The following is a 239,515-nucleotide window of genomic DNA, read 5'->3' on the forward strand; positions in this document are numbered from 1 at the left end:
ATTTTTTCTGAACTCAAAAGAGAAATTCGAATAATTTCTACTGTATCTTTTTACTCAATAAAGTAATTTGTTACCAATTCATTGCACTATTTATTTATCAGCCCTAGTGCTCCTTTCCTAAAAATTCCAAAGTTCCTAAATATAACTTCTAATAATGATATCCTATTTTGTAAAAATAAAACCTAAAAATATTAACCCAACTCGAAATTCCTTCCAAGTTTAATCTTTCATTCTCCCATGAATACATGCTGTTCCAACTGCTGCTCGTCCAGAAGAATTTTTTCTGAACTCAAACGAAGCTTCCTGAAACGAACAATAAAAATTTCCCAAACGTAGGAGCTTTGTTAACGGGTTTCTTGAAGTATTTCCAGGATTATAATCACACCCCATTTCTTTACCTTCGTCGACAACTCTTTTAGAATATTTATAGATCGCAATATTGTACAAAGTTTCTCAATTTCTGCTGTACTACTCAATAAAGTAATTTATTACCAATTCATTGCACTATTTATTTATCAGCCCTAATGCTCCTTTCCTAAAAATTCCAAAGTTCCTAAACATGACTTCCAACTACAACAATTTTATTTTCTAAAGACAAAACACAGAAACGTTAATTCATTGCGTTATTTATTTACCAATTCCTAATTCACGTTTCTAAAAATTCAAAAATTCCTAAATATAACTTCCAATAATAATATTCTATTTTGTAGAGATAAAACCTAGAAATATAAACCCAACTCGAAATTCCATCCAAGTCTGATCTTTCATTCTCCCATGAATACATGCTGCTCTAACTGCTGATCGTCTAGAAGAATTTTTTCTCAACTCAAGAGGTGCACAAATATTAAATAAAAGGAATTTGTAAACTGTTGAGCCTCGTTCTGTGGGAGGTATCGTCTCTTTCTTTATCGAAGTATCTAAAATCAATTTTATCTTTCAACCGATTAAAAATTCTGCAATCCTCGAAGAAGAATTCTCGTGGAGCAGCGGTAATGTAACAAAGCAACTTGACGCCATCGAGTAGGTACTTGGCGTACTTCTTTCCAAGGATTTCTTCGTTCCTCGGTACGAAACGGTCTTCCAGATTTCATCGAGTGCGACAAGAACTTTCAATCACCTGTACTCGAAGTGCCATTAACGTCCCTTCGAATCGTCGATTTCTCGAGCATTTTTTTCACCTACCTTTTCTCGACGACACGTCGCGCCAGCACTAAATCGCGATCGATGGTCGTCCATGGATCGTTCTGGAACGCCTAGTGTCGTCAATTGCCGCTCATTAACGACGTTAATGGTACTTTGCAGGAAATAATGCGATTTTAGGACAGCGAAAGCTTGCACGGTGGTTCACAACGAACACTCTTATTACCGTCGCGCGGATAATAAACCGTTTTGATCGTTCTTCCATGGTGTGGTTGAATTTTATAACTCGTGGGTATTGACTCTGGGCCGACGAAGACGTTTTTAACAACAACGAGAGATTCATTGTACTTGTTGAAAAGAACGAATTTGCGTAGATTGGTGCAAGAGATTTTTCAAAATTGATATTCATTTTCTTGCGATACTTTATTAAATAGAAGAGATTATTTTTTAATAACCTAAGATAGATATTGCCAACTCTGAGAATATTCGTTTAGAATTTATTGGAATAAAAAAATTATATTATTGAAATTTTTAATACGAGTGAAAGATATTTCTCCGAGTGTTTAACAGGATATCGATACTCTTGTTAGAACTGAGTTGTAATGGTATAGAGAAACGAAGAAAATAAGAATGGTTGTAGTAAAAGAGGGAGGAAAAAAATATAAGAATTATGAAGAGAACGAAAGTTGGAAGTATGGTAAATTTACGAGGTGATGTATGGAAAGAAAGTTGGGTTAAGATAAGGGAGTATAATTCAGGCTGGAGGTGATTCCAACGTGTTTGAAGAAAAGAATAGCGGGAGTGAACGGATATGAGCAGGTAAGAGAGATTAAAATAGTCACGTGGAACGAAGATTAACGAGGTAATGATGATTAATTCCAATGACGTCGTAACGCGTGCAGATTGCATTTTTTTTAGTCTTGATTCCTAGCGGAGAGATTCTATCGTTTTAACAATATTTTTCGTGATTTTAAATTAGAAATTTTCGAAGAATCTAAGAACCGAGGAGAAACTTTGTTAATTTCACGATCGATCGAGTTTAATTCTTACACTGAATCGTAATATCGCTACTGGTTGAATTTTGTAAATTTAGAAAAAGAAAAATTTTCGCCAAGAAGACGAGAATTTTTCAAAAGATTCTTCAAATCCAGAAAATTAATTGTTCTTTAAAGAAATAAACGTCGTAATATCGCTACCGGTCGAGTTTTGTAAATTTAGAAAAAGAAAAAGTTTCGCCAAGAAGACGAGAATTTTTCAAAAGATTCTTCAAATCCTGAAAATTAATTATTTTTTAAAGGAATAAACGTAATATCGCTACCGATCGAATTTTGTAAATTTAGAAAAAGAAAAATTTTCACTAAGAAGACGAGAATTTTTCAAAAGATTCTTCAAATTCAGAAAATTAATTTTTCTTTAAAAAAATAAACGTCGTAATATCGCTACCGGTCGAGTTTTGTAAATTTAGAAAAAGAAAAAGTTTCGCCAAGAAGACGAGAATTTTTCAAGTCCTGAAAATTAATTATTTTTTAAAGAAATAAACGTAATATCGCTACCGATCGAATTTTGTAAATTTAGAAAAAGAAAAAGTTTCGCCAAGAAGACGAGAATTTTTCAAAAGATACTTCAAATCCAGAAAATTAATTGTTCTCTATAGAAATAAAGATTACGTGCGTTTTTATCGTACACCGACCACCGAAATAATTACGAACGATGAATTGTAACAATTTTTACGATTTATAATTTTTCTTCTCCAAAGAAAAGAGGTTTCCGTTGTCGATGGAATACCAGGAATAAATAATATCAGCCAGTAACGACGTAACAGGCGCGATGGAGAGTCGGTAATGTCGCGATTTTACGAATAAATCGAAGGGGGGGCTTGGCTCCGGCCCGCAAGAACGAGATAAAGCAAGTTAATCAAGCGTGATGCAAGCAACAAAGAAAATGAGGTCGCGGCGATTCCCAAGCAGCGATAAGCTTGCACCGAAAATCCTTCCCCGGGACAGGGCAATTTTTCATGGCCGCTCGAGGAAAGACGGCTGCCCGGTTTTATGCATCAATAAAACAAACGCGAGCAGAGATACAGGTTGCACCCGATTAGATAAGGGGGCCAGAAAAATCGTGATCTGGCGCGCGAGCCGTTTAACCTCGTTAAAATATTTCGACCGAGTTTTTTTCCGCGACCATTATCGAGGAGTAGTTTTTCGAACGCATCTCGCCCGAGAATAAACAGAAACTATCTGGTGAAATATGAAATCGTGAAAATAAATATGAAATCGTGAAAAAAATGAAATCGAGTTCGCTTTCGAGTCAAGTTGCTCGGTGATAAAATTGTAGCGTCAATTTGGCCATTTTTCGAAGCGAGAGAAACTTTGAAGTACGAAGAGAAACGTTTGTATAAAAATTAGAAACGAAATGGAAAAATTCCTGGGTCGAGTGTGAAATTTTTTAAATTATTCTGAACTTTGGTTTCACGCGCGTCGATCTCGGTAAGTATTTTGCAATTACTCGAATTCTCGAAGAAAGCGACAAATTATTTATCTACCGGTCGATCGTTAATTATTAATTTTGCAAAAATATTTCACTTACCTACCGTGAATTTTTTCGAAAGAAAGAGAAACATTCGTCGTTCGTATTTCCAAGAGAAAAATATGTTCGACGATACAAAGGAAATATTTAAATTTGTAAATATTTAAATACAATATTGTATCAAAATATTGCGAATATTTAAAGGAACTATCATTTTGGGAACCGATCAAATTCGAGCTCGTAACTCGTGACGTTACATTCCAATTTGAAAAACGATCGACGAAATGACCTAATCTAACGTCATATTCGACAACGCCCGAGGGTCGAAGAGGGGGAGTTAACCACGGTGATTTAAAATCAATTTGGCAGCCACGTGTTTACGGTAATGGCTGCGTTTGTAACGACCAAGTTCAATGCGGATTTAACCGGCGCACCGTTACCAATCGCTTCAATCTCGCGCGAAAAGCCACTTCTCCATCGGGACAATTCCATTGACGTTTATAACCATCACCCCTTGCCCTCGATAATGGTCACTGGATCAAAGGTACAGATCTGCTGCGGTAGGTATTAACGAGGCATCCGTGTTAATTAACGAGGATGCATCGTAAATCGAGACTCGTGGCAGTGGAAGTTCGAGCCTCGACTTAAATCCGAATTGGTTGCTACAGTCGAAAGTTGGAAAGAATGCATTTCGATGGAATTATAAATTATTGGGGAGAATTCTTTTAAAAAGTTTGTTCGTTGCAACGAGTGGGTTTTATTTAGACCATTTGGAGTAATTGAGAAACGAAAAATATTAATTTAAAAATAGAAATATAAATCATCGAGGTCTCCAACTTTCTTGAACTATTGCTTGGTTTTACGAAATATCGAAAAGAATGTATTGTAAAAGTTCAAAAGTGTAAAAAATTTGATTTCAATATCACTTCAAGGGACAAAATCTTCCCAAATTAGGAATCATTGACACAATCATCTAATACTTTTTTAATCATTATTGTCAACTTTATGAAAATTTCACTCACCTTGCGAACGTTCCTCGAATGCATTATTTACTTAGCTTCCCATAGTATTATTCGAACGGTGCTAGACCCAAAGGGTTGAATTACGATATTCCATCGCTCTCGCTGAGGAAGCAGTTCTAATAGCAATTTATTCCGAGACGATGATAAGCCTGTCGTGGTGTAAAGTCGACACAAGAGGGGCGTCGTCCAATCGCGTTCAAGTGGACAAATCAAAATAATAGCCTGGTAATCTCGAGTCGAGGTGAATTCCAATCGACAGATATACTGTCAGTGGATAATTACTGGACGAACGGATGACAGGTTCCGAAATGGACTTTGCGGAATTTACGGAAAGGGGCCATTCCGTTTGGTACATTCCGGGGTGAACCTACCTTGTACATGAGTTCTTCCCCAGGAATCGCGAGCCATACTAAGATTTTAGCGATCCAGATGCCCCTCGAATTGATTATCCATTGTCCAATCGACTGTCTTTGATTACTACGAAACCCGACAAACAGAGAATCAAGAATTGTTAATACAAAGGGTGAATACTACCCTGAAAATTGTGAACGATGTACCAATTTAGTTAAACATTTAACAAAGATAAAAAATAAATGCGAAAGGAAAAGAAAAATATGATCAAGTCACAGGTGACGTCACTGTGGTCAGTCGAGTCACATCGGTGACGATTTGTGCCAGTCTGACGGCAGTCTGACCGCGTCTGACCGCGCCTGACTGCGCCTGACCGCGCCTGACCGCGCCTGGCCGCGCCTGACTGAGCCTGACTGCAGCCTAACTGCGCCTGACTATGTTCTGACGATGACCTGACGGTTGTTACCACTTTGTCTTGGTTTTAGCCGATTTTAATTTCTTATAGCGAGTTAAATTATTAATTAAAATGTTGAATCATCCTTGGTCGGTCGAGACTTTTTAGTAAACACGTAATTGGTACACGAAAGCGACTAGCTACGGTGACGCCACCTACAACCGAGACTTTTTATTTAAACGTTGCAAATTATTTTCGTATTCGATACTTTTTAACCGGAGAGACGTGTCGTTCGTGAATTTCTCAGGGCACCGACTTCCTCGACAGAATTATTTCGAGTGGCGCGAAAAGGCACGCAATTTCAAAGCGCCATTAGCATATTTATTGCACGTCACTTCTGATCCTCTGGCAGAATCGTCGCTGACCCGTGACGAAAGCTCTCGCTAAAAGGAGACAATGATGCGATTATCACTACCACGACGTCGAATCTGCCATGAAACGATCGAAGGGAAGGGAGGGGAGTGTACGCTTTTCCGTTCTAATTTCGAAGCGACGCTAATGAAATTATTCTTGGCACCTCGGGTGTTCAGGCCAAAGTAAGACTCGAAAAGGCCGATAGGAGGGCGGACGGAATTGTTCGACGATGCGAAAATTCGATTGTTGTCCTGACAGTTTTGGTGAGCAACGTAAACGAGAGATCGACATTCACGAGATTCGCTGGAATTGTTTATTGTTTCGAGGCTGTTTCGTATTATTGTTTCGAGCTGTTTCGTAAACCACGGAGCGCTTAATAGAGAAGACTGATAGAGAGTTTACGATCCACGAGAGTCGAAATTTTAATTAAACTTTGCCAGAGACAATATAAAAATTCCGAACGTAAAACTGTTGGAGTGTTTATACTTCTCGAGTGGTATAAGAGTACTCACGGTTAATCTAGAACGGCTGGAGGTAGACATTGCATTCAGAGAGAAAGTATGAACCGTCGAAGGTCGTTTCTCCCACTGTGAAGTGCGTTAAATCACCACGCCGACTTGCACGCCACGCCCAGTTTGCCTCTCGCCTCAAGGTCAATGGGCGGAGCGTACAGAGAACACACAAAAGGGCGGGGCAGTTGGACTAACCGTAAAAGAAGGCAGATCTTTCGACGGAGGAAAAACGTCTTGTTTTTAAACTGGGTTAACTTGCATCGGTGGAAAAAAATATTGAAAAATAAAAGCTTCACGCTTGCCGGAACGATCGAATATACGAGTATTCTCGCGCAAGCCCCTAATTATTCACAATTTAAGGAACGATCAGAGAATCAAGGTTCGAATACGAGAACGGACGAGGATGGAAGGAAGTTCATTGTTAAGTGATTAAAATTCCACAAGGATCCGCGGAACTGGGAAGAGGACTCCCAGAGGAGTCATCTCTTCCAACAGGCTTCAGCCTCGATCCGCTCGGAAACCTCTCCAAGGATGAGAGGAGCTGTAATCCTCGTTGTTCCGGCGGAAATTCTTTGCGGCGAAAGCAAGCGTGTCTGATCGTTTTGCCAATTAATCTTCGTTAAGTCGTTGCTGAGAAGACGGTCTCGACTAATGGGAATGTATGCGCGAAGTCACGGGAATTTTGGCTGCCTGGCAAGTACTCCCTCGAGTCGAGTACACGGGGTTGTATGTATCCCAAAATCGAAATAATTACATAAATAAACAACATGCTTGCGAGATATTTCTCAACGACTAAATATAAGAGGAAGGAAGTGAATCGAGGTAAAAACTTTCCAAAGCTGCTTTGTATTTCCATATCCGTTTATTTCAATTTTTTTTTATCGTGGCGATTCGTCGATACTCATCGTAGAGGTTCGTATCCTGTGGTTGTTAATTGTTGACGCCACTTATTAAAGAATCGGTACGCTCTGTGAGATCGTTTGGGACAACAGAGCGTACAAATTCTAAAATAAATAACGTAACACTGCTGGTTCCCACGGAGAGTGCTTGGTTCTGTTTCGGATACATTGATTCCGGAATAATGCAATCATATGTGGAATTATTATTAAAATGATGACACGCGTACGAATCAGTGGCGACACGAATTCTTTTTAATATAAATTATACCAGCGTCTCAAAGACGACGAATGCACCGGTTCGCACTTTCTCGAGTGCAATGGGTGGAGCGAAGAGGTGTGGTGGGGGAAGACGTGGGCGTGGTCGTAGCTAGACGGTGCAATAGGGGACAGCCGCTCGATGGCCTCGATCGACCTACAATTTATTTTTGTGACTGCAGCGTACGGTGTAACAAACAAAGTTAAAAGTGTCCGATAAAGAAAAAATTGAAAGTACAGCACTGCATTCAGAACATCCGTCGATCCACACGGATTGTCAAAAAAACAACAAAGAAGCATAGCGTGAACTGTAGTTACAATTCGTTTCGTGTAGACACGATCAATCAGCGTCGCGATACTGCGCCCGTCGCTCGAAAAAAGTACAATTTAACGTCGATCGTAAATAATCGTCGGAACACGTGACGAAAATCTATCGGCCACGAGCTAATGGCGAATCACTAATTGATGTATTTGCTAATTTGACCGCCACGATCGTTCCTCGGATACAGCGAATGTCTGCATAATTAGACGAGATTTGATGATCATTTATGCGCCACGATTCGGACACGGTTCGCGAACAATGGACAGATAATTGAAATTTAGCCAGTGAGTGGAAAATAGGAGACCACTGACAATGGTTCACGATCTCCATTTTTGAATATTGAGGTTAGGTTGCGGTTCTATTTCGTCCCTTACCTATTGCATCTCCCGCTTTTCTATTTCTTTATTTACTTATCAACACCATATTGAACAGAGTTCGTTGCAATAAAAATACACAATAGTACGAAAAAGGAGGACACGAGTAATGCATACGAGATTATAAACCTAAGCTCAATATTTATTATTAAGGGAAAAGGCGAAACACGGATGAGAGTTGTATCTTCGATGTTAGATATTCTTGTACCCGATACCCGTATAATAAAAAAGTTAAATAACGGTGAACGGGAGAAAAAATATTCTTTTCAACGTTTACAATTCTTTTCAGACCTTCGGTGCTCTATTTGTTCCCGGACGGCCGTGTGTGCACTAGTTTTCGCAATTTTTCGGTCGACGATCAGCAAAGATGTGAAAAAAATATGCAAACGTCCCGAATCGTACCGCTTTTTTCCATTTTTTTTCTTTCTTTTTTTTTCCTTTTCCTCTCTCTCGTAACGGGAGCCCTGGAAACGCGTCGCACGATGGCGATGGAAAAGCTGAAATTCGTAAATTCACACGATCTCCACGGAGCACGTAAAGGAACAACGAAAAGGGCCACGCCCACTAATGGGCCTGGTCCGACTAAAACCGACGGGAAAAATAAAAAATGAAAGATAAAATACACACGTCGTCGACACGTTTCGAAACCTCGTCAAAATTTCAAACACGACCATCGTCCCTCGTTCGAGCACCCTGTAAAACGTTCAGCTTCCTTCGTCGGTGTGAAACGAGATTAATTAAATAAAGAGAAAAAGAAACGGGAGACACGTTACGTACGACGAGAAATCCCACTGATTCGGCCGCGTAGTTTAATTTTCAGTAGCTAACGCTTCCTTTCGAATTTTCCAGCTGGTTCACGCACACCACACGTGTTCGTATTTTACGGTCTTTATTATTGCGTCTGTGTGTGTCTAATATAAATGTACAACTCGTCATACATATATGATTCTGCTTACGTGACTAAATAATATAATATAGTATAATATAATATATTATAATATAATATAATTTAATATAATATAGTATAATATATATGTATATATAATATACACACATGTATATATATATATATAATTGTAGCGTGTATATATACATGTATATACGTATATATATATATTTTTTTTTTGTTCGCTCGGTCCTCTCGGCTTAAATAATCGTCGATTAATCGTTAATCCTAAAATTATTTAATGCGTGTCTTAACTGTTTTTTTTTTTTCCCTCGTTTTCTTGTTTTCGGTGCGATCCTGTCGTAATACGATACAATTTATGTATAACGTCATTTATATATATCTTCTTTTTGTTTCAACTGCGCTCTTTCTCGCTCTCTTGTTTTTACACGTGTTCACTCTCTCTCTTTTTCTCTCTTTCACTCTGTCTCTCATTCTCTCTTCGCTTTCTCAGATCCACGAAACGATTTCGTCACCGTCGATTACGCGACGAGCCTCTTTCCGTTTTAAGTCCTTCGAAAAGTCACGTTTCTCGCGAACCTAATCGTCTCGCGTAGCACACCGTCGAAAAAGTACAATTGAAGAATCGCTGGGAGAGCATAGCCGTCGCAGATACATCGTTTTCGCTACGCTGTGGCGAGTAAGTGCGGTTAGGATCCGCTTTCAAGAAACAAAGTTCGTCGATTCGCTGTAAAGCGAGGGCAGGTGGCGATTGTTGCCCCTAGCTGCGATCCATAAGTCGATGGATCGTTCCTGTTGAACGAACACGAGAAACAGCGTAGGGATAAAATTCTATCCGTGGTGAAAATTGTGTCTTGAAAGCGGGGACTGTTGCACCACGATCCGAGCACTCGATTCGTCGAGAAGGAAGACTCGACGACGCCTCGACGGTGTCGAAATTCCCAACATCGGTTTGCACGCGTCGTATCTACAGGGTGTTTCAGAATTCTAGGCACGAACACATCGACAGAAACAGAAACATTCGTTGAACGTTCGATAGAGAAACGTTTGCTACAAACCTAAATACAATAATATATATATAACTATAAATAATAATATATTTGATATTTAATAATATATAACCTAAAATATAATATATTTGAGAAGCGATATTGTACAATTATTGTATTTTATACAATCTACTTTCATTCGAGGCAAACATTGTTCAATCGATAATACTACTTTTCGCGATAAAAAATGGCGAAGAGGATTTGATAAATCGTTCGTTAGAATTTAGTTGTACAAACCTGTACACTTTTTTCCCATCCAATACTATTGAAACACCCTGTACTCCCTTTCGCGTTTCGTTCTATCTCGCTTCTTATCGTTTCGACGCGCGTTCGTTCGAAATTTTCCCCGATTTTTCCTTCCGTTTTTTTTCTCCCCACTCTCTTCGTCAGCATTGCTCAGCATCATTCACTCGAGCCTTTCATTCGTTTTCATTCAACCGAAGTGCAGTCGCCCACTCGCTCGCGCGTCAGCATTCACTCTTCTCTCTCTCTCTCTCTCTCTCTCTCTCTCTCTCTCTCTCTCTCTTGCGTTCTAGCGAGTGTTAAGGGTAACGAGTTTACGAAGAATCGGAGAGCCGAGTCCAGTAAAATATGTCTCGACGATTCCACTCGTCGATCGAGATCGAGGACAGCCCGTGGACCTTCGCGTCGATCGAGGTGATAATTCCTTAAAATTGTCAAAAGTTGAAAACCTCGTAGCGTGAAAACTTCGGAAATCGATTAACAGCGAAAGTATCGTAATAAATCGACGAGACCGATTCGACGTTCGATTATCTATGTTTCCCAAACTGTGTCCCGCGAATAATTGAGAAGAACGAAACAAAATAATACCAACTACAAATTTTTCTCGTAATTTTATCATTTTCCTCGGTCGTTGACAAGTTGATCAATAAATTATTGATTTATATCGTCCAGTTTTGCACAGCTCGATCGATTTCGTAAATTATGTACAATACGCGAGCGAGAAGATCGCGTACGAAATTGGGACCGGTTGCATTCGTTCAGGGGCCGTCTCTATGCACACGTGCACCACTTACAGCACCCGATTGGATCGCCCTTGAACGAATGAACCTTGGTATGCAATCTTCTCGCTCGCGTACTGTACGTGTAATTTGATTTTTGTTCTCTCTTCGAGTACGAAGATTCGTTTCGGTATTGATTGCACGTCTCTCGTATCGAAACCTCGATGGAAACCGTACGGTGGCTAGAAAAGTTTGGGAAACGCTGATCGATGAGCTCGAAAGCGAAGCCGCAGGCACATGCAGGAAGATACCGCGTAACGGAAGCGCGCTACTCGCGAAAATTCGTATTCTCTGTCTCACGTTCACGCTCTCCGTCGCTCATTGTTTCGCTTCGTCTCGCGCGGAGTACACTTGTCTCGCGATCCAGTGCGGGAAGAAAGAAAAGGCATTATCGTTTTTAGACTTTGAACCTTTAATACCTATCGAAATAGTGCTCGAAGCGAATGTAAAACGTTACGCTGATTTAAAACGCCGGCTAGTCTCTCCCCCTATTCGCCCCGCGAGAGTTTCTCGGTGTTGGCCGTCGTCGTCGTCGTCGTCGTCGACGACGAACGTGATTCGTTCAGCTCGCTGGCGGAAGCTTAATTAGGAGGTTGGAACGATGTCGGATTCATTATCGAGCGTCTCTCGTTAATATAATAAAATCTTACGCGCTAAGGAAATCGCCTAGAAATAATCTCGTGGAGTGTCCGTAACTCGTTTAAGGTTAATCGTCCAAAAGAAGTGTGTTTCGGTGTCGATGTTAATGATCCTCTGATTGTTGCTTCGTGTTTTCTTTCGTCTCGTGCGTGTCCGTGTTCCTGTATACGCGCGTGTGTGTGTGTGTGTGTGTGTATATATATTTTTTTTTTAATTTCAACCCGGAACGATTCGAGGTAGAATTTCACCAACGGTTTGAAAACCGAAAAAAAAAACAAATTCGTAGTCTTTCGTGGATCTTTCTTTGTTTTCGTATTCGTTTGATTCCAGGCAAGGGTTCCAGCCACGGTTGTCGAAGATCGATGTGGATTTGGACTGCTGCGCGACTCGATTTCGAATCGGCGCGTCCCTGTTCCTCACTTTGCGTTATAAAAATACATGGATAAAGTGTAAGCGAAGCTTCACGTGCTGATCCGCGATAATCGTGGCTCGAACCGTACCGGATCGAATGGATGTGAATATTCAACGATAACATCGATCATTTAGGTGGGTCTCCAGTCGCTGGACGCGTCCATCGGACTGCTGACGTCGTTTCGAGTGCATACAACGACTTATTGCTATTCGATTCAGCGGATGAGATAGCAACGATGACTCGATATCGTTGTTTCGCGTCCTGTTTCGTACGTTTTGGCAATCCTAACGCTATCGCGAAACTTTGCGTCGGTTGGGTCCGAGAAATTTGGGAAAATGCATCGTTGGTACCCGTAGCGTGACAAAGCGCTCGACAGTGGCGCCGCCGTGCGACAGAATTCGCAGCTAGGTTCGGTCACGTGACGGTGGTTTCATCAGACGAATCGTCACGTGATGAAACTTGCACTACCAGTAGCGTTACGTGGTGGAATTCACGGTATGGATGTTATTGTACGATGGAATTCACGGTATAGATGTTAATATACGATGGAATTCATGATATGGATGCTACCATACGATGGAATTCACGGGATAGACGTTATATAAAATAGAATTCCACCCTAGATGTTCTATATGGTGGAATTCACGATACGGATGTTATAATACGATGGAATTCACGGTATGGATGTTATTATACGATGGCATTCACGGTATGGATGCTACCATACGATGGAATTCACGGGATAGATATTATATAGAATAGAATACCACTCTAGATGTTCCATATGGTGAGGTTTATGGTATGGATGTTATTATACGATAGCATTCACGGTATGGATGTTATCATACGATGGAATTCACGGTATGGATGCTATTACAGGATGGAATTTACGAGATAGATTTTATATAGAATAGAATTCCACTCTAGATGTTTCATATGGTGACATTCACGGTATGAATGTTGTCGTAGGATGGAATTCCACTCCAGGAACCCCGTATGATGAAATTTTTGTTCTCGGCATACGTCGTGTGACGAAATTTGTATTCAGAATACTGTCGTGCGACGAAACTTCCACTCTAAGTACAGTCGTACAATGGAATTTACGATACAGATATTATTGCACGATAGAATTCCATCTCGGACGTTCCGTATGATGAAATGTCTGTTCTCACAAGTGTCGCGCGAAAGAATTCTCACCGTAGACCGGGTCAGGTAACGACACCACCACTGTGGATACCGCTGTGTGACGGAATTCATAATCCGGATACCATCGTACGAGTGAATTTCGCTCTGAACGACGAACGAACGTCCACTCTACGTCGCATGACGTTTCGAAATTTTCATTCCACACCGGGTCACGCGAAACCTCCACCGCGATTAGCGTCGTGTAATAGAATTCGCACTACGTAATTACCCTAAACGATCGGTTCCGTTCCGAGTATCGTCACGCGACAGGAATTCAACGAGCAGACTGTTCCCGCGCGACCATAATCCCCATCGTAATCGTATCGTCGCACGACGGAATCTTTTCCGCGAAAGTCTTCGTCGTCTCGTCGTCGAACGGCTCCAAGGGGAATCAAGGAAACGCCCCTCGTCGCTGTCATTCGTTGTTTCCTCGATTCCTTCCCCCACCACCGCTCACACGTTCCCGCCCATGTGCAACGGGTCTCGCGACGCGACGATATCGCGAACCTAGTCGCGAGAGGCGCGCAGAGCGACTCAGACCCAACCGTAAATCCGATCGATCGATCTATATTTCGCGAATCGGAGCAAATCGTTCGTCTGCCTCGAAGCGTTCCCCCTCATCCCCTCTGTCCCCACTCATCACGCCACCTTCAATGTCCCACCAACAATAACAACGACGTTTAATTAGTTTTGACGTCCGAGACGGGAAACAGATTACGTTTAGTATTACCGCTAGACTCGCGCTAACTTTAGATAAATCATCTTCGCCTAATTCTCAAGAACAGGTATATAATCGCTAGAACTTTGTTTCGCTACCATCGTCTTCCAGTGAATAGGTAGATCGTTAATCCCCTACTTGTGATCGCTTTGGCTTACCGGCTAGAATGAATTGTTTTTTGCTTTTTTTTTTTCATTTTCTCGCTACACTTTAGGAATCACCGCGGCCGATCGATCGATCGTTTCGGGATCGCTCGATCGGTTCGGATGGCTGGTTAGCTTGAGAAGAGAACGAGTTGCGCTCGTTTCGCCACGTGGTTTCGTCGATCGATCGACGAAGGTTACTGTGAGGGAAAAAAAGCTCGCGAGAAACACCGTTCCACCGATGACGACGAAAAAAGAGAGAAAAAGAAAAGAAAAAAAGAGAGAAAGGAACGTAACAGGAGACTCAAACGACAAACTACGATCAAACAACGACCGACTCGCGCGAAACCTCCGTGGATGATGATCGACTCGCACAAATTACCCCCCAGGTGCGATAATTGACTCGTGCAGAGCTGCTCCGTGTGCGCGAAAAAATTATGCAATTTATTCGAAACGATATACACGGGCAAAATTCTTGTCCGAACGTATCGAAGGCGACGAAGAAAACCATAGAATGCAATACGTGTCCTTTTACTCTCTTACGATTTTTAAATAACGTTTAGCTACGGTTCGAGAAGTAATCTGTATCAAAAATGAGAATTTGAACCGTACAATAAAATATTTCGTAATCGATGAATAAAATTTCAAGCCTCGACAAACGGAACGAACGTCACAGATCGTTTCACAACTTCTCCATGATTTTCTACGTCCCTGTTCCTTTCTCTAATTTCAAAATAATCGTGGGAAACAATTCGAACGATCGTGGAAACAATTTGTAAAAGTTCGCGTACCCTTCGCGAGGAAATCGAGATAAAAATTTTGCCCGTCTATCGAAAGTAACTCCACTGAACGCGGTGTCGGAGAAACGTTAATAGCTGGGAGACAATTGCAGGATCTTTGTTTTCTCTGGTTTCGTCGAGTGCGAGCTAATGTTTCGGAAACGGGGCAGTGCGCAGTCCCCTCACGCCAACCAATAGAGGCTCGCGTCTCTCTTTCTGTGTTTATCTCAGTTTACGAGTATAAGGCTACTTCAAGCGGTTACAATATTATGTAATAATCGACAACTCTCCAACTCGATCGCCGCCTATCGTCGTTACACCGCTACTTGTATATGTATATCGTGGTGATGTTTGTTTTTTTTTTTCTTTTTTTTCCCAGTAGTTACAATAGTAATGGTAATAGTAATAGTAATAGTAGTAGTAATAATAATAGTAGTAATAGTAGTAATAGTAGCAATATAGTAATAATAATAACGTTATTATTATTATTATCCTCGCTGTTCCTCTTTTTAAACTGTTATCTGTATGTGGGTTACATATCTTTGTTCATTCTCGTTTCTGGTTATTTCTTGGCTTGTATTTTCTTCTTTTATCTCTTTCTCTTTCTCGCTTTCTCACTCTCTCTCTCTCGCTCTCTTTCTCACTCTCTCGCTCTCTCGCTCTCACTCTCATCATCGCTCTCTCAGGTTTTCTTCTCTTCTGTCACATACCGTTGAACGAATTCTTAGAAATCTAGAAAGACGTCGATGCACGACCACGAACGACCGAGGCATCGGGAACCTGTTATCATTACACGCCTGTGTTATCGCGGCTTCGTTTGGAAACGATTTGTGGTCCGATTGTTTCCACGTCGGCGTTCTTGCTCTCCAGGACCCTGGATCGACAGTTGTCGCGTGATCTGCTCTCCCAATTTGTCGACTTCTCGCTCGACTCGAACCGAACGACGAGCTTTTCTTTTTCTTTTCTTTTTTTCCTTTTTGCTCTTGCACACGCGAAAGGAATTCCAGATTTGGTCGAGACTCGAGAGCGAAAATTCTGGGAAGAATGTAAATTTGGAACGAATGGAGCAACGGAATTATAATTGGTGCCAGAAGGGACAATTTTTTTTTTTCCAAGGAGAAACGCGGACGAGGGAAAAAATTTAATTCGAGACGGAGATAAGGAATAATGGAAATTAAAATTTGGAAAATTAAGGGTGGAACAGGAAACTGGGGAAGAGATTGAAATTAAGCGGGGAAAAGAATAATTGCAACGTTTGCTACGGAAAACTTAGGTAGTTGATTCTAATTTTTGATGGAATTATTTTTAATTAATGGTGTACGGATGTCGATAGGAAAAATGAGAAACAGAGTCTAATCGCTAAGAAATTAATTGCAAACAAATATCACTTGGAGTAAATAGAAAATCTAAACAGAGAAGAAATACTTACTTAAAGTTACATGTATTGTCAATTGTCAACTTTGTACCGATTGGACAATATTTCTTAATCTTTTCACAATTGCAACATAATTTTGAATGTTTACTTAATTCACGAAAATACCGAATACCCAAAAATTTACACCGAAGTATAGCTCGACGATTTAGAAAAAGTCCTCGTAGCGGGGCGAGACCGTCGCACGGAGGCCACGCCCCCCGAGGATTTTCTTTCGAGAAACTCGACGCAAAGCAATACTCTGATACCCAATCCCACCGACTGGGTGGACTGGAAGAAATGGAAGAAATATTTAAAGTTACATCTATTTGCAATTGTCAACTTTGTACCGATTGGACAATATTTCTTAATCTTTCCACAATTGGAAAATAATTTTGAATATGTACTTAATTCGTGAAAATATCGAATACCAAAAAATTTACACCGAAGTACAACTCGACGATTTAGAAAAGGTCCTCGTAGTGGGGCGAGACCGTCGCACGGAGGCCACGCCCCCCGAGGATTTTCTTTCGAGAAACTCGACGCAAAGTAATACTCTGATACCCAATCCCACCGACTGGGTGGACTGGAAGAAATGGAAGAAATATTTAAAGTTACATTTATTTGCAATTGTCAACTTTGTACCGATTGGACAATATTTCTTAATCTTTCCACAATTGGAAAATAATTTTGAATATGTACTTAATTCGTGAAAATATCGAATACCAAAAAATTTACACCGAAGTACAACTCGACGATTTAGAAAATGTCCTCGTAGTGGGGCGAGTTCATCACACGGAGGCCACGTCCCCCGAGGATTTTCTTTCGAGAAACTCGACACAAAGCAACACTCAGTTACCCAGTCCCACCTATATTTCTCAACGAACGAAAAGAATTTTTCGCCGTGAAGAACGAGTGGAAATTCTTTTCAACCGGAGCAGAAGGGCACAAATATTTTCAAAGAAGAAACGCAATAAAGGGGATACACATGGGCACGTGGACGTAGATTCGCGAGGAAGGAATGAACTTGTTCGTTGAGAGTCTCCGGGAAACTTATAAAGGCGAGGGAGGAGCTCGTTGAAAACGCGACGTAACTCATAAACGCTGATGAATTTTATTCGCCTCGTCTGGCACGTGACTCGAGAACGTATCGTCGACGTATCTTCCCATCGAACGTTCCTTTCTTCTCCCTTGTTCGTTGTTGTGCTCGAGCTCTCGCGAAGAGAGACTAGCAGGAAACGACAAAGGGGGGAGTATCGTGTAAGTTCTCAAATAAATTGAATTCGAGGACCGGCGGGGAACCGACCGTCACGGAAAGCTGACCGGCAGAAATTCGAAGAGACCTGGGCGAATATGGCCGACGAAGCTGACAGAAAGGGTCCCGTGAGGAATTATTCGCTCGATAACCGAGGCCGGATATTAAAAAGCGCGACGATGGAAAGAACACGCCGCATCTTCGTAGCTCGGTGTAGCAAAAAGTTGGATCCCTCGCCGCGACGATTGTCGACGAATAATTGATTCTGGGGTAAGACGACCCTCTGGCTGCGCCAGCACGAATCAAATTTCTTTCGGGGTAAGTACACTCGTTCCAACCAGCGTTTCCCAAACTTGTGAACAGCGATCGAAATGAAGTAAATTAATAAACGCAGAGAGAGTGTGTACCTGTAATTTATAATTAACTCTGAATACTCCTTTTTACATGTTACTTGGGTTTTTATTTTCTTCTTTGGACACCATGTGTCACTTGCTAAGAATTATCAAAGGTTTCAGTTTTTTTTTTTAGTAATTGTTTAACTTTAGAATTTTCCTTCGTTTGGAATAAGTTCGATATTGCGATAGCTCGAGAGGCTATTAACAGGATAGATTTTTTATGTATATTAATTTTTCTTTTGCATCGTTAGAATTTTTAAAATTACTATTTACTGATTATCAATAAAGGGACGTGGATTAATTTATTTAAAGGCTTTGCATAGAATTTGTACATGCTACGAAAAGGTAATCGAAGGATGACATTTACTAGGAATTAACAATTAATTGTTTGTGTAATTAACTGTTTCCTTTTAAAAATCACGCTTTGCGTTTTGCTATGTAATAGTGATATAAAAAAGTTTGGGAAACACTGGTATGGATAAAAATAGACGCAGGTTAATTAATTCACAAATATTGTTGAAATGGGGATAATGATTTTTCTTAATTGTGCTTCCATCTAGCCGAAGGGTCGAAAAGTTTGCACGAGTTTCTCGAGTCGAATAAAATTCTCTGTAAACATGAAAACAAATTAAAATGATAAAAAGCAGTTTGGCAGGAACAGATAGAAACGAAAAAAATTGTCCAAAGAAAATTTCTCGACAAGGAAGAACAAATTTCAAAACAGTCTAAAGCTTCGTCTTCGACAGAACATTTTCGACCATGTATTTTTACTCCTCAGTGACGCAACGATAAATAATTGAAAACCTCTAAACGATTAACAGGACGTTAATGTACTTTTCTAAAACTCTCGGTTAAAAAGAAACACGTATTACACTCGCAAAGTAACAGTAGCGCATTCTAAACAGAAAAGAAATTTTCTCTCGATAAATGTGACCAAAAATTCGCTAAAAGTACACCGTGGTCTCTTTAATCGCGTACAGGTTCTCAACGATGATTCATCGTTGGGTTAAGAGAATCGAAGACAGGTCGAAAATATAGGAACAAGAAGAAAGCTTTCTATGGTGTAAAGCTTCTTTTTGCCCAAAAATTGGGCACTCGATTTGGATCAAGTTTTGGTCCAGGTTACACGGAGATGTCGGGAGTACACGAAAACGAAGAAATACAATAAACAAGCTGGTAGAAAATCCTCGCGATGGACGTTGACGAAGAATCGAAAGTTCTTTGGTGGCGAGCTTCGTTCGAGTCCATCGCGGACTCTTGTTGGAATCGATGGTAAAAGTCGAGCAGAGGGACGAACACGCGACGAGAGGCAATTTCGAGCGGATCCCGCGGATGTTCAGCGATCGACGAGCGACAGCTATCGACACGTCAGCGTCCAGTCAGCAAGACGACTATGGCGATCAGGCTCGAACGTCGTTAGCGTGCGGTGCAACGTTCCCCGACCTTGTCCTCGCGTTAGATGGATCCCGGTGCTTCCGTTCGCGGATTCTTCGTCGCTTCTAGCGACGTATTAGCCACGAAGGGTCCGTCCAACGAGGAGGGCCGCCATCGAAACAACAAGGATCGCCACGACGTTGCTGGCCGACAACGAAGGGCCTGAGTTGCAACCTTCTTGCTGGCAGCAATACGTCCTCGTGCTCCAGGCCTCTGAAACAACGATCGATGACCGTGTTATTATTGTAATTTTGCGACGACTGTAGGTCTCTGCTGCGGGAAAATCGAATGGGAAACAATCGATGAAATATTATACGAAAGAGAAAAGAAATTTGGGAATTATTGGGATGCTTGAAAAAAGTGATGAACATTTATCGTAGTCTTTGTGAACTTCTGTGAATAAGGGTGTAATATGTTGAATGATGAGTTGAGTAGAAATGAGTGTATGGGAAATATTTGATCAATATTATGCGAAGGAGAAAAGAAATTTGGGAACCATTCAGATGCTTGTGAAAAATGAACGTTTATCGTAGTCTTTTTGAGCTTCTGCAAATAAGAATGTAATGTGTTGAATAATGAGTTGAGTGTATAAATTGGTGTATGGGAAATATTTGACCAATATTATGCGAAAGAGAAAGGAAATTTTGGAATCATTGAGATGCTTGTGAAAAATGATGAACATTTATCGTGGTCTTTGTAAACCTCTGTGGATAAGAGTGTAATATGATGAAAGATGAATTGAGCGTAGAAATGAGTGTATGGGAAATATTTGATCAAATATTATACGAAGAAGAAAAGAAATTTGGGAATCATTGGCATGCTTGTGAAAAATGATGAACATTTATCGTGGTCTTTGTGAATCTCTGAAAATGAGGGTGTAATATGTTGAATGATGAGTTGAGTGTAGAAATAAGTGTATGGGAAATATTTGATCAATATAATGCGAAAGAGAAAGGAAATGTGGGAACCATTGAGATGCTTGTGAAAAATGAACATTTATCGTAGTCTTTCTGAGCTTCTGCAAATAAGAGTGTAATATGTTGAACGATGAGTTGAGTGTAGAAATGAGTGTACAGGAAATATTTGATCAAATATTATACGAAGGAGAAAATAAATTTGGGAATCATTGGCATGCTTGTGAAAAGTGATGAACATTTATCGTAGTCTTTATGACCTTCTGTGAATAAGGGTGTAATATATTAAAAGATGAGTTGAGTATAGGAAGTACAAGTGTGAATTAATTTCTCATTTTCCATCCGAAGAAAGGTATCGCTACGTCGAGTTTTCTTTTATAGTACGTTACAACGATCACGAATTGAAAATTTTCTAATAAATATTCAGTCTCCCAAAGGTGATATTTATATTTTTGCATCGTAATATTATTCGCGCTTTTTTCCCCCAGCAAAATTGAGTTTGCTGAAATTACTTGGTACACGAATTTTTATCATTTTTCGCACGCAATCGTTCGAATTATTATTTCAATTTAACAATCACGATATTCGTGCTACTCCCAATTACACGACCCATTTCCCTCCAGTTATTTTATAAACCGTGACACGGGGTCAAAGAGAATTATAAGTAGTTTGGTGATTTTTTTACGTTCGAAAACCAGAAAGAAATACGTGCGTGAAATGTCGAAGTAAATTTTACGAGATTTCACGTCGCTTCTCGAGAAGGTTGCTCTTGAAATCGATCCGTGAACATATTTTCATTTTTCGGGTCTTACATAGACACTTTCGTAGATCGGAAGTTGCTCGATCCGAATAGTTTTCTGGGGTATAGAGGAATCGTGGCGATGTTTGGCCCCCTTTCTCCACGTATGGCATAACCGAAGTTGTTTCATTTATACGAGGGATAAAAGGCTCCGTTGCGATAAAAGGCTCACACGCGCGCGTGGCTTTATCGAATATAGAATACGAAGAGCGCCTTTGGGCTCCTTTCGAGAGTGAATAACACGCCTTTTAAATGAAACTAAAAAGCGCGAAAAAGAGGTCCCTTGCGAGTGAAAAGCACCACGCGTGCTAAGGAAACAAGCCAATTCTGTTACGAATACATATTATATATATATATATATATATATATATATATATATATATATATATATATATATATATATATCTTCTCACCACCCAGCCACCCATTCTTCCATGAAACCGGAAATTAAGAAAGGAGATACGAAACTTCTTAATATCGACCAGAAGTTGAAATAGGGGACCTAAAGGACCTCGTTAAAGGAGACAGAGAAAGCGTTCGTAACAAAAGATTTTGTTTAATCGCGCAGAATGAAAATGCAAGACCGACTTGGACCGCTCCGAGTTCTATGAATGTTGGAAGTCGTAAAATTCTTGTTCCTTTTCAACCCCCTTTAAAATCGTTTCTCGAACTCCCTTGGGTCACGGTAAAGAAACTCGCGTAAAAAAAAGTGTACTCGTAAAATTCAAATGAAAGATAACCGCTCCTCTAAGGTTATATTAACTCGATATGTTATGGAAGAGGTCCCGAAAGGATGATTTAATAAAAAAAAAAAAAAATATCGTACTTGAAATTATTTTTAAAAAACTATCTCATTGATAAGAAAAGTTTTATACAACTTAAATAATTATCTAATTCTCCTTAGATAATTATTATCTACCATTAAATAAATAAGGGTAGTATGTAAATCATTCATATATATATATATATATATATATATATATATATATATATAAATAATATATGTCTACCATTAAATAACTTCGTAGGATTTTATTTATTAAATACTAGAAACGAAAATGTGTAATAATATTTATAATGACGGGCAATTAACGTCGAACGATCAACGGTGCGTTTCTATTCGTGGACAATACGAAGGAAAAATGTAATGTGAGATGTTTTTGACAATTTTTAAAAAATGGATTCGAACTGTCTCCCTCGACGAATCACGTGATCCGTGGGACTCTCGATCATCGATTCCCAAATCGACTCTTTCTCTCGAAAAACGATGTCCTGCCCGCGACAGGACACATGGTGATGCGATCGTCTCGTTCGAAAGATCGATTTTCACCTCGTTAAGGAAGAAAAATTCCTCCTCGTTTATAGCACCCTCGAAACGATCGTAAGAGAACGAGGGAAACGAGGACCGACGAAGTGGGAACAACGAAATGAAAAACGAACTCGTGGAAAACAAGGAAGCAGGAAATCGACTTCATATTTCGGATAACTGGCCAGAGACTTCCTGTTTACTCGGAGAAAGTAACGTGCTTCCTTGGATTCGCTGGGAAACAACGAAACGTCCATGGAGACGAACGAAGAAAACATAGTGATCGATAGAATAGAATGTAACATCGATGCGCTATTGTATTGGGTTGTTCGGAAAGTGATTTCGTATTTCAAATTGGAGAATATACAATTTAATGAAATGTTTATACGCTCTAAAAAAATCGTTCATTTTCACCGAAGAAAAACGAAATGACTTTCCGAACAACCTTATATATAACTGTATGCATACGATTCTTACAAAGTTAATAACAAAGTAATAGTAAATTAATTAACGTTACGTTATTTCCTTCCCTTCTTCCGAGTAATATTCTCCCCTTACGTTTCCATCGTAACTTTTCAATAATATTATTCTAAACGCTCAATTCAATCGAGATCGGAAATATAAATCGTGAAATATACTCAGCACAGAAATTTTGCACTTCTGTACTTTCATTTTCACAATTTCGACTAAATTATTAAAAGTGTACCGAACATATGTACATTTGCTCGACGTTTCTCCACTGGTATCGAGCGAGTGGAAAAATCTACAATCGTTACTCTCCACGTAATTAACGATCTCGGAAAATCTAATCTCGGAGTTTCTAAACAAAAAAAAAAAAAAATACCGATAAGAGCGACCGCGAAAACTGAGAAAAATAAGAAACACGTTTGGATAACTCGTCGTCGAGCTCGAGGAAATTTTCCACCTCGATCCGTCTATTATGTATAAAAAAAATCAACCACCGGAGCGCGATCTCTGATATTCCAAAGTCTCGGACTCGAAACGAAATAAATCGTAAGCGGAGGAGGAGGGAAATTCAGCGAGACGAAAATTGGAAAGAGTCTCCAATATCTTCGCGTAAGTAAAAGTCACGGAAACGTGAAAATCTGGGTGAACAAGTACGCGGGAGAATGGAAAAAGATTACGAGCGTGGAAACTTGGAGGGAAAGTAAAAGTTACGGAAAACGAAGCGTTGTAAATCGGTGAAACGGGATTCAGGGAGAAGTTGAACACATTGACTGGCAACACGTGCGCTCCATTACACGCCGAGAGGATTACAAAAGTTTCCACGGATTTTCAGTTCGAAAACAGGACGAGGGACTCACGGATCCCCCGCTTAATCAGATTACGCACGTCTGGCGTCGTGACGCCGAGAGTTTGCTCGTCAGTCGATTCATTTTTTTTTCTTATCGTTTTTCTCTAATTTTCATTTTCTTCTTCACCGAGGACATTTCGAGTCACCGTGTTCGAAGGAAAGTCCCCGAGTCAACCAGCCCTTTAATTTCTCGTCTCTCGATTATCGTCGGTTATCCAGGCTGGTGGACGGGCGCAGCTTTAACGACACTCGACTTTAATGGGGGAAATTGCGGGTCGGAGGACATTCGCTAATGAATTTTCCGGCCGTTCGACCAGCCAGGAAGGAACAGTTTCTTTAATTGCCACTATTTCGAGTAAGAAAACGATCCTTGATAAGGCTTCGCGAGATCCGAGTCGAAAGTATATAGATACCGGGTAACTGTTTACTTTTTACCCCCACCCTAATGATCTCAGCCCTCCGTAGGATCAAAGTATGAAAACTTCGCGCAAGTTTCTTCGCACGGTGGATGAAACCGATCGTTTTTGAAACGTTAAATTGTATCAGCTTGGGATTAGATCAAATGAAATGTTAATCGGAATCTTTGAAATTTTTGCTCGGTGTGATAAATTCCAAGAGAACATTTCTATACTTTCGAAGTATCGCGATTAAGAAATCATGGCTTGGGAATATGTGGGAATGTCAGAAGTCATTGAGCTGCTGGAATAATACACGAGACTGTAAATACCTCAACGAGGATCCAGAATACGCGATGTACTTCAGTAGAATACTAGATAAGTGTAATACACAATACTACATGTTCTACTTATTCAAATTTCAGAAATTATAGCAGAATAGCAGAAATATTCTAAAATCAGAATTTTTCGATCAGAGGCTTGAATGTTCAGTCTCGATTATTTAGTGTGAAATATTCGTAAAACTTTGAGAAATCGTGTCACATTTGCACGTATTAGAATAGATACTACTCAGAATGGGTATGTTCTATTTATTCAAATTTCAGAAATTATAGCAGAATAGCAGAAATATTCTAAAATCAGAATTCTTCGATCAGAAGCTTGAATGTTCAGTCTCGATTATTTAGTGTGAAATATTCGTAAAACTTTGAGAAATCGTGTCACATTTGCACGTATTAGAATAGATACTACTCAGAATGGGTATGTTCTATTTATTCAAATTTCAGAAATTATAACAGAATAGCAGAAATATTCTAATATCAGAATTGTTCGATCAGAGGCTTGAATGTTCAGTCTCGATTTAGTGTGAAATATTCGTAAAACTTTGAGAAATCGTGCCACATTTACACGTATTAGAATAGATACTGCTCAGAATGAGTATTCGCTAAGTGCTCGATGTCGTTCTCAGCGAAACTTTGTAGCTTCGTGAAATAATAACAACTAGGGGGACGAGTAGTTCTTTTCAGCTACGGTGACTCAAGTTTCAGACACGAAACTACAAAGTTTCAACTTTGTAGCACCATCTGAAAAACTATTACTGGTACAACGATGTTCTTTAGACGAGCACTTAGCGATTCTTCGCGAAGAATAACAAACTGCGGTACACCGTTGAAGAATTGATCTTGAAACACTTTTCTCGAGGTTTTCAGTATTTTTATACAGCCGATAACCAGCAAGGATTCTATTCCTATCGAATCGATTAAATGGAGAGTTAATTATGAGCGCGATAAGGAATCAACAATACTTTATTTGAAAAGTCATCGTTGATTAAAAAAAATTTCTCTTCTTACCACGAACAGCCCTGATTCTACTGGTCTGACCACACAAGTGATACTTTCTACTTGTTCGTTCATTAAAGATTATTCACTCCACTTGTCCGATTACAAACACATACTTCACTGATCTAGACACGAACAACTCGTACTTTACTTATTAAAAGTAAATATTGGAGTATACACTCCACTTGTTCGAATACAAACACATACTTCACTGCCCTAGACACGAACAACTGGTACTTTACTTATTAAAAATTAATCTAATTCTACCGATCGAACAATGGAAAATATTCTACTCGTCTGACCACGAACATTACCGATTCTACTCGGTGATAAGGAATCAACAATACTTTACCTAAAAAGTCACCGTTAATTAAAAAAGATTTCTCTTCTTACCACGAACAGTTCTGATTCTACTGGTCTGACCACACACGTGATACTTTCTACTTGTTCGTTCATTAAAGAGTATACACTCCACTTGTCCGACTACAAACACATACTTCACTGATCTGGACACGAACAGCTGGTACTTTCATTATTAAAAATTAATCCAATTCTACCGATCGAACAATGAAAAATATTCTACTCGTCTGACCACGAACATTACCGATTATACTCGGTCGAACAATTCTCATGTCACTCGGTCGAACTATTTCCACTTGTCGGCCCATAGCGAGCCTTGTTCCACTTGCCTGACACAGCCGGCCTCGTTCTACTCGTCCGACCGCGAACAGTCAATTCCACTTATCTAATCTCGTTCTACACGCGCGCGCATCTATTCTACCGGTCTGACTAGAACCCTCGTGTTCTACTCGAACCCAGTGAACTTCCAACTATTAACTCTGTGAGTGCTGAATACTTCGCGTGGATGGAATATTTGTTTGCTACTGTGAAGTTTATCGATCGTCCGTACAAAGTGCAATTAAATCATAATTATAATTCTTTCGACCCCGAATTAAATAATCCGAGAATGTTATTTTCGAACACACAAATTAAATAACACTAGAAAGTTATTTTCGAACACACGAATTATATAATATGAGAAAGTTATTTTCGAACACACGAATTATATAATATGAGAATATTATTTTTGAACACATGAATTAAATAATACGAGAATGTTATTTTCGAACACACAAATTAAATAACACTAGAAAGTTATTTTCGAACACACGAATTATATAATATGAGAAAGTTATTTTCGAACACACGAATTATATAATATGAGAATATTATTTTTGAACACATGAATTAAATAATACGAGAATGTTATTTTCGAACACACGAATCAAATAATATGAGAAAGTTATTTTTGAACACACGAATTAAATAATACGAGAATGTTATTTTCGAACACACGAATCAAATAATACGAGAAAGTTATTTTTGAACACACGAATTATATAATACGAGAAAGTTATTTTCGAATACACGAATTATATATGAGAAAGTTATTTTAGAACACACGAATTAAATAACCCAAGATAGTTATTTTTAAACACACGAATTACATAATACGAGAATGTTATTTTCGAACACACAAATGATATAATATGAGAAAGTTATTTTGGAAAACATAAATTAAATAATACGAGAAAGTTATTTTCGAAAACACAATATTTTCACCAAACGCGTATATGCGTGTATAGTCTATACTGATAGCTTTCTTGAACCGCGTGCATGCGTCCATAGCACTCGAAGGGGTTAAATTCGTGCCAAAGTACATCGATTACTTGCTTGTATTATACATCACAGGCCAGTGTGTACGTCGAGTGAAAAAATTTATGCGACGTAACGATCTCTTGTAGCGTCATTTGATATTATTAAATATATTTTTATACATTTCAACTTTTCGAAACTTTAAGAAAATATTTCGATATTTCGATCCTCTAGCGTAATTTTCCTCCTTAATTTTGTTTCTAATTATTTTTTTAATAAAACATTATTTAATCCGTATCGCACGAAAAAAGCCGTATTGGCTCAGGCCATCGCGAGAAGCAAAAGGAAAACAAATAATAATAATTACGAATGTTTGCAACTAAACTTTCCAATAATACACTGACAAAATGGGTTTATTAAATTTCTTAACAGTTCAATGCAAGATCAGTAAACGTCATCTGTGAGGAAATCAGTTTCAATTTACGTTTATTTCGAAGACAATAATTGATTTTTTGGCACGATCTGATGGGTCCTTTTCGACCCAACGTGTCCTCGGAATATATTCGACAAAGAAACGAAGAAAAATTGAATCGATCCGCGCGAAACGAAGAGAGAGAGAGAGAGAGAGAGAGAGAGAGAGAGAGAGAGAGAGAGAGAGAGAGAGAGAGAGAGAGAGAACGCGTCGTAAAATCGCGTCAACGACGGCGTTGATTCGTCGGGAGAGTTTCGTTTCGCGTATCAAAGAAGACATCCTGAGCAATTGGCAGTGAAGGGATCTCGAAGTGAATCTCGGGAAGTTCATCGGGATGATACGGTTACGGCGGTCGGGTCAAAGGTCCGAGGTGAAAAATCACGAGTCGTTTCATTCTCAACGAGGGGAGAGGGTGCTCCAATTTCTACACGATGTAGGTACCATTCGTAGAGGAGCAATTTCAGCGCGGTTCGTGCGGTAAACCGCGCGCACTGGATTCCCCCCCTACCTGACGTGCTCGCGCGTGCAGCTCGGATTTCAAAGCGGGCGTGAGCGGATCGACGTTCTTTGACCGAGTAGGTCTTCGATTCGACTGGAATCCATCCCCGTGTTGCCTTTCACGGAATCGCGTCGAGCTTACTTGTTTTCGAAAGAAACTCGACAAGGATTCAGTCTACGTACGACTTTCCACGCTATTGATCCACGCTCGATCCTCGTGAGAATGGCCGGAGTTTCGAGCTGCTTCTCGCTAAGGATCTATCTATCATAGTTTTTCTAATTTAACCTGAATGCACGTGTTCCTCCATCGTTCTACAGGGAAGAGGAATCCTACGAAGAAACACGCGAGTACCAATATCACTACTGATTTTGCGTTCAATGAGGGTTTTAGCCTAAGTGGTCTGGTTAATTTATTTTAAACCAAATTTTCCTCAGACTTTTTCTTTATTTTTTTTAACAATGTTTATCTTGTAATTTTGGGGTAGTATTTTATAGAATTTTTTTAAGCGCTAAGAATCAAAGAGAAACGATCAAAGGTATTATTAAAGAGTTTGTTGATACTCTTAATAAAATTTCTTCGTAATTTTTACCAATGTTTTAGTATTTTATATAATTTTTTTAATCGCTGAAAGGTAAAGAGTTAAACGATCGAAGATATTACTAAAGAGTTTGTCGACATTCTTAGTAAAATTTCTTCGTAATTTTTACCAATGTTTTAGTATTTTATATAATTTTTTTAAACGCTGAAAGTTAAAGAGTTAAACGATCGAAGATATTATTAAAGAATTTTGTCGATATTCTTAATAAAATTTCTTCGTAATTTTTACCAATGTTTTAGTATTTTATATAATTTTTTCAAGCGCTGAGAGTTGAAGAGAAACGATCGAAGGTATTATTAAAGAGTTTGTTGATACTCTTATTAAAATTTCTTCGTAATTTTTACCAATGTTTTAGTATTTTATAAAATATTTTTAAGCGCTAAGAGTCAAGGAGAAACGATCGAAGGTATTATTAAAGAGTTTGTTGATACTCTTAGTAAAATTTCTTCGTAATTTTTACCAATGTTTTAGTATTTTATATAATTTTTTCAAGCGCTGAGAGTTAAAGAGAAAAGATCGAAGATATTATTAAAGAGTTTGTTGATACTCTTATTAAAATTTCTTCGTAATTATGAAGATCTACGAGCGATCGTAAATCTGCCGAATCTTATCAGCAACGAACTCGAACGAAGATTGCAACAGGTACTCGACAATTTGCTATGGAGTCTCATAAATCTTCGTACTTTATGTTTCGGAAAGGAATTCGAGAAACATTTAACGATTTCGTTTCCCATCGATTTCGATATGAAACCTTCTCGTGTTTGTTAATTGCGTGGATAGATGAATTATTCAAAGCGTAAAATTGTTGGTTCTCGAAACAGGCTATTATATAGAAAGTAGATTCCCGTACTAAATGCTATGATACCAATGGAGCATGTTATTATGCAGATAGACGATTCCACTGCGATAATTGCACGGAATAATAATACGAAACGAAATTGTTCCTGCCCCTCCTCGAATTATTTCCGCTTGCGGCGAGCTTTTTCAAAGTACAAGTTTCAACACGGGTATATTTGCGTTAGAGGAGACCGTAGAATTTGTTTGTTCAATTATATTAACGAGCGTTATAAGTTCACACGGGAGTTTATAGCGGTACTTTCTAAACGAGTGCACGAATATTCGTTTGTTAAACCGTGGCAAAATTAATTACTTGGACGAGTCCTATTGTTCGATCAAATTTGTTCGATAAAAGCTCCTTTTACCGAAACAACGTTTACACGTTTCTAAATTTGAGAAACAAATTCTTGCCTTCGAGGCACGATTTTACGAACAATTGTGAAATAATAAAAAATGGGAATGACACTCACCCTTTTCCACACACGTCGGCACACAATCTCGCACTGTCGATCCCTCGCTGACGTATTTCTGAAACAAAAAAGAACATCGTATTAGAGAAAAATATTCAAACGTTTATATTCTATTTAATACAATATTTTTATATTATACATATTGTAATATAGTATTACAAAATATATATAAAGAATATTATACAATACATAAAATGAAATGTTTGAACGTTTACATTATATTTAATGTATGTATAATATAGAAATATTATATTAAATATAATGTATAATAGTATTACAAAATATATATAATACAATACTGTACAATATATAAAATGAAATGTTCGAACGTTTATATTATATTTAATACAATATTTTTATACTATACACATAATGTATAGTAGTATTACAAAATATATATAATACAATACTGTACAATACATAAAATGAAATAAAATACCGATATCGTACACTCAAGGGATTATTATCCCAGGTCGGTAAATAATCGGCCATGTATCCCTTCGTGTACTTTTCTGTTTATTTACTTATCCACTTATCTTTCTATCCAGCGCGGCACGTGAAAATGGTCGATAGCAGCGTGTCGAAAAATTGTTAACGCGCGAGCGAACACGACGCGGGAAAGGAAAAAAGCCACGATGAAATTCAAAGTGACGCGATCTCGTTCGCTATTTTTTTTTTTTGTTGCGAAACAAAAAAAAACAAACAGACACGCGTATCCAGATACGGGTGCATACGCACCGTCACCGCTTCGATGCATTACCACGGAGCCGTTATTTAAACTAGCGTCGAACAATTAACCCGCATTCCCGACCGGTGTTAAACTCGTGAATTTTTGCAGTCGCGATTAACTACACCAACTGTTCTACTTGCGCTGACCGATAAAATCGCCGTATTTTAATTCACGTGCGTGTAGCTCCCTTTTCTTTTTATTTTTTTTTTTTTTTAATTTATACTTTGCATTACTCACGAGACAAAATAATAATAACAATATTTCATTTCTTATCGTTTGTATGCTTTTCCTACAGACGTCCCACAGCAATCGATGACTATAGTTATGCGAGACTTTCATCTGATTTCAATTTATTACCGCTTGAGAAACGTCGTATTCCTACTTGGATACTTTGTATATAATGTACAATAATTAATGGCTTTGTGCCATTGGGGTCGTATTTAATCTATGACGTAAAATATTTTTCCCCTCCGGGTAATTAAGATCGAAAATTTGCGTATGTGTGTATTATAAAAAATGTAATATATTTTGTTAATTGTTACGAATCATAAAAGCAGTTCGTGTCTTCGGAATTGGAATTAGAAATGATCGAATAATGTGAGAAAAAGAAGGGAAGAATCACGGTACGATTAAAAATAATTATGAGAGAGAGACTGCGAAATTGAGGAAAATTTAACAACGAAACAAGAATTTCAGGAGTACTATACATCGACTACTGTTGAGACAACGCGAATGAAGCACTTAACGGTGTCGTATTTGTTTAACATTATTGCGCGTCGCGTCGTTGGCAATCATATAAGCACGTGTTTGCGTGAACTGGATTGATTTCCTCGGGCACTCTGCCGTGATATTAAACAACGTTCGATGGCAAATATTGTTTTTCAAAGGATTTGGACAACGTTCGAGGACAAACCTTGGAAATGGAATTAGTAAAAATTGATAAACCTCGAGACTGGTGAAAGTTGATGTCCTTCGAACGAAATTGGATTGTCTGTAGATATTTAAAGCGTTCGAAGAATCTGTTTTAAGTACTGGTATCCAAGAATACTGTGTTATCGAAAGTATTTCAGAGGGTTAGGGTTACATAAGAATATCCCCAGACTGTTCGTTAATAATTTAGAAAGTTCAATGTTATCCAGGAATAAAAGAACGTTCTAAAATATTAATTGCATTTCACGACATGAACCATCCAAGAATAATACAGAATATCGTGGAGTATTCAAGTACTTCAAGCTGATGATATTTAAGAACAATTTCAGAATATTTAAAGGTACCCAAGAATATTCAAGAGTGTATTCAAAACTATCCGAGAACATCCAAGTGTATTCAAGAATGTTCTAAGATACCCAAATACGTGTATCACTCGATGTAGACTATCCTAAGAATACCAGACCATCCAAGAATACTACAGAATATCGTAGAGTACTCAAGTATACCTCAAGCTGATATAGAATATTTAAGAATAATTTCAGTAAATTCAAAACCATCCAAGAACATCCAAGTGTATTCAAGAATGTTCTAAAATACCCAAATACATGTATCACTATCATAGAATGTTTAAACTATTCTAAGAATATCAGAGCGTCTTAGAATACTTCAGGAGATCACCTAATATTCCATACTACTCAAAGCTATTCAAAAGTACCCTACACGTTCAAATCTCAGGGTATAGATTATTCCAGAACGATGTGGAATATCGATAAAGTTTAATTACAAAAAAGAAAAACAAATGCAACATCCAGTTCTCAGATTGTAAAATTCCGACTCCATAAAATCAGACAAATCGGAGCAAGTTCATCGAGAACCGATCTCTCCATCAGAGGACACAATCCAACTTCGGTTCGATCAAAAGACTGCTCCCATTTTTACATTTTCTCGGAAATCTCGATATCTCTGTCGATAATCTCGAATCGACCTTGCCGTAGCAACGTTAGAAACCTACCTACCTAACCCAGAGCCAGCCCAGTTAGCCTAAGTGAAATGGTAATTAGAAAGGACGGGGTCATCATTCGAGTCGTCCTGTATTCTCTGATTGGACGAATTCAAAGTACCACGAAGCAGACTGCGTCATAGGAGGCCGGTGATCGATACCCGACGATTATAACGCCCCGAGGACGTCGTACATATTAAACCCTCTGCAACTCCTCCGCTGTTCCCGTACATATTAAACTCTTCCACCCCCAGCCCCCACCCCACGCCTCTTCCGCGAATTCGTCAACGATTCCAAGAATATTCGAGCTGTGCACATTCCGCGTCCGAATCGCTGCATCAGTGCAGGGATTTGCAGGATTGTCCCCGGATATACTGCTCGAGCCGTGAGAAATCGGTGGATGTAAATAACGACGAGTTTGCCATTTGCAAACGTATAATGCCCTGTGCACTACTTCATTAGAATCGATCAACGAATGTACAAGTAGTACGAAACTACTTCGTTCGATGTATCATATTTGACGAAGAGTAAATTTGCTATTGAAATCCACGAAAGAGTTTTATTAATTCACACCAAACCCCTTTTTTTTTATATTTAAAATTTTGTTTTCTGTAGAAGTAATCGTACGTAAAATGTATTCGAATAGTTTCGTATTCAAATAGTTTGGTATTCGAAATTCATTCCTAGAATTCGAATACCCATTTGAATAGCCATATTCGAGTACTCAGACATTCGAACTTTGTTCGTAACATTCGCTACATGAACTTACTTTGAATAATTCCTGTTATTCAACTTACTTGGAATAATTCTTCTTATTTAACTTGCTTTGAATAATTCTTCTTATTCAACTTACTTTGAATAATTCCTATTATTCAACTTACTTTGAATAATTCCTGTTATTCAACTTACTATAAATAATTCTTCTTATTTAACTTTCTTTGAATAATTCTTCTTATTCAACTTACTTTGAATAATTCCTGTTATTCAACTTACTTTGAATAATTCCTGTTATTCAACTTACTTGGAATAATTCTTCTTATTTAACTTGCTTCGAATAATTCTTCTTATTCAACTTACTTTGAATAATTCCTGTTATTCAACTTACTTTAAATAATTCTTCTTATTTAACTTTCTTTGAATAATTCTTCTTATTCAACTTACTTTGAATAATTCCTGTTATCAACTGAACAAGAATTCTAAAGATTGTTGTTCCAAGTAATATAAGAAATCCTCTGGAAATTGATCAGGAAATATTCAGTGAATCGAATATCTAGCTAATGTAATTCGAACACTATTCAAATACATGGAATAATCGAATATCATTCGAGTACTCGAAAAGTAGAACAATGGTTGTCAAAGTTCATTCGTATCGTTCGAATAATGATATTTCAATTCTGTTCACAGGATTCGAGTTGGAAATTATTCAAATAGTCCTAATTCGAACCACATCGCGTGAACCCTGTGTATCGGGGTTGACTCAGATTCATGAGTACATATTGAGCTTGGTCCCATCCCTAATTATACCTCGTTACACCTATCGACGGAACCCCGGCGCATTATTCATTCCAAGTTAGCTGGTTTCGTTGAAACTAGGCGAGGAACCAACGAAAACCACGATTGATTCACGGGAGTTCGTCGCGTGCGCGAAAAGTGGCCGAGGCCATCCATGGTCGTCATAATGAGAGAATAATGAAGACAAATGAACGCCACGGGATCGAGGCTCGAGGAGGCTTCGCGGATGGAATTAAGCGGCGCACCTTCGGAGTCGATTTCCATGTAAATTCGACTCGCGTTGCTCCATTGTTTCCTCGTTGACGTCCATTAAGAAGTCCGTCTTCGCGATTGATAATCGTCGAAGCGACGTTCGACGAATCGAATAACTTTCCAAAATTAATTACCTTCGATCGATAACTACCTCTTGGAAAGTATTCGATGAGTCGGTACACTCTCTCGCATTCAAAAAATTAATAATAAACCAAAAAGAGAGTTAAGCTAGAATTAATAATCGTATTCAAAAATTTATCAACGATCAAAAATATTGGATTGTTCGGAGTCATTTCGGTTTCCAAAATGGAGAGTATATAATTTAATAAAATGTATATGTAATCTAAAAACGATCGTGTTTTATTTTTATCAAAAAAAATCAAATAACTTTTCGAACAATCTAATGTATCCTACTTAAAAAATTCTCTCGAGTACGCGAGTCACTGGTGAATATTCCAGGCGTTGTTTATTTAATTTCTCCGTGCATTACGTCACGAGGTTAAATACGTTTTTTTTAAATCAAGAATATATTTATTCTGTAATTAATAATCGCGTTTCAAATGTTCTATCGACCAAAATTTATTCCCAAAAAAACTTCAGTTAATTCGCTCTCTATCTATTATTTCTCTCAGCTTTCCCTACGATGCATTAACTGCATCTCGCTCTATTTGCACGATCGTGCAAATTTAATTGTTTATACAATTTAAAAAACGCGTGCAATAAATACGTGGAAACGAACGAAATGAAAATAAACGATCTTCTTTATTTTTCTTGCACAGCGATGACAATGCACCATACCGGTGCACACACTGGTGCATACATCGGTGCATGTAGTAATTTTCCAACTAAAGATTTCGCGTCGACGCGAGCGTCGTGTTCTCACAGCCACTGTTATCATTCCAGGATGCCTTAATATCTCGCGCGTTTCAGCTAGTATATTTTTTTGTTTGTTTTAACAAACGTCGCCGTCATGAATATACATTTAATGTATACGTAAACACCGGGGAGAGAATATCGTGGAATTAAGTACCACGAGGCGAGAATCACCAGCCGCCCGAGAGTCCAATATAAATTCAAATTTCAACCGTACCCATTGTTCTCCTTTTCGCTAAGGCGGCTGATTACGGAGCACGCGGATTTCCCAGCGTGTCTCGTTTCAATTCGACAGCTCGGACTGAGAATTGATTTTTTCCTTCGTGGTCTACCTTACCTTCGTTCGACAATGACTTTCTCCAATGGCACCGCGATGCACGAATGAAAGGATAATGCAATTTCGCACATCTCGAAAAGAAAAAAAGAATATCAAGAATGAAAATAATATCAGTCGAGGCTACAAATTTGAGAATACTTTCCAAGAACGTGAAACGAAACGAAGGAAAATTATCTCGTTATTTTCATTTTTAATCACCGTCTTGGATCAAATTATTGTACACCCATAAGTCACTTCTATGGTCTTCCTTTGCACTTTCGTTTCGTAGAATTTTCGTATTCTCGAGATTGATCGGAGAGAAGAATAATTTTCTCGATGCTCGCACGATAATTTTCAAGAACGAAGTGTCTACAATTACCAATGAAAATTGATGATATCCGATTTGTAAGTTTGATCGTTCTCCTTGCCCGATTGAATCGAAGCGATGGAGTAGAACTTACGACACGAAGGTTCTCGATATTTGTTTTTTTTCTCTATTCTTTCTTTCTTTTTTTTTTTTCAAAGTCTAAGTAACCGAGAGTTTCTCGCCATCGTTTTCAAGAGGCCCCTTTGCCCCTCCGAAAGGAATAAAATCTTCTTTCGTTTCGATCCGAGCCCACGATGGCCAGGTTCCCGAGATCTGAATATTCAATCTCGTCGAATACGCAAATAGTAATTCAATTTCGGTGCTCGGTGCGGGGGCTCGGTGGCGATCAATTTGCATCGATTTTAAGGCGTTGGGGTGAATTTCACGAGTCAAGTATCCGTAAAAGTTAACGTCGACCCGGTTAATCAAACGTTGCGTCGAGGTAAATCGAAGTTTCCTCGAGAATCGATTTTTCTTCACACACTTCGAGTGGGTAGTTTCGTAGAACGTCAGAACCGACGATTATATTTCACGAGCCAAACAGCAATTCAAGCAAGTTTCCCGTGAAATCTGCCGTATCCGTCCTCTCTTCGAGCTTAATCTACTTAACGCTTGGAGTTTCGCGGAACCAGGACGAGCGAAATCGAGGCAACGGTAAGAATAAGAGAAACAAGAAGAAAGTGAGAGTTAAACGAGACACGGACGAGTGATTTAATAAACAGCGTGAAATACTCGACCGAACGAGCAAATGACGACAACTGGAAACGAAATTTCGGAGTACCAAACTTTCGACTACTTGGAAACTAAGTTATCCGCGAGAGATACGGTTGTACATTCGCACAGGACAGAACGAAACTTTGATCTGGGAAAAAGGAACGATAAAAGAAATGAAAAAGAGACCACGGAGACGGGTTTTTGGTTATTTGAAATTGAAAAACTGCGTGTAATAATATCAAGATGCGTTTCGTTCTTTGAAAAAGAAATGTAAAGTATCGGTGAGAGTACCAGTGAGTGAGAAATAAAATTGTACAGTCCATCTGTAAGAATATTGCATCTGGATTAGATCGTACAATTTTATTTTTAAGAATATTAAAGGAAACGAATATTTTATTTTTAATAATATTAAAAGAAACGAATATTTTACTTTTAATGATATTAAAAGAAACGAATGTTTTATTTTTAATAATATTAAAAATAAAATTGTACAGTCTACCTATGACAATATTGCATCTGGAGGAAACATTGGATCGTACAATTTTATTTTTAATAATAATAGAAGAAACGAATATTTTGTTTTTAATAATATTAGAAGAAACGAATATTTTATTTTTAATAATATTAAAAGAAACGAATATTTTATTTTTAATAATATTGAAAATAAAATTGTACAGTCCCCCTACGAGAATATTGCATCTGGAGGACACTTTGGATCGTACAATTTTATTTATATTATCTTTTCAAAGAACGTACAGGTTTATTCGTGCAACGATGCTCAGTCTTTGGAAAATTGTTACACTGGGAATTTCTCCATGAAAATTTCTCTCGAAGCTGAAGTCCTCTTCGATCTAAATTTGTTTCGAAGCCGTGAGTTCTAATAAATTTAAATGCAATCTTCTCGTACGTGTACTGTACGCCGCTTATCGTTTCCGTCATTTTACGAAGCAAGCAAGTTTACATACATTACTAACGTTAAATTTTCATGGGAAACTCAAGCAGTCGAGCTCGAATTTGTCGACGAAATTCAGAGATGTTTCTCTTTGCCTCGCTGTTTCTAATTCGGACGACATGGCTCCGTATTTCACGAAACGTGGAAAATACAAACTCGAAGGAGCGGCGGAACGGAGAAAGGTGGAGAAGAGTGGTCGAGAATCGACCCTCGGTGTCGAGGCCTGCTCGGAGTTCGAGATGCGAGCGGTGATATCTAAGAGCGAAGCTGGCATCTATCGCGACTCCTTATCGTTGCCGCTGGCGCTGTTCGTAGTGTCTTAAGTGCTTTTCAGACGCTCAAAAGACGAACCCCGTCTGCACAGAACCGGAAATTGGGGTCTGCCTATCATCGAGAGGACGCGACTTTAAAGAACGGGTCTCCAGAAACAACTGGCTTCGAATATTCGCGCGTCTTCGGGAGCTATTTCTTTTCGGATCGAGGACAACTGTTACGTTGTCGATCGTTGTCACGATTGTTCAAAAAACCATCGTTCGAGAAGTGAAAATTATTCACTCGAAAATATTTTGTCCAAAATGTTCGAATCACGATACTCGAATACTCGCATAGTATTCTATTGTATTCGAATAGTCATAGTACTCTATGGTATTCGAATAGTCACATAGTACTCTATGGTATTCGAATAGTCACGTAGTACTCTATGGTATTCGAATAGTCACATAGTACTCTATGATATTCTCACATAATGCTCTGTAGTATTTGAATGCTCATATAGAACTCTATGACATTCGAATACTCACGTAGAACTCTATGGTATTCGGATACTCACACAGCACTCTATAGTATTCGAATACTCACATAGTACTCTATGGTATTCGGATACTCACACGGCACTCTATAGTATTCGAATACTCACATAGTAGTCTATGTTATTCGAATACTCACATAGTAGTCTATGTTATTCGAATACTCACACAGTACTCTATGGTATTCGAATGCTCACACAATACTCTATGGTATTTGAATGCTCACAAATAGTATTCGAATAATACCTATTAAAATAATGAAATTCGAAGACTCGAATACTACTCGAATACTACTCGAAAAATGGTATTGGAATGCTTAACTAATCTTCGATAAATGATGCACGAATACTCTCGTTGTTCCACAAACTAAGAGACTCTAAAAGTTTCTATGTCCCCTACTAGTGAAATTTTGTCTACGAGTTTCTCTTTCTTCTGCAAACTAACAAGACTTTTTCAAGAAGTTTCCCTTTCTCCTATAAACCGATCGGGTTTCTTTCAGAAAGTTGTTCCTCCTTCTGTTAACTATGATTCTTATTACGTACACTATCGTTGAAAAATATTTGATCGTGCCTTCGATATAAAGTAAATTTATTTTACCAAGGAGTACAGTTCCCCCGTACTTTCGCGGAAGCAGTAAAATTACCATTTCGAAAATAAATATTCGCGTAAATTGTTGCTGAAATTCTTGCTGCGAATTCTGCGAATACAGAGGCAAGTTTTTTCCTTCTATTTCGGTCGGTACCTCTTTTCGGTGCAACGTGAGGTTAGATCCTCCAAGAATTACCTAAATCGGTAGTTTATGCTACAGGTGTGCGGGAGCTTAATAGGTCTCTTGTATCGCGAAACAGCGTCTAACTCGCGAGAACAGCGGCCATTTCGCGAAGCACATCGCGTCTCTATCTCGAGTGGCCTCCTCCATTGACGAAGATATCGACGAAACCGGTTTATCGTTGTCGTTATCGCCACCGTCGATGCGATTACGATGCCATAAACGGGCAAATTCATCGTGTAATAGGAGAGCGAGATAGTCGTGCACCGGTAAACCCAATTTCGACTATCAGGTCGCCAACGGAACGGAAGAAAGTGGATTTTTTATCTTTAGCAACGAAGGCATTAAGGAGAACGCGCGACGAAGAGCTCTGTCGACGGTGTTATCGTGGCGGTCGTAACCCGGCTGTGTAACATCTAATGGAAAATTCGTGTTTAGCGAACGCGCAGTCATTGGGAAGCTTTAATGCGGGACGTTTCTCAACGCTGATAAATATGGCGGTCGCGCGTGTGATTTCAACGACGAGTGAATTCGAATTTAATAACGCGGAGCGTAACTCGTTTCGCTCGGGCATGAAACGTAAATGCTTTAGTATCGTACATCGTTCCAAATCTCGAGTATTCGAATAACATTCGAGTACTTTTCAATATTTAAATACCGTTCGAATCTTTCAATCTATATGAATACCATTTGAACCTTTGAATCTATATGAATACCATTTGAACCTTTGAATATATATGAATACCATTCGAGCGTTTGAATCTGTATGAATACATTCGAACCTTTGAATCTATATGAATACCATTCGAACCTTTGAATCTATATAAATACCATTCGAACCTTTGAATCTATATGAATACCATTCGAACCTTTGAATCTATATGAATACCATTCGAACCTTTGAATGTATATGAATTGCATTCGAATAGCTTCGAATATTTGAATACCATTCGAATTTTCATTCAGAACAACACACTAATGTACGACATACGTAATTGAATTGCAACGTGTCTAGAGGTTTACGTACAATTGTGTTTGTACGTGTTTCTATCAAATGGTACTTGAATATTCAAACAGTACTCGAATAATGACATCCGAATCCCCAAATATACGGATAACGATATTCGAACATTCGAAATATTCATCAGAAGACTCAAATAACACAACACTAGAATGGTATTCGTTCAATTATATTCGAATACTTAAATAATAATTCGAACGACGATACGCGAACGTCAAATACGAGAATAGCGATATTCGAATAATCTTTCGCCCCGATATCGATCTTGCCATCGCGTGCATTACAATTCTTACAAACAGCGGAACATTTCACGTTAAATGTAAAAATAAATACCTGTACCTGTTTCAGTGGTAGCCATAGAATGTCGCGTGGTTAGTCGACGGTAAACCGCTAGCAGCCTGCTGTCTGGAATGGTTTAACTGACTCTTCGTTATTTTCCAGCGAACGTCTGGACCGCGTTTAAATATGTCACTCGCGAACCGGAAAGGGGGACGCGCTGTGCAACCAACTGCGATTTAACAATTAGAGAAATGGTAACACGTGCAGAGGAATTTATTTTCTAACGAAAGGCAATCGTACTGCTCTTCGAGCATTCTGCTGTGAACGCCACCGGTTAAAACCGTACGTAACAGGTCGGTGGATCGTTCTAGACTGTCGTTGCGACATTTCCTTCGGTCGAGCACGATAAATATTTCTGAGTTTTCGCTGGATGGGAGAGAGTGGGGTCGAACCATTGAGTCTACATAAATACCATTTGAACCTTTGAATCTATATGAATACCACTCGAACGTTTGAATCTATATGAATACCATTCTAACCTTTGAATGTATATGAATACCATTCGAACCTCTGAAACTATATGAATACCATTCGAACCTTTGAATCTATATGAATATCATTCGAACCTTTGAATCTATATGAATATCATTCGAACCTTTGAATCTATATGAATACCATTCAAACCTTTGAATCTATATGAATACCATTCAAACCTTTGAATCTATATGAATACCATTCGAACCTTTAAAACTATATGAATACCATTCGAACCTTTGAATCTATATGAATACCATTCGAGTACTTTTGAATATTTAAATGTCATTCGAACCAGTAAATCTATATGAATATCATTCGAACCTTTGAATCTATATGAATACCATTCAAACCTTTGAATCTATATGAATACCATTCAAACCTTTGAATCTATATGAATACCATTCGAACCTTTGAAACTATATGAATACCATTCGAACCTTTGAAACTATATGAATACCATTCGAACCTTTGAATCTATATGAATACCATTCGAACCATTGAATCTGTATGAATACCATTCGAACCTTTGAAACTATATGAATACCATTCGAACCTTTGAAACTATATGAATACCATTCGAACCTTTGAATCTATATGAATACCATTCGAACCATTGAATCTGTATGAATACCATTCGAACCTTTGAAACTATATGAATACCATTCGAACCTTTGAATCTATATGAATACCATTCGAGTACTTTTGAATATTTAAATGTCATTCGAGTAGTTTTGAATATTTAAATGTCATTCGAGTACTTTTGAATATTTAAATGTCATTCGAACCTTTGAATGTATATGAATACTATTCGAACCTTTGAATGTATATGAATACCATTCGAACCATTGAATCTGTATGAATACCATTCGAACCTTTGAAATTATATGAATACCATTCGAATCTTTGAATCTATATGAATACCATTCGAGTACTTTTGAATATTTAAATGTCATTCGAACCAGTAAATCTATACGAATATCATTCGAACCTTTGAATCTATATGAATACCATTGAAACCTTTGAATCTATATGAATACCATTCGAACCTTTGAATTTATATAAATACCATTCGAACCTTTGAATGTATATGAATACTTCAGTCGACAGATCCAAACAGCAGGTGGTAACGTGAATTCTCACGCAGCTGTGTTTACATTAGAACCACGTCACCGATTAATTCTTGAATATTCTACGAACAGGTCGCGGATACACAAACAGTCAACGAAGGATGAAAAACAACCGGTGACAAATGAAATAAGTATACAAGGCAATAAAATTCTTGTAAAGTAACTTGCGAAAGAGCTTGTTAATGGGAAAGTTTCTTCGAGCTTCGTTGTTTTATTTATGAAAACCTTTGTTCATAAATCCTTTGTTCCAGGATCCTTCGGTTACGAAGCTGAACGAGCGAAAAGAGTCCAAAGATCGCGATAAATATTTCCGAGTTATCGCTTAACGGACAGAGAGAGAGAGAGGTCAAAAACACGAATCTTCGCGCAGCTGTGTTTACATTAGAGCTACATCATTGATTCTTAAGTATTCTTAAATATTCCACGAACAACAAAAGGTCACAGATACAGAGTCAACGACGAAAAACTGACCCTCGGTGGCAAATGAAATAAGTGTACAAGGCAATAAAATTCCCGTAGAATAACCAGAGGGAAAGATCCTGTAAACGAGGAAAGTCTCTTCAGGTTTCATTGTTTTATTTATCAAAACCGTTCTCAACCCTTTGTTCCGAGGTCCTCTTCGGTAATAAAGCTCAACGACTGAAAACCGTCGAAAGATCGCGATAAAGGACGTTTTAATAAATAAAACAATGAAGCTCGAGAAGATTTTCTATTCATGAGAATATTTTTCAGTATTCGAGCCCTCCTCGCCGCGTATTCTTCACCGAAAGAGGAAGAATGGCATCGTCTGTTCGACACCGAAAGAAAACGGAACACAGCTGCGTTTCTGGCCGGGAATATCGACGCACGACTCTATTTTCCTACAAATAAGGGGGGCAGGAGTGGCGAGAGGGGGGGGGGACAATGGCAAGACCGAATGTTTCTCCGTTGTTTTTAAACCGGATGGCACAAAGACGCGAGGCGACTGGCGTGAAACGGAAACGCGATCGTGAAAGACGTCGATCACCGCCGGGTATACGTAAACGAGTGTTCCGATCAAAAAGGGATCCAAGGTAGGGGCGGGGCGAAGGGTGAACGCGGCAAAGAGAAAAGTACAGTTTTATCTGACATGCAAAGGAGGACGAGCGAAGAGACGAGATTTTATCGATAGTCGCAGCCGCTTGTGGATACCGAACTCTCTCTAATGCGGACTTTGAAATTGAAATGCCTACTACGACATCGCGCGGGATCGAATTCATGCGGGATGGAGAGGGAAGATCGGCCCACGACCAATCGAGTAAGAGGATTCCGGCGAATTTTAAGGACGTCAATTTGCCTGGAGTTCTTCGTGGCCATTTCCATTTTATTACGTTCCACGAACGACACGAGTCGAAAATAGAGACCGTAAACAGGAGCGAGAGATATCGAAATTGCGACCCTCGAAGAGAGTGCCGGCTCACCACCGAAGAAGAATTTCGACATTCTGGTACGTCTCGATTGGATCGAGTGCAGACAATCTCTGGGGATGGATCTTGTTCGCGTCTGGGATCGATTGTTTCTCGTTTCAGGGAAAATAGAGAAAAGTTTAGACTCGTTCGTACGCGTTTGCGTACGTTTGAAACACGCTGAGAATGCACGACTACGTTTCAACTCATTTCGATACGTCTCGATACGCTTGGGTGCTGTTGAATACGTTTGACTACGTTTGGATACGTTTGCGTACACATATTTATACACCTTACGGTGTATTTGAATACGTATGTATGTACATGTTTGTACGTATTTGAAAATATTTGAATATGTTCAAATATGTTTGAATATATTTGGATATGTTGAGATATGTTTGCACACGTTTGTGAATGTACTTAAGTCTATACTTCGATGGACTTGATAGACTTGAAAAATATATTTGGATACGTTGAAATACATGTGAATACGTTTACACACTTGTGAATATACTTAAGTCTATACTTCGATAGATTTGATAGACTCAAATATGTTTGAATATATTTGGATACGTTGAAATACATTTGAATATGTTTACACACATTTGCGACTATACTTAAGTCTATACTTCGTTGGATATGAATATACTAGACCGTATTCGAGTATGTTTGAATATGTTTGCACACTTGTGAATATACTTAAGTCTATACTTCGATAGACTTGATAGACTCAAATATGTTTGAATATATTTGGATACATTGAAATATGTTTGAATACATTTGCACACATTTGTGAATATACTTAAGTCTATACTTGGATAGACTTGAACATACTGGTCTGTATTTGAGTACGTTTAAATACGTTTGTACGTGTTTGAATGCATGTAGATGTACATGAAAATATTCGTACGTACTCGAAGATGCTTCAGTACCGTTTCATCATTTGCAATAAGGTCTTCTTACTTCGGCCATCAAAATTAACGCAGCTGTACATAAATTTCAGCAGGAATTCCAGCGCGATACTCTGTTCCTGACATGTTTGAATATATTTGGATGCGTTTAAATACGTTTGAATACGTTTGCACACGTTTGTGAATATACTTAAGTCTATACTTCGATAGACCAGATAGACTCAAATATGTTTGGATATATTTGGATACGTTTAAATACTTTTGAATACGTTTGCATACATTTGTGAATATATTCAAGTCTATACTTGGAAATACTTGAACATACTTAAACATATTGAACCGTATTCGAGTACGTTTGGATAAGTTTGTACGTGTTTGAACGCATCTAGATGTGTATGATAATATACGTACGTACTCGGAGATGCTCCAGTAGCTTTCCATTATTCGCAACAAGGTCTTGTTACCCCGGCCACCAAAATTAACGCAGCTGTAGACAAATTTCCGCGGGAATTCCAGCGCGAGATCCTCGGCCCCCGAGAATCGAAAATTCTATAGACCAAACCCCAGCTACCTCTCGTCGGGCTCTCCGCTCCGCTTAAACGCGCGCTGCTTATAAAGTAAAATCCTTGAACGCGAAAATAGAAGCCAGTAATCTCGTGTCATAAACCCTGCCAGCGGCTGGCGTTAACGCTCCCTTTTTCGCACGTTCTAAATTATCGCCAGGCTGCGGCACACGCGTTTCTGCCCTCGTAAACAGGTTTCCCGGTATTTCCTTCGTTGTTCCGCGACGCGTAGCTCCGCGGGACGTTCCCCAGCCAGCGGAATATTATTTCGTTTCTGCGGTACATTCAACAGACGTTCCTGTAAAGGTACCTCGGCGTTCTACGAGCATGGCGGGGAGACGATGAAAGATGATGGATCGCGGACCACGACGTTTAACGTCGCGTTAGTTGTGTAATATCAGGGTGTCCCAGAAAATATTGCACACTTCAGTCGCTTTGCTTTCTGGTTACTTTTCAACCGTCTAACGACACGATCTATATGTATATACATGTATTGATACATGGTTGGAGAGCTCTTCTCGTCCTCGTTGCGAGAATATCTTTTGTTCTTGGAACGAGTGGCGGGACAATTAATGTTTCGATGCTTCTCTGCCATTATTGGGAACGGAATTATAATTTTACGTTTTAATGCATAATTCCCCGAGTGTATGCACAAGATACTGGTTTTGTATCGTAGAGTACCGATACTGTAAAGTACCGAGAGCGATGTAACGATTTTCAAAGCGACTGCAGAGAAATGTGCACCATCCTGCTCGAAATTACGTTCCGTTCTAATTATCGTTTAATAAACGAACGTTTCGAAATGCTTCGATATTCTCCGGGACACCCTAATAGAAACAAAGTCGATACAGGGCGACGAGAACACTCCGCTCGTGTTCGGAGCTCTGCTCTGGGATTACGTTCGATCCCCTAAACGGTGAAAGTTGAACAATGCGAGTTCGTAAACGGGGGCGATAAGTGTTTCCGGTTGTACGAGCAATTTACGGATTGCCCTCCATTATCCAATGGGGGAGATTTTATTTACAATTACGTCGCACCATACCGACGGTGTCGTGAAGTTTGCGGAGGCGATTATTTGACAAACAAAAATTATTATTCCCGGAACAATCGTTGCCGACAACCAGAACTCTAAATTAAATCGAAATACCAACGATGTCCAGAGTAAATCTGACACTATTCGAGATACTGGGACATATTATTGTTACTTCTCCTCTGCTGCAAGAAGAACCTGCTTACAGTCAAAAATTGTAAAAACATTGTATTTTGTCAAAACTGAAAATCGTTAATAAAAGAAACCATGACTTGTAATGTATACCTTTCACTTCTTTTACTTCATCTTCAAATACCTTTCGACCCATTCAAACACATTCAAACATATTCAAACATATTCAAACATATTCAAACACATTAAAACACATTAAATCGCATTAATTTCTTCTGCTCGACAAATGTAAATCGAAACGTAAGAAGAAGTATCTCACGACAGTCGAGGAGAAACGTGTGCATCGCAATAATGGACGAAGCGGAGAATCTGGAACGAAAGAAAAATAAACACAAAATTCGAAACCACTGTTACCGATAGGAAGAAAAGAATTCAGAACTTAGGGATTTCAGCAGCACGAGAGCTCGAACTATGACTTGTAATTTATACCTGTCACTCCTATTAACTTATTTCCAAATACCTTTCGACCCATTCAAACGCATTCAAACACATTCAAACACATTAAAACACATTAAATTGTATTAATTCCTTCTGCTCGACAAATGTAAATCGATACGTAAGAAAAAGTATCTCGCGACAGTCGAGGAGAAACGTGTGTATCGCAATAATGGACGAAGCGGAGAATCTGGAACGAAAGAAAAATAAATACAAAATTCGAAACCACTGTTACCGATAGGAAGAAAAGAATTCAGAACTTAGGGATTTCAGCAGCACGAGAGCTCGAACTATGACTTGTAATTTATACCTGTCACTCCTTTTAACTTATTTCCAAGTACCTTTTGACCCATTGAAACACATTCAAACACATTCAAACATATTCAAACATATTCAAACATATTCAAACACATTCAAACATATCTAAACACATTCAAACGCATTAATCCCTTCTGCTCGACAAATGTAAATCGATACGTAAGAAGATGCATCTCGAGACAGTCGAGAAAAAACGTGTGCATCGCAATAATAGACGAAGCGAAGAGTCTGGAACGAAAGAAAAATAAACCGAAAGTTCGGAACCACTGTTACCGATAGAAAGAAAGGAATTCAGAACTTAGGGGATCCAGCGGCACGAGAACTCGCAAAGGGCCAGGATCTCCTTTGTGGAGTGTTCGCGCGAACATGTTTCTTCCCATTCCGACGGTAAATAGACTTCGTTTGCGAAACGGAGCGCCGGTTTCCTCGTAGGGATTTTTCACGAAACAATCGTGCGCTTTGAACGCATGCACGAACACATTGAAAACGCGAGGAAAACGTAAGACGTAGAACCGGTGTGGGTTCGCTGTCGAGGTGCACGCGAATTAATTTCAATTCGCCGACGACGATGTCGCCATGCCCTTCCCGTTAATTGCGAACCATGTAAATCTGTAACTTGCAACCGCGTAACAACGATGGTGGACGCGGAATAATTAACTACCGTGTGTCTGGAACAGAAACCAAGAAAATGAATCCGGTGGAAAGAATTGTGAACAGAGAATGGGGTGTTCTCTTTGAAGGAAATGAGACAAAGTTGATTGTGCCACGGCCGAATGAAGAGTAATGCCTCCAGCTACGTAACTCTGGTTTAAATAAGGATATTCTAACGAAAGGAAATGAAAAAAATAATCCTTGAAACGAGCTGCTTTGATCCCCGTTATTTCCTTTGCTGCGTCATTATTATCATTATCGTTGCTATTAAAACGTGCAATTTGTATTATTGTACAAACAAGGTCGGTCTGCTTTCAACGGCGAACGAGTTTCCAGAAAGAATCGCGCGTTTCATGTTTTTAAATAAACCTTGCTCGTCCTTCTCGTTCCACTGGAATTAAAGTCACCAAAGCAAAGGTGTCACTTGGCGATTTAATGAAGAAGATGGAGGTTAACGGAGAGAAACTCGACACTTTTCCAGCGAAATTGTTACTTATGGTACAAACAAAAAACGTATGAAATTAAATTCTAGTCGGCTCGTAGTTTCAATGAAAAATCCATTGTTGAATATTTATCTCATCTTGAGGAGATATTGAAATACACGAGATAAATAGTTGGTACTCGTTGTCAAACTTTCTGATTTACTTTACTCATCGATAAGTAAACCGCTGCGTAAACAATGTGTGTTGTTTTCACATTAATACCACATTATTTCCACCGTTATTATTACCAATACACGAGTTACTTACCACTGAAAATCAAGGAGCTCCTTTCGTTAACGTTACCATAGACCCTCAAGGAGCGATCGAGCCGCAAAGGGGTTCGATCGATACGTAACTCAATGATTGACAGTAGTTACGGTGCCTCAATGGTCAGCCGGCCGCGCAGTAGTTAATGACTGACAGCGGCAGACAGCAGCTACCGCCTGTCGATAGTTGCAACACGGGTAGATCGATTGAATATCGGCCACTGGCTCGTTGTTGTCGATAGATCGGCGAAGACGGACAAATTTCATCGTAATCAAACGTCGACCAACGCCTTCATACGTAGAACAACGTTAACATCGCGACAATTATTCGACGTATCTTCCAGAAGGTATTCGATATATTGTTACGCGTTACAATAGATTTGGTATTCAATACCGAACGAATAAATTTTCCTTCTAACAGGCGCTCTATATTCGACAAAATAATATTTAATAACGCAGACAGTTAAAAATATCAAATAAATCGAAAGAAAAATGAAACTACCGCCGCGTTGAAAAGTTGATCGATCTCCTCATAAATTAACGTAAACAAATAAATCACGCGACAGAAATTTTCTATTCTCGCACAGACGCGATACTTTGTACACGTTTCTTGTAAATTATATCTCTCCAAAGAAACCTTTGTTCAGTTGAATCTCTCCAATCGTCTTTCAATTTTTATTCGTGAATCATCGGTGCACCGATAACACAGTACCGTGAAATTCGTGGTGTGGATTGAACACCAAGGACAATCGTAACCTTGCGAACAACGTGGGTATTATCTCGCCCACGATCGCCGAGACAAATAGAAATTACCATCCGCGGTAAGACCACTTCGCCTCTCACCTGTTCTTTCACGGTGAATTTCCATGGTGAAAGGATATTATTGCCGGTCGTGTCCCGGTCGAAGTTTCACCGAGATGAAAATTCCCGACCGGTGAAACGTCCTCGGTAGCGTCACGTTCGCTTTCGGGCTGTTCTCGTCTCGTCGAGTGTCGTTCAAGCGGCGAAATGCATCGACGTGCGCGCCCGAGTGGCTGCATTGTGCAACGGGCGTGGATACACCCATTTGCTAGTTAAAGCGCGTGCAGCCTCGAGAGGGGATCCTCGGGGCGCCGCGACACGCATCCGAACCGGCGTCTTGGCTTTCGCGTCGCGGCAGCCGAGGGAAATGTAAATATGAGCGGCATCCTCGCTCGAACGACGGGACGCACGTGATTTCGTGGAAACGCGAGTCTCGAGTGCCTTGTTCGACGAAGCAACGGTGGTGGTGGAGGACATCGTTGGAAACAACGGAGGTCGAGCTTGTTTAGATGATTTCCGCGGCGCTTCTTCGGTTTCAGGCTCCGTGGGTGGTTGGTTCGTAATGTCGAAAGATCGCGAAATCGGAGACCGAGATAATGGCTCGAATAAATAGAAACTGATTTCGACGAAAAATTACCTCGCGGTGGGTTCTTGTACCGTTGATTCGATTTAGTTGCCCCTGGGGTAAAAATGAAGGAGTATGTACATTTCGAACGGGTATTAGAATTGAGTAGCCTTTTTGGAAGATGCATTGATTATTTTACTATTGTGAATATTTTTACGGAGGTGTCGCTAAGGGTAGGGCAATCGAGAGGGGTCGATTCTTTGTTTAAAACTGAATCGAATATGAAGAGATTGAACGAAGAGATAACGTTGTACGATTACACTCGGTCTACTTATTTCACTCGGTCCACTCTACTCAGTCTACTCGATCTACTCATTTTAGTCGGTAAAATCATTCTACTCCATTTACTCGGTCAATTCATTCCTTCTACTCAATGTACTCTCTACTCTCTGCTCTACTCTACTCACGCGAATTCTACTCTACTCGAATTCGTCCTACTCAATCTACTCTGTACTCTCTGATCTATTGTACCCACTTCTCCCGATTGGGGGAAAAAGTCATTCCCATGGAAATTTTTCATCGCGCAAGCACGATATTAGGCCCTCGATCATGTTAAAAATTATAGGTTGTCATCGATTAATAATGGCCTCTTTCGGCTCAAAATGAACGAAGAGATAACGTTACACGATTACGAAAGTTTGTTTTAAAACTGTGCGAAAATGTGAAAAAAATAATCTCTCTTCGCGCACTACACTCAATCTACTTATTCCATTCGGTCGACTCTGATCAGTCTATTCGATCTACTCATTTTAATCAGTAAAATTATTCTACACCCTTTACTCGCTCAATTATATCTACTCGACCTATTCTCTGCTCTATTCTCTGCTTTACTCTACTTGCTCGAATTCGTTCTAGTAAATCTACTCTCTACTCTCTGATCTGTTCTACTCACTCTTTTCGAACGAAGGAAAAATTCACTTCTGTGGAAATTTTTCATCGTACCAGAATGACGTTAGGCTCTCGATGATGTTAAAAAGTATGGGTTGTTATCGATTAATAATGGCCTCTTTCGGCTCAAAATGAATGAAAACATAACATTGTACGATTACGAAAGTTGCTTTAAAACTGTGCGAAAGCGTGAAAAAAATAATCTCACTTTGCGTACTATACTCGGTCTACTTATTTTACTCAGTCCACTCTATTCAGTCTATTCGAACTACTCATTTCACTCGGTAAAATCATTCTACTCCCTTTACTCGGTCAATTCATTCGTTGTACTCAATCTACTCTCTATTCTCTGCACCACTTCACTCACTCGAATTCTACTCTGCTTGAATTCGTTCTACTCAATCTACTCTCTACTCTCTACTATCTGAAGAGATAACGTTGCACGATTACGAAAGTTTGTTTTAAAACTGTTCAAAAGTGTGAAAAGAATAATCTCACTTTACGCACTACACTTGGTCCACTTATTTCACTTGGTCCACACTACTCAGTCTATTCGACCTACTCATTCTATTCGGTAAAATCATTCCACTCCCTTTACTCGGTCAATTCGTTCATTTTACTCATTGTACTTTCCATTCTCTGCTCTACTCTCCTCGCTCGAGTTCTACTCAATCTACTCTCTACTCTCTGATCTGCTGTACTCACTCTTCCCGAAACAGGGAAAGAGTCACTCCCTTGGTAATTTTTCATCCTGTAAGGATAACGTTCATCCCTCGATGATGTTGAAAAGTATCGGTTGTTATCGATTAATAATGGCCTCTTTCGGCTCGTAAGCTCTCGAACCGGTGGACACTCCGTGGGAACCACTTTCGCGACACTTTACGTCCGGAGCAATAATGTCTCCCCCGCTGCCTTCGGCTCGTCTCGGTGTTACGTTCGTGTTCGGGATCAAACTTCGAACACCGGCGACGAGGACATTTCGTAGTCGATTTCCTCGGGGAGTTTCGCGTTTTATGTCCCCCTTTCGCCACTCGTGAACTGCCCCCCCCCCCCCCCCGCGCTCGAGAGTCCACGACGACGAAAAATTTCAATCTCTCACGAATTTCCGGCTCGCGCGAGTCCTCGTGGAACTCGCCACGGATAAAATGGTCCACGACTTTCTGAAAACCGTTCGCTGGAAAACGCAGTGTTTTCGGTTTACTCCCGCGCCTTTCGAACTTTTCCCACCGTCCAGAAACAACTCGAATTTATCGTCGCGCGGCCACGGGGAAACGCGGTAAACACGAGTTCCCTCTCGGTCGATGAATTTTTACAAAAAGTTTCTTCGCTTTGGCCGAGGCTCTTTTTTTCCCCCTCGTTTTCTGTCTGTCAATTACACGGGACGGTCTTCCACGGGACGGGGGGAGGGGGGAAAAAAAAAAAACTTGAAACGAATGATAACGGGGTACCCGGCCGCGAGTGATGCCGCTTCAAAGCGAAGCGAATGCAATAGTAGGGAAAAACTGTTGCGAAAGTCGCGCCGTTTCCGCGAACGGCGCGATTAAAGCGGCATGAATCGTCGAAAAATGGAACGGAGGAATGTTTTTGACGGGCTTCGCCTGTAAGAAGTTGATGAAGTTAACTGTCACACCTAGGCGTTAGTATCTTCGTTGGGAAATGGGTTTCAAAAGTCTGAAAGCTTCGGTGCTTAAACGTTGCCCGCAGATATGTGAAGCCATTGGCGTTGAAGGTTGCGAGAACGTGGTTTCTACTTTGAACGAATTTCAGCTAGACAGACCACTAAACGAGTATTTTTGCCATATGGTATCTCAGCTTCGAGATTCTTCTTCTTAAGTGAAACAATAAATCGCAGTCGGTTGCACGATATGTTACAAAATATTCCCGAAGGTACTGAGTGGGCCTTGGACTATTCGAATAATTTGGTATTCGAATACTTTACGGGTCTTCGAATGCTACGAATAAGTTACTAATACTTGGGTATTCGAATACTACGTATACTTCATTATTCAAGTATCAGTTACTCAAATACTACGAATACTTGAGTAATCGACTATCAATTACTCAAATACCATGAACACTTGAGTATTCGACTATCAATTATTCAAATACTACGAACACTTGAGTATTCGAGTATCAATTACTTAAATACTACGAACACTTGAGTATACGAGTGTCAATTACTCAAATGCTACAAATACTTGAATATTCGAGTATCAATTACTCAAATGCTACGAACACTTAAGTATTAGAGTATCATATTACTCAAATACACGAATACTTGGGTGTTTGAGTAGCAGTTACTCAAATACTACGAACACTTTGGTATTCGAGTATCATATTACTCAAATACTATGAAAACTTGAATGTTCGAGTATCAATTACTCAAATACTACGAACACTTGAGTATACGAGTATCAATTACTCAAATACTACGAATACTTGAGTATACGAGTATCAATTACTCAAATGCTACGAATACTTGAGTACACAAGTGTCAATTACTCAAATGCTACGAACACTTTAGTATTCGAGTATCAGTTACTTAAATACTACGAACACTTGTGTATTCGAATATCATATTACTCGATTAAATGAATACTCGAGTACTGTTGCACAAATATTTGAAAATTCGAGTTCATCATTGCTCAAAGTAATCGACGACGTAATTACTCAGAAACTTGTAACGTTACTGTTGCTAGGGAATCTCAGGTACCAAGTACACGTCAAATATGGAACTATCGAGTGTTTCTACGATTTGTGGAATGATCGTCGACGTATCTGGTAGATGAAAAACTAACGTGACAGGCGACGCGATAACGAGTTCGCGATTCTCGTCGAACGGACAAGAAAGTCGGCGCAGGATGGACGCAGAGGCAAGGGACAAAGGCGTTTAAAATTTCAAGTACCACCGCGGCGGATGAAATCCCGTCCCAGCGTGGAAGTAATTTCTCCTTTCTGTGAACGACGAGGGGAGAGACAGGTGCGCAAAAAGACGACAGACCGCCACGAGTCGCACAAAGAAGATGTGTAACCAGCGAATCGACTCGCGTCTAACTAGGTGGTCCCGATTTCTGTGCCGCGATGGTCGACATTGTCGCTCAGAAAGGAGAAAATCAGAAAAGGAAAATGACAGTGAAACGGGAGTAACGTAGCTAGCGACGATATCGAGCGAGTAGCATTGGGTCATCCCATGAGTTAGACAACTTAAGAAACAAATGATTTAAATACCTTCGATCTACGGTCGCCCGAGTACTTTTTTTTTTTACTCGGTTTAACAAATCCTACAGGCACGAAAATTGTGTAAATAATTTTATGCAACGAAATGTACAACGATGTTTTGTTTATCAGAGTTTTGTAAACTTTGCAATTGCTAGTTCATTCTTAGCGGACGAGATATTTACTCCAAGTGTCTGACCACACTTGGGAGAAAAAGTCACAGAATTCTAGCTCGAACGAAGGAGGTTCTCACTTCGATTGAATGTCAATTTTTTCCCCGTAGACCGAACCGAATCACGTCGCGAGAGGAATCAATCAAAGAAGGAGATGATTGATCAGACAGCGGGGTAAACCCCTGGAAACTGTTGCTGGTGCTTTTTCTTTGCTCGGATTGGAGCCGTCAGTGATAATTGAATCGTGTCACTTTCAGAGCTACAGTTGACAGCGGAGTCGCCGCGAAAATGCTGAATAAAAAATAAGATTTCGTGTATTTTAGGATGAACGTACACGGCTCGTGATTCACCGAGGTTACGATGATGTCCCTCTCTATCCCGAAAGGAATACTCGAACAACGATACTCGAATTCTCAAATATTCGAGTAACGATACTCAAATACTCCGAGTAACAATACTTAAATACTCACATATTCGAGTAACGTTACTCGATTACTCACATATTCGAATAATGGTACACAAATACTCACATAATCGAATAATGATACTCAAATACTCACATACTCGAGTAAAGATATTCAAATACTTACATACTCACATATTCAAGTAACGTTACTCAATTACTCAAATATTCGAATAATGATACTCAAATACTCACATACTCGAGTAAAGATATTCAAATACATACATACTCGAGTAACGATACTCAATTACTCAAATATTCGAGTATCGCTATTCGAATGCTCAAATACTCGAGCAGTGCTATTCGAATACCCAAATATTCGAGTAGTCGCAACACTGGAGATTCCGTGGCCTCTAAAATGTCTCGTCAGCCGTTAGGGTCTTAGACGACCGACAATCCGCGTGCTTTCAACAATGCCCGATATCTGACAGTTCGAAGTGTTTGCACGTGGTACCAGCAAGTAACGTGGCACCCACACGATTCCATCGAAACTTCAGTCGAAAACCTTTTTATCTCTTCGGTAGAGAATAATTGACGCGAGCGCCGTCGGAACGCTGGCAGTCGAGCATCCGGCGGGAATGAAAGGCGGTCCTCGACGGAAAAAGCAGCACGTCGAGTGTCGAATATAGTCGAAACACCCATTAACCCGACCGCGGGCCGCGCTAATTCCCAGGCGTATCCATTTCTTTCTCCCCTCCTCGTTTCGGGCTCACTCTGACCGTCTTTCCCGCGTGGAAACAACGAAACGCGACACCAAAAGGCTCCGTCGGTTACTTAGGCGTACAACGACGTCAGATCGGCCGGAAAACATGCGAGGAAAAAATTTCCCCGCGCTGAAAGCGCCGCGACACTCCACCTTAGTGTTCCTCCTAGCCACACAATCAACTAAGACTCGACCATTGTTTCTGATCGTGGTGCGTTATTTCTACTTGATGGAAAATAGGTACCATGTGTTTTCCCTTGATTTTAATATCATTCAAAAGAATGAAATCGATTAAAATAAAGCCCGTCATCGTTGAGACACTAAACGACCAACTTAAGTAGAAAAATCAAATAATGGTCAGACATCAAATTTCAACCACGCTAAAAGCGACGCGACACTCCATCTTAGTGTTTCTCCTAACCACACAATCAAGTAAGACTCGACTATTGTTTCTGACCATGATGCGTTATTTCCACTTGATGGAAAATAGGTATCATGTGTTTTTCATTGATTTTATTATCATTCAAAAGAATGAAATCGATTAAAATAAAGCCCGTCATCGTTGAGACACTAAACGACCAACTTAAGTAGAAAAATCAAATAATGGTCAGACATCAAATTTCAACCACGCTAAAAGCGACGCGACACTCCATCTTAGTGTTCCTCCTAGCCACACAATCAACTAAGACTCGACCATTGTTTCTGATCGTGGTGCGTTATTTCTACTTGATGGAAAATAGGTACCATGTGTTTTCCCTTGATTTTAATATCATTCAAAAGAATGAAATCGATTAAAATAAAGCCCGTCATCGTTGAGACACTAAACGACCAACTTAAGTAGAAAAATCAAATAATGGTCAGACATCAAATTTCAACCACGCTAAAAGCGACGCGACACTCCATCTTAGTGTTTCTCCTAGCCACACAATCAACTAAGACTCGACCATTGTTTCTGATCGTGGTGCGTTATTTCTACTTGATGGAAAATAGGTACCATGTGTTTTCCCTTGATTTTAATATCATTCAAAAGAATGAAATCGATTAAAATAAAGCCCGTCATCGTTGAGACACTAAACGACCAACTTAAGTAGAAAAATCAAATAATGGTCAGACATCAAATTTCAACCACGCTAAAAGCGACGCGACACTCCATCTTAGTGTTCCTCCTAGCCACACAATGAAGTAAAACTCGACCATTGTTTCTGATCGTGGTGCGTTATTTCTACTTCATGGAAAATAGGCACCATGTGTTCTCCATTGATTTTATTATCATTCAAAAGAATGAAATCGATTAAAATAAAGCCTGCCATCGTTGAGACACTAAACGACCAACTTAAGTAGAAAAATCAAATAATGGTCAGACATCAAATTTCAACCACGCTAAAAGCGACATGACACTCCATCTTAGTGTTCCTCTTAGCCACACAATCAAGTAAGACTCGACAATTGTTTCTGATCGTGGTGCGTTATTTCTACTTGATGGAAAATAGGTACCATGTGTTTTCCATTGATTTTATTATCATTCAAAAGAATGAAATCGATTAAAATAAAGCCTATCATCGTTGAGACACTAAACGACCAACTTAAGTAGAAAAATCGAGCACTGGTCAGACACCAAGTTTCAATCGCAAAAATATCCCGAGAATTTTCTACATAAATTTTCTCGAAAACGAAGCTTCTAACGAAGAACTATCATCATACTTTTCGATCAATTTTTCCACATAGAATCATCCCCAGTGCGATTGCACCTCCATCTTCACGTATCCACGTACATGACATTTACAAACATACACGAAGTGTATTCCAGCGATCGTCTCTCTCGTCGACAGCGCGACCGTACAAAATGGCGCCGTGATTATTAACAGAAGAATTTAATCTTTAATTTTCCCCTCTAAGAGAGTGCCGGTGATTCTTTCCACCGAGTATCCGAATCTCGCTTCCGCGTCACCATGTCTCGTAAACGTATAACTCAAGAAATTTCGCATCTAAAGCTTTCTACTTTTGTATCTTTAAATTCAATTTAGAGAATTCAATTCAAAAGAAACGATGGAAAAATCAAAGGCCATATTTCTCCCAAAAAATTGACAAACTTCAAACAACTCAACAGTGAAAAAACTCGTAGTTTAGGGACTTGTTGTAAAGGGTAGGCTTCGAACTTCAAGTCCATAGTAATCTTATACTCCTAAAAAAATTTGTTAAGCAATTAGAACCGTTTGAAATCTTGCAAAAATTCGTTGCCTTCTCAACTTTCCCTTCGCTTTGAATTCTTGTATCTCGTGAAATTATTGACGAATTCGAAGAGTTCCTTTTGCATTTGAAAGTAGAAACTCGCGCGATTACAACGGTATAAATTTTTTTGCCCCTAAGACATTATAGTTATTCGTTTCGAGAAACAGAAGTGGGAAAAATTTGTCGCCTTCTCAAATTTCCCTTCGCTTCGAACTTGTGTATCTCGCGAAATTATTAATGAATTCGAATAATTCCTTTTGCATTTGAAAGTAGAGACTCGCGCGATTACAACGGTATGAGTTTTTTTTTCCCCTAAGCCATTATAGTTATTTGTTTAGAGCATCTGAAGTGGGAAAAATTTGTGTTCTCAAATTTCCCTTCGCTTCGAATTCGTGTGTCTCGCGAAATTATTGACGAATTCGAATAATTCCTTTTGCATTTGAAAGTAGAACTTTCAACGATTACGCAACGATGCTCCGTTTCATCGTTAGATCGCGTATTATAATTCCGTTAAAAATAACAGTACCGGTGGTTTAAACTCCGCGTAATCCACGACACGCGAGGACCGAGGCGACGAAAGGGGTTAAAAGGAAAAACCACGCGGAGAAATACAAGCTTGCTCCTCGCCTCGCCTCCTGTTATTCGTGAAACGTCAAGGTTCAAGGAAAAGGAACCAGCCAGGATAGAAGTGAGAGGGGAGAGACGTATACCACGCGAACGATGTTTCTCCCTGTTCCGAGCGCGTTCACAAACGGATCGCCGCCCCGAAATGTTTTATGCATTTAAAACACGGATGAAATGGAACGCGGAAAAGACTCACCGCGCGGAAAATCCCGCAGCTTTGATTCCAGTTTTATTTTTTATTTTTTTCTTCTTCGCTCTTCCTCCCCTCCGCTCATTTCGACCACATTTCGCGCGACAGCCGCCCCCCGGCCCCTTTCGCTATGATTAATGACGTTTCCATCGATTCGAATATTATTACGGTACACTCTGCACCGCGTTCACCGACGTGTCATTTGTCGTTTAACAATCTCCATCGTTGGTTCGATCGGATATTGGATTTTTCGCGTCGGAACGTCGGCCAATGATACCATGAAAAGAGAACAAAATTCGTAGAAGCGGGTTTCACGATTTTTCACGGCGAGTCGGCCCGTGATTGTCAGGTAATGGCAGAGATCTGGTTTATTGCCTAAAAGTAATTCGATACGATTGGAAAAGTAGCAGAGGGATGCTATTAATGTTCAATACGGTACGTGTTGAGTGTTGGAGAACACTCGAGGGAAGTGTTAACGATCTTTGAAGCGCTTTTATTTCGTGGAAAATAGACGTATGTTAATTATTGTGGGGTTAATTTAAAGGTTGAACCTTCTACTTTCGTATACCTCGGTCGAATTTTTCTGACAATCTTCTTACACTTGGAAGCGATCGAAGATGCAAAGAGGATCGTTTTAACAAAAATTACAAGACTTCAAACGGTTCTAATTGCTTGACAAATTTTTTTAGGAGTATAAGATCACTATGGACTTGAAGTTCGAAGCTTACCCTTTAAAATGAGTGCCTAAATGTGGATGTACGGGTTTTTTTCACTGTTCGAGAGTGTTTTGAAGTTTGTCAATTTTTGGGAGAAATATGGCCTTTGATTTTTCCATCGCTTTCTTTTAATTGAATTCTGACTTCGATAATTGAATTCAAAGATACAAAAGTAGAAAGTTGGAGCTTTAAAATGGCTCCATGAAGATTTTCCTACGACCATTTTTTACCGATAGAACCCGTTACAATTTTAGTACACAATCTGTAAATTTTCTGTTCCATGCGCGAACAATGTGAACGATTGAAACGTCGATACCCAACGGAGAATATTATAAAAAAATAACCGACACATCCTCCAGGGAAATTTCGATAAAACGAACTTTGGACGTCAATTTGTTAATACACCAATTATTGTATCCCATCGCGCGGAATCTCTTTTAAATACGAGTATATATTTAACGAATTTATTCGAAGTATTTAAATACCAGAAATGTGATCTCCCTTTCGTTCACTAATAGCATCACACAGTTGACTATACGAAGAATAAATATTCTTCAATAACAGAATATCAAGATAAAATTATCTCGAGAAAGAAATTTCGTTCGCTCCCTTCCTTTGAATTATTCCACACCGGCGTGCAACAAAAAAAAAAAAAGAAGAAAAAAAAATCTACCCCGCGCTATTTATAAATAAAAAGAGACGAAGCTTCGTCGTCCCGGAGTTAAAATATGCATCGAATAAATTCATATAAAAAAAACATCACGGTCGTATTTACATCAGCCCTCGCGAAGCCGCATAAAATTTCCGTCGCGAGACAGGATATGCGCGTGCGTCGCTTTCGTCGAAAGAGAGAGAAAAACGAGAAAAGAAAAAAGAAGAGAGAGAGAGAAGAAAAAAAAAAGAAAAGTAGAAAGAATCGCGAAAGAATTGAAAAATTCATCCGTTGGCCAGGCGTTTGCCGCGTAAATAATGCATTCGCGCGGAGACCGCGAAACACTTTTTGTAGACGGTTCACGGCAGGAGAGAACCACGAGAGCTTTCGTCGTAAAAGCTATGGCGGAGCTTTCGGGCCTGCCGTTTCAAACGTGGCTTTGACCCGCGCTCCTTTCGACGGAGCCGAAAGAAGCTTACGATTCTCTTCCGGCCTCCTTTTCTCTCCCGTAAACTGGCCAGTGGGGAGGAGCTTCTAAGCTCTCTTTTTACGCTCGGCCACCTGGATCGCTCCTTTTTCGAGCGTGCACTTCCGCCAGACGCTTTTCACGATCATCTTAGCCGAGTTACCGGCGCCGAAGAGCTAGTTTGAATGGGGGAAAAAATCGACCATCATCGTTTCAACGATCGTCGTCCAACCTGCCACCTTTGGCGGAGTCTTGATTTCCACTTTGCTGGGATCTGAGGATAAATCGATTCCGACACGACCCTGTCGTACGTACAGGCTGAGAGTTGTGTCAACCGGAAACCGATTGGGCGATTATTGATCTTTTGGTAAACCGGGAACCGTTTTCGGTGCAATTATCAAAGTTGCGCGAATAGCTGGCGTTGGATCGATTTTAGGGGGGAAATGTATACAACGAAAGTTATTGGAAATTAAATTTTAAACTTTTTCGTTCTAGGCGAATTTTCGATAGAATGGATATTAATCGAGATATCGATCATTTCCTCTACCTTTAACATTCCGCAGCGCCGAAAAATGAAACGAGGGATTCTGTATATCAGAAAATGATAAAATAATTTCTGCATTACGAAGAATTTCAGCTAGTATGTATACGAATAAAATACAAGCTCTGTACAATTGAGTATAATAAAATTTGGAGCGTCTGTGAGACTGTAAGTCGATTTGCAAACTGAGCGACGTGCTCCAAAACACTTTTATAAAATGTACGATATCTCGCTTACCGCTGTTTGTACGGTAAAAGTTTGTATAATAAAAGTCATTGTAAATTAAATTCTAAAGCTTGTTTGTTCCGTAAAAATTTCCGATAGAATCGATATTAACCGAGATATCGATCCACTCCTCTACCTTTAACATTCCGCAGCGCCGAAAAATGAAACGAGGAATTTCGTATATCAGAAAATGATAAAATAATTTCTGCATTACGAAGAATTTCAGCTAGTATGTATACGAATAAAATACAAGCTCTGTACAATTGAGTATAATAAAATTTGGAGCGTCTGTGAGACTGTAAGTCGATTTGCAAACTGAGCGACGTGCTCCAAAACACTTTTATAAAATGTACGATATCTCGCTTACCGCTGTTTGTACGGTAAAAGTTCGTATAACAAGAGTCATTGTAAATTAAATTCTAAAGCTTATTTGTTCCGTGAAAATTTCCGATAGAATCGATATTAACCGAGATATCGATCCATTCCTCTACCTTTAACATTCCGCAGCGCCGAAAAATAAAACGAGGGATTCTGTATATCAGAAAATGATAAAATAATTTCTGCATTAGGAAGAATTTCAGCTGATACGTATATGAATAAAATACAAGCTCTGTACAGTTGAGTATAATAAAATTTGGAGCGTCTGTGAGACGGTAAGTCGATTTGCAAACTGAGCGACGTGCTCCAAAACACTTTTATAAAATGTACGATATCTCGCTTACCGCTGTTTGTACGGTAAAAGTTCATATAACAAGAGTCATTGTAAATTAAATTCTAAAGCTTGTTTGTTCCATGAAAATTTCCGATAGAATCGATATTAACCGAGATATCGATCCACTCCTCTACCTTTAACATTCCGCAGCGCCGAAAAATGAAACGAGGAATTTCGTATATCAGAAAATGATAAAATAATTTCTTCATTACGAAGAATTTCAGCTGATACGTATACGAATAAAATACAAGCTCTGTACAATTGAGTATAATAAAATTTGGAGCGTCTGTGAGACGGTAAGTCGATTTGCAAACTGAGCGACGTGCTCCAAAACACTTTTATAAAATGTACGATATCTCGCTTACCGCTGTTTGTACGGTAAAAGTTCGTATAACAAAAGTCATTGTAAATTAAATTCTAAAGCTTGTTTGTTTCATGAAAATTTCCGATAGAATCGATATTAACCGAGATATCGACCCTCTCCTGCATTTAACATTCCGCGAGAGCGAACAGCAACGGTAGAATTTATTCGCGCACCGGGAAACGGAAAACATTCTACGCGAGGAACGTTGAAACAATTTTTGCACGACAATAATTCGTTACGCTCCGATCAGTATTGAATACTGAATAGCACGGATAAAAACTTTCGAAAACCTACGCGTTCCTATTCAGTGCAGTTAAGCAAATAGCAAATTAACGATTCGTTCGAAGTCCCGCACCGAGTCTCAGGATTTACAATTCGTTTGTTCCTCCCTTAGGAACACACGATGTTTACGAGCGTGTTCGCGTTCGAGCGGAATTTCCGCTCTGGAAGAAAGTAGAGCCGGAGAGTGTGAGAAAAATAGAGAAAGAGAGAGAGAGAGAGAAAGACTGCTGTTTTATCGACTAGCTGCCACTGTTTTTATTAAAGCCAGTGTTCGATGTGGAATGCAAATTAGAGCGACAGCGTTTACGACAAAGCGATTGAGGTATTTGTGCAGTAAGAATGCATCGCGTATTTCGGTGACGCGGATCGATCGCTTGCGTTTTTGCGGAAAATTTCACGAGACGCGTGAAGAGTGGGGCCTGGAAGTGGAACGGATCGATGACACGTTTAAAAAATTGTTTCCCTCGCGAGATGCAACAATTTCGAGAAAAAAAAAGAAGAAAAATTACGATTAATCGACGTAGAATGATTCCAGAATGAACCAAGTATCTTCCGATGGGATTCTGAACGTTTAAGAACCCTTTTGAGAAGCAACTCGAGACACTTGATGCGATACGGGTCAATTGGTGCATCCATCGGCGGTGGCTCAGACGGAAGACGTAACAAGAGCTCTAAGACCGTTGCAACTGAGCGTTGCACAATGCCTGAATCGCGACTTGATCATCGATATTTGCGTCACGGCTAATTAATCTCCGAGATAAGCTTGCTTGTTCCACGAGTGAAACCGTGATTGTTCCGCGAAGCTCGATAGCATCCAAGTGCCTCGACGAGAGATTAACGTAAGATATTACAAACCTAATAATGCAATCGAGTTGATCGTTGAGCGGTGAACGCTTCACGGCTAATTTATGGAAGATCTCGTTCTCGATCGCGTGGGAGAGTCGATTGTCACGCTTCTCGTTAGAAGTACACGTGTATTTTGATCCTCGAAGGGCCGGACGAACGAAATTCCTAATTAACGGAGGACCCGGTGCTCAAATTCTAGCGCCAGAATGGCCTCTGGTCGAACACGTGTACATTGTAAATTGAACATTCCCAAACTCGGGTATATCGGGCGACTCTCGTAAATCCAAATAGCACTGGCTCGCTTACGAAGGTGTACCGAGTACACCGATGACGTATAACAGTGATAACGGTGACACTTGCGTACTTTTTGCGTCAGGATTGAACGTAATTCAATATTTTTCTAATTCTGTATTATCGGATATCGAAAGCAATAGAATAATCATAGACCGAGAATGAAAAAAGAGAGAAAAAATGAAAAATAAAGATGAAATAATAGTTCAATTGAATGGGAATATTATTCACTGTCTCTCTTGACGATGCAACTATTGTTTACAGTAAATAATATTTTTATTCATCCACGCCGGTTGAACGAGTGAAATCGTGCTGGTTATTTTAATCACATATATTTTTTTTTTTATCGATAGAATAAGAGCATGCATTTTTGCAACGACTACCGAAAATCTCTTCGAAAGTCGTTAAGTACGATTTCAGATATTTGTTCCGATTTATACACCGATAAAATTCGAGTCAGATCCCCGCTCGTATATAACACATATATGATCATTACTCCAGTCATTTCGTTCAATTTCCCCCAACAGTTAGCTTTTAATATCTTGGAAACCGTTCAAGCTGAAATCTCGCGAGTAACAGCTTGATTGTTATAGCGAGATTCATGGTTTCTCGACGTATCGTTTCGCACAGCCTGGCAAACGATACGAGGGAGAAACAATTCGTGGAAGTCACTATAAATTATTCAGGTACGAAGCTAACAGCGAAGAAATAAAATTGTAGAGAAACACCGAGTTCTTTAAACTCGTTGCTGAACCAATTCTGAAATCCCCGAAGAGTTTCGTGGAGGAAAACTGAAACGTGGTGTCTGACTGTATTTGTCACAATGAAAAGAAACTTATACGTGGGAATAAAATAAATTTCGAGACGATTATCTATTTACACGACCGAGGAAAATATAGTGGGTGTGCTAGAGTGAATGGTACAACCATGGATGGATTGATTTTGAATAAAAAGATTAATCGAAAATAAAGAATAAAATCGACTTTAAATATACAACGAATACTCGTTTAAATTACGATTCGATGAACAGATCTCGATGCAAGTCGTGTCATTTGTGCACTAATATTATTCGTAATATTTATTCTTTATCGGTACGATAACTACACCAGTGTAAGAATTGTACTCACGTATTTTTCATTCGTATAACTAACCACTGCGAGAAACTGACAAAAACTGCTAGTCGAAACCGAAGGTAACAACAAACTGAGAGACCAGACAACATTGTGGTAAATGCTTAGAATGTCACGTCGACGCGAACAGGTGTGGAAACATAAACAAAAGTCTGTGTATCGAGATCCGTTCAACCAGGACGTAGTTAAGTACACGAGTACTCGGTGAATATTCAAAATTCACAAAATAGATTCTGCTTTCGAGAAATAAATTACTTGTTTTTATTATTTTTTGTACTACACTTTCCTCTACCTCTTTCCTTTCCCTGCAGAAGAGATGTTAAATTATCGTGAATAAATAAAGAAGTTTGCTACGATATAGTTCCTCGACATTAGTTAGAAGAACAAAATCCTTACACATTGACTACTGGTCCTTGTAAAAGAGAACGAAGATATAATAATTTAAGAATACGTCTAAAGGAAAAATTGTCACTCATTGACTATTGGTTCTTGTAAAAGAGAATATAATAATCTAAAAATACATCGTAAGGGAAAATTGTCACTCATTGACTATTGGTCCTTGTAAAAGAGGGTTAAAATACAATAATCTAAAAATACGACGAAAGGAAAAATTGTCATTCATTGACTATTGGTCCTTGTAAAAGGGGACTAAAATACAATAATCTAAAAATATATCGTAATGAAAAATTGTCATTCATTGACTATTGGTCCTTGTAAAAGGGGACTAAAATACAATAATCTAAAAATATATCGCAATGAAAAATTGTCACTCATTGACTATTGGTCCTTGTAGAAGAGGATATAATAATCTAAATATACTTCGAAAAGAAAAACTGTCACTCATTCACTATTGGTCCTTGTATAAGGGGACTAAAATACAATAATCTAAAAATATATCGAAAGGGAAAATTGTCACTCATTGACTATTGGTTCTTGTAAAAGAGGATATAATAATCTAAAAATACATCGAAAGCAAGAATCCTCACTCATTGACTATTGGTCCTTGTATAAGGGGACTAAAATACAATAATCTAAAAATATATCGAAAGGGAAAATTGTCACTCATTGACTATTGGTCCTTGTAGAAGAGGATATAATAATCTAAAAATACTTCGAAAAGAAAAATTGTCACTCATTCACTATTGGTTCTTATAAAAGAGGGCAAAGATATAATAATATAAAAATATCTCGAAAGAAAAAATCCTCATTCATTGACTATTGGTTCTTATAAAAGAGGGCTAAGATACAATAATCTAAAAATACATCAAAAGCAGGAATCCTCACTCATTGACTATTGGTCCTTGTATAGAAGGGCTGAGATACAATATATCTAAAAATACCTCGAAAGAAAGAATCCTCACTCATTGACTATTGGTCCTCATAAAAGAGGGCTAAGATACAATAATTTAAAAATACCTCGAAAGAAAAAATCCTCACTCATCGACTATTAAAAAAGGACTAAGATACAATAATCTAAAAATATCTGGAAAGAAAAAATCCTCATTTATTGACCATTGGTTCTTATAAAAGAGGGCTAAGATACAATAATTTAAAACTACCTCGAAAGAAAAAATCCTCATTCATCGACTATTAAAAGAGGACAAAGATACAATAATCTAAAAATACCTCGAAAGAAAAAATCCTCACTCATTGACTATCGATCCTCGTAAAAAAGGACTAAAATACAATAATCTAAAACTACGTCTAAAGGAAAAATGGTCACACACTGACAATTGGTCCGCACAGAGAGAGCACCAGATACAATAATCTAAAACTCCGTCGACAATTCATTTCGCGGGTAAATTCTTTCGTGAGGATTTTCGCGGATGGAAAACCACCTACTTACATTGCTCATGGGAGGAGATTGGGGCCACGTGTACCGTAGAGTATATACTTCGCATATCGTTTTCGTTGATTCTGTCCGCCCTCGGAACCGATCCAAGAAATCTCCTGCAGGCGTACAAAGCGCTTCTGGTCGTGTTTTCTTTTCCGTTTCGCGTGTCGTCGCGGCTGCCATAAGTCATCCGAATTTCCGTCGCGGTTCCCTCGCCCGATGGCGACGTACGCGCGTTGCAAATAACAACGAAACCAGCCAGTTTGATTTAGGGATCGATAGTCGCTGCTGTGGTGGCACCGCAGCAGCTGCATCGACGAAGAAAGCAATCGGACGCGTTGATTAAACGCGACCCGTGTGTGTCTCGTACCTTCGCGTACAAATAGTACCATCTCCCCCTCCCCTCTCCTCCTCCACATTTTTCGGTCCCGGGGATTCGAGTCAAGGGATTAAAGTTTAATATCCGTAGGCCTAGCGACGTCGAGACCGTTACGATTACTCGATTTCATTTACAGTTCCGATCGAGTATCACCTACAGCACCGTTTGATTAATTCCAGCTCGTTCGATAACTCCTGTTTTTTATACTAAAGTAAACAGAACTCTACCGTCCAGTCGATCGAGCTCGTTTGTACTCTTCGTTGCGCGATCTTTTGGTTTTCTCACGAGAGAGAGAGAGAAAGAAACGAACAGAGAAATATATATTTGTATCGAGAAAAATATCGAAACAAATTTTTCTTGAATATTACCGAGAATTCGGAATAAGACACTATGCAAACGAAACGGAAGCCAAAATGTTATTTTGTTTATCGTAGAAATATTTACGATACTATTAATAATTGTAGATACATGGAATAAAAGGAATTACAGAAAATAAACAGAACTTGAAGAAGAGGAAAAAAGTTGTACGATGAGATTAATTTAAGTTTGTTTGTTTTTTAGATTATTATTAGATTATTACAGAGGAAGAAGAGGATAGAGAATTTTAATATCGAAACAAATTTTTCTTGAATATTACCGAGAATTTGGAATAGGACACTGCGCAAACGAAACGGAAATGAAAATGTTATTTTGTTTATCTTAGAAATATTTACGATACCATTAATAATAGTAGATACATGGAATGAAAGGAATTACAGGAAAGAAACAGAACTTCTTCTGTTATTACAGAGGAAGAAGAGGAAAAAGTTGTACGATGAGATTAATTTAAGTTTGTTTCTTGTTTAGATTATTACAGAGGATAGAGAATTTTAATATCGAAACGAATTTTTCTTGAATATTACCGAGAATTCGGAATAAGACACTATGCAAACGAAACGGAAGCCAAAATGTTATTTTCTTTATCGTAGAAATATTTACGATACCATTAATAATAGTAGATACACGGAACAAAAAGAATTACAGAAAAGAAACTTTTCTTTTCTAATACTTTCCATCGCAGAAATATTTGTATTTATTCGTACTTGCGCGAGGAGCTTCTCTCGGAACTGTTCCGAACTCTTTCGAGAAAAGTTCCATGGAAATGGTTACAGAACTTTCGTCGAGTTTCGTGATACAATATTGCGATTTTAAAAAGCGATGCATTACAATCTAATCGTAGTCGAGTCGGAGTTCACCGTGTCTGAACAAAGTCCGACAAAGTGTCGCGTACGTGTTACAGAGTGGCTTGTTTCTCGAGCAAGTGGAGCAATCTTCCTTTCGCGTTCTTACGACACTGGCAGGTATAAATATATTTCCGCGAAGTTGTTTACGCACGGAGAGACGTTCAGGTTGATACGCGGGGACGTGTGCGGATTCACGTTGCTTTTCGAGGGTACGATACGAACCGAGCAACATTTATAATCCGGTATCGTCGAACACGTGGGCCCGTCTACCGCAGCATTTGTACTTCCTGCCACGGTCGTAAACACATGCACCGAGCGCTGCACCCTTAGAAACAGATGGCTCGAGTTACGAGCCGCTATGCGTCAGCGCCGTGAACGCAGCGATACGTTCGTAGGCGCCTGCGCGGTGACAAGTGCCGACAAAGAGGCCCCGCTCCAAGAGGGTCGAGGATCTTAATGAAAATCGAGGAGCTTGTCATTAGCGAAATTAAAAAACCTTCGTTAGCCCCCGCGGTGAATTATTATTCTTCGCGAATTATGATTCGACGAGCAGTAATTTATCCACCGAAACTTGCGAAAACTTTCTCGTTCCTCTGGTTTTTTTTTTTTTTTTTTTTTTTTTTCGAGCAAGTGTCCGAATATTAAATATCGAAGGAATTCGCGACGATGCATCCTCGTGCACCGGGTTTGAGATTCATTCTTGGGATATTTTGAATCTCGTCGATATTTTAATGAAATATTGATCACCAGGGTGGACCTTTTTTTCTAATCGAAGATAAGGGAGATACGGTAGGGAGAAAAGTTGTACGATGAGATTAATTTAAGTTTGTTACTTTTTTAGATTATCACAGAGGAAGAAGAGGATAGAGAACTTTGCAATATTTGACGAATTGGTTTTTCCAAAGACTATTTGTGGAATATTTCTTTGACTCTCGCGATAGTCTTACGGTATGTAAAATTTTGTCGATAGGTGATTCTGGGACACCTCTTTCGCTTTTGTTAATGTCGCCTCGTATATTTTCCGTTCGATCGTTTTGCATAATTCGCGGAGATCCTAATTTTCACTCGTCGGACGCGAGGGAGAGCAGAGTCGACAGGGAGTGATTCAAAATCGAATCGACGACATAGTGACCCAGAAAATGTGTAATTAATATATCATTTACTTTACGAATAAAGTGTATCGTACTAAAATATTATGGAAAGGTCATTTTATATTCCCAAAACACTTCCTGTCTTTAAAGAATGGAAACTTTCTTCCTATCCCAACATTATTGAAAACAAAAGTCGTACCAAAATATTATTGAAAAGTTCATTTTATATTGCTAAAATATTTCTTGTCTTTGAAAAGTGGAAATTTTTTTTCTATCCCAACATTATTGAAAACAAAAGTCGTACCAAAATATTATTGAAAAGTTCATTTTATATTCCCAAAACACTTCCTGTCTTTAAAGAATGGAAACTTTCTTCCTATCCCTGCATTATTGAAAACAAAATTCGTACCAAAATATAATTAAAAAGTTCATTTTATATTCCCAAAATACTTCCTTGTTTTTGAAAAATGGAATTTTATTTTCTATCCCAACATTATTGAAAACAAAAGTCGTACCAAAATATTATTGAAAAGTTCATTTTATATTCCTAAAATACTTCTTGTCTTTGAAAAATGGAAATTTTTTTTCTATCCCAGCATTATTGAAAACAAAATTCATACCAAAATATAATTGAAAAGTTCGTTTTATATTCCTAAAATACTTCCTTGTTTTTCACAAATGGAATTTTATTTCCTATCCCTGCATTATTGAAAACAAAAGTCTACTTTCATAATTAAAATTATAATTTACTTACGATACCATAGATAATCGTAAAAAGTTATATATTTTCGCAATTATGGTCCAATAAATTAAAATACGTAGTGAACGATAATTATACCCAACGATTTAGATTTCCAATTTGAAACCAGGGCAATCTCAAACGTAAAATACAAATTAGAAAATTAATACCAGTAATAAATTGAACAGGTTACGATCAAATATAACGAACGAAGTTTCGGTGCAAGAAATATTTTCCAAATTCACCCTAATCGTGACAGAGTCAGGTGTTGTGAAACTCGTTTCGAGCCTGGATCGAAACTGCAACCTTTGCTCTTGCCTCTGACAACGATCGTTTCTTTTCCGTTTCTATTGTAAAGTTTCATTTCACCCATTGGATCGATTTTAGCTCATCGATGTACTTCACCTCCTTAAGAGATAATTCCTATTAAAAATTCAGAGCATTGTGTCGTAAAGTTCAGATTATAATATGTGGTTTATTATAATATGCAGGGATCTCGCGTATCCAGTAGTATAGTTTTTGTACATATGAGAATACAAAGTCCTAAGAAACAAGTATACAGTAATGTGCCTTGATCTGAACGACGACAGTGTCGTGTGGTCTTTGTGATTCTCGACTTGGAACTGACCAGAAAAAAGCCAAAAGAAAAATAACCAAACCGTTTACCGCGTAACGGACGACCCTTCCGTGCCAATATGGAGACAGTCCTTAAAACTGACATCGTTATTCGCTATGGACATCTGGCACTCTTAGGATCATTGTTGCATTCATTCCAACAGTTTCCCTTTGCTCGGCGATAGTTCGAGAATCGATATCTCCCGTGGTAAAAAGAGAACGTCGGAATGCTGTTAACGCCCGGTGTAATTAATTCTGCCCGATTATTAAGGACAAAGGAAAGAAGAAGCGAAAAGAGACGAGGAAGGATGCCGGGAATATCTGGAGATAAGATCCCGAGGGATTCGTCTGAACCGGGAATGGAATTTCACGACTGACGTCCCGCTTCTTATTATTTAAATTTTTCTCCGACTGCCGAACAAGATTGCTCCCATTCTCGTGTAAATTAAAATCCACGATGAATAGAATTGAAATCAAGGTATCCGATCCAGCTAAAATTAATACACGAACTCGTCGTGCCTCGCGAATTAACATAATTTTTATTCTAATTAAAAATCAAACTCGTGTTCGCGTCTCGTCTTCGACGAGCGTTTCGTGCAATATTTTCAAACAATCGTTGAACCGCTGCGATTTTCCAGTAAAAATACAAGGAAGAGAAACTTGTATCCGGGGAAGGTGAAACGTAGAGACTTTAATCGAGGTGCCCGCGATACTTATAAAGAGTACTTTTACGTAAGGGCGATAATCCTTTCATTCTTTCGCTGTTTCATTAGGCTAAACGAACTCGCCAAGGTTGACTCCCGGGGAGTAATTACCATCCGAGGGTTTATGTGGAAAACAAGCACGACCTTGAACATTTCTTCGGGAACTCGATAAAGCGCGCACTCCCCTTGGAATCCGCGAGAACGGGGGAACTCGTGCGGAAACCGTCGTTTCTATTACGTTATTGCCATTATCGCGGCCGCGTGGAATCGTTGTCACAAAAGGTCCGTTTCCAACCGTCGGGGATGAATCGAGGTTTAACGAACCGTGGTGAAAAAAAAAAGAAAGAAATCCCACTGAAAAGGGTAATTATTCAAGCGGTAAAACATTCGAGCCGATGCCGGCTTTAACAAGCGTATTAAAATACATTCAACGAGAACGAAGTCGTCCCGGCCGACGGAAGATCCGTGAATTTTCCCGAGTAGCCCTTGTTTACGCGCAGCTCGTCGATTAATGCTCGATTCAGGCCCGTTGCAACGTTTATCAGTTCGTTACGGGCCAGATACGGTAAAAATTGCGCCGTTTGTTCGTTAATCGAACCCGTTTCGCGACGACTTTCCCTTGCCGGATGTACTCGGTTCGTTTCTTCTGGAAGAAAATCATACGAGCCATCGACACTACTTTGAAATCGTACTTGGAACGAAACATACTTTGAAAATCGTGCTCCTGGAACGAAAGGAGCACCTCGTTTGTCCATTGTGCGGTGCATTACACAGCGAAGAAACAAAGAACGGTGAAATTTAATCGAAATAGTCATCGAGTTTTCGATTCTCCGCTATTGGGAATCTTTAGAAATTTCATTTTCCTCTTTGAAACTTACACGTTTTTCATTGACGGGATGTTTTCATTTCTAGAACCGTTTTAACGTCGAGATAAAAATCAGTCGCGTCATGAACAACACTTAAACTGTATTTCGCGAGATTACAAAGTTTTCGAAACTTCCATTGCGAAACGAAAGAAATCGCGAAAGATCTTAATACTGTTGCAAGACAGGAAGCTTCTTCGAGAGTGTGTATTACCACCAAGATCGTTTTCATTGCCAAAATAAAAATCAGTCACGTCATTAACACACCTTGAACTATTGGGTTTTTCGGAAAGTGATTTCGTTTTCCAAAATGGAGTATATATAATTTAATGAAATATTTGTACACTCTGAAAAAAACGTGTTTCATTTGCATCAAAAAAAAAAAATGAAATTACTTTCCGAACAACCTAATACATATATGTTATATATGTTACACACTTTGACTTAATTTTACTAATATTCACATCTTACTCATTGCAATATATATTTATTATATATATTACACACTTTGTACTTAATTTTACTAATATTCACATCTTACTCATAGCAATATATATTTATTATATATATTACATACTTTGTACTTAATTTTACTAATATTCACATCTTACTCGTAGCAATATATATTTATTATATATATTACGTACTTTGTACTTAATTTTATTAATATTCACATTTTACTCATTGCACGTAGCCACACTCATGCTCTTCGTATATCAGTCTTCTTCTTTTATTTTTCTTATTCTTTCCAGGTGCAAATAGATGTCAACATCGATAGAATACAGAGGTATTTTCTTAACAGTATCAAATATAATTATAAATAAATCGATAGATAGATATCTTGTCGGTTAGGTGTTGTTCGAATCGAATTAAAATATATAATGTATTTTACGACATTCTATGGAGATTCAACATCATCAATGTTTATACAGTTCATTGTAGATTCGTTTTCAAATTTAAAGTGTATTTACTTTATTAGAAATTTAAACTTTATTATTGTTTTCCGAGTATTACCTAGTATTCAAGTTGCTCCTGTTCCTGCAGATTGTATTGGTTTGTTCGGTAATTTCGTTTTCCAAAATGGAGAATATATAATTTAATAAAATGTACATATACACTCTGAAAAAATCGTCTTACATTCTCACCAAAAGAAAAACGAAATAACTTTTCGAACAACCTAATAGTTGATCAATTATCGTTAATGAATAATTTTGAGGAATATGAAACACAGGACGAAATTCCTTTCGCGAAATGGTTTAATTCTTGTACAGTGGGAGAAAATGAATATTACCAAGTGATTCATATATTTAAAGAAACTATTCTAAGTTTGTAGCCAATCAGCTCGGTGTTAATTTTTCCAAACGTCTCTCAGAAATTAAGTATTCGACGAAAGGACGAGCTTGCAAAGAATCTCGACCAGTATCCCTCGAACATTGCGTTCAGGAGCAAGTGAAACATTGTACAGACGAAAATCAGGCATCCGTGTGCTCTGTCGCATATTTACCGGGTCCATTGTAAAAATCACTGGAAATCTCTCTCTTGAGAGGGAGGTTTCGCAACAAAGCAGAGGATCGCGTGTCAGTCAGGAATTTGTGGATCGCCTGGATTCTGCTTCGTCCCGAGAAGAAGTCGACGAACGAGCAACTCGCCTCGGACATGCACTCCACGTCCTACGATCGTTCGACGATTTATTATTCTAACCCCTGTTACCGTGGATTCGGCTAGTACGGGTCCACTTGGACCTAAAGCACGTAACCCGCTTTCGTTCGACAATTTCCCTCCGCTTGGTTAAAAATAACCAGTCAAATCGCTCCGACACGACCGAAACCATGAATCGTTTGGCGAGAAAACAGATCGACACTTTGCCAGCGATTTTTCCAATTTCCCTAACTGAATTCGAAATATTATCTTAGTTAACCGAAAGAAGGAACAAGGACCGTGTAAATTTTATTAACGACGGACATTACATTCGTTACGGATATTCGAAGTATTTTTGTAAAGATAATTGAAATTGTTGCCTGGTGAAAATTAAATATAAAAATGTGTCCGTCGAAGTGTTTCATTCGTTATTCGTTCACGTACGTTTCGAGCTGTATGATTTTATAATTTATTCGAGAAAAGAGACTCTTCCAGTTTATATTTTCGAATAATTAACAATTTTGTGTTTTTAAGATAGATATCTACAAAATTAAACAGGTCGAACTAAACGTGAACCATATATGCTTCGATAAATATCTTCTTTTGAAATATATTTTGCAAAGAAATTAAGTAGAAACGAGTGGGGACCACTTTATCAGATGAAAATTAAACATCAAAATGTGTTTGATTCATTATTCGTTTACGTACGTTTCGAGCTGTATGATTTTAGAATTTATTCGAGAAAAGAGACACTTCCAGTTAATATTTTAGAATTTATTCGAGAAAAGAGACTCTTCCAGTTTATATTTTAGAATAATTAACAATTTTGTGTGTTTTGAATAAATATCTGCAAAATTAAACAGAACGAACGACAAGTGAACGATAGATATCTTCTTTTGAAATATATTTTGCAAAGAAATCGAGAAGAAACGAGCGGGGACCATTTTATCATGTAAAAATTAAACATCAAAATGTGTTTGATTCAGTATTCGTTTACGTACGTTCCGAGCTGTATGATTGTAGAATTTATTCGGGGAAAGAGACTCTTCCAGTTTATATTTTCGAATAATTAACAATTTTGTGTTTTTAAGATAAATATCTACAAAAGTAAACAGGTCGAACGACAAGTGAACCATATATGCTTCGATAAATATCTTCTTTTGAAATATATTTTGCAAAGAAATTAAGAAGAAACGAGTGGGGACCATTTTATCATGTAAAAATTAAACATCAAAATGTGTTTGATTCATTATTCGTCTACGTACGTTTCGAGCTGTATGGTTTTAGAATTTATTCGAGAAAAGAGACACTTCCAGTTAATATTTTAGAATTTATTCGAAAAAAGAGACTCTTCCAGTTTATATTTTCGAATAATTAACAATTTTGTGTTTTCAAGATAAATATCTACAAAAGTAAACAGGTCGAACGAAAAATGAACCATATACGCTTCGATGGATATCTTCTTTTGAAATATATTTTACAAAGAAATCAAGTAGAAACGAGTACGGACCACTTGTCAGACCAGTGGAGATTTATTCCACTGGTCTGACCAGCTGCGGTACCATTCCACTCGTCTGATCTATCACGGTCGAGCTTCACTAATCTGACCAGAAACGAGGGGTGTTATCCTATCCGAGCGATCTGATTAAACGCTTAGAAAAAGTTTGTTCCACTTATCTGGCCAATAACACGCTCATTCTACTTGTCCGATAAGAATCTACCTTATTCTACTTTAAAGAGTCTATTTTATTTTACTCGCCTGCTCGGAATTAATCGTGTTCTACTTGTCTGCTCGCACAGAATCTTATCACTCGTCCCAAATTTATCTTAACCTACTTGGCCGAGCAAAAACGATTATCTTCTACTCGTCTGATTACAAACAATCCCATTCTACTATCTCTAATCGGACCGAGAATTATTTTACTCGCCTGTTTACGGAGCCTCTCGTTACACTCGTCTAAGCAGAAACAAACCTAACGATCACGAACGGTTCGAAGATCGATGAACAATTTTTTACAACCTACAACAACCTATTCAAAGCTTTTTGTTATCTTCTCGCAGAACCGTTTAAGAAAAACTTACCGAAAACACCATCGACTGGTCAATTATTGTTTCACAGAGACTAAGAAGATTAATATTTATTAATGGACCACATTGGTAAAATTTTCTTTTTTCCACGAGAATTTTGTACGCTCGTGTACTCTATGCTCTACACTTTCCACGTCGCGTATAACGCGATTGTTTCGCATAATTTCACCAAAAGCTTCTAAAAGGGTACTTTTTGTTGTGCGGTTCGTTACGGTCTTAATTTGATATATAGAGTATTAAATGGAGATGATTTGCAACCCTTACGGACGAAGGAGCGAAAAGGAAACGATCGAGGAAATTTCTTCTCCCAGGGAGGAGCGTAATTCATTCCACGAATTCCAAACGTTCCAGAGACGCTCGAATACCGAGATAACAGTGGCGTCCAGGCCTCCAGCTGGCCAATCGACGCCAATAAAGACCTCGTTCGATCGGTCGACCGAGAGTTCGTTATCGACGATCCCCCCCATTTCGTTCGCGAGACTCTGGGAGGGAGTTGGAAAGAATATTAAACTCTAGCTGACCTAACCGGTATATCATGCCAATCTGTATGCAGATAGTCGTTGCACGAGCAGGAAGAGTGGGTACACATCGAACGGAAGCGAGCAGACACTCAATTCTGAATCTGATTAGACAAGAAATAGGGAGAAAATTGTTCCTGCTCGTAGTTTGTTTAATTCATCGATAGGTCACGTGTGTTCGTGCACGGTGCATTTTGGTGCAAAGTAAAAACGAACGCGACACGTAATTTATATCGACGAGAAATTGGAGCGATCTCGGAGTTAATTGTTTTGTTAAGAATAATGAACTTAGACGAGTATTGGACTTTGGCTCTTTTGGAGAACGAATCAAATGTTGCAATCACCGCGAAGGGATGAGAACTCCAATAGATTTTTATGTGATTACATAATAGAATTTATATTAGTACAAATGTATATCTTATCGAATAAAAATCCTGTACAAATTATTGTTTGAGTAGTGGAGCAATACAAATACTCTGTAATTACTTATTCGAGTAATAGACGAATAAGACTCTCCATAACTGTTTATTCGAGTAATAGACGAATGAAGACTTTTTATTTGTGTAACATGGAGAATAAACATCTTTTTAGAACTATTACTATTGCTTCGAATAACAGAGGAATAACAACTCTCAATAACTATTTACTCGAGTAGAAATTTTCTACGATTATTTATTTGAGTAGTTGACGAATAAAAATCGTGTACAAATTATTGTTTGAGTAGTGGAGCAATACAAATACTATGTAATTACTTATTCGAGTAATAGACGAATAAGACTCTTCATAACTGTTTATTCGAGTAATAGACGAACGAAGACTTTTTATTTGTGTAACATGGAGAATAAAAGTTTTCTATAACTATTATTATTGCATCGAATAACCGAAGTGTAACAATTCTCAATAACTATTTACTCGAGTAGAAATTTTCTACGATTATTTATTTGAGTAGTTTACGAATAAAAATCGTGTACAAATTATTGTTTGAGTAGTAGAGGAATAAAAATACTCTGTAACTATTTATTCGAGTTCTAGAAGAATAAGATCCTTCACAACTATCTATTCCGTAATTAACGAATTAATTATCTACCAAGCTCTAGATCGATTATGTCGCTCTCTAACTAGCAAATACTTCTTCTCGACACCTCAATTCTTGTTCTTTCTCCTTTTTTTATACACATTCTCGCGTAGTATGAACAGAGAGAGGAGAACAGAGACCCACGAGATGGTTCCTGAAATATTTTATCCGCGCCAGATTCGCGATTTCCCCGAATCGCCGTGATTCGGTGGAGTTTGACCATCTGGAATATTTATGGGACACCGTTGGTTGCGGCTGAGGAAGTCCCAATGCGAAAATTGAGATCGATTTGGAAGCAATTGTTGACCAGGCACACGATCGTATTGGGAATTTCCACTCGTGACGGTCGAACGATTGTTCGCGTTAAATTATGAAACTTCTTATAGATCGATTTCGATGAAGTGTGTGCTAGTATTCGAAGAGATTGAAATATAACTCCAATTGAGCCATATCGTCGTTTAATCGACTCGAGTTCCTACAATAAATAATTTGATCCGTACTCGCGTTATTAATTCCAACCTAACGACCCACATCCTCTCCATTTACAATACCTACCATAACTCAATCGAACAAATTGCCAAAAATATAATCTATTCGCAGCTCGAGTACAAGAATGATATTACCTCCACGAAAAGTATAATTCGGCCACGCATAGTCGCTGCTTTGATCATTGTATTAAGTTTCGAATATTCGATATAATATTCGAATCAACGATAGCAATTCGCTCGATTAAACTCGACCGAGAAATTCACCTCGTCGTTTATGCGCTAGTCGATTGTATTATCCGCGTAAAAAATGTTAATTAATACCTGATCTAACGCGTGCACTTGTCACTAATTCGAAGGCCTCGTCGTGTATATCCGGCGGTGCATTGCCAGGCTCTGGAGCAATGCGAGCCGGCTGGTAATAATGCAGTCGCCGCGATGAATGCAACTTCGCTCGAGGCAACGAACAGGGAATTGGCCGTGGAATCGCGGAGACACGCGCCACCATCGCCCGGATACGCGTCAGATGACCCTTTAATTGATGACGATCGTTTCTCCTTTGAGGCAGCACCCTGACATCTCGCAAATACCAACACAGCCTCGAAACTACCGCCATTGTTTCGTTAACCGATCGTGGGGAAAAGTAAGATAGGTAGATCTTGAGACACGTGAAACTGACGGGAAGTGAGAAGAATTTAAATAAAATGTGGAAGGAAGAACGACGAGGAGAATATAAGAAATGAAAATGAGAGAAAAATACCAATGGAATTTGAACAAGAAGGAAAAGGAACGATAAGAAAAGAAAGTAGTTGAAAAATCCTGGTGGTATGTGGAGAATGTGGTGAAGAGGGAAGAAAATTAACGATTTGGTATGTCACGTGGAAGCAGGAGAAACTGACAAGAGTAAAGTACTCGAATACTAAGAATTGGAAAGAATTCAAGTAGCTGTATTTAAAATCAGAATAACACACAGAAATTATTCCAACCAATGTACGCAAAATTAGATCTTGGAAAATGTTGTGCAGGGAAAAAGTTTCTTTGGCACTCCACTATGTTTCGACTGTTTTTTTTTCAGACGAATATTAGAAAATTAAAACTTTTAATACTGTCAGTTAACATTTCACAAATACTACCACTGCCTCGAAACTACCATCATCGCTTCGTTAACCGATCGTGGAAAAAATAAGAAAGGTAGATCTTGAGACACGTGAAACTGAAGGAAGGTGGCAAGAATTTAAATAAAATATGGGAAGGAAGAACGACGAGGAGAATATAAGAAATGAAAATGGGAGAAAAATCCTGGTGGTATGTGAAGAATGTTGCGAAGAAGGAAGAAAATTAACGATTTGGTATATCACGTGGAAGCATGAGAAACTAACAAGAGAAGAGATTGGAAAGAATTTAAGTAACTGTATTCTAAATCAGAATGACACACAAAAATTATTCCAACGAATTGACACGACAAAATTGAACCTTAGAAAGTATTGTCCAGGGAAAAAAAAAATACTTAGACACTCCACTATGTTTTGACTGTTTTTTTTTTTTTAGTGACACAGAAATTATTCCAACGAATTTATACGACAAAATTGGATCCTAGAAAGTATTTTGCAGGGAAAAAAATACTTAGGCACTTCATCATGTTTCGACTGTGTTTTTTATACGAGTATTAGAAAACTAAAACTTTCGATAGTGTTACTTAACATCTAAAAAATACCACCACTGCCTCGAAACTATCACTATCGCTTCGTTAACCGATCGTGGAAAAAATAAGAAAGGTAGATCTTGAGACACGTGAAACTGAAGGAAAGTGGCAAGAATTTAAATAAAATGTGGAAGGAAGAACGACGAGGAGAATATAAGAAATGAAAATGAGAGAAAAATACCAATGGAATTTGAACAAGAAGGAAAAGGAAGAATAAGAAAAGAAAGTAGTTGAAAAATCCTGATCTTATGTGGAGAATGTGGTGAAGAGGAAAGAAACTTAACGATTTGGTCTATCACGTGAAAGCATGAGAAACTAACGAGAGAAAAGAATTGGAAAGAATTCAAATAGCTGTATTCAAAATCAGAATGACATACAAAAATTATTCCCACGAATCTACACGACAAAATTGGATCCTAGAAAGTATTTTGCAAGGAAAAAAAATACTTAGGCACTCCACTATGTTTCGACTGTTTTTTTTTTTTTAGACGAGTAATAGAAAACTAAAACTTTCGATACTGTTATTTAACATCTCACAGATATCACCACTGCTTTGAAATTACCACCATCGTTTCGTTAACCAATCGTGGGAAAAATAAGATGGGTAGCTCTTAAGATTCGTGAAACTGAAGGAAAGTGGCAAGAATTTAAATAAAATGTGGAAGGAAGAACGACGAGGAGAATATAAGAAATGAAAATGGGAGAAAAATCCTGGTGGAATTCGAACAAGAAGAAAAAGGAAGAATAAGAAAAGAAAGTAGTTGAAAAATCCTGGTGGTATGTGGAGAATGTTGCGAAGAGGAAAGAAAATTAACGATTTGGTATATCACGTGGAAGCATGGGAAACTAACAAGAGAAAAGCACTCGAATATTAAGAATTGGAAAGAATTCAAGTAGCTGTATTCAAAATCAGAATGACATACAAAAATTATTCCCACGAATCTACACGACAAAATTGGATCCCAGAAAATGTTGTGCAGAGAAAAAAGTTACTTAGGCACTCCACTATGTTTCGACTGTTCTTTTTCAGACGAGTATTAGAAAACTAAAACTGAGTTACTAAGATACTGTTATTCAACATCTAAAAAATACGACAACTGCCACGAAGCTACCAGCATCGTTTCGTTAAATGCTCGTGATAGAGCCAGGAACCATCGAGAGTACGCTACGTGTGCAGGAAGACGATAAACAGATTACGCGATTTGATTACGTATTGATTACGTCGCGAGGCTCCTAGACGACCGGGCAGGAATTTACGGACGCGATTGCTATTGTTCTTCGTACAGGGTGGGGTGGAATCGATAGCAGGAAACCTGTGACCGAACGCGTTACCGAAACGACATCATGGGAACCGATAGTCGCTGAGACTCGTGATGGAAACGGACGGTCGTGTCACCGACAGAAATTGTTCACAAGCAGTTAACTCGAAATAGTCGCGAGAGGTAAACGAGTAGTTTAACGGAGAGGAAAGTAAATAATACGATCGAAGAGAAATTTAAAAGAATGAACCAACTGGATGGTGGAAAGTGATTGGAGGGTGAGCTGAAAGAGAAAAGGGTGGAGAAAGAAATTTATGTATAGAGAGGATTGAGTATTAGGGGTGAAAATAGAATTGGGGGAATTTTTGGAGAGTTGTGCTTAAGATAGAGAACGCTGAAACGGTATGGCGAGAATTTGAATAAATAGTGCAGAAGATTGTGAACTTGTTTAGGAGGGGATAGAACGTTAAGAGGAAAGAGGAAAGAAAAAATGAAATGGGCGAATTTTAGAAAAGAATAAAGGTACTTGAGGTAGAGAGAACTAAAGTGAAATGGGCGAGGGTTTAAATAAATAGTAAAGAAAATTGCATACTTTGCGGCGGGGAATGGAACTTTTAGAGAAGTAAACGAGAATGGAATGCTGGAGAGGGCTGGCCTGAGAGAAGATAAAGAATTAGAAGAATTCTAAGGAAAAATTAAGGTGGGTAGCTCTCGAGACACGTGAAACTGAAGGGAAGTGGTAAGAATTTAAATAAAATGTGGAAGGAAGAACGACGAGGAGAAAAATAAGAAATGAAAATGGGAGAAAAATCGCGGTGGAATTTGAACAAGAAGCAAAAAGGAAAATTAGAAAAGAAAGAATTTGAAAAATGGTGTGTGGAGAATGTGGTGAAGAGAAAAGAAAATTAACAATTTGGTATATCACGTGGAAGAAGAATTCAAGTAGCTATATTCAAAATCAGAATGACACGCAGAAATTATTCCAATGAATTTACACGACAAAATTGGATTCCAAAAAATATTGTGCAGGGAAAAAAATTACTCAGGCACTCCGTTATGACTGTTTTTTCTTTTTAGACGAGTATTGAAAAACTAAAACTTTCGATAGCGTCATATGTGAGCAAATTGGATGTATAATAAATTAGAATTGTTCGTAACAATTGCTTGTTCTATTTATATTCACGAATAGATCTATTTTTTTTTCAGAGAATTTCCCATTTATTATCGATTAGTTTATCGCGTCGTCACGTTTCAGTACCGACAGCTCGTTGACCATCAACACCTGAGGTTCTGAATGTTAAACGAGCTCGAAGTGCTCGCCACACCCTCGTTCCCTGCTCGAAACAGTGAACGACAGCGTGAGAAACGGCTGATTTCGATATCCGGTCCATTTCTCGGTCCTGCAAGCTTTCTATTATTCCATTTCGGTTTACCGAGCGAGCTTTCGTCCGTCACCTCGACACGGAAAGCATCGAGGGGCCGAACGGAGAATCGAGAGCATCGAGAAAACCGGCGTGGGACGGAATAAGCTCTACTCGTGAATGGACTGCAACCCAGTTAGCCTCGACAAAAGGAAGAGAAAATAGTGGAGGAGGCTCGATCGTGATGTTGATTAGGTCGATCCAGCTGCCTGAGCCGTTTTATTAAGACGATCGGTGTAAACTTCGAGATTCATGCGCGATCTTACTTACGTGGGAACACCTGTGCGTAAAGAGATCTTCGAAATTGGATATTTCGAGAGGGAATTTTGAAAATTTCACTACGGTAGAATATAGAAATTTGGAAAAGGGAACACCTGTGCGCAAGGAGATCTTCGAAATTGGATATTTCGAGAGGGAATTTTGAAAATTTCACTACGATAGAATATAGAAATTTGTAAATGGGAACACCCATAACTCGTGGGAGCACTTGTGCGCAAAGAGATCTTCGAAATTGGATATTTCGAGAGGGAATTTTGAAAATTTCACTACGATAGAATATAGAAATTTGGAAATGGGAACACCCATAACCCATGGGAGCACCTGTGCGCAAAGAGATCTTCGAAATTGGATATTTCGAGAGGGAATTTTGAAAATTTCACTACGATAGAATATAGAAATTTGTAAATAAAAATGTCCTGATAGGAAAGTTACAAAAATGGAAATGTACAGAGGGGGAAGATTGTAAATAAATATTTTCTTGAGAAAGATACAAGAATAGAAATTTTCTGATCTCCTGAAAAATTTGAAACAATCTTATTTAATAATAAATCCGCTATTCAATACGCACCGTGAACAAAACTTTATGAAATGCTAATAAATCCTACTCTGAACTTTCCAGCGACTAAAAAAAGAGAACAAACCTTAAAAATTACATACACTACTCACTATGCAACAACCTAATTCCTACATAAAACCAATTGTTCGAATCATCCGTAACCTTCTCCTTTAAAAAGATTCGTCCTGTCAAAATATTGTTTTTCGAATTGTTACGTAGCCTCCATAAAACAAAACCTTATAAAAATCTAATAAATCTTGCTCTAAACTTTCCAGCGACAGAAAAAAAGGAACAAATCTCAAAAATTACATACACTACTCACTATGCAACAACCTAATTCCTTCATAGGACACATACACTACTCACTGTGCAACAACTTAATTCCTTCATAGTAAACATACACTACTCACTGTGTAATAACCTAATTCCTACACAGAACCGATTGTTCGAATCATCCTTTAAGCTTTTCCCTTAAAAAGATTCGTCCTGTCAAAATATTGTTTTTCGAATTGTTACGTAACCTCCATAAAACAAAACCTTATGAAAATCTAATAAATCCTGCTCTAAACTTTCCAGCGACAAAAAAAAAGGAACAAACTTCAAAAATTCACTGTGCAACAACCTAATTCTTACATAGAACACACATATAGGTTACATACACTACTCACTGTGCAACAACCTAATTCCTACACAGAACCGATTGTTCGAATCGTCCTTTAAGCTTTTCCCTTAAAAAGATTCGTCCCGTGAAAATATTGCTTCTCGAATTGTCGCGTAACCCCCGCTCCGTAAAACAGTGTATCCCGGCGGATTTCGCCGAGATTGAACCCGAAATTGAGCCTGAAGCTTCTACTCGCGGAGTCGAGGATGCTCCTCGGTTCTGAAAGGGTTGGATTTTTCTACGTGGCCCCTGAACGCGGGAACGCAATTATTCGACGTCGAATGAATGGCGAAAACTTCCTATTCCCCGTGCGTCTGTTATTGCAAAGCGAGATTCCAGCCGGGAGAAGCTTTCGGTGAAGTTTTCGGTGCACTTTCCGCGCGGAAGACTCTCTCCCTGCTACCCTCCCTACTCACCCCTTCTCGCTCCTTGGTCTCCTCTCGACGTAGTCGCGTCTGTGCTCTCGAACTTCCCCGCCGCGAAATAGAAATTTTTCCGCGCGCGAACACCGGCCACGAAGGCGGACGCGTAATTATTTAAGGTCGGGAGAATGCCGCGGTTTCGAGTTTCTGCTCGAGCTAGCGCAGAATGTGCCTCGAAGAAAATGGAGAACACGAGCAACTTTCCACGGAACTTCGTATTTCTCCGGGCATGTGAAAGTAGAAATTGCAATTATTTCATTGCGTATAATCGCCGTTCCACCGAACTTTACTCGCGCTCTGTTCCCAGACGTTTTCACCGGTGAATATCGCGGCGTGCAATTAAGTTTACCGTTCATTTTTGTCGGAACGACGTTTCCCCGCCATTAAGAAGACGCTCCGCGAGACCTCGGTGCGAAACGGAACGCGCCAGAAACGGGGACGGTGATTGTTTAATTGAAAATAATAATTAAACTCATCCGTGGAGAGCGTAGAAATTCCAATGAATACTTTTCCGAGTATTATGGAGAAAAAAGATCACACTGTAGCGCGCTCGCTATTGAAACAACGTAATTTCGAACGAAAGGTTCTCTCGTTTCGCGATTATTTTATTCTCGGTACACAACTGCGACGATTTAATGCGCGAAATTGTACAAAGTATTAGGTCATCCCACAAGTAATGTCCTCTCTTATTGTACTTTAAACGAACACTTGAATCGCATCTGAGCGATGCGTTTATAGAAACTTTTTTCCATGTAGCTTAAAGAGTGCTCTCTCGACAGTCTATCGATGCAGTTCGATCGACGTTTTTCACTTGAAAAAAAGATTTTTAAACGAGCGTGTGCGAACTTCATTTGCGGCATTCTATGCTATACGAATTTAAAAAAGGTGGTACAACCACGGATACGGTTAAAAACATTTGCGAAGTGTATGGTGAACGTGCTTTGAATTCGAGAATGTGTCAAAGATGGTTTTTCAAATTTCGAAAAGGTGATTTTGAGCTTTCCGACGAACCGAGATCCTGTCGACCAACACTGTTCAATCCTGAGCCATTGAAAGCTTTCATCGAGTTAGAACCACAATTAACTACCGATGAAATCGCTGAGAGATTAGGCAGTAGCAGCAGTACCATTCATAAATATTTAATACAATTGGGAAAAGTATCGAAACTGAGAAAATGGGTACAGCGTGAACCGATGGTTTCTATCCGTATCCAGAGCATGAACATTTCTGCTTTCCTGCGAGATCGACGAAATAATCGTTCGTTTCTCGATCAGATTATTACTGGTGACGAAAAGTGGGTCTTGTACCGCAATCCCAAACGAAAACGTTTGCAATGGCTATCACCTGGTCGATCATCTTTACAGTGGCCAAAACCAGGTCTTCGTCCCCGGAAAGTTTTGTCGCGCGTGTGATGGGATATTAGAGGAATTATTCATTTTGAACTTTTCAAGCAAAATTGGACCGTAACGGCTGAGATTTACAGCCAACGACTTGAACGTCTTCGAGCAATGTTAGTGGAAAAACGACCATCGTCAGTGAATCGCAAAGGTATTCTATTCCACCACGATAACGCTAGGCCACACACAGCAAGGATAACGATAGAAAAAAATAAAAATTTCTCTCCGGATCTTGCCCCAAGCGATTACCATCTATTATGGTCGATGCAACATTTTTGAAGTGGACAAAATTTCAACAACAGCGAGGATGTAAAATCACCACTAAATGAGTATTTTGATTCAAAATCCCGAAAGTTTTTCGAAAATGGAATAAGAATAGATGAGAAAGGGTCATCGAAACTGATGGTCGATGTATCGACGATTGAAAATAAATGTAAGTATTAATTTTTTTCAACGACGTTACTTACAGAATGACCTAATAGTTTCGAAATTTTCAACCAATCAAGCTTGTATAATTTCCATTGTTCGACCAATCGCGCGCCGATATAGCATAAATTTTCAAAGGTCATCCGGACGGACGGTCAAAGGGAGAAGTTTCTTCAAGGTAAAGTGGGAATTGGACGTTCGATGATGGTTCAGTGTACGCGAAGACAAACACAAAGTTGTCGAAGCTGTACAAGTTTGTCCAGTAACTATTACACCTTCGCGACAATTAGGACGCCATCGAGGCGCTCCGATTTAATTAACTGTTATTCCCTTAGCAAACACCGCTGCCGGGATTTAAATTGGAAATCTCACCTTGGGCTTTCTCGAGCTGCTACCGCGAAACAAATTCCTACGTGTTCGGTTTTGCACGATTCGACGTTTCATTGTAACAAAAAAAAAAAAATTACCTCAGATGCTGGAAACTTGAATTTGGAACACATTCGCGGTCATTGAGCGAACAATTTATTCTTTTAACAATTTCGATCAGAAATAGTGACTCGAACGAATGATAAGGGAAAATATTGCTTCTCTGGACAGTGGTGTAAATGCGTTTACGATCAGGTCAAATTTGAATCGACAGTTATTATTTTTGAACGATTACACAGACTAATTTCTTCTTGAACTAAAATACTTAATGTATCCTTACACCCGGTATCTAGTTCGAGATTTTCGTACTATACGTTTTTTACTAGTTAACAAAAATTTCCTTTTGTACTCCACACTAAAAAGGAGAAAATATTTCTGTTGTGTTTACCTTGGAGAAAGACCACGACACAGTGGTGGAAACGTTTCGTTCCAGAAAGGAAGAAAATACCAGGAGAAACTATAGGGGTTGAACGTTTTGTTAAAAATTCAGCCAAAACCCCGTCTGGGACAATTTAACGACAAAACAGTTGGCCGAGAATCAATGTCGACCATTGGGTCGAGCATCGAGTCGCATGATCCGAAAAAGAAGTCGTTCGGTACTCGGACCTCGTCTTTCACAAATCGTAAAAGTAATCCACGATCGTCCTTTCAGACTAATGAAACTCCAGGACAGATGACTCTGTTTTCCTCGGTCCGGCCAATAGGGGAGGAAATCCTCGAACAGTTTCCGCGACGAGCGAGAATTTCTTGAAATTATTGAAAAAAAGTTCACGAGGTTTCACGGTGGAAACGTGGGCTCGATTCTGCCACACGGGGACGAGAATCGAACGAAAACACCAGGTAACGAAAAATCATGGTCCTTAGGATCGCCGTGAAACGCAAAGGCACTCCCGATGCCGCGTAATAGCTTTCAGGCTAACGAGAATGAATCTTGAGCGCGACACCGATGTTTGTTCGCGGAAAAACGAACGAAACGGTGATGTTTTTGCCAAAGGGGAGACGAGATTCGCGTAACGGACGATGAAGCAGAATTTCAGAGAACCCTGGAGGCCACCAGGAACGAAACGATGTAAATTTTTATCGTCGCTGCGGAGAACAAAGTCGTCGGTACCGTCCATCGCCACGAGGTTCTGGTAAATATTCAACCGTCGTCTTTTGTGCAACGAGAAAATTTTAAAAAAAAAGAAAAGAAAACAATTGACGCACGTTTCTTCGAAATCAAATTCGTTGAAAAAGTCGTGGAAAAAAGGGGCTCGATGTATTTAACCAATCTACAAAGAACACGGTTTGTTGACCTACGTTTGAATTCTCTTTGGGGATTATTATTGAAAACGAAAATTTCTTTACCGTTGGGAAATTGTTTTCGAGAATACGAGTGGTTTTAGATATGGAGGATTTTACGAGAAATATACGGAGTTTCGATTCTCCGACCGACGATGGATTGAAACGATGAGGATTTGTTAGGAAGAAACCTGGAATTTCAATTTTCCAAACGATGACGAACCAAGCTTAGATTTACTCTCTGGATGAGTAAATTTGTAAATTTTTAGTCGATTGAGAGAGTTTCTTTCATTTTCAACGTTTTCGTGGATCGTTACGACCAAGTGTGCTCGATCGTTGAAGTTCGGTTCGAAATGATGGCGCCAGGGGATTATTTAACGATTTTTATGAAAAAAAGGGTCGTAGAAATAAATGTTCGATACACGGTTCGCGGTGGAGAGAGTCAATGGGGCATCGAAGATTTCGCGGTATTGTTCACGGGAATTTTTTACGATCGCTGGGCAAAGCAGAGAACAAACGTGCAAGCTTGCAAAAGGCATCGTACACAATCTGCTCGCTGAATTCTGTCCGGTCGAAGGGGTAAATAATGTCATTGGTTACAGAGCCGTTTGGACGGGTGTCAAGCGGACGTCGGCGCCGAGGCGCCGAATATGGGCGTCTTTCTTTTTTTTTCGCGATTCGAAATCACGGATTCGCGCGCTTCCAGTTTACCGAGCTCGATATAAAAAATCTTTTTCTACTCGAAAAATGAAGAGCGACGAATTCTGAGGGCCTGGAAGATGCATGATATTCTTCCCCCAATTTTGAGACGTTGATCGTATCTAATTGGTTGCTCGATAAGTTTCTTCGTTCGATAAGAAATTGACCTACTAGGTTCGTCGTTTCATTTGTCTAAAAATGGTACTGTTGTTTGATGAAAAATTAATCTACTAGGTTCGTCTTTTTATTTTTTTTAAAATGGTACTGTTGTTTGATGAAAAAGTAATCTATTAGGTTCGTCGTTTTATTTGTCTAAAAATGGTACTGTTGTTTGATGAAAAATTGACGTACCAGGTTCGTCGTTTTATTTTTCTAATAATGGTACTGTTGTTTGATGAAAAAATGACCTACCAGGTTCGTCGTTCTATTTGTCTAAAAATGGTACTGTTGTTTGATGAAAAATTGACTTACTAGGTTCGTCGTTTTATTTTTCTAAAAATGGTACTGTTGTTTGATGAAAAAATGACCTACCAGGTTCGTCGTTCTATTTGTCTAAAAATGGTACTGTTGTTTGATGAAAAATTGACTTACTAGGTTCGTCGTTTTATTTTTCTAAAAATGGTACTGTTGTTTGATGAAAAATTGACGTACCAGGTTCGTCGTTTTATTTTTATAATAATGGTACTGTTGTTTGATGAAAAATTAAACTACTAGGTTTGTCTTTTTATTTTTTTAAAAATGGTACTGTTGTTTGATGAAAAAGTAATCTGCTAGGTTCGTCGTTCTATTTGTCTAAAAATGGTACTGTTGTTTGATGAAAAATTGACGTACCAGGTTCGTCGTTTTATTTTTATAATAATGGTACTGTTGTTTGATGAAAAAATGACCTACCAGGTTCGTCGTTCTATTTTTCTAATAATGGTACTGTTGTTTGATGAAAAATTGACTTACTAGGTTCGTCGTTTTATTTTTCTAAACATGATACTGTTGTTCGATTAAAAATTGACTTACTAGGTTCGTCGTTTTTTTTTTCTAAAAATGGTACTATTGTTTTATGAAAAATGTACCTACTAGGTTCGTTCTTCTATTTTTCTAAAGACGATACTATTGTTTGATAAACATATGTGAAGTTTCATATAGATCTGTAGATTCATTCGTATATATTTACAGTTGTTCGAAGTTGAAGTGTCATAGGTACATTCTTTACAATAGAAAAAGCCACAAAATTTATCAGACAACTTAATATAAATTCTCCGAAACGCCTTTAAATTCACTCTCTATAATGTAATTATAAGAATTAAATATTAGAACCTACTAAAAACGTTGCAATAATTTCCAAGAAAAATTTACACACCTGTTTTGATAAAAGTTTAAAGATACCTGCAATTCGAGCTTTTATTTAAACTGAAATTTTCTGATTGTCTCTGCGTGTTGTACACGAGCAGAGGATAAAAAATTGTTAAGGAACCGTATGTCCCGATCCAATAGTTTCTTGGGAAAAGATTGTTAAAGTTCCAGCCAATGAGATTGCGCGTAATTATTTCCAGACGCACGGTGATTCGTCCGCCAAAGGACCTCCTACCTGTGAACGTTCCGCCCAGGAACAGCTTAATCCTTTTATTGAGTTGTTCGAAAAGTCATTTCGTTTTTTTTTGGTGAAAATGAAACACGATTTTTTTAGAGTGTATAAACATTTCATTAAATTATATATTCTCCATTTTGGAAAACGAAATTACTTTCCGAACAACTCAATAGAAACGAGTACCTACGAAGATAATCGTATGGATTTAACGAATTTATCAAAGTTTGGAGAAAAGCTCGTAAAAACCAAACTAAGAATGATATTTAAAAAATTTTTAATGCAGCGTATTTCGAAAGAAATGTAAGGTAATGTAATTAATATTTAAATACTTATTGAAGATCATACAATGACATCGATATAAGTCATGATGAAAAACATAGAAACAAGTTTCTCTTCTACAAACAATATTTGCACTAATAATCGTTCGATCACAGTTTTATGTAGGTAACGTAGAATGAAATATAAGTATTTAATTTTCAATTGTTTTTAACAAAATAACTAATATCTGTCCTGAGAACAAAAGGTAAGCGTCAGACAGATCTACTACGGAACAAATGGATCGTGTAGCCGTTTTAACGTGATTAAAAAAAAATTTAGTATTATTAATATTTATATTTAATCATCTGGCTGCTGAAAGTGTGTAATATTTGCTTGGTTTTACTTACACAAGCAATTTATTTAGCATTCATTGATGCTTACTGATGCATACACCGTGTAACTCTTTATTGCAATAATTACGCAAAATAACGCAAATCTTTTTCCTTCTTCTATACGCTATATGCTAATAACAATATTCCCCGATTTCGTAAATACTTATATTCGTCCACTTGTAATTTCTGTTTGAATTGCGATGGAATATATGTTCCGTTTCTGCGTATTGTTCCGGTTAAGAATTTTTTAAATGAATTTTTTAAATTTTGCAATGAAATTAGACCGTTTATAACACTTTGTATATTTATTTTGAGATAGAGCTTTCTCGTAATGCGAAGAACAAGGCACCATCGCATACACAACGATATATCGTCGTTCGGTGCTAAAAGAGTTAACAATCTATTGTGTGAAAACAATAGTAAGTACACAGTTTCCTCTGAACTTTTGCATAGAATACGCAAGAATTGTTAAAAAAATGTTACCTCGAGTCAAATTTTCATACTCGCTACAAATTGTACCGTTCTTTCATTTTGTACTTTTTTTTCTGTACACGGTATAGGAGAGAATATTTTTCATTTTATAAGAACAAACGAAATCTACTTACGATGCACCATTCGGCCGAGGGTGGACACTCCTTCAGATGCATGTGAGCGGTGTAATTGATGCACGGCGTAATGCTCCCGACTCCCTCGTTGTACTGTCCGCATTTGTAACATCTGATGCCGTGTGCGAGCCCTGAAACGTCAGAGTACTGGTGTAAGTATGTAAAGCGGGTATTAACATAGTCGGTTTACTCTTTGCCCGGAGCATAAAATAGCTGTTACATTAAAACGAGCCGTCCCCGCTTTATTTCAAACGTAAAGATTCACCAGGAACATTATCCGAGTGGAATCGATTTTGTTCTGTATATATCTTGTCAAACGTTGAAATATACGAGGTAGATACTGTTCCATGTATGCCTCGTTGAAAATTTTATTAGCGAAACTATCCCCTCCCTGTAAAGATTGAAGATTTGTAAATAATTTTTATATTGCATAATCGATGAAAGTCGATAAATTTGGACGAACATCGAACACCGTGACTGTGCAAATCTTTAGCAATCACCATGTGGCGGCTTTCTAGAACAAAATACATTATGCAATTTTACAAAGTGAACCCAATTGTCACCAAGGAAGCAAGAATAATACACGCGACGAGAAAGATTTATTACCAGACGTATGGAATGAGTGTGTGTGAGGATGTAAGGTGCGAGAGAAGAGTGTTTAGGATAGCAATCATTGTTGGAAAATTGTCGAAGTCAGCGTAGTCAGCGTAGTCAGCGTAGTCAGCGTAGTCAGTGTAGTCAGCGTGATCAGCGTGGTCAGTGTAGTCAATGTAGTCTGCGTGGTCAACGTGGTCAGCGTGGTCAGCGTAGTCAGCGTAGTCAACGTAGTTATTAATTGTGTAGTGCGAAAAGAAAGTATTTAGGATAGCAGTCATTGTTGGAAAATTGTCGAAGTCAGCGTGGTCAGCGTGGTCATTGTGGTCAGTGTAGTCAACGTAGTCAGCGAAGTCAGCGAAGTCAACGTAGTTATTAATTATGTGGTGCGAGAAAAGAGTGTTTAGGATAGCAGTCATTGTTGGAAAATTGTCGAAGTCAGCGTAGTCAACGTAGTTTGTATGGTCAGCGTGGTCAGCGTGGTCAGCGTGGTCAATGTAGTCTACGTGGTCATTGTGGTCAGTGTAGTCACCGTAGTCAGCGTAGTCAACGTAGTTATTAATTATGTGGTGCGAGAAAAGAGTGTTTAGGATAGCAGTCATTGTTGGAAAATTGTCGAAGTCAGCGTGGTCAGCGTGGTCATTGTGGTTAGTGTAGTCAACGTAGTCAGCGAAGTCAACGTAGTTATTAATTGTGTGCTTTGTTTCTTTTTCGTTTCTACCACTACCTCGTTCAATACACGTATATCCTAGAACTTTATTCACCCTTATTTTATAACCAGCAGTATTAAATAAAATCCTACACATACGAAGATGTTAAATTATTTTACGACGCTGGTTGCAAGCAGAGGTATTTGCGATTGATAAAAAAAAGGGAACGAATTTAAAACCAGTTACGACCCCGATGAATCGAGCGAGTTACATCCTTTAGCCGCGAGTCTGAGGGAACGTTACGGAAAATTGCTCGCGAAAGTAGAAATTAGAGACGCGTGCCGCTTTGAAGCTGAAGAGCCGGCGAACTTTTCAAGCAGCTTGCCCGAAGAGCTTTGAACTCCGGGATATCAAGGCAAAGACACTCGGGGCACGATCGAACCACGCGCGAGGCAGAGGTAATCAACTGCCTCGAAAGACGTTAAATACCCCTACTGAGAAGTGTCAAGATCCGATGAAGTCAAAGAACCGGGGAAATTTTTCACGAAAGCTTGCCGGGGACTACTTTGTATTTTAAAAAAGCCCCGAGGGAAACGGTATCCGAACGTTCCGTGGAAAATCTCGCGAAGGGGAGCTCGATATAAAATCAAAGTCCGCGACCGTTTCGAAAAAGCTTTCAGCTGCGAGCTTCCCGGGCCAAGACACTTTCAAGAATTCAATTCGAAGGTAATGGATACGGTTAACCGTGAAAGACGATAATCGTATCACTCTCGAGCCATTTTCATTCCGCAATCTCCGCAGATAGAATTTATTTATCAATCGTACGAAATTTACGACGGAGTAATAACAACGTAGCGAAGTGTCCAATGATGAAACAAGAAGAGAATCTGTAGAAATAAATACACCGACCTAAAATTACCATAGTCACTACACCGATCGATTGTTACCATTGTTGAATAATTTACTTATTAATTTACTCGGGGTAAGTAACTGCACTCGATAAATTTCGATGGAATGTTTCTTTCACTTGTAGATCGCTAAACAACTGTTCGTAATTAAAATTAAAAAGTGTTCAATGTACTGAAGATTAGAAAGAGTAGTATTCTTTGATGGTACATTTCTTTTTTAAATAATTTCATCCTAAGTCAAAAATCTTGACCATTCTCTCTCTCTCTCTCTCTCTCTCTCTCTCTCTCTCTCCCCCCCTTCTCTATTTCTATCTCTATCTCTATCTCTATCTCTATCTCTATCTCTATCTCTATCTCTATCTCTATCTCTATCTCTATCTCTATCTCTATCTCTATCTCTATCTCTATCTCTATCTCTATCTCTATCTCTATCTCTATCTCTATCTCTATCTCTATCTCTATCTCTATCTCTATCTCTATCTCTATCTCTATCTCTATCTCTATCTCTATCTCTATCTCTATCTCTATCTCTATCTCTATCTCTATCTCTGTCTCTATCTCTGTCTCTAGCAGCTTTAAAATAAAATTCCCCGCGAAATTCGAAGTTTCGGGGACACCAGGCGCGTGCAGAAATTGCGACACATCCTCGAGACCGCGAGCAGGAAGTTCCCCGAGCGGAAACGCGTCTTATCTCGGGCGTCGGGAACACGATGTAAGACTACAAAACAATCCAGCCGCGTCCACGTCGCAAAGCGGATTTCGTGGGAACAGTCGCGAAACTTTGCATCGTTTCGGCCTCGATATTCGTGGATTCGAACCAGGTCTCCGGAGAATTGGTACGGGTCGGGGTTTGTTGGAAAGAAGAGGTTCAGTTCGAAACAAGTCCTGGAAGAGAGTTTCTAACCAGAAGCGATATTCCTGGGCGAAGTGTCGCGGTCGTGGTTTCTTCTTCGAGAACTTCGGAGGCCCGTGCGCGAATTTACGAGAAACGATTAACGGTTTTATGGCCGGTATCAATTTTCACGTTCCAACGGCTCGCGAATTAATCGATTCTGGCTTTTCCCGTCTGCGTGCACCGCCGCGCGATTTGGCTCGGCTTTCGCGGCCGATTTCGTAGTTGTTGCCTCGGTGTTATTGCGTCGAACGAATCGCATCGAAGAGGGGATCGGCACAGAGAGAGATAAAGAACGGAGGATGGAAGTTGAACGTGGATATTTTTTTTCCCCCGTCCGATAAATTGTAATTCCCTCGAGGGGCCTCGAAATCGAAGCTCTCGGATTGAAAACCGTATTCTCGTTACGGGCGGCGTTTGTTGCTCTTTATCGGTGAACGCAATATTTTTCGCGAACGACTTCGATCGTTCGACGCGAAGGAATCATCGTCGATTGGTAATTTTTTCGTCGAAACCATAGGGAGAACAATTTTTTTTATTATCGTCGTTATTGGCCAGCACGTGGGACCGGATGCACCGCGGCGCGAACGTGACATCGCGGAGGACATTAATGATTTCCTTGGGCACACACGCACACGTACACGTAGACACATATCGGTGTAATCGAGAGGCAGACTTACAGAAGTACAATCCACGGGATTCGAGGAGATAATGGACAAAGTTTGGCGACCTTAATACGGTAAGCGTCACAACGGTCCCTGACCAAATAACTCATAAGATCGCGTCGGCCCCTAGACAATTAACGCTGTTGATTTTCAACGAACCGCGAGTTCGAGGCAAGACCGGAATTAAAGTCACCGTATTAGAGTGCTCGAGTTACGGTTCAACCGCTTTGGCCGATTGTTTCCGCATCGGTTCGCGTCTGTGCGGTGAATTTCGTATAATCGTCGTTGTTCGATGCTAATAATCGGCCGTGGTTAAAAACGAATCACTGGGATCAATATTCATACCTAATGTCCCGTGTTCTTATCGGTGGCTGGACGTTTATGCGGAGTCGTGCTCGTTCTTGGTCGCACAATTGAAATTAGGCCGCGGCTAATTAGACATTTGGGCCAGGACCATCAATGAAGTCCAAACAAGTGAAACGGGAACGTGTCGGATCGGCCAAGGAGAACAGTACGTGTTTTAAGGTCGAATTATTGACCACACAACTGCGTTTCAACTCGTCTGACAATGCACACGCATGACTACTTGTCTGACCATACATATATAATTGTCGGACTGTACGCTCGCGTTTCCACTTGTCTGACCATAGACGGATGTAATACCACTTGTCGGTATTACAGTGTGTAAGTATAAGGGTGTGCTACTATTTTTTCGACTATATGTAGTGGTAATAATGCGTGTCTGACCATAGACGGGTCACACTACTCGAGCACTGTAGCAACGTAGAATTCAAACAGTAACCACTTTGTTAATACCGAAGCCAGACTGTTGCCACAATAATCAAATTAAAGTTCAATCCTTACACTTTCTTCCCGTTATGGTCTATTTGATGGTGGTCGATAGATAAGTAAGGAAATCGTCACTTGAAGAGTAGCTTGTCAAATTGTAACAGTTGTTTGCCTTCGAGGTGACGTTCAGCCCATGAAAAATTCGATGTATCGAAATTGAGGTAACCCAAATTCTATATGGGGAAATTGCGATGGTATGGTCAGACAATTAGACATAAAAAAAAAGAGTTAGTAAATTATTCGTTAGATTGTCGGATTTCGCAGTCATTTGCCTTTCAAACAAAGGCAGGAGCAATAAAGTGAGGTGTTTTTTAACGCAGTTGTAATCATTTAACGGGGATCTTGCTTTTTCGCAAGATTTGGCAGTTTTCGCCTTTCCTTCGATACTCGAGGTCAAGTAGTATGATCCCCGTCTATGGTCAAACAAGTAGTATTACCTCCGTCTATAGTCAGACAAGAAGTATTACCCCGCCTATGCTCAGACAAGTAGTATTACGCCGTCTGTGGTCAAACAAATAATATTACCCAGACCTAACCCCGTCTATTATCAAACAAGTGGTTTTGCCGTGTCTATGGTCAGACAAGTGGTATTACCTCCGATTATAGTCAGACAAGTAGTATTGCTCTGCCTATGGTCAAACAAGTTGTATTGCCCCGTCTATGATCAGACAAATGGTAGTACCCCGTCTATGACCAAAAAAGTAGTATTACCCCCTCTATGCTCAGACAAGTAGTATTACGCTGTCTGTGGGCAAACAAATAGTATTATCCAGACCTAACCCCGTCTATGATCAGACAAGTGGTATTGCCTTGTCTATGGTCAAACAAGTGGCATTACTCCTCTCTATGGTCAGACAAGTGGCATTACCCCTGTCTATAGTCAGACAAGTAGTATTGCCCTGCCCATGGTCAAACAAGTAGTATTGCCCCGTCTATGACCAGACAAGTGACAGTACCCGTCCATGACCAGAAAAGTAGTATTACCCCGCATATGATCGGACAAGTAGTATTACCTCGTGTGTAGTCAGACAAGTAGTCTGCGCTACTGTAATGACTACAATATCGTTGAAAATCATCGCACTTTGATACTCTCGCGCTCGTTTGAAAGGCAAACGACTGCGCTATTCGACAATCTGACCAATACTTCACTAACTCTTTTCTTAAGCCGCATAAGTGGAATAGGACTGCCGTCGATCGGCCAAGTAGAATAAAACTTCATTCGCGTCGGATAAGTAAAATCGACCAGCACTGGACAGACAAGTAAAATACGTGATAGGTTGGACGAGTGGAACCGAACGTGTCATAAGCCAGACAAGGAGAATAAGAATAGACTTGAATTGGAGAAGTACAGTATAAACTGTCTTCAAACAGACAAGTTGAGTATGAAGTGTATTGAGTCGGACAAGTGGAGTATGAAGTGTATTGAGTCGGACAAGTATAGTATGAAGTGTATTGAGTCAGACAAGTAGAGTATGAAATATATTGAGTTGAGCAAGTAGAATATGAACGGTCTAGAGTCAGACAAGTAGAATATGAACATTCTCGACAGTCGTATAAGTAGAGTAGGAAGTGTATTGAGTCGAACAAGTAGAATATGAACGGTCTCAAGTCAGACAAGTAGAATATGAACATTCTCGACAGTCGGATAAATAGAGTAGGAAGTGTATTGAGTCGAACAAGTAGAACATGAACGGTCTCGAGTCAGACAAGTAGAATATGAACGGTCTTGAGTCAGACAAGTAGAATATGAACGGTCTCGAGTCAGACAAGTGGAGTACGAAGTGTCTGGAGTCGAGCAAGTAGAATATAATCGGTCTTCAGTCTGACCAGTGGAGTACGAAGCGTCTGGAGTCGAGCAAGTAGAATATAAACGGTCTTCGGTCTGACCAGTGGAATACGGAGTGTATCGAGTCAGACAAGTAGAAATGGCACAAATTTTTTGAACAAAATGATACGTTTCACAACGACGAACGAAATGCAAGATTGCAATCCACGAATAGTCGAAATTTAAATAAATGTAACTTATCGAGTGGCGTTCGACGAGGCACCGAATCAATATTTTTTAATTTATACATATTAAAGGTGATACAATCTTCGTGACAACGAAATGTGAACGTTTTCAGAAAATTGTAGATCCAGAAAGTAAGCTCAAGATAGTCGAGAGAGACAGGACCAGCCAACGTTTCTGGAAACGGAATCCCTCGTTTTTTTTTTTTTTGCTCACAATGTTTTCCAATTTCTAATAAAATATGTTTGTCAAGCGACGAAGATGAGAGAGAGAGAGAGAGAGAGAGAGAGAGAGAGAGAGAGAAAGAGATTCCCGGTGTATATAGTATCCTGCCACAGCGAAACCTACTCGATAAAAGGTAACTTTTCCAATTTCCCGCGAATCGTCGGCGGCTACTCGGAATTCGATATATACGCGGCGATCCGAATCCTTGGCCGGAATGTAGCCGCGACCTCGCTTGAACTGCTCGACAAACGTAAACGATAAATTGATGTAGCCGCGATTCCCTCTTAAAAACATCTTACCGGAAATTTGGAAAGCTTGACCGTCCCTCTGTGCGTTTGAGCGATAAAATCGTAGAACTCGACACGAAAGTGATTTTTAACGAGTCTCGGATACTGTACTTCCTTCCCTCCTAATTTAACGTACACTAGCTCCCAAAAGTATTTGGAAACATTGAAAATGTATTATTAGTTTTTAAAAACCGACAATATATATATAATTTCGCTGATAAAAATATATTTCAAGTCCGAAGAAGAGACTATATTTTTTGGTAAATAAATTTGAATAAATTTTTTGTGAATAAGTGTGAACGAATATACAAAAATTGCAACGAGCAATTTAGAATACATTATTCTGTAAATCTCTGGAAAGTTATCAAAGTTGGTTTGACTTTGGAAGTTTCGGTATAAGGAAGGAACAAATTATGGTCACTGATGGATATTTAATTAATATGCAAATATCAGTACTCGTGAAGGTTCTGTAAAAAGTAGCATGAAGTTACTACGAGAATATTAAAATGCAAGACTAACCGAGTAATTTACATTATATTCATATAATATTTCACTTGTGACGCTAAGCCAATGTGTATCAAACTCGAAACAGTAATGTGTCGAATTTGAAAATGATTTTTTATTCATTTCGAATCTCTGACAGTTCTCGTATTACTCCAAGATGATAAAGGCAATTACGAAATTCAAGTAGGACAGTATAACATAATTGTTCCTTAGCATGGTTGCGTACCAGATAACGTAGTTCGTTCGTCGATGCAACTAAATGCCACAATTACCTCGAACGTTAAATTGTTAACGGATAATAGTGTGGAAATTCGCGAACGTAATCGCAATGTTACGGGAGAGGTCTGACTACCGATTGTCTGCCACTACTTGCCCCAGAATTCAAATGAAGTATTGATTACTGTGGCGAAGTTGTGCGTTTGAGTAGTTGACTACTTTGATGGAGTTACGTCAGTGATTAGGCACGATCTAATATTTACCATTGATCTTAAGCGCAGCCGTGAATATCGAAAACTCTCGCGTCTGACCTGTCACTGGCCCTTACTACTTACCAATCTCGAGAAAGGTAACGAATAAAATGAATTCTTAAGGAACACATCGAGGGCTTTAGAATGTCTCGATTCAATATTTGCCGAATATAATCGTTTTACAATGACAGAAAATACGTTCCAACTGTATGGTCGTTGAAATAATTTTAAACAAATGACTCGAATTTGATAAAATTTCTAATCTTTTGTTTCGGAGCACGTAATTCAGAATTCACTTTCCAAAGAAAATGAAATCGAGATTGTAACTTATAGAACACTATTGTTTACTCCAACAGGTGTATAATTTTTACGATACTCGAATTTGATAAAATTTCTAATCCTTTGTTTCGGAGCACGTAACTCAGAATTCACTTTCCAAAGAAAATTAAATCGAGACTGTTTTCTATAGAACACTATTGTTTACTCCAGACAGGTGTATAATTTTTACGATACTCGAATTTGATAAAATTTCTATTCCTTTGTTTCGGAGCACGTAACTCAGAATTCACTTTCCAAAGAAAATTAAATCGAGACTGTTTTCTATAGAACACTATTGTTTACTCCAGACAGGTGTATAATTTTTACGATACTCGAATTTGATAAAATTTCTAATCCTTCGTTTCGGAGCACGTAACTCAAAATTGACTTTCCAAAGAAAACTTGGAAAACACTATTACTTACTTTAGACAGGTGTATAATTTTTGCGATGGAACCAATTATTTGTTGTATGTCGAGATTAATAACGATCGTTTCGAGAAATTTACCGCCACCTCGTAATCAGAAATCAAAACAACGAGACGAAGATACATCATTGTTTGGTTTCAGGAGCACTTTAATAATTGGCGAGCCATCTTTCGATGTCGCGGTTACGGGAATAATTCACGCTGCCCGGACAGGTGAATCGTGCAAAAAAGTGTAACAAGTCCGCAACACCGGGGAGAAAGCACGGAAAAAAACTCCCGGCTTCTCGTTCTCGGCCAGCAGGAAAATATTGCTTGTAAATTTCCAGCGGACGGACCACTATATCTTGTCACCCCCCTTCGGCCGCTTGATTTACCACGCGTTCATTTTTTTCGCACATTTTAACGATAACTTCGACCGAGCTAGGATTTTCGCTTCTTCGTTTAACCGTAAATCGTTTACCCGTGACACGATGACCCGGTACGATTATATTCGCAAATTTTCGATTATTTATGCTCGGTACACGCACATCCAGACTCGTTACCTTGTAAAATTTAACGTGCTCGTAGAGAGACGATCTGTCTACTTGCGATATTAATTCATAAGAAGACATTTATATCCCTTAATACAAGTATCAATAAAAATTCTGTATAATTAATACACAATTTCATACGTAGCTCTTTTTTTATTTTATGGAAGGTTTCTGTTTCAACGAAAAAATGCACATACAATTTCTCAAAAGATGTATATCACAAGCTACAGTGAAAAGTAACTAACTTACGATATTAATTCATAAGAAGACATTTATATCCCTCGATACAAGTACCGATGAAAATTCTGTATAATTAATACACAAAGGTCACAAAGAGGACCTAATTTTATACGTAGCTCTTTTTTCATTTTATGGAAGGCTTCTGTTTCAACGAAAAAGTGCACATACAATTTCTCAAAAGATGTATATCACAAGCTTCAGTGAAAAGTAACTAACTTGCGATATTAATTCACAAAAAGACATTTATATCCCTTAATACAAGTATCGATAAAAATTCTGTATAATTAATACACAATTTCATACGTAGCTCTTTTTTTATTTTATGGAAGGTATCTGTTTCAACGAAAAAGAGGAGATATAATTTCTCAAAAGATATATATCACAAGCTACAGTGAAAAAGTACCTAACTTGCGATATTAATTCATAAGAAGACATTCATAAGATTCAAGTATCGTTGAAAACTCTGAATAATTAATACAAGTAACAAAGAGTACCTAATTTGATATCAGTGGCTACATTTCTCTTTTCTTATTTTATACAAGATTTCTGTTTCAACGAAAAAAAGGAAATATAATTTCTCAAAAGATGTATATCACAAGCTACAGTGAAAAGTAACTAACTTGCGATATTAATTCATAAAAAGACATTTATATCCCTTAATACAAGTATCAATAAAAATTCTGTATAATTAATACACAATTTCATACGTAGCTCTTTTTTTATTTTGTGGAAGGTATCTGTTTCAACAAAAAAGAGGAAATATAATTTCTCAAAAGATGTATATCACAAGCTGCAATGAAAAAGTACCTAACTTGCCATATTAATTCATAAGAAGACATTTATAGTATATCCCTTGATACAAGTATCGATGAAAATTCTGTATAATTAATACACAAAGCTCACAAAGAGGACCTAATTTTATACGTAGCTCCTTTCCTATTTTATGGAAGGTTTCTGTTCCAACGAAAAAGAGGACATACAATTTCTCAAAAAATGTAAATCAAACCATTACATTGAAAAGGTACCTAACAGTGAACGCAGTAACGCAGATCGTACAATAAATACACAAGAAAAAGTCAGTATACCCCCAATACTGGACCTCGCAAATAAAAAAAAAAACAGAAATAATAGCGCACAAAGTTGATCGAATATTTCGTATACGCGAGTAACTCAGCATAAACTTGCAAAGCTCGCAAGAACTGCTCGATCGCGGAATAAACTTGGAAGATTTTTCCGCGGTGAGACGCGGACGTGAAAAATTGATTGACTCGAGCAACGCTCGATTCACGGCAGTGGGTCTTCGTTATCGTCGTGGCAAATATTTGTTTTCGATCCCAGATAACGTGATCAGAGCCAACCGGGCCGTCACGTCGGTGTTTCGAAAACAATTTAAACTTGGCCGTCTCCCGCGGGACCGGGACCCCCGCGATGGATTCCTGGCGTGCTCGAGGATAGAGCCTGCTACGTAATTCTGGCCGAACACTCGACTTCAGAGTCCGAGGATCTTGATTTCCCGTGATTTAAAATTCAATTATCCACTGCGCCGAGCTCACCGTAACCCCGCGACATCTTTCGACGAAATCAGCCGCCAGTAATCCATTTATTCCGTGGGTAAACACTTCCCCGTATTTTGCGAAAAATTTCGTAACAACGTGGAACGAAATTGACACAGGATTCACGACTGTGCACCATCCACAAACGCACTCTAATTTTTATAACAGGAGTGTATTGACAATCGTTGGGTAACTTGAGAATTTCCAAAAAATTTGAAACTCTGCGAAAATGCAGTAGCTCGTCATTCAGCAGAGATATATTATATTTTTAATCGAGATATCTAGGTTCGGTGGGATAATTACGATAATTGCGGAGAAATAATTCTTGTAAATTATTTACGATAGTAACTTTGATTGGTCGAGCCATCGACATCGCTTGAATTCATTTTTGCAAAGTTTCCAGTTTTCTTGAATTATCCAGCTGCCGCTAGGAAATCTTCTATTAATGAAAATATTTTCTAAAGGTGTGCAGCGATGTATAGAAAATTAATTCAGAATTATCGCGATGAAAAAATGTTGGCAAGAGTTAAAGGGGACCCCCTGGACGAATGATTCCAGCCGTCTGGCCGAGCAGGGAAATCAAAACGCGATTATCCTCGTTCATCAAGCGCTACAATTTTCATGGCTCGCGAATAATTTCAGTAATTAGCCTCATTGTTCCGTCGTTAACGGGGAAACGTTGAAGAACGTTCTCATTTTTTACAGAGAAACCAGTGGATATTATAATCACTGAATTCGATTATGTTCACCGCGCAAAATATTCTCCGCTCAAAATACGAAAACGGCTTGTTTTTATTTTCGTCCTCGAAACATTGTTTCCGCACACTACCTCACCGTGTGCGCAATTTTTATTATTTCCAGTATACCACATAAATGAAGTAACTCTGAAAAGGGCTCCTGTGAGGATGAAAATATAATAAATAAATAAAAAAATAATATTCTCGTTCTAATGGAGGCCCGTTTCAAAGTTATCTCGTTTATCGAGCATATTGAAAATAATAAAAATTGCACACACACAGTTACCGATCGTTCGACGACCGATCGTTTAGTTACTAATCCATTTCGTATTTACCGATGGAATTATTTACACTCTTGGTACATTACACACAATTAGTATTTACACTCTCTGATTATTTACCGAGAGTAAATTTACGAACCACGAGAAACATTCTTTCTCGATAGTGTAACGCATATTTCGAGAAGCGAAGCTACTCTTCGATGTTTCGTTATTTCACTCGGAACTGAAGCTGGTCCATCGAACGAAATTATTTACTCCGTGGGCAATTTTCTACGATAGACCGTGGAATCGCGTGCAGGCGTCGATCGCCGCAGGAATTCGCGAGCTCGCTTCGAAAACAATTTAAACTCGCAGGATCCCCGAGCAGCGCGATGCAGGAGGCGGAAAAGTGGCGCAGGGACGAGATTCCGCGCGAAACTTCCCAATAAGCCTGAACCACGTGTAACGTGGAGCCATTATGCGAATATGCCCCCGGCGGAAAGTAGAGAACAGATTGACTAGATCGGCTTGTGTACCAAGCTGCTTCGAACGTGTACCAGACCTCTCGTTCGTGTTGTTGTTGCAGGAATATTTTCGACGAACCAACTTCCCCAAAGTGAACTAACAAATTGCAAAAGTTCCCAAAACTTCTACAATTAAAATCGAATCTCAATATTGGATATCACTTGCACCTTGGTTAGACACTCGTTTCAAATATCCGTGAATATATTTATTTTTATCGCTGAGCTTTGTGTATTTTTCCTGGCAAAATGTTACACCGCGCTGAGAAATTTAATAATGTTATTTGTACCGTTACTTCGACGAAATAGAAAATATTCCCCTGGGTGGTACATCGATACCAGGTAACGAACAAATATACAATTACCTGGTATCGTTTCGCTTTGAAAATATACCGTTAATAAAAATCTCACTTATCGTTTCGAATTACCGACAATCGTTTTCTTGAACTTTGGTCAAATAATGACCAAAAATCGCAGTATTATAATACGTGACACGAAACTAAATATTTTCCTAAGAAGGACTCTGAAGAAATATTGAAACTTCAAGTTATAAATTACGAACAATATTTTGGAGACTCGGATAAAAATAATCGTTCGAACTAACGAAGAATAATTCTTTCATTTCTGATCACTCTGTACTGTAAGTTTCTCGAAAGATTGCACCAGTGATCTCCGTAAAATATCTAGGTGTAGTAATGAACGGGTGAGAGTTCAGTTCAGCATTATGCACCGATAATCGGTCTCTCATAATGCATCGGGCAGCCGGTGTTCTTAATGGCCACGTCACTCGCCGTGAATTAACGCGTCGCGTGGATCGCGTGATTTTCGGCGAGCAGCGTCTGGAAATGGCAGACATATCTTCGCGATGGACGAGTGTGTCCCGACAGATGTATTTCGCTGCTGGTTTACTCGCCGATTGGCCTAACCGGGCGTCGAATCGCTCCACGAACCAACGCAGTCCTTCCGTGCCCTTTGTTCGCGGACCGTTTCGCGTCAGAGCGACGCGGGGCGTCGCGGTCGTGCGTCACGACGCCGAAGCCGCGGTTGACCGATCGGTTGCCATTTACTCCCACTCTTCGTGTTTCATTTGAATGTGGTACGCACCGCTGAGCATATTCAAAGACTGAATGCAACGAGTCCTCGAATCGCGAGGGAAAGGACAATGTATTGTACGAAGATCGAAAGATTGCACCCACGTGCAAGATTGTAAGAAAGAACGAAACGAGAAACAATATATTGTACGGAAAAATAAATATTAGTTTAGCGGAGAGAAACGTATTTTTGTGGAAAGGACCAATGTATTTTACGAAGATCGAAAGATTGCATTCAGGTCGAGGAGAGTGCGATACGAGTGAAAGAATGAATGTATTGTATAGAAAAAGAAATATTACTCTGAGTTGAAAAAAATGTGACGATATTGTTAGAAAGGGCCAATGTATCGTACGAAGAAAGGAAGATTGCATTCAGGTCTAGGAGAGTATGATACGAGTGGAGGAAACAATGTATTGTTACGGAAAAAGAAATATTACTTTTGAGTTGAGAAAAACGTGACGATATTGATAGAAAGGGCCAATGTATCGTACAAAAATCGAAAGATTGCACCCAGGTCTAGGAGATTGCGATACGTGTGGAAGAAATAATGTATTGTATGAATAAGGAAATATTACTTTTGATTTGAGAAAAACGTGACGATATTAATAGAAAGGGCCAATGTATTGTACGAAGGTCGAAAGATTGCACTCGGGTCCATAAGAGTCCGATACAAGTGGAAGAAACAATGTATTGTATGAAAAAAGAAATATTACTCTGAGTTGAGAAAAATGTGACGATATTGATAGAAAGGTCCAATGTATTGTACGAAGAAAGAAAGATTACACTTGGATTGAGAGGAAGGTAACACCATGCGTGAAACGAACGATATATTTTACGTAGAAGGAAAGATTATTTCCAAGTTGAGAAGAACGTAATACCAAATTTAGTAACTTTACGTTGACTAAAAAATTAACGTTCTTCTTGCTTCTAATGGATAGGACACACCCTTAAGTTAACTAAAACTTTCCAACAGTTCTCTGATCTTAATTAATCGGATATATATGCGCAATTCATGTAGCAAGTCTCATACCCTTCAAGATCGGCCACCATTTCTGTACATAATATATTATAAACAAACATCTGTTCGTTACACGAAGTCACTGTCCTTAATAACTTTGGAAATTACTTTATCAGCTACAACGTGTGCTCCAAGTTTCATTGAACAATCATCTGCAGACTTCAGGCGTCCTAAAACTATTGAGATACTGTTCTACATACAATACTCCCTCCATCGGCAACCTTCATTACCATGTTCCTACTACCACTTTGGAAAATATCCAACCCAAGTTTCTCCATTTCGTTGCATATAAATTGGTACAAACTTTTTCAGACGTATGAGACTCAATTCTCACGATTGTAGATCTTTTTACGTTTGAACTACATTTGTACAATCGACTTGACGTTTGTTGTTCGTGGTTCTACCTAACCGTACAGTTATTCCTGTGATAAATTGATAAATCTTTCATTTTAATTAGACATATTTACGAACGACGTAGGTCGACCTTTTTGACAGTCAGATTAAAAAGTATACGATGAAAGTATTCGGTATATATTAGGTACAGCTTCAACATCAAAAGAGTTGGCAGTTAGCTAATAATTTCTGAATCGCGAGCAAGTTACCAGAACAGATTAGTTTGGCGGAAGCTGTGCCGCTTAAAAGCTTCCGAGTCACTCGGGAAATTGGCTTATTTAGAAATCCATCAAAACTTCTTCTTATTCTTTAATAACTCTCAAGTGTCTCGGAAGTTGTTGGACCTGCCCGCCTCACTTTGAAACCAGACCTGCCTTTTTAATTGCTGTAAACCAACCCAGATGAAAAATAATAATAATCTGTGCGACTTCGCGGTCCCAGAATCGCGTACAAAATGCATCGAGAGACCGAATAAAATAAAATGTAACACGTGGACGTAGACATAAATATAAAACAGTAACACGTAAACAGAATTTAGTGACCTTATTTATACCAGTAATTTGCAAACGAAAATTGAAACATAACGTATTTTTTCGTTCCGCGTATAATTCTCTGGGAAAGCTTCCAAAAATTTGTTTAATGCATGAAAGTGTATAAAAAATATATATATATATATAAAGTATAGTGATAATTACACTCGAAGCAAAGGGAATTAATATGATATATTATATATCTTTTAATAATAAAAATTGTGTATGGAAATGTACGAAGAAGAATAATAAATTGTACTCGAAATTGAAAGAGTTATATTGAATTTATTGTTATTAATTCAACCTAAAGATAAAAATATACGAAGAATAATAATAAATTGTACTCGAAATTGAAAGAGTTATATTGAATTTATTGTTAATAATTCAACCTGAAGATAAAAATATACGAAGAATAGTAGTAAATTGTACTCGAAATTGAAAGAGTTGTATTGAATTTATTGTTATTAATTCAACCTGAAGACCTGAAGTCTAGTGATTAACCAACGATCCAGAATTATCGATTTAACTTAGACGAATAAAGATAGCTCAACATGAATTTCACCTGTAAATCGAGGGAACCGTGCGTCGAACTTCGACTTGTAACGCAATCATCGTGATGAATGGTCCCGCTGTACATGCAGCGTGTTTACCGCGTCGCTAACGCGTGTATCGTGTGTCTCCCGAGTTGCTTAGTGTGTCAATCAATAATTATATTGGTCGACCCGCTGTTTGGTACCGTTTCCATCGACGTTGGAACGGACTTTGAAAGCACGAGAACACTCCGCGAATAACTTCCCCTAGGTATCCTTCAAAGACGTGCAAAGATTCTCTTGACAGCGACGAAACCAAGAGTATATTTACGATTTCGTTTCAATATTTTCACACCATCGTTTCAAACATCATATTTCTGTTACGATTGTTTCCATTGGACCCCTTGTACACAATTCTTAACAACTTATTCCACGACAAAGAATGTTGACTTCATTTTACCCTAACGCATACCATATCCCTTGAGTCAGGGTCTGCTGTATCCACCATCGTTTCAAACGTCATATTTCTGTTACGATAGTTTCCATTGGACCCCTTGTACATAATTCTTAACAACTTGTTCCTCGACAAAGAATGTTGACTTCATTTTACCCTGTGCTGTATCCACCATCATTTCAAACACCATATTTCTGTTACTGTTACGATAGTTTCGATTAGATCCCTTTTACGTCATTTTTAACAACTTGTTCAACGACAAAGAATGTTGACTTTACTTTAACCTAAAACTGCCCTAACCTCTCGAGTCAGGGTTTGCTATATCCACCATCGTTTCAAACATCATATTTCTGTTACGATAGTTTCCATTGGACTCCTTTTACATAATTCTTAACAACTCGTTTCACGACAAAGAATATTGATGTCATTTCAGCCTATGCTGTATCCACCATCATTTCAAACATCATATTTCTGTTACTATTACGATAGTTTCCATTGAACCTTTTACATAATTCTTAACAATTCGTTCCACGACAAAGAATGTTGACTTCACTGCACCCTAAAACTGACCTAACCTCTCGAACCAGGGTCTGCTATATCCATCATCGTTTCAAACATCATATTTCTGTTACTGATACGATAGTTTCAATTGAACTCCTTTTACATAATTCTTAACAACTTGTTCCACTACAAAGAATGTTGACTTCACTTTACCCTAAAACTGTCCTAACCCCTCGAGTCAGAATCTGCTGTATCCACCATCATGTCAAACACTATATTTCTGTTACTGTTACGATAGTTTCGATTGGACACCTTTTACATAATTCTTAACAACTTGTTCCACGACAAAGAATGTTGACTTCACATCTCCCTAAAACTGACGTGACCCCTCGAGTCAGGGGTCTGCTGTATCCAGCATCAGGCCCGAGACGACGTAGCCACTTCTGTTCCTCGTGTTCGTCGCGCCCCGACCGTTGAAAACCGAATTCAAAGCTTTCTCCGCGTAGCAAATCACCGTCGTCGTCGGAGAACAATAGAAAAAAATTATGGGTAGGGGGTAGGGGGTAGGGGGAGGGCACATAGCGCGAACAAGCCACTCGAGTGCCTCGGCTGAAGACGCTCTCTCGATTTGGAATTCAGCGCCGAGAAACCCGAAGCACGTTACCCTCTCTCCCCACAAGACAGTAGGGCAGGGGGTTGGGGAGGGGGACGAACGAAAGAAGTCGCGGATATTAATAACGAGGACTATTCAAACCAGCCCGGCAACGGCCGCGAGGGGTTTGGAAGGCCACTTAGCGGGCATCGGTGAGGGGGCCAAGGGGGGCAGCAACCCCCCGAAGGAAAGAAAGATTGAAGTGGCGACTGACCGTATTCACGTGCCCCTCACCGATCCAGATAAGTCACGAACCTGCCCTGGGCAGACTTCTTGTTCTTTCGTGGCGTCCATCGCCCCCTCTACCACCTCAAACCCCGCCCCCTTCGTCCTCCTCGAGCAGTCTTGCTCGCTTCTTCACCTACGAGCCGCGTTCCGCGTCGAGGACCCTTCAACGCGGAGTACTCTAATGCTTAGCCAGCTAATTACCTATCTCGGTTTATTACGCTGCCGCGAAGACTCGCTGGAGGACCCCCCACCCTCTACAGGGGGGTCGGGGAGAGGATTCGTCCACCTGGTGCCCCTTTACGGACGCTCGATCGGCGTATCTCGTTGGCGTATCTGAGAAAGTCGTCGAGCGCCGTGGGCGTGAGGGGCGGTGAAGAAATAAAAAAAAGAAAAATCGGGGGGAGTAGAGGAGGGGGCAATGGAAACGAAGACGGAGAAATCGGGGGAGAGGTCGAGTCGTTTGGACGACTCTTGACACCGTTTTAACGCCCCCGTCGATCCCTGCACGACGTCGGAAAGCTTGACTTTCAGTACCCTGCGTCACGGCCACTCGATCGACGCGGCTGACCTCTGCTCGACTTGTTCCCCTTGCGAACCTTATTGCACATTCAAGGCCACGTCGTCTCCCCTTCGGCGATTCTTTCGGCCGTTTCCGGACTCACGGTACGCGAGAGCCATGACACCTCGAAAGGGAAGAAATTTGGAGAAAGTTTCGAACGTGACACTTTTTATCGAAACTTTACACTGATCTATCGTCACATTCTTGTTCAGACGTGACACGTTGGATGAAGTTTCACTCCTAGAGCACATTCCGATCGAATAGAATTAATGTGGAATTTTTAAATGAGTAACAGCCAATTTATCGTGACATTTTTGTTTAGACGTGAGATGTTGGATAAGGTTTCACTTCTAAAGCACATTCCGATCGAATAGAGTTAATTTGAAATTTTTAAACGAATAATAGCCGAAGTATCTCCTCGATTTGGAATTTTTAAATGAATAACAGCTAATCTATCGTGACATTTTTGTTGATACGTGACACGTTGGATAAAGTTTCACTCCTAGAGCACATTCCGATCGAATAGAGTTAATTTGGAATTTTTAAACGAATAACAGCCAATCTGTCGTAACACATTTGTTTAGACGTGACATTTTGAATAAAGTTTCACTCCTAAAGCACATTCGGATCGAATAGAGTTAATTTGGAATTTTTAAACGAATAACAGCCATGATATCTCCTCGAGGACGAAATAATAAAAGATTCAAGCCAATATTCGAGCCCGTGACAGCTGTCATTCTTGCGTCGATATTGTTACGTTGTGTATAATATATAATTCGTTGTAACGTATGACAATTATTCAGAACAGATTGTATCAGTGTCCCCTGGAGAAATCGTTTTCATAGGCAGGCAACTTTTAGTAGCAACCTTCGTTTCGATTATTCAAAACAACGAAGATGCTCGAGACGGTACTAAACCACCCTGTATACGGCCCTCGAGGAGCGTCAAAGACTCGCAAGGTAATTGGAATTTCTAAACTCGAGTTTCTGAGGATAAACAAATACATTTGCCTTCTCGAAATTACAGTTCGTTGAAACATATACATACTCTTAATTGAGAGAGTTGCTTTACTCGTGCTTCCACGATGGTCGAATATTCTTCTAATGTAAATAACGAATGAGAAATTATTAGCGAACCTGCAGCCACCCTGGTATACCTTAAGTGAAAAGTTTGTTAAATAAGTCGATAAAGTTTTCGTGGTTGTTTTCGTCGAGATCTGAACTACGGTTTCTCTCGAACCTAAGTGCAGATGTATCCGGCAACAGAGGTCACTGTCTGGTCGCGCACGTACCGTATCCACTGCCAGGTTTGGATAGCATCCCATCCACCAAACGTGTTCTTCCCTCGGTTACCGTCTAACCACACCGGCCGCCGCAACGATGCACCAGCGGGACGCGCAATTTCCACGTGACTGCGATATATTTATTATCAGGGCGGACGCTATAATCGACGCTCGAAAAGAAAGTGAAGCTCGTAAAGCAACCTGGTCAACGTCAATTACAGCGGTTGGAACACATCGGCTGCGCGCAATAAAACCGAGAGCATCCAGACTGGCGTTATTGCAACGGGCCAACACGTTCGCTGCAGCCATAGAAGATGTAATACACGACAGGGTGATGTACAACGGCACGAAAAATTCCCTCCGGTTTCCTCAAGGCAGCACTCGCGTTCGTGCACGGAAGGGAACTACGATCCTGGGTTTTAATACGGGGTGCAATCGTTAATGGCGATATTGGAGCGCGAGGAAGTCGAAAAACGACGGTGGAAGTTGATTTAATTAAACCCTGTACAATTACAGTTTGTGTACACCCACTGGTCTTGGAAATACGATATTTTTTCAAATGAAAGTGCAAAATGTGTAGTAGTACGGAGGGTGTAAATTTTTAACAATAAATATACGGGGAGTGTACTCAAATAGTGGGAGTATCTTGCGAACAGAATGTGTAAAAACATATAATCGAATAGATCGGATAATCTAAATTTTAAGCAATAGTTATTGTTTGAAACCATTTGAAATTCTTAATTCAGTGAATTTTGATTCACATCGGTACTTTTACTCCGTGTTCTCCAATACGTGTATTTGAGTAATGCGAATATCGTTATTCGAACATTTAAGTAGTCTGCTACTATTCGAATTATACTTATCGAGTACGTTTGAATACGGATAAAATTCGATATATAGTCCCAGTAATAAATATACAGAGAACGTACTCAAATAGTGAGAGTATCTTGTGAACAGTATGTGCAAAAATATATAGTCAAACAGATCAGATAATCTCAATTTTAAATAATAGTTATTATTTGAAACCATATGGAATTCTTAATTCAGTGAGCTTTGATTCACGTCGGTACTCTTACTCCATGTTCTCGAATACCTGTATTTGAGTAATCATGAATTCGAATATCGTTATTCGAATATTTGAGTAGTCTGCTACTATTCGATTATACTTATCGAATACTTTCGAATACGGAAAAATTCGACAGGTAGTCCCAGCCGAATATTTGAGTAGCCTTTTGCTACTATTCGAATTATACTTATCGAGTACGTTCGAATACGGAAAAATTCGACGGGTAGTCCCAGCCGAATATTTGAGTAATCCAATACTATTCGAGTTATACTTATCGAGTACGTTCGAATACAGAAAAATTCGGCAGGTAGTCCCAGCCGAATATTTGAGTAGTCCAATACTATTCGAGTTATACTTATCGAGTACGTTCGAATACAGAAAGATTCGACAGGTAGTCCTAGCTAAATATTTTAATAGTCTGTTACTCTTCGAATTATACTTATCGAGTATATTTGAATACGGAAAAATTCGACAGGTAGTCCCAACCGTATATTTGAGTAGTCTTCTGCTACTATTCGAGTACTTTCGAATACGGAAAAATTCGACAGGTAGTCCCAGCTAAATATTTTAATAGTCTGCTACTCTTCGAATTATACTTATCGAGTACGTTCAAATACGGAATAATTCGACAGGTAGTCCCAGCCGAATATTTGAGTAGTCTAATACTATTCGAATTATACTTATCGAATACGTTCGAATACGGAAAAATTCGGCAGGTAGTCCCAGCCGAATATTTGAGTAGTCTTCTGCTACTATTCGAATTATACTTATCGAGTACGTTCAAATACAGAAAAATTCGACAGGTAGTCCCAGCTAAATATTTTAATAGTCTGCTACTCTTCGAATTATACTTATCGAGTATATTTGAATACGGAAAAATTCGACAGGTAGTCCCAACCGTATATTTGAGTAGTCTTCTGCTACTATTCGAGTACTTTCGAATACGGAAAAATTCGACAGGTAGTCCCATCCCTTCTTGAAACAATCATCGCGAAGCGAGCGTGTGCCGCGTCGAATTCCACCTGAACGAACAACAAGATGCCTGCTGCAACGGTGCATTGCACGCGCACGCGAGTGCATCCTGCCGTCCGGCATTGTGGACTCGCATAGCGCCCCTGCATAGTGGTCATTGCGGTGCCACGATGCTATGCGACTGCATGCAAGCGCGTACGCGCACATACACGCTTGAGCACGCGCGCACAAGTGCTGTGCTCGTCGATGATCACGCAGGGAACGATGGAATCTAAGAATGGAATTCTACGATGATTCTACGAGACTTGAGATTCCGTGAAGCGCGACAGGACTCGGAATTGCCAGTCGGGGGAATCGTCGATCAGGATGACGTGGAATTTTCCAGTTATTCCGTGGCCACGCAGCGACCAATTGGAATCGAGAATTGACGAAACACTGGTGAGAGGGTTTTTGTTCTATTTTACAGTCCCTTTTGTTATTAACCTCTCTATCGTGACGCTGATATGGACACATGTGCCCGGTGAGTGATATTTTGCAGCACACCGTGTTGGGGAGGATGAATCGCTGCGAATCAGTATGCGTGGATGATTCGTTGCGCCATAGCGATTTGAAATTGTGGTATGACATTTCTTCATACGATACTTTCGGAAATATTCGAGTTCGGATATTGTTGGAGTACGATCTGACCGTGTCTGGCCATTACTCGTTGGTTCTACTTCTGTTGGTGTTTTGTAAACACGGATAAAGGTATAATATTTGTTTCGATTAGTTCTAATTAGGTAGAAACCAGAAAATAGGTAACACCACGGTAAATGTAGACAAACCACCCAGTTATAGCGAGTAGAAATAATGAGTAATGGAGGACGACACCTGTGCCAAATCCTAATGGATTTTCAAACTCGATTTTCCCAAAAGTGGTGGCTCGTGTCAAAAAATTTCATTTAATATTTTGCATTTATTTTTGCGCGATAATTCGACCTCAATTTTGATGGTTCTCCACTTCCATTTTTCGGTCCGAATTCGTCAAATTTTACGACTGACAGGTACAATCTTTTTTGTCAAAATAAGAGTTAATTTTCGAAATATTCAATAAATACTAAAAATTTTCTGAATTGAACGCCGGTGAAACGTTAAACGTCACGAGTAATCAAGTATCGTGTATAAAAGAGTAAGATCTAAATTGGAATCTATATTTATTATTAATCGAACAACATCTAGATGAGCGAAAAGGGTTTGCAAGTATCCTCGACACCTGATTACCTTGTAGACCGAGCCTCGCGTTATCAAGGATCTTATTTCACGAAGAACTCGCTCCCAAATTGCCCACCGTACTTAAAACCAAGTTGTACGTCATCCTAAATTGATACTTAAAGAATTCCCTGTCCTTCCAATTGACAAAATTAAAGGCTCTCTTAACAAGGATGAATTAAAGACAATCTCAATGGGATAATTAAAGTCTAGCTCCGCACCAACTTCCAGAGAAATTCGTTTCCTCGTAGTCTACCTGGAACAGCCGATCCCTTTTACGTCGCGATCGTAAAACTTCTGTAGAAGTGCTGCCATAAAGTCACCAAAGAAATCCAGTCGCGTAAAACGCGACCACCGACGACTTTTACGTCCTTGTACTTGCCCTTTTTCCGTCAAACTAGTGCAAATTCCGAAACAACGCGTACCGAAAGTGACGAAAGAAAGCGTCGTTCGAATAACTAACTACTATCTCTAGAGAAAGCTCTATTCATTTATTTGTTGTACATTACATTGAAAAATGTTTTGTCAAAGAGAGAACTATCTCTAGAGAAAGATCTACTTATTTACTTTCTGTATGTTACATTGAAAAATGTTTTGTTAAGGAGAGAACTATCTCTAGAGAAAGATCTACTTATTTACTTTCTGTACGTTACATTGAAAAATGCTTTGTCAAAGAGGGAACTATCTCTAGAAAAAAATCTTTTACTTATTTTCTTTTTGTATGTTACATTGAAAAATGTTTTGTCAAGGCGAGAACTATCTCTAGAGAAAGATCTACTTATTTACTTTCTGTACGTTACATTGAAAAATGTTTTGTCAAGGAGAGAACTATCTCTAGAGAAAAATCTTCTACTTATTTACTTTTTGTACGTTACATTACAAAATGTTTTATCAAAGGGAAAACTATCTCTAGACAAAAATCATCTACTTATTTACTTTTGGAAGTTACATTGCAAAATGCTTTGTCAAGGAGAGAACTATCTCTAGGGAAAGATTTTCTACTTATTTACTTTTTGTACGTTCCATTGAAAAATGCTTTGTCAAGGAGAGGACTATCTCTAGAGAAAAATCCTCTACTTATTTTCTTTTTGTACGTTACATTGAAAAATGCTTTGTCAAGGAGAGAACTATCTCTAGGGAAAGATCTTCTACTTATTTTCTTTTTGTACGTTACATTACAAAATGTTTTGTCAAAGAGGGAACTATCTCTAGAGAAAGATCTACTTATTTACTGTTTGTACGTTAGATTGAAAAATATTTTGTCAGAGAGAAAGCTATCTCTAGAAAAAGATCTTCTACTTTGTACGTTGCATTAAAAAATGTTTTGTCAGAGAGAGAACTATCTCTAGAAAAAGATCTTCTACTTTGTACGTTGCATTGAAAAATGTTTTGTTAAAGAGAGAATAAAATTGTTTTAAATCGCGGTTATAAACAAGAGATTGGTACTTGATCCGGAAAAAATTTTTCAAATTTATCCGATTGGTACTCGAATCTTTGTATCGTAAAATCACCAGGTATAATTACGATTAAGATTTTTATAACTTGTGTAATATTAATTACGTATCAAACGTTGACAGATGCTCTCTGAAATATAAATTCACAAAAATGGAGAAGTTTGAACCAAGTGCTCAACCCCTGTCTAAAGTGTGAAGGAACAGTTGCAGCAGGTTTGGGATAGACAGCGATTCAGTTATCTAAACTTGCACCTAGAACGACGAAACTTCCTGCTGTTCCCTGTCACTACACTTGCAAGGAATTTACAAGTTTCAGCCGCAAGTAATACCGAGGGCTTCCAACCCCAAAATAGTACAGGTTGTGCGCGGTGTTGTTACAAATCTTGGGGGTGTTCTTTAAAACACAAAGGAAATAAAGTACGTTTTTATATATAATATAGAAATAAATAACGATATAATATCATTATAGATGGTAGTAAATGGTAGATAGATATAATAAAATCGTACGAGAGCTCCTTCGTTCGTTAAAAATATCGATCGAAAATATTCCCAATAATATTTCACGGCCTTTGGAATTCCATTCGGAAAAAGTATCCCTTAAACAGATTCTATTAAAAGAGTTCCATAATCGTTTCGGCCCCGTGTACCTTAGGGCGCTTAGTTTCGCGCGAAAGGCTCGCTAATAAAAATGTTCCAATACCGTAGCATTCGAAATCGCCGATACAAAACGTTCACCGTGAGTAACAATCCCGAGTTCCTCTGTAAACACGAAAATACACGAAACTCTCGGAAAATCTCTACCGGTAGGAGCGGCGAAAAACGAGAAAAAATTAAAAAAAAAAAAAAAGGAGAAAAAAAAGTACACGTTGGAGTTCGATCCTAAAAAAATCCACGAAAACCTCCGGGGGTTGCTTCTTACAATTCCAACGAACTTTTCGCCCGCTACCGGCCCACCGTGTCGGACAGTTCGAGGGGAGGGTTAGGTAAAATCGAAAAAGAGAAACATCGAAAAAGTACACGTTGAAAAAAAATCCACCGTCAGAGGATGGTAAACGAATGAAAAGTGTTGTCGCAACTTACCCTCTATTTTTTTCCCCCGTCGGTGCCAACTTACCAGCCCCGGTCAACCCCTCTCGTCGACATTTCCATCCACAGCTCCATGATCTCTCGTCGCTCGAAACCCTTCTCTCTCTCTCCCTCCAACACTCTTCCCTACTTCCAAGCCCTGTCTCCCTTCTACCAGTGTCCACCGAGCGGTTGTAAACACGAGCGGCGTGCTTACGCGTGCAGTCGCGCTGGTGATTCATATTTCTCGAAATCGCATTGTCCACCGGGACTGGGCTGGAGATGAGGCGGAGGAGGAGATTTGGCAGTCGAGTGAGACACAGAGAGAGAGAGAGAGAGAGAGAGAGAGAGAGAGAGAGAGAGAGAGAGAGAGAGAGAGAGAGAGAGAGAGAGAGAGAGAGAGAGAGAGTGAGTAGGAGGAGGAGGAGGGCGGTATTTTCCGCGAGGGCGAAGCCTGCGAGCGTCCCTCGGCGCGCAGAGGGTGCATTCGCTATTCACCTATCTGGGTCAGTTTGCCCAACCCAGCCCTCGGCCCTCAGCTTCGAAATTCTGCTCTTCGACGTGGCCGAAGCCTCCGCCCTCTCTCGCCCCCTCTGCACAGCCAACCCTACTCCCCACCATTCCCCCCCACACGGACCACGGCAGCGACTCCCTAACGATGTTTTTGTTCGACGGGTCCGTCCGGATGGACTTGAAAAGTTGTTCGTTCCGGATGAACGCGCTTCCACGGGATTCTCTATCGGCTTAATCGGGGCCGGGACGAGAAACAGCGGGCAGAGGGGTTTGGAAAGGGTGAGAGGGGGGTGAAACGATGACGACCGAGTTGCTCGTTCAACCCTGGAAATTCTTCCAAGACCCTCCGAGCCTATCGAAGACACCTCGATGCACCGGTGGTCGTTGCTTTTGGATTTCGACACCCTTCGGTTCGTTCGAAACGTGGGGAAATTAGAAAATGTTCGAGAAACGGGGGAAACAATCCGAATGGAAAGTGATTTTCAACCGATGCAAAGGAATCGTGGCGTATATTTGTCCAATCTCGATTTCGCTGGAGTTTATTTTGTATTCGTTGTATTTTTTTTTCTTTTTTTTTTTTTAACACGATGTATCGAAAAGGTATGTATTCTTCTTAGGTTGTATCGTTGTGCGATTTATTTGCACATTATTGGATATATTGTTTCTCTATTTATCTACTTGAGTTTCTTTTATGTGATATGAAATATTATTGAGTTGTTAGGAAAGTCATTTTGTTTTTTAAAATGGAGAGTATATAATTTAAGAAAATGTTTGTACGCTCCAAGACAATCGTGTAGCCTTTTCACTAAAAAAATGAAATGACTTTCCGAACAACCTAATATATATGATATGAACTATTATATATGATATGAACTATTTTATATGATAAGAAATATTATATGATATGAACTATTTTATATAATATGAACTATTATATATGATATAAACTATTATATATGATATGAACTAATCTATTTTCTATTATATGAACTATTTATATTCTTTCCCCCTCTTGTTGTAACGAATAAAATTGCAAGATAATTAATAAAACGGAATAGAAATATTACTAATATCGATACTCAGCCTGAGAATAAAAAGGAACCTTTCGTTTTGGAAAATTGAAACTACGGAGAAAATATTCTTTAACCAATTGTTCTGAATCGAATTAAAATTGAAGAACAATTAATTGCACCTGAAGCAGAGTCGACGTGTACTTTTATTTCGAACCGAGACAAACAAGAATTGCTCGAACTACTACAAAACATGATCATCTACATCCCAATCCCATCCCAATGCATCATTTCCTCTCGCGAGACAACTATTCCCGTTTACAAGAAACAGAATCGGTCGATCGACTTGAAAGCGGGGCGACGGGGTGATTTCTATTCCGAACCGAGGCCAATAAAAATAGAACAGCTTGGATGAGAAATCGTGGCTCGAAAACGAGGTGTCACCGTATACTAACCTTCTCGAAGAGACTTTCGCAATTCACGATTCGCACCGAAACAACCGTAAAAAAAAAAGCAACCGCCATCGATAAAGCTTCTTAAACACCCTTCAGCACGTATTTCATGAAGAAACCCATTATAGAGGATAACGGATCGCTTCTCGTGTACTCGATCTCGAAACAGCCATAAGCAGCAGGGAACATTTGCATAGGAAAAATTATATTCCAGGCAGAGGGTACGCCACTCTTTCTCTCTCCCTCCTTCTCTCACACACACACACACACTCTCTCCCTCTCTTCTCTAACAGAGAGTTACATAACCGAGACTTCTTCAAATACTTGGCCCATCCCACGTTTTATCCTCGCAGGAAATATCGCCGAGTCATTGCATTCGGAATACCACCAGTTTCCTCCTTCTCTTCTGGTCTCTTAAGACGCGGGGTTACGCTTCACGGGACAGAGGCGTCCCATTGCATTTTGAATCTGGTTGTACGAGTCCCTCGTCATCGTACCCCCTAACCGGATGTTTCGCATTCCTGGTTACCTTGTATATTCGGTGGCTCGTACGACGAGCCGGCGATTTCATTACACGAATCTCCAGCATCACCCCAGAGGTTGCTCGTCTCCAGCCTCGCTCCAGTCAATCGGGAACGGATCAAACGTTGATACTGTGTCGACTTTGAATCAACGGTGGAAACGTTGCATCCAGATGCAACGATCTGGAAACCGTCGTGGGATTTTTCATACGGTTCTCGGCTCGTATCGATTCGAAACTAAAGGTTCTCGACGACGGAATTACGAAAGTGGACCGGTCCCCGATATCGACGAATCTTGGCAAACAATGGAGCAGCGAAAGATATTCGACAGATATTTTTTTCCACCAGCTCGTTGGAGGGACGAACACTCTACTCCAAGTTGCAGACGAGAAACCTGTTTAGTTTGATACTCGGAAGGATCATTGTCTTGATATATAATTAAAATTGAGTTTTGAATTTTCCACCCTTGTGTGATCAATTTTAAAATTTTCCATCTTGTAAAATGAACTGCAAAGTCCACCTTTGTGTGATCAATTTAACAATTTTCCATCTTGTGGAACGAACTGCAAAATTGTCCATCTTTGCGTGATCAATTTTTAAATTTTCTATCCTTGTAGAACGAATTACAAAATTGTCCATCTTTGTGTGGTCAATTTTTTAATTTTCCATTCTTGTACAACGAACTGCAAAATTGTCCACCCTTGTGTGATCAATTTTTATATTTCCCTTCTTGTAAAATGAATCGCAAAGTCCACCTTTGTGTGATCAATTTTAAAATTTTCCATTCTTGTAGAAGAAATTGCAAACTTGTCCATCTTTGTGTGATCAATTTCTAAATTTTCCATCTTGTAAAAGGAATTGCAAACTTGTCCACCTTTGTGTGATCAATTTTTAAATTTTCCATCCTTGTAGAAGGAACTGCAAAATTGTCCACCTTTGTGTGATCAATTTTTAAATTTTCCATCCTTGTAGAACGAAATGCAAAATTGTCCACCTTTGTGTGATCAATTTTTAAATTTTCTATCCTTGTAGAAGGAATTGCAAACTTGTCCACCTTTGTGTGATAAATTTTTTAATTTTCCATCCTTGTATTATAGAACGAACTGCAAAATTGTCCACTATTGCAGTTTTCAACTGGTCTTGTTCGATCGATTGTTCAAGTTTTCCATTCATATAGAACGAACTGTAGAATTTTTCATCGTTGTGGAAAAAAGTACGGAATTCTTTCACCCTCGAGGAACAAATTTCCGAATTCTCCGTTCTCGGGATAAGAAACGACGCGAATTTTCGTCGTTGTCGTGAAAAAAAGAACTCGCGAAGTCGCCCCGCACTTCGAAAGAAACAAATTTCAGAATTTTCTGCCCTCGTGCTCCTGCACCGTCCGGAGAAACAAACGACACCATTTCCCGGTTACGGAGAATCCCAGTTTCAGGAACAGCTATAGTTCGACCGACGAAACTTCTCAGGGCGAAGGTAGCGGTGGTCGAAAGAGGTTTAACAACGTCTACGACGACTCTTCCAGCCGCTCCGGCGCTAATTAATTAACTTCGCGAACCGAGACACGGGCCGCTTTCGACGTTACCAAAGGTTCCACGATTGGTAGTCGCGTGTCTTTATTGTATTTATCTTTGTTAATTTATCCCGGTGATCGTCCTCCGTTTCGTATTGTCGACATTCCACTTGGTCGAAGTTCCATGCAGGTGAAAAGTCAACAAATAAATCTCGCAAATTCAACGAAAGAGCGTTCAAAGAAACTGTTACACGTAACGATGATCGTTACGTGTAATAATATTTAAAGTCATAACCGATCCAATGATCTTGGTACGATCCCGAAGAAAATTTTAACAAACTTCGAAACACTTCGGGAAGATTAAAAAATAAGATACGTTCGTAGAAAGAAAAAAGTTCCCCCAGGAAGGTGGTGTCGGCCCGGGTGGAGTCGAAATCGTGAATTTCGAGACGATGGGGGAGACAATTAGGCGATGGAGCTATTCGTAAAGTGTACAAAGATTAAATAATCCGCGCAACGACGACGCTCGCTCGTATAATAAAATCCCTTGGGGACAGAAGAGGGCTGTGTCTACAGCCTCTATCCCCACCCCGGCTGCGGTGAGATGGAATACTTATCCAGACGGGACGAATGGCAAGCGGGAATCAAAGTCCACGGAAGCGAGGCAGAAAAAAAAAGGAAATAGGGGAAAAAAATAAATACAGTCCGTGAAATTGAGTGGTCGATTCGTAGGCAGCGAAAAATCCAACACGACGAACCTCCCACGGCGATTCCTGTCACCGGGACCGTTCTTTATCCCGATATCCATTCTCGGCCACGTTACAACGCCTCCGCGCCTCGTGTGTACCTGTGCATGCCAGTGAACGCGGAGGGTGGGTCGCGGAGGTTGGCCACCCCCACCGTTTCCATTTCCATCGACAAAAACGTGAACGAAGAACGGGAGAATCGGACAGACAGAGAGAAAGAGAGAGAGAGAGTGGGAGAGAACCAGAAACAGCGAAAGGGTTTGCGAAAACGGTGGAAAAGATAGGAAAGAATACTTGTGGGGGTAGGGATCGCTCAATGGGGGTGGATGGAAGAGAAAAGGATAGCAGAGGGACCGGTGAGACGAACAGATTAGCTCTTTACCGTGGTACGATTTAATCTCTGCTCGCCGCAGGCCTCTCGAAAACCAAACTCCCCTCCTCGCCGTCCCCCTTCAACCCCTTCTACGTTCGGCCAACCCCTTCCTCTATCTCGTACCTCCCCCCTCTTAACCACCTGGTTCCCGCTAAATCGCCGACTACGTGCAAAACCTCCGCTTCAAAGTTTGACTCTCGTTAAACCGCGCTGGAAACCCCGGGAGAGACCGACGCGATTAATCTTTCCCGAAGTGTGTCAGTCCGCGTGATCGATATCGCGAAGGAGCGTGGGATCAATCTCGCGGCCACATTATATTTCGACGTCGAGGCCGAGATGGAGTTGGCTCCTATCGGTGGCTCGGGAGGTTACCAACAGAGACGCATTCGACGAAAGAATCGCCGAGTAGTACACTGATACCTCGCTTAGTGTTCAGGGGCAAGGATGGACCGGTACACGTCAGACATGGGTAGAGAATTTTTTTTAATCTGGTACAATGGGTAGAGAATTCTTTTTATAACTGGTCGAATGGGTAGAATGTTTTTTGACAGTGACGAATTAATTTTTAGACGAAAGAATTCGCGAAATAGAACAGTAGTGCCTCGCTTAATGTTCGAGGGCAAGTATAGACCGGTACACGCCAGACATGGGTAGAGAATTTTTTTTAATCTGGTACAATGGGTAGAGAATTTTTTTTATAACTGGTCAAATGGGTAGAATGTTTTTTAGACTCTTTTAGACGAAAGAATTCGCGAAATAGTACAGTAGTGCCTCGCTTAATGTTCGAGGGCAAGGATGGACCGGTACACGCCAGACATGGGTAGAGAATTTTTTTTAATCTGGTACAATGGGTAGAGAATTTTTTTTATAACTGGTCAAATGGGTAGAATGTTTTTTAGACTCTTTTAGACGAAAGAATTCGCGAAATAGTACAGTAGTGCCTCGCTTAATGTTCGAGGGCAAGGATGGACCGGTACACGCCAGACATGGGTAGAGAATTTTTTTTAATCTGGTACAATGGGTAGAGAATTTTTTTTATAACTGGTCAAATGGGTAGAATGTTTTTTAGACTCTTTTAGACGAAAGAATTCGCGAAATAGTACAGTAGTGCCTCGCTTAATGTTCGAGGGCAAGGATGGACCGGTACACGCCAGACATGGGTAGAGAATTTTTTTTAATCTGGTACAATGGGTAGAGAATTTTTTTTATAACTGGTCAAATGGGTAGAATGTTTTTTAGACTCTTTTAGACGAAAGAATTCGCGAAATAGTACAGTAGTGCCTCGCTTAATGTTCGAGGGCAAGGATGGACCGGTACACGCCAGACATGGGTAGAGAATTTTTTTTATCTGGTACAATGGGTAGAGAATTTTTTATAACTGGTCAAATGGGTAGAATGTTTTTTAGACTCTTTTAGACGAAAGAATTCGCGAAATAGTAGAGTAGTGCCTCGCTTAATGTTCGAAGACAAGAATGGACCGGTAGAGAATTTTTTACAACGCCTAATCGAATCGGTAGAGAATTTTTTATAACTGGACGAATATTTTTTGACAGTGACGAATTATTTTTTAGACGAAAGAATTCGCGAAATAGAACAGTAGTGCCTCGATTAATGTTCGAGGGCAAGGATGGACCAGTAGAGAATTTTTTATAACTGGTCGAATGGGTGGAATGTTTTTTGACAGCGATGGATTGTCTTTTAGACGAAAGAATTCGCGAAATAGTACAATAGTGCCTCGCTTAATGTTCGAGGACAAGCATGAAACGGTGGAGAATTTTTTACAACGCCTGGTCAAATCGGTAGAGAATTTTTTATAACTGGTCGAATGTTTTTTAACAGCAATAAATTCTTCTTTAGGCGAAAGAATTCGAAAAATAGTACAGGAATGCCTCGCTTATTGTTCGAGGACATGGATGGACCGATTATCAATAGGCGAGGCTTACGTGGAGAATTTTCCACAATACCTGGTAGAATCTAAAATAGAAGAAAACAATGCATGACAATGCATGAGATCTCCAGGGAGGTTCCTGATCGAGAGGACACTCCAAAAATGAAGACCTAACTCCAACAGAGTTAGAGTATCTCAAGAATAGAAAGTATATAAGATAGAAAATATGAAATACTCTTGCTCGAAACCTAACCTCAATTTCAACTCGATTAACCCACGGATAAATCGTTCCAGTTACCCCAAGATTATCGGTGAGTTAAAATCTGCGCGTTCGGATCTGATTCTGATCAGAAACACCGCTACCGTTTCTAAAAATGTCTATAAAGAATTCGTCGTATCTACCCGGTCAGATTTCGAAGTTTCTTACGAGGTACTCGATCCCCTTTCCAGTCTCTGGAAGCGAACGATGCCCTCAAACAAACTGCCTCGTACGTTTCGACGAACGGCCGATGTGTTCTCCGAGAAGCCAAAAACACGAGACGTCGATATACATAATTTCTACCAGCTCCTTCCCTGGCTGAGATGGTCTTATGAAAAATTCCCGAAAGCAATCGAGCCAAAAAACATGGCATCCAATCGAAACGGTGCAACTCGCAAGAAGAGAAGACGGTTGGTATTCACTTCAGCGATTTTTCACTGGCAGTACGCGAAATTTAACGGTTCGAATACTTAAATTTTCATACTTATGGTACGGTATTCCTTGCCACACTTCAAGATCAAATAATCAAATTCTCACGTGTTACGAGAACTTGCACGTGGCACTGCATTTCAATTCGTTTACTTTTCCCAGCGCGTATTTTTCTATTTCAGATTCAAATAACGTCTCGGGTTGTACAGTGTCGAGTGTTACTTAAAATTGCGATTGAAAGTCTTTACAAAGAAACGAATTATGGTTGTCAAAGGTACGCGGTTGATTTGTTCGAAAGTTAAGGGTGTTTGTTGGTATGTTTTCGCAAGAGAAAACCTGTACAGAATTTCGTCGGGAGAAAATTGGTGCCGCGTGCGACGACAAAGGGTACGGCACGCTAGGATTAATGAAAAATGACTAGAGGAGTTGACAGACCGTCTGTTTCCTCCTTTTCCTTTCCGCCCGTCTGATCTCCACAGATTGCAGTGACGGACTGAGAGACACACCTGGCACTCCGTAAAGTGCGAGAGTAAACGGACGCGACGAGATCGATGGATCCGCCGAAAGTCCTATTTCACTGTTATTGGGACGTCTGTAATTGATTGGACGCGCGAGGCGAACTAGAAGACGAAGCGTAAGATCCCTTCTGGACGCGATTTTCCATTGGACGCGAGCTATCAATTAGACCTGGTACAAGACGAACGATTTACTATTTTACCAGTCACATTTGTTTATACGAGTATTCGAATATTTGAGGGTTCGAATATCGTTACTCGAATTCAATGAGTTGCTATTTTGCCACCTAACCTTACTACGAATACCCAAGTATTCGAATAGTATGCGAATTATATTCATCTAATATCCAAGTAATGGGATAGTATCCGAATGATATTCACACAGTACCCAAGAATTCGAATACTATCCGAATGATATTCACTCAGTACCCAAGTATTCGAATAGTATGCGAATGATATTCACTCAGTACGCAAGTATTCGAATAGTATCCGAATGATACTTGCCCAGTGCCCAAGTATTCGAATAGTATGCGAATGATATTCACACAGTACCCAAGAATTCGAATATTATCCGAATGATATACACCCAGTACCTAAGTATTCGAATAGTATCCAAATGATACTCGCCCAGTGCCCAAGTATTCGAATAATATGCGAATGATATTCACCCAATATTCAAATATTCGAATAGTATCCGAATGACATTCACCCAATACTCCAGTATTCAAATAATATCCAAATAATATTCATTCAGTACTCAAATATTCGAATAGTATCCGAATGATATTCACCCAACACTCAAATATTCGAATAGTATCCGAATGATACTCGCCCAGTGCCCAAATATTCGAATAGTATCCGAATGATACTCGCCCAGTGCCCAAGTATTCGAATAGTATGCGAATAATATTCACCCAATATTCAAATATTCAAATAGTATCCGAATGACATTCACCCAATACTCCAGTATTCGAATAATAACCGAATGATATTCATCCAGTACTCAAATATTCGAATAGTATCCGAATGATATTCACCCAACACTCAAATATTCGAATAGTATTCGAATGATACTCGCCCAGTGCCCAAATATTCGAATAGTATCCGAATGATACTCGCCCAGTGCCCAAGTATTCGAATAGTATGCGAATAATATTCACCCAATATTCAAATATTCAAATAGTATCCGAATGACATTCACCCAATACTCCAGTATTCGAATAATAACCGAATGATATTCATCCAGTACTCAAATATTCGAATAGTATCCGAATGATATTCACCCAACACTCAAATATTCGAATAGTATTCGAATGATATTCACCAAAGACTCAAAACAATAGAGTTTCCGAGCATTCGACTACTGAAAAATTCAACAAGTCTCAGCTAACTAAACGGTTGGATCGAAGAATAGAATAGTGAACTGCAATTGTGATGGACTTAGTAAAAGAATCGTCGCACTCTTTAACTTTTACCGTGCTCGTCTTTCTCACCCGTAGCAAAGTATTCGAACCACCACAATGTCACGTTTGCCGAACAAACTTATCGACCACACCAGCCCGCTGTTTGTCAACGATATTTATCCTAATTGTTTCACCGTATTGTTACGATTCCTTACGAATACCAATGACTTCGAGATCAAAGGTTTACATTACTGAAACACTGCACGTAAAAACATGGAATAAATATTCGCGCAGCACGCTCGAAGCCATCGCTACTCGACAGAAAGTCTCCCAAGTTGATTCTTGGAACCTCGTTTACGGACTCGATCGAAACCGGACCGAGAGAGTACGCGTCTATGTTTTCAAATACCACGAGAAATTCTAAAAAAAAAACAAAACGCGATAACGTCCCATTCCGCGACCAATCCATTCTCTCGTCCAATCAGCGGCAATAAAATCACCCGTCGACGGTTTAACGCAAATCCACGAGCAATCGAGCCGCCCCGATACGATGACGAATGCCCGTTGATCGTCGACAAAATCAACAAATCCGCGCGAAACGAAGAGTTACGTCTACGTCGATGGCAGATGTCCCGTAGCTCGCGTAATTAATCGAGCAGTTCCGGTTATTTACCAACCAGGTCGTTCCTCGTCGAATTAAAAGTATCGTTACCGCGAAACGATCGATCGTCGAGAGCCTCGCGAAAACCGGTCACGTCTCTCCACCTTCCAACGAATAACGTCGCCGAGGATGCGGCCGTCTTGACAGATCGGCCAGAAAGTATGTGCAGGGCTTTGCAAGACCTTCCCCATGGAACCAGCATCCCGGCAGGGACGTGCCGGAGCAATTAGCCAACGTTCAACTAAACGCCATCGGTCAAAGGGCTTTCGCCGGAAGACCCAAGACGCCGCAATATTGCAACGTAACGGTGCACGCCCGAGTTCTTGAACTACCCTCGAGAAAGATTAACGGAGAAGCCTCGTGAACCCTCTGATCTCGTCGCTGTTTTCGAAAACGAACGTCCAATTTAATTTCGAGTCTCTAGAGGCTTATGCAGCTGCGGTTTATGGCTGGCCCATGTGCTTCTGGTTTATTTAGCAAATCTTAGAAATGGCTACGGGCCTGTCGGCGATAAGAGAAATTGTCGACGTTGTGGCGGCGCTACTCACGTTTGCCACCAGAGGGAAACTGACCACCGATCGTTTCCCGCAAGTTCCTGTACCTGCTCCGATCGGTATATATGTGATGGATTTTTCGTGTCCACTTGGACCTGCTTCGAGCGCAGGCCTAAACGAGATAGCGCGTGCGAACAAACCTGGTTTAGGATAAACAATTGGCGGCGATCTATTCGCTAGGTTTCGTGGAAGGCACGAGTAACCCTTTACAAGGGGTCTTGCGAGACGACCGAGTGTGAGAATGCATGAGGACGAAAGATATATATTATCGTGAAGAGTGTTTGGAAAAGACGAACGATTAGGATGGCCGAACGTGACCGAATGTCTGAAGTGAGAGAGACTGAGGATTGAAATGAAAGAGAATGAATGTGCGTGGCTATATAGAATGCGAGAGATTAGGATGGCCGAACGTGACCGAATGTCTGAAGTGAGAGAGACTGAGGGTTGAAATGAAAGAGAATGAATGTGCGTGGCTATATAGAATGCGAGAGAAACGTTTGGGACACAGTGCAGTAGGTCCACAGTAACAGAACAGTATGTCCAGAGTACAGTACAGTAGAGTACAGTAGGCCCACAGTAGGTCCACAGTAGGTCCGCAGTAACAGTACAGTATGTTCAGAGTACAGTACAGTAGAGTACAGTAGGTTCACAGTAGGTCCACAGTAACAGTACAGTATGTCCAGAGTACAGTACAGTGGAGTACAGTAGGTCCACAGTAGGTCCGCAGTAACAGTACAGTATGTCCAGAGTACAGTACAGTGGAGTACAGTAGGTCCACAGTAGGTCCACAGTAACAGTACAGTATATCCAGAGTACAGTACAGTAGAGTACAGTAGGTCCACAGTAGGTCCGCAGTAACAGTACAGTATGTTCAGAGTACAGTACAGTAGAGTACAGTAGGTCCACAGTAAGTCCGCAGTGACAGTACAGTATGTTCAGAGTACAATACAGTAGAGTACAGTAGGTCCACAGTAGATCCACAGTATAAGACGGTATGACGTAGATAGTATGACGCCGAGATTATGTCCGGAGAGTGTATCGCGAACGGTATGAGTAAAAAGACGCAATAAGACGAGACAGATAGAAAGACGCACTAAGACGAAAGACCAGTAAAAGACTTAAGTGACAAAGACGAGAAAGACGCGTGCCGAGGGCATCACGACGATAAGCTTAGTTTAATACGTGGTCGATCTACCTTAGTGAAAAGCAAAACTAATCACCAACGCCACGTCTAGTACTAATAATACTTTAACTTATAATATTCGTAAATATATATACACCGCACGAGTACGACAGTTATTTGGGGGCTCGTACGGGGATCAATAACTCAGATCACTTGTCCAGTGATACGAAGTAGAAGAAAAAACAACATATACACGGTCCCTTATCGATCTCACAATGTCCCAGTGTATAAGGCAGGGCCTGCTAGGTAGCCTTACTGCCGAGTCCACTAGCAGGCCCGGGATGAAACGTTCTCCCCTCTCCTTTTCCTACCTTCGACCCCTAGGGCCGTTAAAACGTGTATCCCGAGGCACTGGACAGCTGTTGGCTATTGCCCGTGATAAACGCTGCTCCGCGAATGACACGGGTGCTTCTGGCACGGCCCGGCACGCGAGGCCCTCGTGCGGCCCCGCCGGCGGTGGGGTCTCCACGTGTTGGGAAATTCCAGCCCGGGTCTGTGTGATTTAGACACCCTGTTCGGCGTCGCGATGGCCTCCCACCTTCGAACCCTTGTAGCGGGCGTCATCGGCCACTATGAGGCCTCTTGGGCCCGTCGCGATTGGTCAGTGGCGCGTTGCCTCCCACCCTTGACTCCGGGAGTAGTAGGGTGTACCGAGATAACGTTTGCGTTGAGTGACGACACTTGAGTCAGTTTTCTTCGATTGTTACATCTACGGATCATCAAAGGTTTCGTAGTTCCTCACTAACATCGAGAACTCCTCGAATCGGACAGCGGTCCTTTGAGTTACATTTGGTGTCCCATTCACTTGTACATTCTGGGGTTGTGGGAACTTGGCCCACGAGCCCAACATAGGTCTCACAAGGCAAATACATCTTTCCTGTTGACTCCGTTTGTGTATTGCGTCCTTCCATTGGGGAAGGTGGTCCTTCGACAAGTGTATTAGACGGCACATAATTCGTGCAAACACATCTGTAGCGCGTTGGACGACGGAAGGTGTTGAATTGGAGCGTCTCGTCGTCCGCACTTCTCGACAGCTTTTTAGGGGTGTCGAGATCGTTGAAAATTTAAAGAAATGAGTCTTGTTATGGTGTTTAACAATGCTGTATTTAGCGTAGAGTTGGCGAAAGTTGATAGGTTGAATATTTTGTGTAAATTGGCCACGGAACTCTAGCCACCGAACTCTGGTTTGTTGTAATCTGTTTGTCGAACTCTTGTATCTTGTGTTGAGCTCTTGTAACTTGTGTAACTGTCGAACTTATATGTTTCTTGTAGTAGAGTGTCAAACTGATGGCGAAATGTTCGCTTGTTTGAGTCTGTGTCAAACTGATTGGCAAAGTTGTGTGTAAGTGACTGGTAAAAGTTGTTGGAAAAATTGTTGGCAGAATTGTGTGTTTTGACTGTTTGGCGAAAGCTGTCTAACTGAGTGGTTGGCAAAATTGTTGGCAGAATTGTCTAGTTGAGTGGTTGGCAAAAAACTGTTGGCAAAATTGTCTCCTCCGCGTGTCAACCCTCCGTTTAATGTGTTCGGTTTGAAATGTTATTGGCTGAGGAATTTGGGAGGTGGACAACTGTGTTGTAGGAAAGGGAAACCTGGAGTGTGATTGTTAGTTGAAAACCTAGGGTTCCTGGAAGTCAAAATTGTTAAAAATCATAAAGATGCGAAAGTCGCCTTAATGACCCCGCAGCTGCTTAGCAAACCTCCAAGAACCCAGGTAGAGTTGTTAGCTTGCTAGTGGATTGCACGTGTACCGAGGACGTGCTCGAATCCAGCTATAAACTATAGGGCGCGTACGGACCGCGCGGATTTTTGCGTGTCGCAACAACATCCAATGGTCGACAGATCTGTGTGAGATCTGAACACGAGCCTTAACAGAGTCCATTTCGCGCGGGCATTCGATGGATAATTCGTTACAACTTCTGTAGAGGCTTGCAGCTGCGTTTTATGGCGTACCCGCGCTTTGGATTTCTTAGAGAAATAATCTGCACGGCTACGGCAAGGGCCTGTCGCCGAAGGTCAATTTTTTTGTTGTTCAACCCGAAGCACGGAGTAAGTATTGGCTTGAAGGATCTCGTAGTCGTTATAGGTTACTACGAATAACTGCGTGTTCAGTATCGTTTTAGGATCACGGTGTTTTATTCGGTCGGACTTATATACAGATGAATATAGATTCGCGAATACGGACTGTCACGGGCGTGAACTGTACTTGATAGAAACTCGTCACAAAAAGTTCTTTTTGGAGACTCGTTTCTCCTTTTTATATCGCGCCTTGCTTCTCTCACCCTTGCCTATTCCTAGCGCTACTTTTCGCGCTTTTTCGGAAAGACCAGCTCGAGTGGGGAGCGAGAAAGTTTGGTGACGTAGTGGGGCTTCCTTCCAGCCTGCTACGCGTGACTAACCGTGTGCAGCCCTCTGGGCCTCACGTGCCTTCCGGAGCCCTTGGTTTATGACTCCTGCAAATATCTATTGAGGCAGCGACGGGAAAGCTACGTAAAACATGCCTGGTGAAAGTTCCAAAAAATATGCTTCCTCACAAACAGCATTCGTTGACGCATGAGCCATAAACCATGCTAGCTGCTTGCACGCCAGACGTTTCGTCAAGGCGTACGGCTAGCCGCTACAGGCTATTTCCCGTCATAAAACACTGCAAGCAGATGGACAGGGACACCCAGCACGGCCTTGTCGCGGAACTTCCAGATGTTGGGAAATTCCAGTCCAGGTCGGCAGGGGTTTGGACACTCTGTCGACGTCGCGAGCCCCCCCCCCCCCCCCCCCCCCACCCCCACCCACCCAATCCCCATAACGATGGGCACGTCTTCGATTCGGCGGGCCTAGGACCCGCCGTAATTGGTCAGTCACTCGTTGCCTCCCACTCTTAATTTGAGGGAGTAGGGCGAACCGAGGTGACGTTTGCACTGACCCGTAAAGTTTAGTTTAGCGTATGGCTTGAGTGTTTGGCCTGAACGTATGTATTGAAGTGTGTAGCTTCTCGCGTTGGTTCTCATTACGAACCTGCACTCCTCGAGGGAATTATCAGCAATTCCTCGAGTATTTCAACGTAACATTGGTCCAGCGAATCGGACAACTATCAACCACAATTGGTCCTTCCAACGGGAAGGTGGTCCTTCGAGAAGTTCATAGTCGACACACCATCGTGCAAAGACATTCAATGCTCGAAAGATCTTCGAGATTTACCACGAGCAATTAACAACTTCTTTCAACTTCGTCGAAATTCGACGAGCGTTGTTTCGCGTTTTGTTCACCGATCCACCGCCTCGTCTCTAGAAACGCCACTGACCCCGTTTTCTGACCGATCGCGATCTCGTGGACGTCAATTCTATCGCGTGCTACCACGAGCAACGCTACACGCACGCGGAATACCGTGGTCAGGGGGAATCCACCTCGCCGGTAGTGTGGATTCGTTTACCGACGATACGCCATTTAAAGTGTCGTCATTAACCACGGATGCGCATGCAGAGCTACCGTAGGTGTCACAACTGACAGGCATTCAGCATTGTTCCCACGGTAGCGTCAACAATACGCGTTTCGCGAGACGGGTGTTGGTCGCCGGTGAATATCCCGGCTGCACGAACCTATTCCACCTACTAAGTAACTTCCACCGAGACAGCCAGATACACGGCCAGTTGTTTGGCACGGAACAATAAGGCCAAGAATGTCAATGGCTTCTTCCATTGTGCGCGAGCAATGCTGTCGCAGCGTCAGTTGCGTCGTTGTCGTCGTTTAAGGGAACTCCTCTCCTCCAGCCCCTCTTTCTCCCCGTGGAAGCTTGCGTTGTGTCGAAACTTCGACGGTATTTTTCTTCTTCTTTTTTTTTTTTCTCTCGTTCGTTCGTTCCCCCGAGGTACAGCGATACGTTTCCTCATTGAATACCCCCTTTCAGCCGCGTTGTGCAGTTTCCGACTGCGCGTGGCCACATTCGGTCGAAAGTGTAGGGAAATTCGACAACGTGAGCAAAAGTCGTTCCGTTGAGAACCGATACTCCGTTCGAGCAACGAGGGTGTCTTTTTTTTTCTACGATCCGTGGTATCGGATTTTCCGTGCCCGCTTGGGCCTGCTTCGAGCACAGGTTTGGAAGAGATAGCGCGTGCGAACGGAGCTGCGTTAAGGTAAACACTTGGCGGCGATCTGGTCGCTAGGTTTCGTGGAAGGCACGAGTGTCCCTTTAGAGGGAGTTTTGCGAGACGAGCGTGGGAATACACGAGGACGAAAGGGAATACACGTGGTTCGGAGAAAATGAAGAGTGTTTGGAAAAGACGAACGATCAGGATGAGGCAAACGTGACCGAGTGTTCGAAGTGAGAGGGACTGAGGGTTAGAATGAGAGAGAATGAATGCGCGTGGCTGTATAGGGTGCGAGAGGACAGTTTTTTTAACTGTATGTCACGGGTCGTATGTCGTAGTATGTCGTAGTGTGACGTAGTATGTGTATCGGAGTATGTCGTAGTATGTCACAGTATGTGTATCGGAGTATGCCGTAGTGTGACGTAGTGTGTCGTAGTATGTCGTAGTATGTCGTAGTATGTCGTAGTATGTCACAGTATGTGTATCGGAGTATGTCGTAGTGTGACGTAGTATGTGTATCGGGGTATGTCGTAGTATGTCGCAGTATGTCGTAGTATGTCGTAGTATGTCACAGTATGTGTATCGGAGTATGCCGTATTGTGACGTAGTGTGTCGTAGTGTGTCGTAGTGTGTCGTAGTATGTCGTAGTGTGTCGTAGTATGTCGTAGTATGTCGTAGTATGTCACAGTATGTGTATCGGAATATGTCGTAGTGTGACGTAGTGTGTCGTAGTGTGTCGTAGTATGTCGTAGTGTGTCGTACTATGTCGTAGTATGTCGTAGTATGTCGTAGTATGTCACAGTATGTGTATCGGAGTATGTCACAGTATGTGTATCGGAGTATGTCGTAGTATATCGTAGTATGTCGTAGTCTGTGTGTCGGAGTATGTCGTAGTATGTCACAGTATGTATGTCGGAGTCTGTAACAGTATGTATGGATAGAAAGACGTAATAAGAGAGGAGAGTTGAAAAGACGCGCTAAGACGAGAGACTTGTACAAGACGTAAGCGTTTCAACGTTTGCATCGCGTGTAAATTATATATTATATTATCGTTTCCATTTTGGAAAACGAAATGACTTTCCGAACAACCCAATACTATTATCCGGGACACGGTGGATCTCGCGAAGATCGACAATTTTTTACGCTCGTCCGGGATCAACAGATCCGAATTTCGTGAACGGTTTCGATACCGTCTCGAGTTTGAAAACGCGCGTAGAACCACTCTCGATCGACGATGATCTCCGTAACTCTGTGGATCGAGCACGTGCGAGTATCCAAAATGCTTTGACACGTTCCGTAACGGCCCGGTGTCAAAATCATCGTAAACCGATTATCTCGGTGAACGTGGTACGGGGAATTCTGGTCGGTTAGGTCTGGCGACTTAACTCGAATCGACGTGCTGCAATCGGCGTTTCGGCTTCCACGAATCTGTTCGGGACACCTTCGTGAGAATGTCAGAAGCCTCCGAACCTTCGGGAATTCGGACTCGGTCGCGAACTGGACATCGAACGTCTTGGATCGATAAGCGACTACGATCCCACAGTTTACTCGGAAACGGTCCGCTACCGATGGAATGGCCGAGCAAACACTCGACGATTCGTAGGAAAATGTACTTGCCTTCTCGCGTGGAAAGATTCAAGAAACAATCGGAACTTGTGTTTACACGAATGAAAGAAAAGAGGGGAAAAAATAGAGACAAATTTTCTACCGAATTTACTTAACCTTTCCTTTTCCCCTCGTTTTCAAAAGTGTGTGTTTTTCTTCCGTCGACTGTACTTTAAGGTCTCTTCGATCAGTATCTCTTATTTACGTTCTTGGCATTCGAATACAGATAAAGTATCGAAACTTTGAACTGTTAATTAGTCTCAGCTTCTACTCGTAAGTAGAAAAAGTTCGCTCGAAGTATATTAAGTTCTTCGGGAAGTTGTTTCGTTTCTTTTCTTTCATTCGTGTAAATACAAGTTCCAATTGTTCTACTCGTAAGTAGAAAAAATTCGATCGAAGTATATTAGGTTGTTCGGAAAGTCATTTCGTTTTTTTTCCGGTGAAAATTGAAACACGATTTTTTTTAGAGTGTACAAACATTTTATTAAATTATATATTATATTTTCCATTTTGGAAAACGAAATGACTTTCCGAACAACCCGATATTATTATACATGACACGGTGGATCTCGCGAAGATCGAGCAGTGAAACTCGAATGTGAAATATTCGAAAATCCCCCAAGGCCATCTGGAAGCCCGAATCGGGAAATTACTTTTTAATCGTATTCTTTCTTCTCGTTGTCAGCTGAATTAATCGAGCCGCGATCGGGCAACTTCCGAGTTTCGCGAAGCGGTTACGCTTTATGTGTCCCCGTTAAAAGAATTAATCCGGGCTCGTAAATCGGAGAACCTAGTAAAAAGAACTTTCCCGGAAAATCACAGAACCGTCCTCGAGGAAATTAGTTAATCTCGAGCCGGACGAGTCTTTCGAATTTTTCGCATAAGTTCAATCTTCGTTTCCCAGATCGAAACTTACCACCGAGATCGTAAATCAAGAGACGTAGTAAAAAAAGGAAAAAAAAAGGAAAAAAAACTTTGTCAAAGAATCCCGAGAGTGAACTGGGTCCCTTATCGGTAATATTACTCGACCTAGAATCGACGCGACGGAGATCACCTTCAAAAGTGACAAATGGGGAAGTATCGAGGAATGTTTGGTGGCATTTAAATTCAGAAGACGTGGAAGAGAGCCAGGCTCTCTGTAGAAATCCGAACGAAGATCCGTTTGCGCCGATATTTTAGCGAATGTCAAGACCAAGAACATTGGCTACCGTAGTATACCTACTGATTGTAAGTCCATACCAGAGTCTGACTACAATCGGCCTTTATCTACTCGATTGTGTTCGTGCTCTTTCTAACCCGATTGGTGGCTCGTTTTGTTGTTCCAGAGAGATATCGCGCAGTAAAGGGTGAAACGATGTAAGAAAAGAATATCGTGGCTTTGTCCAGAACAGGCTTCATAACGTTAGTTGAAATATCGGGACTTGCGATTCCGTAATAAAATATTTCAACGCGTTAGAGTTGCGCGAATGAGTGGAATTTGGTAGAAAATTTATTATTATAATTCTATAATAATTCTACGTTGAATAACGACAACAGAAAATTAATTTATCGTTGTTGAGTGAGTAGAATTTTGTAGAGAATTTACTATTAAATTCTATAATAATTCTACGTTGAATAACGATAACAGAAAATTAATTTATCGTTGTCGAGTGAGTAGAATTTTGTAGAGAATTTATTTTTAAATTCCATAATAATTCTACGTTGAATAACGACAACAGAAAATTAATTTATCGTTGTCGAGTGAGTAGAATTTTGTAGAGAATTTACTATTAAACTCCATAATAATTCTACCTTGAATAACAACAAGAGAAAATTAATTTTTCGTTGTCGAGTGAGTAGAATTTGTAGAAAATTTACTATTAAACTGCATAATAATTCTATCTTGAATAACAACAAGAGAAAATTAATTTTTCGTTGTGGAGTGAGTGGAACTTTTTGAAAATTTACTATTAAACTCCATAATAATTCTACCTTGAATAACAACAAGAGAAAATTAATTTTTCGTTGTCGAGTGAGTAGAATTTGTAGAAAATTTACTATTAAACTGCATAATAATTCTTCCTTGTATAACAACAAGAGAAAATTAATTTTTCGCTGACAAGTGAGTAGAATTTGGTAGAAAATTTACTATTAAACTCCATAATAATTCTACCTTGAATAACGACAAGAGAAAATTAATTTTTCGTTGTCGAGTGAGTAGAATTTGTAGAGAATTTACTACTAAACTCAATAATAATTCTACCTTGATTGACAACAAGAGAAAATTAATTTTTCGTTGTTGGGTGAGTAGAACTTTTTGAAAATTTACTATTAAATTCCATAATAATTCTACGTTGAATAACGACAAGAGAAAATTAATTTTTCATTGTTACAGGTGAAATGAATTTAAAATTGAAAAGCAGGGTATATTTAAGAAGATGGAGGACCATTTGCAAACTGATTTAACCGGAGGAGGATTTCAGGAAGTTCGAATCTGTTTCGTCTGACCACAAACGTTCTGTAATTACTTAATGAGCTCCTGTTCTATTTACTATAAATACCAACTCCCTCTCGACTTGTCCGCAGAACACATGTTCCTGATCGTATTGATCGCGTCTATTTGCATCTAAAATTATCAAATAGAATATTTCCATTCTCAACGATCGCGTCACAATATTTTCATACTCGGACTGATAGAGTACACGGAGCCAAAGAGTAAAAATAAAAAAAAAAAGGACGAGAGAGAAAAAAACAGAATAAGGTGAGAGTATCTGTCCCCTTGCATCTAAAATTATAAAATAGAATATTTCCATTCTCAACAATCGCCTCGCAATATTTTCATACTCGGACTGATAACAAGAATCAATTTACACCAGTAAGAGAACAAGAGAAGTCACCAGTACCTATTCAAAAAATATTACATCGTCTACAACCATTCTAGAACCGTATATACTTCTTAACGAAATATACTTGGAATTATTCTCGGACATTTTCCTCGAAAAAAATGTCCCTATCTTTTCTCGGAATAAATCTACCGGATTGTCTCACTTTGTAGACTCACCCTGTGTACGATCGGACTCTCCTCACAGGATCGTCCAAACTCGTGTGTGATCACCCTGTCTACACGGAGCCAAAGAGTCAAAGTAAAAACAAAAAGGACAGAGAGAGAGAAAAAAATAGAGGATAAGGTGAGAGTATCTGTCCCCCTGGGGTGTCCACGGCGACTCGTGGCTTTAAATTCACGAAACGCAGAAGTCAGCCGGGTACGGTGCTAATCTGAATCGGACGTGCTCGCACTCTAATATTTCAGGGAGTGTCAAGAGCAAAACGGGCTGCTCGCAAGGGTCCTCAAAAGCCCAATTCCCTTTCCTTTTTCGGCCAGCTAATCCGGCGTTCCGCTTTTCCGCCGTGTGCCAACCCCCTGCGGCTCTACCGTCTCTGTCCAGTTATTTCTCTGGCGCGCGTAGTCGCCTCGAAAAAAAAAAAAAAGAAAATTATGCAAAACAAGAAACAACGACAACCGGGGGGACCGTCGACTCAAAAGGATCCCAGTGTCACCGGGACCCCGAAACAACCCCGTTTCGCCTCGATAATTATACAGAAACCCGAGGACCGTCGATAATTCGACAAAGGGCGCCCCCCAACCCCCCTGGTTCGTCTTTGAGTGTCTTCCAAGTTGCGAACATGAGCGAACGTTTGACGAGAATTTTAATAATAATACGTGTCCCTTGTATCGAGATCGTAACGCGTTGAAAAAGGGAAGAAATAATTGTAACAAAGTATCAAGAGAAGAAAAGTATTTCAAAGCTTGGAGATACTTGGTCGTGATTGTTATATTTTCTTGCATTGCAAAGAGAGTCGTAATTTTGGGTGACAGGAAATTGAATGAATTTCAATTCGAAATATTACGAACTATTTCGTAAGGGGTTTTCTATACCCCGTCCTTAAACTTTACGATTCAGCTGAAAGCTTTTACGAAATTGATACATCACGGGGATGATAATGAATATTTTTCAGAAAAGGTGGAATATTTATTACTACGGAATTCGACGAGTTTCTTCACCGCTCGAGTGGCGTTCGTGCTCGAATCGTGTCAATAAATCTTGGCATTGGCCACTTTCGAGAGCGAAGTAACGCAGTTTGATTTGTTTACCAACGTTTCGTGCATTCGCGTTTTAATAAATTCGTTATGAATGAAAAGTTCCGAGCAATTTGCCAAGATTCTACGCGTTATCGCGCGGCAGATCGAGTTCTCGCGACGAGAGGAATTCCACGAACTTCGATTAATAACTTCGGCGCGGAATTTCGTCTCGGGTCGCGCGTAATCCAGCGAATTTTGAAATTCACATCCGACGAGCAACGCGACCATTCTACCATCTATGAAAATCTGCTGGATGAACATTAACCGGGAAATTTAAGCTTACTTGCTTCGACCACCCTCCCTGTGTGACAGCTGTAAAACTCCGACGAATTCTTCCGATGAAATACACTCATTGAAATTTCGCTCCGTTGCAACGGCTCGTCTTAAACGGAAGGGAGAGCGAAATCTCGACAACACCGTAACTCCGGTGCCATAAGTAGGTATCGCTATCACTTCTCAATTTATATTTCTCCATCAATTTGAAAATATTGTGGAAGATCTCGAAAAGGATTCTCTATTTTTGATTTCACTGGGGAAGAAACGATCCTTGCACTTCTGTTGCACAAGTGCAGCAATATTTAGGAATAATATATTACACATGTATCGTTCTATAAATTAATGCCAAAAAGGGAAAAATAATTTACAATTCGGGAACTATCACTTCCCAATTTATCTTTTTGATCAATTTGAAAAAATCGTGGAAGATTTCGAAAAGGATTCTTTATTTTTTATTTCAAGAAATGATCCTTGCATTTCTGTTGCACTATGCAGCAATATTTAGGAATGATATATTATACATGTATCGTTCTATAAATTAATACCAAAAAGGGAAAAATATCTTGGAATTGTGGAATTATCACTTCCCAATTTATCTTTTTCATCAATTTGAAAATATCGTGAAAGATTTCGGAAAGAATTCTTTATTTTTCATTTCATTGGGGAAGAAACGATCCTTGCACTTCTGCTGCACAAGTGCAGCAATATTTAGGAATGATATATTATTCATATATCGTTCTATAAATTAATACCAGAAAGGTAGAAATATTTTACAATTCTGGAACTATCACTTCCCAATTTATCTATTTCATCAATTTGAAAAAATTGTGGAAGATTTCGAAAAGGATTCTTTATTTTTTATTTCAAGAAACGATCCTTGCACTTCTGTCGCACAAGTGCAGTAATATTTAGGAATGATATATTATACATGTACCGTTCTATAAATTAATACCAAAAAGGGAGAAATATTTTAGAATTCGTGTCAATGGAATATTATTGTTTGAATTATGCTTGTGTCGACCATTCTCATTTGCCTAATGATACCTCTTTCGTAGGAATAATTTTAAGTCTTCCTTCGTGCACAAGATGTACAGAACAATCGCGAGTGGACACAGTTTTTAATTGGGAATTGAAAAAGGATCGAAGATAGGAGAAAGAACAGGGAAGACAAAGAACTCGAGGAGCAATTAATTACTACGATTACACAGTATACAATTGCACAACGGAAGGAGCCACGAGTGGGAAAAAGTCCCGTTTCCTCTTTTCATTACACGAGTCTGCTCGTATATGCCGAGTCTCTTAATTGTGTGCACGTATCGGTTAAATCTTTTTCCTTTTCTACCGTACGCAATTACTCGACTGTCAACGAAACTTCCAACCCAGGATTGATAATTTTACTTATTAATTGAAACGAAATAGTTTCGGAAAAAGATCGTTAAGGATCGCACGGAGCAATACCAGGTTTTACCGGATCGTTTCGGAGCTCTCTGTTTATCTTTATTTAACTAAATTTTATTCGGAGAAACATACCCATGTGTACAACGAAAAATATTAATCATCTCGAACAACGATTTTTCATTCTTTATTCGTCGAGTCAAAATTAAAACGAAACGATCAAACGAACGTAATGAATAAATTTCTATATTTTGATGATTCCATCTGTCAAATTTTACTTGAATAAAATTTTACTCGTTTCTGGATTTAAGTGTACGCAAATAAATATATGGAAATTAATGAGAAAATAAATACATGGAAATTTATGAGAAAATAAATACATGGAAATTTATAAGAAAATAAATACATAGAAATTTATGAACTATTTAACGCCATAAATATGATTAATTATATATTATTAATTGTATACTATTCCTATTAATTATATACAATTATATTCTATTTCCAATCCATCGAGTTACTTATAGAAACTTTCCACCGATAAAAATATTTTTCCAACCTGTCTAGTTACTCACCCCTCTGTGCGAAAAAATATCTAAAAAAAGCTCCATCACGCTCTCAAAAAAAAAAAAAGAAAAAAAATAGATCTAAGCGCGCATAGCTGTGAAAGTAAATCGAAACTCGATAAAGTTCCGAGATAGAAGATTCTCGAAATATTCGAGATATCCGCGAATCTCAAGGGGTGACTTTATCCCCGTTCCAAAAGGGGTAGCGTTCATTTCGCGGCTTTTCCGCTCCGCGAACTGTTAGGACGCGGGGGGAGGGGTTAGTGTACGAGATGGGAGAGATGTGGAGGAGAAGAGGAAGCAAAGGTTGCATTGTTAAGCAAACTACTGGCACTCGAGAACCGTGTATTACGTGCTCAAACGCTGGAGAAAAAAGTGTGTAAACCCTTTTGAAAAATGGAGCAACGAGCTGAGACAGAGGTTAGAGGGCGTTAAGATCCATGTCGCCGCCTCTCGCTCTCAACCCTGCGTTCTACTTAACCTTCCCGGTAACGTTGCCCGTACTGTACCCCATACCCATTGCAACATACCAGCTAAGCTTACCCCGAGTCGTTTCAACGTCTCGCGATATGCACCCGAGCGATCGACGATTTCCTCGAGCGTGCGAACGAAAGTCGTAACAACGCGTGAGCGTACTACCAAACCCTCCGTGAGCGAATGGCAAACGTTTGGGACAGTGATTAGGTGGCTGCTCCGGTTAGAGTGTCTCGATACTTTGAATGCGAAATGTCACGTGCCTGTTGGAAAGGAGAGACACGACTGCTACGATTTGAGGATCGTAAACGAACGAGAAGGTTACTGTTAAAATTATTAAATGATAATACATTCTTCAGAAAGTTGTGTGATTGTTACTTTTTTTCTTCTTAGTAATAAATTTTTGGAGATTCGAGGGCTTATTTGAGAGGAGAGACTTATGATTTGATGATTGTAAACGAGCGAGAAAGTTACTATTAAAATTATTAAATGATAATACGTTTTTCCGAAAGTTGTGTCATCGTTACTTTCTTTCTTCTTAGTAATAAATTTTTGGAGATTCGAGGGCTTATTTGAGAGGAGAGACTTATGATTTGATGATTGTAAACGAGCGAGAAAGTTACTATTAAAATTATTAAATGACAATACGTTCTTCAGAAAGTTGTGTCACCGTTATATTTTCTCGTCTTAGTAATAAATTCTTGTGAGATTGGAGGGCATATGGTACTCCTCTAGAGGACCAAAAAACGTAAATAACAAAAGTTAATTTCACGCCGAAATATTCTCGATGCGTACAACAAGTCCTTAAAATATTTGGACCACCTTTTACCATTCTCTATACGAATATATACAGTAAAGGATTTATCAAATGAAACAATTTCTATGCGTGGAGAACGACCAAAGCATGGAAGCAATTTCTTCGATATTTTCAATGCGCTCGAGACAAGGAACGTCAACGATCAACCCACTCGTTGTATCTCCAAAGCTTCTTCCCGATCCTCAGACCGTTCTGTTCTCAACGATTTCGTGCCACGTCTGCGAGTAACGCGGATCAAAATGCGTTCCCATCGACAGCTCCGAACAATGTGATAGGCCAGTAACCACAGAACGCTCAAAATCGATGGAAAGTTTCACGCCAAATCCTTGGAAAGCTATCACGTACGTAGAACGATACGACAGATGCGCGAATGGAAACCGAAAATCAAAGTACAACGAAATATCTTTACACGTCGAATTGGTTGTGTACCGAAAATGATTGGTTCAATGTTGGTTCGATTCGTCGTTCGTAAAATTACGAGGTTCGCTTTAATTTAAGGAAAACCACAGATCATCATCAACCCTAGAGTTTAAGGAGATGACGTATTACAGACATATTACAGAGTGGCTGATTAAGCGTGAGTCTGTTCTACTGCACATCTGTCTGAACGCATACGGTCATATTCTACTGGTGGCTGTATGTCAGGTGTTGGCGCAGTCTATTATAGACACGTGCAGCTCGGACAGATTACTATGCCCGGTGTCTGATCGAACGTTGCCTAATTCTACTTCGTGTCAGTCTGGACACACGTGGTCACATTCTACTATTCGTGTCTGATCGAGAACTGACACTTCTACTACTGACGTCAGACTATAAACTTACATTTCTACTACCGATGTCTGACTAAGAACTGTCACTTCTACTACAGACAAGCGTGAAAACTGGACTGTGGATATTGTATATTGATATACATATATGTAGATATTAATATTCTAGACTGTGCGTTTACGATGTATACTGAGCTAGAAGACATTTCATGAAACGATATATTAATATTAATATTTTTAAATTATTCAGAGTAACTCTTGTCCTGGTCATTGACAACGAGAAAACATTTTTTAAATAAAATGGCAACTTAAATTATAGGAGACAGATTACTATGCCCAGTGTCTGATCAAACGTTGCCTAATTCTACTTCGCGTCAGTCTAGACACACGTGGTCACATTCTACTATTCGTGTCTGATCGAGAACTGACACTTCTACTACTGACGTCAGACTATAAAATTACATTTCTACTACCGATGTCTGACTAAGAACTGTCACTTCTACTACAGACAAGCGTGAAAACTGGACTGTGGATATTGTATATTGATATACATATATGTAGATATTAATATTCTAGACTGTGCGTTTACGATGTATACTGAGCTAGAAGACATTTTATGAAACGATATATTAATATTAATATTTTTAAATTATTCAGAGTAACACTTGTCCTGGTCATTGACAACGAGAAAACATTTTTTAAATAAAATGGTAACTTAAATTATAGGAGACAGATTACTATGCCCAGTGTCTGATCAAACGTTGCCTAATTCTACTTCGTGTCAGTCTGGACACACGTGGTCACATTCTACTATTCGTGTCTGATCGAGAACTGACACTTCTACTACTGACGTCAGACTATAAACTTACATTTCTATTACCGATGTCTGACTAAGATGTCATTTCTACTACAGACAACCGTGAAAACTATATTGTGGATATTGTACGTGTACAACATATATTGATCTAGAAGATACTTTATGAAACTATATATTAATATTAATATTTCTAAATTATTGAGAGTAACACTTGTCCTGGTCATTGACATCGAGAAGACATTTTCTAACTGAAATGTTAACCTAAATTATAAGAGAATGTACACTGTACACGTTTGTGTACAGTCGCATAAAATTCGCAGCATGGTAGCGACAAACGATTACCGACTAGAGCTGGCATCTGATCAATTCTACAGCGAACGATCACATTGTACTAATGGCTGTCTGACCAGGTGCTGGCACATCCTGTTACAAGTAAATGTAACGATAACATTCGGTGTCCGTTGCTGTTGTCTGATCGGACCGACTGTATCTGTTGCACGCCATACTGGTCACGCACGATCATATTCTACAAATGTATGACCAGTCGCTGTATTCGAGTCTAACGACGTACGATCTTTATCTCCTAACCGTGTCCGATCAATGTCGAGTCAATTCTACTGCACGCGAATTCAATAACGCGGGTTCGCGTTCTACGATCAATGTATTGTAAAATTTCGTCTCTGTTCTAATTTTGTATTACTCTTTCGATGCAAGAAAATCTATACAAATCTAATCACTAGTATGCATACGATTATGGACGTGTATAGACGTTTACTATCTTTAGGCACTGCGAGCGCTGTGGACGTGTTTACACAGAGTATAAAATAAAATATTTGCACCGAGTATACTAGTGAAACGTGTACAGCACCAAAAAGATTAAGATACATTACCATTCGTAAGAATTTAACCACCTCGACTACTATATCGGAAGTACACAAACCATAATCGTAATAAAACTTTCCAACGTAGCCTTTACGGCTATTTTTTAACCCACGCTCTCGTATACAAACAGTAATCAACGAGACAGATAATATTCAATACCAATTACTATGAATAGTATAAAATACTATGAATAAAAGAAAGTAATACGATGAAAATTGGCGATTGAAATATAAATATATTGAATTGTTCGAAAAGTCATTTCGTTTTACAAAATGGAGAATATATAATTTAATAAAACGTTTGTACACTCTAAAAAAATCATGTTTCATCTTCACCAAAAAAAAACGAAATGACTTTCCCCGAACGACCCAATACATAAGATAAGATTTTCACCGATGTTGATAAATGGTCCTTTTACTCCGAAATATTTACCTTTCCGTTTCACCAGGTAGCAAAATACTTACTGACGGTAGTGTACCTCGAAAAAAGATTTACGTTCTCTTAGAAGGCAGACGTGGTTCGAGTGTGTGGTTGATCTTTATCGTGCCACATTTTCAGGTCACACACCACCGTGTCTAGAGACAGACACGTGATGGTGGCCCGGTGCTTGATTATTTTTTGTATTTTTTTCACGGGACGCGCGACAACGGTGTAGATGCAAACGTTTGCAACAATACCGAGATCAAGGGGGAGGTTAATTAACGGAGCGTGGTCTGGGCTCGAAGAAGCGGGACGAAAAAAGGAGCGTCCAACGACAAAGAGGTACGGGCGGACCCTTCGCAGGTCGCAGCCTCGACGAAAGGAACCGGGATGAGAAAAATAGACGTCACCGGGGCTCGGAGGAGGACAGACGAGGGAGACGGCCTCGGGCCATTTTGGCTGCTGTCACGTTCTAAGGAATGGAATACGTGATAGGCACGACCCCTTTAGCTTGGATGAAAACGCGGAGACTTACGCACTGCGGGTCTTAACGCTCCCCAGGGATGGACGTTTAAAGTCTCGCTAATGGGTGACTTGCTGGCAAAAATTAACGAAGGGTCGTCAATGGGCATTCGAGACCCAGTTGAATTTTTTTATGCGTTTCTTACATATCTTATGACCGATCCAAGATGCAACCAAGAGTCGTCAATGGGCCTCTAAGACACAGGAAGGAGAATTTTTTTATGCGTTTCTTATATTTCTTATGACCGATCTAAGGCACAACCATGAGTCGTCAATGAGACACAGAAAGGAGAATTTTTTTATGCGTTTTTCACATATCTTATGACCGATCCAAGACACAACCATGAGTCCTCTATGAGCCATTGAGACACAGAAAGGAGAATTTTTTTATGCGTTCCTTATATTACTTATGACCGATCCAAGACACAATCATGAGTCGTCAATGACGCTCTGAGACACAGAAAGGAGAACTTTTTTATGTGTTTCTTAGATTAGTTATGACCGATCCAAAACATAACCAAGAGTCGTCAATGAGCCTCTGAGACACAAGGAGGAGAATTTTTTTATGCATTTCTTAGATATCTTATAACCCATCTAAGACACAACCATGAGTCGTCAATGAAACACAGAAAGAACAATTTTTTTATGGCTTTCTTACATATTTTATGACCGACCCAAGACACAACCAAGAGTCGTAAATGAGCCTCTGAGGCACAAGGAGGAGAATTTTTTGCGTGTCTCTTACATGTTTCATAGCTGATTGTGTCACACTCAAGGTAAGGTGTTTTTGATATTGTATATAAATAACCTAGATTTAAAAAATGGCACCTCGGTGTACTGAGAATCGATGGAAATAATACTATCATCCCTTTCTCTTTCTCTCGTTCGCTCGATTCGTGACTGACTCGATTCTTTATACAAATAAAGAATTGGAAATATACTAATACCACTGAATCTTCTTTGCACGGATATTCCTATGAAAACGAAGGCACTGGGAACGTTTGAAAAAAATTACATTTCCTACGAGATTTCAAGACACTTGGAACGTTTGAGAAGAAATTACATTTTCCACGAAATTGAAGACACTTGGAATGTTAAAAAAAAAAAACGAAATCGCATTCTCTTCGTAACGCAGGATACGCTGTACCACGAGGAGAGGCAGCAAGGGTGGTTAGAGAAAGCGGGTTACTTTCGCGGATCGGTTTCCAAGGAAAGTTTTCTCGGTAGCTGAAGACAGGGTTTACAGCGGCTGAAACTCTGATACGGTGCGCGGAAGGAAATCCAAATTGTCGAGCGGGGCCGGGATGGGGCGGAGGATTAAAGGTCAGCTGGGCCGTTTAATTTCCGTCCTGACAAAACAGCCGGCCGGGATCCTAAAGAGGTGGCCGCGGAATCGTTAATGAAGCCTTTCATTCGCGTATAACCGAAGTCCGGCTTTTGAATTGCAGATTCCTTTGCCCCGGGGCCCCTGGGATGAAACGTAACTATCGGACGGGACGAAAAAGTCCCTGTCACGGCAACAAGGTTCATGGGAAAGAACGATTTAAACCGTTGGCTCGGAACGACGAGCATTCCCGTCCATCAAACGGGACCCTCGAAGCCTTTCCTATATATAGCTATATGGGTATTTATTGCCCTGGGATGATACAATCCCTTAAGGAGGCAAAAAAGAAAAAAAAAACATTCACCGTGCGATACGAAATAAAAAGAAAATATTGTAGGAATTGTATAATACTGGTGGTTATAAAATAAGGGTGAATAAAATGGTAGGATATACGTGTATTGAATCAGGTAGTAACAGGAACGAAACATTAATAAAGCACACGATTAATAACTACGCGGCCCACGCTGACCAAACTGACTACGCTGACTGTAGTGACCACGCTGACCACGCTGACCACGATGACTACACTGACTATACTGACTACGCTGACTGCAGTGACGACGCTGACTACGCTGACTGCAGTGACCACACTGACTACGCTGATTGCAGTGACCACACTGAATACACTGACTACACTGACTCTACGCTGACTACGCTGACCACGCTGACTACGCTGACTGCACTGACCACGTTTACTACGCTAACCACGTTGACTACGCTGTCTACAGTGACCACGCTCACAACACTGTCTACAGTGACCACGCTCACAACGCTGTCTACACTGACCACGCTGACCACCCTGACTACGCTGACTGCATTGACTACACTGACTGTAGTGACCACGCTGACCACGCTGACCACGCTGACTACACTGACTGTAGTGACCACGCTGACCACGCTGACTACGCTGACCACGTTGACTAGACTGACTACGCTGACTGCATTGACCACGCTGACTGTAGTGACCACGCTGACCACGCTGACTACACTGACTGTAGTGACCACGCTGACCACGCTGACTACACTGACTGTAATGACCACGCTGACCACGCTGACTACGCTGACTACAGTGACCACACTGACTACGCTGACTGCAGTGACCACACTGACTACGCTGACTGCAGTGACCACACTGACTACGCTGACTACACTGACCACGTTTACTACGCTAACCACGCTGACTACGCTGTCTACAGTGACCACGCTCACAACGCTGTCTACAGTGACCACGCTGACCACTCTGACTACGCTGACCACGTTGACTAGACTGACTACGCTGACTGCACTGACCACGCTGACTACGCTGACTTCGACAATTTTCCAACAATTACTGCTGTCTTAAACAGTCTTTTCTCGCACCACACAATTAATAACTACGTTGACTACGCTGACTACGCTGACTATGCTGTTCTTTCTTCGTGCGACACGACAATTTTCCAATAATGACTGCTCTTGACTGTCAATGACTGCCCCAAACGCTCTTTTTTCGTACCTTATATCCTCACACGCATTCATTCCTTTTCATTTCAAGTCTTAATCTCTCTCACTCCATGCGTCTGGTCACGTATGCCGAAAATTTCCCAATATGACGCTATCTTAATCGCTCTTCTTTCACACTTCACTCTCCCGTCTCTTCCAAACACTTCGGATTCTCTCCGGACAGCACGCAATCCCTTTCATTCTCACGCATTACCACAATATCGACACGGACGAAACTCGAGTTAACAATCGACAATTATACAAAAGAAATATATCCTTTTGCCCGTAAATTACCTTCTTGCCAAAGTAACGTTATCAGTCTTCGAACGAAGTATTCTTTGGCTTGGGGTTAGCCTCTCTTTGGACCACACGCAATCCCTTTCATTCTCACGTATTACCACAATATCGACACGGACGAAACTCGAGTTAACAATCGACAATTATACAAAATAAATCTATCCTTTTGCCCGTAAATTATCTTCTTGCGAAAGTAACGTTATCAGTCTTCGAAAGAAGTATTCTTCGGCTCGGGGGTAGCCCTCGAGACAATAAGAAATATTATTCGAAGCAAGGAAATCGATCGATTGTCAATCATACGAAATTCTTACCGATGAGGATAATTTCTACACTGTGTAACGATTTCTGAGGCCCCGACGTATCGAGACGAGATTAAAGGTCCACGTCAAGAACGGGAAATAATACATTATTTTCAGCATAAGCTGGAAATACGTATCGCTGCTCCGGCAAGCGGCCGTTCTAAAGCCGCCCCTTGCTTTGTACTTTCACGAGCAGAAGTCACAGTGGAAGCACCGAGTCGCGCATAATGCGTTCCCGTCGCATTTAATTCGCGGCCGAGCGCTGATGCGATAAAGAAGAGCTGCAAATAATTCAAGCGACCCGTGCCGCGCACGGCAAATAGTTTCAGCGGTGCATTATCCGCAACGAGCCGCTGTCGTCGCCACCGCTCGGTCCGAGCAGGCTCATTGAAAACTACGATCAACAACGAGCAACGGCTTGTTACCGAGCAAACATCGGGAAAGTTTCAGCCGCGAAACTCGCGCGTACAGGCGCCAACGGAGCCTCTTCGAGGCAGACAGAAAATTATCTACCGTGCTCGCGGTACTCGAAGACGTCGAGGATCGAGACAAAAGAGGCGCCAAGAAGAAAATAATACGCGAAGTAAAAAGTTCTGAGCGTTTTTTCTCTTCACTTCGACGATGAAATCAACGAGGTTAGAATTTTCGGATTTGGATCATATATGCGCCATTTTGTTCCATAACTTTCTTCCTTTTTGTCCATTTACTTCCGAGGCGAGATTTCCTAAAGAAAACCTCGGTTTTCCGAGAGTAATCGAGCTTCGAGCTTTCGACGATTATTTGCTTCTCGATTTACCATTTAGAGCTACTACTCGACACGTGGTGCACGATTATTATTATTTATATAGATATTAGATGAAGTAAAAAGTTCTGAGCGTTTTCTTTCTTTACTTCGACGATGAAATTAACAAAGTTAGAATTTTTGGATTTGGATCAAATATACGCCGTTTTGTTCCATAACTTTCTTCCTTTTTGTCCATTTACTTCCGAGGCGAGATTTCCTAAAGAAAACCTCGGTTTGCGAGAGTAATCGAGCTTCGAGCTTTCGACGATTATTTGCTTCTCAATTTACCATTCTCTCTTTTTTCTCTCTTTTTTACCTCCATTTTGGAACGCTCTAACACACAACTGGACCCACTGAACACCAAAGTTTCACAGAACTTTTTTTAAAACGTTACATCGCCTTTAAATCGCAGTATAGAATGACAAGATGCAACGTACACATTGGGAGATATAGCTCGCTGAAGTCATCTAACGAAAAACGCTCAAAACTTTTTACTTCGCCCATTACTTATCGCGATACGACGTATGTTAAATTTCATTCGACAAGTGGGAAGATTATAAACAATGCTATGCATTTTATTCTTTGTATTCTACGAACAAGTATTGAATAAAGAATAATTTTTGTCAAAATATCTTACGTGTTCGCTACAGAACACCGAGGTGTGAACATTCTTTCGCGGGGGGCAAAAATTATCGATTAATCATAGTAAAAACTATACCTGTGAACAATATTATCCAAAATACTCATCCGATAGGACAAATGTTAAATTTCATTCGATAAGTGATAAGATTATAGACAATGTATGTATTTGTTCTTTTTTCCTTTTTGTTTGTATTGTACGGACAAGTATTGAATAAAGAATTATTTTAGTTAAAATATCTTACGTGTATCCAATCTTCCTCCTTACTATACGTTTATTTCGATGATCGAATCATATCACTCTTTTTTCCTTTTGTTTGTATTGTACGGGCAAGTATTGAACAAAGAATTATATTTGTTAAAATATCTTACGTGTATCAATCTTCCTCCTTACTACATGTTTAGTTCGATGATCGAATCGTATCACTGATCCCTGAAAAACCAAAAGTATAAAAAACCAAAGCAGAAATAAACTCGAGCTCTACCTCGCGATGTTTCCATTAATTTCATCGTTTGTTTTAAATATAATACAAAAGAACGATACTCTGAACTTCTCGAGACTGCACAGTATCGTCCGTTGGAAATGGCCAATTGAATCGATCGACGAGAAAAGAATGTAAACTTTGATGGTCGAGCGTTCGTACGACGTCTGACCGCACACGGTCTCGATCCACGTATTTCATGTACGGCCACGCACTGTCCTTCTTCGCTCGGTAACGATTTTGATCGCTCGTTCGTCTATTCTGCCTCGAGCTCAGATCCGTCCGACCGCATACGACCTGGTTTCACTGTGAGGAAACTGAGTGCTCACGGGATACCTTCACCGCGGAATTTCGGATCGAGTGCTGCGAATCTCTGCGACCGAGTGCGGACCTACTCCGCTCCAGGTGTGTGTCTGGCCACGTGCGGTTAGATTCTACCGTCGGCAACGAGACCAAGTTTAACCTCGTTCTTCATTATTTCGATGAAGCATACCCGAGCAAAGATATTCATATTCGACTCGCGGTGTCCGGCCACGTGTGCTCACACGTTACTCGAGATATGGTAATACGAAACTACTCGCCACTGACGAGCGCCTGAATTACCAAAGGTTACACTTGTACAGCGCGAGGGAAAATAAAACGCAAACTTTGTTTCGTTCTTTGGAACGTAGCGTACTTTTGGAAAAAATTTTAAGCCCTGTATTCCATCGTTCGCAAAATTTTCATCTTAGTTTGACAAGTATTAGTCGAATATTTTGGAACCTACACGATTGAAACTACCCTTGAAAAATCTGGATACACTGATATTTAATAATTTAATAAAAATTACTTTTGCTGAGTGATTCTCGGTGTGAAAAAACTTCTTTGTACATTTAAAAATTAATTATATTCCAACGAACCTTTTCTCCACAAAGAAATACTGGGTTGTTCGGAAAGTCATTTCGTTTTTTTTCATTTGGTGAAAATGAAACACGATTTTTTAGAGTGTATGAACATTTTACTAAATTATATATTCTCCATTTTGGAAAACGAAATGACTAGAAATTCGAGTAGAAATTCTCGGATAAAATGCTCTGTCGTTTCGAGGAATCCTCTTTCGACTTTCGTTTCCCGAGAACAATTATTTGCAATGAATTTGTCCCATATTTTCCATTCGCAAAATTTCCATCTGAGTTTGATAAGTATTAGTCAAATATTTCGTAACCTACACGATTGAAACTACCTTTGAACAATCTGGATACACTGATATTTAATAATTTAATAAAAATTAAATTTTCTGAGTGATTCTCGGTGTGAAAAAACTTCTTTGTACATTTAAAAATTAATTACATTCCAACGAACCTTTTCTCTGCAAAGAAATACTATCGAGTAGAAATTCTCGAATAAAATTCACTATCGTTTCGAGAAGTCCTCTCTCGACCGTTGTTCCCCGAGAACAATTATTCGCGATCAATTTGTCCCTAATTTTTCCAGTATCTCGACGACGAGAGCTACGCAAATGTTAGTTGGCCGGTGTAACGATTTTCCACGACCCACGTCGCGATATCAATGGTATAACGCGGTACCGGGAATAGTGAAAAAATTATACCGGCCGATTTGAGAGTCAGTGAAACGAACTGAAAGCGTCCCCCTCGCAACACGGCACAAAGACTCTAATGATGTGAGCTTGTAAGCTCACCCACGCAAACCAGCTGGAAATCGCCGTTCGTTCTGGTTCGAGCAGCACACGGGGGGTCGTTAGAACTGGACCACCGTTGGTGACCGCTTTACGTTCGAAAAGAAACATGGAGGATCGGGGGTGGGGGGCGGTTCGCGTGAATCGCGCGAACGAAAGCAGATCTCGCGAAACAGCGTGAAACGTTACTGTTAAGACTCGTGTTCAAATCTCGCACAGATTTGTCGAGCATTGGATGTGTATGCACGAATAATGTGCCGGCTAATACCCTTGTCGAAGGACCACCTTCCCCAATGGAAGGACGCAATACACAAATGGAGTTGACAGGAAAGATGTATTTGCCTTGTGAGACCTATGTCGGGCTCGTGGGCCAAGTTCCCACAGCCCCAGAATGTACAAGTGAATGGGACACAAAATGTAACTCGAAGGACCGTTGTCCGATTCGAGGAGTTCTCGATGTTAGTGAGGAACTACGAAACCTTTGATGATCCGTAGATGTAACGATCGAAGAAAACTGACTCAAGGGCCGTCACTCAGCGCAGACGTCACCTCGGTACATCCTACTGCTCCTGGAGTCAAGGGTGGGAGGCAATGCGCCATTGACCAGTCGCGACGGGCCCAAGAGGCCTCACAGTGGTTGATGACGCCCGCTACAAGGGTTCGAAGGTGGGAGGCCGTCGCGACGCCGAACAGGGTGTCCAAATCACACAGACCCGGGCTGGAATTTCCCAACACGTGGAGACTTCACCGCGGGGCCCCACGAGGGGCCCGCGTGTCGGCGTGTCGAGCCGTGCCATGAGCACCCGTGTCCCTCGCGGAGCAACGTTTATCACGGGCAATAGCCAACAACTGTCCAGTGCCTCGGAATACACGTTTTAGCGGCCCTAGGGGTCGAAGGTAGGAAAAGGAGAGGGGAGAGCGTTTCATCCCGGGCCTGCTAGTGGACTCGTCAGTAAGGCTACCTAGCAGGTCCTGCCTTATACACTGGGACATTGTGAGATCGGTAAGGGACCGTGTATATGTTGTTTTTTCTTTTACTTCGAATCACTGGACAAGTGATCTGAGTTATTGATCCTCGTTCGAGCCCCCAAATAACTGTTGTACTCGTGCGGTGTGTATATATATATATATATATATATATATATATATATATATATATATATATATATATATATTTACGAATATTATAAGTTAAAGTATTATTGGTACTAGACGTGGTGTTGGTGATTAGTTTTGCTTTTCACTAAGGTAGATCGACCACATATTAAACTAAGCTTATCGTCGCGATGCCCTCGGCACGTGTCTTTATCGTCTTTGTCACTTAAGTCTTTTACTGGTCTTTCGTCTTAGTGCGTCTTTCTAACTGTCTCGTCTTATTGCGTCTTTTTACTCATACCGTCCGCGATACACTCTCCGTACATACTCTCGGCGTCATACTGTTTACGTCATACCGTCTTATACTGTGGACTTACTGTACTCTACTGTACTGTACTCTGGACATTCTATACTGTTACTGCGGACATACTGTGCCTCGGACTACACGTTTTAGCGGCCTTAGGGGTCGAAAGTAGGAAAAGGAGGGGGGAGAGCGTTTCATCCCGGGCCTGCTAGTGGACTCTATTATCTCAATTTCTGTTATCGCCGACAGGCCCGGTCCGTAGCCATTTCTAAGATTTGCTAAAGAAACCCGAAGCACATGGGCCCGCCATAAACTGCAGCTGCAAGCTTCTACAGTTACGATGGAAATTCGAAGCAGGGAACGTTTCGAGAAATTACCACGCGACGTAGAGAGAACGTTGCGCGTGAAAAGGGAGACCGTGTACCTCTACGGTCCACTCGAACGGACCACGAACGAAAACTTTGATAACTACCGCGTCTCTGATACTGTCACTGGTAGTCACCGGGACCGGGGATGATTTATTAACGTCGTCGCGATGGCATCGGACACGCCCGGGACCGCGGTTTCTTTTCTACGAGCCAGGATTCCGTTCGTCACGCGATTTCGAATAAAAACGAAACACTGATATAATATACATCGATAACAGACAGTAATGACGTCAATCGTCGGTCGACCTACATTCCCACTTTCGCAAGAATATTTCAGGAAAAGAGAAATATGTACATACATACATACATACATACATTCATACATACATACATACATACATACATACATACATATATATATAAGAATATTTCAGGAGAAGGAAATATATATACCTATATATGTGTGTAAGTATGTATGTATGTATGTATGTATATATAAGAATATATATGCAATATAATATATGTAATATAGAATGTATATGTAAGAATATTCCAGAAAAAGAGGATATATATATATATATATATATATATATATATATATATATATATATAAATGTAAGTATGTATGTATGTATGTATGTATAGATTTGTATGAGTGTGCGTTTGTTTGTGTGTGTATACATATATGTATATATCGACGAAAGTTTTTCGAGCGTCTTAATCATCGTGAAATAGTCGAACAGTCCTATCGAAGCAGCGAGAAGTTGGCGAACTGCATGCGCTCGAAAATCGCCTGACCGATTAACGGTTCGCGAGACTTTTTCTCTTTAAAGGAACCAGCGCACGCGAGACCAGCCTTGGAGGGAATTTCCAGCCTGGAGAAATTCTCACTCGAAAGAACCGCGAATAGCGATGGATGTGAGACGCGATTCCAACGAGGACTATTCGAACGTTTCGCGAGTACTCGATTGCTACTAATTAACTTTGAATGTTATTGTTCTAATAACGAATGAAAATGAAATGGAAAATATATGGATAAACATCGAGAACACGAGTCTTCGAGGAAACGAGTACTCCAGATGTTAAATAGTATTTGAAATAATCGAGTACACAAGTGGTATTCGAATATGAATTGGAACAGTTAAAAATTTGAATAGACCAGTGTTCACAGTATTTGGGAATCGACACGTATTGATATTAACGTGAGCCTCCATGGAATGGACTGCTACTGATTAACTTTGAAAGTTATTTTTCTAACATCAAATAAAAATGAAATGGAAAATATATCGATAAACATCGAGAACACGAATTTTCGAGGAAACAAGTACTCGAGTACTGGAGTTGTTGAATAGTATTTGGTATAATCGAGTACGCGAGTACTCGATGAGTTCTCAACACAAGTATTTGAATAAGAATTGAAACAGTCATGAATTCGAATAGATCAGTATTCCCAGTATTTGGAAATCGATGCGTATCGATATCAACGAGAGCCTCCATGGAATGGACTGCTACAGATTAACTTTGAAAGTTATTATTCTAACATCAAATGAAAATGAAATATAAAATATACCAATGAACATCAAGAACACAAGTCTTCGGAACAACGAGTACTCAAGTACTCGAGTTGTTGAATAGTATTCGGAATAACCGACTACACGAGCAATATTTGAATAGGAATCGAAAGATTCAAGAATTCGAATAGACCAATATTCTCAATATTTGGGAATCGACGCGTATCGATATTATCGAGAGTCTCCCTGGAATGGACCAATCGGCGAGCATCGATCGTGACATACATAATCGAGCATAAACATCGAGAAAAGAACACGGGCCGCCACGAATCTACCTTCTCCGAGGCAAAAAGAAATTCTGAACTATTTCCTCATTATTCGTCCCTCCCTCCTGTTAACATGCGCGGTACTACGTCGCTCGTAAATCATCTTGACAAATGCACGCTCGGGCTGCGATAAATCTGCGAGGATTTTTAATCCACGAATAGGGGTGGGCGACGGTGGAGGGTTAGACGACCTGGTAGGAACCCCGGCGAGAAAGGAGAAAGGAGAAAATTGAGTTTCCCGAAGTGGGAATAGCCTCCGGGCGAAGATCGTTCTCCTGAGCCGCGAAATGAAGTCGATTATTGGCCTACCTATCGCGGTTTTCGTTGAATCCAACTGTTCATCGTTTCAGCTGCAAATGACGGGAGCAAATTGTCACCGTGCGACCACCCTGAGCGCTCAATTTTAAAATTCGATCAATTATATCTACCCTGAGATCACAATTCGCTTCGATACACTTTCGTCGCCTCGATTTCGTGCTGTCTTACCGCGTGGAAAAATCACCCATTAATAACAAATTAACAGAGAATACTACAACGTCTGTTGTAACGTTACTCAAAATGTAGGATTTCTTACGCAACAGAAGAAACTATCGAAAGTTTTCTTTCAGTGTCTGACCACGTACGGTCATACTCCACGTATTCTGTATCCACTGTGTATTCGAACGGTGTCTGACTACACTCCATCCTACTCTACTACGGCGAGCACACGTGCGCGCAACGTTGACTGTCCGATTCGGCGAAGTCTTGTTCTACTGGTCTGACCGCCAGTGGACATGTTCTACTTCCCACGTCTGACCACGTACGGTCGTAAGCCGCACGCTAAATGATTAATCGAACTTCTTCACCTGCACGTAACTCCGTGTATATTTTCCTGCAGATGTTTTACCATCGAGCATAGCGCAGTTGCGCGTTCTTTCTCGTCGTAGTTCGAAATTTGTTATCGATCAACGATACCACGTTGAAATTTACCAGAAGGCGCGCTACTGCGTAACACGAAAACGGATAAGATCGCGCAGGCGACAAAAGTCGAGCGAACAAGTCATGTACGAGTCGTGCACGAGTCATGCACGACGTTAGGGTCGTTCGTGGCCAAGACGTGGAGAAATAGAAGCAACGAAGCGCGGATGAGTGCAACGAAATAACTTCTACGGAGCTCATCCCGAGACGCGATGGGAAGCGATGTAACTTATGGTTTCGGGACGCGACTTTGTACGGAAATTCTCATACTACGGTTGGAGGGGAACGGATAAAGGAAGATTAATCTCGAATAAATTTCAGCGGATAAGATTAACGATCCACCGGGATTACGTTCTCCATTCCAACAGGATGATTTTAATGATCCCAACAGCGCTCAACAGAGTGTATAAACCCGGGGATAACTTGCTTTTAATTCCTCGGAAATTTTCATTTACTGTTCAACCGAAGTTAGACTGTTGTTTAATTCGTAACTTTGAAGGACAATTGAAAGACGATTGTCGCGGAGAATAATCATCGATATTATATAAGGAAGAAAAAAAGGGATGTCCACACTCGAGGGAAACTTCTATAAATCGTAAATTCAATTAGGAACATTACCTAAAAAATAATACAGTTTAATTCGGAGTTTTGAAAGACAATTAAAAGACGATTGTCGCGGAGAACAATCATCGATACTATATAAGAAAAAAAAGGGATCTCTACACTCGATGCAAATTTCTATAAATCCTAAATTCAATTAGGAACATTGCCTCAGAAAAAAAGCAGAATACAGACTTTCGTAAGTTGAAAGAAGTTTGGACATTTGATTAATAAATCAAATGTTCGATCGTTCGGTATACGCTCTTCCAAAGCACTGAGAGCTTTAAAATACCAGAGAAAGTTCGTAGGCGTAACCTCGAGCCAACAAACTAATCGACAAGGGCTAGAGTCCATACAACGGACAAGTAATGGACGAAGTAAAAACTTTTGAGCGTTTTTCGTTAGATGGCTTTAGCGAGCCATATCTCGCGATGCATACGTTGCATCTTGTCATTCTATACTGCAACATAAAGACGACCTAACGCTTTAAAAAACAGTTCTCTGACAGTTTTCTGTTCAGTGGATCCGGTTGTGTGTTAGAGCGTTCCAAAATGGAAGTAAAAAGAGAAAATTCGATACATTGTTCAGTAGCACTACGACCAAGAGGAAAAAGCAAAGCAGATGACGAAAAGAATTTGTGCTGTTTATAGACCCGATGCAGTATCGAATGCAACAGCAAAGCGGTGATTCCAACGCTTCCGTTCTGGTAATATGGACGTCGAAGATGAGACACGCTCTGGTAGGCCAATCGGCGAAAATGTTGATGAAATCGTGGAAATCGTCGAGTCAGACCGGCACGCGAGCATTTGTTTCATTGTCCAGGAACTAAAGATTAGCCAGAGAACCGTTTGGAACCATCTTTTCAAGCATTTGCAAAATTTTCTTCATGATAAAGAAACTGGCCTCGAGATAGGCTTGCGAAAATGAACTGGTCAAGTTTTTTACCAATAGTGACGAGGACTTCTTCAATTTTGAAATTATGAAATTGCCTTCGAAATGGACAAAAGTTAACGAACAAAACGGCGTATATTTGATCTAAATCCGAAAATTCTAACTTTGTTAATTTCATCGTCGAAGTAAAGAAAACCAACGCTCAGAACTTTTTACTTCATGTATTATTGGGTTCTTCGAAAAGTTATTTCGTTTTTTTTATTATATTTATGCTATTCTTAATATATATAAACATTTAATTAAATTATATATTATCCATTTTGAAAAACGAAATGACTTTCCGCACAACCGAATATTTCCTCAGAAATAGCTTTCGTCGATTTCGCGAGTCCTAAACCATGCTAGACGTTTCGCTGAGGTGTACGTCTAGCCGCTAGACTTTCTATTATATCGTTTCAACGAAGCGAAGATGTGAACCGTTAGATCGGACAACACAATATTCACGACTCTGCGACGAAGAGCGAGACGACTCTAGTCGAAACGCCTCTCGATAATCGAGCCAGCTCTATTACGAGTCGCGAACGAGTTCCACGCAACGCGAAATAAGAAGAAAATTTGCCTCCGTTTACGACATCGATGCACGGTCCGTTATTTCGCGTGTTAGCTCGGTTCCGATTCGTGTAGCGTCGGCTTCCTTCGTCGGGGTACGTGGTCGCGGAAGTCTCGCACTGTAAAACGGAACGGGACTCGACAAGAAAAAGATTATGCCGCGAGGTTCCGCGGCGAAGAGCAGCGAGGAGTGTCTGGAAATTTCGCCGGAAGTTTTATCAAGTTTTCGAGGCGGTGAGCGGGCGGTGTGTGGTGTGAGCGTTCGCGACACGAACGAGGTTGAAACAGGGGAACGTTCGGGGGCTTGGAATGGAAATTTTTTTGCCAGGCCCACCCCCGTTCACCCTCGTTCCTCAGACGATCGTTTTCCATCGGTTTGCAGCGTTGGTTACGTGCTCCGCCGGCGCGATCAATTATCGTTGGCCGTCCCGTTGTAGCCTCGAAACTTTTATCGACGCGACCTCACGTAGCCGGGATATTTTCGGAATAAATTCACCGCGGTCCCTTCTGGGTTAATAACGTTACACCGACGTGTGGATCGTTGTTGACGCGTGTTACGAAAGATACGTGCGATTTCGTTCTTCCGCGAGTCGCGGGAACGACACTTCGATTCCGTTTAACGAGAAACGCGGGGAGAGTGTCCTTTTATGGGTCAATGAGGAGCGATTTCATCGATCAGTTGCGTGCGACCGACCAGAGATATCGAACTCGTTGCAACGAGCCCTCTTGGAGATGAATGTATCATTTTAAAAAGGAAAATATTACTGCTCCTTACTCTGAATTCTACTTACTCTAATCAAATATAGTATTTTATTTATATATATAAGATATATCCTACTTTATTATATATATATATATATATATATATATATATATATATATATATATATATTGTCGAAGCGTACCATGTCTCGTAAAATAAGAATAGCATAGTCAGCGAAGTCAGCGAAGTCAGCGAAGTCAGCGAAGTTAGCGTGGTCAGCGAAGTCAGCGTGATCAACGTAGTCAGCGTAGTTATTAATTGTGCGATTCATTAATGTTTTGTTCCTATTACTACATCATTCGATACACGTACATCCTAGAACTTTATTCATCCTTATTCTATAACCACCAGCACTAATCAAATAAAATTCCTGCAATAGTAACAATAATTTAAAAGCTAATATGTATATATATATTTTCTATTCGCATTATTTCTTTATCAGATATATTCTACTCGCATTATAATCCGGTCGTATGTGTTTACATTCTACTTCCAACATCGTTCGATCGACCACGAATGTATCGTACGTACGTCGTCTGACCATTCGCGATCGTATTCTACTTAGATAGTTATCCGATCGCGTACGATCAATATTGTGCTTTCGTGATCGTACGATCATCTCGCGTGGCAATATTCTACTGTTAACCTCGACCATTCCAGAACGAATACGTTCTACTTGCCTGCATTGGCTGATACGAAACGGATATATTCTACTTGCCTGTATCGCCTGACACAGAACGGATATATTCTACTTGCGAAAGTGTCTGACAGGCGCCGATATATTCTACTCGTGGTTTTGTTCCGCGCAGGTGTACTCTACTTACCACTTGTCTGTCATTGCACGGATATTTACTACTTCCTATTGTTTAGAGGAGCCTACATACGACTCGTCTGGCCTGGTATCGGCACACGGGTCATATTCTACTGGAAACTCTCTACGTGTCCATACATAACTATGATACCAGAGCTCAGTTTGCTTTAGTTTCAAAACATATCCGACAAGAGTAACAGCATTCTTGGTCTCGTCGTTATTAGAACGAAAGGAAACGAATGCGTGTGAAGATATAAGGTCCAGAGAAGAGCGTTTGGGACAGTGTTTAGCAGTCTTTGGCAGTCTTTGAGAGCCCTTGTTGGAAAATTATTGAAGTGTCTCGTAAAATAAGAATGGCATAGTAAGCGTAGTTAGCGTGGTCAGCGTGGTCACCGTAGTCAGTGTGGTCAACGAGGTCAGCGTGGTCAGCGTAGTTATTAATTGTGTGGCGCGAGAGAAGAATGTTTAGGGCAGCAATGATTGTTGGAGAATTGTCAAAGCGTGTCGTGTATCGTAAAATAAAAATAGCGTAGTCAGCGTAGTCAGTGGAGTCAGCGTGGTCAGTGGAGTCAGCGTGGTCAGTGGAGTCAGCGTGGTCAGTGGAGTCAGCGTGGTCAGCGTAGTTATTCAATGTGTGGCGCGAGAGAAGAGTGTTTAGGACAGCAGTCATTGTTGGAAAATTGTCGAAGCGTACCGTGTCTCGTAAAATAAGAATAGCCTAGTCAGCGTAGTCAGTGAAGTTAGCGAGGTCAGAGTGGTCAGCGAAGTCAGCGAAGTCAGCGTGGTCAGCGTAGTTATTAATTGTGTGAAATAAGAATAGCGTGATCAGCGTAGTCAGTCTAGTTATTAATTGTGTGAAATAAGAATAGCGTGGTCAGCGTAGTCAGCGTAGTTATTAATTGTGTGAAATAAGAATAGCGTGGTCAGCGTAGTCAGCGTAGTTATTAATTGTGTGAAATAAGAATAACGTGGTCAGCGTAGTCACGTAGTCAGCGTAGTCAGCATAGTTAGTGTGGTCAATGTAGACAGCGTGGTTATTAATTGTGCGATTCGTTAATGTTTTGTTCCTACTACCACATCGTTCGATACACGTACATCCTTGAACTTTATTCACCCTTATTCTATAACCATCAGCACTAATGAAACAAAATTCCTGCAATAGTAACAATAATTTAAAAACTAAAAAACGATCCTTCGCATCGTCCGTATCTATTCGAGGGTGCCCAGACACGAAGGGACAACCCGTGAGAAAATATCGGGTAGGCAAATATTAACCCTCGAACGACGAATCCTGTCCCCGATCCGTTTCCTTCGATTCGATTTTACTCGGCCGCGTATTCGCGTGAATATTAATCCCGTTCGAGAGAGTGGACGGGCTCCGATTAACGGGAACCTACGGTCGGACGTATACAAGAAAGAGGAGATCCATTAATTACCGGACAATATTAAATTATACTCACGGAAGGGGAACCCAGCGTTTAAACCACTTTGCGCGGTGGCCGTGGCGAACCGAAAAGTTCCAACGCCGTACATTTCGGCTCGTTATTGGATTACGCGATAACGACTTCCTTCGACAAATAATTCCCGACGCCCGCGGCACGATAAAACCACGCCGGAGCCCCAGCACCAATTATTGGAATGCTGTAACAACCGATCGAGCCGCGTTGTAACTCGTCCCACGGTCTTTTAATCGTGCGTCGCGTAACGAAGACCGGACGAAATATGGCTCATTATTCGGACATTATTAGTCTCGATCGGTGTTACGAGCTCGTTAAACGGACTGCTCCGACGGTCGAGCGGGAAAGAGGCCGAAGAGGATGGAAGCTCGCGAGTCTGCTGGCTCGAAAATTAAACGGAAATTACTTTAAGCTAATAGGTCAGCATCGACCTGCACGTGACGTAGGGTACAAGCTGCGTCCCTGATTTTCCGTTTTCGTTCATCGTCACCTAACCGCCCGGTATTTTGTCCATTCCCAGCTCGTCGTTGGGAATCTCTCATTCGTACGATAAAGATGAACCATCGTAAATCGTTCAGTTGGGAAAACGTTAAAATCGTACGGAATTCCGATTGATAATTGAATTTCCAGCGCGAACGAAGCTCGCGACTCGACGAATCGATCTATCGAAGAGTTTGGAGAAGATATCGTGATAATGGGAAGGAGATATTTCGGATTCGAAGCTGCTCCGTTCGTGTCGGTGGTTAATTTATTCGGGAACTCGGGGACCGCTCTCCATTCGATGAAATCTACGACGATCGAACGGAGCGCGAAAGTTTCTGGTCTCTCGGCTCCTCGCGAAATTATTTCGCTACGAGCCGTGAATAAATTTATCGGTCAAGAGGACATCGACGGGTTCGAGGTTTCTTGGGGGAACTATGGCGCGAAACGGTGGACAAGGATTGAAAATTCAAATGGTATTCGAACAATTCCATATTGAAATTAGTTGTCCTACACTTGAGAACTCAACTGTCCAAACACTTGAGAACACTTGAAAATTCAACTGGCCAAACACTTTAGAATTCAATTATCCAAACACTCTGGGAATTCAACTGTCCAAACATTTGAGAATTCACCTATCAAACATTTGAGAATTCAACTATTATTCGAATACTCAAATAACAGAAATTTGTAGTATTTATTCGAGTGCCAATAAAGTATTCGAATATCGAATTATTCCAATAACTAGAGTTCTACTGAGAGTTAGATCGAAATGCTAGAAACTCACAGGTAAGTACGAAAGCATTACACCTGGAGAACAAATATTATTTCACGAAATTATTTCACGACGAGCCTTGAATAAAGTTATCAGTTCACAGGACATCGATGGGTTCTAGGTTTCTTGGGAGAACTATGTCGCGAAACGGTGGAAAAGGATTGAAAATTTAAATAGTATTCGAACAGTTCAAAATTGAAATTAGTTGTCCAACACTTGAGTCTTCAACTATCCAAACTCTTGAGAACTCAAGTATACAAACACTTGAGAACTCAACTATCCACACACTTGAGAACTCAACTGTTCAAACACTTGAGAACTCAACTGTCCAAACACTTGTGAATTCAACTGTCCAAACACTTGTGAATTCAACTGTACAAAGACTTGAGAATTCAACTATCCAAACACTTGAGAATTCAAGTATACAAACACTTGAGAATTCACCTATCCAAACACTTGAGAATTCAACTACTATTCGAATACTCAAATAACAGAAATTTGTGGTATTTATTCGAGTGCCAATAAAGTATTCGAATATCGAATTATTCCAATAACTAGCGTTCTACCGAAAGTTAGATCGAGATGCTAGAAACTCACAGGTAAGTACGAAAGCACTACACCTGGAGGAAGAATATTTACCCGGTACACCTGGAAATGGAGAACCCGAGTGAACTACGTTCTAGGAGACTGGCACGCGTCTGAGCCAATCTCGGCTAGGTTACTCGCTTTGGAGTCTTTCTTCAGAGCCAGGTCAAAAGGCAATAACACTTGCTGTCGATACCACAAAGAAATCACAGCACTCGGTACGAATGAACCGCGTCTAGGAGAACCCAGCTCGAAAGTTCCGGATCCAGAGGACGCAGAAATCCCGAATCTATGAAAGCTGGATCCACAAAAGCTACAGGGATTAGCTGCCGGATCCTCGGACCGATTCCAATTACAATTCCATTTCGGGCCACATGCACGATAGGCGGCCATTCGACTCTGTAGCCGGGGCGCATAAAGCCTGACGAATCGGACTCGAAGTAAAACGTATTGCCAGAATTTACGACGAGTTATCGGCCGACGGGGAACGCACCAGGGCGAATTTCACGCGACGAAACTAGGTCGTAGGCGTTGCGCCGAGCGTGATCGAACTTTTCGGTTTTTCAAGGAGGAACGAGAAGGAGGAGAGAAGTTTTTAAGCCGTTCGCGAACCCGTCGATACGTTTTCGAAGGCTCGTTGGTTCCCACGGGAAGACCAACGGGAAGAAAAAAGAAACGGGAGAACGTTTCTCCCGACTTTAATGAACGGGCCCGCGACGCGAACGGGCTGCAAGACGGGTAATAATACTATTCGCGACGCGATAAAGGAGAGACGTCGTTGAATGGCGCGACTCGCCAAACACACGCGGACCCGGCGTTTATGGCGCGGCATTCACCCCGTTCGCGTAACAAACGAGACGAAAATAACCCTCGACCCACCAGAACCACCCGAGCACCATTTCATCACGGATGCACCTAAAGGGGAGCATCTCGAACCTGTCCTCCCATGCCACTTATTCCGCGAACGAATTCCCGAGATGTACGGGGTGATTCCAAAATCTGGGACGAACCGTCTTTTTTACTCGAGGCGAAGGGAAAATTTATTGCACAGTTCGATACATTTTTTTTTTTTACGTTTCGTAGCTTTCCGTTGAGAAGTTACCTCTGTTCCTGTGGATACGCGAACTCGAAGCTGAAACTATTCGAATATTTTACGAGTAGTGATAAACGTAAGGGAATAATCACGAATTATTCGAACGTAAAGGAATAAACCTGTCCTTCCATGAAACTTATTCCGCGAACGAATTCCCGAGATGTACGGGGTGATTCCAAAATCTGGGACGAACCGTCTTTTTTACTCGAGGCGAAGGGAGAATTTATTGCACAGTTCGATACATTTTTTTTTTTTACGTTTCGTAGCTTTTCGTTGAGAAGTTACTTCTGTTCCTGTGGATACTCGAACTCGAACGGGAATAATCACGAATGAATTTCGAAGAAGTTTGAGTAGTGGAATGTTATTATCCAAAACTATTATCCTCGTTATTCGATATTATGCAGAGTGCGATACTGTTGAATTTGTTTATTTCTTTTTGGAAAGAATCGAACCTCTCTAGAAACTCTAATGAAGAAACTAGTACTCGAATAGCTACTGAGTAGTCGAATATCGCAAGAAGTTTGAGTAGTAGAATGTTATTATCCAAAATCGTTGTTATTTGATATTATGCAGAGTGCAATACTGTTGAATTTATTTCATTTTGGAAAGGGTCGAACTTCTCTATGAATTCTAACGAAGAAACTAGTACTCGAATAGCTACTGAGTAGTCGAATATCGCAAGAAGTTTGAGCAGTAGAATGTTATTATCCAAAATCGTTGTTATTCGATATTTTGCAGAGTGCAATACTGTTGAATTTATTTCATTTTGGAAAGGGTTGACTTCTCTATGAATTCTAACGAAGAAACTAGCACTCGAATAGCTACTGAGTAGTCAAATATCACAAGAAGTTTGACTAGTAAATTGTTATTATCCAAAACCACTGTTATTCGATATTATGCACACTCTGCATAACAATACTGTTGAATATGTTTATTTCTTTCTGGAAAGGGTCGAACTTCTCTATGAATACTAACGAAGAAACTAGTACTCGAATAGTGTCAGAGTAGTTGAATATCACAAGCTTTAAGTTCGAGGCATTCTGATGGCACTTCGATACGTATAATCGACTCGAGTTCCTCTTTCTAGACGCGTAGGTACAAGTGCCTCGCGAATTCGAGCCGCTTACAAATACAACCTGTCGATTGATGTGAATTGGATCGTTCGGATCGTGAAAAAGCGCATTCGAAAAGATTCAACCGGTTATAGAAGAACGTGCACGATGTTCCTTTTTACGAGAACGATCGAGTATATTGTCCGCTCGGAGCGACTGAACGCTCGAACCTGGAGAAGATCGCGACGCTTCCCAACGAAATCGTAGAAAGGCGAGGTTATTTATTAAAACGGGCCAAGAACTCGAATGTGAATATCATCTGATCTCGTTCAACGTCGTCGAGAAAACGATCTGAATTTTCAGTAATTAGACCGAGATGGGATATCCATACTCCACTTTGGTTCGTCGAAATTACTAGACTCGAACTCTTCAGACCTCTTGAAAAAAATCGAGATGCGGTCATAGGCCGAGCTCCTGAATCACGAGGAGTCGTGGTTCCGTGGCCGTGGCCACTCGAAAGCAATGGTCTGCGCAAACTTTCGTATCAGGAGGGAGGTGCATTGGTTACTTCTCGGTGATCCAACAGAGCTCGAAAACTGACAACGGAATACCGAGAATTGTTAACCGTTAGTATTTTACGAAACATACCCGAAACGACAGAGAAATGTCGCCCATTGGTCCAATCTAAGAACAACTAGAAAGGTGTAATCATCCCTCGTATCGGAGCGATACAATCTATTTGCGTGTGAAACCTTTAGGGTGTATTCTGATGGAATATGAAACTTTCCATTTTTTGGTAGATAAATTTAACTTCAAAGCTTTGCTCGAAAATATTATAAATAAAAGTAAAATCTTCTGGAGAAAATTGTAACGAAAAGAAATAAGCTCGGTCTCAAGACGATTAGTTCTTGGATTATTTCGTTTGTCAATTTAACAGATATAGTATCGAGAAAAACAAGTTTAGTGTTTTCAATAAAGTTTCAATATATTTAAAATTCGATGTAAAAATTTAACCCGCTATTACACGTCCATTGAGTAAATCTTCTTTCGAATAGAGTTCTTGCTGTGAAATTTTCTTCATCTTTTGAGAAAGATCGATTCTTCAATTGTAAAAGTTACCGAACAATGTTTTTAAGAGAAGTTACGTGAGCTTTGGTGGCCTGTGAAGTAGTTGAAAATGTTCGAGACGTTGTCCGGTCAGCCACGTGTCTGACCGAGCACATATCTGTTCTACTCGCGTCTGACCACGTACAGTTCAACGTACGCTCGCGATCATATTCTACTCGCGTCTGACCACATACAGTTCAACGTATGCTCGCGATCATATTCTACTCGCGTCTGATCACGTACAGTTCAACGTATGCTCGCGATCATATTCTACTCGCGTCTGATCACGTACAGTTTAACGTATGCTCGCGATCTTATTCTACTCATGTCAGACCACGTACAGTTCAACGTATGCTCGCGATTTGATTCTACTAGTGCCTGACCACGTACTATTCAACGTATGCACGCAATTTTATTCTACTCATGTCTGACCACGTACTGTTCAACCTATGCTCGCGATACTATTCCACTAAGGATGTCTGACCACGTACAGTTCAACGTATTTTCGCAATCATATTCTACTCACGTCTGACCACGTATTCTTCAACGTATGCTCGCGATCTTATTCTACTCACGTCTGACCACGTACTGTTCAACGTATGCTCGCGACCTGATTCTACTCGCGTCTGACCACGTACTGTTCAACGTATGCTCGCGATCTGATTCTACTCACGACTGACCACGTTCTGTTCAACCTATGCTCGCGATACGATTCCACTAAGGATGTCTGACCACGTACAGTTCAACGTATGCTCGCGATCTGACTCTACTCATGTCTGACCACTTACTGTTCAACGTATACTTGCGATCTTATTTTACTCATGTCTGACCACATACTGTTCAACGTATTTTCGCAATCATATTCTACTCACGTTTGATCACGTACAGTTCAACATATGCTCGCGATACTATTCCACCGAGGACGTCTGACCACGTACTCTTCAACGTATGCTCGCGATCTGATTCTACTCGCGTCTGACCACGTACTGTTCAACGTATACTCGCGACCTGATTCTACTCGCGTCTGACCACGTACTGTTCAACCTATACTCGCGACTTAATTCTACTCGCGTTTGACCACGTACTGTTCAACCTATACTCGCGATACTGTTCCACTGAGAACGTCCGACCAACCACTGCTGTATCTGAGCTTCCACGCTCTTATTCTACTGCTTGTAACTTCCAATAGGATTCTGGTATGAAATATAAAGTAACAGAATCCTAACGGCGATAGACCGTGATTCTCTCTCCGTTTTCAATCCCGTTCATCTTTCACGAAGCGACGAAACTATCGGAACTCCGATACGGTAGTTTCCACGCCTATAATTTCCCTGGATAGTTGATCGAGTCCTTGTAGCAACAAGAGGGAACGCTATTAATCACCGTAACTGATTCTATTTCTCCGATTCGCAGCCTCGTGTCGTCAGTATCGTTTGTTTCCCTTTCTGTTCAATTTACCCGACGAAAAAGCAGCATTCCCCCGCGTGTGACGGAAATATTAAAGTCGTGGAAACGGAATTCGATTCGCGGGATTACAACCGTCGTGAGAATTAATTTTACCTCGAACGATTCATCGATCGAGCGTGTTCCAATACCAAGCGCTGTTAAATTATCCCTGGTGTCTATCCAACGATCGTCGTTGCCGATTTATCGCGCACGAACGATCGAACCTACTTCGAACAACGAAACGAACCATCAGAAAATACATAAAATATACGAGCTCCGTAGATATACACGCTCCTGCGGATGCTTCGAATTCGGGGGACAAAAGAGCAATTGAAACTCACGAGAAAGCCAGGCCCTGTGCCTCGTAAAAGGCAAATCGTCGTCCAATGTCAGGACTCGGAGTGGCGTTAGAATCGAACTTTCGTACTAACCGATTGCGGAACAGCAAACGATAGTGAAAGAGAAAATGGCGCAATTCCCGCCGAGCAGAAGGCAGCCACGGTTCGCTTCACGGAAAGCCGCATTGTCCCGCCGAATTAAACCATCGCGGGCGAACGACGATAACCGCGACACCGCGCCAGAAGTAAAACTCTCGGAGACCATCCGGAAGACAAAAGGTAAATCCCGAATCTTCACGATTGGCCCCGATTTCGCGGGATACCGCCAATCCAGTGACGCAATTAACCTTTTTAGGGACGGATTGTTTCGTCTCGGGAGAAATTGAAACCGATACCGTGCTCGCGATGTCCGAAAATATTGGAGCGATACCCTTTTTTTTTATTTACCAGGTATTATACACTAGATAGTATCTTGACCGCGTACAATTTACGATAAATTTAAATTTCATCCCTTGACATTTTCCTGCAAACTGGACAATCATACTTTTAAACTCTTATTTTGGGTTTTTGCAGTATTTGATTATTCTAACGAATCACAAAATAAGATTGATAATTCGCGATTCACAAGCGTACCTTCTAATGGTGATCACGATTAATTTAACTTCACAGGTTTTCTCGATACTTTTGCTTTGTGTATTGCGGATATTACTTCGCGAGTTTTGTTCCCGAATATTATTATTCAATAGTGTCGCTTTTTTTTCTCCCAGTATTAAACGAGAATTTTCGCTCGAAATTTTATAAAACGGACCTTAGAAATCTAGATACGCCGCTGCATCAATCTCTGAGATTCTTCGAGAAGTTTTTACCACCGATGGAATTTACAAGTCGGGAAAGAATTTCGTTCGCAGAGTGCAATTTACGATAAAAATTTGCTACACTTAATTTTTCATCTTTCAACACTTCCCTGCAATCTGAACAATTATAATTTCAATCTCTCATTTCGGGTTTTTGCAATATTTAATAATTCTAACGAATCACAAAATAAGATTGATAATTTGCGATTCACAAGCTTACCTTCTAATGATGATCACGATTAATTTACGATTAATTTTCACAGGTTTTCTCGGTGTTTTTGCTTCACGAATTGCAAATATTACTTCGCGAGTTTTGTTCGTTACTTTTATATGAATATTATCATACAATAGTATCGTTTTTTTCCCTCAGTATTAAACGAGAATTTTCGCTAGAAATTTTAGAAAACGGACTTTAGACTGCATCAATCTCTGAGATTCTTCGAGAAGTTTTTACCACCGATAGAATTTACAAGCCGGGAAAGAATTTCGTTCGTAGAGTGCAAAGGCTGACCGGCGAACAATACAAACGCGTAAAACTTCCGACCAGTTTGTTGCGCGAAGGAAGCTTGATAACCGCGAAACTATCCAGCACTCTCGTGCCAGATTCCAGCCTTTTGGAAGCCTCCAGTAACATTCTGCGCGATCTAGATACGCGACGCACCCGCCGAAACAATTCACCAGATTTTTGGCACAGAGACCAATATTATTCGGTCTCGATGGTGAATTTTTTCTCTTCCCTAATAAACGTGAACCAAATGAATACATTGTACTATATATATATACATATTCCAATTCCGAAGACACACGCTTCTCGTTCAAAGTGAAATAACACGAAGGGAAAAAAAACGTATACCAACTTTTAGAGGGTGATTCCAAAGAGGAGACTTCCACCTTCGAATTCACGGTAATTTCATCTACGTGAAAAATTTGTTAAACGATTGGAAGCGATTCGAAACTATTCAACCTTTTACACACCTGTATTCACTTTTTCAATCGCCCCCTGGTTTTAAGAGAATTTTTCAGGAGAGTTCGACCTACGTGCGCGAAAGTAGAAGATTCCACCTTTGAAACGACCCGAAGACTATCCTACGGACTATTTTTCGCAAAGATATACAATTATCGACAACGTTCCGGTACAGAGGTACAAGATACGTACGACGCGAAGAAAGAACGAAGCGTCGAGGCCGAGTCACCCCGCTACGAAGAAACGTGGAATTCTTACGCGCATTCTCGAAGAAGGACTGATGAAGTCGCGGAATTTCTCTCTTGTGCCGCTTTTTGCCACGACAGGGGGGGTAACGGGGATGAAATATTTGAAATTTCCTCTCCCCGAGACCACACAGACAGACGACCGTCGACAAAAAGATCTCTCCGACCGTAGAACTGTCTAAAAAACCGTTCGAAACCGTTAGCCAGACCGTGGCTCGTATCGCGGTGATGCTCAAAGTAGTCGAATCGCGTCCAGGGAACAAATCCGTTCACAAGAGAGCCGTGCTCTTTGCGCGCAAAGACCCCGATTCGGAAGCCTGAATTACGCGTTCCTACGGCGCAGCGTTCACATTCCAGACCCCTCAAAGAGGTTACAATATAGCCCGGCGGAGGGATGTAATATTTTTAAGCCCGCGTCGCGACGTCAATACGCCCAAACGGGTAGAGAACGGGCGGCGAACGGGGCGGGGAAGTTGGGAGAGAGGAGAGAAAAAAAAAAAAAAAGAAAAAAAAAATATGCATACAGTCGACCCCGGCCCGTTCGATATCCCTTTCCTGGCGCGCTCTCGACGCGGTTAATTTCGATGAAAGGTCGCGTTCGGGTGCCAGGAGAGGTCCGAAGGAAAAAAAAAATTCACGGTAGCCGTGTCTCGAGGAGCTCGTGCAACGGCCATAATAAATCATCGGTTCGTCGACCCAGATACCAAGCGTTGTGGATCTTGACACGTCCGAGATGGCCGTTTGTGTCGGCGATCGACTTCCCTGTTACGCCACCGTACGAAGAAACCTTCTTCTCCGAGCAATTTTCGTTTTTGGGTCGCGTCGACGATCGACGAGTCGATAAGCTTCCGTTGGCGAAGCTTCCGATCGAAATAGTGACTCTGGGAGGTTCGACGATCTTGGAAATAAATAATCGAAATGGTTGCTGCGATAATAATCGAAAAAGTTGACGATTGCGACGAATCTGTAGGTATTGTTCGCGAAATGATGGAATATTACCAAATCGATTAACGATATAGTTGTAAGAAAAACTAGGATTTCTTGGGAAGTGGGTTTGGATATATTTCAAGAGTTTTTTAAATGTTTTGATCTTGCATTGCTTCGAACGATCATTTCGTAAAGGAACACAGTATCGTTGCAAAACCGAGAAGAGAAGGGACATGATATTTAGTCCCGCCCCTTTCTTGACTCCGCCCATGCAAGTGACGAATTCGTGAGTACTTGGCTTAGAAATTTCTAGAGCCAAAAAATGGGCAAGATATATCGACCAATAGATGACACTGTTCACACGTGCCACTGTCGTCATCTACTCACGGCCGTCCCAGAAGGGTGGGATTCTTCGAAGGAGAAGCTCCGCCCACACAGGACAAATCTTTCCATCTCCAACCTATACACGACCCTTCGATAAATGTTCCAAAAATGTTCCTTGAATATATTTCAAGAGTGTTTTAAATGTTTCGACTTTGCATTGCTTCGAACGATAATTTTGTAAAGGAATGCAGTATCGTTGCAAAACAGAGAGAAGAAGAGAAAAGATATTTAGTTCCGCCCCTTTCTTGACTCCGCCCATGCAAGTGACGAATTCGTGAGTACTTGGCTTAGAAATTTCTAGAGCCAAAAAAATGGGCAAGATATATCGACCAATAGATGACACTGTTCACACGTACCACTGTCATCACCTACTCACGGCCGTCCCAGAAGGGCAGATCTTCTCTTCAGATGAATCTCCGCCCACACAGGGCAAATCTTTCCATCTCCGGTCTGTATACGACCCTTCGATAAATGTTCCTTTAATATATTTCAAGAGGGTTTTAAATGTTTCGACCTTGCATTGCTTCGAACGATAATTATGTAAAGGAACACAGTATCGTTGCAAAACAGAGAAGAGAAGGGAAATGATATTTAGTCCCGCCCCTTTCTTGACTCCGCCCATGCAAGTGACGAATTCGTGAGTACCTGGCTTAGAAATTTCTAGAGCCAAAAAATGGGCAAGATACATCGACCAATACATGACACTGTTCACACGTACCACTGTCATCGCGGTCGTTCCAGAAAGGCGGAGCTTCTTTGCAAGAGAATCCCCGCCCACACAGGGCAAATCTTTCCCATCGATAAATATTCTAAAAATGTTCCAAGCTCCAAACTTCCAACCGTCACTAACCAATGTTCTTATTGGAGATTTCCAAGCACACGATTCGATATTTAAATATTCGTCCTGTTGTTCGTTAAAAACTTTTTCCCATTTTCATCACCATGTGCGTTTCCCGAATTTTTTTCAAACTATTATCCCCAGTCTCTTCGATCTCTCGACGCAATCATCGCGCGCGATAGCACCGCGATTCGCTTAAACGCGGCTCCGTCGACGTCATGAAATTATAATTCACGGCAATCCGTTTCCATCGGACTGCGTGTATCATTCGCTTCGATAGAGCGGGCAAGCAGCTGCATAATCTAACTGGCCGCGTGTGCGATGCGTTCGGATTGCTGTCTGCGCATTTGGGCCTGGCGTGTTACGTGCGTTTCGCGGTTTACCCTACCGTTTCGTCGTCGCATTGTTCGATGCTAGTTGCTCGTGACGATAGCGCGTGTCGATAATCTTCGGAACGTAAACCATTATTTCCCGATTTCGTTTGAATTCCGCGCGTTATCGGAAATGACAACCGAACGGAGACCCAAAAATGAAACGCTGACGACCGATCGAATCCGTTGGCCAGCGACAAGAACGAATAATTCGATTCAACGAAATATTTCAAACGAATTGCATTTATTAGGTCGCACACTGCGAGCTCGTTTTCGAGGTCGATACTAAGTGACGGTGCAAAAATTAATATTCATGTGTAGAGCAATAGTGCGCCTCGCTTATTGATAGAATCTCTATTTACATCTCTGTACCAGACGTTTGCGAAATCTACACTAAGTGGTGATTAAAATTAATATTCGCGTAAAATCTCGGTTAGGGATACACGATACAGAACCACCCTACCACTGTTTATGTTCCTTCGATGTTGTACCAATAGGTTAACCGAGATTCTCTAGAGATGAAAGTAGGTAAGTACACCATTTCATTCCGATTATTTGCAATTGTATATAGTTAAAGTTACTGACGAACACGGAGGCCAAACACTATCATCAAAATTAATATTCGCGTAAAATCTCGGTTAGGGATACACGATACAGAATCGCCCTACCACTGTTTATGTTCCTTCGATGTTGTACCAATAGGTTAACCGAGATTCTCTAGAGATGAAAGTAGGTAGGTACACGATTTCATTCCGATTATTTGAAATTCTATATAGTTAAAGTTACTGACGAACACGGAGACCAAACACAATCATCAAAATTAATATTCGCGTAAATTCTCGGTTAGGGATACACGATACAGAACCACCCTACCACTGTTTATGTTCCTTCGATGTTGTACCAATAGGTTAACCAAGATTCTCTAGAGATGAAAGTAGGTACGTACACGATTTCATTTCGATTATTTGAAATTGTATATAGTTAAAGTTATTGACGAACACGGAGGCGAAATACTTTCTGAAAGAGAACTGACAGTGGTCACGGTTCGTCGAGCGTGTCCACGTTAGTCGTTTTCCTCGACGATGTTTTATCTTTCGGCGAACGATTCGCTGAAGCTTCGTCGCGAGCGAAAGCGGTCTCCTCCTTCGGTTCTGGGATCTTTGTGGACTGACCCCGACACAATGCGACGCTTTAACGCCAACGAACCCCTTCCCCCGTGCACGGCCAATCAGATAATGGAGGCTCGTTGAAAGGTATCGCATCACTTTTCTCCCTCCCCCTTTGAGCTCGATTCACTGTTCTCCCCTCTTCCCCCGTACTATTCATACATCTAATAAGAGCACTACGAGTGTGCAACCGGCCACTCTCAAAGAACGCTTCGCTCACGCTCGAATATAATAATAAACATTCGAGAACAAAATACTAGCAAAGGAGAATTAACAGGGACGAACGCGTCACAATATTTACCATCGAAATGTTACTTAATGAGACTCTTCGTTCGATTCTTCGTTCGTTAAAATAAAAAAAATTTAGAAAAATATTACTCAACTTTTCTACGAGTGTGCAACCGGCCACTCTCAAAGAACGCTCTGCTCACGCTCGAATATAATAATAAACATTCGAGAACAAAATACTAGCAAAGGAGAATTAACAGGGACGAACACATCACAATATTTACGTGATGTAAATGTATTTACGTGTTCATTAAAATAACAAAAATTAAGAAAAATATTACTCAACTTTCTCAACCAAGACTTTAATTTTCTCTCAAATCTATCCGAAACCCTTTTAAGACAAATTCTCCCAAACGTGATTTTTTTCCATAAAGAAAATTTCTCCGAAATGTTTCCCAATTGCAATACTACGAGCATTTGTTAAACGGAGGCCCTCCATAGAACAGTCTACGACTTGAAATTGAATTCAATTTAGAAGCAGCGAGAGTAGAAGCAATTACTAGAAAATAATTACGAAGAAAATGAAGTTAAACTTGCAGGTGAAGTAACACTGTTTCAGTAGCGAGTATTGACACAAGAGGCGGTGTTCCGCTGGTTGCGTCTTAAACGTGTCTCAAACGTGAGCATCCCTTGAACACCAGGGCGGGTATCGCGCATAATCTTCCTCTGGCACACGTCGACGCTTCGTTCAGAAATCTCTCTGTTCAAAGGGGTAATAAAGCGACACGGTATCATAAATATACAAGCTGCAACCTACCGCGGACCTTTATCGCTTTATTACTCTCATCGTCTTCCCCAAAGTGCCCGCAAACCCCTACTATGGAAATCTCCCCCCTCCCCTTAAACATGGATAGGGGGAAAAAGAATGATCGAGTGTACTCGAGTAACGATATAACCGATGACACACTCACCGAGAAGGTATTTCAAACGTTATTTTTAAGACGATCTTTAGGATTTAATATGAAAAAAAAAGCAACGAGACTATTGCATAATATTGGGGGTTATACGACTGTGTTTTTTCGCGTATCGAATAAATTTTCAAATATTGGTATCGAAGGTACCAATTGAGATTGAAATATAGTGGGCCGGGTCACGTGGAGTCGGTTTCTCTTCACGTGGAACGTCTTAGGTCGAATTGCGAGCTGCAGGGACACGAAGCGGATCGAGTGGCTGTCTACGACGAGCGAAGTTCGAGGGATGCAGGTGTGTTTAAGAGGGAACGGATGGACGAAAAGCAGGTGTGCTTTAGCGCGAATGAGTTTGGGAAATGCACTCCGAGAGTCTCCGCTGTGACCTACGACCGAGACGTTGAAAATGTGCGAGAGAGCTTTAGGGCATCGGCTAGAGAGTTCAAACCAACTTCTTCGGGGTTGAAACAGTGCCGAGAAGACATAAAGTAAACGGATAAAGTACAGAGTTCTAGAAACAGACGGCCGAAAGAGAATACGGACAATCGTGTACTTAACCCCAGGGTTGCTCGACGATAGGCTTGGTAACGTTTAACGAATTTTTTTGTATTCGACCATCACGAATACCTTGGTCATTCAAATATTCTACGAATGTGTTCGAGTTCATCGTTCTTTTTCAAACTTTACTTTCTCACGGTATTCGAATACATGTGATTCAAATATTCTACGAATGTAGTTCGAGTACTCCAAAGACTCGATTGATTATTATTATTATTCGAATAGTACGTTAAATCAAGTTCTTCGAGTTCATCGTCCTTCTTCAAACTTTACTTTCTCACGGTATTCGAATACATGTGATTGAAATATTCTACGAATGTAGTTCGAGTACTCCAAAGACTCGATTGGCTATTAGGATTATTCGAATAGTACGATAAATCAAGTTCTTCGAGTTCATCGTTCTTTTTCGAATTTTACTTTCTCACGGTATTCGAATACATGTAATTCAAATATTCTACGAATGTAGTTGAAATACTCCAAAGACTCGTTTGGCTATTCGGTTTATTCGAATAGTACGATAAATCAAATTCTTCGAGTTCATCGTTCTTTTTCGAATTTTACTTTCTCACGGTATTCGAATACGTGTGATTCAAATATTCTACGAATGTAGTTCGAGTACTTCAAAGACTCGATTGTCTATTCGGTTTATTCGAATAGTACGTTAAATCAAGTTCTTAGAGTTCATCGTTCTTTTTCGAACTTTACTTTCACACGGTATTCGAATACGTGTGATTCAAATATTCGATGAATGTAGTTCGAGTACTTCAAAGACTCGATTGTCTATTCGGTTTATTCGAATAGTACGTTAAATCAAGTTCTTAGAGTTCATCGTTCTTTTTCGAACTTTACTTTCACACGGTATTCGAATACGTGTGATTCAAATATTCGATGAATGTAGTTCGAGTACTTCAAAGACTCGATTGTCTATTAGGATTTTTTGAATAGTACGATAAATCAAATTCTTCGAGTTCATCGTTCTTTTTCGAATTTTACTTTCTCACGGTATTCGAATACATGTAATTCAAATATTCTACGAATGTAGTTGAAATACTCCAAAGACTCGTTTGGCTATTCGGTTTATTCGAATAGTACGATAAATCAAATTCTTCGAGTTCATCGTTCTTTTTCGAATTTTACTTTCTCACGGTATTCGAATACATGTGATTCAAATATTCTACGAATGTAGTTCGAATACTCCAAAGACTCGATAGTCTATTCGGTTTATTCGAATAGTACGTTAAATCAAGTTCTTCGAGTTCATCGTTCTTTTTCGAACTTTACTTTCTCACGGTATTCGAATAATCATATATTGAACGGTGATACTCGAGTACTCGAATATTCGAGTAATACAATATTAGAATATCGAAATATTCGTAACAATACGCTCTCAACCGAATGAATCGCCACTTTGCATCAATTGCCACTTGAAAGCTGATACTCCTGTATATTTAATTTACATAGTATTCTAGTCGGTTACCAAGGGGTAATTGCACTGTCAACGAATGCACAGAAATTTACAGAAGGATTCCGACGATCGTTCTCTACCCCCAATACATACGTAAATAACGTTTGCTATAGTCGTATCGTTTGATCGAGCTCTTTCCACCGAGAATCCTACTCGAGAGTGTTTCATCGATGCATTCCCGATTCACGCCTCTTTCGATTACACTCCACGGAAACTAGAGATCCTTATTAACGCCTCTGAAAACGTTTCGAGTAGATCCCTCGGTCCCTCGAGCCCTCTGTCGCGATTCCAGGTCGCCCAAAGCGATGTTTTATCGCGAGGTCTTAAACGGTCGAGTTCTCGATAATCCCTCTTTGCAAATTACAACACTTAGAGGGATCTTAGTCCTGAAAATTGCACCCCTGAAACGGTGTCACTGTGTCCAGCCAAGGAGCACCGCAACTGCCCGCCGATCCGTAATTCCGACCATCTGAAACGTTCGCTGCGATTCATTCTGCGCCATCACGTTCGCCGGACAGAAAACGGGGGACTATTTAAGACGATACAACCGGCCAGATGAATTGGCACCCGTTATTCATCGGCTAGTTTACGAAACCGTGAAATCACGGAGGAAACTTCAGCTCTCAATAGCGATGAATTGATTCTACTCTTCACTTTATGAAAGCATAAAAGGAACGAAGAGTCGAGGCTCTTTGCTGTCTGACGGATCTTGCAATTAATGTGGTTCGTGATTGGTTGGTTTTCTCAGTCGAATGCGTTGAATACGAAGGATAATTTTCTAGATCCGAAAGGGACGCGAGGGGCAGATTCGAGATGATGCGGATTGTAAATCAAGCTTTTTAAAGCATTGCGCCAAGTTCGTCATGGAAGGGAACATTCGTTTACTTTCAAACGTTTTCAGGGGAAAATAATTATTCTTAAACGATGTTATTTGAATAGGAATATTCGAATAATGGTATTAAACTACTCAGAGACTTGAATAATGATATTAAATTACTCGGAGACCTGAATAATGATATTCGACTACTCAGATATTTGAATAACGGTATTAAACTACTCAGACACTTGAATAATGATATTAAATTATTCAGAGACTTGAATAATGATATTCGACTACTTAGATGTTTGAATAACGGTATTAAACTACTCAAAGACTTGAATAATGATATTAAATTACTCGGAGATTTGAATAATGATATTCGACTACTCGGATATTTGAATAACGGTATTAAACTACTCAAAGACTTGAATAATGTTATTAAATTACTCGGAGATTTGAATAATGATATTAGACTACTCAGGTATTTGAATAACGGTATTAAACTATTCAGAGACTTGAATAATGATATTCGACTACTGAGATATTTGAATAATGGTATTAAACTACTCAGAGACTTGAATAATAATATTGAACAACACAGAGACTTGAATAATGATATTAGACTACTCAGTTATTTGAATAATGATATTAGACTACTCAGTTATTTGAATAATGATATTAGACTACTCAGAGTCTTGAATAATGATATTCGACAACTCAGATATTTGAATAACGGTATTAAACTACTCAGAAACTTGAACAATAATATCAAATTACTCAGAGTCTTGAATAATGATATTCGACAAATCAGATATTTGAATAACGGTATTAAACTACTCAGAGACTTGAACAATGATATTAAACTACTCAGAGACTTGAATAAGGATATTCAACTGCTCAGATACTTGAATAACAGAGTACTCGTTCCTTTTAAGCACCGAATATACGCGTTCGATACGTTAGGATGATCTATTCCAGCTGGAATCGAATCGTTCGGTCGCTCCGGCTCCTCGCGTAAAAATCTCCTCGACTCTCTCGACTCTCGACATCCGGACCGGCCAATATTCTGTAATCGTTCGCACGATCCGCGACGAACGGATTTCAGCAATAAAATGATCCCTCAATTTCCGTATCTCGGGTATCCGACAGGGCCGGTCGTTTAATACGATCTGGCCCGCACTAAAGTTGAAATGAAAACCGTAAATACTTTCCGCGAGCGCGCCTAACGCGAGACGACGATCGTTAAATTTCATTTTACGAGATCGCGTTGCGTTCCTCGGGCGCAGCTCGTAAAGCGATTGTCCGTACCCGCGAGTCGGGCTTCCAGCTTTTTCGCGAGCTTTCCTTATAATCCGGAATGTCGCCGTTTCTCCGACGAGTGGAGGCCCGCTCGTCCACGTAATTCTTTTCCGTTTCTTCCTACTCCCTCTCTCTCTCTCTCTCTCTCTCTCTCTCTCTTTCTTTCTCTTTCTCTTTCTTCCTCATCCCTCAGTTTCACTACTTCTCACACTCTCTCTGTATCTCGCGAAACAGTCGAAAATTCAGCCGGTACCGCCCCCTTCGTTTCGCGATTAATTCAATTAGATCGTAAACTTCACGTTGAAGGTAAAGCTATTCATTACGGAGAGGGGTGCACGGGGATCCTCGACACGTTTCACGGATCGTTACGAGAACGTTTCCGATTTTCGAGACCCAGAGTTCACCTAGTTTTTAAAGATCCTAATTTTATTTATGCCTGAACGTTATCACCGGGGACATCCCCCGATCATAAGAGGAGGTAAAAGCTGTCGACGTCATACAAGGACGCTCGTATTTTTTACATAGAGTAACACTCTTTTACGAATTATTCTTTTAACATATGCATGAAACTTTTTTCGTAAAAAAGTATCGTAAAAGAAGAAAAATTACACCGATATTGACATTCTTTTCGGTGTTGGTAATACATTGTACGTTTAAATGGACGAAACAACGAAGCTTGACTTTCTGTTCGCAAAATCGCAAACGATCGAAAACTGATCGAATAATCTCTGCGAAGACGAAACAATTTTTACTTTGTTTCATCCGCAACTGACGCCATTGCAGAATACAAATCGACGAAAAGAAAGTAACCGATAAGATTGACAGCCTGATAATGACTCCCTGACAAGTCCTAAAATTTGATCTCCGACATTCGTGGATTGCTTTGCTCTCGAAAGCTTGTAATCGTTACAAATTTCGATTCTACACTGTGTACACGCTGCAGGAGCTGCGAGTGTATAAAAATTGTAATTTTATCTGTAGAAATCGTCCAATGGTAATCGGTCGATTCGATGCCCCAATTATTCTCTCTCGAAGAAATCCACGAGATTTATTTTTTATTTTTAGTTTTTTCTTCGAATAAAACTTTCAGGTGATTGAAAACTACACGCTGGTTACATCGAAGCTTCGAACGAATCGTAAAGTGATCTTCGGAGGCTGACGACAATAAATATCACTTTACCGCCATAATTCGCAACAGCGTAGTATTCAACGCCGAGACGATCGCGAACAACGAGTCGCGCTAATTGGACGCTCAATGAGGCCCGATTAAGAGCAACTCGAATGTCCGTGGAAACTTCTGGAAGCTCCGAAGAGACTCGAAAGATTGTCAAGTATTCCACGAAAAAAGAATATCGAGTTCTCGATCGAGAAAAAAACGTGGTAACGCGAACAGAAGAAATACGAAGAGCATCGAGAAAATTTTCCTCGATCGCGGGTGACACAAACTGGAATCCGATATGTACGATTTCTTCGAGGATTGATCTTTCTCTCTCCCTAGAATACATTGCAATTTGAGAACAATATGTACAATTTCTTCGAGAATTGATCTTTCTCTCTCCCTACAATACATTGCAATTTGAGCACGGATACACTACAATTGTTCTCGCCAGGATTATTCTACTCAACCCTGGACACTTGTATCGTAGGTGGAAGAAAAAATCGATCTTTGGTCGAGAGAAACGCGATACCATGAATATACAAGAAAAATATAGTCGTGTAACTTGTACTCGCAACGAGTCACAAGCCTCGTGAATCACGAGTCACGATTTTGAGATTTTTTCAACGACTGATCTTTCTTCCTCCCATGAATACATCCGGGTACTTGGAGTCTATGTACGATTTCTTCGAGGATTGATCTTTCCCTCTCCCTAGAATACATTGCAATTTTAGCACAATATGTACAATTTCTTCGAGGATTGATCTTTCTCTCTCCCTACAATACATTGCAATTTGAGCACGGATACACTATAATTGTTCTCGCCAGGATTATTCTACTCAACCCTGGACACTTGTATCGTAGGTAGAAGAAAAAATCGGTCTTTGGTCGAGAGAAACACGATACAACGAATATACTTGAGATTTTTTCAACGATTGATCTTTCTTTCTCCCATGAATACATCCGGGTACTATCCATTAGTACCCGGAGGACACTGGTCCAGTACATCGGAGTCTAGACCACACTGTACTAATTTTTCGAACATCGAGATATTCCACTTGGCTTTGTTCAACCGGGCACTGGTACCGCATAAATAAAGAAAGATCGGTTCCGGACGAAACGAAACGCGAGAACGGAGGGCATTCGTCGTTTAAAATTTTGACACCGCGTTCAAGGAACGGAATCGTCAGCCAGTCACAGACCGAAATTACTATCCCGCTTTCAAGTGACAATTTCATACCCTACATTCGTGCAAAAGAACACGCTCGAAAGCGGGAATCGCCGCAATTTTCCAGCCCTCGTTAAACCCCTCCGTGACTAATCTTTCTTTCCCCGTACAATACACGAAATCCTTCAAAAACGAAGCGTCTTCGTGACCATTCTCCACGGAACTCGAACGCGCTGCGGAGCGTTCAACAAGACCCTGAACGACGTGTCCCTTTGTGTCCCACAAAGGGACACGTCGTCAGGGACAGAAGAACGAGACAAAAAGGGAACACGTCGACTTCCGCGGACACCTTCGACGCACTCGCGGTCGTTCCCCGCGGGGCTCGGTTTCTCGCGCGGTGGAGGGGGGCAGGGGGGCACATACGTAACGATTTTATCGTACGACGAGTTAATACTCCGAACGATCGTACACTTGCGAGTCGTACAAAGAAATACTTACGACACTCCCCATACCGAACACTCTGATCGTGTTTTCGGAAAAATCTCGCGCACTTAACGATCTTCCGATCGCAAGAGATCTCCGGTCTCTGAAACCGGTCGTGGTTACTCTCGTCGTGCGTGAAATTTCTTAGTATCAGCCCCCCGGCCCACCCCCCGTCGTGTAAGCACACTCACCGATGCAGACGAAGAGCGTCGCGAAGAAAATCGGCGGGAAGGCCCTCGAGGACGAAAACATCCTGGCGCCGGTAGAGAGCTCGTACTGCGAGGAGGACTCCGTCAGTGCGGACCGAGGATCCTTCCGGGCAGGAGCCGCCCAGAGGGGCGGGACCAACGATTCCCCGCGAAACGAAAACAGAAAGGAAAAGGCACTTCCAGCGATCCGATCTGACGATTCACGGGCCCGATCCTCTCGATCCTCCGTTCACGAGGATCCGTTTACTCGTCACGAAACAGGCCCACGAAGAAAACGCGAGATCCAGGATCACGGCCGCGACCGATCCTCGGACTCTCCTCTCCCTCTCGGGTCGATATATCTTCCGAGAATTTTTTTTTTCTCCGATTCCTCTCCTCGAATTCAAATTGGAATGTTTTTCAAATTTATTTTTTTTTCGTGTGGCAATGGTCCGTTTTTTGTTCTTTTTTTTTTACAGAGGTTTTTTCGACACACGGTGATCGAAACGCAATCGGTCGCGCAACGTTCGATCGCCGGGCTACGTAAAGGCGCGTCCTGACACGTACGTCTGGTGCGGCGCCGCCGTCGGACTGAGTTTCTACGTTACGCTGCAGCAGTGGCGACGCGACGCGACGCGACGCGCCTAGCCTGGTCCTAGCCGCGCCGCGCCATCCGCGTCGTCGCGCGCGCTTATCTTCCGCACCTGTGTGCCCCCCCTACGGTCCACGTTACTCGGGCGTGTGTGCGTGCATGCGCCCGCGCCACCGACTCGAAATTCAGCGTGCTCGTGGCCTTCCTTTCGTTCGCCGCGATGCCGCAGCTGCGATCATCCTGCGTTGCTTACGACTACGAGGCCGAGGGACCGAGGGAGGAGGAAATCAAAAACTCGGCCACGATAACACTACCCCTGTGGATCGATTTTCAGAATATTTACCATCGTTATCACCGATCGAGAGTTAGTCGCCATTTGTGTTCGAATTATTTCAAAAGAATTTACAAGCCCTATGTAATAAGTACCTGCTTTTAACGATTGAGGAATATACAAGGATTGTACGATAAGTATCCATATCTGGATCCAGAAGGGTCGATTTTGAGAATCTTTACAATCGTAATTACTGATCGAGTGTTAGTCGCCATTTGTGTTCGAATTATTTCAAAAGAATTTACAAGCCCTATGTAATAAGTACCTGCTTTTAACGATTGAGGAATATACAAGGATTGTACGATAAGTATCCATATCTGGATCCAGAAGGGTCGATTTTGAGAATCTTTACAATCGTAATTACTGATCGAGTGTTAGTCGCCATTTGTGTTCGAATTATTTCAAAAGAATTTACAAGCCCTATGTAATAAGTACCTGCTTTTAACGATTGAGGAATATACAAGGATTGTACGATAAGTATCCATATCTGGATCCAGAAGGGTCGATTTTGAGAATCTTTACAATCGTAATTACTGATCGAGTGTTAGTCGCCATTTGTGTTCGAATTATTTCAAAAGAATTTACAAGCCCTATGTAATAAGTACCTGCTTTTAACGATTGAGGAATATACAAAGAATACACGATAAGTATCCATTTTTAACAAGTTGAGAATCTTTACGGAAAATTGTTATTGTATGGACCTTGAACGGCCGTTCTCACGTATACGTGACTTGTCAGTTATTTACCATTCGTGCCTGAATAATTTAAAAAGAATTTACAAGCCCTATGTAATAAGTACCTGCTTTTAACGGTTGAGGAGTATACAAAGAACACACGATAAATGTCCATTTTTAACAAATTGAGAATCTTTACGGAAAATTGTTATTGGACAAAGAAAAGAATTTACAAGACCTATACGACAAGTACCTGTTTCTAATGATTAAGGAATATACAAGTATCCGTAGGAATAAGTATCCGTTTTTAACAACTTGAGAATCTTTATGGTCGCCGTGGAAAATTATTGGACGGATCTTGAACGGCCGTTCTCACGTGTACGTGACTCGTCAGTTATTTACCATTTGTGCCTGAATAATTTGCAAAGAATTTACAAGGCCTATGTGACACGTACCCGTTTTTAACAGATTGAAAATTGTTATTGGACAAACCTTGAACGGCCGTTCTCACGTGTACGTGACTCGTCAATTATTTACCATTCGTACCTGAATAATTTAAAAAGAATTTACAAGCCATATACAACAAATACCCAATTTTAAAGGTTGTGGAATATACAAGGATTGTACGATAAGTATCTATTTTTAACAACTCGAGAATCTTTACGGAAAATTGTTATTGAACGGACCTCGAGCGGCCGTACTCACGTATACGTGAGTTATCAGTTACCGATGACAGGTTACTGTCACTCATACGTGACCTCGCCGAACAGGACTTGTCACGACTTTAACCATCGGTTATCGGCCGCTGTCACGTATACGTGATTTCGCTCTCAGCCGCTACGTGATATGTATACACGCGCGATACGATGTAGTGCTACCCAGATGAAAAGATTTCGAAACCTGGCTCGGATTTCTGATCAAGGTTTGTATCGACGAATCGATTTGAAGTCGAAGTTCTTCGAAGAGACATGGATCATATTCATCGGTGAAAGTTATTCGAGCAGTGAACATCCTGAGATATTTTATTAGCCCGTAGTCGCGTTGCTTTTGATATGTTTTCGTCTGTCGTGACCCAATAATACGTTCAAAATCAATAGACGTGGTCACGATTTATGATTCCGAAGCAGACTCGGTCCACCACCTAACTTCGACACTTGGACGTATTGCTTCTCAATGTAATTTCCAAGAATCACGGAATAATACTTGGTAGATGAGAAAATATACAATTTTCGAAGCGTACGGTGTTAACACTCTGACGGCCGCTGTCACGTATACGTGATATCATTGTTTCGGTCGTTGGATCGCAGTCCATTTAACTTAGGTCACTTTCGTTTAGGTTAGGTCTCAAATTGCGTGTTCATTGCGATATCTAATGTCACGTTTCCGTGTTGAAATATTCTTGGCACCCTTGTGCGTCCTTCTTTCAACGGTTACAGACAGTTCAGAATATAGTCTCGAGTAATTCAAATTGTTCGGTTACCTAACCTCGGGAAAAATTGATTAATTTTGATTCAACTGTAATATTCCTTCGCGAATTTCCAACAAAACGATCTATCGTATTTTTTCCAGTCCAAGTTTCATGTTTATTGCGAAAAAATCCACACAAATTTTGTAAAATGTCCTCTATCCTCGCTCATCTACGATTTCCGAGCGGTTTTATGTTAATTGCCGACAGTTCGATACTCCGTGTGGGTTGTTACGTAGTTCGACGTTGGTTTTGTAACACTTTATCCGACAAAGTTGTTTAATTATCATTATATCGGCCTCCTGTTAGAGTTTCCCCCGATTATCGTATTATTCAATACCAAGCGAAACCCGCCACGCTTTTTGCGCGCCGATGCACGAAGTTTAATTAGATAACTGTGATTGTAACCGTTAAAACAAAGAATCTCCGAACACACCTGAAATGATTTTTAGTCAAACGAACTTATGGACGCAATCGTCGGAGATACTACGCACAATTTTAATTGGTGACGGCTTTAATCGCTTTATAATAATCGAAAACGCAACAGCGACTCGAACACGTGTGCACGTAAATACAAATAAATTCAACAACTTTCCCCGAGGTTTCTAAATATAAAAAAATACCCGTGACCCTTCTTGTAACACGCGTAACAAGTAATCATAATAGAAATAGTAACAACAACTCTCCGCGCTGGTAACGTGACTTTTTTTTAAATATTCGTCGAATATAAAGGAAAAAAAATTGTAAAAAACGTTGACAGAAAGAAGCTTCCCTTCAAAAATAAAAAAAAATATTGTCGGCTTTTTAAAAATTTTTAAAAAAGTATCCAGTAAGTAAAAAGTAAAAAAGAGACGTTCGTATTTCAAGAATCGAGATCGTCGCGAAACGAGATCCTCGGTAAATAAATTAGATAACAAAAGGACTCAGGGGGCAAACGAACAAACCAACGATATCGATCCCCGATCGCGAAGATAAATCATTCCCGGACGGTCCATGTTTCTTCGGCGGGGCCAGGAACGTGTTTAATTTCCCTGCAGCGCGTTTCGCGTAGATATCCACCGTTTACATATCGAGTCGCATCAACGTTATTGCAGTATGCATTCACGCGGCAGTTATCGGCGCCGTATACACTGCGCCCGCCCCATGTGCATTATACACAGGCAACATTGTGCCGTCCGGCATCAATCGTGGGATTTCCTGCAGGTGAATGCAGCTAAAAGTCTCCGACGTTGCATCCAGTCTCGATCGATCCCGATGACGCTGGATCCTTGAAAGACTCCATCTCTCCTAAAGAAAAGAATATTTATTCTTTCAACGATTCTTGTTTTTCACGACGGTAGAAAATATTTCAAGACAATTTCAAGACACACAGTGTTGCATTATTTCAATGGACAGTTTAAAAATCCTAACTGCAGAGACTGTGATGTTGGACTATTTCAATGGACAATTTAAAAATAAGATGAAGTGACGAAAATTTGGGTCCTAACCTAGAAAACTGCAGAGACTGTGGTGTTGGACTATTTCAATGGACAGTTTAAAAATAAGATGAAGTGACGAAAATTTGAGTCCTAACCCAGATAACTATAGAGACTGTGATGTTGGACTATTTCAATGGATAGTTTAAAAATAACATGGAGTGACGAAAATTTGGATCTTAACCTAAACAACTGCAGAGACTGTGGTGTTGGACTATTTCAATGTACAGTTTAAAAATAACACGGAATGACACAAAAGAGGAACAAAAACGAAACTATACTGATCGAATTACCTTACGAATTGCTACCTCGTCCAATCTATTCCCCAGATTTTGTTCCCAACTTGTTCCAAACTTGAAGAAATAGCTTGACGGAAGTATATTCCTATCATTGCTAAAACAGAGGCCTATTTTGTAGAGTTTGGTAAAACCTACTTTTTAGATGACTTGACAAAAATTGGAATCTCACCGGACAAAGTGTATCGAGTTGGAAACCGGACCATGTTGAGAAATGAATAAAAAAAAAATAATCAAAAAATGTGTCTCTTTCCCCTAACACTGATACTTTTCATACCGCCCTCGTATTTATTCGCTGTTGCATTAATACCTTCAATTTATCGCAACTGCCGTGCGGAACGCGTCGTTGCAACACGGCGTTACTTCAACTACCATCTGCAATATTAATTTATCGCAGGTGCGGCGGATACGTCGCGTTAAAGCATCCGTATCGCGACAACAAAACCTGAGGGGGGCCGGAGGGTACAAAAACACCCGTTATCGGCTGTCAGAAAAAAATCAACGCGACGCGGAAGGTGGAAAAAAAAGGAAAAAAGAACGAAACGTATCGTTGGATCGATACCGGTGAAGAACAAAGGGTAAACCATGAATGCAACATTCGATGCCACTTTGACACACCCGTCACATAGTAAAAATAGAATCTCACTTTGAACGATCACCCTCGAAAGAGGAGATGCACCCTGACGCGTCAAGAATGACGATGCTCGTGAAAATCTGGAAATCCAAACGGTGAACGAAAAGATTGCGAAACTGCATCCTAAAAAATTGACTGGACAAGTTTATTCGCGCAACACCGCTAAAAGATCGAAAAGAAAACATCCATTATTGGACTTGTTTCCATGTAACAATCACACACATAGCCTTCGAACACACAATGGTATCCTATACAGAGGTTTTCATTCACGTGCTAATGTAACAAATTGATATTAAAATTTGTCAAATGTCGCGTAGACAAATTTCAAAGACTAAATGGAGATATTTAAAAAGAGAAGTCTTCGATTCGAGCCAGACAGTCTTTCGTCCCTTCTCCGTCGGTGAAACTTATCGCCGAGTCTATTCTCTCTTTTCCCTTTATTCTGACCCACATGGCCCCAGACGCCAACGGAGGACTCACAATATCTGCTTCCAATTAAAAGAGCGGAATTGGATCGCGTTAAAAAAAGACCGACTTCTTCCCCTCGATCCGATGCGGAGGTAGATGAGAGAGTAAGTAGTGGAGGGGGATGAGAACAAGGGCGAAAGAAGGTTCTTTCGGTTCGATGGACTTCGAACGACTCTGAATCTCTCCATTAACCCCTGCACGACTAATGTTCCGAACCAGTGTATCTCAAACTGTGGCGAACGCGTTGGTATAAGGGGTTTCGAACCCTTCGAAGAAGAAAAAATGCGCGTTGCGTCGATAAACAACTTTCGAGCGATAGAATCCAAGATCTTGGGACCACTTAAAAGCACGGTAGCCATTTTGATAGTCACGAGAGTAGCGTCGATGGATCAGCGAGGTCTTCGCGATGAAAACGAGACTCAACACGACCTAGTTCGGATTACTTTTAATTGTGGATCGTCGGGATCTATTTTCAAGAGAGAAATTGTTGACCAAGTAATAATTAAAATCGAGTAGAATCTCGAGTAAAATGACGAGTAATTTTTTTCTCAGTCGCGAAGGTCGACACAATTCGCGAGCCTCGGTTTGCTTGAAAACGGGGTAGCGATTTTTGTCTACGGAATTTTTATTTTCTCGATGAAAACGAGACTAAACAAACGACCCAGTTTTGAGCTACTTTTTATTTCTACGTTATTGGAATACGTTTCTCGTTCGATTATTACGAGCACGTGAAACAAGAAATTGTCACGGTTGAGTAAAATATGGACGAGTAATGTTTCCTCGATCGCTAGGATAACAAAGATCGACTACAAGACCTATAAGAACGAGACTCCTTCCTTCTATCTTCTTCCTTCTATCTTTCCTTCTACTCGCGATACCAAGTGCCTGGTTCACTCTTGGAGCTTCCGAACGATGGAAAAAAAGAACCTATCCCTTCGTCGCGCGTACCATTCGCTGCCAGGAATGGAATCAACCCACGGAGATTATCCCATTTATTCACTGCCGGTCGGAAATTATTTTTCTAAACGAAAAAAAGAAAAGTAACGAGGAAAACAGAACAAAGTAAATCCTCGCTCAAGAAGCGAAGCGATAACGTAACGCTCGGTCCCTTGTTACTATTATTTTTTCCTTCCCTTTTTAATACCGAACGATAAATCGCGCCCCTTACCTCCATAAAAACATAATCCCCCTGCAATGGGTATATCCGCTTAATAACGAGCGCGGAGGACACAGTCGGATATTAAATCGAGTCCACTTTATCGAAGTGGCTGGTTTACAAACTGGTACGGGCAGTAATTCATCGCTGTAGCAGTTTCGCTGGCTCGTAACAACGCCGTGGTAATAAACCCCGCCCGGTCTTAGTTTAATAATTGATATTAACCCCTTATTCGGTGGCGCTAAAATTCGCCTAATGCCCGGTGCACGCGCGCGCAACGGTCTCGCTTCGCGGGACGCCCGACATCGGTGAACGGATTGTTAAACCCTTTGCATTGCGAACTCTACACCAAAATTCTACCAATAGTGTGACACGAAACCGTGGACCAATGGTTTTACAAGCCTTTTGGAAGATATCCGCTACATTATTTAAAGAAACCACCTGACTATCTATCGAAGACCAAAACTCGAGACTATGTAGATAAGATCGGGTACGTGGAATCTTGAGAAACCTGCAAGAGTATTTTTTAATTGGAATAAATAGATAAGTTGGTTCCTGAAATGTGGACCAACGGTTTTACAAACTTTTTGGAAGATATTCGCTACATTATTTAAACAAATCTCCTGACTATTTACCGAAGACCAAACCTCGAGACTGTGTAGATAAGATCGGGTACGTGGAATCTTGAGAAACCTGCAAGAGTATTTTTTAATTGGAATAAATAGATAAGTTGGTTCCTGAAATGTGGACCAACGGTTTTACAAACTTTTTGGAAGATATTCGCTACATTATTTAAACAAATCTCCTGACTATTTACCGAAGACCAAACCTCGAGACTGTGTAGATAAGATCGGGTACGTGGAATCTTGAGAAACCTGCAAAGAGTATTTCTTAATTATAATAAATAGATAAATTGGTTCCTGAAATTCGGCCGAATAAAACTATTATTTAATCAAGATTTCTGTACTTTCATGTGCTTTTGAACTTCGTTTCACCCCACGATTTTAACACAACAGTTCAGTTTCTCACGGTTGAAAGTGCACTCGAGATCTCTAACCGAGTACCATGCCTCTTCCGTTTCCCAAATTGTTATTTACGCGATCAAAAATTACAAGTTCCGTGATACATCATTTTTTTCAGCGCTGCAAAAAAAAAAGAAAAAGATTGAATACCTCGAAGCAGCACAATTGCGTTCGTTCATATTTCACGAAATGTAACTAACAAGTGCGGGGCCCCTGAAGCTCGAGTCCCGGGGCAAACGGCCCGTTTGCCCTCTGCTAAGGCCGGTACCTGTTCAGCGGTCTCGTGAGACCTAAAAAGAGCCGTTGCGACAACACGAGATGTAAAATTACCAGGGTGTCCGTGGAGGGTTAAACAACGTTACGCCAGGCCTGTTCTCGCGACCAACGATACCTTTCCATTTTTAATTGTTGTTCAGCCACTCCCGACGAGTCCCGGAGACTCTTAACGCGACCCCGGATCAACGAAAGATTAATGAACGGGAACATCCGCATGCGGAATGTCGCATCTGCAAACGCGATTTCACGCGCCAACAACGGTTACAAAGAGGTGAAGAGAAAAGAAGAGAGGGGAGACGGAATAAAAAAAAAAAGAAGGAAGAAGTACGAGCGGCGGTGCAAAAATTTAATTACGAGGCTGCAACTGCGGTTTGGGACACCCTCGTTTACGGAGGCGCGAGTCTCGCGTTTATGGTCGCGGGTTTCGGTTCTCTTTAAGCGGGGTGGTACCGTTGCTCGTCGGTTTCACAGCGCCAAAAATTCTCGGGAATCGTTTCCGCGTTATTCGCGGGAGGACTGATGACTCGCAGGGGCTCGTGAACGGAAGAAAAAATAAAAGAAGAACACGATCTCGCGACGAGGCTTGCCAAGAAAATTTAACTCCCCGCCCCTCCGTACGAAACGATCTTCTGTACACGGAACGAAGAATCTGTTGGGCGTTCCTCTGACACGTTTGAGTCGTGAGTGGTTTTCAATCTCGAGACGCTAGCCAAATTGCAGAATTTGTGTACCAATATTGTATTTTAACCATCGATCGATCGAAAATCTGCACAGCTGCACACGCTCCGAGTGCAAGCCCATTCGTGAATTTGTTTCTCTATTTTACGTGTACCCGCGGCCACGGGACGTGTATTTCTTGCACGAGTTTCCTTTTTTTTTCCCCTTCCCCCCCCCCCCCCCCCCCATCGTAAAGGGAAACATAAAGGAGGAAGATGGTCGAACAAAGAAAATGCGAGGTCGGTTCGCCCAGAGAATAGAAAATTGTTTTAAATGTTTCCGCAGCGAGGCGGTGCGGGAGTTTTTAACAACCGTTTGTTGCACGAGTTTCCCCCTTCCCCTCCCCCACTCCGTCGGTTTCACTTCCGAGAAGCTGTAAAAACGTACGAAAAGCTTCGAGGGAGATTTGCAGAAATTTTATACCGGCCAGTTCCGCGCACAGTTGTTTAACCGAGTTACGGGGACCTGGCCGACAATTTTTTTTTTTTATATGTATATATATATACATATATAAAGTTTATACACCGCCCGTGGAAAACCGGGTTAAAGCCGCGCGATAAAATTTATTGCCGACTGGAGAGGCGAAGGAGGACGTGAATCGACCGGCCACGAAAACAATGCGTGTTTGTTAACTTCAGTGCATCGATGCGCGCATTATTCTAATCGATTTATGAAACGATCGATACGGATTTCAGGTTAGAAAGTGTAAAAGTGAATAAATTCGCAACTGGAAATGCAGAACCTTCTCGAGATCAATTCACGATTGAATCGAATCGGCCTTGGCGATGATTCTCTCACCTAAAACAGAAATAAAGTAAACGTTAGATGAATCTTTGCATTACGCGGGAAATAAAATTTTTAATTCGTTAAGAATAGAATCTTTGTCCGCGACTGTACCGATAGAATCGTCTCGATAAGTAATCGATGTAACTTTCGATTAAAAAGTGTACAATTAGCCACGGTTATACCTGTTTTATCGATAATGTAAGCTTCTACATTCGTGCAGAAATGATTTATATCATTGCGATGATATCAAACGAAAAGCACGGATGATTGAGTTTAATTTTCACCGACGACACGATGGCAGCACCATCTTGACTAACGCTCGCTTGAACGCCATCTGGAAAGGAAATTCAGCACTATTAACTGCAATATCGACAGAAATCTAATACTACGATAGTACGGATACGTTGGAAAGTAGTAAACTGCACAATGCATAGTATTACAACGAGTGCAACGTGTGTATACTGTGAGTAGAATGAATCGGGTTTTTTCGCGCATGCGCGATCCGATAACGTCGAATCCAGCGACGTGCATAACTAATAATGTCGTAGCGGTCAACGTCGAAATTTTGAATTGGACATTCTCCTTTTCGAGAATGCAGAGATAATATTACCAAATTCTTCGATGAAAATTCCCTAACCGCGTCCTTCCCACTTTTGGTTCTCTTATACATTTGCCAGAAACTTTTAGACAATTTTCTGTAATAATCAAACAGGGAGCCATAGAACACCCGTTTCCACCCGATCGGGGCACTGTGCTGATGCTGTTTTCGACTAACATTCGCGAAAAAACTCGGCCCATCTGGGAACCCTGTGACGCGTTATTATTTTCCGAAGAATGGAAGGTGAAGTGAGGATTATCGTAAAATGGAGCGGGAAAGAGTATGCGATTCCAGATATGCAAGAGGACGATACCGTTCTCGCTCTGAAAGAACTTATACACAAGGAAACCGGTGTCCTTCCGGAACATCAAAAATTGCTGAATCTCAAATTCAAAGGTTATGTTTTAAATTGTCTTTGGGTCTGTCTGTTGCAGTAGTATTTATGGGGTAGCGTGCGCTTTCGACTTTTCGCTAGATTACAAAATGATACATTTAAATAATTTCTTTCAATTCCCAAGGTGTTTCGCTTTCACTGGCCAAAATTCGATTCGATAGATTTATTGGATTTAGTACAATTATCAGAATTATTTTAAATTCGATCGAGTCTCTATAGAATCTTTCTCTTCACCAGGCAAAGCAGTTCAAGATGAAGACATCATAGGAAAATTGGGCCTTAGACCTGGATTCAAGTTAATGTTAATGGGTTCTAGAGAAGAAGACATAGCTGAAGTAAGTCAAGCGCCAAAAGACATGCCCCATGTAGTTAACGATTTGGATACAGAAGAAGAAGAAGTGGAGATTGAAAATTCAGAGGTGTATCTTTTCAAAATACAACGCAGAATCGATCATTATACTATCATACAATTTAATCCATTCAGAGAAGGAAAAAAACTTTTAGTGCTGGATATAGATTACACCCTGTTCGATCACAGATCAACAGCGGAAAGTGGTGTAGAATTAATGCGTCCTTTTCTCCATGAATTCTTAATGGAGGCTTATAATGATTACGACATAGCAATTTGGTCTGCAACTAGTCTGAGGTGGATCAATGAAAAAATGAGACTGCTTGGAGTTTCCAATCATCCTAATTACAAAATAGTATTTTACCTTGATTCCCTAGCCATGATATCTGTTCATACACCAAAGTATGGCTTAGTTGGTGTAAAACCACTTGGTATTATCTGGGGAAAGTTCAAACAGTTCTCTGCAAAGAATACAATAATGTTTGACGACATCAGAAGAAATTTTATCATGAATCCACAATCAGGATTGAGAATAAAACCTTTCAGACATGCACATGTTACCAGAGGCGAAGACAGAGAATTATTAAAATTATCAGAATATTTAAAATTAATAGCCAAAGTTGATGACTTTCAGACTCTTAATCATAGAAAATGGGAAGAGTATAAAGCGAAGAAAGCCAAACAGGAGAAGAAAAAATGAAACAAACGCTGATCAAAAAAGTTTTCAAGAATGTTAAAGACTTGTTGAATTTTACCAATCTTTTCACTATTGGACAAAAAACATTTATAATACACCATTAATTATTGTAAACACGACGATAAATAAACAATCTACATTCTGTATAAAGAGGAACATGTAAAAAACAAACATCTTTTAAGTATTCTTCCATGGATGATAATATACATTAATTAATCAATATCCACAGTGCTTAAAAATTTCATGTTACACTGCATAAATTCGCATATTTACACATGCTTCTTTGTATTTATGACGTACTTATGAATTATATAAAACATGTACAAAATATCTAATCAAAGACTATCTTAATAAAACCTTTGTATGTAAAAAAAAAAGTGAAACGTTTATTTCCCCCTTGTACTTGTTCATTTTTTTCAATATAAACTATAACATGTAAACTATTAATAGAACATATTCGAATAATTCAAAGTTGCATTATTACGAAGTTGTAGAAACATGTGTTTTGAAAAATTCAAAAAATTGTTTAGTAATTTTTATCGACTTGCACGGATGATAACAAACCGCTGAATGTACATTTCGTTTCCTATTCGATCGACCATCTACTCTCTGATCAAAAATATGTTGGTACAGTCTGTGGAAGAAGCTTATTGTTAGTTTCATAAACGTGTAAGATGGCGAAGCGTCCGTCATAGGCGGACTTTCGTTGAGAGAGTTAACTCTACACATGCTACTTGGAAATCATCGTTTCGGAGAAAAGTTAGAAGAATGGAACTCTTTCGGACTGATGGACATTTTATTTTCGTAAAAGAGAGGTACAGTCTCTGGTGTGACAAATACACAGGAGAATTTTCTGCCAAATCGGGTGGGTATGCACTTGTCGTTGACAGAAGTGCTTATACATACACTCACGTCAAGTGCAACACATTGCAATTCCTAGTTCATTGTTTCTACATTCGAATTTAACAATTTTCTGACAAGCGCAACTGAGATAATTCAATATCCTTTTGTTCTACAAATTTAACAGCTTTGCATCAGTATTTGACAGTACAAAGTTTTATTTTACATTAAATTGCAATTAAATTATTCAAACTAAAATAAATACCTTAAAAGGTAGACGCATATGTATTTTGTAATAGATATAGTTTGTGGATTATGTAAATATCTGACAAGTATATCAACCAATGCAATAGTTTTGCATAAAATTATATAGTTTAATACAAGTTAAATATTTTTATAGTTTATTTATTATAAATTGTTTTACAGATTGGGAATGGGCCTCACCAGAGGATTTAGAATGTCTTGGAATATTTTATGGAATTGTTGGGAAAATAGAACAACCATCTGTGTTAGAACCTAGATTAATGTTAATCAAAGAAGTTTCACCAGCTGGTGAACTATATGGAGGTCACATTATATACAAGATTAAATCAATTGCATTTTTGCATCTTGGCACAGAAAACAGCGATATTGGACTTCTGCCATGTAAAAAACATCAGAATTTGCCAAAGAAAAAAAGTCAAAGTGGTTTATTTGATGTACCACAAAAAGCAGCTTTTGCCAAAACATGGGGAACTATTAAAAGTGCTACAAATACTATAAAACATACTACCCAACAAGCAGCTGCTCTTGCAACATCTCAGGTATATCAAAGATAGAATCAATAATTGTAAGAGTGTCATAACAATGAAACATTATGAAACATTATTTACAGGTAAAATCTACAGTCTCAAAACGAAATATTGTTAAGGACAAAGAAAGGTTTGAAAAAAGAATTCTAGATGAATTGAATAAAATATTTACGGAAACGGACTCCTTTTATTTTTGTCATACTGGTGACATTACCAACAGTCTACAACGACTTTGTAATACAAAAACACAGCAGAATGAGAAAGAATTAAATAAGCCACTTTGGCAAAGAGTTGATGATAGATTCTTTTGGAACAAACACATGTTGCAAGACATAATAAATTTAAAAGTTAGACTTTTTATGAACTTTTATAATGAATGTTCATTTATTTTATACCGTACATGTTCTTATCAAAATATTTCACTTTTTAGACAGATAAAGCAAACTGTTGGATATTGCCAGTTATTCAGGGATACATACAAATAGAAAAATGCAAAGTGGAAGTGGGATTCAATGATCAGCCTCAACATGAAACTTTTAATTTAGCTATTATATCAAGAAGAAGTAGGTTTCGTGCAGGAACACGGTAATTACTTTGTGTATTCGTACTTATTAATTTGTTTGTGTGTAAAAATGGTTTCCTATTATGGCAAAAGATATAAGCGACGTGGCGTTGATGACGAGGGGAAGTGTGCAAATTATGTGGAAACAGAACAACTAGTATGGTATCATGATCATCAGGTGTCATTTGTACAAGTACGAGGTAGTGTACCTGTATATTGGTCTCAACCTGGGTACAAATATAAGCCTCCACCGCATATTGACAAAGGTAATTACCAAAATATACGATTTCACATGAATTAAATAAACTAATAATATGTTTAATATTTCAGGTGAAGCAGAAACACAGATTGCATTTGAGAAACACTTCACTGAAGAACTCGGATTATATGGTCCGATTTGTATTATCAATCTTGTAGAACAAACTGGCAAGGAGAAAATTATTTGGGAAGCTTACAGTAATCACGTGTTTAAATACAATCATCCGGATATAACGTATACAACATTTGACTTCCATGAATATTGGTAAGGACTCGCGAAGCTTCAAACTAAAAAATATTACGAATTGCCGCTAAATGTACCTTTATACCTAACACAGTCGAGGAATGCATTTTGAAAATGTGTCTATCATGGTCGATGCATTAGATACGGTACTGACAGGCATGGGGTACTGTTGGCGTGATAAGCAAGGCACAATTTGCATGCAGACGGGCGTGTTTCGGGTGAATTGCATAGATTGTTTAGATAGAACAAATGTGGTGCAAACCGCTCTGGGTAAAGCTGTCATGGAAATGCAATTTTCAAAGCTAGGATTAATACCTCCAGATGGAACGCTACCGATGAATATCAGACAAACGTTTCAATTGCTTTGGGCCAATAATGGCGACATTATCAGTAAACAGTATGCTGGTACAAACGCTCTGAAGGTTCGTACTTGGTAGCGACTTGTTTCGTGGTTTCGCGTAACATCAGATTAGCCATAAGCGAAACTTTACTAGAACCCTGATACGTGGTTTCTTATTGCTTATAGGGAGATTACACAAGAACAGGGGAAAGAAAATTTACTGGGTTAATGAAAGATGGCATGAATTCTGCAAACAGGTACAATTGGACAGTAATTATGATAGATGTCCTGCATTGCATTAGACTATTATTTTCATTCACTTATCATACACGACACGTTACTTTACGATTATCATTCATTGACCAAGACATTCCGCGAATATATCATTTTAATTCCTATAATTTATTTATAATAAATTAATTATTATTCATGACTGGTATCATCATTAACGTTGATTGCGTTTAATGCGTGATTTATTTCATAAATTCCATGATCATAGTTTAAATACTGACTTTTCTATACATGCATAGTTCCTTGACACTATCCTTTCATTTTCCCATAGATGTTTTCGGCAACACTTTATGGACGACATACGTCAAGCGGCGATAGATACCTTGCTAGGGAATTCCATCGACGTTGATCAACTGAATACACATTGGTCGCATTATTTATACATCTTTAATAATTGCTTCCTCGAGCTATTAACCGCGAAACCACCAAATATAGAGCTTCAACTTGCTAATTACTCTGACTTTCATTTTGCCAATACTATGTATAATATAGTAAGGTTCGTTGTAAGCTTTGGGTTAAACATTCTCAACTTAAGACAGCAATAAAGTTTCACTCTAAATTCCAGACGTTACCATTTTTAATCTTAATCCTAAGAGATGCATTTATTCTAATCCCCTTATCTTTATAACAGAACCTTGCCACTGCTTTATTTTCCTGCCAATTTTCCAGCAATGCAAATATTTGGAAAGTCCATATTTTTTCAGATATTATTTAAATCGCTTCAAGGATGTTTATAGGCAAGCTACAATTGATATGATGTTAGGGAATTCAGTAAGTGAGGAAGTGTTCCAAGAGCGTACAGAAGAAGAAGACAATGCAGCAACAGCAATTCATGTAAAACTTCTAATAGAAGATTGCAAGAAACTACTTATACCGGATCCAGAAATTATTTTAGGCAGTTGGGGTCTTATAGATGCCGATCCTGTGTATGTTACATATTTTGTTTTTATTCTTATTCTTTGGTATACATACACCAGGTTAGCTTTTCTTTATAGTTTTTCGTTTTCGACAGAACTGGAGACCCAACAGAAACGGAAATGGACACTATTCTAATATTAACACGCGACAGTTATTACGTAGCTGATTATGATGACCAGATCGACAAAGTAACAAACTACCAAAGAGTTCCCCTCGAGGACATTGTATTGATCGAATTCGGTCAGCCCGAAAGTTCAGTTTCTCTCTTTAAAAATAAGCATTTTCACTGCATTAGAATAAATTACAAAGTGGCCAATGAATACGGTTACTTTCACGTGTTTCGCAGTACAAATTTACGTTTTTTTAATAACATGGCTGTTGTTATAAAAACTGAAGAAGAAATGATAGGTGAGACTACTTACTATGCTTCAATTATCAATTGTTAATTTGAATACTGCATTTATTTGTACATTGTAGAGTCTTTAAAAGCAGTCTGTGAAGCTATTCACATAGCAATGGAAATAGCCGGTTTACCAAAGATTCCCATAGCGATGAATGTAACATTAGATAGACGAAAGAGTAAGTTAGTTAACGTTAAAGGATCTACAGGTCTGCTAGATCTTTCATCCCTTCCAGAATTAACCAGGAATGTCTCAGAAACACAATTATTAGCCCTTAAAAGTGCAGGTGTATATTTATGGAATTAATATTACATACTCTTATTTATAGTAGTTAATATTTATATACAAATAGTAATGTACAAAATTTCGTACACCTACAGGAACAAAGGCTTTAAACAACATGTCAGAGCAATTCAGTAAATTAAATAAATTAAGTCATAGTTTCAGTGCAAGGAAACCAATAGACATAGCAAAAAGTATAGGTAGAAAGTCTGAAGCAGCCTCGAAACCTACATTTACTGTTGGAAGCAGAGATATCTCAGGAAATGTACAAGGAAAACGTAATACCTGCAGTAGCAGCAGTAGCGACGACGAAAATATAGAAATTCCATCAGTTCCCTTAGGAAAACCAGAAAATTTCAGTCATGACAAAAATCTGATGGAAGCATACACGCCATCCATTGGTATCATAATGGGGGTTAAAAATGCTGATGTAGTGGAACGTGAAGGCAACGGTGAATCAGAAAATTTATTAGTACGACCTATCAATCTACCTGATGAGAATTTAAATGCGGAAAATTTGCTCGTTCCAGAAACTAGATCTGGAACAAGCACTTTAAGTGCTTCCCCTCAAAAGACTACAGCGACCACACCAGAAATAACGATACAAAGCGTATCGGAAGGATTAACCGAAGATAAGGAAAGAATGATTCCACCATCAACATTGAATCTCTCGAAAAATATTAGCCATTCAACGGGAGAAGTTGATAGCAAGTTAATAATGAGCAATATAAATGTCAATAATTTGCAAACAGAAAATAGATTGCAGGATAAAAAGAGGTCAACATCTGAACAAGACTTGACTTTGAATATTACATCTTCTCAAAGCGAGTCTGCTTTGAAGTCTATAAAAACTAACATCACGAACGTTGCCAGCCCAGTGGCAACTACCGCCAAAGATATTTTGTCGCCTTTCTCAAAATTTGCTAAAGGTGTTCAAACATTAGGAGCAAACTTAGATCCTAGAAAGTTGAAAACAGGACAAGTAGGATTACTTAGAAATCTTTCGGACCATCATGTGGAACAACATCAGAAACTGCAAGAGAAATGGGGTTCTTGTCAATCGAAACTAATTGCTTTGTAAGTTTATTGAAGATATTGTAGCTAAAATCTGAATGTCTAGCAACGTTATTGTAATTCACAATTTAGGAAAACACGATAGTAGATAAACAATTGGAAAATCGTCACGCACTAATATTTACAATACATTGCATAATAGGCGTGAAAATACTTTTGCATAGGAATTGATAAATGTATATCTCGTTGTCACAGGTATTTTCTAGCAATAGCATTATAAAAGAATTGTATTGAATTGTAATCTTAGTGCACATGTTTAACATATTTCATTATTTTGTATTACTGCCATCTTGCCGAAAAGCTGTGCGAACAAAGTCTCTAATCAATAAGATATTTCTTATCATGAGAAAATTACCTTCTCAAAGAATAATGCGGTCAATATTTAATCTACAGCAAGTCTGTTGACATGTCAGCTTATAAATTTTCTATTATTCTACATTGATGTGAGCCATGTGCTCCTTCTCCTACACAAAACGACTATCTATTCGCAAAATGCTTTTGGCATATTTATACAAAATTTTTGTCGCGATAGCGTTTGTATCGATTTTATGAAACGAATTCTAGCATTACATTTGAATGTTAGAAACTCAAATTGTGAATTTACCAAAACCGTGTGCTTATACAATGAAATTTAATCCCAGCGCTCTCTGAAGCTCCAGTTTTTGCTGCATAACTAAATTTTCTTAGTATTCAAAACTTTATTTACTATACAAGATGTATATTTTTGTTGTGTAAGCTTATAGATTCAAATATGCAGGTGACATTTGAAAATTCATAAACATTCGTGAATTGAAAATTTATTTGTGCAGCAAGTTCAACGAAGAAGCTTTGTAGTCAATTATGTAAATACAAAAAGTTATTTAAGTGTAGTTTAATAAATAACGTTACTATTGCTGATTAAAACGAAAGTATAGTGGCAAGATGGGATGTGCAAAGTAAACATTCTTTCTGTAAATCTGTACAATGTGCAAATTAGGGTTGATAATTGTGTCAAAGTACATATAGAAATTGGAGAGCAAAGAAGTAGTAACAAAATCTTTAGAACTACTACATAATGATAAACAGAAACAAGTTTGAGACTTATTTTGGATATACAAAAAAAGAAAAGCTTTGTTTGTAATATATTGTTTTCCACATAAAATTTCAATTGAAACATGTAGATGTTTCTAAAACTATAAAAAAAATCATATAATTCACACACCTGCATAGTTACAGTATTATGTACATTATATTTAAACAAGTATAGTCAAAATTTGCATATATAACATGTATGTAGATTATGAAAAAGTATCCACTATTATTTAATACTCTATTTATGACAATGTAGACCAAACAACATAATTTGTAACTTTAGGGAGCTGACATCTTGTATATAAATATTTTAATTTAATTGTGATACTCTGTAAACATTTCATAGTTGCACTAACATGTGGTAGAAGTATTGCAAGTAAGAGTTTTTCTAGTGAATGTTTTTTCCAATTGCAAATAATAGTCTGTGATATAATCTAGCAGAATCACAGCCTAAAATGACAAAAAAGATGAGAATAAAAAGACGTGTCGATTCTCTAGATCGTTTAGGAATGCTTTAAAATGAAAACACAAATACAAAGCTGTTTTCATTCAAGTGACTCTCTCTGTTTAGCTAAATTCGATACCCAGATTTTATGATTGTTTATTCATTCCATATAGAACAGCTTATTTTTTAAATAATTTTAACTTGTGAAATATTTATTTATTGATACAGTATTATAAGTCATTGAAACAAATGGAACCTCTATATTTTTTGTTCCTTTTTTCGTGTCGAGGCAATGTATGGTCCAATTAAAGTTGAGCATTCAATATATTGTAACTGATATTATCTGTATTTTTACAATAGAACATTACAAACAATCCTGACAAACAACGCACGAAAATGTTCATAGCCTATAGAGGCTTAACTTGCCTTATATATTAGCAGTTACATTTTCGAAAAAATATATATATATATATATATATAAATATGTACATGTGATACAGCAAGCAACATTTAGCACTTGTAGAAAAAATTGCAATAAAATTCAATGAACTCTGATTAATTTATTCTTATTCTTCCCGAAATGAAATATTTTATATGAAAAAAAAATCAACAAAAATATTTATGTCTTTTTAAAATGAAAAAAGGTTTTTTAAGTTGAATCAAAATCGTTCCAACGTTCCTTTACTATCAAAAATGTACGAAAAATTAAATTGCTCTTAATAATATTATACGTACTTTAAAACAGCGTCATATTTCGCAGTAAACTAATTGTTTTGCCACGTTTTAAGTATAATTGTTGAGATTAATTCACTATAAAAACGAAATTTAAAACTACTATGAACGCCCTGTCCAAACTCCTTCGATGTAATGGATGGAAGCGTCATATTCAAAATGCTTTCGATTCTCGAATCGTAATCGATTAATTACCTGGTTTCTGATTATTATTGTTTATACTCGATGTATTTTTCGCATGATATTTATAAAAAATTGTGTGAATTGATCCCAAAACGAAATATTTTAAATGATGTATTACATGCATAAAAAAATTAACAAAAATACTTTTTTTTTTTTAGTTGGAAAAAGGGCTTTTAATATATTTGAAATTCTTATTTATAGAAAAAAAAAGTTTTCCTTGTAATATTAAATATTCGATTTAATATCTGGCGTTAAATTGTAATAAAAAGAGACTGTATCACTGCCGTTTAATGTGATAAGATTCTTTTGTTAAAATTAATGATACAAATATTCGTATCATCAAGATCGTTCCAGTCTCTCTTTACTACCAAAAATGTACATAAAATTAGATTGCTCTTAATAATATTATACGTACTTTAAAACAGCGTCACAATTTGTAGTAAACCAATTATTTCGACACGTATTAAGTATAACTGTAGCGATTAATTCACTATAAAAACGAAATTTAAAACTACTATGAACGCCCTGTCCAAACTCCTTCGATGTAATGGATGGAAGCGTCATATTTAAAATGCTTTCGATTCTCGAATCGTAATCGATTAATTACCTGGTTATCGATTATCATTGTTTAGACACGATGTATTTTTCGCATGATATTTATAAAAAATTGTATGAATAGATCCCAAAACAAAAGATTTTATGATATATTACATGCATAAAAAAATTAATAAAAATACTTGTTTTCTTTTTAGTTGGAAAAAGGGCTTTTAATATATTTGAAATTCCTATTTATAGAAAAAAAAGTTTTCCTTGTAATATTAAATATTCCATTTAATATCAGGCGTAAAATTGTAATAAAAAGAGACTGTACCACTGCCGTTTAATGTGATAAGATTCTTTTGTTAAAATTAATGATACAAATATTCGTATTGTCAAGATCGTTCCAATCTTTTTTTCTTACCAAAAATGTACATAAAATTAGATTTCTCTTAATAATATTATACGTACTTTAAAACAGCGTCACAATTTGTAGTAAACCAATTATTTCGTTACGTATTAAATATAACTGTTGCGATTAATTTACTATAAAAATGAGATTTGAAACTACTACAAACGTCCGTATCCAAACTCCTTCGATGTAGTGAATGGAAGTGTTATATTCAAAATGCTTTCGATTATTGCTTGCGATTCTCGAATCGTAATCGATTTACTTCACTGTTTTCGATTACCACGTGGTACACTGTTTAGAGGCAAAATATTTTCTGCATGGTACGTATACAAAATTTTATGAATAAATACAAAATAAGAAAATAGTTACAAATTTTTAGTCAGTAAATGTTGACGTAATTAATTATTTTTAAATCTTTTTATAATTTTTATTATATTAAGCGATGAACATGGAATGCTTTTGGTCCGATCCATCTAAACACCCACAGTGTCCACATGGTAAGTTTTAGCATTAAATGTTATATGATGTAAATGATATACAAGTATATTAAATACCTAATGTAATGTTCTTATGTAGGGCCAACTTTATTATTTGGTTCATACACAAATGGCAAGTTGGAAAAGTTTTATCTATGTGCTGCTTGCCGTGAGAGAAAATTGTGCAAATTTTACTTAAAAGAAGGAGAAAAATTAACAAAACAACAGGCAGCTAAATGGGAACAAAAAAGGAAAGAGTTTACGTCTCGTTACCATCACAGATTATTATATGTACACTTAAATAAGATAATGTCTTTGCCACCAGAAAGAAGATATTACTGTCACACTTGTGAAAAACTAATACACTATGATGATAAAGAAAAACATAAAGACCATGATTTAAAAGAAGGTATTACAGATTATGAAATGAAACATCCAACAGAAATGTTGAAACCCTTGGAGAACTCGAGACAAGAAGCTCAGTATTTCTTTTCAAAAAAGTCAACAGAAGATATGATAAATGTGCTTGTAAAACTTGGTGCTAAGCAAGTCCTTTGCATTGGTACACCAAAAATTCACGAGTATATTTTAGATAAATACGAGGATAAAATTTCATCCCTTTTACTAGATCTTGATGGAAGATTTGTAAGTTCCAAAACTTAAAAAATAAAATGAATAATAGTATTAAACCTTTAAGACAAATGAAATCATTTTTTTTTCATTATTGTATTGCAGCATAATTTTTTTGGCCCGTTAAATTATTGTTGGTATAATCTATTAAACAACCATTTTTTCAATAAAAATGCTATGCACATATTTAAAGATTTTTTAACACAAAATGGAGGAAAAGACACATTCTTAATTTGTGATCCACCATTTGGTAGTCGGATAGAACCAATGTCATGGACTATTAAGAAAATTTCTGACCTCCACAAAAAGTGGAATAATATAGCAGATGAAAATGGTTATTTGAAAATTATGTTTATATTTCCATACTTTATGGAATCCATAATGAAACAAAAAAGTAATCCACCTGATGTATCTGGAAGCTTGAAGGATTTGAAAATGACAGATTACAAAGTATCTTATAATAATCATCCACTATTTGTAGTGGAACCCAAAGCTAATAAACCACCATCCCCTATTAGAATTTTTACAAATATACCATTACATTTAATGGAACTTCCTCAAAGAGATGGTTACAAATATTGCAAACGATGCCAGAAATGGGTTTCCCAAGAGAATAAACATTGTAAGAAATGCAAAGAGTGTACCTCTAAAAATGGTTTCACATATAAACATTGTAATGTGTGTGAAAGATGTGTGAAACCTTCTTGGGAACATTGTAAAATTTGTAAAAGATGTATTGCACAAAAACACAAGTGTGGACAAAAACCAAAAATTAGTGGAAGATGCTTTAAATGCAATGAATTTGGTATGTGTACTAAGTGATACGGAGTCAAGTGTGCTCCTTTTTTTATTTAAAATAATTATTATACATATTGTAATTTACATAATTTATTTTATTATTTGTAGGACACGTTGAGAAAGAATGTAATGCTGATAAGGAATGTCATGTGAACATAATAGAAACTAAACAAGTTAAAAAACGTAAAAGTAGTAATGACAAAGAAACAATTAATAGCAAGAAGAGGAAAGTAGATAATTCAGGAAAAGATGTAATTAGAATTAACAGCAAAAATTTGAAAGAAACAATTATTAGAAAGCATAGAAAAGTGAAATTACATGCCGCATCAATTGGAATTGCAAATACAAAGAAAAAAGTGAAGAAACAAGAAATATAATTTGTCTGTTACAAATTAATGATATTGTTTCCAATGTGAATAAAATTTTGTATAAATTTAAACAATGTATTTTCATTAAAAATTGAAAATCTGTAACATACGGACATAGATACGTCAGAAAGCTGCGGTAAAAACATTGAGACCATGAATAATAAAACTGTTATTAAAATCTTTTTCATTTTATTATTTTTTTGAAGATACTTCCTACAATGATTTTCCCAATGTCTATAATTGTTTGAAGTACTATTTGTCAAATATAAGTTTTAAGATTCACGATCTACACTCCACAAATTATTCTTGATTAATTTTTTATTAAGTTTGCAAAAGGTACAATGTTCGCGCGTGAAAATCGAAATTCTAACGATTTTCTGAGAAAGAACTAGGTCTGACTAGGATTGAAAATATGGCGACTCTCTTGTTATCTCTTTCTTGGAGGGTGTCAAAGCAAAATCAACTTCAATACAAACAAGTTTTAATTTTACCATGCACAAATCGGTTTTCACAATACAGGCGCTTTTCTGCGCAACAAAAAAACCGTCAAATTTTTAACAAAACCATTACGAAGACTCTAACCTATACCATTTTCTTTGCTGGTTTTGGTTACACTTTTTATATGTGGAAAGATAAATTGTACGATCAATTTAGTAATTTGAATTTAGTACCCACATGTTATGCACAATCGGTACTGGATATTAGAAATAACAGAGACAAATATAACTTTGTAGCTGATGTAGTGGAAATATCACTTCCTTCAGTGGTCTACATTGAAATATCAGAAAATAGAAGGTAAATGTAAATGATGTATATGTGCAATGACAAAATTACAAATACGATTATTGTTTTGAACGTGTATTAATCAAGAAATAGATATGATTTTTTTGCAGGTAATACTGTCACTTCTAGCAATGGAGCCGGTTTCATTGTTGAGTCGGATGGTTTGATATTAACAAATGCTCACGTTGTAGTTAAGAAAGTAAATTCAACTATAAAGGTAACTACTATGGTAGTTTGTATAATTGTGTTTCTTTACAGTATGTAAACTGACGTATTAAATGTGTTTCCAGACATTTTTATACAATTTGTTCTACAGGTACGACTTCACAATGGAAGTATTTATACCGGTGTTGTGGAGGATATTGATATGTACAATGATCTTGCCACTGTGCGGATTAATAAGGTTTATGCACATCGTACATAGCGATACGTTAATTTTCAGATTTCTAGATTATGATAATATAATAATTACTTTTTATACAGACCAATCTACCGGTAATGAAGCTCGGTAGTTCTGCAAATATTAGACCGGGAGAGTTTGTAGTTGCCATTGGATCTCCATTAGCTTTATGCAACTCGATAACAAGTGGAATTGTGAGCAATGTAAATAGGCATTTTAGCAGAGATCAAAAAATGGGTTTCATTCAAACGGATGCCCAGATTACAGTTAGTATCTTTGTTTATTATACGCGATAAATTATATTCTTAAATTATTATATTTATTCTTATCGAGTATTGTTACTCCATAGTTTGGAAATTCAGGTGGTCCACTGCTTAACTTAAATGGAGAAGCGATAGGCATAACTGCAATGAAAGTAGCAAATGGTATTTCTTTTGCAATACCTATAGATCTTGGTAAAGAGTTCTTGAAGAAAGCAAAAATGCGGAGGGAAAGCAAAGGTAACGCATTGCACGCGCAGAATGCATATTGTGCATTAACATCGAATGAAAATAATGTTATATTAGGTTTCCAAAAAGGAGGCAATATTTTTAAGAAGCGATACATAGGAGTCACTATGTTCTCCCTTACCCCAGATCTTATTTTTGAACTACAACAGAAACTCGTAGGAATTCCGCATGACATCAAAAACGGAGTTTTTATTTGCCAAGTAATAGCCGATTCACCAGCTTATTTGTACGTTTAAATATAATCACATTATACTGTTACCGAATTAGCAGAAAATGTGCATCATTTTCTAAAACATTCCAGCGGTGGTATGCAGCGTGGTGATATCATAACACACATAAACGGCAAGCCTGTAATAAACGTCTCTGACATCTATGACGCAATAGACACGTCGCAAATTTTGCGGATAACCCTCATTAGAGAAACACAGCCGTTAGAAATAAATATCAGGCTGGAGGACGTCTAATAATCGTAGTATGAAATTATTTAACGAATCCTGATAAGCGAAATTAAAAATTAACTACGAGCTCTATAAATACACTGCGTTCAGAAATCGTTTCGAACTTCTGTTTTCATTTTGTTTAAATCGAACGTTAATTTTCAGGTGCTCCGGGATATTGTACACCGAGTTTCTAAATATACGTTTACATTAATCACGACAACGATCGTGTACGCTGCTTGCGTTGCTGTTTCGACCAATTCCTGCGTTGGGAAATTTCTCGATAAGCGAACTCCGTGAGAAAATCGATCGCAATCGGTCGGATTTATCGAACAGCTGGATCGTTCCTTAATCTTCCTCCACATTCCGTGATTGTTTCTTCTTCTTCTTTTTTTTTTAGACACGTCGCGAAGATCGATGTCACGTCGCTCGGACGCGAGGGGTCCTTGTCCTGATAGTGTACGGGGTCGTGCACTCTTCGTACACGCATCTGCATGCGTGTGTACGACGGGTGTGGTCCACCGACTCGGCTGCATTATGTTTATGTTGTTTACGACGCGGAGCGACCTCCGCAAATATGTGACCGGATCTCGGGTGAGCGTGGGTGTGGTCCCGGCATTTTTTCGAAATGATTTTACTGTCCGCGGACGCGTGCATCTCGTTGGAATTCTAACTGGCCAGGATGTGCGATACCGCAGGTCGTTCCAATCCCGAGATTCGTGAAACGAGGCGTACTTGACGATCCGCTTTGCACGCGCGTGCTTGAAACAGACCACGCGTGCCAACGATAAATCGCAATTAACTGCGGCTGAGCCGATAAGGGTAACGGCTGATGGCTTTCATTATGGTTGCAATAAACCGTGACCGAGTGGTGCCAACGATACCTCTTCCGCGATGAATAGTTATCGCTCGGGCACGGTTTAAGGCAACCGCTCAGCCGGCCAGGTAGCACCGGTTTTCGTCCACGTGCAATCAGGTTTTCCTCTACGCCTCGTTAGATATTAATTTTTCTCGATCCTCGTCTCGTATCGCGTGTGTTAAATCAGTATCGCACGAAAATTGTACAAATATTATTTTTCATCGTATGCGACAAGATGTACTATTAGTCGATAGAAACGTCTCTTTGTTTAGCTCGAAACTTTCGATCATGGTCCACGTGTAACGAGGTTTTCCTCTACGCCTCGTTAGATATTAATTTTTCTCGATCCAGATCCTCGTCTCGTATCGCGTGTGTTGAATCAGTATCGCACGAAAATTGTACAAATATTATTTTTCATTGTACGCGACAAGATGTACTATTAGTCGATAGAAACGTCTCTTTGTTTAACACGAAACTTTCGATCATGGTATTTGGGTTTTCCTCGGTGGAGATCAATTGTAATACCGATTGAGGAACAATAGAAATTTCTCAAGTGAAAGTAGGCACGTACGTACGAAGAAAGCGTGATCAATGATGTTTTGTATGCGAGCGAAGGACAATTGCGATTTGTAAACGAGGATTTTCGAAGAAGAGACTTTGTATCTATTTAGACAGCGACACGTCGTCAACATTGATCGACGTTAAGGTCAATAAGTGCAGTTGCTTCTTTAGAAATTCCAATTAATAAATTTACTAAATTTATCGAATACCGCTCCGTGATTGTTTTCTTTTTTCTTTTTTTTTAAACACGTCGCGAAGATCGATGTCACGTCGCTTGTACCATCGGTAATAAATCGATGGTGTTCGAATCCATGCGTTAAAATTGTATTCTTTAAGGTTAGCCGATATTGGTAGGTGGATGTCGTTAAGAACTAAGGAAGATAATAGAGTATGGCTCGAGATAGGTCGTATTCAACGATGCTCGCGGTTGCAATTAATGTCGTGTGTAACGCACCTCGTGTCTATATTCGTCCATGGTTCTTGGTTTTACGATTACCAGCTACACAATACATTGAACCTAACCCAAGCCTAACCGGGACGCTCTTATCGTTCGTCCCTCGCACGGATGAGGACCAATTCTCTGATTATCGAGGTTTTTGCCGCGCGTATCCTCGCCTACAAGCGTGTCTAGCGATTCTCGGTAGCTGGAGAACAAATGGGCATCAAGGTGATCGGGCCCCGGTATCTACGAACGAACGAACGAACGAACGAGATAGACCAAGGATTGCTCGCTCGCCTACACGTACTTACATGTCGACTTTCCACCGGCCGATGACCAGGAGCAAGGAATCTCCTTAAAGGACAAGATCTGGCCGGGTGGAAGAAAACGTGGTCTGTCTTTTAATAGATCCGCCGGAAAGGGAATAGAAGTAGGATCGCAATGTTCGCGATGTAGATGGTAACGTGGATCGGAACTTTTCAAAACAACGAACCCGACCAGTCGATACACGATTCAGGACATTGATGAACAGAGTCGACGAGTCTTCGAACTTGCAGAGGTGAACGCGAGGGTATCGACCAGTTTCTTTTTGAATGAAAATTGTACCAACGAAAGATGAAAATTGTTCACAAATTCGAAACAACGTATCGTTCGTATATTATGAATGTACACGCACGTAGAAAATATATGGTTTTCAATCTTGTGGAATCGAAGTAACACGAATGACTTTATGTATATAAAAATTGACCAGTTTCTTTTTAAACCAAAATTGCACCAATGAAAGATGAAAATGGTTCACAAATTGGAGACAACGCATCGTTCGTATATTATAAATGTACACGTATATAAAAAATATATGGTTTTCAATCTTGTGGAATCGAAGTAACACGAGCCATGAATCACTTATGATTGTATGTATATAAAAATTGACCAGTTTCTTTTTAAATGAAAATTGCACGAAAGATGAAAATGGTTCACAATTTCGAGACAACGTATCGTTCGTATATTACAAATGTACACGTACGTAAAAAATATTTTCAATCTTGTGGAATCGAAGTAACACGAGCCACGAATCACTTATGATTGTATGTATATAAAATATGACAAACAATCGCGAGAGAAATTCGTTCCGTTGAAGAAATTTCTATATTTTTAAATTGTGAGCGTACGTTACCCTGTTCCACGAAGAAGACTCGTTTGGAAGGTATACGGGGAGATGCTCGAGTCACGGGGGTACGTAAAGCGACACCCTCGATGGCGCAAGACCCTCTGAATGGGTTTTCTTGTTTCAGGTTCACGCACGGCTTCCTCTTTGTTCCTTCGATTTGATACAAAGGAGGAGTCGTTGCCAAGACAATCAAGCTTGGTCACTCTCTCCGGTGAAGTTCTTCCCATTGCACGGTATACACCATGAAACTTCAGTCGTATCCTCTTTCCCCGCTTCACCGTCCCCCTGACCCCCCCCCTCATCGTGTCGCGCTCGACAATGACAAATAATTCCCGCTTTAAACGCGACGCGATTAAAGCAACCGGACTCCCCTTCGCGCGGACAATCACTTTTGTTTAAACATTTTTCTACGGGATTCGCGTGCAGCGTCCGGGTCACCGCGACGCGGTCGACGACGTCAAGGACGAAGGTCGGGCGATTTTATTGGCGGGAAGGGTGGATTCCTGGATCCACACCGTGGTGCACAGTGTTTTATTCGGTGGACGATAGCGAAGAAACACAATTTTCTCTCGAACGCGTAGCTGCGTTCTCTCGAGAGAAACAAGTATGAGAGAACGTAGGTGAGAGATCGATTGCGTTAAATGTTACAATTCTTTATCTATATACGCAAACACTGTGGAGTTAGGTCACACACAATTTTCTCTCTAACGTGTATTCTTTCTTCAAAAGTATGAGAGAACATAGATAAGAGGTCGTTTGCGTTAAATGTTACAATTCTTTATCTATATACGCAAACACTGTGAAGTTAGGTCTGGGTTAGGACACACACAATTTTCTCTCTAACACGTATTCCCTCCTAAAAAGTATGAGAGAACATAGGTAAGAGATCGTTCGCGTTAAGAGTTACAATTTTTCGTCTATATAGGCAAAACACTGGTGGTGGAGTTAGGTCTGGGTTAGGTCACACACAATTTTCTCTTCAACACGTATCTGTATTCTCTCTCTTAAAAAGTATGAGAGAACATAGGTAAGAGATCGATTGCGTTAAATGTTACAATGCTTTATCTATATACGCAAACACTGTGGAGTTAGGTCTTGGTTAGGTCACACAATTTTTCTCTCTAATATGTATTCTCTCTTAAAAAGTATGAGAGAACATAGGTAAGAGGTCGTTTGCGTTAAATGTTACAATTTTTCTTCTATATATGCAAAACACTGGTGGTGGTGTTAGGTCTAGGTTAGGTCACATACAATTTCCTCTCTAACACGTATTCCGTCCTAAGAAGTACGAGAGAACATAGGTAAGAGATCGTTCGCGTTAAGAGTTACAATTTTTCATCCGTGTACGCAAAATATCGTACGGTGGTGGGGGAAAAGTATTTCATGACGTTCCAAGAGCAGCGTTCAAGGTCGCGGCGGAGGCCAGCCGTGGACCGCGAAACGCAATCACGACTCCCATTGTATCGGTAGGATCTATCGATCCACGAAAGAAAACCGGTGGGGCACCAGGCGCACGCGCACGCGCTCTCGCTTCCTCGCTCGCGCGTTCGTCGCGGCATTGATCACCCGTGCGTGCGATCCGACAGCGAATAAAGCAGCCATGCGACGGGCGTTAATGACGCTAATAATTTCACGGGCGGCAATTACACGCGCTGGATCATGGTAAGTGGTTGCGAACCGGTGCAAGAAATTTACACGCCGTACCCGATCCACGTTGGAATGGTATCCCGGGATGCCACGGTCGATTGTTCGACGGGCCTGGGCCTTTTTTCACCTCGAGGCTGCGTAGTTTTCTCGGTTCGTTTATCGCCGCTCGAAGTTCTTGCGACTGTCGATAATGGTAGCCGGAGTGGATGGTTTATCGTCGATTATGCCGATATACAGGGTAGCGCGATGAGATCTGTGTTACTCGAAGGCTCGCGTTCGTTGCAGGGGAATATCTTTTCGAAGAAACGATACCGGGTACAATATTTGAAAATTATGGTAGTCGCGTGGGAAAAGAATTAAATTCGTTGGATACGAAGTGGAGCGTTACGAGTGGTTTTCTAACACTGATTTATCATCGAGGGACGAGGATCACGTATGAAATTTAAGTCTGCTATCGAAAAGTGTATTTTATCGAAACATTATGGCTGAATTACTCCAAAATAGTTTTCTACGTGGAGAAATATTCGTGTTGTGTTTTAATCGTAATGTAAAAATTCTGACGTCACACGATTATTGCACCCAACTTATTGAACATTATCCTAGCAACTAATGATATCGTTAGATATAGTATATAATACTTGTTATACCTAATACATAATATTACGTAATGTATAACATTTGACGACTCTGTTATGAAAAAATGTAGTCCACCGAAATATGCTAACTAAATTATTTGAAAATAATTTGTTACGTAAAGAAATATTCACTTTGTATTCTAATCGTAATGTAAAAATTCTGACGTCACACGATTATTGCATCCAACTTATTGAACATTATCCTAGCAACTAATGATGTCGTTATATATAGTATATAATACTCATTATACCTAATACATAATATTACGTAATGTGTAACATTTGACGACTCTGTTATGAAAAAATGTAGTCCACCGAAATATGCTAACTAAATTATTTGAAAATAATTTGTTACGTAGAGAAATATTCACTTTGTATTCTAATCGTAATGTAAAAATTCTAACGTCACACGATTATTGCACCCAACTTATTGAACATTATCCTAGCAACTAATGATGTTATATATGGTACAGAATATTTGTTATAACTAATATATAATATTACGTAATGTAAAAAATGAAATAACTAGTCCACCGAGATATGCCAACTAAATCACTCGAAAACTGTTCGTTATATCGAGTTTACGTTGTAATCTTAATGTAGAAATTCTAGTGTCGCACGATTATCGCACCAAACTTACCGAACGATGTCCTGGCAACGACTGAGGTTGTTGCTCGAAATGTTCGCTGTGAAAATTTTACGCAAATCCCTATCACCTCTAAGCGGTCGACTACTCTCGTAACTTTCCTTCAACGTACATTATCAGCCAAACAAGTCTCGAGAACTATCTTGCACAGAGAAATGTTTTTGAACAAAAGTTGTATGGTACAAAATACGCGCCATGATTAGTTTTTTAACACTAATTTTTTATCGAGAGACGAAAATCACGTACGAAATTCGAGTCTGCTATCGAAAAGGGTATTTCATCGCAATATGATGGCTGAATTACTCGATAATAGTTTTCTACGTGGAGAAATACTTGTATTTTAATCGTAATGTAAAAATTCTAACGTCACACGATTATTGCACCGAACTTATTGAACGATATCCTAGCAACCACTGATGTCGTTATATATAGTATATAATATTTCTTGTACCTAATATATAATATCGCGTCGATATTATATAATATGTCGTTATATGTGTAATATATAAATGTTATACCTAATATATGATATGTCATTATATGTGTATAGTATATAATATTTGTTATACCTGATATATAATATCGAGTAATGTAAAAAATTTGACGATTTTCTGCTATCGAGAAGATTAGTCTACGAGATACACTAACTAAATTATTTCAAAGCAGTTTGTTATATGGAGAAATGTTCACGTTGTAATCGTAATGTAGAAATTCTAACAACCATTGATACAATAGTATATAGCATTTGTTATACCTAATATTTAATATTGCGTAATGTAAACATAAAATTTGACGATTCTGCTATCGAGAAGATTAGTCTACGAGATATGATAACTAAATTATTTCAAAGCAGTTTGTTATATCGTTTATTATATACTTAATGATTACGTTACACCTAATAGCTAAAATTACGTAATATAAAAAATTTGACGACTCTATTATCAAAAAGACTAGTCTACCGAGATATGTTAACCAATGTACTCGAGAATAATTTGTTACGTGAAGAAACGTTGGCGATAGTATTCGAATCGTAATGTAGAAATTGTAGCCTCGCACGATTACCGTGTCCCAAACGTACCGTACGCTGTCCTTTCAACGACTGAGGTTGTCACTCGAAATATTCACCGTGAAAATTCAACGAAATTACCTATCACCTCTAAGCAGTCGACAACTTTCGTGAGTCCTTCGGTCCATGTTTACATCGTATGTTTCATACCTTTAGAAATACTGTCCGATTCAATTTAAGTTTTCTCTGTAGAATATATGTGTAAATGTACACGTGTATAAAATATATAGAATTTATATATATTTATGTATTCCTGTTACGTTTCATAGCTTTAGAAATACTATTCGATTCACTTTAATTTTTCCATGTAGAATATACGTATGAATGTACATGTGTATAAAATATATAGAATTTATATATATAGAATGTATGTATAAATGTACATGTGTATAAAATATATAGAATTTATATATATTTACGTATTCCTGTTATGTTTAGAACCTTTAGAAATATTGTCCGATTCTCTTTAAGTTTTCTATGTAGAATATATGTATAAATATACGTGTATATAAAATACATAGAATTTATTATTTATGTATTATGTTATATATACATATTATTTATGTATTCCCCATGGCCGTATCTTCTGGTAGTTATAGTTTCACCGTCAAAACTTCCGTCTAACATACGTATTTGTATCATTCTACATTTTATGTTATCATATTTTACTTGTTACGTTGATATAATGGTTAAAGGAATGCTTTCGTGCGTCATTTTAATTATCCCACCTCCTCCTTTTTTCATCAACTCGAATCAGTGATTTTCTGAACTCTCCTAAGAAAAAGGATGCGTTCCGTTACTTTCGATTCCCTCGAGGTCGTTCTTTCTTCGATTTTTCAGGGTCGTCGGCATTCGTTTAAACGGTAGCGATACACTTTGTTGCGGTGTTATTGTGGTCAACGAAAAAAGAACCAACCCAGCCCATGAATGGTATGTTGATCTTCGAACGATCGTTCGAATCGCGTAAAAGGTGCACCGGATGATCGTTAACCTCGACGATATATTCGATGCCTTCGAAAGACTTTCGAGACGCGTGCACTCGATGTTCGATCGAATGCGGTTCGTTTTCGTAGAAAAGTTCTCGGTAAACTGGCGCGGAAAATTTCAATGTTCTTGTGACCAAGAATCGTCGTTCCATTCGCTCTATTTTCCGTTTCCATGGTACTCGTGGAACTCGTGGCACCGACGTCCCGGTTCCAAGTGACACCGTGCTCTCGATGTTCGCGAATCTTTCAAAACCGCTCGAACGCGGTTTATTTTCGTAGAAAAGTTCTCGGTAAACTGGCGCGGAAAATTTCAATATTCTCCATCGAGGATCATGGTTTTGTTCTATTTCCCGCTTCCATGGCTCTCGTGGAACTCGTAACACCGACGTCCAAGTTCCACGAGACACCGTGCTCTCGATGTTCGCGAATCTTTCAAAACCACTCGAACGCGGTTCATTTTCATAGAAAAGTTCTCGGTAAACTGGCGCGGACAATTTCAATGTTCTTGTAACCAAGAATCGTCGTTCCATTCGATCTATTTTCCGTTTCCATGGTACTCGTGGAACTCGTGACACCGACGTCCCGGTTCCAAGTGACACCGTGCTCTCAATGCTCGCGAATCTTTCAAAACCGATCGAACGCGGTTCGTTTTTATAGAAAAGTTCTCGGTAAACTAGCGCGGAAAATTTCAATGTTCTTGTAACTAAGAATCATGGTTCGATTCGCTCTATTTTCCGTTTCCATGGAACCATCGTGGAACTTGTGACACCGACGTCCCGGTTTCTTGCTCTCAATTTTCGCGAATCTTTCAAAATCGATCGAACGTGGTTCGTTGTCGTAGAAAAGTTCTCGGTAAACTGGCGCGGACAATTTCAATGTTCTTGTAACGAAGAATCGTGGTTCCATTCGCTCTATTTTCAACTTCTATGGTACTTGTGGAACTGGTGACACCGACGTCCCGGTTTCAGGTGACACCGTGCTCTCGATGTTCGCGAATCTTTCAAAACCGATCGAACGCGTTTCGTTTTCGTAGAAAAGTTCTCGGTAAACTAGCGCGGAAGATTTCAATGTTCTTGTAACCAAGAATCGTGGTTCCATTCGCTCTATTTTCAACTTCTATGGTACTTGTGGAACTGGTGGCGTGCGACGTCCCGGTTCCAGGAGACGCGGATCTAGCTCTGTGGTCTCGAGCACGGCCGTGATCGAGAAAAAGCACAAACCGGGCGAATAAAAATGTCCAAGAAGAGGCGATCGCCCGCGGAGGGCGTGGCAAAGACGTGCTGCTCGCGTGGATCCGGATCCTGGATCGAGGGATCCCGTCTCCGAGTATTCGGTGAACGGATCCGCCTGTCCTTCGGCGGTTCCTCTGGTTCCTGGTTCGAAGACACGATGCAGCCGACTCGCTCGTCCCCTCCGCCATGTATATAAGTCAAAACCAGATCGGAAGCAAGGTGCATAGGCCGAACAGTCCTTCGCTGAGCAAGGAGGTTCTCGCAGGAATACACGTACCGCACGATGCAGGGCCTGGTAAGTGCGACTCTCAGCAATCCCTTTATTCTCGCCGATCGATGCCTCGCTTTAACGAGGGATGGATCCGATAGGGTACCAGTTGGGTAGATTTCACCAAGTCATCGGTTTCGCGCTACTCTAATGTCTGTTAGAATTCATTCTTCAAAGTCTGGAGATACTTGGTGCTTTCAACGAAACTGAAGGGTCTTGTGTTGACCTTTCGAGTGTCACGATAGGCTTTGGTATTCGATCGTTGCTTCGAATTTTTTTACATTGGGGAATGATGGAAAAGTTCGATATACTAGATTGGTATACTAGATTGTAGATATTTGGTATACTAGATTGTATATATTTGGTATACCAGATTGTAGATATTTGGCATACTAGATTGTAGATATTTGGTATACTAGATTGTAGATATTTGGTATTCTAGATTGTAGATATTTGGCATACTAGATTGCAAATATTTGGTATACTAGATTGTAGATATTTGGTATACTAGATTGTAGATAAGGACGGTAATTTGAAAATTTGCAAACATCAGAGTTCGTGTTTTGGGAACGTTTTTATATTATTTGGACGTTTCGGTGAAAATTGTCCTAAATTTGAAAATCATATGTATTTTAACGCGTTGAGGTTCCGTGTTCTATGTTTATTGTTCGAATACCACGAGCGATACTAGACTGTAGATAAGGACGGTAATTTGAAAGTTTGTAAACATCGGAGTTCGAGTTTTGGGAACCTTTTTATATTATTTTGAATTTAATTTGAAAATCATATGTATTGTTCGAATACAACGAGCGACATATACTATTTGTCTTCAAGATGTTTTGGAAAATCACAGTCCTGGGTTAATCGGATTCGAACCGTGCTCGCGGCGATTTCGTTTCGGGATACTGTTGAAATTCAAACGAGCTATGCCAGTTACGAAATCAATGCGGGGGGAACGAAGTCTGGACCCTTTCGTTTTCACGTGGCTCCCTTCTGCGTGTTTCCGCTCGCCGCGGCTGTGCCCACTCGTTCGTCTCTTATTGGATCGTAAAGAGAGCTGGATCCCCAGGCTCATGCAAGTATAAACTTATCCCCTCTTGTGTGACGGGAAGAGAACACAGGACGTTATCGACGTAGGGCGTAAAATTCCAACGATTTCGTTGGTCACCAAAGGATCAAAAATTTCGCGACCGTGTTTCCCTATCATTGGGAAATCCCCCGAGGTGCACTTTCCCATTGGAAATTAAAATTACGTTCCACGATTGGTAGCTACGATTTTTCGTACAAATTCTTCGGCAATTTTGCAAGTCGTTCGCAAGTATAAATAAAGAGGAAGTACTATTCGAGTATTGGAAACGATATCAACGTGCAACAATTGTTGACACGCGCAACGAATTATTTCCGGTAACGTTTTCGACCTGTGTGCTTCTCGCAATTAATTTATAATTGGAAAAGATATTTTCACGATTTTATAAACGTGTGTAGATCGATCGTGTCGTAATCAATATTATCACTTTGTGTCTCTTCTGTACGTTACTTCTTGTTAGGATACATTGCGTTAAGTGTTAAAATCAACAAATAATAATAATAATAATACAATCTATCGTGAAATTCACTTGTCGCTCTTTTCAGAGTTTCTTTTACAATATTTCTACGTTTTGTTTCGCTTACGTAGGTTATATATACCACACATGCAGTTGGGTGCACAGGTACTGGGTTAATTTTCAAATGCACTTTTCTCGAAAACAAAGCCTCTCGTGCAATTTTCTTATTTCATATTTTCCTTTCGTTTCGAGCCACAGAATCTGCCCGATCCTATTTTAATCCACGTTGTATACATACGTGCACACGTACTAAGTTAATTTCCAGATGCATTTTTCTAAAGAACAAAGCCTCCTATGCAATTCTCTCGATTCTTCGTCTCTCAATTTATGTTACAAAGTCTTCCTGACCCTATTCTCACCACAAATTTGAATCCACGTTGTATACATACGTGTACACATATTAAGTTAATTTCCAAATGCATTTTTCTAAAGTACAAAACCTCCTATGCAATTCTCTCGATTCTTCGTCTCTCAATTTATGTTACAAAATCTTCCCGATCCTATTTTCACCACAAATTTTAACCCACGTTGTATGCATACGTGCACACATATTAAGTTAATTTTCAGATGCATTTTTCTAAAGTACAAAGCCTCCTATGTAACTTTCGATTTTTCGTCTCTCAATTTATGTTACAAAATCTTCCGGATCCTATTTTCACCACAAATTTTAATCCACGTTGTGCACATAATAGTTACTTTCGTCCCTAGAGTCCCTCTGACCCCATTGGTGGGACGAATTTCGGTCCACGGTGTATACGGGGCTAACACGGCCGAGTAAATTAATTCTTCTTCGCAGATCCCATTGATAGTGACGCTGAGCTTGGTCTCGGGCGCGCAGCTGAAGCTGTTGCCGTACGCGTATCTCTCGAGCCCGCTTCCGGTTTACCATCAGTACCAGAACACGAGGACAGGGGAGCACGCTTACAGTTACGCCGGTGGCCCGTCGGCCAAGGAGGAGATCAAAGACGCCGATGGGGTCACCCGTGGTTCTTACAGCTACGTGGACGCGAACGGGATCCTCCAATCTGTCTTCTACGTTGCGGACGAGCACGGTTTCCGCGTGGCGGCGACAGATCTGCCCACCGATGGCAATCTGAACCTGGAGACCAGTCACGTCCTCTTGGCCAGAAGCGTCGACGACCATGAGAGCCCCACTCGCAGGAAACGTAGCATCCAAGACCCTAACGAGACCCCGGTACAGTCCAATCCGAGCCAGAAGGTCGAAGAAAGTGTCCCCGGTCAACGAACGATCAACGAGAAACCAGAGGCGTCGGTGATCGCCACCGCTCACCAGAGCCAGGTGGAGCTGGTCAATCGTGAAGCCAAGTTGGAGCCCGTGATCATCACCAGTGAGATACCATTGGCAACCTCTCATCAGAGTCAAGTTCAAATCCACAAAAACGCTCAAGTTCAACTACCAGCGATTGACCTAGCGATCAAGGAGAACCTTCCTTCCATTCTACCTGTCCCGACACTGCTGGCTAAACTCCCTCTGTTGACTCCGTTGCCTTCCTATCACGAGAATCGTATCGAGTTGCACAAACAGCTGGGCCTGGAGGGCCAGAGGCTCAAAGACGCGGTGAAGATCGACCAAGAGCCTCTGACGATCGTCCAGACACCTGAGGCGGCTCTTTCGTTGGTTCCTCTGGTCGCTAAAGAAGCTTTACCCATTCTACCCACTGTCCTGGCCAAAGAATCTCTTTCCGTAGTCCCAGCCGTGTCTCTGGGCAGTGGTTCGGTGACCACTTCCATCAGCAGTCACGGTATCAGTCAAGTTCATCCTTCCAAGGTTCTGAAGGAACCACTCGTCGCAGGTGTCCTCGCCAAGGAAGTACCTATCATCGAGACGAAGACCGTAGTGGCACCTGTCGTTGCTAAGGAAGCTGTTCCAGTGGTGCCAGTTCTGAAGGAAGCTGCGAGTCTCGGTACAGCTACGTCCACTGCTTCGATCACCAGCTATGGGGTCAGTCAGATTCACGGGGATTCGAAGGTGAAGCTCGAGCCGACGTTGCTGGTCAAAACCACGCCTCTGGCTCATTTGCAACCGTTGGTTCATTTCCCGCTGTATCTTCATTAAACTAGTGGATACATTACCGGGTTGGACGAGACAGGCACGTTTTATGGGAAACGATACGGTGTACGCGAGATGGGTAGCAAAGATGAGACGTCCGCGACCTCTGACCGATCCAGAGTAAACGCTGGTTACGATGGGAGATTTTTCAGGTCGCCTTGCATCTGAGAACGGTTGGCGAGAGTGTCGACCGGATGATCGATCGTGGATTCGTTCTGTCGATAGCTCGCCCCCTCTTTTTGGGAGCATCATTCCTTGTACTTCATCGCCTCTTCATTTTAGCATCCGGAATCGTTTGACGGTCGATCTTGTATTTAAATTATCGTTCATGATTCACTCGAAAATAAAAACGACTTGTGTGTGGTACGTTTTGTTGTCGATACGTTGCTCCTTTCCGTCGATCACTCGATCCGTGTATAATTCTTATTTTTAACCAAGAACATTGAAACTGCCGCTTGAAAGCGGGGTGGGTGGCGATTTCTGTTCCGAAAAGAGGTTAACAAGAATCGCGTTACGCAAGTATCGCAAGTTTGGAGAAAATTACCCGCTGTAAGGATTGTTACTCGAAAGCGGGCAATTACTGTACATTATTTCGAACAATAGATCCTTTTCGATTTGGTGGATCACTCGATCCGTGTACAATTCTCTTTTCTAACCAAGAACATTGAAAATGCCGCTTGAAAGCGGGTTAAGTGGCGATTTTTGTTCCGAAAAGAGGTTAACAAGGACCGCGTTACGCAAGTATCGCAAGTTTGGAGAAAATTACCCGGTGTAAGAATTGTTACTCGAAAGCGGGCAATTACTGTGTATTATTTGGAACAATAGATCCTTTTCTAGTGACGAACATTTTCGTCGATCGTTTAATACGCACTCGGTGTAAGAATTGTTACTCGAAAGTGGGCAATTACTGTGTATTATTTCGAACAATAGATCCTTTTCTAGTGACGAACATTTTCGTCGATCGTTTAATACTCTTTTGCAAACAATGAGACCGAGACTGTCACTTGAAAGCGAGGTGGGTAGCGATTTTTATCCCACGAGTTGGTAATCATTAAGCACGCACGCGCAGACCAATAGGCGTTTATCATATTTGGATCGAGTGATTCGAGATCACTCGATCTGTGTACAATTCTCATTTTTAACGAAGAACATTGAAACTACCGCTTGAAAGCGGGCTAAGTGGCGATTTTTGTTCCGAAAAGAGGTTAACAAGGACCGCGTTACGCAAGTATCGCAAGTTTGGAGAAAATTACCCGGTGTAAGAATTGTTACTCGAAAGCGGGCAATTACTGTGTATTATTTCGAACAATAGATCCTTTTCCAGTGACGAACATTTTCGTCGATCGTTTAATACGCACGCGATTAATTCTCTTTTGCAAACAATGAGACCGAGATTTCGCTTGAAAGCGAGGTGCGTAGCGATTTTTATCCCACGAACTGATATTCATTAAGCACGCACACGGCACACCAATAGGCGTTTATCGTACACGGTGCACCGATCGACCGAGTAGTGTGCAAACGTCCACAGTACTTAAACAGGTTGATTCATGGTTTCGATAGTGTTCGCGATACGCTTGATCTCGTCGCTAAAAATAACGTTCGAGGAGACACACGGCGCGCCAACCTTCTCAATGCCACGCTCCTTGTTAATGAGAATTTTAATCGCCGGTTTCACCTACCTCGGCGACAAGCTGTTCCCGCTGTTATCCGATTAATCGTTGATTCCACGTTACGGAGAATCACGAGTCCCTGTAGGTTAATATCGATGATGTATTCGTAATGGAGAGAGGAGGAGGGTGGGGGTAATTGAGGACAACCGTGTTAATTATTTTTAGTTGTTCGCGGAATTGCTGGGTGGTACTGGAACACCGATCAATCTAAAATTAAATTCCAGAATGCAATGTATTCAGAGTCCTTTAGTTGCTCCTAATATTAATTTATCACCATCGAGAATCTTTCGTGTTAACGAGACAAATTATCCGTTATTAAAGAGGTTCGAATAATTGCGGCCCAAGTGTTTCATTAAACATAATACATGTTCGGAGTGTTACCATTATTCTTGCGATTTCCTCAATTAATAACTATTTATTTGCAATCACATCGATCGCTAATGATCATTCTCGACTCGTCTTTGTCTCTTTCGTAACGTCGTAGATTCTTACGTCGTTCGAACAAGTGACCTTGAGCAGCCAAAATATTCGCCACTGACGCCGGTGTTACACGTTATTACACATTTTACGCTTTCGTGGGTATCCAAGGTTCTGTATTACATTTGACATCGATCATTATTGCAATATGATAGACGAAGTAAAAAGTTCTAAGCGTTTTTTCCCTTCATATCGATGATGAAATTACCAAAGTTAGAATTTTCGGATTTGGATCAAATATACGTCGTTTTGTTCGATAACTTTTGTCCATTTTGTCCATTTATTTTCGAGGCGAGATTACCGAAAGAAAACCTCGATTTTGGGACAGTAATCGAGCTTTGAGTTTTATTTGCTTCTCGATTTACTATTCAGAGCTACTCCTCGACACGTGCTGCACGATTATTATTATTTATATAGATACTAGATGAAGTAACAAGTTCTGAGCGGTTTTTCTATTTATTTCGACGTTGAAATTAACAAAGTTAAAATATTTGGATTTGGATCAAATATGCGCCGTTTTGTTCGTTAACTTTTGTCCATTTCGAAGGCAATTTCATAATTCCAAAATTGAAGAAGTCCTCGTCACTATTGGTAAAAAACTTGACCAGCTCATTTTCGCAAGCCTCTCTCGAGGCCAGTTTTTTACCTTGAAGAAAATTTTGCGAATGCTTGAAAAGGTGATAATCGCTCGTTGTCAAGTCTGAGCTATACATCAGGTGCCATATAACTTCTCATCCAAGCTCTCGGAGCTTCCGGCGCGTCGTTAAAGATGTGTGCAGCCTGGTGTTGTCTTCATGGAACACAACACGCTTCCTATTGGCCAATTCTGGACGCTTCTCATCGATCGTCTGCTTCAATCTGGTCAGTTGTTGACAGTATAGGTCCGAATCGAGTGATTGGCCCGATGGGAGCAGCTCATAGTGGAGAATTCCCTTCCAATCCCACCAAACACACAGTAAAACCTTCTTGATCTTTAATCCGTGCTTGGTGATCGTTTGGGCCGGCTCACCACGCTCGAACCACCATCTTTTCACCTGTTGTCCTCGCATGTGACCCATTTTTCATTCCCAGTCACCATCCGCTTCAAAAATCGATCGATTTCGTTACGTTTCGGCAAGGAATCGCAGGCATCGATTCGCTCCAAAAGGTTCTTTCGCGTCGATTCGTGTGGCAGCCATACATCGAGCTACAAACGTTTTTCTGGCTGATCTTCAGTTCCTGGACAATGGAACAAGTGCTCGTATGCCGGTCTGACTCGACGATTTCCACGATTTCATCAACATTTTCGCCGATTGGCCTACCAGAGCGTCTCATCTTCGACGTCCATATTACTAGAACGAAAGCATTGAAACCACCGCTTTGCAATTGCATTCGATACTGTATGGGGTCCATAAACAGCACAAATTTTTTTCACCGCCTGCTCCGCTTTTTCCCCTTGCTCGTAATGCTACTGAACAATGTATCGAATTTTCTCTCTTTTAACCTCCATTTTAGAACGCTCTAACACACAACTGGATCCACTGAACGCAAAACTGTCAGAGAACTTATTTCAAATCGTTACGTCGCCTTTAAGTCGCACTATACAATAACAAGACGCAACGTATACATCGTGAGATATGGCTATCGAACGAAAAACGCTCGAAACTTTTTACTTCGCCCAATATTTTCCAAAGTTTTCCCATAGAATAACCGTAGAACTTTCGCTGGAACGTTAGACAACCACCGTCGCGATTCTATCGTTCGTTTCCCGCCATCGAGTCGCTTTTCACGCGCGTTCGTTGCTCGGATTCACGTGTTCTTAATTACCGGTAACGCACCGAGGGAGTCAAGTCTCTCTCGGTTTTTATCCGCGAATTCGATTCCGGTTTCGCGGCGTGTCGCGATGCAAACGACACGTAGCCGGCCCGATAATGAAGAAACCACGCGGAGATTGTCGGTGACGCGGTCCCATCGTCTTTCCACGGGTCGTTTGTCAAGTACGCCCACGCGGGTAGGGCCACGGTTGGAAGGAATAGCGGCGACCCGGGGGAACGGGTTTCGCGTTAAAGGGAGCGGGCGTGCTTTACGCGTACAAGCGCGCGCCAGGCCGCGAGCTTCGACGCGTATTAAGAGATAGCGCGATATTTCTCGGCTTCTAATCTTACGAGTCATCTGGATCGAGTTCCTTGACCCCTTCCACGGGCACGCCGTGCACTTGACGGTGGGAAGGTGATCCGGATTCTTCGACGTTTCTTTTTTTTTTTTTTTTACTTCACCGGGTTCTCGTTTCGCGTCGCCTTAGGGGCCGGCCGTCTTTGTGAAAATTGACATTCGACCAACTTGCTGCTCGACTTGTTGCGACGACAGGGATAGCAAAAAATTGAGAGAAAAAAGAACATTGTCGTGTGGATGAAGGAGAGAATATCGGTCGGTGGAGTATTGGATATACTTGGTTTCCTTTGCAACGATCTCTGTGACGTCGTCTGAGCTTTGTTTAAGTATTGTAATTAATTCGTATGGATTTGAAATTGTTTTCTAGTTCGAGTAATCGGGGTTTCTCGATCAGCACGGTCGACCGGGAACGATTTCCCAAGATGCTGGGAAAGTGGATTAGAAATTAGAGGAAATTAGGACGAAGATGGATTTCAAAACGCTCTGGAATATACCATTGAAAATTCTATACCCTGTACAAGGCAGAACATTTGAAAAAATACTTTCTCTTTTCCTAACCGTGGTTAAAAAACCAAGTAGATTCTGAGAAAAGCAGCTCGTGACACCCCGTTTAGGGTACGTTGTATAATAGTAAACGACACGTGTCCGTTGTTAACTGTTTGAGTCCCAGGGGGTATTGAAAAAACACTGTCGAAGAATCCCAAACAGTGCAATCGCGCTTTCTCTAATTGAGTACGAGAAGACCCAAGCAGCGCGATAGCGCTTCGTTTATTTTATAATCAGTCGCATGGTTTTAAATACATATATAATCTACAAGGAAAGAGTCAGGAGTAAAGCAACGAATCGGTTAGATTTTATGTCGAATATTATTTTTGAAATTGAGCACGAGTGGATGAACGAAAAGAAAGCACGCGGTTACGTAAAGGAAAAAAAATTTGGTTTGGTAAAGTTGCCACAACTTTATTGTGGCACCAAAAATGCAATATAAAGATCACATTTAATTTGTGCGCAATGTAAAACAGGAATTCACCCAGTATGTTTTGATATCCATCGATGTTACAAACTAGTGTTACCCTCCATTTAAATTGTTTACTCGTAACGCAAGAATATTTTTAATTTGTAACTCGTTATTTTATGAAATACGTCTTATTATTACGTATGAGTACTGTAAGTTTATATATGTTTCAAGTTTCGTTCGATAAAAAAGAGAAGATAACAATGAAATGGAAAATGTTTTATTTTGTAATGTTTTATTGCACTATTATTATAGTATTGTATGTGTATTATTTGCGTTTATTATACAATAGTATAATATTATTATACTAATATTATTAAAATGTATAATTAAAATATATTATAATATATAATATTATTATACTATTGTAAAATGTATTATTTACATTAAAAGAAGGAGCTGTGTGATGTACTTGCGTCAGTAAATCTGAGCACGTGACTTCGAAAATCGGTCACACTCCGTCAGTTGTCCACAACGCTCGAAATGTACTGGATTTTCTCGACACAAAATTTGAGCAGCGCGAATGCGCTGCTTGGGACTCAATCGGTTAAGAAAAGCTTAAGAATATGAAAAACGCTAAGATTATCGAAAAAACACTCGATAGACAAAATTATTTCAAGAAAAGATAAATCTACTCTTGGTCAGCTATCTACAATATTTAATTACAAAATTTTGTTGAAAAGAGTACACCATTCAAATAGAGAAAGATATATTATTTATCCTCGGTTAGCGGACTACTTAATCGTGACGTGTATCTAAAAACACGGTGCACCGTTCAAACGGAAGAAAGCTTCCCTGATATATTGGGTTGTTTGGAAAGTAATTTCGTTTTTTTTTTGGTGAAAACGAAACACGATTTTTTTAGAGTGTACGAACATTTTATTAAATTACATAGTCTCCATTTTGAAAAACGAAACGACTCTCCGAACAAACTGATACTTTCCCTTTCCCTAACTTTGGTAAAAAGATCAAGTATATTCCAAGAGAAGCAGCTGGCGACACTCCGTTTGGGGCACGCTGTATAATAGTAAACTTCTCAAGAAAAGCTCAAGAATATGAAAAACACTAAGATTATCGAGAAAACGCTCGATACAAAAAATTATTTCAAGGAAAGATAAATCTACTCTTGGTCAGCTATCCGCGATACTTAATCGTAAAATTTTGTTAAAAATAGTACACCATTCGAGTAGAGAAAGATTCCTCTGTACAGAAAATCATCAATTCGGAAAAGATATATTTATCCTCGGTCACTTAATCGTGACGTGTATCTAAAAACACAGTGCACCGTTCAAACGGAAGAAAGATACCCCGATATAGAAAATAAAAAAAAAAACGCGAATTTTCCAACGCGTAGTGACCTCGAGATGAAAAGTTCCGTATGACGACTACGCGCGCTGTTTTTCGTTATTCCCGACGGAATCTCGAAGCTGTCAGTCGGGCTTTGATCATTGCCTCGATCTATACCCGAGACGCAGCAATCGATCAGCTGTTTTTCGGTGGATTTGAAATTGTTCTCTCATTCGAGTAATCGGTGTTTCTCCTCACGGTTGACCGGGCAAGATTTCCCAGGATGCAAGGAAAATGAATTAGAAATTAGACAGAGAAAATGAGTAAAAAGACGGTTTAAAAAACATTCCAAAATATACCAATAAAAATTCTATACCCCGTACAAGGCAGCACATTTAAAATATTGGTTGGTTCGGAAAGTCATTTCGTTTTTTTACAAGTGTCTAAACATTTGATTAAATTACATATTCTCCAATTTTTAAAACGAAAGGACATTCCGAACAACCCGATACTTTCCCTTTCCCTAATTTTGATAAAAAGAACCAAGTAGATTCCAAAGAGAGGCAGCTCGCGACACCCGGTTTGGGGCACGCTGTATAATAGTAAACGGCACGTTCACACGTGTCCGTCGTTAAACACGCGAGGGCACGTGAAACATTCCCGACACCGCCCGGTAACAATTTTTCGATCGTCCACGATCTTGTTACCAAAGCAACGGGTCCCTGGCGATGGACCCTCGAGCGGCTTCCAGCGCCGCGGAAGACCCGTTCCGTCTTGTCGCGCGATCTTTCTCTCGCTGGTGGCCGGATCGGGGTATCATCGAGCGCGAAGCATCGGCCGCGGGTTCAGAATGCAATCCCGAGAGTTCATCGCGGATCGGGCCAAGAACGAACCGGGTATGCCCCGAGACCCAGAGCCCCGAGACTAATCCGACGTCTCATTGGACACGCGATCCCCCCGCGTGCGGTACTTTAATGCCGTAATATATTCCCGGATAATAGCAATCGGAATGGTGTTCAAGGTCAAGGGTTCCGCGGCATTTCCCACGCCGCGGCCGTGACAAACGCGCTGGGGGACCATTCGATCTCTCCCTCCCACCCTCCCCCTCCTCCACAGCTTCTCCGCTGTCCTGTCCTCCCCCCCACCACATTTGGTAAATCCCCCCGTTCAGTCACTCGATGGAAATTCTTCCTGCTTCGATACGTCCGAAAGCGAATGAGTGAGACGTGCTATTGGCCAACCGAACGCGGAATAGCCGCACGGGTACCGTGAACGGGGCACGCGATAATTTTACCGATTTTTCCAGCTTCCGGGACGTTTTCTATCGGGTCAACGACACCGTGCACCGCGACGCCTTCCAAGGAAATCACCGGCCCTCTCCAGCCGCTCGAACGGAACGGCCCGATAATAATTCCGATAAGCGGCCACGCTGTTCGACGGACTATGCAAATGGGGGTGGGGGTGGGGGGGACGACGGAATTCCTTGCAACGCGATCGCGGTAAAATTGCGGGAAACGACGTGTGACAGTCCACGTGTATGAGACTCGTTTCGAGGTGAAATCTCGGGGATTGTGAAATAGGAAGCGATCGTTGTATCGAGGAAAGGTATAGATTTTTCTCAAGAACGAGAATCAGGATGGTTGACGATCGATATGCGAGACAACGGTGGAGAATTTTTTCGCGGAGATTTTGGATGAAGTTATCTCCACGGAGGATGATATTCTGAAATAGGGATTGTGAAATAGGAAGCGATCGTTGTATCGAGGGAGGGTATAGATTTTTCTCAAGAGCGAGAATCGGGACGGTTGAAGATCAATATGCGAGACAACGGTGGAGAAATTTTTCGCGGTGACTTTCGATGGAGTTATCTCTACGGGGGTGATATTTTGAAATAGGGATTGTAAAATAGGAAGCGATCGTTGTATCGAGGAAAGGTATAGATTTTTCTCAAGAACGAGAATCAGGACGGTTGACGATCGATATGCGAGACAACGGTGGAGAATTTTTTCGCAGTGATTTTCGATGGAGGATGATATTCTGAAATAGGGATTGTGAAATAGGAAGCGATCGCTGTATCGAGGAATGGTATAGATTTTTCGAGACAGTGGCTCGCTTGATGAACGAGAATCGGGACGGATGACGATCGATACGCGAGATAACGGTGGAGAATTTTTTCGTGGAGATTTTTGATGGAGTTATCTTTACGGAGGGTGATATTCTTGAGATTATCCAAACTTGGTTCGATTAGGTCAGATGGGTGAGCTTTATCGGTTAGAAGAATAGTATACCTGCCGATCCTCACCAAATTTAATGAAATTTATAGTGTATAGTTATTTCTTTCAAACGGATACACACGATTACAGGGTGATACCAAACTTTTGTATCTACTTTTCGCAAAATCAAAAATTACGATTTGATATCGACCGATCAAAAATTAATTCGACGAATTACAAACAGCGTGGATGATCCAAGAACTCGTGTTACACGAGTCCATCCGGTTACAAGTACTACTTGTCTCTGGTGGCCTTAAAAACAATGATCGTTTCGCGGAGACTTTGAATGGAGTTATCTTGATGGAGGACGCTATTCTTGAGATTTTCCAAACCTGGTTCGGATAGGACAGATCAGTGGGTTCTATCGGTTACAAGAACACTGTACCTGCCGATCCTCGCCAATTTTAATTAAATTTGGCGAGTGTATAGTTACTTCTTACAAAAGTGCAAAGTCGTTTCACTGTCACGGATATACACGATTACGGGGTGATGTCAAACTTTTGTATCTACTTTTCGCAAAATCAAAAATTACGATTTCATATCGACCGATTAAAAATTAATTCGACGAATTACAAACAAAGTGGATGATCCATGAACTCGTGTTACACTCGTGATGGATCCACGAATTCGTGTTACACTCGTGATGGATCCATGAACTCGTGTTACACGAGTCCACCCGGTTACAAGTACTCCTTGTCCCTGGTGTCCTTAAAAAAACAGTGACCGTTTCGCGGTCACCGGGCGAACGCTTCGGCCGCGAATCACCGCGGCATGGTAAAAACGAGGAAAAAGTCTGGTTAAAGCGATCAACACGAGGTGATGGAGGGGTGAGAACGAACCCCCAGGGTGTTCGTCAAAGAGAAAAAGCCGATCTCTCGCCGCGCGGCGATTGATCTTAATTGATTGGCGCGCTGGCCCCCCGGCAACCCTTGCGGTTTTATCGGCCAGCGTCCGCGTTTAGGTCTCTCTCGTGGCGAGGGAGGCCCGATAAAAGTTGCCCACCCCCTTTCTCACCTGGTGCGAGCCGGCCAATCAGCAAATGGAATCGTTAGTTAGCCCTGTAATCGTCGATCGGACGTTGCTTCTTCCTCGTAGTACACGCTCATGGAACAATCATGATTCACGATCGCGTTCGGCCCGAACCGAGTCGTGGATTCGCGCTGTTTATCGCGGCTCCTGGCCCCCGGCACACTGTCTAATTAGCGTATTATTTATCGTTCCCTCTCGTACCCGCTCGATTCACGGGGATTCATTGGACCAGATTTTGGCTCTGATTTTTTTATCCTAAAAAATCCACGCGTTTGAGGTTCGAGTTTCGACCTTGAACGACCGAAGATCGAAGGTAAAGGAATCGTAGAAGAAACTTTCGAGTGTACTACTTTTTCAATTATTCCTTGTTCTCAATTCCAATTTTTTGATTAAATATCTTCATAGCATACGTATGCAGAGATTTGGAGATAAGAGTGCCGATAATTGGGCGAAAGAGTAAAGTTTTCTTTACATTGAAATTTACCTTTGTTTGTGTTTATATATTAATTCCCCTCGATGAATAATACTAACCTAAGCAATCTTCGCAAGATCGACAGATCAGTATCAATTTGGATCTCTGTTTCTTTCTCGCGAAGTAGTGACGTAATTTGTATCGAAAGGTTGTGTAGATGTTGATCGTTTAATTGGTCATTTTTTGTACGGTTTCTGTGCGTGGCAAAATTAATTTCTCGACGTCTGTTTCACAGCGAGACTCCCCCCTTAAATCAGGCGATTTTTCATCAGGATGTCCACCGTCTGCGACGCGTATAGGCGACAACCGGAATGGACGAGCGTCTGATCGATTCGTATTCAACGTCCACGTCCCTGGAATCGAAATCGTCGCTGTCCCGGCAACGGACACGGGAAACGTAGCCGCAAGAAATATTCGTGGCTCCGTAAAAGGAGACCCGTTGCTCCCTGAATTCTTCCGACGAATGATGTTACATGCATGCGCCGATCCTCCGGGGTACCCTAAGCGGGAAACACGCTACTCGAATCGGAGACTTTAGAATCGTTGATGCATTGACCCTCGGTGCCGTGGATCTCGTTTTATCTTTCGAGGGAGAAATTATTTCTCGATTGGGCAATATATATAGTTAACGTCGTACGAACAAACGAAATCGTGCTTAGCGACAAATCGGAGTAGAAGTTTTAACTGCTTGTTCAAATATTACGTAAGTCAGAACGAAGAGACACTTTGGATTCTTTAGATCGGTGAAAGAAGAACTCGAAGTGCTATAGTAACATTACTATCGGTTACATAACCGATAGAACATGCGATGAAAGAAACGTTCGAACTTTGAATCGTATATTTTAGCTTCGAAGGGTGATTGTAATGTAACCGATAGAATATGCAATGAAAAGAACGTTGGAACTTTGAACTATTTATTCTATAACAGTATCGCTACGTACCCCGCTTTCGAGTGCTAATCGATCGGGCAATATATAGTTATTGTCGTACAAACAAAACGAAATCATGCGACAAATCAAAATAGAAGCTTTAACTACTTATTTAAATATTTCATAAGTTAGAACGAAAACACTTCTATGTAACCGATAGAACATGCAATGAAAGGATTGTTCGAACTTTGAACTATTTATTCTACAGCAGTATCGCTACGTACCCCGCTTTCGAGTGCTAATCGATTGGGCAATATATAATTATCGTCGTACAAATAAACGAAATTATGCGACAAATCAGAATAGAAGTTTTAACTACTTATTTAAATATTTTGTAAGTCAGAACGAAGACACTTCTATGTAACCGATAGAACATGCAATGAAAGGATTGTTCGAACTTTGAACTATTTATTGTATAACAGTATCGCTACGTACCCCGCTTTCGAGTGCTAATCCCGATTTTCTTGCTTCGAAGTGTGATAGTAACGTAACCCATAGAATATGCAATGAAAGGAACGTTCGAACTTTGGGTTATTTATTTTATAGCAATATCGCTACGTACCCCGCTTTCGAGTGCTCTATCCCGATTTTCTTGCTTCAAAGCGGGGAATTACCGCGCTCCTCTCGGTTTCGTGTCGACGTGGTCGTGATACGATTCACAGAGATTTGAAACGAACTTCACACGCTCGAAAGTGCACCGAGAAGGTGCAAGAAAACTGACGAACCGGTGTACGAGAGAATTAGAAAAATAAACGGGACTTTGTTTCGCAAAATCGATCTTGACAATCGACAGAAACTGCTGCTACCCAATTGACTCCGGGATCGACAATAATACCGTCCAATTACATTAAAGACACGCGCCACCGCTATTCCCGGCCGGCAGCCGCAATTCCCTCGTTCGGCGTCTCTTTTTTTTTTCCTCTTCATCGCGAGGCGAACGACGCCACTCGCCCTTACGTCACGGCCCGTTATTTACGTCGAGCTTTTACGAGGTATGCTCGTAATTCTCGCGTTGCGAATTTTTTCTTTTACGACGCCGCCCCGTCGAACCGATTCGGCGAACAGATCGCCACTGCATCGGATGCAACCGCGTCTCTATAGTATAGAGTCTATACAGTACCAGGCAAAAGTTTCACCACGCTCTGGACGAGTTACCTCGCTTACGTGAACGTGACATAAATTATAAGTTAAAATCGTTGCGAGTGTTTTCAAAATTTTAATTACTCTATCCGGAAGTCTCTCTTGTCCCCTTTCAGAGATTATACGCGAGATTGACTCGAGAGAGTACGAAAAGTACGGGGAAGTGAAAAGAAAATATATGGCTAGTTGTAAAAGAAGATACTGTGAGTATTGTAAAAATTGCACGCAGTTCTACTATTCGTTTTCCGTACAGGGTGTTTGGTAATTATTGGATTGTTCGTAAAGTAATTTCGTTTTCCAAAATGGAGAATATGTAATTTAATAAAATGTTTATACACTCTTAAAAAATCGTGTTTCATTTTCATCAAAAAAAAAAAATGATATGACTTTTCGAACAACCCAATATATATATATTACATATATTACACATTTTATACTTAATTTTACTAATATTCACATCTTACTCGTTGCAATATATATTTATTATATATATTACACACTTTGTACTTCATTTTAATAATATTCACATCTTACTCGTTGCAATATATATTTATTATATATATTACGTACTTTGTACTTAATTACACTAATATTCACATCTTACTCATTGCACATGGCCACACTCATGCTCGTTACATATCAATCTTCTTCTTTTGTTTTTCTCATTCATTCCTGTGCAAGTAGATGTCATCATCGATAGCATACAGAGGTATTCTCTTAACAGTATCAAATATAATTATACATAAGTCGATAGATAGATAGTTTGTCGATTAGGTATTGTTCGAAACGAATTAAAATATATAATGTATTTTACCACATTCTATCGAGATTCAACATCAACAATGTTTGTACAGTTCATTCTAGATTCGTTTTCAATTTTGAAGTTTATTTACTTTATTAGAAATTTAAACTTTATTATTGCTTCACGAGTATTACCTACTATTCGAGTTGCTCCTGTTTCTGCAGATTGTATTTGGTTGTTCGGAAAGTCGTTTCGTTTACCAAAACGGAGCATACATAATTTAATAAAATGTTTACGCACTCTAAAACAATCGTGTTTCATTTTCACCAAAAAAGAAAAGAAACGAAACGACTTTCCGAACAACCCGATATAAGTACGAACTTTCAGAGTTCCAGGGTAGATTGAAATAAGCAGAACATTAATAATCGTACGTTTCGAAATTAACCGTTTCAAGTTTATTCCGTGTGTTTACGAATAAGTGGAGACAGCGTTTAATGGTACATTTACCTAACACGATCCAACTTATTTAATTCGTCGACGTCGCGAGAGTACCCTCCCCCCCCCCCCAACCCCAACCCCCGTAATCGTACATAGATCGACTTACCAACTAAATTACCGAGTGTCTTTCAAACGGTTAATTCCGGGACACGAGTTTATTAAAACTTTCTCGTCGTAGCGAGCTCCCAGCAATCTGTAAAGTTCGTACAATTTATAAACATCCCGCGGAGCGGCTGCGAGGACGTCTAATTAAATTCTCAGCAATTACGTGGAAACGTGTCCCATCGGGAATAAATCTTACGGTGCCGGGACCGTACGAAACTTTTCAGCGGCAATGTATACGCAGCATACGCACGAGTACTTACGCGTGCTTATATATGTAGACCGAGACAGAGGGTAAGACACGGCGGAGGAAAAAATATCGTTAAAAGGCATGCAGCCCCGAGATCATTTCTGGAGGAAAGTTTTACGAGGGACACGCACACCACCGTTCGCAATAAAGACGTCACGGCGACCTTTGCGAGCTCATAATTTTCGAAAGCCGCTTAGGATAGCCAGAAGGACAATTACTTTGAAACTCGGACTAATTGAGATCGCGCTGGTTACGCTCGCTACTGAGAACGACGTCAAAGCGGCCGGATAAAATCGTTTCAACCGAAACCCCGCGTGGAAGTTCGCGAGCTTGCATTTCATTATTATTATTCGAGTTTCCATTGCGCGTGTCTGCAAATGTAGAAAGTTTCAACGAATCGTTGGAATTTATTTCTAAATTGTTCGTTGCTTTGAAAAAATCTTTCGGACTGTTTTGCGCGTTTATTTCGTTGTTTTGCTTTTTTTTGATCGGGACACGAAGGTTACTTTGATATTTTTGATAACACGAGTCGAAACGGTATTGAACGACGATTGAAAAATGACGAAGGTGCACGAGGTGGAAAATTGGATAATTTGGAGAGATTATTCGGTGAAAGATGACGGAAGTATTGCGCGAGAAGAGACCTTACGATGCTGTTCTTCTTCGGATAATTAATTACTGCATTGTACGCTTCTTTAGATACCACGGAGTCGAATGACTCACCGCGTATACAAGTATATATGTACAATTTACTTTTTTACTTGATCTTTCGGGTACATAAGATTGTAACCAAGTTTCATGGTTCAGGGGACTGTTTTTACGAGAACAACAGCTGAAATTCATAGTGGTACTGCATCCTTAGTTTTACTATGCAAGAAGTAAATTCTTTTACGATCAAAGTGTTTGCTTTTTATGTACAAGCCTTTTCGAGAGGCAGATAAAATCAATTTTCGTTAATTATAGACGCTGAGTTCGTACGGGTATGAGTGATTGAGGCCGAGCGAAACCGGAAAATCATAAAATTGTTGCTGCGTGGGAGCAACAACCGACAACCTGTTCGCCGATTTTGCATCGTAGCACCTCCCGTTTCGTTGGAAATAAAGATGGTAGAGGGAAAGGTTGAACGGTCTAACAAGTTCGTTTTCGTGACCTACGTTCTCCGGAATGAATGATAAGTATCGATACTTTTGTAGATTAGATTGGTATCGATACTTTCGCGAAGCGTCAGATATGTCGATACTTTTGTACAGAAACATTGCGCAAGTATCAAAATAATATATTCACGAAGTTTCAAACATGTATTGAATACTTTCGAAGAGGTATCCAGTACGCGCCAAATACAAAGTATCTAGTACGTATCGAATACTTTCGCAAAACTGTCAATTGGGTGTTAATAACTCTCTGAAATGTTAAATACACGTTCATACTTTCTCAAAACTACCAACTATGTATCAATACTTTTACAAAAGTATCAAACGATTACCAATATAAACTTTCCCTCATCCTCACGTACTAAATACTTTCATAGAAGTGTCAAACGATTATCAACACCAACTTTACCTCATCCCCACATACTGAATACTTTCATAGAAGTGTCAAATGTTTACCAACATCAACTTTCTCTCATCCCCACGTACTAAATACTTTCATACAAGTATCAAACTATTACCAACATCAACTTTCTCTCATTCCTACGTACTGAATACTTTCATACAAGTATTAAATGATTACCAAATCAACTTTTTCTCATTCCTACGTACTGAATACTTTCATACAAGTATCAAACTATTACCAACATCAACTTCCTCTCAATCCTACGTACTGAATACTTTCATACAAGTATTAAACGATTACCAAATCAACTTTTTCTTATCCCCACGTACTAAATACTTTCATACAAGTATCAAACGATTACTAATCACAACTTTTTCTCATTCCTACGTACTGAATACTTTCATACAAGTATTAAATGATTACCAAATCAACTTTTTCTCATCCCCACGTACTAAATACTTTCATATATGTATCAAACTATTACCAACATCAACTTTCTCTCATTCCTACGTCCTGAATACTTTCATACAAGTATCAAACGATTGCCAATCCCAACTTTTTCTCATTCCTACGTACTGAATACTTTCATACAAGTATTAAACGATTACCAAATCAACTTTTTCTCATCCCCACCTACTAAATACTTTCATACAAGTATAAAACGATTACCAACATCAATTTTAACTTCTCCCCGCGTATTAAATACTTTCACACAAGTATCAAACGATTACCAACACCAAGTTTCTGTGATCCGTACCTGCTCGATACTCTCCGATACCACGTTACAATTTCCCGGCCGGTACCAGATACCGTCGAATCGGTACCCTCGGTATCAGTTTCGATCGCGTAGCTATCGTCTTCATCGAGACACGTCTCGGTCCCATCGCTAGTCGCCGGCGAGTTCGTCGAGTACGACGCGCGGCCCTTTCGGTCCGCGCGCGGTATGCGGCTGCACCGTGTTAGGTACGCGACTCAACGACAGCCATTTAATGCGCGGAGCGCTGTTTAGTGCCAATGTCAAAACCAACGCGCGCCGCCCACGTGGCCGTTCAGTACCCGCGGTGAAAAAAAAGAAAAGAAAAAAACTATCCACGTCGGCGACTTGTTGCGCGGCGGACGCCAAGCCGTGAGTAATACCGATGGAATTGATGAACTCTTTACGCTCTCGCGTTGGCCCGCGTCGTCGGCCCTCGGGACGTCTCGGACGACCATAAATTTTCAGACGCCGCGGCGACCCACGCGAGCCGTCCCGAGTTCCGCGTCCACTCCACGGTGATAACGATAACAGAGGGGAGAAAGAAAAGAAACAAAGAGGGGGGGAATCTAGAGTTCTTTTCGCGCGGAAAGATGCACGTTGCACATTCACCGACCCCCGAACACTATGATGCAACGAGTATATGACAACGCGACGCGCGAAACTCGCTGGACAGCGACACTTTTAGGTCGTCTGCCTCCCGAAGAGGGGAAGCCGAGATGGATTTTAGATAACGCGCGCGCGCACGCGCGTTGAGCCGTGACGCGAACGAAAGATGTAACAGAA

The 239,515-nt window shown here is 40.0% G+C and overlaps 8 protein-coding genes across 10 annotated transcripts; 6 read left to right on the forward strand and 2 right to left on the reverse strand.

The window, feature by feature from the left end:
• Positions 1-16,970: 16,970 nt before the first annotated feature.
• Positions 16,971-184,072, reverse strand: LOC143145427 (uncharacterized). The gene is made up of 4 exons (XM_076308797.1): positions 183,496-184,072; positions 91,369-91,499; positions 30,157-30,214; positions 16,971-19,771 (listed from the first exon to the last, which is right to left on the reverse strand). The coding sequence occupies exons 1-4, from the start codon at positions 183,554-183,556 to the stop codon at positions 19,635-19,637; spliced, it is 387 nt and encodes a 128-aa protein (XP_076164912.1). The 5' UTR covers positions 183,557-184,072; the 3' UTR covers positions 16,971-19,634.
• Positions 184,073-187,510: 3,438 nt separating this feature from the next.
• On the reverse strand, positions 187,511-191,556 carry LOC143146081 (uncharacterized). Its single transcript, XM_076310091.1, has 4 exons — positions 191,551-191,556; positions 191,408-191,458; positions 191,219-191,320; positions 187,511-187,841 (listed from the first exon to the last, which is right to left on the reverse strand). The coding sequence occupies exons 1-4, from the start codon at positions 191,554-191,556 to the stop codon at positions 187,656-187,658; spliced, it is 345 nt and encodes a 114-aa protein (XP_076166206.1). The 3' UTR covers positions 187,511-187,655.
• A 2,417-nt stretch (positions 191,557-193,973) lies between these two features.
• Ublcp1 (Ubiquitin-like domain-containing C-terminal domain phosphatase 1) lies at positions 193,974-195,774 on the forward strand. The gene is made up of 2 exons (XM_076308662.1): positions 193,974-194,378; positions 194,614-195,774. The coding sequence occupies exons 1-2, from the start codon at positions 194,219-194,221 to the stop codon at positions 195,423-195,425; spliced, it is 972 nt and encodes a 323-aa protein (XP_076164777.1). The 5' UTR covers positions 193,974-194,218; the 3' UTR covers positions 195,426-195,774.
• Positions 195,775-196,104: 330 nt separating this feature from the next.
• Sp3 (phosphatidylinositide phosphatase spermathreecae) lies at positions 196,105-203,488 on the forward strand. The gene is made up of 12 exons (XM_076309745.1): positions 196,105-196,287; positions 196,689-197,065; positions 197,137-197,400; positions 197,484-197,638; positions 197,709-197,881; positions 197,946-198,138; positions 198,212-198,539; positions 198,644-198,714; positions 199,453-199,674; positions 199,761-200,074; positions 200,144-200,353; positions 200,448-203,488. The coding sequence occupies exons 1-12, from the start codon at positions 196,191-196,193 to the stop codon at positions 201,428-201,430; spliced, it is 3,387 nt and encodes a 1,128-aa protein (XP_076165860.1). The 5' UTR covers positions 196,105-196,190; the 3' UTR covers positions 201,431-203,488.
• A 1,611-nt stretch (positions 203,489-205,099) lies between these two features.
• LOC143145599 (rRNA N(6)-adenosine-methyltransferase ZCCHC4) lies at positions 205,100-207,255 on the forward strand. Its single transcript, XM_076309121.1, has 5 exons — positions 205,100-205,123; positions 205,244-205,300; positions 205,380-205,924; positions 206,015-206,714; positions 206,816-207,255. Exons 2-5 carry the CDS (start codon positions 205,246-205,248, stop codon positions 207,082-207,084), a joined length of 1,569 nt encoding a protein of 522 aa, XP_076165236.1. The 5' UTR covers positions 205,100-205,123; positions 205,244-205,245; the 3' UTR covers positions 207,085-207,255.
• A 214-nt stretch (positions 207,256-207,469) lies between these two features.
• On the forward strand, positions 207,470-209,437 carry Htra2 (HTRA2-related serine protease). Of its 3 annotated transcripts, XM_076309828.1 has the most exons (8): positions 207,470-207,870; positions 207,952-208,075; positions 208,175-208,261; positions 208,342-208,524; positions 208,608-208,758; positions 208,825-208,993; positions 209,069-209,239; positions 209,370-209,437. In XM_076309828.1, the coding sequence occupies exons 1-7, from the start codon at positions 207,488-207,490 to the stop codon at positions 209,229-209,231; spliced, it is 1,260 nt and encodes a 419-aa protein (XP_076165943.1). In that variant the 5' UTR covers positions 207,470-207,487; the 3' UTR covers positions 209,232-209,239; positions 209,370-209,437. The 3 variants fall into 3 exon arrangements, with proteins under 3 accessions (XP_076165943.1, XP_076165942.1, XP_076165944.1); XM_076309827.1 differs by having other exon boundaries at positions 208,608-208,993; XM_076309829.1 differs by lacking the exon at positions 208,175-208,261.
• A 3,659-nt stretch (positions 209,438-213,096) lies between these two features.
• On the forward strand, positions 213,097-216,530 carry LOC143146082 (uncharacterized). Its single transcript, XM_076310092.1, has 6 exons — positions 213,097-213,110; positions 213,157-213,258; positions 213,378-213,392; positions 213,518-213,532; positions 213,630-213,893; positions 214,164-216,530. The coding sequence occupies exons 1-6, from the start codon at positions 213,097-213,099 to the stop codon at positions 214,204-214,206; spliced, it is 453 nt and encodes a 150-aa protein (XP_076166207.1). The 3' UTR covers positions 214,207-216,530.
• A 1,799-nt stretch (positions 216,531-218,329) lies between these two features.
• On the forward strand, positions 218,330-222,392 carry LOC143146083 (uncharacterized). Its single transcript, XM_076310093.1, is given in 6 exon segments — positions 218,330-218,391; positions 218,454-218,597; positions 218,599-218,709; positions 218,711-218,738; positions 221,112-221,588; positions 221,643-222,392. Coding segments are annotated over 6 exon segments (1,572 nt in total).
• Positions 222,393-239,515: the final 17,123 nt, after the last annotated feature.

This window comes from Ptiloglossa arizonensis, chromosome 4 (genome assembly GCF_051014685.1).
Source record: "Ptiloglossa arizonensis isolate GNS036 chromosome 4, iyPtiAriz1_principal, whole genome shotgun sequence".
NCBI lineage: Eukaryota > Metazoa > Arthropoda > Insecta > Hymenoptera > Colletidae > Ptiloglossa > Ptiloglossa arizonensis.

What these genes read in the sequence shown, in the direction of transcription:
- LOC143145427 (XM_076308797.1), bottom strand. Translation starts at nt 183,556, where the DNA reads ATGTTTTCGTCCTCGAGGGCCTTCCCGCCGATTTTCTTCGCGACGCTC. An exon ending in CCTCGGCCGAATGGTGCATC is followed by an intron (nt 30,215 to 91,368) that starts GTAAGTAGATTT and finishes TTTTTGTTTCAG; the next exon opens with AAATACGTCAGCGAGGGATC. An exon ending in GCCGACGTGTGTGGAAAAGG is followed by an intron (nt 19,772 to 30,156) that starts GTGAGTGTCATT and finishes TCGTTGTTTCAG; the next exon opens with AGGCCTGGAGCACGAGGACG.
- LOC143146081 (XM_076310091.1), bottom strand. An exon ending in CTACACAGTCTCGAGGTTTG is followed by an intron (nt 191,321 to 191,407) that starts GTCTTCGGTAAA and finishes TCCACATTTCAG; the next exon opens with GAACCAACTTATCTATTTAT. An exon ending in GTCTCGAGGTTTGGTCTTCG is followed by an intron (nt 187,842 to 191,218) that starts GTAAATAGTCAG and finishes TCTTTTCTTTAG; the next exon opens with GAGAGATGGAGTCTTTCAAG.
- Ublcp1 (XM_076308662.1), top strand. Translation starts at nt 194,219, where the DNA reads ATGGAAGGTGAAGTGAGGATTATCGTAAAATGGAGCGGGAAAGAGTAT. An exon ending in GCTGAATCTCAAATTCAAAG is followed by an intron (nt 194,379 to 194,613) that starts GTTATGTTTTAA and finishes TCTCTTCACCAG; the next exon opens with GCAAAGCAGTTCAAGATGAA.
- Sp3 (XM_076309745.1), top strand. Translation starts at nt 196,191, where the DNA reads ATGGAACTCTTTCGGACTGATGGACATTTTATTTTCGTAAAAGAGAGG. An exon ending in AAGACATAATAAATTTAAAA is followed by an intron (nt 197,401 to 197,483) that starts GTTAGACTTTTT and finishes TTCACTTTTTAG; the next exon opens with ACAGATAAAGCAAACTGTTG. An exon ending in ATTAGCCCTTAAAAGTGCAG is followed by an intron (nt 200,354 to 200,447) that starts GTGTATATTTAT and finishes GTACACCTACAG; the next exon opens with GAACAAAGGCTTTAAACAAC.
- LOC143145599 (XM_076309121.1), top strand. Translation starts at nt 205,246, where the DNA reads ATGAACATGGAATGCTTTTGGTCCGATCCATCTAAACACCCACAGTGT. An exon ending in ACACCCACAGTGTCCACATG is followed by an intron (nt 205,301 to 205,379) that starts GTAAGTTTTAGC and finishes GTTCTTATGTAG; the next exon opens with GGCCAACTTTATTATTTGGT. An exon ending in CTTTAAATGCAATGAATTTG is followed by an intron (nt 206,715 to 206,815) that starts GTATGTGTACTA and finishes TATTATTTGTAG; the next exon opens with GACACGTTGAGAAAGAATGT.
- Htra2 (XM_076309827.1), top strand. Translation starts at nt 207,488, where the DNA reads ATGGCGACTCTCTTGTTATCTCTTTCTTGGAGGGTGTCAAAGCAAAAT. An exon ending in CCACTGTGCGGATTAATAAG is followed by an intron (nt 208,262 to 208,341) that starts GTTTATGCACAT and finishes CTTTTTATACAG; the next exon opens with ACCAATCTACCGGTAATGAA. An exon ending in GCCGATTCACCAGCTTATTT is followed by an intron (nt 208,994 to 209,068) that starts GTACGTTTAAAT and finishes AAAACATTCCAG; the next exon opens with CGGTGGTATGCAGCGTGGTG.
- LOC143146082 (XM_076310092.1), top strand. An exon ending in ATTACACGCGCTGGATCATG is followed by an intron (nt 213,894 to 214,163) that starts GTAAGTGGTTGC and finishes CGTTCGTTGCAG; the next exon opens with GGGAATATCTTTTCGAAGAA.